This window comes from Oryza sativa, chromosome 9 (genome assembly GCF_034140825.1).
Source record: "Oryza sativa Japonica Group chromosome 9, ASM3414082v1".
NCBI lineage: Eukaryota > Viridiplantae > Streptophyta > Magnoliopsida > Poales > Poaceae > Oryza > Oryza sativa.
This window is the reverse complement of record NC_089043.1, coordinates 13653988-13938223: the sequence shown is the minus strand read 5'-3', so window position 1 is coordinate 13938223 and position 284236 is coordinate 13653988. Positions and strand designations below refer to the sequence as shown.

Here is a 284236-nt window from a genome sequence, read left to right as displayed (position 1 = left end):
TCTCAATTCAGTGGCAGAAATGGCCGAGGCAGAGATAGAGAAAAGGAGGGGAGTCGAGCAGAGCAGCGGTGCAGGACAAAAAGAAACGGCACCAGACAGAGCCAGCTGCAAGCAACAAACAATCACCTGGCCAGCAGGAAGGCAACGCGAAAACGCTGATGCTGTGATGCATATATAGCTGAGCTGAACGCGTCGCCTGGACGGACGGTCCCTTGCTTGCGAGTTGCGGCGTGCATGGCAGCCTCTAGGCGCGTGCAGGCGAGCAGAGAGCAGTAACTGCAGGGAGGCGAGGAAGAAGAAGACGAAGCGCAGGAAAACGAGGCGCGCGGCGCTGGCAAGTAGGGATGAAAACGGATAGAATACAGTCGGAAACTACCTCTATCATATTCGTTTTTATATTTTTTCTCGGAATCGAAATCGGAATCAGAAACCCGGATACGAAAACGGAATCGAATATTATCGAATACAGATACGGAGCGAATACGAATCGAAACGAATACGGTAACGAATAATTATCAAAATATCAAGACCCCTCAAAATAACCTTCTTAAAACGAGGAAGGGATGTAGCCATTAGTTTTCAAAAACAAAACATCAGTATTCTCAAATTTTGTCTCTATTTATAAGGGCAAGGGGAGATAGAGAATGTTATGTTTACTTTCTATACAAATTTATGTTATCATGAAACAATAAATTAATGTGTATCACTGAAATTTTCGTAAGCACATTGAAATTTTTGAAAATTGGTTGAATATTTTAAATTTTGGGTTGAACATTTCAATTGAAAGTTTTTAAAAATTTGAGTGGTTATTTTTCAGAATTGAATTTTTTCATTTGTTTGTTTGTGGACCATTTAAGGACCTGCATGGAAAAATCAATTTTTCCATACGGTTGACTTAAGAAGCCGTATGCAAAAATAAAATTAGAAAATTTGAAACTAATTTATCTCACTCATATGAACTCTAAATTGGATGATTTTTTTTTCTAAATATTTCTAAAATCATGCTCTATCATGTTATTGTGTTCTTACTGCTATTATTTTAGCCATTTTTTTCTTGTGACTTTATTTTATCAATTAAAAATTTGAATTTCAAAACTTCAAATAATATTTTGAAGCTGTAATTAATTTCAGCTGAAAAAGTCATGAACATAAAAGTTGTAGAGCTCATCAAGACATACAACTTTTATTTTGATCATTTCTTCATCCGATAAAGTGACAGTAGTATTATTCACAAAGTTTACATATCTCCTTTATAGTTTATAGAACCAAATGATATAGATGTAAATTTTGTAAACAATACTACTATCACTTTGTCGGATGAAGAAATGACCAAAATAAAAGTTATAGATCTTGATGAGTTATACAACTTTGTTGTTGATGACTTTTTCAGTTGAAATCATTTAGTATTTCAAAATATTATTTGAAGTTGTCATATTTTGAAATTCAAATTTAAATGGTTCAAACAAAGTCATATAGAAAAATGACCAAAACAAAAGTTGTAGATGTTGATGCGTTATACAACTTTGTTGTTGACAATTTTTTCATTTGAAATCATTTACTACCCGAAAAATTATTTGAATTTCTTATATTTTTAAATTCAAATTTTATATAGTTTAATCAAACTCGGACGGAGAAATGACCAAAGTAAAAATGATAGATCTCAATAAGTTATACAACTTTGTTTTTAACAACTTTTTTCATATGAGTTAAGTTAGTGCCTTTAAATTCGTTTTAAAGAGCCACATGTAAAATAAAAATTGATTTTTACATTAAAAAAATCCACCATTTTTTTAACCCCAACCTTATCCTCTTGACTCTTCCTCTCCTCTCTCTCACACACTTTCTACTCTCTCTCTCTCTCACTTCCTCTTATCCACAGTGGGCGCAGGGCAGGGCGGCCGGGCGGCGGCCGGCCGAGGCGGCGCGCGGGGGGGGGGGGGGGGGGGGGGCAGGCGGCGACCGGCCGAGGACGGCGGGCTTGCGCGGCCGGCGGGCTCGAGCGGCGCGCCGCGCCGCGGCGGCGACGGGTGGGAGCTGTGGCCGGCAAGGGCGTCGGCGGGCGGGAGCCGCGGCAGGCTCGCGCGGGCGGCGGCGGCAGCGGGCAGCTAGCGCGACCGGCTAGCCGGCTAGGGTTTCTGGTTTTTTTTTGCTGAAAAATATCTCCGGATATCTGATGAAAAATGCCGGATAGTTTCCGACCGTTTTCCGATTCCGTCAGATATCACCGTTACTGTATTCGTTTTCGTATCCGAGAAAAAAATCCGAATCCGTTTCCGAATCCGAGAAATTCCGGATATTTCCGACCGAATTTTTCCGAATCCGAAAATTGGTCTGGACGGACGGAAAGTATCCGAACCACTTTCATCCCTACTGCCAAGCGAGTGAGCCCAACCACGCTTCCCGCATTTCCCAGGCCCAAACGCTGACTTAGAGCAAGTACATTGGCATACTATAAATCAGCTATAAATATATCTTAAAGAGATAAAAGATGAGAGAGAAGAACGGCGGGCTATAATCTGTCGCCAGATGCAGCACGGACTTCAAGACGCAATGTGCGTATGACAGGTGGAACTATATATCAATAGTATAGTAAGCAACTATTGTACGAATTAGTTATTAGATCGGCTATAGATGAATTGAAGCTAGTAGTGGGCTATACTATTAAACTTGCTCTTAGAGCGAGTACAATAGCAGGATATAAGCCAACTATAAACATATTTTAAAAGATAAAATATGAGAGATAAGAACAGCGGAATACAGATTTGTCACCAGCTAGAGCATGGATTATAAGACGTAATGTGTATATGACAAGTGGGACCAGATAGTAATAGTATAGTAAACAACTATTGTTTGAATTGGCTATTAAATTGGCTATATATACTTTGGAGCCAACAGTTGACTATACTATTAAACTTCCTCTTAAGCAACCACAAATTAAATCGCTCCGTCCACACGGGACAGTGTACCCTAATAAATAAAGCATATTTTTTTTTTCTTTTTTGGATACACAATAGAAACGTAGATGCTCATAACGCGCGCGCACTACCGCTATGAGCACATCTGGAAGGCTGGGCCGGCATATTTTGTGGTTCATGAAGTAATCATAGGCGTCTCGCTATCGACGAGTACGTCGTCTACCGGCATGCTCATCTTATCCGTTGTTCGACGGGTTCAATGGTAGTATACCTGAAGAGTTTGGGGGTATGGTATGGATAAGATGAGCACGCTTGATTTGCCGAACAATGAGCTTTCTGGTCAGGTGCCTGCACAATTGCAGGATCTGAAACTGCTGGGGTGTTCTTAATCTTCCAATCCTGGCCTGTGCCCGATTCCGATGTGGGCTATGTTCAGGGAATGGTGATCCCGATTCCAACCGGCGTGCCCGAATACAGATGGCTGTGCCCATCCTCACTGCTGCTGCTGGCATTCTACTCATGAGTGTTGCACGGCTAGGGTGCGTGCACGGTAGTCAAGGGCGAGAATCGGATTTCTGAAATCATGCCATATTTGCGGCCGAAGATCTAAACCGGTGTGACCATGATTTAGGTTTTTTTTTTTGCCTGCCATTCTTTATAGTTCTTGTATTTGGGATCTAATTTGAGGAGATTTTGAAAATTAGGGTTTCTACAAATTAGGGATTTTTCTAGGACAGGTGTAACACAAACTGATTATGTGAAATCCCGACCGGATCTAATTTGATGTGGGCTCGGAATGATGCGAGAATGACGGACTGAAAAAAAATTGATCTATCTTTGAATTTGTGCTTTATCCGTCTTATGCGATGCGTTACTCGCGCGTGTGGAAACGGAGGCCATCGCTCCATCAGACTTATGGAAAAAAAATGATGTGACGAATGGAACATTATCAATTTTTAAGTTGTTAAGATATTGTTTACCGTTCAAAACTCTTTGAACATTTTTTTCTATTACACGGATGATGCACACATGCACACCTATGAATGTTGCGCTCTAACACTCACAGGAAGGGGCCAGTGGCAAATCATTCGGAGCCATCGCGAAACGGCGTATTTGCAAACGAAAAGTAAATTATGAATAAAACTTTTATATACGTGTTCTTAGCGATCTAAAAGCAACGACTGAAAAATAAACTTTGATGGTTGAAAATTTAAATCTTGGATGATAAGTATAAGCATAAGAAAAAGATGAAGCCCTTTGACGGCTTGATGTCATTGGATTTTTATTCCTTTATTGCTTCTCTGAGCCTTTTGAAAATTACAATTTGAAGGGATTATTTTAGTACTGTCGACTCTCCTCTAAAGTCTAAACATATAGAGGTAAAGATACCTTGTTCAAGGAAAGCCTGTCCTAAACTATGATGTGGTCGATCGATAGCACAGCCCTAGTGATTCTTGGGTTGGATGTTAAGTACCTTCGTGCTTCACTTTTCTGTTAATGTACTTCCCAAACACAAATTAATTAGAACAAGTTTGCATTCCAATCCTTCAAGACCAAATTTCCTTTTAACAAAAAAAAGAAAAATGTCGTGACATCCTCACGCCATCAAGGCTCTCGTCAAAGACCTCAATGGTCACGAGAGTATCCCCTGCCTTTCGAATCTATCGCTGCCTTTTGGTGAGAATCTTGCAGGAGGCTTGGAAAGAATCCCAACTGAAACCATACCCCTTTCTGCCACGCCTCTCTTCAGAGTTGAGACCACCGGTCATTAGCCAGCAGGCAGCACACACACGTCAATTCTGCTAGCTTGCCCAATGCCCATGCAGCTATGCTTGCTCACAAAATCTATGGGAAAGGGGCTCCCAATCCATCTTGTTATCCACGTCAGATTACAGTGTCGCATCCTACTCCTACCTATATGCAGTGTGTGTGTCTATATATATATATACATATATATACATATATATATATATACATATATATACATACACATACATACATACATACATACATACACATACATACATACATATATATATACACATACATACATATATATATATATATATATATATATATATATATATATATATATATATATATATATATATATATATATATATATATATATATATATATGATCATTTCAAGAGAGCAGTAAAGAAATCTTAAAAGAAGAGAAGTGTTGCCAAAATTTAATTATAATCTTAGAGCATTAGAGCAGGTACAATAGCAGGCTATTAGCCAGCTATAAACATATTTTAATACGATAAACGATGAGAGAGAAAAGTAGCGGGCTACAGATCTGTAGCCAGCTGCAGCACGGACTCCAAGACGCAATGTGTATATGACATGTGGGACCATGTATTAATAGTATAGTAAACAATTATTGTATGAATTGGCTATTGCATTGGCTATAGATGATTTGGAGCTAATAGTGGGCTATACTATTAAACTTGCTCTTATGAAACTGTCAACCATTTCTGTTTTGATAAAAGACCGAACAATTACTCGGTCTTAGACACTTTTAGTCTTTTAGATGACCAATTTTGTTTAAAATAAAACAAACCATCTAATGCATACCCCTAGTTAGTGGTCAGATGGAAAAAAATTGAACAAGGGGTGGTGAAAGGGAGAGATAGGGTACATTATATTTGGATCTTGGCGCAAGTAACCTAGCTCGGTGAGGTTAAACCATCTCATTGTCAGTTTGCTTGCCTTGTCGTACCTCCTGTGTTTAGTTTGCTTCCTGAGGCAAGAAATAGTGGGTAGCTGTTTGGATCGTGTACGAAATTCTTGCTCTGCCGATGATTATTTTGCTTCTCGTTTTGTTTCTAAAAAGAGAAACAAGATCCAGGAGCGGCCGTGTGAATAGATTTGCCTCAGATCGAGTTTGCGGATGAGTTCGCCTCTTCCCTAATCGATTTTTCTCCAGATGGCTGTGACTTTTATGAGTAGGTGGAGAGGATGCTTTCAGGGAAAGACTTCGTCAGCGAGAGGTGGGAGAAGAGGCCTATGAGATTGGGCCGAGTTGTCGAGAAATATCTCTGATTTCTGATTTCAGAGAAGCCTGGGTCGTTCTTATCTTATCCTAATTTTTTCGTGCGAGTAGAGCTTTTCCTCTCTTTTGTTTTTGCAATTGGAGTTTTGCCATGGAAGGCGAGCTAAATCGGCTCTCCCTGGCCAGCGGGATTTTTCTCACCCTGTAAGGCTAGCTTGCTCCTAAAAGCATGTCTTTTTACTGGTTCCAAATATTTAGCCTTTCTAGTGGAACCAAATGAACCCATAGTAGTCTAGAGTTACACTTTTTTTACGAAATAGGAGTTTCTAACTAGAAATTTTTGCGGGAATTTTTTTATCATAATAGTAGAAATAACTTAAATGTAGCTATGCGATATAACTTTATATGATTTTCATCTTTGATCAGTTATTGAAAAAAAAGCTATAAACAATTATGATTGATCAATAAAAAGCAAAACCAAAGTAATGTATTAGCTCAATGAGATTAGGGAAAAAATATAACATAGATTAATCATCCAAATGTAAAACTAACCTGCAAGATAGCTACACGACATAACTTTATATCCTTTATATAATTTTCACTATTGAAAAAGCTATAAACAATTAAAATGATTTGGTTTATAACAGTTTAAATAATATATTTGATCATTTAAAAGCAATACTAAAGTAATGTGTCTCAATGAGAAAAGGAAAATAAGGAAGATAATATACATTAATCATCTAAAGGAAAATTAAGGTGATATGACTTCATAAGAGAAGAAAAGAAGAAAGATAATTGATCATATTTATCATTTAAACTACTCAGTGTCGATATTAATATGATACAGAAAGAAATAAGAAAAAACAAAACTTAAAAATAGCTAAAAAGGTACCTCTTATACGGAAACGGCGCTTGGTCGATCGGGAATTTCCGTAACCGTTTTCACCCCTAGATGGAAGTATATGTGATTGGTTGAAATAAGAGGGTTGGTGAATAAAATCTATTATATTTTACGATAAAAACAAAAGTTGTACTCCCTACGTCTCAAAAAGAAAATCTAGGCGGAGATGTGACCTAGGAGGGATCATCCTAGGAGGGGTATATCCCCTCCCCTGCTAGGTTGATTTTTTTTTTTTGAGACGGATAGTGTATATGTGGGAGTTGGACCTAGTTATAGTAGAGACGAGTGTATCATCCCTCGTTCCCGTCATCGTGTTCCTTGCTGGTAGGTATATACTTCCTCTGTCAAAAAATATCTAATCCTGAGTTTGTACTTGGATACTGTGTTTGTACTTGGACACATGTGTTTTTTTTTTACGAGGGAGTATCTGTCTTTGATCCCGTACGTGCATCCATGTTATCCAACTGTGCTGGTAAAAACAAACGTGAGGGCTGTGTTCGCTACAAAAGTTCCCATCCGGAAAAGTGAACACGGAAAACGGAGTGGTCCATTAGTACGTGATTAATTAAGTATTTGCTAATTTTTTTAAAAAAATAGATTAATTTGATTTTTTAAGCAACTTTCATACATAAACTTTTTCAAAAAACACACCGTTTAGCAGTTTAAAAAGCATGTACGTTAAATACAATTGAGAAGGGTTGGGAACCCTTGGGTCCGAACACACCCTAAAGAGAGGGCAGCAAGCAAGCATGCAACGGGCTGACGTGAAAGACAGCTACCCCGTAGCAGGCAGCAGCAGCAGCTTGGCCATCTCTCACATCACTGCGAAAGGTGGCAGCAGCAGCTCGAAGAGACGGAAGCAAAGGTAAAGGCTCGGCCAGAGAGGAGGACCATGGAGAAATGGTGTCACTCACAGAAATTTAACCCAAATTTTAAATCCATATCCAGAACCAGTCAGGGTACACAAAAACGACAAGTAATATAGAGTTCTAAACGTAAATAAAGCGTAAAATACTTACAGAAGAGGCACTTAGTCCTCACACCGAAAGAGAACGACAGCAGCGGAAAAAGACGATCCTAGCGGGGCTTCAGCTCCACTCCACAGGCAAAACTCAACTAGGGTCTGAGCCTTGGTCCTCTAACTTCGTCTTCAGCTCAGAAGCACTGCACTTCTGAAAAGGGGGAAATAATAGCAAGGCTGAGTACAACCACTGTACTCAGCAAGCCACACCAACGATGCAGACGTGCAAGGGGAACACAAGGACGGTTTGTGGCTATTTGCATAAAGGCGGTTGTAAAATATTTTATTGAGCAAAACAGTAAAACTGTTAAGTAATTAAAGTAAATTAGATCTCCACTGATCAACGCTACACCACATTGAACAGGCCCAACCCACCTGAACTACAGTGCATTAGGTCGATTTATTAGGGGTGAGACTATTTCACGGTGAATCTGGTCAACCGCCCATAACCGCGGGCACGGCTATTCGAATAGTTTTACTCTGATCAGAGGTGTACAACTGTTCCCACAAGACACAGCCCCACGACACGTTTCCGTGCGCCGACATGCCACCATGACATACCGGAAAGAGGCCATGACAGGACCCTTCGCATAACTCCCTCTAACCAAGCACACCACACCGCAGGTTTCACCCCCACTCCTCGCAAGGCAGCGGGCAGTCCCCTCTCGTGCCTAGGTGAATCCGGAAGCCGCATAGGCCGTCGCAGGGCCCATCCAAACTCCATCACGCCCACCCTTGCCTGGATGCGTCAGCTAGAGGAAAGCTACACTACAAGCCCAGCCGTTGCCCACGCTGGCTTGTGGTATGTACGATAAGTTCTTCCAGGGCATCCCGCGAACCGGTCCTTAATTGCCATGGGTGCGACTAGCAAAACCATACACCTACAGCCCACCATTCAGTCGCATTTTAGTTGGATAATTACGACCATGAAGCATGGCCAGATGTCTCGAGCACGCAGCTCATTCTGATACTAAAAAGGTCTAATACTGTAATTATCGCATCAACTGAGCTAGTGGTAATTAAGCATGGCTAAGCATAAAGTTCTAGCTAGGTCACATAAGTAACATGAGCTAGTCGATTTATTACCCAATGTTGACAAAGTACAGATATCAAGTAAACATGGCACGTAATACCCGGATCCCATGTAATTAGCAAGACATGCAATTTTATTTGCAAACGATAAAATATTTGTAAATTAGGATCAAAATGCTCAAGGGGAATGTGTGACTTGCATTGCTTCTTCAAACAATCTTCCGAACTCTTATCCTTGCGACCGCGAACTTTCAAAACGACGGATTCTACACACTGGCACGCAAAACGAGGAAAAACTCTAATAAAAACCAACGAAAAAGTACATAAAAACTAAACAAACATGTAGAGCTCAATTTTAGATGAATTTTGCAAGTTGAATGGCTCAATTCGGAGTTCATATGAATTAGATATGAATTTTAGAAGTTTCGAGCCATTTAAATGAATTTCTAGAATTATTACTGATTTATTGCGCAATTATTAATTATTTTCTGAAAGGAAAAGGGACGCGCTGACGTCATCAAGGGGGAGGGGCGGCGCCGGCAAGCGGGCCCCACCGGTCAGCGACACAAGGGCGCCGGTCCACCGTGGACCGGGACCACCGAGGCGGTCCACTGCCGGTCCACGGGAACCGACGGCCCGGATCGGTCCTAGCCGATCGGGCGGCCACGGGGCGGCGCAGCCGGGACACAGGCACGGCTCAAGCCGGCCCGACCGAGCGACGGCGCGCGGCAGCGCGGCCACCGGCGACGACGGCCGGCGATGGCGCGGGGAGCAGCGGCGCATGCGGGCGGCGGTGGCGCGGCGCAGCAAGGGGAGGCGGCAACCGGCTGCCCAGCATAGCCGGCAGCGGCGCGGTGGTGATGAACCGGCCGGACGGCCACCGGCAGTGGTGGCGCGTCGCAAGGCGGCCGGTGAAGGGGAGACAGAGGGAGGAAGGGTTCTCACCGAGGGCGGCGACGACGAGATGACACCGGGGAAGCAGCCGGCGGTGGCACGGGAGGCGGCGAAACGGCGTCTCCGACGGCGGGCGGCGCTCGGGAAGAGGCGGATGAGCGGCAGCTGCACCCTGGGATGGGAGGGGAGGCGTTAGGGAGGACGGGGCGGCGACATGGCCGGCCGGAGAGGGAAGGAAGGGAGGAAGGTCTCACCGGTGTACGGGAAAACGGACGTCCAGTGAGTTTTCGGCAATGGGAAGAGGTGGCCGAGGTTCTCCTCGTCCTTGCGGAGCCGAGGGAGGCGACGGTGTAGCGCGGGACGGACGAGAGCGGCAGCGATTGGCGGCCAGAGGCGGCAATGGCGACGGTGGCTCGGGTTCACCGTGGAGAGGGCAGCTCGGGGGTGGAATGGGGGAGCGGCTCCGGGCTTGCCCGCGGGGCGGCGAAGGCTGCGGTGGTGGCAGGACGCGGGAGCGGCTCAGGCGGCAGTTGCCGGCCTGGCTAGATCTCGGGGATTACAGGTGGGGCCCACAGGTCCCACCTGTCGGCCTGAGTGAGAGGGGAGGCCGAGAGGGAGGAAAAGCAGACTTGCGTCAAAAGGGGAGGCAAGCCGGGCCACGGTAGAGGAAGGAGAGAGGATTGGGCCGAGCTCGAAAAGGGAGGAAGGAGGATTTAATTTGTTTTTTTTTCTTTTTCTTTAAATTGATTTAGTGAACTTTGTGGCATTAAAATTATTTATTGAGCTCCGAAAATTCACGGAAAAATCCGGAGGGTGTATTAGGGCACAAAGAATATTACAAAATATTCCCGGCCAATGATTTTTAATGGAAAATTTTAATTCTCCCATTATTTCACTTAATTAAATTGATTTAACTTTTATTTAATTTCTAGAAAATGCATTATTAAATGATTTTTATCCCAAATGAAAATCGGGGCGTTACAATTGGAAATCCTTGTTCTGCTCAGCAGGGTTCTCAATTTCGACGAAAACCGATCGAATTCCGTAAAACTTTAAGATTTTGACGAGACTCGAAAGTAGAAGCCGTTTGAGATTTTGATGAGTTTCATTTAAAGGCTATGTTTAGTTCGTGTGCCAAAATTTTTTTAAGTATACGGACACACATTTAAAGTATTAAACGTAGACTAATAACAAAACAAATTACAGATTCCGCTTGTAAACTGCGAGACGAATCTATTAAGCCTAATTAATCTGTCATTAGCAAATGTTTACTGTAGTATCATATTGTCACATCATGGCGTAATTAGGCTCAAAAGATTCGTCTCACAATTTACAGTCGGACTGTGCAATTGGTTTTTTCGTCCACATTTGATGCTCCATACATGTGTCTAAACACGACTAAATTCAAATTTGAAATCTTATAAATAGTATGATTTTCGTAATTTTTGAAAAAAAGGTGTATTCTGTGTATTTACTGAAATTTATAGTAGGAAAGAAAAGAATAACAAACTAAAAAAAGGAAAACACTTAAATTTCGATGATTTCGCTCGGAATTTGGCTAAAGTCGACTGGTTTTCGCAAGCTTATCGATAAACTCAAGGTATTTGTATTCAAATTTTGGTTTATGAAATTTGTTCAGAATTTACCGGCTTTTCACCAGATTTCATGAAAACCGTCATTTCACCAGAGCCCGAAACTGAAGTTCATATTGGAATCGTAAACCCTGCTGCTCAGCTTCTTTCTCCATGCCTTTCTCGAATCTCAGACTCGACATGCCCCGTGCTTCTCTGCTGGCCTTATCTCCGTATACTTTCTCTGCCGTTTTGAACCATTTTCACTGCGAGTCCTGCGAGACTATTGTGTTCTGAACACGGTGTCTCGTGGTCTCTCCCTCTAACTTGAACAATACGATCATTGCGTAATCGCTTCGTCCCAAAATAAGTTTATTTTTCACACATTCTACACGTACCAATACAAAATTAAAAATACTATAATATCTTTATTTTATCACATCTCGATACAACTATTGGATTGTGTTCAATAGCATACCAATATGAAATCGAAAAGACTACATATTTTATGCAATCATTAGGATGTGTTCGATAGCCAGTGTTGGTAACCCTTTCATATGGGCACGCAAATAAAGCAATGGATTAACACATGATTAATTAGTATTAAATATTTCTTAAATTAGATTTTTATATTTTTTTTGCAAAAATCACACAGTTCAACAGTTTAAAAAATGTGCGAAAAATGAGGGTTAAGAGTTGACAAAGTGTCCAAAAGGACACAAACTTACTCTCTTATGTACTTTCAATATATTTATACCCTACTTTTATAAACTCCAATATGACGATTGCTTAGAAATAAATTTATTTTAAGATAAATGGGAGGAAAAAAATAAACTTATTTTGACACGAATAAAGTAATAATTAGTAGTATGGATCATGTACAAGATCTACTAGATAAAACCCATAACTAGTATTTTTTTATACAGTGATTTTATGACTGTATATGATTTTTATTTTATAATCATATACTGTCGACGTTTGATGTCTCGACTACGGTATTTGCATGGTATGGGGATCGTTGGTACTAGGATGTACGCGCGACTGAGGTAAAGAGACGGAGGCGAGGATTTTTATACAGGTTCGGGCCCCTGATTTGTCAGGTAATAACCCTACATCCTGTTGGCCGAAGCCGGTATTGCTCTTATTCATGATAATCACACTAGTATAATATTTGGGGTAGCCTATCTAACTATTGTCGACATGGCGGTCTGACGATCTGACCCGTAGTCGACAACAGGGTAGCATTTCTCCTCGAATCCGTGCCCGGCGAGATCAGATATAGCGCTTTCGTCTCTCCTGACAGTATCCGGAGACACCGTAGGGTACTAGCTGTGCTTATCCCTGAAGTCGATATCCGGCGGCGTGTCTTGGCGTATGTAGGCTTCTATGTTGTGGCTTCTATGTCGATTATGTTGGGTGTTCATCCTCCCCCCTCTCCTCCTAGGGGGGCTTGTATTTATACCCATAGGTGTCCCCTTGTCCAAGTAGAACTAGGGAAACTAATATAGATACAATCCGAGTAGTCATTATCGTTTCCATGTAGAACTGTGGTTGTCTTTCCTTATCCGGAACTCCTCCTATATCCAAATGTTGCTTCCGTATAGGACATGGTATGTAGTGGGTCCTGCCGAGATTTAGTCAACTACTATTAGGTATGTGGTATCCATAACCCTGACAGTAGCCCCCGACTTCAATGCAAATGAACAAGTTCATATTCTCAACCGCAGACCTTGGAGGAACTGTTATCGAGCGCACGTAACCGTTCTCGGTGAGTTCAGAGATAACGTTAGACTTCCTTTATCAGCCTCGTGCGGACACCTAAAGGGTTTGTCTGAGTCAATCTCCGATGTCAACCAAGAAAGTACAAAGCATACGACTAAGTCTCCCGTCTTGCTGTAATCGAGAATTTGGATTGAAGTCAAGAAATTTTATCTCGGCGGTACACCATCTCTTCATTCCGTATTCCTTGTCGAGATCCACCAACCGTTCTCGAGTAATCGAGTAGGCGTAGAGTCTGCGACGGAGCCTTGTCAACATTTATCATACTCGCCTTAGTTGATCTTGGTGTAGAACCATAGAGACATGGAATCTTCGATAATGTCAAATAGAATTTTCCTGAAATCAATACTCAGAAAAGAATATTAGATAGAAATAGCCCCCGAGCGAACGCTCAAAGGGTAACATGTTATAATATGTATGGAAAACCGAAAATGAATTAAACTTACAGACCAATGTTTTGTATATGAGCGTCTACTCTTTTACCGACTTCGATCAGTCAGTTTGTTGAGTTATACACTCTCCCTAGCCCCCAGCATTGTCGTCGGAGAATCGTTCTCGGAGGATAAGGCTCTTGGACCTTTGACCTGCCTTAGTTGAATAAGCACTGATCCTAGCCCCCAGCCGTGAAGTTGGAAAATCCATTTCTGATTACACAGCTTGGTTAATACGCACGGCGAGAACTCTTACACGACCAGATCTTACATGGTCTTTCGTCTCTGAAGGATCCGACAAGGCCTTATCGGCTCTGGGCGTCCCCAGCTAAAGTTCCCTTAGATTCCTCAGAGGCCTTGTCAAGACAGCGTAAAGGAACAGTAGGATAGGTTTCAACGCTAGGTGTCATCGTGGTAAGGGATCTCTGGGTAAAACAGTTGGCGATATTGTGTACCTGATATCAACTTTGTTGAAGTAAAGGTAATGGGAGAATCGCTACACCTCTGGTCAAGGACCAGGTAGTAGTCATAACTCGACCACTAGAAGTAAAGGTAGTGGGAGAATCGCTACACCGCTGGTCGAGGACCAGGTAGTAGTCATAACTCGACTACTAGAAGTAAAGGTAGTGGGAGAATCGCTACACCGCTGGTCGAGAACCAGGTAGTAGTCGTAACTCGACCACTAGAAGTAAAGGTAGTGGGAGAATCGCTACACCGCTGGTCGAGAACCGGATGTAGTCTAAACTCGACCACTAGAATTAAGGGCAGTGGGAGAATCGCTACACCGCTGGTCGAGAACCAGATGTAGTCTAAACTCGACCACTAGAAGTAAATGTACGATAGATCGCTACGATTGACTGGTTGAGAACCAGTAAGTAGGTGTCTCTCGATTATTTGAAGTCGTGGTGCGAGGACCGCTGCGTTATTGCTGTAGTCGTACCTCGACCATCTGAGGTTGCGGTGCGAGAGATTGCTACATACTGGTTCGAGGACCAACAAACATGTAGAATCATCTTTCGAACACCAATGGAGATTGCGGTGCGAGAGATTGCTACGTACTGGTTCGAGAACCAGCGAGCGAGTAGAATCATCTCTCGAACACCAATGGAAGCTTGCGATGTGAGAGATTGCTACGTACTGGTTCGAGAACCAGCGAGCGAGTAGAATCATCTCTCGAACACCAATGGAAGCTTGCGGTGCACCAATGGAAGCTGCGGTGCACCAATGGAAGCTGCGGTGCGGGAGATTGCTACGTACTGGTTCGAGAACCACCGAACGTGTAGAATTATCTCTCGAACACCAATGGAGGTGCTAGAGTTGGTTTATTACATGTGCGTGTCATGTGGCCAGCATGACTCACACACCCAACTTGTAGCATATCCGGATGTCCGTTCGCAATCATGTCGGGTGATCAAGCCAACGGCGTTCCCGAGGAATTATCCGTTAACAACCTTTTCTCGAGTAGTCCAGCCATGGCCGGTGCTATGAGATAGGTCGTCGGTCTTTGTTGGTAGGTTGGGCGCAACGACTCTGCATTTGTCGAGATCGTTCTCGACAATGCGATGTACTTGACCACAACCTACTCAAGTGCTCAATTGTTCATGAAAAATATTTTCTAGAAGGCAAGACATATAGCAGAGAATATCGAGTATGTACTCAAAAAACTGCATGTATCTTCTAGTATTATCAGGATATAACGAGCAGATATAAATATCAGGCATTATGTAAACCGTAAACAAGCATGATTTATACAGAAGAAAATAGAGCGAGCCCCAGCGTTAAACCGTTGTCGATTTAACATCGGGGACACTCGCGCAATAGATATTGTATAAAAAACATGCTCTAGGTAAACATAATATAGATCTGACAATGCTGTATAGATTGTAAAAATAGGTACGAAAATATTGTGTACCTGTGTAGATATATACCGGATATATCTACAAAATTAGTAGATTAATTTAAAAAATTAATCTATCAAATACCTGAAAACGGGTGGCATCCCGTCACATGGTGGACACGTGCTTCAGTTCCCTGTACAGACTTCACGTATAGTGTGCATCCTCTTGTCATCGTGTCCGAGTAGGACTATCCAGGCACAAGGTGCAGCCGCCAGCCGGTTTTGAGAATTTACAGGCGCACGTAATCAGATTTGGACTCGGTCGGGACCAATTATGATCGTAGATCGGCAAGTTCCGTTGTAGTCGACATGAACCGAAGTCCCGTATCTGGCGATATTGAACTATTATCCTTCGCGGCGATGATATCTTGGAGCTTGATCGATCTCGCCGGATCAAATAGTTGATGACGATGATTCCAACCTCATCGAGAGACGTACTCTGGCCGGGTTGGATCTTCCTGGTCCGAAGTCGTCGAATAGCTTGTTGTCGGAGAGTCCATCTCTTAAACCCATCTTGTCGAAATCCTGAAGCACCAAAATCCCCCTACCTGGCGCGCCACTGTCGACGTTTGATGTCTCGACTACGGTATTTGCATGGTATAGGGATCGTTGGTACTAGGATATACGCGAGACTGAGGTAAAGAGACGGAGGCGAGGATTTTTATACAGATTCGGGCCCCTGAATTGTCAGGTAATAACCCTATATCCTGTTGGCTGAAGCCAGTATTGCTCTTATTCATGATAATCATACCAGTATAATATTTAGGGTAGCCTATCTAACTGTTGTCGACATAGCGGTCTGACGATCTGACCCGTAGTCGACAACAGGGTAGCCTTTCTCCTCGAATCCGTGCCCGGCGAGATCAGAGATAGCGCTTTCATCTCTCCTGACAGTATCCGGAGACACCGTAGGGTACTAGCCGTGTTTATCCCTGAAGTCGATATCCGGCGGCGTGTCTTAGCGTATGTAGGCTTCTATGTTGTGGCTTCTATGTCGATTATGTTGGGTGTTCATTCTCCCCCCTCTCCTCCTCCTAGGGGGGCTTGTATTTATACCCATAGGTGTCCTCTTATACAAGTAGAACTAGGGAAACCAATATGGATACAATCCGAGTAGTCCTTGTCGTTTTCACGTAGAACTCTGGTTGTCTTTCCTTATCCGGAACTCTTCCTATATCCGAAGATTGCTTCTGTATAGAACATGGTATGTAGTGGGTCCTGTCGAGATTTAGTCAACTACTATTAGATATGTGGTATCCATAACCCTGACATATACTGTAATCATATACTACTTGTATTCATAAACGGTCCAGAAATCAAGGTTGAAAAATGATTCCCATATAAAAAACACAAGCACTTCTGATGTTTTTCACAGGATTAAGAAGGGACGTGAAACTAAAAGAGAAATGATAGTGATCGGTTGGGTTGATAAAATATATGAAAAAATTAAATAAAAGATTGTTGTAAATATTGGTTGAGATAAGAGATTTAGAAATAGTAGCTATATCTATCTATCTATCTATCAATCTATCTATCTATCTATTATATACTAAAAATCCATTAATCTTCCTATAAACATTCCTAAGCCGCCATGTGGCGCTCCTACAAACACTCCTAGGTTGCCACGTGGCAGTTTATAATCTCATCATCAATTTTCATTTAAATTGGTGGACCCATTATTTTAAGCCATTAGATTAAATCTAATACTTCCTTTCAATATATATACCGGAAAAACTTACTGTGGCGTATATACATACGACGGGAAAAAAAAAAAAACTAAACCTGCCGATGGCATCGTGATCGTGATCGTACGTACAGTACTATCCATAAAGTACATACCTACGATAAATACGTACCTACACTTGAAAAACTTACACGTATGCACGAGTAATAAGAAAAAGGTATAAGACCTAAAAAATATATACATATATCAGTAGAAAAAATTAACGGTTTTTTTTTAAAATAGGATTTTCTATACTATGAAAACAAAATTTATTACTTCACAAATAAGGTCACGTGGCGTTTCTATAAACACTCTTCTTAGACTGTCACATGCATGACACTTTTCACGAGTAATAAAAAAAGTATAAGACCTATAAAAAAAATATATGTACGTCGGTTGAAAAAATATAGATGGTTTTTTAAAATAGAATTTTCTATACTATATAACAATCTTAGACTGCTACATGCATGACACTTTACAATTTTGCTATCAGTTTTCATTTAAAATGATGGATCCATTATTTTATATCATTACATTAGCCTATTTCCTCAAAATTTCCTGTGTAAACGAGAGAAAATGTTTACCGGATGTTCGATTGAAAAAAAAATACAAAGAAACATGCGTATATACGATAATAAAGCTATAAAGACCAAAAAATTATATATCAGAGTATGTACTACGATAAAAAGACTATAAAACAAAATAAAGCCCTTTAGTTCTCTTAAAAAAAAGTATGTACAGTTACATGAGTAAAAAAAGCTATAAGACCCAAAAAAATTTATGTGCGTCGGAAGAAAAAAATAGACGGTCTTATAAAAATAGAATTTTCTATACTATAAAAATAAAATTTATTACTCCACAAATATGGTCATGTGGCATTTCTGCAAGCACTCTTAGAATACCACGTGGCACTCTATAATTTCGTTGTCAATTTTCATTCAAAATGATGGACCCATTATTTTAGATCATTAGATCGGCCCGCTCCCTCTTAATCTCCTATGTATACGAGAGAAACCATTTTACCGGATGTTCGATTGAATAAAACAAAAAAAAGGTATGTGCATACCATAATAAAGCTATAACACCCAAAAAAAATACTAATATAAGTTGGTAGAACCATCGGAATATAGATGGTTTTCAAAATAGGATTTTCTATACAATAAAATAAATTTTAGTACTCCAAAAATAAATATGCAAGTTAAACCAGATCAATATAAAAAACAAATTAAATGTGTTTAAATGGTGTTATCCTAATAACCAATAGAAGCGGTAGTTTTAGAATATTTACTCGTAGATTTAGAAATAAGTGTTGACATAACATTTATGTACGTAGTTGAAATGAACATTTTATGTATTAATGATTTATTAGCCTTATTTTGATGGTACAGATGAAGTTCTATTTATTAAAAACATATCATGATAATTAGTAATGGTGATAATAGGAGATTTACACTTTACCTGGACAAAAGTGATTTTTGTTTGAATATAAGAGACATGCTTATCATTTATATAAAAGTCTACGGTCTATTTTACAACATATTTTTTTTATTACGAGGCCAAATCTATTCTTATATGTATATGGTGAGATATGACTTAATTCTCTTAGCAATAAATACGATATGCCCGTGCATATGTACGGGCTTCCTTTCTAGTTTTTCAATAAAATTCAAATATTGGAAGTACCTGGAACCGAGGGTAAAAAAAGTGACAAAAGAAACATATTCTAATTAAATTTGACGGTTTAATTATTCACCGAAGCTGAAACCATGCCTCTAGATCGATACGTGTCAGTGCAAAACCCCTGCAGCCGCAAGCCACCAAAACAACAAGCAACCGTGCAAAAGCCAAGCGTACAACTCATGTGATGAACCGATGCAACCAAAGAAAAAGGAAAATAATTTAACGTAAATTTTCATGGCTAGCGTCAAACTACCCCGGGTACTGCATGGTACATGTGCCTTATGCACTGTAGTAGATGCTGCTGCTGCTGCAGTCTAAGCTCGTTCGTAGGAGTACACGTTACATGCAGCAGGCAGCTAGCAACAGATCATTTTGAACAGAGCTATACTACCGATCATTCAGAAACTGCCTTGCAACTTTAACTGAATTTTCTTGGCCGTTTCTTAGCAATTTTCGGCCTACCGTATCTGTATGCCAGAACACGGATTTTGAAAAACAAACAGGAAAGCCAGTGAAAATTAGGGTGGCATCTGTCAAACTTGAATCCTAAGAAAAATCTTACTACTTACTGCTAATCTATAAAAAAAAATCCTAGTGTGTCAGTTTCTTAGGTAGGATTGTTGGTTGTTTTTTTAGACGAAGGGGTAGAAAGTAGTAGGAAATGCTCAATTGTGTTGCATGGGTGCTTTCCCTTATTGGTTTTCATCGAGCGTAGAACTTCACAACCTATAGCTCAAAATAAGGCTGTGTTTAGATTCAGGGGTAAAAAGTTTTGGCGTGTCACATCGGATATACGGACACACATTAGTAGTATTAAACGTAGACTAATAACAAAACAAATTACATATTCCGCCTATAAACTGTGAGACGAATTTATTAAGCCTAATTAATCTGTTATTAGCAAATGTTTACTGTAGCACCACATTGTCAAATCATGTAGCAATTAGGCTTAAAATATTCGTCTCACAATTTTACACGCAATCTGTGTAATTAGTTTTTTTTCTATATTTAATACTCCATACATGTGTCTAAATATTTAATGTGATATCGTGAAAGTTTTTTGCGTGGGAACTAAACAATGCCTAAGAAATCTATTCGTTGCCAAACTCTGCAAAAGGTTCAGAAATGACCAGCAAATCATTTATAACAAGCTAGAGTGCATAGCTTTGTATGACTGTACAACTATACTAGTAACTAGTCTCCTATACTGCACAACTCTCAATACTTTACCAAACCGTTTAGGGTGATTATCGTCATCGTCACTCCTGATTTCGTGGTTACTGTGGTAACCGTGCGGTTATCGTGAAAACCGTATGGTAATCATGAAATATACTATCGTTTCAAAACCAGAAAAGGTTACTGCACGTATCCATACGTCCCATTTTAGGTGCATTTGTGAGTTTCTGTTCCCAACGTTTGACAGTCGGTCTTATTTGAAATTTTATAATATTTTTATGTGTGAAATTTTTTTAAAAAAAATTAAATAAGACGAACGGTCAAATATTTGATATAGAAAAATCTTTACACTTAAAATAAGACGGACGGATTACTAGCCTAGCCACACCAAGCTAGGGGACAGCTAAATAGCTTGGCATATATCACTGGTGCAGCTAACTCCATTCGTTCGTTTTATTATGATATGTAAAAACGATTCTTTTTAACTTATTTGTACTAAATTACTCCATATTATATTAATCGTACGCTAATTGCTTTTTTTTTTCAAAAAAATCTTTTTCCGTGTCATGTAAGAGCAAGTTTAATAGTATAGCCCACTAATAGCTCCAATTCATCTATAGTCAATTTAATAGCCAATTTATATAATAGTTGCTTACTATACTATTAACTAGCACGGTGGCCCACGCAGATTGCGCGGCTAGCATCATTATATTTTTTTTCTCATGTAATAGCATATATGTTTTCTCAATGTATTATTCAAATATATTAAAAATGATATTCTAATTTTAAATTTTATACTAACTTTACGAAACTACTAATGTGTAATATTTATATTTTATTATATATACGTGTTAGTTATTAATTATTTTTAATATCAAATTTTAGTATTTGTAAATTATATTCCTATATGGACTCTAAACTCGTCTTTCAATATTTCTTTATTTTTAACTCTGAATCTAGACTCTAGACCCTAGACTCTAGACTCTAGACTCTACTTTTAATTTTATTATGTTTATTCCAAATTTTAGTTAGTTTTAAATTCCTATATGGACTCTATACTCTACTTCTAATATTCCTTATTTTTTAATTCCAAATTTCTATTTTTTTTTCTTAATTGTATTTCTATATGGACTCTATACCCTACTTCTAATATTCTTTATTTTTAATTCCGAATTTATATTATTTACTAATTATATTTCTACATGGACTCTATACTCTACTTCTAATATTCCTTATTTTTAATTCTGAATTTCAGTTATTTCCTAATTGTATTTCTATATGGACTCTATACTCTACTTCTAATATTCCTTATTTTTAATTCCGAATTTCAGTTATTTCCTAATTGTATTTCTATATGGACTCTAGTCTCCTCTTCTAATATTCCTTATTTTTTAATTGCGAATTTCAGTTATTTCCTAATTGTATTTCTATATGGACTCTAGTCTCCCCTTCTAATATTCCTTATTTTTTAATTCCGAATTTCAGTTATTTCTAAATTGTATTTCTATATGGACTCTAGTCTCTTCTTCTAATATTCCTTATTTTTTAATTTCGAATTTCAGCTATTTCTAAATTGTATTTCTATATGGACTCTGCTTTTCTTTTTCTCCGATTAATGTGAGAATTTCTAGGCTATGAGAGCGAACGTGGAGGCTCCTTTTTCTATTCCTTTAATAATATAATAGATAGATATATGGCCATACATGTCATACACACATTGCGTCTTGGAGTTCACGCTGCAGCTGGCTACAGATCTGTAGTCCGCTATTCTTCTTTCTTATCTTTTATCTCATTAAAATATGTTACATTTGGCTAATAGTATGTTATTGTACCAGCTCTAGCTCTAAGAGCATACGAACAACGAAGCCAAACAGCTCCGGAAACCACCATATAAGGAGCATGCAGGGAGGAGGAGAGTAGCGCTAGCGCGCCGTGCGCGTGTGGCATGCGGTCCATCTGTCACAACCTTCCCGCACACAAGTACACAACACACAAACAACGAGCTAGCTAGCTTTTCCAGCCCACCGGCCAGGATCAGCCACTCCCGTAGCCACAGTTGCCGCGCGGAAAGCCACGCTCACGCCGCGCGCGCGGCGGCGGCCGGGGCGGGCGCCTCCTCCCGCACCCTCGCTGCTGCACAACCATCCAAAAACGGATCAGGATTATCTAGCACCGTACCTTTGCCACTGACATGTAGGCCCGATATATTATCGGGCTCACATATCAGTGATAATGGCATGGTGAAGTCGACGGCTACAGAAGATCTCAATCCTCCAAAACGCCCCCCATCTACAACCAACAGCTTGAGCCGTCGTCGTCGTCGTCTTCCTCCCAGTTCCAACCCATCCATCCCTGCATCACTTCTCAATTCAGTGGCAGAGATGGCCAAGGCAGAGATAGAAAGGGAGGGGATCGAGCCGCGCGTGCAAGACAAATTAAGAAACGGCACAGCGCAAGCAACAAAAGAATCACCTGGAGCAGGAAGGCCACGCGCGCGAAACGCTGATGCATCCATCCATCCAGCTGAGCGAGCGCGTCGTCCAGATCGTAGCAGACCGATCAAGGCTTGAAGCTGGCTATAGCTGCATGCAGAGAAAGAGTGATCAGTACGTACGTGGTCCCTTGCTTGCGGCCGGCGTGCATGGCGCCTCTGGGCGCGTGCGACTGCAGGCGAGAGGAAGAAGAAGACGAGGCGTTGCTGTTACTGTTTAACGCTGGAAAACGAGGCCCAACCAAACCACGCTTCCCGCATTTCCCAGGCCCAAACACTGACTTAATTAAGCAACCGCAAATATCGCTGCGTCCACACGGGACCGTGTACTCCACAGCAAAGTGGGATAGTATCCTCTGCCATCCCAACCGGAATGGTAGAGAACTCCATACTCTGATCCATGTCAATAGCTATTTGTAGCCGTTGGATCAAATTTGAATGAATGCAGGAGAGTAGTTGCTACAGTAATCCCATAAAATAATTACGGTACTTTTCACTGTAAAACGCTACTAGTACTCCCTAATAGCAGAGGAGACGAACCCCAGCAAAGCACATTTCTTTTTGCACACAAGGGCCACCACCACTACCAAAACTGATGAAAAAAAATATGAATGCATTTTTTTTAGAGGAATATGAATGTATTGATAGAGTAGAGACAGGAGATAAATCTTGAACGGTTTGTTTTTCATACTTATTTAATTTGGAACCGGTGAGGTTCCCAGATGATATATTCTTGCTTTTTTTTTCTTGAAAATAAAATCATGACTCAATCGTATGCCACATCCAAAGGTTCTATTAAAGTTTGCTAACTAAATGTGCTCTTACAATGCCGAGGAATAATCTCATACTTGAAATACGGATACCTTTTAGCTGTTATACTATTTTAATGGCAATCGGTATAGCAAGAACATCATAAATTATTGAGATAAATATAGCCCTCCTCTTTAAGAAAAGATGGACAAAATTGAATAATTTTTTATCCGACGTTATCTTATCGACGCTTTTGTAACGTAAGATATTTTTGCAGTTTTTTTTCTAATTCTATTTGAAGCAACTAAAATAATATATTTTATTTGGGAAAGCCAAAGCCACAATCATCTTGTCAACATAGAAAAATCGGAACAATTGCTTTCTTCCAACGCCAGCGTACCATTACCAACATCTAACTGTAACTCAACGTCCGGATACGTTTCTCATACGTCAGCCAAGCGCATTGACTTTACATGTACGGAAAAAGCAGCATATTCTATATATTGCCACGTTCACCACATAGATATCTTCCAAACTTGCTACATGATCCGTACAACCTCTCGCTATATCCAGCCTCCCCTCGATGCGGACCACCACATCCAAGCGTATCTCGTAGTGATAATACTCCCTGTGTGGACACTTCCCTTGGTAGCTGTAGCCAAAATCCCCAACCCTCATCGCTTTCAATGTGTTCGTCTATCTAAAAGACAAAACCACCCCAGGAGGAGATGCTTCCAATCCTCCTATGCAACTTCCTTCCCTCCCTTTAAACCTCTCCTCCTCCCACCCACGCTCCCCACTCTACCTCCACCACCTCCACCATGGCGCCGCTCCACCGGCGGTTGCTCCACCTCGCCGTCGTGTTCGCCGGCCTCCTCCTGCCGGGCGTCCGCGCGGGCACCGGCGGCGCCGCGTCCGGCGACGCGGGCGCGCTCCTCGCCGCCAGGGCCGCGCTCACGGACCCGACCGCCGCGCTCTCGGCATGGCGCGGCGACGACCTCTGCCGCTGGCCGCACGTGGCGTGCGACGCCGCGGCCGGGAACGCTGCCGTCTCCGACGGCGTCGTCGCGGGGCTCTACCTCGGCGGTCTGTACCTCGCCGGGGGGTTCCCCGTCGCGCTCTGCTCGCTGCGGTCGCTGCGGCACCTCGACATGTCGTCGAACGACCTCACGGGCCCGCTTCCCGCCTGCCTCGCGGGGCTCCAGGCGCTCGAGACGCTCAACCTCGCGTCGAACAACTTCTCCGGCGAGCTCCCGGCGGCCTACGGCGGCGGGTTCCCGTCGCTGGCGGTGCTCAACCTGATACAGAACCTCGTCTCCGGCGCGTTCCCGGGGTTCCTCGCCAACGTAACCGCGCTCCAGGAGCTGCTGCTCGCCTACAACTCGTTCTCCCCGTCGCCATTGCCGGACAACCTCGGCGACCTCGCCGCGCTCCGCGTGCTTTTCCTCGCCAACTGCTCCCTCACCGGTAGCATCCCTCCTTCCGTCGGGAAGCTGACCAACCTCGTCGATCTGGACCTCTCGAGCAACAACCTCACCGGTGAGATACCACCGAGCATCGTGAACTTGAGTTCTTTGGTCCAGATAGAGCTCTTCTCCAACCAGCTCTCCGGCAGGATTCCGGCGGGGTTGGGCGGCCTCAAGAAGCTCCAGCAACTGGACATCTCGATGAACCACATCTCCGGCGAGATACCGGAGGACATGTTCGCCGCGCCGAGCCTGGAGAGCGTGCACATGTATCAGAACAACCTGACCGGGCGGTTGCCGGCGACGCTCGCGGCGGCGGCGAGGCTGACCGAGCTGATGATCTTCGCCAACCAGATCGAAGGGCCGTTCCCGCCGGAGTTCGGGAAGAACTGCCCGCTCCAGTCGCTGGACGTCTCGGACAACCGCATGTCCGGCCGGATTCCGGCGACGCTCTGCGCCGGCGGGAAGCTGAGCCAGCTCCTGCTGCTGAACAACATGTTCGACGGCGCCATTCCCGACGAGCTGGGGAAATGCAGGTCGCTGATGAGGGTGAGGCTGCCCTGCAATCGGCTCTCCGGCCCGGTGCCGCCGGAATTCTGGGGATTGCCCCATGTCTACCTGCTCGAGCTCCGTGGCAATGCGTTCTCTGGCAATGTCGGCGCCGCCATTGGCCGTGCCGCGAACCTGTCCAACCTCATCATTGATAACAATCGATTCACCGGTGTTCTTCCTGCTGAATTGGGGAATTTAACCCAGCTGGTGGTGCTGTCGGCTTCGGACAACAGCTTCACCGGGACAGTGCCGCCGTCACTCGCATCTCTTTCGGTGCTTTTCCTGCTTGATTTGAGCAACAATTCCCTTTCTGGAGAGATCCCGCGCAGCATCGGAGAACTGAAGAATTTGACATTGTTGAATCTTTCAGACAACCACCTCAGTGGTAGTATACCTGAAGAGCTTGGGGGTATGGATAAGATGAGCACGCTTGATTTGTCGAACAATGAGCTTTCTGGTCAGGTGCCTGCACAATTGCAGGATCTGAAACTGCTGGGTGTTCTTAACCTGTCCTATAACAAGCTCACTGGGCATCTTCCAATCTTATTCGACACTGATCAATTCCGACCGTGCTTCTTGGGTAATCCTGGCCTGTGCTATGGGCTATGTTCAAGGAATGGTGATCCTGATTCCAACCGGCGTGCCCGAATCCAGATGGCTGTAGCCATCCTCACAGCTGCTGCTGGCATTCTACTCACGAGTGTTGCCTGGTTCATTTACAAGTATAGGAGCTACAATAAGCGCGCCATCGAAGTTGACAGCGAGAATTCAGAGTGGGTACTCACATCCTTCCACAAGGTGGAGTTCAATGAGAGGGACATTGTGAATAGCCTGACTGAGAACAATTTGATTGGCAAGGGTTCATCAGGGATGGTGTACAAGGCTGTTGTCAGGCCTAGGAGTGATACCTTGGCTGTGAAGAAGCTTTGGGCAAGTAGCACGGTGGCGAGCAAGAAGATCGACAGCTTTGAGGCCGAGGTGGAAACATTGAGCAAAGTTAGGCACAAGAACATTGTCAAGCTCTTCTGCTGTCTTACGAACGAGGCATGCCGGTTGCTTGTCTATGAGTTCATGCCTAATGGCAGCCTGGGAGACTTTCTCCACAGTGCCAAAGCTGGCATCTTGGATTGGCCTGCGAGGTACAACATCGCACTCGATGCTGCTGAGGGGCTCAGCTACTTGCACCATGACTTTGTTCCCGCGATCATCCACCGAGATGTGAAGTCAAACAACATTCTGCTTGATGCTGATTTTCGTGCCAAGATAGCAGATTTTGGCGTCGCGAAGTCTATTGGTGATGGGCCGGCCACCATGTCTGTCATTGCTGGTTCTTGTGGATACATTGCTCCTGGTGAGTTCCTTATGCCTAATTTGTTTCTGAGAAGTGTTCCTAATTTGTTTCTGAGAAGTGTTCCTAATTAGAGTATATATGAATGTAGCTTTTGAGATTGATTTGATGATCAGTTCAGACAGTCTTTTTTGGTCCATATGTTCTGATTAGGATTTCTTTTTGTACTTGTGGGTTGTTGTAATTGGCTAAAAATTGTCATAAGTCACCGTAATTTCTTCCTAGTTTCTTATGTGTGTTTGTCTGTTTTGTATCGCAGAGTATGCCTACACTATACGTGTAACTGAGAAGAGCGATGTATATAGCTTTGGTGTGGTCATGCTGGAACTTGTTACTGGAAAGAGTCCCATGTCATCCGATATTGGTGACAAGGACCTGGTGGCATGGGCAGCCACCAATGTGGAGCAGAATGGGGCAGAGTCAGTGCTAGATGAGAAGATTGCTGAACATTTCAAGGATGAGATGTGTAGAGTTCTGAGGATTGCGCTGCTCTGCGTTAAGAACCTCCCAAACAACCGCCCGTCGATGAGGCTTGTGGTGAAGTTCTTGCTTGACATCAAGGGAGAGAACAAACCGAAGGCGATGAAGATTACGGAGGCGCTCCCTGCCACATGATTTCAGGCAACGGATGATACTACTAGCGGTAGTATGTGCTCTTCTTGGACAATGTACTTGAAACCGTTGGAATTATATCCAGTCCTAAGAAGTGCACCCCAGATAGCAGCTAGGTATCTCTGAAACTTTAGCATTTTGATAACCTAATAATGTTGGAAATATTTAGTCGGGTTCAGCTCTGCATGAATGAAATGTGCATGTTGCTATCAAACTATCTTTGTGTGGCAAAGTTTAGATGTTCATGACTAGTTAATCTTTTTTTTTCCTCATTGAGTATAGTTGCATCTTTCTGTGTCCATTTCTGATCCTGAAAGGTGCCCTTGTTATGTTTTTGCAACCTTTCCACATGGTGCAATCTCGCAGTAAGATACTTTGGAACATCTTATGGAGATGCTGCTATGCAAAGTGAGCCAACAAGACACTCATGAACTTCAGCATGATTAGGGAGAAAAATAGCGCTTGACATTTGCTGTCCACCTTTTTGCCATTGCATGACTTATCTAAATCATGCTACAGTAGCTCAAGTACCAAACAATGATTGGGTTTCCATCAGAATCAGTGCTTTGTGTACAAATGTTCTTTCTTTTTTCCTTCAAAAAAAAAATGCAACCATGCTAGTAACAAAAAGGCACCTGTGATAGTGATTGAATTTCAATGGCTCTGTTGTCTGAATTTCTTCTTTCCCTTTTGGCTGCTGCTTTTGTTTCTCCTGTTTGTCCTTGTAAGCAGACATTGCTGCAGTGAATCACATTCAGACAAGCAGAGACTGGCTGCTGCAATAGGAACAGAATGAACAGAAGCTGCACAATGCACTGCCACTAGTCATCAAAAGAAGCTGTTTTTTCACCAGCTTCCGCAGTTCAGAAATCATTGCTCTGCTACTGAGACTATTTTGTTGTGGGCCAGAGAACTATATCTTGCACGTGCCTTTTGGCAAAGTTGAGTATGGAGTATCACATAAATTTTGAATCTTTGATACGTTATCTGAAAAACATAAAGTAACTATGCCTGATGTATTTGTGAACTCCCACCCCCTAGTCCAAATTTTTGCCGTGTCTGAAGCTCCGATTATTTCTCTTGTATTTGTGAACTCCTACCCCCTAGTCCAAATTGTAAGTTACTCCTTTTACTCTCGTTCTTTACTTCTTTTGTTTTTTTGCGAGGATGAATACACTGTTCTTTTTATATGGTGAAATGAAGCATAGCAAGGACATGAAAGATGTAATTAGTACAGCCGAAACTTCACTGAATGCACCTCGATATTTTTGAATCATATGTCCAGAGAAAACGTAGGACACCTAAATGGGTCCCAGTGATTCATCAAGCCTTAGCAGGACAAATGGATCCAATTTTCGCTGCTTCTCATATTGAGTTATATGATGTCCTTGTTGTCTTACTAATACTATTTATTATTACCTCCGTCTTAGAATATAGCTGTACATTTTTTTAGATTTATAACTAAAAGTTGTTTTATTTTAGGAGGGAGGTAGTAGCTTCTTATGTTCTACTCCTATGTTGATTTCCATAGTTTCCGTACTGTTCTAGCATTTGAATCCTGGATGATCCTTTTATACAGATTACAGCTATCTTAGCACAACTACTCAAATGTGTGAATTAAATTACTCCGAGATCATGATCACAATATTTGCATTCACTTGATATCCAGATCATATTCATATACATGGAGTACTGAGCAAATTGAGTTTTTTTGTTTCCCCTATGCATTAGTACAAGTGTAACATGTCAAATCTTCACAAAATCAACTCAAATGTGCTATTTGTTCTCATGAATGCAAAATCTGCATGGACCCCAATTGAGATGACACTCATGGAGTCCCCAAGATGATAAATTCAGAGCTGCATGCCTGTGGGCTCCAAGAATTTCCTCCTGATAAAAGTCTTGTCTGCACCACTAGGGTTCTTGGAGCTGCCAATTTAAGTCTCCATGGCAGCCAATAGGACGCGGGTGTCGGCGCGGAATCCTGTCATTGCCCACCCTTATGATGGTGAAATCCAACACAAAACGAAACAAGAAAAAAGTAGAAAAAGAGAAGGAACCATCAGGGGGTTGTGATGTAGTAGGATTGTACAAGTGAGAAGAAAAGCAACTGTTGGAGCACTTGCTTAGTTGCTTGCTATCATATTCATAGAAACAATGACCTTTCCCTCTTTCCCTTTTGCTAATCCAATGACTTGGCCCACTCCAAATGTGCATCTCCTACAGTATCACATCAGCCATGCTTCAATTTTTGCAATATTACTTTTTTTCGCTGGGCCCATATTCCTTTTCCATGAGACATTTATCAACAATTACGAAATTAACATCGTGTGAAATGAGTTTAAAATATGAATCGAACTGTACCACTTTTATAACTGTAAACTTATAATTTGTTAGGGTATTATTGGGGACATATATGGTGAAAACCCATGAAAACTATATTTATAAGTTTTCTAAATTCATGAAAAATTATTGGAGAGAAGTATATGCATGATTTGTACCAAATCTTAAATTCAAACTTAACTTTATTTGGGAGTAACTCTCAGAGGAAGTTGAGTTTGGACTTGAGATTTGACATGAAAGTATTTCATGCCTATACATATCTCTACTAATACTTTTATTAATTTAGAGATTTTTTAGGTATGTTTTTCATAGGTTTTCACTTATTTGATGGTTTTCCCAGGATATTTCCCCATAATTATTAGTCAAATGTTACCAAGTAGTAGATGTTTGAATTTATATTTGTGCGTATATGAATTAGTGTAGGAAGTGGAGTACTTCGGTTGAAAAGTTGAACCTCATTGAATGGCATACAAAACAGTTCATAAAGATCAGAGGGAACTTTATCTGCCTCTATAGACAAGATTACCAAAGGTGAAAAGCTGATGCAGAAAATTGCATGCTGGGATTATTTCTGAGCAGTCCTAATAATCAGAAGATATTAGTCCATTTATGAAGCAGAGTAGTGTATTTTTCTGATTTGGTAGTGGGCGTTGTGGGCCTCTATGGGCGAATCAGCTGGTTCAGCACTTTTGGGCCCTGGACAGGACTGATCAGCGAAAACGATTTTCTCGTGTTGGACGTGTCACGACTCACGAGTAATCAAAGTCTGAAAATTTGTATGCATTTTGAGCCAATAAAATTTTTTACAGATTTGTTTCTTACAGAACAACAGAAATTATATGAGCTCCAGTATTCTCTCCGTTCTTTACAGTTGGTAGATTATTCTTTGTAATTACAATATTACATCAATATTTTTTTCTTCAATCACAATGTCTGGGTGGTGTAGTTGGTTATCACGTTAGTCTCACACACTAAAGGTCCCCAGTTCGAACCTGGGCTCAGACAAATTATTTTTATTTTAACTTTTTAAGTTTTGTTGGACGCATATTTTATTTTAAGTTTTGTTGGATGTTAATTTAGTTTTTATTTATTTTAACTTTTTAAGTTTTGTTGGACGCATATTTTATTTTAAGTTTTGTTGGATGTTAATTTAGTTTTTAAGTTTTGTTGGATGTTAATTTTTTTGTGACTTGTTAACTTTTTTTAGTTTTGTTGGACATTTTTTTAATTTTAAGTTTCGTTGGATTGTAATTTTTTATTTTATTTTAAGTTTTGTTGGATGTTTTTTTTGTGACTTGCAATTTTTTTATCTTTTTTTTAAATTTTGTTGGATGTTTTTTTTTTAGTTTTGATGGATGTTAATTTTTGGAAAAATTTGCTACAGGACATTTAAAGATTGTGGTCTTTGCTGTGAGACACCCAAAGATCATGTATTTGCTCTTGGACACCGAAAAAATGTGGTAATTTGCTGGCGGACACTCCTCCCATTATTTTATTATTTCTGGCTGAAACGGTGAGAGAAACTTTCATAAAAGACAATTTTGCCCATGGGCCATTTGTATAAGCCGACCAGGTCCGGCTGCAACCAGATGTGAGAGAAGGAGGAGGAGGCAGAGTAGCCATGGCTCCCTGGCCGTGCTCTGCCATGGCGGCGGCGCGGCGGCGTTCGTCGGTGACGGCGCATGGCTGCCGCGACGAGCGTCGGCGTCAGCAAGAGGAGATGGAGGCTAACCCGGTGGCGCGGCACGGGGCTCTGTGATGGCGTGGAGGTGGCGCTGCGGCAACGGACGGCGTTGGCCAGAATTGGGGAAGAGAGAGAGAGGCAGTGGCGCGAGGGGAAGAAGGCTTTGGCCTTGGAGCTCACCGGCGACGGCGGCGCAGGAAGGAGACGGCGATGTCCACAGCGCAGCAACCCGCCGTGATGGCCTCCACGACACGGCGGCTCGCAGCGGCCGCGCCCTAGTCGTCGCCGGTCGGGCACAGGCAGAACCGCGCTCTGCCCATGAGCTCGCCGTGGTCCACCCCTGCTGGGAGGAGACCGTACAGCAGCACCTGGTCGTCCCGCCCCTCCCACCGCGTGAGCAGCACCTCCCACACGGCGCCGCCACCTACAGCGAAGAACGCGACCCGTGTCAGAGGCAGGAAAGGGAAAAGAAAGAAGAACAGTGTCAGGGGCATTTTGGTACTTTCAACACTCTTTCTCTCTCTGTTTTCACCGAAAATAATAGAATAATGCCTTAAGTGTCCAACAGCTAATTACCATATTTTTACAGTGTCCACAAGCAAATACACGATTTTTGGGTGTCCACAGCAAATGCCACAATCTGTGAGTGTCCTGTAGCAAATTTTGCCTTAATTTTCTGGTGACTTGCTAAATTTTTATTTTTAGAGTTTTGTTGGATGTTAATTTTTTGGTATCTTGCTAATTTTGTTGGATGTTTTTTTTATTTGTTCGATGCAGATTGAGAAGGATTTGCGATTTTTTTATTTGCTCTCCATTTGCATTTTCTTGTGTTGAGCATTTTTGTGATTTGCTCTCCGCAGATTGAGCAGGATTTCGTTTTTTTTTTTCTAATTCTCTTTCATATTCATATTGAGCATGATTTAAGGTTTGCTCACGGATAGCAATCCTGCCCAATCTTTTTGACATGCTGCTTACTCTGCGTGAAATGTGCACGTAAACCTATGTGCACATGATATATTCTTGTTTTTTGAAACACAGTACAACGCAAACGTCCATACACCACACGCATACTCACCTCTATGAACGCGTACACGCACATTCTACCCCTGTAAGCATCTCCAAAGACTGAGCTGGCATATCTTAACATTGATGAAGTCACTACGTAGAAATAGAAAAAAAGAAAGAGAATTGTTGTAGGACAATGAGATGAATTATTTTTACTAGCTCATGGTGTAAAATGAGAGAGAATTGTTTAGGTGGTTAAGGGCATGACAAATAGTTGGAGGGAGTAAAATTGACTTCTTTTTTCATAGAAAATGATTTTCTCGTGTTGGGATTGGGACGTGCCACTAATAGTAAAAAGTATGAAACTTTGTAGATTTTGTGCAAACCAAACTTTGTATAGATTTGTTACTTACAGAACAACAAAACTTTTCTTACAAAATTACAATAATCTTTTACTTTCAGTCACATGGTCTGGGTGGTGTAGTTGGTTATCACGTTAGTCTCACACACTAAAGGTCCCCAGTTCGAACCTGGGCTCAGACACATAATTTTTCGATTTTTGAAGATCATTTTTGGCTGCAGATTTTTGAAGATCATTTTTGGCTGCAGATTGACTAGGATTTGTGATTTTACAAAATATTATTCGATTTTTGAAGATCATTTTTGGCTGCAGATTGACATATAATTTTTCGATTTTTGAATTAACTGGGCTCAGACACAATTAATATTCGATTTTTGAAGATCATTTTTGGCTGCAGATTGACTAGGATTTGTGATTTTACAAAATATTATTTTGCTGAAGACTCAGATCATTTTTGGCTGCATTCGATTTTTGAAGATCATTTTTGGCTGCAGATTGACTAGGATTTGTGATTTTACAAAATATTATTTTGCGGATTGAGTGGGATTTGTGATTTTACAAAATATTCAGATTGAGGAGGATTTGTGATTTTACACGTTATAATTTTTTGATTTGCTCCGCAGATTTGAGAATATTTCGTTATTCGCACGCTGCAGATTGAGGGGGATTTGCGATTATTTTCCCCTATCTGCTCTAAGTTTGCATTTTTTTTGAGCATTTTTTTGATTTGCTCACCGCATAGTGAGCTGGATTTGTATTTCTTTTTTTTTGAAAAATTGCTCTCACTCTACATATTTTATGTAGAACATTTTTGTGATTTGCTCTTTGCAGATTCAGCAGGAATTCTGATCTTCTTTTATTTGCTCGCATATTCAAATTGAGCAGGATTTAGCCACAAAAATTAATATGCAAATTTTGTTGCAGAACATCACGACTTCAAGGTCACGGCCGTGCCATTGCTCAGCAGCTTCCTGCTTCCTGGCGTGCGCCTCGGCCAACCTTATGGCGGCCACAATCTCCTCGACGTGAAACTCGGCCGTTCTCTCCTCGCCCTCCACGCCCCCGCGCAACTCCTCCGGCCTCCGCGTTGGGACCGCCACGACATTGTGGTGGGCCGCGTCGACATCAACATCGACGTCGCTGACTAGAGCACGCGCGGCCTGCTCGGTAGTGGCGACCGCTGATCACGCCAAAGCCAACCCGTGGGTCTCCGCCGCCACGGCGCGCTCGGCCAACTGCAGCGCGTGAGCGACCTGGTGCCGGACGAGCACCATCTGCTCCAGTGCGACCTCTGACCGCAGCCGCCGCGGGTCGTCACGCTCGCGGTCAATGCGCCGGTGGAGCACCTCCACCACCGCCCGCTTCTTCCCCGCCTCCATCCTCGCGACGATGGCGTCATTCGTCAGCTCGACGGTAGACTTGAGCGGCGGTATCTCGGCCACCGTTGTGGCGTGGCGGTTCTTAGCCGCCACCAGCTTGGCCTGAAGCCATCTTCTTGGTCTGGCGGCGTCAGAGCGAGTTGAGGTCTCTTCCGCCGTAGCGGTCGATGACCAACCCGACAACGACATCGGTGGCGAGGACACCGCGGAGTGAAGGGAGCAGCGGGTGGCTCAGCGACATGAGCACATCCCACTCGAACCAGATCCGCCGGTGCCTGTCCTCGCCGCCGCTCCCCATCTTCTTGTGTTGCTCCGTCTCCCGCGAGATCGCCTTGAGTGCCATGGATGAGGAAACAACCCCTTCCACCTCCCCCGCCATGGTGGGCACAACGTGGAATACGACGCCCTTGACGCTTCGGCCGAGCATGGACACCGCCCTGAGGTCCCCCAGGCTGATCTGCCTCGGGGACACCGGCTTCGGAGGTGAGGGCGCCATCGCCGCCGCCGTCATGGCTGGCGAAGAACCGTGCTGATCGATCGATCAACCAACCGCTCGAGGACAGGAGAGGCATCAGTGAGGAGGAGAGGATCCGAGTAGGATCAGTGCGTGAGGTTGCAAGGTGGAGGGAAAGCAGTGCCGCTAGCCAGCCACATGTAGACAAACTCGCTGGAGAAGAGAGAAATGAGGGAGAGAGGGGAAGAGATAACGAAGAAGATAGGAAGATAAAGAGAAAGAATGAGCAATCTAGTGAAGTCATGTAAAAAAGTGGTACCCCTACCATTAATTTAATCAATTGTCTCCTGATAAATAACCATATTTTTATAGTGTGTTCCCTAAAAATGGTTTCGTGCGAAGTCACCACTCACCATGTGCTATAATAAAATTTACCAAATTACTCCATCCGTTTCTAAATATTTGACGCCGTTAATTTTTTTAAATATGTTTGAACATTCGCCTTATTCAAAAAATTTAAGTAATTATTAATTTTTTTCTATCATTTGATTCATTGTTAAATATACTTATATATATACATATAGTTTTACATATTTCACAAATAATTTGAATAAGACGAACGGTTAAACATGTGTAAAAAATCAACGGTATCAACTATGTAGAAACAGAGAGAGTAATAAACACGGTGAAGATTGAACCGGATCTGTGATCTGCCCGCAGATTGCACAATCCTGCCCGATCTTCTCGACATACTGCGTACGTGTCGACACGCCACACCTCCGGCGACTAACCCCCATGTCTGCCACCACATCTCCCTCGTAGCCTCACCAAATCACTTCATTCACCAATGTTGCTTGCAATCTCTACCCTACTCTCTAAACTCTCTTTATTAGTGGCTAAGCAAAAGATTTTCTTTGTCTGCTGGAGCAACAAACCCGTCCATAAATCAGGGTTAGCAGCATGTTAGCATGTTTGGAGTGGCCAATTTTGTAATCCCTTTCTGGTCTAATCACATCAGCCTATGTTGATGCTTGATAGTACTAATTTCGCTTTAGAAAAGGGAGTTGAGAGATTGCTGAGAATCGTTGAGCTGTGCATTGGCAGATCTCTCGTGAGAGAAAAATGAGAGAATCTTGCTTCTTGCTGGGACAGGAGGCAGGCAGCCACAGAGCAGGGTTAGCTGGACCGCGCAAGTGTTGGTGTGTGATTTGAGATTTTCTGACTGATGAAGAAGATGTATTAGATACTATAGTAGATGTTCTCCTTCCAGACGAATCGCGCACAGAAAAAAATATCTGATGTGTTAAATTTCGTTTGGAATGTTCTGAATCTTGTCACTGACATAAACATGAGAAATTACAGTAGTATAATTGAAAATTGAGGATAATGTTCCCTTGGTGCTTCTCTGATGAACCCTGGAATTTTATTTTGTCCTTTGTATCCCCAATCAATTCAGAGATGTTATTTTAATTGAATTTGAGTCCGGGACGGCAGAGGAAAATATCGTGCAATCATATCATCAAGATTGCATGATTGCAAGATGCAGAGTAATTAATTAGGATGGCAAGTTTTGGCAACTATAGGATGGCAAGTTTTCGCAGGATTACTTATATAGTTACCAAAATTTGACAGCAAACTAAATATAGCCATTTTTTTTGGCAACTTTACCAAAATTTGGTAAGGTTGAAAATAGCACCAAAGGGAACAGGCCCCAAGTGGTACAGTCTGAACCACAGCAGAAACAGTAATTCAATAAGTAAAAAGGTGATTTGCCTAACAAAAATCCCATGGTTTAAACTTCCTTCTCAAATAATCTTGCTTAATATTCATTTCATTTCAGTTGGTATCCAGATGAAATTCTGGTTACACCAACTAGCAGTTGCACAACCCCATCACCTGATCTATGTGCTCCACTGAACTTGGTTAATTCAGGGAGAAAATTAGAAGAGAAAAAAAATGATTTTTAACACAAGGGAAATGAAAAAAAAAGATTAGTAGAACCATTAGCTTAGCTAATATCTGCAATACTAGTACTGATGCTACAGCATCAGCTGGGTGACACTCTCTCTACAAGGCGTTGCCTCGCCGGAGATCGACGACGACGACAGAGATGTTGTCGGAGCTGCGGCGAGCGAGGGCCAGCTTGGTCAGCACCGCCGCCGCCTCGGCGCACCACCGCTGCCTGCCGCGGCGGAGGCACGACTGCGCCACCTCGCACGCGGCCTCGTTGCTGACGACGTCCCAGAGGCCGTCGCTGGCGAGGATGAGGCACTCGTCGAAGTCCGACCTGCCGGTCACCGTCACCTCCGGCACGGCGGTGACGTAGGGCTTCAGGTAGGCGTCGCCGATGGAGCGCGACATGGCGAGGACGCCGAGGACACGGGCGCCCTCCCAGAAGATGACGCGGCCGCCGGCCGCCTCGATCCGCTCCAGCTCGTCGGGGCGGTCGGGCTTGTGGTCGGAGGATAGCTGCACGGGCGCGCCGCCGCGGCAGAGCACGGCGCGGGAGTCGCCGCAGTTGGCGACGACGACGCGGCTCTCCTCCACGACGGCCACCACCGCGGTGGACCCCACGTGGTCGCACTTCTGCCCCTCGCACCGGCAGCTGCCGCTCTCGGCTCGGCAGCCGGCGATCACCTCGGCGTCCATCCTCGCGAAGCTCCGCTCCATCGTCTCCGTCCAAGACGCCGGCTCGCGCGCCGCCGCCGCCGGTGACCCGGCGCCCATCTCCTCCGCGACGAGCTCGTGCATCCGCTCCCTGCACGCGTCCGCCACGTGCGAGCAGCCGTGCCCGTCGAACACCCCGTAGAAGTCACACCTCGCCGCCGCAACCTCCCCGTTCGCCGGCGCGGCGAACGCCTCGCGCAGCGACACGGCGTCCTCCATCTCCCTCCTCCTCCCGGCGACCGACGCCGCCCCGTGCCGCTTCGCCACCACCACCAACCCGGCCTCACCACCACTCGCCCTCCGCTTCCTCGTCGCGGCCTCCTCCGCCGCCACACCCGCAGCCGTCGCCGTGGCGTTCCACCTCCCTGCCCCCTCAACTCCCGCCCGCCGCCGCCTCCCGGCGCGCGCCCTCGCCCTCGCCTCCGCCTCCGCCCCGACCACCACCGCAGAATCACAGCACACCTCCGCCATCGACATCAAACACCTTGGAAGCTCCGGCAATGGCCACCACCACCACCACGAGACGAGACGATCTCAGGAGCAACGAGAGAGAGAATGAGAGAGGCGGAGACGAAAGCGGGGCCGCAATATAAAGGACGCCTCGCGTCGCGATCAGTCGTCGATGCCGCGACAGGTGGTGGGTTCGGCCGCATCCGGGCCGTCCACGAGTCCCGCCTCCCCGCCGCGCACCGCCACGCGACACGTGTCCTTCGCGTCCACACCAAACGGCGACCACCCACCCAGGCCCGGACACGTGACGAAGCTACCACCAACGCAAAAGAGAAAAAGAAAAATATATCGCTGTCATTCGTCGTCGCCACGTACTAGTAGTAATGCTACTACCACGAGTACACGCCCAATCTAATCGCGAGATCAAATCCTAATCTAATCGCATTCGCACCCGGAATAATGCAGTGGCGACCGTCCATTGGACACGCGCGTCGCTGTGCCGTGTTCGACGGCGACGCACGCGACGCACGGTCCGGACGCCCGTGGGGCCCACCCTTACTGCAACGTGTGTGTCTCCGTTGGACTTGGAGCTCGTTCGGTAGAGACTCAGACATCTAAATTTAATTTTACTAATATTTGGGTTTCAAATAAAGTTGTGAATCTGTTTAAGAAGCGAGTTTAATAGTACAGCTCACTGTTAGCTATTAGCATATTTTAAAGTTAACGTATATATAATATATTTACAATAAGGTTAGCTTCAATTTATCATCTCATATCCTTCTCTCTCACTTATATATTAATATATTGGTTTTAGAGCACGTATTAAGTTAGCTTTTGTACGAGAACCATCATTCTTTATATTTTTTGTATATTCTCTATGTATTAAGTGGATTTATAACTTTCTATTGTAGGTTTAAACCTAAGTACATCTCTCTAGTTAATTTTGTGAGAGTATTTTAGCTAGCTTTAATTTTTTAGATGAAGTTGAAATTGTTTGGTTGGACTTCGGTTCGACGAAGCGAAGTTGTGTTAAGGGCACTCACAATGGTTATTTATAGGCTCTATACAAGAGATCCATGTCAGCATATTTTCCTACTTAGAAGAGATTAAATGAAGAGAGAGAGCAAAACTATCTATTAACCTGGAAATAGTCTATAGAGAAAAAGAGACAATGGATTAGAGAGCTATAGATACCCATGTAGACATATCATTGAAGTGGTTTACTATTAATCTAGTCTATTGCTGAGATGTAGTTCTATAGATAGCATATTATTTTACCATTGCGGGTACTCTGAATGAGCAATTAGTAATAATCTTTTACTAGTATTACTACTACTCCACAACAACAACTAGTCTTCGATGTCTGAATAATCAACGTTTTTTTCAATCTAAAGTTGCTGCGGTTTTGTTTAATATTTTTGGTGGGGATTAGAAAAGCATGGTGGGGAAGACGTGGGTGGGTGCGTGCCGCGCCGCGATTGGCCAGCGCCGGAAATTGGCGTGGACGTCGAGACGACGACTCGTGTCTCTTTCGTTTGACCTCCCGCGCGTCGCGTGACACGTTGACACGTTGGGGCTCCGGGTCCGTGGAGGGTTGGCTCTTGGGCTGCCCTCTGCCCCGGCAAAAGCGGCCCACCTAACGCGTGTGGCTCCCCTCAGATTACACGCGCGCGTCCTCCACACACACAGCGCGGGAAGGGACCCAGCAAAAGACGAGCTTTCATGCCGGGACGGCACGTACGCGATGCGTACGCATCGACGTGGTGGTGGTGGGGGAAAACCGCGGGTTTTTTCCCGTGGGATTCGCGGGATGTGCGAGGGCGCCGTGGGGGTTGGGGTTTCTCGCGGTCAAGCGGCGCGGCGGGCGACCTCGGCGGACGATGGCGGCAAACGGGGCCGTGGTGACACGTATAGTTGTGTGTGTCATTGTGTGTGCTGGTGTTGCGTGGGAAATCGCGGAGTTTGATGGGGTCGCGGTGGGGTGGACAGGTGTAGAGGTGCCGGAGGGGGGGAGAAAATAGGGGAAAAGATGGGACAGAATCGTGGGTTCTGGTGCTCTTGTTTCGCCGGGTGCCACGCGTGGAGCGGAGACGGTGGGTGGTGGATTCGCAGGATTTTTAGATGGTTCCGTGAAATTTCGGTGGAATTTTGTCGACGGGTATATGTTCGTCTCGGTCATTGAGTGATGGGGATGTCGAGTATCGTGTGAGTCCGCAGGTGACTTTTGGATTACATCGGAACTGCCAATCAAAACTCTGTGGATTCTTTTATAATAACTAGAAAGGTAGCCCGCGCATTCGCGCGGGCATGTAAAGTAGGTTACACTGGGAATATCAATCGGATGATGGAGTATCAAACGGACGATACCTGATATGCTTGAAAAAAAAGACTCCTTCTGTCTCAAATTACAAGACCTATATTTTTTTTACATAGGTTTTAATAATATATTTTGACCAGTACTTTATTCCATTCTATCCCAACAAATATAAAATTAGCATTACATAAAAGTACTTCAAAATATAAATCTAGTGATGTAACATGCATAATACTTAGATATAGTTAGTATGATTATTAGTTAAAAGCTACCGAGTTTGATTATAGTTGATATAATTTGGGATGGAGGGAGTATTTCTTTATAAATTTTCTTCATCGCTATTGCTTAGATATTTTTTTACAAGATATTTGTAAGGTTTGAACTATATAATATTTAATTCATTACTATAAGCAATTATCAATGATCTTCTTTATTTTCTTGAAAGAATGAGACAATAAATACATAGGAGATATATATATTGTACGCGTCCTTTCCCTTTTATATATGTGATTTATGGTGTTCTTTTAAAAAAAATACCTAGGCACCATGAGTCCTAAATTTAAAGTTGATAGTAGCACATATATAACTTTTTAACCAACTAAGTACTACTATGTCCGACTACCTTAGTATGTCTTATATATGCAATAATATATGAGAAACTCATAATACCACGTTAGATGGATGGTTATGGCATTTCTATTTTTTAGAAATTTATTACTATATTCTCTTTAATTGATTTGATTCAATCCCTATTGACTTTTTTTTTCTACTTTTCTATTTTATTTTATACAAGTCTTATTTTAGATTAAAATTATAGGCATTATGGATAAAGAATTGTTGGTTTAATTATTTAACAGATCAACAATTAGATTAGAAATGTTATGTATATATTAAAAATAAGGTCTTTTCAGTATTATTCATAGGAAGGGGGAGGAATGGAGAGCGGAGAGCATGAGCCAAGGTTGAAGGGGACCAGCAATGTTTTGTGCATGTGCCGGGGAGGACGAGGTTTTGGGGACTTTATTTTTCTATTTTTTTTCTAAATAATTTAAGTAAACCGATGATCATATTTTTTTTCTTATAACTTATAAGATTTTTTTTAATTTTGATGACCGTTAAAATCAGATATGAATGTCCCCTTTAATGGTTGAAGCTGACCGTATCCGTCGAGGCTTTATTTCTCCACTGCCTTTAAACATAGGTCCTGAGTCGACATAGTCGTGCCCCGCAATGCCAGCATGAAGCGTAATTTTAATGTCTAGTTCACTATTAGCACCCTCATATATTATTGCATCAGTAAGTACAAAGTTATGCAGTATTGTCAATAGCGGCCTTTGCTGGGGTGGCTTCAACTCAACCATATGTATGACCCTTGCTACACTTGTGGTAGCACAGCATGCTTGGTGCCCTTTATGGGAGAAAAAGAGGGAATGTAGGTGATGAAAATATTTCCCTAGTGAATTTTTTCAAAGTTTTGTGTAGACAAAATTATGCATGGTATTAATCAGTAATGCTTATTTTTTTTATTGTGTAGATACAATATTCTCTTTTCAGATGAGCAATGTTGATAAAAAAAAACTAAACAGACATACAACCGTGACATCTAGGAGTACCATATTGTTCTTTATATTTTGAATAAGATATATAGTTTAGCTTCGGTTTGTTTTCATTCATGTATTGTTCATAATTACATGCGACATCTTTACTTATTCTAAGAATATATTTTCCAAAATTATTTAAAGTAACTAATTTGTTGGAGTGCATTTATAGTTACTTCAGTGGGGTGTATGACATACATTATCAATTATGTTTGATATATTAGAATTTCTAAACTATAAAAAATATATGATGAATAGTTTGATGCAAATGATTTTTCATTTGTTACCAAACCAATTTCGCAAAGAAAAACCATATATGACCGTAATTCTCCTGATGGATTAAGGGGTCGTAATATAGCAAGGTCATTGCCTGGAAATTCCCATCAAATAGTTCTATTTTTTTTAAAAAAAATAGAATCTTAATATCACATAAATTAAAATAAAATCAAATCTGATTGTAAACCACAATGTTGTTTCACTTTTTCTACATGTAGATTTGAATTAGTGTTATATATTTGTCAAGCGAATTTGACACCAAGTTGATCATTTTTGTCATGTGAAATTAATTTAAAAATGATCATGACATTAGTTATTATATGTTAGCTAAATTATTTGAAAAATAATTATCACATTACGTATTATATGTCGGCACCATGTGTCGTAATGAATTTAGCAGTTCCATATAACTATTATAAGTGATTAGTATTTTATTTAATTAAAGAAAGACAAAGGATTATAAGTTAGATATATATTTGAGAAATAATTTAAAAGATAAACATTTAAATACAGTTGATTTGGTACTTTATATTAATCTAGTTTAACCGTGCATATTTGTAGAGTAATAAATTTTATTTTATAATATAGGAAATCCTATTTTAAAGACCGTGGATAGATAGATAAGTCTTAAGTATGTACTTGCTGTTCGTTGATAAATAAAAGACAGAGAAAGGCATACACAATACGTACTACACTATATTCGAAAGACTGTATTGTTCTTACGGCATACATATGGTTTTTTGATTTTTTTTTAATCTTTGTACGTACGCACGTGTGTTTGGTTTTTTTAAGAGAACAATACGGAAGGTTTATATCCGGTGTGTACATTAATTTTTGAATTTTTCTGGTAAATAATTTCGATGAAGCTGGGACTTTTCTAAATAGATCTAATCTAATGGTCTAGAATAGTGGGTCCACCAATTTAAGTGAAAATCGACGGTTAGATTAAAAGTGCCATGCGGCGGTTTAGGAGCGTTTGTAGGAGTGCCACGTGGCGACTTATGAGCGTTTGTAGGAAGTTTTATGGACTTTTAGTATATAATAGATAGATAGATAGATAGATAGATAGATAGATAGCACACGGTAAATTAATTCCACGGGTATATATTAGTATCAAGGTGATTCCCTTAAATACACTCGTTATTTCCATGTCACGTACTCCCTCCATCCACGAAAGTTACATATATTACTTTTGACACTAAGATTAAGAAAAAAATTAAATCACCTTAGATATTACAAAATCAATAAGTGAATACATACATGTAACCAATGAGTATTTAGATGACTATTTGAGTTCTAATAAAACACTTAATTTATCTCTTAAGTTTGAATACATAAAGACTACAAATAGAAACAACTTATTTGGAAAAACTCAAAATATGAAATATGTGTAACTTTTGTGGATGGAGAAGTACTATTTTGTATAGTTTTTGAAACAGAAATGGTAGATAATTACTCCCTCCATTTTAAAATAACTAACAGCTTTAACTTTGCTATTTTAACCACTATTTCGTCTTAGATTGTTACACTAAATTGAAAAAAAATATATGCTTATATTTATGACATTACACTTTAAAAGTACAACACCTTTTTTAGTGTTGGAAAGCTTTGAAATAAAAAACGAGTGGTTTAAGTGAGAAAATTAATAGTACCTGTTGTAAATTATTTTACAACGGAAGGAGGATGAGGTACATCACTTATAGTAAACATCCATATTTAAATTCACCTATACAAGTTAAAACAGAGAAAGAAGACTTTATACATGCGACTTTGTCTCTCTTTTTTTTTTAGTTTTTCCTCACTGAGGAGACGGAATTTGTGGTTATCAAAGTTACTCCACATACTTCCCCATTTCCTTAACCAAAAATATATGATTTTAATCATATAGAAAAAAATGTTCAAAATTTCTACACGATATATGGTGAAAATTCCCGATTTCAGATTTTTTTAGTGGATATTTCAGAAATGTTCTGCTTTTTGCAACATTGAATCTTACAAGGGCACCTCTATGCATAACAGAACGAGAACTAATCTATTTTAGGGATTATTTTTTTAATAGTCAATTCAGTCCAAGATCAGTTTAGGCCCTTTCTAACTTTGTAAGATACATATTTTTCCTCGTTTTCCGTTAACACGCTTTTCAAACTGCTAAACAGTGCATTTTATGCGAAAACCTTCTATATATAAGTTGCTTTAAAATATCAGATAAATTCATTTTTCAAGTTTATAATAATTAAAACTTAATTAATTATGCGTTAATGGTTTTCTCGTTTTGCATACTCGCTTTTAATCTTTATCTATAGAAGACACTAACTGAGCCTTAGTCTATGAGGTTTCAAATAATCTAAACAAGACCTCAAAATTAATTATTCAGCTTAATATAGTCCTTAAACCCAAAAATAAATACCACATAAGCATGCCATAACATCCTCGCATGCAAGGATATGGTTGAAATGACCATTCTACCCTTATATACCATATTAAAAGGAAATAAAATGGAAAAAGTAAATGAAAAAAAAGAGACAACAGAAATAAACTCGGCCCGTTATTACCCATTCGCGGTTTGTTTTCTCCATCTAGGGTTTGGGCACTGGCAAGCGATGGCCGCGTCATCGCAACATTGCACGACGATAGCTCCAGTTAAGTCGCATTGCCGCGGCACAGGGCAACACCAACGTAGAATGCTCATTTTCATCATTGCCCTTGCATGCGAGGATGATGTGGCATGCTTATATGGTGTTTTTGTTTGTCCAAAGACTATGTTAAGCCAAACAATTAATTTTAGAAACTTGTTGGGACGATTTGAAACCTCAGAGACTAAACTGATCCTATAATGGAACTTCAGGGCGTATTAGCTATTCACCTATTTTTTTCATGAAAAATTGGATCATCAAGCATAATCTCTACTCAGGTACCAATTCCATCTTATTATAAATTTACAACCTACTAAATTCTAAAGCTTAACATGTAAAGATGCCACATCATAAGCCACTAACAATTATTACATCTTAAATAACATACGAGCATGCTATATTATCAATAATTCTATAATTTATTAAATTTTAGAGATTTAAAATAAAAGCATGTTAAATCATTATCCCACATAAGTCATATAACATTTTAATATATGTCTCCATTATTTTTTTAGTATCTTATACACCTATAGAGTTTATCCTCACTTCCTTAATGTTATTTATCTCTTCTCTCATTAAGCCATGTCACATCAATTGTTTTTATCCCTTAGATATTTAATCTATGATCCAAATTATCTCTCACCTTTTCTTCTCTCATTAAATCATATCACCTGAATTGTTTTTAGTCCTTAGATGATTAATCTATGTTAAAATTATCTTCCTGTTTTTCTTGGCTCAAAAATACCACATTACCTTACTTTTACATTTGAATCATCATTTTATTTCTCAGGATATGGATAAGGCATAACTCCTATACGTGGGTTCGTGGTAATATATGGATGCCATATACCTACAGATATACACGAAGGTGTGTTAACAACCAAATTTGGTAATTCAAGTATCGGAAATGAAGATAAAATCGAAGCGGAATCCCAGGGATAGATTGTTCCGGAAAGAGAATAAGAATCGGCTAAAGTCTGAATCAGCTCTGATCAGAATCAGCAGAGTTCGAGTCAGACAAGGTAGCCGATTGAGCCGATTCCGACAATGTGACTCGGTACACGTCGTCGGGTTGAGTTAATGTGCTTCATATGGATTGCCACGCACGGATTGGGTCTTGAAAAGGCAATTGTATATATTAATTAGGATATTTTATGTAATTTTTTTAGAGATAAGTTTGGGCAAAAGTCTGCCGCAAAGACTTATGGTATCTTAAGAGTTTGTTAGAGATAAGAGTCGTGTCCGACAAGGACATATTTTGTATTTCGGGTATAAATATGACCCAAACCCATGTAATCAAATAACACACGTTCAATACAATCTCAGCGCATCGCCACCCTTTTTACTTTCATTTCATCTCGACGAGTTCTTGCTTTCGGGTTGAGCTGCATCGTTTCGATCTCCAACTAGAGGTAAACTTGTCATGACGGCTTGCGTTCTCGGGATTAGTACTTCCATCTTTATAACACTCTAATCCTGTTTATGTAAATCGTCGAGTTATCATATATCCTATACAATCTCTGGCAATATTGTTATTTAATCCTCAATCAACTAACATCTATTACTGGAAGGCAACCGATTAGGTTAAATATTAACATTGACCTAGATTATATAGGGTATCCACCACCCTATGAAACATTCAACGGCTTGATTGTCTAGATATTGTCATTCTTTTCATACTTATAGCTGCATCAGTTGAGTTTGACCTTATAAGTCGTGATTAGAATCTCAATCTCTAGCCTGCTTTTTGTTGCCGATTAGGGTTTCATCGGGGTTTCAGCCGATCTTACCTGATTTAACTACTTTATATCCTATATGCTTGATTGATATGTTAAATCTGCCCTTTATGTTAAGATCTTGTTGCATTTAGGTATATTAAGCTTCTTTTTTGATATTTTTGCTTGTTTTAATATCTTAATATAGAGTAATATCGGAGTATTAGCCGATACATGCTGAATCCATCCGATTGGCTATGTTATGAATGCTTATAATCTCCTTGTTAATGTATATTTCGATCTAAGTGAATCATACTATCTTGGCATGACGACCGATCTATTCTAATCACTTGATTTAAGTATATATCGACAGAAGTATTATATACCGTTAATATCTACAACCGATCGAATAGATTTAGTTCTTTCTTGCCTATTTATAACTGTCGATCGATTCAAATATGATATCGGCTCAAAGATAAATGATATGTCATCGGCGACTGGCCGATCGGCTATCATTTATGGATTTAACCACTTTTTTTCTGTCTTTATTTCTTGTTGATTGCAGGATCAAATCAATTGGCACACTCACGAACCTAAAGGTAAGATTTTTGGACCTGTACTGAAGTTAAGCAGATCTTCCAGGCCAGTGTGTGTTTTTCGCATCAACAAGGTGATATTATAGTAAGGAAATATGGTGATAGGAAGGAAATTATCTTCGCGAGTAGAATGTGTCAAAGTCCTACTCGGATGAGATAAGGTCTCCTTCGTCTCGTGTTCAACCGCGACTCTCCGAGTTCTACTTAGAGAAGAAGACAGTCCATGCTATAAATACAAGGACCCCTTGCTCAGGGAGGATCATTGAATTATAAGCCGTAGCCACCAACCACATTGAGATACACCGAAGGAAGCTGAAGCCGTGTTTGTCTACTAGATCTCGCTAAGCTGTTCTCGGCGGATCCTAGACGACGGATTAGGGTAGTTAGTTTATTCCCATTGTAATTTTTTTTTGGAATTCTCATCCATAATCGCATGTAAACAAAATTAGGGCTATTATCTTACGAGGGGTCTGAACCAATATAAATCTTTGTCCTTCTTTGCTTGATACAGTTTCATATAGACCTTAGCACCATCGTTCCCTGATACTTCTGAATATCGTAGTTGCGATATAACCCATCGACAGTAGTGCGCCAAGTAGTAGGATTTGGTGCAAAAGGTTTGGACAAGATGGCTTCAAGCTCAAGATTTTCTGACGAGAACATCCGCAACCGTCCAAGCTTGGGAGATCCAAGGCAACATGCATTTACATGAATGCAAGTCGGATCATCATCTTCCCCATCTACGCAGTCGTGCCGATCTCTCCTTACCCAACAACCACTGAGATCGAGATAGCATCGACTAAGTTGACGGAGAACAATCCTCAGTCGACTACCTCTCTCAACCAATCTAAGAGGAAGGTGCTGACGACATCATTTTCTCGAGGACCTCCTAAGGCAGCAAACTCTCAAGTAATCTATAGGAGCAGGGGCGCAGCTACGGAGGGTGCTGGAGGGGGCCAACACCCCCCTATCCGACCATCCTCCCTGCTGTACTAACTAGCACATTAGCATGTTTTTTAGTCCATTATCAATAAACATGATATAGAAAATTAATTAATAAGAAAGAGACGGAGAGACAACGTAAATCAACTCCTCGTCTTCATTGCTTTGGCTTCACACTCTCTCCGTCCTCCCATTGCGTCTCGCTGTCGAGCATGGTGTCTCAAGTCTCAAACTGTCAAATATCAAATGATACAACTAAAGAGCTAAATTCAAGCTTTTTTTATGGCAGAACACATGATGTCTTGTTTTATCGTTAGCATTGCTTACTCTTACTTATGACTTTTTCGCCCTGCCCACACCCTCTTAACTATAAATGGCTTCACCCCTGTCTAGTAGCCAGACGCCGACAAGGAATAAACGACGAAAAGACATCACATCCTGGTGCCTGATCCACAAGACGTCTTCGCACTCGTTGATCAGATGCCGAATAATACTTCAAACGAAGGCTGAACTCGATGCCTGCAAATATGGAGATATCCAACGCACTTCTCCACCCAAGGCATAGTACTGATCATTGCAATCTTAAGTTTAAGAGTAAATTTCACAAAACTACAGGTATTTTAACCAAATTATCACAAAACTACAGATTTAAGGAGTTGTATCACAAAACTACACATTTAGCATCAAATTTATCACAAAACTACAGATTTTAGGTTAAGTATCACAAAAATGCATATTTAATATTGAACTTATCACAAAACTACAACTTTTAGAGTTTAAATCCCTAGCACTATTGTTATGGTGGAGCTATAAACATTATTACTTTGTGATTAAATTGGTTCTAAACCTATAATTTTATTATAATTTAGTTACTAAACATGTAGTTTTGTGACACTTCATCTTAAATATGTAGTTTTGTGATAAATTTGGTGCTAAATGTGTAGTTTTGTGATACAACTCCTTAAATCTATAGTTTTGTGATAGTTTGGTCATAGTATCTGTAGTTTTGTGAAATTTACTCTAAGTTTAACCATTGCATCAATGAAAGAAATGCCAATTGTCGATATCAGATTTTGTTCCTTCAATCTTCATTGCTCGGAGGTTCAAATAAATTTCGTTGTAATCGAATCGTTCATCCAAATTTGATCAGTTTCTCTCTAAAAACCACAAAAAAAATCCTGTAACAAAGACTCCGTGATCAGTGCGTAACTGAATGGAAATTACAGCAAAGCGCACCAAAACCCCCCGGGTACCACGCGCGGGAGGTCAGGGGCGGCGTCGCGAGATGGCGGCGGCGTCCACGAGGAGGCCGCTGCGCCGCCGTGCGACGACCGTGGACGACCTCGACGACGCTCTCCTCACGCGCGTCCTCGTCCGCCTCGCGTCGCCGCACTGGTTCATCCGCGCGGCCGCCACCTGCAAGCGGTGGCGCCGCATCATCGGCGCCGGCGGCGGCTCCCCCTGCCGTGCGGTCGAGTTCCACCGCCGCGGCCGCAACCCCATCGTCGGCCACTACTACTACCCCGGACGCGGCAGCGGCGGCGCAGTCTTCGTTCCGTCGGCCTCTCCCTCCCTCCAGCCCCGCGTCGACGGCCGCCACTTCTCCCTCGGCTTCCTCCCGGACAGCGATTCATGGCGGCTCGTCGACAGCAGCGGCAGCCTCCTCCTCCTCGCCAAGAGGAAGTCCGGCTGGATGCGCCATTGCTTCCCGGACCTCGTCGTCTGCGAGCCCCTGACGCGGCGGTACCGGCTGATCCCTCGCCTGGAGGAGATGAAACACCACCGCTGCATCGGCGCGTTCCTGCGCCGCGACCACTACCACCACGTCTGCAGCCGGATGCCCGTGCCCACTCTCAAGGTGTTCGTCGCCCTCTAAGAGGGGTACGCCGGCGTGTCCGCCGACCTCGGCACCGCCACGGCGTTCGTCTTCGGCTCCGAGAGGTGGCCCTGGCCCTGCGACCGCCCCTGGAGCCGCTGGCGTCTCGCGGGCAGGGCCACCGGCGTGCACATCTCCGGCGCGGAGTCCGTCCACTTCGTGGGGCGTGCATCGGGCGGCTTCTACTGGCGGATGGACGACGACGGCGACCGCATGCTTGTTCATAGTTGTTACACTTACAGTTACAGCACGTTCTCGCGGGTGGCGCTTCCGGAGGCGATGAAGGGCGCCCGGCGGCGCGACGACGGCACGTCGTCGGCGTTCCGGGTCGTCGCCGGCGCCGACGGCGACGTGCGCATTGCCTGGTTGATGAGCGGCGTCCCCTCGGTCTTCGCCCGTCGCAGGGAGCAGTGGTGGATGGAGAAGCGCCTCCAGCTACCGGCGCACACGGCGCCGGAGAGCTTCATCATCGCTGGTAATAATGCGGTGATCGCCGACGCCGGAGCAGGACGCGTCCTCCTGGCGCCGGCGGAGGTGGACAAGCGGCGGCGGCGGCGGCGGGTGATCTCCATCGAGCTCGCCACCATGAAGATCGATGAGCCCAAGCACCACGCCGGTGGTGTAGTGACGTATCCGTACGAGCTGCCATGGCCGGTGACCTTGAACGCGTGTTTCTTGAGCAAATGGAGCCGTAATGAAGGATGGGGGTGCGTTTGAATTGTGCCACTCATTTGAAGATTATACTGGAGTGGAATGGCCTCTTTTTTACTGAGAAATTATAATCGTCCGTGTATTGTGCCAGTGTGCCACTCCTTTGAAGATTAATGTAGTACTAGAAAACATGCTCATACGTTGCACGGGTAAAATATTTTTGGATTACTTGTACATTTTATTCTTTGGTTTTAGACCAAAAGTTTATTTCATCCTTTTTTTTATTATCGTACATTTTACTCTTTGGTTTTGAACCAAAAATTCATTCATTCCTTACTTTTCAATCTCAGCCGAGCCCGCTACATCGTTTTATTTGGCCTGCCTCTTGACCCAATCCACAAGCCTGCCTCTTGACCCAACTCACAAGTGGAGCTATACGAAACTCCTATGGCGCGATCGGTTCCCTTGCCCCACGCGATATTTTTTTTTGCACCGCTCTACTTTTCTGTTTTACTAACTTTATACATATCAAGTTTACACATCTAAAATTTATATACCTAAAGTTTGTACACCTAAAATTTATAAGTCAAAAGTTTATATATCAGATTCAAATTCATCTTTAAACGTATTTAAATTCAAATTCAAATTTCAATAAATCAAGTTTACACATCTAAAATTTATACCCCTAAAGTTTGTAGACCTAAAATTTATAAGTCAAAAGTTTATATATCAGATTCAAATTCATCTTTAATTGTATTTGAATTCAAATTCAAATTTAAATCGGTATATCAACTTTTGACCTATAAAAGATGTGTAAACCCTATATGTATAAACTTTGGATATATAAACTAAAAAAACTATATGGTGAAGAAAAGAAAAAGTGGTGAAAAAAACGATTGCCTGGGACAATCAATCGCTAGTTAGCGATCCCCCGTGATATAGATCCAACTCGCATAGTCGATTGCCATCTTCAACCACCGGAAGATAATCTCATGTCCGTACATGCCAAAATCGATCCTCCCGTTAAATTCGGTCGAAGAAAAAAGCGGATGAAAAAACCCGGAAAAAAGGCGACGAAAAAAAGTTTTAAAAAACGTGGACAGAAAAAGAAGTGAAAAAAGACCGATAAAATAACAGCGAAAAAGATAGATGGACGACAAACAGAAAATAAGAAAAAAAAGAAAAAGGGCGAAAAAAAGACAGAAAGAAAGAAAAAAATAGACGGATAAAAAAAAGCGAACAGAAAGAAAGGAAAAAAAACAAACGGAGAAAAAAAAGAAAAATGGAAAAAAAAGAAGAAGGAAAAACGGCGAAAAAAAAGACGGATGAAATTTAGAAAAAATGCACTGTCCAGAGACCCACCTGTCAGTATTTTTTTTTATCTCTCGTTCTCTGCTCCTTCCTCCCTCCGTTCTTCTTTCTTCTTTCAGAGAGGCGAGAGGAGGGAGAGGGGAGGCGAGCAGGGCGGCGGCGCTCCTGTAGCCAGGAGGCGGCGACGTCGGAGGCAAAACGTGTTCCCACTCGCTGTGTACCCTGGGAAGGTGGCGGCAAACAGTGAAATTGAGGGAGAAGTTGGGAACGCGGTCGGCAAAAGCTCTGTCCCGAGGAGAGAGAGGAGGCTCCGGTGTGGTTCATGGTGGCGGCAGATGGAGGGGAAACGTAGAGAAATAGGTTCTTCTCAGCAAGGCGGAGCTGGTGGTGAGAGGGAATAGGAAGGGAAGCTCCGATTGAGGAGATCGGCTAGTGATGCTAGATTGGCCGGCGGTCGGACGGCTATGCGTACGTGCTCGCGACAGACTCTGGAAAGCCGGATGAAAAAACCGGAATCGGACTGGAACGACGTGCAAAAGTAGACAAAAACATTTTAAACTTTTATAATAGGTAAAGATATGGTCTTTTAGACAAGGACACATCTTTTTTTTTGAGAATTACACAGTACAACGCAGACACTCACAACGCACACGCACTCACCCCTATGAACGCACGCACGCAAACTCTACGCACGCAAACTCTACCCTTACGAGCATCTTCGAAGACTGGGCCGGCAAATCCTGGAGAGATTGACGAAGTCACCACAGGCGCCTCGCTGTCGACGGGTACGTCGCCTACCACTGAAAGCACAACGCCGTTAAATCCTGGAAAATTCGCTCCCAGGAGGAGTCGAACTCAGGACCTCAGGTGCTACTGAGGCTCTTGTAACCACTAGGCTACAGGCCCTTTCGCAAGGACACATCTTTAATGGACAGGTTTAATTTAGTCCTTATCATTTTTCATGATAAATCTATTAAGACCATTCAGTATAATGGATTTTGCATATTAATGTTTCAAGATTTTAAGGTTTGACTACGGATTTTAGGAAGCTATGTATTTGAAAACCAGTACGTATTTAAATGGTGCATGTACATATAACTTTGATCTGTTCAAGGGACGTGTAATACCTCAGCATGTTAATTTATGTTCCGGTTCCGGTTTAAACCGTTAGGTCCGAGTGTTTATCCCACATGAAAACAGTGGCTAGTCCGGGTGGCCGCCCAGGCTCGTTGGTGAGAACACAACTTTAGATTGATAAGTAAATTGACGTTGAAATTTTTATCTCAAATACTAGTTATATTAAAGTTTGTCTGGGCTCAAAAATCTTATTTTTGGCTCCGCCACTACATGAAAATTCTATATAGATTTACCTCCAGGTACCCTTTCATATAAGCAAGCTACTATGAGAAATATGGCCTCAATTATTATGCAGAGTGCGCTAATACAGATTTGAAGGATAGGGTGGTACAGGGCGTCCTATTATTTTACCAAAATACGTGAAAAACACTAAGGCTCTGTTCTTTTGGTTGAGTTGGGAACCCATCCCTCCGGTACGGAAAACGAAGCAGTCCATTAGCACGTGATTAATTAATTATTTGCTAATTTTTTTTTCAAAAATGGATCAATATAATTTTTTAAGCAACTTTCGTATATAAACTTTTTGCAAAAAACACACCGTTTAGCAGTTTGAAAAGCGTGCGCGCGGAAAATGAGATGGGGGAGTTGGGAACTCCAGGAAACGAACAGAGCCTAATAATGAAACTTTTAATATCCTACTATTGATACGATATAGGAGTATATACTATTCTATTTATATTCTAGAAAAAGGTAAAGTGTTTCCAACCCTCTTGCATGTAACCTAAATCTTAACTAATTAAAAGATTTGGATTTTTCCGTTCGTCACCTCGAACGTTCGCCTTTTCATCCGTCCATCGCAATCCCCTCCCCCCCACCCCCACCCCCACAATCCCAATCGGAATCGAGCCCTCCGTTCCCACACGCGCCACACATCGATATTACACAAATTCAATCGAATACAAAATCTAACCAAACATAGAACGTAGAGGAAGCGAAATCGAACGAGAAGAATAATAAAAACCGCACAAATCCGTCTTAGTCCATGCATTGCGCACCTCCTCCCTCTGATTCATCCGCTCTGAAGATCCCACGACCAATCCCAAATCATCACAAATCTAACCCAATCCAATCGAAATCAGCTAAAAAAAAAATTCCAGGATAGGAGATAATCCAACATCACAGAGGAGGAAGGAGGGGTGAGCGGGAGGCTTCTGCTGCTCCTCACCCAACTTCCTCCTCGCCACCTCACCGTCGTGGAGGTCCCGAGCCATGGGGGAGCCGCTGCGCCGGGGAGCCACTGAGCAGGCAGCGACGACGAGGCCGAGGAGGCACGGCCTAGCCAAGGAGCCGCCACTGCACCGAGGAGCCGCGGCGCCGCCGCTGCATGTGCAGTGGAGCTGCCGCGCCACCACCGCGCCGAGGAGCCGCCGCTGCGGCTCCTGTGCCCACACCAACTCGCTGCACGGGAGAGATGCCGAGAGGGAGGACGAAGGCGACGACGACAAGGTTGAGGAGGCACGGCCACGCGGCGAGGTCCGGTGGTGAGGAGGCGGCGAGCAACGCTGGGGGCGGGTGGGAGTCGGGCGGCGTTATGGGGAGGACGTACCTAGGGAGGAAAGGGAGGGGGTGGTTGGGTGAGATAAGGATGGATGGATGGAGGGAGGAAGGGGAGGGGGTGGTTGGTCGCCCTCTCTCCCATCCCCACCGCCGCCGGTCTCCATCTCCCCACCGCTAGCCTCTCCCCTCCTTCACCACCGGCCACCCGTGCCAGGCCGCCGCCCAGCCGCCACCCCGGCCGCACCGCGCCACCGACAGGTCGCCGCCACCACCACGCGGCGCCGACCTCTCCTCTCCACCTCCTCCCGCGTGCACTGTCGCGCCAGGGCGCCGCCGAGCTGCGCCAGACCGCCGCCACCCCCAGTCGCGTCGCCTTCGCTCGCCCTTGGTGCAGCGCTCAAAAGGAAGAGATGGAGATGAGGCCGAGAGAGAGGGGAAAGGAAAAGAGAAAGAGAAAGGGGGTGGGACCCACAGTCTAGACTCTTCCTCTCTGAACTCTCTCCCTCTAAAAGTCTATATCATGTCCCCCTACTTCTCTGTCCAAGCCCATGAGGTCGATTCCTTGTACAAGTCTGTGTTGGCTCCCTTTTTTTGCCTCGGCCGATCCCAAGAGATGGATCCCTCTAAAGGAGTTTGTGTGAAGTCCTCTTTGTCCGCTAAAGTCCATGTTACATCCCTCTTTAACCCAAAGACCCCTCTGGAAGTCTAAATCATCTCCTCACCGTGACACTCTTCCCCTCGGTTTATAATTCCTTCAAACTTCGAAAATCCATATCTTGTGATCCATAACTCTGATTGACTCCGTTCAACTTCCATAATCTCTTTGAAATTGAGATCTAATTAATGGCATATATAGTTTGAATTGAATGTTGCTTTGTTTTACTTTTTTAGGATTGTGTGTGGTTTCATTGGTCGTTTATTGGACGTTTTTAGAAAATTATGAGATGCAATTAGAAGTCCTTGTTGTATTTTAAAAAACGAACGAACTTAGAAAAACTGACTCATACACGAATGATGTAGTAGAGATTGAGATTAATAGTAAAAAAACAAACATGGCTTTTTTTTATCACTGTACATATAATTGATGCTAATAATTATACTATGGTGTTTTGGTAAATCATTAATATCAAACTTCAGTCACCCCGCTAATACCCGGTGCAACGCACGGGCATTTTGCTAGTAGTTATTAAAAAGATTAAAAAAGAATAAATTTCACAAAACCACATATATTATGGTTCAAATTACACAAAATAACATGTAATTTTTGACATATGGCACATTACTCCAAGCATTATGATTTAAATCTCATATTTATAAGGATTTTATCCATCATATAAATGTTATATCTGTTGGTTGATTTTTCGGATTGAGCCCACAAGTCCGATCTAAAGAGATAAGAACAAAGTTTTTTGGGGTAAATTGGAACCATGCCGTTTTTGTGGTTGGTTAAAACTAATTTCGAATCTAAATTCGAGATAAGCTCCCGAACCCCACTAGTACTATAAATAGAAGAACTGCAGAGAGGAAGGGGACGCTCTAATGATCTAACCGCTCGCCAAACCATAAAGCCTAAAGCCTCAAATCAGGGTTCGTGACGCTATCTTAGTCACCGGCGCAACCTAGCATGAAGAAGCGAAGCAAAGCCGAAGGGAGAAGAAGAAAAGGAAAGACGAAAAATAGAGGAATAATTTTCAATGGCTTCTAGTGCACGTCAGTAGATTAATTTGTAATTCGAGTAAAGGTGATTGTTTATAGGCTAAAGTAATAAGCACTAAATTTTTTACTTCCTCTATTTTAGGTTATAAGACTTTCTAACATTGCACACACACACATATATATATATACATATATATATATATATACATATATATATACATATATATATATATATACATATATGTCTAGATCATTAGCGTATATCTATCTATCTATCATCTACTAAAAGTCCATTAAACTTCCTATAAATGCTCTCGCATCACCACATAGCACCCTATAAACGCTCTCATACCGCCACGTGGCACCATAATAAAATAGATAAATCTGACCATTGATTTTCATTTAAATCGGTGGACCCATTATATTAGATGGTTAGATCACTGTTTAAAAAAACATCCCTCCATCCTGTCTCCGTGGGGAATACGCACGTACGACATACAACGTCATACGTTTGCTGTCCTCCGTTCGTTTGCTTTTTTAATCCCCAAATAACGAAAATTGAAATTATTTCAAATAGACTTTGATCTATTAAGTCTAGCTAGCTCTCCCTCTATCCCTTTATTTCTATTATATGCTAAAAAAATTCATTAAATATCCTATAAACACTCTTAATCTGCCACATGGATATTTTATAAAACGCTTGGTGATTCATTATTTCAGTATATTAGATCAATTAATAATTATAGATAACTTAAATTGGTTGACAAAATATTCTCCCATCCGCAGTACCGTACATATGCACACGTACATGTTTACTCCCTCCCTTGACCGCCTCTCCTCTCCTTGCCTCTTTCCATTTTTCTTATAATACATGGTAGTTTTTAACTTAATTTCTTAGCTTGAGGCTAAACGGGTCAGGCACGGCTATAGACTTTGGGCCATATATTATTATAGACAGGGATGATTAATTATTTGATGATTATATAAATTATTAAACGATGTATTTTTGACTAAGAATTCAAAAGAACAATAATCAACAGTTAGATAGCTAAATCATCGTAGTTATATCTAATGTTTAATTTATTTGAACTGTTATTTTTATAATTAGATACATAAATAAATTAAGATCTATATTAACCATATGTTACTATATAAAAATTTAAATACATAATTTGAATAAACATCTCTTCTGCAACCAAATAACACCTGATTTTTAATTTCTTTGTAATGTTCTTTTATTTAGTTTTATCTATAACGAAATAAGAAAATGAGAATATTTATTACTCATATTTTGGTATATAAAATTTGAAATACATAATTTGAACATAGACCAACAACCAAACAACAAAAAATTGACAATATATATTATGTCATCAAAAATTATTCTATATAATAAAAATTAGAGAAAATACGGGGTCACTATTAAGTCAACATATGTCACATTTAAAAAAATTAGAAGAAACTTAGAAGAAAGGAAAACACAAAACATCTTATCATCGGTTTCCAGTTAAAACTGAATCTACCTTCATAGAAATTCATAACCTGTGATATGCACACCTTAAAAATTATAGAAATCTGAGAAAAAAAAGCATTTGATCATTAGCTAAATCATTTAGAAAAAGAGAGTCTCCTCCATCCCTCTCCCACCAACCTGTGCAAAGCACTACCCAACCTTTCCTTTCCCTCTATGGTTCGACCCTATTCTCTTCATTCCTCTCCTCTCACTATTTCTTTAAGCTATCAAACAAAAAGAAACAATCAATAATTATAATTATAAGTTATACGCCTGTTTTCTTATCTGATTGTTGGAGTCATTCCAGTAATGTAAGCTTCATGTGCCTATATTATACTATATAAGAATATAAGATTTGAGCATAGTTTACATATAAATAGTGCAAGCCATTGAATAAAAAATTCGAAGGAACACACGCCATTAGTCTTTTACATGTCAACTGAATTACAATTAAAACATGTTGCACTAGCATACATTGTTTTGCAAACATGCATAGCTAAATAAAAAAAAAAAAGCTAACTCATATATAAATCGTATAAACCACGGGATAAAAATACAGTACCTTCATAATTTTATTGAAATTAGTATGCTCAAATAAGCTGAGCAACACAAATAATCTTTTGTGTAAGTGCTCTAAACTATATTATATTACCATGTAATCAACCTTAGATAGTATTTAATGCACTTTTAATATACCATGGATAGATATTCAAGCGCGCATTCATAATACACCACACTTCAAAAATAAAAATGCATGCGAAATTATATTTAACCATTGCATCTTTTTTTAAGTGCATAGATGTTAATGGATTTTTCTCTATGGTACGCCATGGAATTATGAATTCCTCCAAAAATTATTGCATATATAAGTTACACTAAGGTAGCAACTAAGGTAGCAGTATATAGTTGGTTTAAAAGTTATATTTCTTACTATTAGATTTCAATTTTAAGATTCATGTTGATTAGCTATTTTTTTTAAAAAAAATAGCACCATAGATCACACGTATCGTAGGGAAGCGAGGACTAGGATATGTATATCTCCTCTATGTTTATTGATTCATATGTAAGTATGCAACAAATTGCATCAATATACAACAAACAAAAGGAGGTCTAACTTGATGGTACAATAAAAAACATTTGTTAGCGATAAAAGTTTTTTAAGATTTGTTAGAAAAATGTCCACTAACATTCAATTTAAAGACAAAAACACCTTATTTTCAATTTACACTTAATTTGTTAGATATATTTTTTTAAAACAAACTAATTTTTCCTTCTTATTTTATATGATAAAGACTATTGATAATTACTTATTGGGATTAACCAAATAGTGTATGGTATAAAGCTAGGTTGGAAAAATTATACGCTATGCTGACAGAAAAATTATACGGAGATTTGTTTTTTGAAGCATGAGAGGTGTTCTACAGTTAATATTCCATCCTTATAACTGTAAATATCTCAAACACATCTTAAAATATATGCCCACGCGAATGCGCGGACTACCTTCCTAGTTCATATGAACGTGGGTAATGCTAGAAAGTCTTATAACCTGAAACGGAGTGAGTATAAAATACTACCATGATGCACGATATGGTATACTCTATAACAAGCCATAAACAAACGCGAGAAGAAGATCAAGGTTAATGGATCCGAGAATGAGCCGTCGCAACTTGCAAGAACCGGAGCACGGCGGCGCGGAGGAAGAAGACCGTCTTGTTGCTGCCGGCGACGGCGAGGCCTACGTGGCTACGTGGGTGGTCGACGACATCTCCGACAAAGTCCTCGAGCTCGTCCTGCTGCGCCTCCACTCCGATCCGCCGCCTGCCTCATCCGCGCCGCGTCCGTCTGCAAGCGCTAGCGCCGCGTCGTCGTCGTTGATGCCGCCGACGGTGCAGTGTCTTCCTCCGCCGCTTCCGTGTCCACCACGGGCCCGACCTCGTCGGCCAATACCACGCCGTTGGCGGCGCGGTCTCCCATGCGGCGTTCGTCCACGTCTCCAGGCCGGTTCTCGTCTACGGCTGCCGCCTCTCACTCGACTTCGTCCCGGACACCGCCTCCTGGACGATCGCCGAGACTCCGACAGCCGCTGCTGCCCTGATGGCCTCATCGTCTGCGAGCCACTTACGCGGCGCTACCAGATGGTCGCCGTCCCCACGTCGGAGATGAGACGCCGCGGCAGCCTCGGTGCCTTCCTAGCCGCCTAGCCCTTGACGAGCTCACGGCGAGGTTCTCCATCGTCGTATTCCCAGACCACATGAGGGAGTGGTCCCGCAAGTGCAAGTTCAGGGTCGTCGCCGGTGACGACGATGGCGGCGGCGAGCTCCGTATCATCGGCGTGAGCAACGACGACCACCTGAGAGTATTTTCCTGGCTACCCAGCAACGGCGACTGGGTGCTCACTGCTCAGTCAAGAACACCCTGAATTTGTCCGTGGCCACCCGCGGGCTGCCGGGCCGCAAGGAGATGTGTACTTCGGCTGCGGCATCGCTGGCGTAATCGTCGGGGGCGGAAAGGGGGTACCTCATGCTGTCTGTCGCCGTCGGAGGAAGCGTGGCTCCGGACCATGGCGGTGGAACGGGAGCACCAGCGGAACGCGCACGCCGGCGTCGCGTTCCCGTATGAGCTGCCGTGGCCGCCGGTGTTCAACGCCTACATCGAGCATTCAAAAACAATTTAGTTTAGAAACCCCTTCACAGATCAATTTATTGATTAATTAGGGTTTCTCGAATTTTGGGGATATTAGGCCGATTTGCTCCGGCTTATTGGGGAAATTTCAATCTTGTTTATTCCCTTTTGCCTAACAGTGGGAGAAATTCAATCAGAGAGAGATTTTCTTTTCTCTCGAATTTTACTAAGCGGAGAACGAATGAGATAAATCAGATTGAAACTCTCGTTGTTCCCAACTCATAAACCCTAGGTTCTTATCATATAAGAACAGTGGATTAAGAAGTAAATTGGAGAAAACAGGGGGATAAACTAGATTGAAATTCCCCACTGTTAGGCAAAAGGGAATAAACAAGATTGAAATTTCCCCAATAAGCCGGAGCAAATCGGCCTAAAATCCCCAAAATTCGAGAAACCCTAATTTCGGTTCTAAGAACCCTAAGACCAAAACCCGAATTAAATCCAGATTAAACTCAATATTAGGGTTTTGGGATCGGGAATTTACCGGATTTCGAAGCCTCTAAACCCACCGGAATTTCTCCGGGAAGCGGCATCGCCGCCACTTCACCTCCTCACTTTCCCTCGCCGGGGACGGGAAGCGTCGGCTTGGCGGCTGCCTTCGGGCTCCGCCCCCCCGCCGACGAGGTCCGGGCCGCATCGGTGCTCGCCGCCGCTTGTGCGCCCGCCTCGCCGGACCGCCGACACCCGGCACGGCTTGCCGCCGCCCTCGTGCGTGCTCCCCCCAGCCGGCGCAAATGGAAGCCGCTCGGTGCTCGTCGTCGCACGCGTGCTCCACCTCGCCGGAACGCCGTCACCGCCAAGATCGCCGCCGATTCCACTCGCTCGCTCGCCGGGAGATTAGATCGGGGGAGAGATCAGAGAGAAGAGGAGAAATGAAAATGGGGATTAGGGTTTACCCCTCCCCGTCGGCGACTTTACCGGCGCAAGAACAATCTGAGCCGTCCATCAATCGGACGGCTCGGATCCTCTCCGCGTTGGGCCAGCGCCACTGACGGGCCACGCGCCTTCGGCCGCGGAAGCCACCTGGGCCGCTGGCTGGGGCGCACTCAGCTAGCGCGTGCGCACACACGCGAAAACGGGCCGGCCCAAGTTTGGGCCGACTACGGAAGAATTGGGCCGAAATCAATTTAATTCACTAAACGCCCTAATTAATTTCAAAATTACACAATTTCATCTGGCATTATTTTAGCCATTTAAAATTGCTGGAAAATTATGGTCAATTATTTGATCACTCGGAAAACTATTTCTAGTTAAATGGAACCGACGGGAACCGACGGGAAGTTTAACTAGAAAGAAATTAATGATATGATATTATATTTGACTAACGTTAATATAATTTCATGTCAATATTTATTAAGATTATTATTTCTTTAAGCCATTTAATTTATTTCTAGTTGAATGAAAATTTAACTAGAAAGTATTTATGATTTCATGTCAACATCATTATGATGGTCATTTCCTTAGAAACTTAATTATTTATAGTCGAATGGAACCAACGAGAAATTCGACTAGAAGCATTAAGATATGAAGCTATATTTAACCCACGTTATTATAATTGCATGTCAATTATAATTTTTTATTCCTTAGTTATTTTCTACCAAATGGTGATATAATTAAGGAATTAATTTTAAGATTATTCATAATTATTTATGACCAATGGTGCTTTGACTATGAAATTCTAAGTTTATTTTGCATATGATTGATTAAAGCCATGGTAAACTAATTATATGCCATCAGCAATTCTTATCATTTAAGATCTGTTGCAATACTGAGTAAGTTATTTCTAGATAAATGGAACCAGCGGGAAGTTTATCTAGAAAGAAAGATGATTTCATTAAGATTGTTATTTCCTTAATTATTTTCTGCCCAACGGTGATGTAATTAAGGGAAGAAATCTAATTATTTTCTCTGTCATTTTGGCCTTAATGGTGATATGACTTAGAATTTTATTGATGCCATTAGTGCATTAATTCCTTTTATCACTTCTACTTTACGGTGATGTGATCGAGGATCTACTCTGTCAGTAAGCTTAATTCCTTTACCATTTCTAGCCAACGGTGATATGGCTAAGGATTTTAATTTTAATTCTATGGCATCACTAATGGCGTCATTTCCTAATCATTTCTACCGTATGGTGATTTGATTTGGGTTTTTTTACTTTATCACTTCTACCTTTTGGTGATGTGACTTAAGACATTAATGTTTATTCCCTAATCATTTCTGCCCAACGGTGACTTGATTTTGGATTATAAGTAATTTCATTTATTGATTCCTTCGTTTTGTCTCTGCCCAACGGTGATGCAAAGCGAAATAAAGATTAAGTTATTATTGCGTAAGTTAATGTACTATTGTACGTAATTTGCACAAGCAACCACAATAATAGTGCCACTTAATTTTATTTATCAGTTAAAGTCTATGGAATTATTATTATTATTCCTCATTGACTTAACTGAGCCTAAGGCCTATTTGAGTATGACTTAGCATTAACAAAGGATTCCTTGTGGCTCCCGCAGCTAATGTCACTAATTTTTTCCTAAACTCAAGAGGCATCTTTAGCCTGGGAGAAGGCCAATATAATGCTATGTTTCGCATGTCACTCATAAATATTGAGATTATCATCCCTATTAGTGTTAGGGGAGAATTTTGAGCATGACATTGCGAAACTGTATCTAGCAAACGTTGAGATGAACTTTAGAAGTTTGTCAAAACTAATGCTTAGTACAATTTTAGTGCATATGCACATTTGCCGCCATAATTTAAAAGGTAGCACAAGAAATAAATCACATGGCGTGCAAACTTAGTGAGATGGACATCGCACATTTCATATGCGCCACTTCTCCATTTCATATGATTCTTCTCCCATTAGACTACGGTCATTTTCAGAGTTGTAATACTAAGACAAAGTGGACCATAATTGACTTGGTTCATCATTCCGCAAATCAATAAGAAATATAGAAGACTAAGAGGCAAACTAAGTAAGATCCTATTAATCTTGTCATTTGATGGCAAAGATGAAGCTTTACTATGGGGTTGTAGCAATTCCAAATTTAATGATAATAAAGCTCATATTCCTCGCAAGGGGAAATAAAATTGCCTCTATGTCCTATGTATGCTACCCTTGAAATTTTCTTGTGTAAGTTCTTTGCAAGAAATAGGGACATGCTTAATGTCCTGATTCAATAAAGTAGTTAAATAAGAAGATTAAGGGCATTATTTTTTGGGTTGAATCATTATGAGACATTGTCGAAATTATGGCCTTATTTTCCGGCCACATTTCTAGGGGAGAATATATGTCTCATTAAGGTCGAGACACTTCACCCTTAGAAATTTCTGACATCTATTATTACTTAAATGATAATTCACTAAGTAAAATTAAGTGATTCAAGTTTATGAAAAATAAGATATTATGCTTCCATTAAATAAATAATACAATCAGTGGGAGCTCATCAAGAGCTCTAATAAGAGAAGATTATTCTACCTCATTTATGACTCATAGCTCCATTATGTGGACGCTAGAATTTTGTATCTCTTAATTTGTGACTTGCACAATTAAATATACATAACATGACTTGAGGGTTTTGTTATGGAAAGACAAGTCACATATAGGGTGCAGACTTAAGAAATCCATTTGTGGACATGATCAAACATTGATGATGTTTTAAATTCGGCTGCGTCATTAGTGAACTAAGCTTAAATAAGAATGAGGAGAATAATTATTCTATAATGATGGAAGTAAGGCGTCATTGAAATAGTGTCATTGTCGCTTATGTCACATACCTAGGGGAGTTTGGAACGTCTCGTGAGTTAGAGATATTCTTTCCCTTAGATTTTAATGGCGTTGTTTAGTTTTAAGTGGAAATTTCACGAAGTTAAGATATTAGCCAACAAATGATTTTTTATGGCTATGTTTACCCATAAGCGACCTCCGATTTCCTTTAAGAAATTTAAGATACTAATCAAATGAAGTTATGAGATCGGATTATGGTGGTAAACACTAAATAAAGCTTGTTCACCTTATAAGACATTAAAAAATAAGCGTTCATCCAAATGGTTTTCGAACCATGTAAAAGTAAATTGAGATGGATGAACAAAATAAGACATTAAAGTGTTCATCTAAATGGTTTTCGAACCATATAAGAATAATTGAGATTGATGAACAAAATAAAGAATTTAGTAGAAGTTTCTAAATGAGTCAAAATAGTGGGTCATTTAAGTGGGTTAATGAAATTAAGCCCGACTCTAATGGAAATTTCGAACAATCCAAGTGAGGTGGACAGCTGCATGAAAATTAAAGGTGGGAATTTCATTCACCGGTACTCTATACTAATGACATTTTATTGTCAAGCTATGCATATTGCTGTTAGAAATTGAGGAAAATTTTCCATGAATTATTTTGGTCTGAAGGAGTACAGGCCTTATATCAGTTAGTCATACATTGACAGAAAGAAATAATTTCAGAGAATTCAGTTAAAGATTAGTCAAGCTGAAATTAAATTATAAAGATAATCATTTATGATTCAGCTGACAGAAGCTTGAGATTAGCTCAAATCTGGATGCATACAGATTTGGCATACATTTTTACTGGGAATATTGGCAGTATTTAATTAAATCCAGACTAGACCACTGATATTAAGAATGTTTTGTATTATTCACAAGGCAATCTTAAGTAACATGCTCATATTTCTAAAGTCCAATGATCTCAGAAGTTTAGAGACATTTGGACACTTATTTTATGAGATGTGTGGATATTTATAAAGATTATTTGGATTAAGCTATATCCACACATAGGGGAGCAATAACCATGGAAAAGCTCCAAAATAATCTCTTACTGCATAGTCAATGATGCAGTTAGATTTTAAAGCATGTTATGATTAATCATATTTCCCAGAACTAAGAGTGGTAAATAGCGCTCACAAACCACTCAAAAGGTGTAAACCACTCAATTATACTGTGTTATAAGTTGTGCACTAATTGAACACAGTTTTCTATTCTAGTAGCAACATGTTGTGTCTTTTCTGCCTAACACATTGATATAGTTGTGAAAGATATGTCCCAGGATCGAATTATTATTAAGCTAAGCTTTTGCTCATGGATCCATACTCTAAAGGCTCATAAAGTTAAGATTGATTAAGATATGTTCTGGCCAGTACATGCATAAATAAGAGCCTCACTAAGATCCTGGATGAGGGGGACTTAATTTTTCAATCAACACCCACTAAGTTAAGCTTGAGTTTATTTGGGTACTATAGTAAACTATAGGTCTTGTTGTCTCGGTGACGCATAATGTTGTCGAAGACACATTGCTTTGGGGAGCTATTTTATTTGATAAACTCGTCAGTTAGTCTCAAAATCAAGGGGAGAATGTTGGTTGATTTTATCGGCTAATGCCGGTTAGTTAGGATAAGGTTAAAATCCCACCGGTTTTCCTATCCTAACAAGAAACAAACTAAGAGATAAATTTGTTTTGTGTGATCGGTACAAAATAGACTCGAATTTCAGATTGAGATAAACCCCCGAGCCCCACCAGTGTCGCCTATAAAAAGAAAGAGAAGGAGGGAGGCAGGTGACGATCTGATCTCTCTCTAACCTCAAACCCTAAATCAATCGCCCGATCGATTAGACACTGGAAGGGGTTCGTGAGGTATCTCACAACAGAAGAAGAAAGAAGAAAAGCAATGGCTTCATCTCAGGTCAGTAGATCAATTAATTTCCGCATAAGCAGAAGGTGATCATGTTTAGGCTAAGACTCAATTAGTTAATTGGATTAAATTCCAACAGTAGTAAGGTACGTTGCACTGGTGGAGAAACCATCTTTCGTCGGTCGGCCGAATTCCACAATAGTCCCAGATGCAATAAAAACTGGGGCTAAAGATGATCTTTAGTCCCGGTTAAAAAGGGTAACGGGCATATTTGATCTTTAGTCCCGGTTCAAATGCTATCAGGGCCTGTCAGGCCCCCCCGGGATCTTTAGTCCCGGTTGGTAACACCAACCGGGACTAAAGATCGTAACTTTAGTCCTGGTTGGTATTACCAACCTGAACTAAAGTCCCACCCCTATATATATGTCTTCTTCCTCCTCCAGCTGCCTGATCAAGCTTCAAAATTTCTTCCAAAAAGAGGGAAGGTCATGCCAAAATTCCTAGTGAATTTATTTTGGTGATTACATACAAATCGGAGGTGCCTAAAAGGTTTGCAACTTCATCCTCCAATGTTTTTTTGTCATATTACATTTGCAGCTATGTTTTGCACACTTTTTTGTCTCCAAAATTTAGTTGTAAGTTGATGAGAGAGAAAATTTGTGTGGGGAAGAAAGAATATATAGAAATTTAGTTGATTTGCTAAAGAAGGTTGTATAAAATAGTTGAGAAGGAAAATATAGTGAAAGTTAATCTTAAATAATAGAAAACAAACTAAAATGAAAATTAAAAGAAGTAAAACACATTAAAATTAGTTTAAAACTTTAGAAATAGTAAATAAGAATTATTTGGTGTAATATTTTATGATTTTTGTATGAATAAAGATATGTCATTATTGTATGACTGATGAAAGAGTTTGTAATTATCTTATAATTATTGTATGACTGTTATTTTTGTAAGAATAATTATTTCTGTATGATTTTTTTTGACTCATGTAGATGGATCGGCAATGGATGTACGCTGACCGGCGGTCCAAAGAGTTTATTGACGGCATGCACTATTTTTTGAGAGTGGCCGAAGCTAACAGGTAAAGGGGTTTTATTTGTTGTCCATGCAATAAGTGTAAGAATCAGAAGGAGTATTCTGCATCCAGGACTATTCATTTCCACTTGTTTGAGTCGGGGTTCATGCCAAGCTATAATTGTTGGACATCCCACGAAGAGCAAGGTGTTGAAATGGAAGAAGATGAAGTGGAAGACGACAATATTCTGGACTTTGCTCAGTACGTTGGATTTGAAGGAAATCAAACGGGCGAGGAGGAAAGGGATGCTGATGGTAACGACGTTGCGGATGATCTTGGTCAGATGTTGCAGGACGCCAAGGAGGACTGCAAAAGTGAAAAGGAGGCCCATAAATTGGACAAGATGTTAGAGGACCACAGAACTTCGTTGTACCTAGGTTGCGAGCAGGGGCACAAAAAGTTGGATACCACTCTGGAGTTCTTGCAATGGAAGGCAAAAAATGGGGTTAGTGACAAGGCATTTGGCGATTTATTGAAACTCGTCAAGAACATTCTTCCGGAGGGAAACAAATTGCCCGAGACAACGTACGAGGCTAAGAAGATAGTCTGCCCGCTAGGACTGGAAGTTCAGAAGATTCACGCATGTCCGAATGATTGTATCCTATATCGCGGTGAGGAGTATGAGAACCTAGAAGCATGCCCTGTTTGCAAAGCACTACGATACAAGATTAGACGAGACGATCCAGGAGAAGTTGGCAGGCAGCTTACAAAGAAGAGAATTCCTGCTAAGGTGATGTGGTATTTCCCTATAATACCACGGCTAAAGCGTTTGTTCAGGAACAAGGGGAATGCTAGAATGATGCGATGGCACGCTGAAGAGCGTCAACAGGACGGGATGCTGAGACACCCCGCCGATGGTTCGCAGTGGTGAAACATCGACAGAAAATTTAAAGAATTTGGAAAGGATGCACGAAACATACGGTTTGGTTTGAGTACGGATGGCATGAATCCTTTTGGAGAGATGAGCAGCGGCCATAGCACTTGGCCCGTTACGACGTGTATCTACAACCTCTCCCCTGGCTATGCATGAAGAGGAAGTACATAATGATGCCGATTATTATTCAAGGCCCCAGGCAACCTGGTAACGACATCGATGTGTACCTAAGACCACTGGTCGAAGATCTTAAACTGTTGTGGAAGAAGGAAGATGTCCCCATGTGGGACGAGGACAAACAGGAGAAGTTTAACCTACGAGCGCTGCTGTTCGTAACCATCAACGATTGGCCTGCACTTAGCAACCTATCCGGACAGTCCAACAAGGGGTACAAGGCTTGCACTCACTGTATGGATGAAACAGAAAATACGTATCTTAAGCACTGTAGGAAGGTTATATACATGGGTCATCGTCGATTCCTTGCAGCAAACCACCCGGTACGGAAGAAAGGCAAGCACTTCGAACATAAGGCTGACCACCGTACGAAGCCTAAACATCGCAGCGGGAAAACAGTGTTTGCTATGGTTAAAGATCTTAAAGTAGTGTTCGGAAAGGGGCCTGGAAGCCAGCCTATAGAGAGCGAAGATGGTCACGCGGCGATGTGGAAAAAGAACTCTATATTTTGGGAGTTACCCTATTGGGAATTCTTGGACGTCCGCCACGCAATCGACGTGATGCACCTCACTAAGAACCTTTGCGTAAACCTTCTTGGCTTCCTAGGTGTATACGGAAAGTCGAAAGATACACTGGAAGCACGTAATGATCTGAAGCATATGGAACAACGCGACGACCTTCACCCGGAACCAAAGGAGAAAGGAAGCCATTACTTGAATCCAGCCAGCTACACTCTTAGCAAGGCAGAGAAGGAAAGTATGTTTGAATGCTTGGAGAGCATAAAGGTACCGTCTGGATACTCCACGAATATCAAGCGAATAATAAGCACGAAGGAGAAGAAGTTCACAAACCTAAAGTCTCATGACTGTCACGTGTTGATGACACAACTGCTACTAGTTGTAATAAGGGGTATCCTTCCAGACAATGTCCGGGCAATAATAACAAAGCTATGTGTATTCATGAATGCAATTTCGCAGAAGGTCATCGATCCGGATAGATTAGAAGCCCTTCAGAATGATGTGGTGCAATGTCTCGTCAGTTTTGAGTTGATATTTCCACCTTCATTTTTCAATATAATGACGCATCTGCTTTGTCACCTTGTCAAAGAGATCAGTATTCTCGGACTTGTCTAAGTATATATGATTATTAGATTTTTTTATTAATTTTAAATCATATATTTGCTTATTACATTTTATCCACTTAATTTATTACAGACAACAATAATTTTTCGAAGTAATTGTCATTAATATTAATCTTTGTACGTTAAATAATTTTAATGCATTATCTTCTATTTTAGAAACACATATGTAATGGAAAATAATATTCAGTGCGCTTATCAGTAGTCCCGGTTCTTAACCCTAACCGGGTTTAAAAAGAATTTGGAAATAGCGGGAAAATATCTTTAGTCCCGGTTGATGAGAACAACCAGGAGTAAAGATATCTTTACTCCCGACTAAAAATATCTTTACTCCCGGCTGTTCTCATCAACCGGGACTAAAGATCTAGGGGTATATATATTCCCGATGCGCGCCCTCGTCTTCTCCACCAACACTAAGAAGTTTTTGCCTGATCGATCTCTCTCGGCTTCTCCTTCGCCGCCACTGCCTATGGCATCCCCACGCCGACACCGCCGCCGTATCTCGCCGTCGTCTCGCGCTCGTCGTTGTCGCCGCCGCCTCCGCCTCCTCCGCCGCCGCCGCATCTCTGGGGTGAGAGCCGCCGCCGCCTCCCTCGATCTCTCTCTCTCTCATCTCGATCTCTCTCTCTCCCTCTCGGTTGCCGCCACGCCGCCGCCGCGGCACGGCACCTGCGCCGCGCCGCCACGCCGCCGCCGCGCAACGCCGCCACCGGGCGTAGCGCCACGCCGGCACCGTGCCGCGCGCCGCACGCTGCCGCCGCGCCACGCCGATGCCGCGCGCGGCGCCACGCCGCCGCCGCTCCGCTGCTGCCACACCGCCGTCCCGCTGCCGCCACACCGCCGTGAACGAACGTGAACGAGAACGTGACCGAGAACGAGCGAACGACCGTGAACGAGCGAACGAACGTGAATGAGAACGAGCGAACGTGAACGAGTGAACGAACGTGAATGAGAACAAGCGAACGTGAACGAGCGAGCGAACGTGAACGAGAACGAGCGAACGTGAACGAGCGAACGAACATGAACGAGAACGAGCGAATGAACGTGAACGAGAACGAGAACGAGCGAATGAACGTGAACGAGAACGAGAACGAGCGAACGAACGTGAACGAGAACGAGTGAACGAACGTGAATGAGAACGAGCGAACGAACGTGAACGAGCGAAAGAACGTGAACGAGAATTGAACGTGAAAGAACGAACGAACGTGAACTAACGAGCATGAACGAACGTCAACGAACGTGAACGTGAAATGCAATATAGGCATGTGAATGAACGTGAACGAACAAATGTAGGTGAATGAAACGTGACCTTAACGAGAACGCAAACGTGAACGATATCGTGAACGAAACGTGAACGTCAAATGCAATATATGTTACTTCGCGTTTATCCTAATACATCTTTTTGTATCTTGCAGAAAAGACGTTGTCGGAGTCGTCCCTCAAGCCGGAGTGGTAGCTAGCCCTCGAAGGAATTCGCGCAGTCAAGTGACGTAATTATATATATGATTGTTATATTTGTAATGCAATTAAGACTATTAGATTTAATATACGACACCTAGACTTAGCATATATCACTATTTGAGTTTGAGTATAAGATTATTAGATTTGTAATTAGACTTAGCGTATAAGATTGTGTAGGGTTCTAAAATACGACAGTTACACTTAGCATACATGACTATTTTAGTCTTAGCATATAAGATTATTTGAGTTTTAATATAAGATTATTATATTTGTAATTAGACTTAGTATATAATTATTGACTAGCTAGGGTCCTATAATATACGTCACCTAGACTTAGCATATATCACTATTTGAGTTTTAGTATAAGATTATTAGATTTGTAATTAGACTTAGCATATAAGATTGTGTAGGGTTCTAATATACGACCACTCTTGTATGAACAGATGGCTGATCGCGATGAGGAACAGATATTGTACGATACAATCGCGGAGGGAAGCAGCCAGTACTGGAACGAAGAAGAGGGGAACGAGGATCCAAACCAGTATTTGAACGAGAAAGGGAACGTGGAGAGGAATGCGGAGGGGAACCAGGAGGGGCACGCGGAAAGGGATGTGGAGGGGAACCAGGAGGAGGAGGCTAGTGGAAGTCAACCCTCCATTGGACAGAAGAGGGCACGCGGGCAACGAGGTGCCGCGAAGAAGCTTGAGGGTCAGCACATCATAACGGAAGTGGACGAAGACGGACGACCTAGTGCCCCGGCAGAAGCCGCCAAGAACTATGTACGTCACAGCGGTTGGGTTGTGCGGGATAACGTGCCTGTCAGTACGGTGTACTGGCGCAGAACAAGGGCACGCGGAGATCATGAGAGCTTTGTCCCAGATTCGGAGAAAGAGATGCTATGGACACAATGCTCGAGACATTCACCCTTCCCGCGGGTACAGAGGACAAAGTGAAAAGGTGGACTCTGAAGAAAATGGCAGAACAATTTCAGAGCTTCAAGGGAGATCTGTACTAGAAATATATCCTCAAGGGGCAGACACCGAACTTCGACACATTCCCAAAGCTAAGGGATCACTGGGACGAGTTCGTTGCATATAAGACAGGTGAACAAGGGCAGGCGATGATGGAAAGAAACAAAGAAAATACCGCCAAGAAGAAGTACCATCACCACTTGGGGTCAGGCGGCTAAAGCATCGCGATGCCGAAGTGGGAGGAGATGGAGGTTAGCTTGCTTGAGAGGGGTATCGAACCGGCCACCGCTAATTGGCCGGAACAATCGAAGTTCTGGTACTATGCTGACGGTGGAACGCTCAACCCAGCTGATGGCTCACTGGTCTTCGGCGATCAGATACGCGAGGCTGCGCGTCGACTAACAGACGCAGTGGAAGCCTCTTCTCAGGGTACGTTCCGACCGGACAGAGAGAGGGACGAGCTGTCACTCGCCCTGCAGACTCCAAAGCATCCAGGACAAACACGAGGGAAAGGGGTGATTCCTTGGAAGATTGGGTTCATGGAGGACATCCACACGTACAGGAGTCGGATGAGGAGCAAGAGAGGTACTGAGGCGAAGATTGCAGATCTAGAGTTCAGGGTATCGAGCTACGAGCTCAGCATGCAAGAGGAGGTGGCAAGGAAGATCGATGAACGCATGGCCGCACATCGGTCCCATGATCCCCAGCCGACCATTCCTCCTGTAATGGTGAGCCCGTCAGGAAACCGTAGCAGCTGCGCCTCAACGGGGCAGGTAGGATCACAGAGCATGGACGCCATGCAAACCCAGGACGAATCCACCTGCCCCGTTGATGACATCACTCAGCAGGCACCATGTGAGCTGCATATTCCTTTCAAGAACTTATCAATAAAGGTAAGCTCGTAGTTTATATATTTTAGATTTGGTCATTCCGCTAGTTGCTGCTTATATATGTTGATTACTAATAAATAACCTCCCAACGGACCCTTCAGGTACTTACCACTACAGGCCGATTCCAGCAGGATACTCCAAGGTCGAAGTTGAGTTGATCGAAGGCGCGTACAAGGACCTCGAGCTGGATTACCCTGGAGGAGACGGTGAGACGCATCTACGAGACACAAGCCATGCCATTATTCTATGGCGCAAGCGGTACATCATCATCCCTGGGCGACAAGCGGCGTCTCGTGCACCATCTCCTCCGGCTCCACCATCTCCTCCGGCTCCGCCGTCTCCTCCTCATGCTCCAGCACCGTCTCCACCTCAGGCTCCTGCACCGACTCCTCCTCCGGCTCCTGTACCGACTCCTCCTCAGGCTCCTGCACCGACTCCTTCTCAGGCTCCTACACCGACTCCTCCGCAAGCTCCTCTTCCGGCACCTTGAAAGTCAAGGGCCCCCCAAGCTCCACCGCCTGCCCACACAAGGGTAACGAAGAAGGCGAAAGTTGACGCCGCCAAGAACAAGGACACGTGGTACGATTGCACGCAAGAGGAGCTTGACGCTTACGTGGCATCAGAAGTCAAGAGACAATTCAAGCCTCAAAGTCCAAAAAAGAAGATTCCTATAGACCCGAGTGTTAGGAACTTCTTCAGGGGTATGTCTGCACCTGCCAAGGAGGCCATAAAGCTATCGGACTATGAGCGAACGCTGAAGAAAGCATCTTCTGGAAAGTCCAAACCAGTCCCTCAGCTTGGAGAGCAACCAAACCAGGAGATCGAGCCGTTGGTGACCGGTGAAGATATTGGAATAGAAGAATTTATTAATGACACCGGTCTAACTACGGATCAATTGCTAGGAGTCGCACTAATCGAAAAGGCGGAAGTGAAATACATGTACGAACTCGGTAAACCACTTGTCAAGCTTGAGCTGCTGCAGTCCCTACCCACACAAATGTACAAGTTCCATCAGCTGTACATGGAGATGAGCGCCACCGGTAGAGAGATGATCGGAGCGAGGATCAAGGACACGGACTTCTTGCAAGGAGATGGCATTCTCTGGATCAATTTCAAGGGAATCTACGAACTACACCAGCTGGATGCCCTCGACGTCTCTATTATGAGTTGCTGGGTTTTGTAAGTATATCGTTCAGTTAGATTTCTTACTAGGTCTCCTTTAATTAATTAGGTCCTTGTATATAAGTAGACTATATATAATATATACTCCCTTTTATCGTTGTAGAATGGAGATTCAAAGGCCCCGACGGCGGGGGGTTTTCGATACTAGATTCATCGACCCTCGGAAAGTAAACGTCGCAATGCTCGACCAATATCCGCAAGCCACAGAGGACAATCTCGTCTATCTCCTGAAGGCGCAGCATTACAAGACGTTCATACTGTTGCCGTACAACACAGAGTTAGTTTAATTTTACTGTCTTCCTATACCAAATTTCATTCCCGTACGAACTTACCAAATTTCATCCCACGCACATTGCAGATTCCACTGGGTGCTTTTACTCTTCAACATGTCGGCATGCACCATCAACGTATATGACTCAATGGATAAAAAAGAGTCTACGTTTGACAAGGTTTTCGAACTTATAGACAGGTACTGTCATAAGTTCCTCTGTTAATTAAGAAAATCTTGTTATGTTAATTGCTACTACGAATCATAGCTTTAAACTCCATGTAGGGCTTGGTATCGGTTCCGTCATTTGGTCCGCGGCAACTGGAGAGAAAGACTTAGGCGGAAGTTCAAATTTCCTGTGAGTACACATGCTCTACATTTATATTTTTCCGATTCAAATACATACAAGTGTATATTAATTAGATCTCTCGTCGTTTGTCATTTATTTGTAGTGCGCAAAGCAAAAGCAGGGAACTAACTTGTGCGGCTACTACGTGTGCGAGTATTGCCACTGCCTTGCAGACCAAATCATCACCACTAGAGAGCTCGATGTACGTATAAATAAATTCAAAATTTCATTACGTATCGATTTGTTGTTTAATTACTAATCAATTTCATACATTCATATAGTTTATTCGCATGAGGGATAACCTGACCACACACAAGGAATTTATCGCGGCGGTTCAAGAACAACTCATGGGATTCATCAACGAACAAATCCTTGATCCCAAGGGTGAATTCTACTACGACGGAAACACAATTCATAGGTCCTTAGCTTCTGAGCTAGCGACTACTACTACGTCGAAATCGTAGCTAGCTAGAACATATAATGGATTGTAATTAATACATGACTACATATGTTTCTATATGCATGTGTACACAATTTCTATAATGTAAATATATTTTGGTCATATATATATATATATATATATATATATATATATATATATATATATATATATATATAAACCATGCCGCAACAGGGCCATGCAAGAAAAAAAAAGGTCAGCTCGATCTTTAGTCCCGGTTAGTAAGATGGCTCAGCCGGCCACGTGGCTGAGCCATCTTTACTCCCGGTTGGTGTTACCAACCGGGACTAAAGATCGATCTTTACTCCCGGTTATTTCACCCGGGACTAAAGATCACTATCTTTAGTCCCAGATTGGTAGTCCCGGTTTAGAAACCGGGACTAAATGGGGGTTACGAACCGGGAATACAAACGCTTTCTCCACCAGTGTTGGAACACCTGTATAAAATATTTAATATAAGCTAAAAAATAATTAATTGCACATATTACGACTAATTTGCGAGACGAATATTTTAAGCCTAATTGTTTTATTATTTGATAATGTGGTGCTACAGTCAACATTTGCTAATGACAGATTAATTAGGCTTAATAAATTCGTCTCGTGATTTACTGACAGATTCTGTAATTAGTTTTTTTTATTAGTGCTCGTATACCCTATACGACACCCTTTATAATGCTCAATATAACACGCTAAAACTTTACACCACTGATCTAAAACAATATTTTTTAGTCAAATTAGTCAAATAGTCAAATTAGTCAAATAGTTTAGTTTTTAATGTAGATTTTAAGAATTAAGAGCTATAAAATTCAATAATAAACTACAAAAAGATAGAAACTAAAAAGAAACGCCTATTTCATATTTTCACTGGCTGCTTCTTATGAAAGGAACTATGAGTGTGTTCTCAACTACACTTTTCCAACTTCTATTTTTTTTTTCTCCGCGTGCACTTTTTCTATACTGATAACCAATATTTTTTTTGAAAAATAATTATAGAATTTTTTTAAAAAATATTAATCCATTTTCAAGTTTTGTTTGCTAATAATTAATTGATGAGCTATTACTTTTTTTGAGCGGAAGAAAGGTTTAGAGCTTTCCTTATCAAACATTCGAACACAGCTTCAGCTGGACCTTGAGTCCTCGGCTAGTTTGTTTAGTTGGGTTGATGAGGTGTGTTCCCATGTTTGGTGATCCTCTCTAGATATATACGGAGTATACTGGTATCAGTGAGTGTGTCAATGCATGTGTCATGCTCATGCTTCAACAGAAAGCATGGTTTGTTTAGCTGACGCAATAGTCTAGGGGTGTGTTTAGGCTGTGTTTAGTTTCTGAAATTGGGGAGAAGTTTGTGAAAAGTTGGTAGTTTGGAAAAAAAAGTTAGGAGTTTATGTGTGTAGGATAGTTTTTGATGTGATGTGATGTGATGGAAAGTTGGGAATTCGGGGGAAGTTTGGGGTGAACTAAACACACCGTTAGTTGCTGCAATATCTTGATTTCCTATTGGCTAAAAAATAATGGGGATGGTGCATGCATTGGGTTTGTTGCGAGTAAATATAGTATGAGAGAGTTATTAGTTTTTTTTTTTTGTCTTTGTGTAGTACCTGTGTAATATCTAGACCAATTTAGAATGGAGAGAGTAAATCTTTTAAACTTATAATAAGTCTTTTACAAGCGATAAGACAAGAAGAAAAGGGATCTAGGAGGAAGGAGAAGGACACAGTGAGAAGGAAGGAGGCGGCGTCATGTCAGCAACCATGGCAGAGGGAGCGGAACTCCGGCGCACGGCCGGTTCACGACCACGAGGCAGTGGTTGCGTTCTTTTGATACTGGTAGGTAGGTGGGCCCTAACCTTCGTGAGACCATTTATAAGTGGGCTTGTGTTTTTTCGAAAAGGAAAAAGTCCACTTTGACTCCCTTAATTATCCGCAGAATCTAATTCGTAACCCTCAAGCGCAAAACCGGATAAGATGACTCCCCAAACTATTGAAACCGGTGCAATTTGACTCCCTCAGCGGTTTTGAAGGGCGGTTTTGCTGATGTGACACTGATGTGTTGATGTTGACCTAGTCTTCGTCTCACGTGGCGCTTACGTGGCATTCAAATTAAGAAAATATATGTGGGACCCATCTGACATTCACACAAAGAAATATATTATGGAACCCACTGACATGTGGAGCCCGCATGTCATCCTTTCTCTCTTTCTCTTCTTTTTCACCGGTCTGCAAGGGCGAGAGCTGGACAAGCGGCGGCGGCCGGCGGCAGGCAAGCGACACTAGGGGTCTAGGGCGGCGGCAACGGCGGTCGAGGGAGTGGTCGGCGGCGGCGGCGGCGGGGCCATATTTTCCTCCTCCTTCTCTCTCCCTCATCTCTTTCTCCCCTGTTTGTGTGGTCGGCAGGAGTGGTCAGCGGCAGCGGGATGACGACGGGACGGGCGGCGGCTGACGCCTCCGCCCTGCCGCGCAGCAGCCGGGCAGCCTCGTCGTGGCGCACCGGCAAGAACGCCCTCGCCGCGCACGGCGACGACGCCACCACGACGCCGCAGGTGCCCATCTTGAGGTACATGACGGGCCCGTACTTGCGCTCTAGCGACGCCAGGTCAGCGTGCGGGGCCGGGCCGACGAGCGGGAGCGCGTCGAGGACGGGGATGCCCGAGGGTCCCGGGGGGCAGGTGGTAGGAGCGGAGGGAGAGGTCGAGGAGGAGGCAGAGGAAGGCGGCGGAGAGCACGACGGGGTCAGTGTAGAGCGCGGCGAGCTCCATGGCATCTGGAGTGACGAGGCGGGGCGGCAACGGCGCCGTGGGGAGGGATGGGCGAGGACGTCGACGACTCGGGGGGGAGAGAGAGATAGGCGGCGAGGGGGACTCCGCTCCGGGCTGGGTGAACTCTGGCCGGGATGGGGTTGGAGGAGGCGCCGACCACCGCCGCTCCAGCCCCCGTCTGCCGCCGCCGCCGCCGATCTGGCCCCTGCTCCGGCCTTCGCCCGCCCGCCCTCCTGCCGCCGCTGGCCCCCATCCCACGCTCGCGAACAAAAAGAGAGAGAAAGAGAGGGGGAGGTTGAAGAAGGTAGATAAGAGAGGATGACATGTGGGCCCCACATGTCAGTGGGTCCCACAATATATTTTTGGGTGTGAATGACAGATGGGTCCCACATATATTTTTTTAATTCGAATACCATGTAAGCGCCACGTGAGATGAAGACTAGGTCAACATCGACACGTCAGCGCCACATCAGCGAAACCGCCCTCCAAAACCGCTGAGGGAGTCAAATTGCTCCGGTTTCAATAGTTCGGGGAGTCGTCTTATCCGGTTTTGCGCTTGAGGGTCACGAATTAGATTCTGCCGATAATTAAGGGAGTCAAAGTGGACTTTTTCCTTTCGAAAAAGATCCTTTAGTCCGACTGTAGAATGGGCCGCATGTACAAGACCTCCCGTTCTGGCCTAAAAGAATCCCATCCGGCCCAAACATAACGGGCCGCACGGACGCCCAGCCCGTTCCGGCCCAACCTGAACGGACTGCACGAGATCTCTGTCTGGAACATCACAAGTCATTCTGTTTAACTGGCAAAATAGTTGATAGCAAATACTATTTTTTAGAGAGAGAGATTGATAACAAATATTGAATGATGAATAATGTGCAACTTTGATCACAACCCATGTAAAATTATAGAGGCAAACATTGTCTCATCAACTCACGGCCATGGCGATCAATGGCGGCCGCCGACCTCGCCGTGAGTTCGTTGTGCCACAACTGCAAGAGCTGTATAATCTCCGATCCCCTTGCACCATCATCGATTAATCACTAGGAAAAAAGAATAAAAAATGAGAATATTTTGTGGCCCAGGGGTTTCGGAGAATAAAATTCCGAACCCCTTCGAATTTCAGTTTCATTTGCATATCGACCAGGCCATGTAGAAATTCAGTCAATGAGTAGTTGCCCTTGGAAGTTCAGTCTCATTTGCATATGGATCAGGACAAGTAGAAATTCAGTCAATGTGTAGTTGGTTGCAGGAGATTGGCTGAATTTGCATGCTCAACCAAAATGACTGGGATTCAGAAGCTCGAGTGAAGATTCCATATATTTCGGGTTCAAAAAAAAAAAGATTCCATATATTTGTGAATGCATGTAGCGGCCCAACTGAAATATGCTTATGTGTGATTTCGTTTCGATTTTGCTATATATTTGTCGACAAATTTTCTCCCAAAAATTTGACAGATGTAATTACAGTACAATTTTTTCTTTTCTTTAAAAAAGGCTTGAATTCTTGATGCTTGCGGCACTGGAGGAGACAGGAGAGAGCTATGGGCCTTGCCGTCGCTTAAATCCAAGCCAACTAGGGTTCGGGGATCGCAGCCGCGCCACCCGCCCGCCGACACTTGCCACTGTCGTCGACACCGTCCAGGCCACGCGCTGTCGCCCATCACCCTGCTGCACTCGCTTGCCGTCCGCAGCCGCGCCACCCGCCCACCACCGCCGCAGCAGCCGGGCCGCCGGTCGCTGCCCGAGGAAGATGGGGAGGACTAAGAGCATCTCCAACAGCCTCCTTATCTCACTCTCCAAGTTAAATTTTAGCAATTTTGCATCAAAAACACACTCCAACAGCCTAGCTAAGTGACTGGCCAAGCCATCTGGCTAGCCAAACTTCTCCCCGCGCTGGCCAACTTTGGCCAGCCAAAAGCGCCTCTCCAATCATGGGCCCCACGCGTTTTCCCCACCCTCCCGCCAACACAACCCTCTGCCCCCAGTGGCCAGTGCCGAGGCCATCGTCGTCGTCGTCGGGGGCGCCATCGTCGTCGTCGTTGAGGTCGCCGTTGTCGGGGTCGTCGTCATCGAGGTCGTCGGGGCCGCCATCGTCGTCGTCGAGGTCGTCGTCGGGGTCGTCGTCGAGGTCGTCGAGCGGCGCCTCCCACCTCGTCCGCCTCCCGCCTCCCCGCGCCTCCCCCCGTCTCCTGCCTTTCCCCGCCGCCTCCCACCGCTTCCTTGCCGCCTCCCCACGCCGCCCCTCCGGCCTCCGCCGCGCCAGTGCCCAACCTCCGCCAGCACCGCACCTCCGCCCCACTGCCGAGGCCACCGTCGTCGTCGTCGGGGGCGCCGTCGTCGAGGTCGTCGTCGGGGTCGTCGTCGAGGTCGTCGACCGCGGCGCTGTCGAGGTTGTCGACCGCCGCCTCCCACCTCGTCCGCCTCCCGCCTCCCGCCTCCCCGCGCCGCCTTCCGCCTCCCAGCGCCGCTGCACCACCGCGCCATGCGTCGGCCGCCTCGACGGGAAGGAAGGAAGGGGAGAAGAAGAAAAGAGAAAGAAGGGGAGGGAGAGAGGAAGAAGAGGGGAGACAGGCTGACATATGGGTCCGATTTTATTTTGGAGAGGATTAATAGAGAGTCTGTTGGAGTGAGTATCTAGTTTGACTAGCTAAATCAGATGGAGAGTTGGCTATATGAGTGTTTAGAGAGTTCGATTTAGAGAGGCTGTTGGAGATGCTCTAAGGAGAGAGAATGGGAGGAGAGGGGGTGTGAAGGGAAGTTCGGTGGTATTTTGTGTAAATATATTAAAAAAACTTAAAGGGTAGTGGGTCTTTTGGGGTAGAGTAGAGTGGAGCGGTAAGAACCTAACTCCACCCCCGTAGTACAAATTTATAGAGCAACTCTGCTAACTCTGCTTAAAAAAATAGAGTATCTGTACCGTTTGATATAGCTTCTAGCTCTAGGTATGTTGGAGTTGAGAGCTAGAGTGGTGCCAAACTCAACTGTGAGATTGAAGGCCTTCAGTACTGCTGGTTCTCTCTCAGCAATGCTCGGTTTCAACTTGTTGATTCTTTTTCTTGAGCTCAGACTGATTCATTTTTGACGGCTAGACTATTGTCATTAATTCTATTTTGACGGCAAAACAGTTGGCAGATGTATATGCAACTTTGATCTCATTCCATGTAATACTATTACAGAGGCAAATACTAGACATAGAGTTTCCAATAAAAAGAGCAGCCTGTCACTCTATCCTGGTACAACAAAACTCTTGGAACTACGCAGCTAAAAACGGTGTGTATAAATCTAAAGGGACAATGTAGAAGCCATCTGGATTTACACAAAATCACTCGATGAATGATTATGATGAACGAGGCAATTATTATTCTGCATCCTGGTGACAAGGGGCAAGTTCAGCACTCCAACATGCACATACAGTAGTACAGTGCACAGAGAAACGCAGTTACTACATGATGCACGCAACGTACAACACTCCCCTCTGCATGTTGTGTTACTGCATTTCATTTCCGCTGTTACTTTCGACAGTAAAAGGTTCCATAACATGGCAACGGCTGCAAGGCTCAACCACATTTAGTCTAACCGTGGAGGGAACTTTTCCCTCGATGTATGTTCTGATAGCGAAGAGTGCTTTAGAGGCTTCCATGGGATCATCCTTTGACGTTTGCAAGCATCTACCAGGTTTGCCGGGAGAACATCTGAAAGACTCAAAACTGGTGTCCAATGTAAGACATTCAACTGATGTATTCTCGAGAATATGATATGTTAGCTCGAACAAGCTCTTTGCGGAGCGGAATCCAGTGATCTTCACATTCCGGAGGTTGTCATGGCGTTGCTCTGGCAACTGCCTTAGATGTGAGGGGTTCTCGAAAATTGAATCGTTCTTCGGGTGTTTTGCAGATACCTGAAAATGACAAGTCATAGTTGAATTAATTGGTTCCAGAAAGTAGTACTAACTAGACAAGTTTACAGGGTGAAGGTGTGGCTTACATCCACGATGAAAGTGTCCAAGGAAGGGCAGGCATCGAGAAAGGAAACCAGAGACAAATAATCATATGATGGAGAGAGAGTTACTGCAGAAAGAGTAATGCACAAGTACTTGAGAAGGAGGAAAGTGTTAGGCACCATTGGTGTATTGACCATCTGCAGAAAAGATGCTTCAGATTGACTAAATATCATGTTAAAATGCGTGAACATAAATATATAAAAAAAAGTTTAAGAGCCACCGAGAAAGCATACCTCACCCAACAAGCCTATGGTAAGAGTTTCGAGGTTTGGAAAAATATATGGTAGCTCCGCGCAAGCATGATCGAGAACAGAGGAATACCCAATCCTTAGGTTCTTCACCAGAGATGACTCTCCAAAGGAGAGTTTTATAGGGTGATAAGGTTGATAAAAAATGTGCAAACTGTGAAGGTTTGGAGCTTTGTTCTCTATTACTCTCAGCCTGGAGCATCCACGCACTTCCACATAGGTCAGCCGCTGTAGCACACAAGGCAACTTCATGTATTTTATATGACGGCAAAGCCGGAGTTTCAACCACTCCAAAGCAAACGAAGTGGAAAAAACGCACCCCAACTCATCCCCCGTGATACTCACATACTCCAGATGCAGCCTCGTCAAGCTTTGAAAGCAACCAATCTCCGCAGTGGGGCGAAAGGTACAGCGGTAAAGATCAAGAAGCCGAATCGAGCTTCCACTCCCATCAGATAGAAGTGAGCAAGGAAAGTCATAATATGACTTTCCCTTGGACATCGAGAGGCTGAGCTCTTCGATCCTTGGAGTAACAGCAATTTGAAGCCATCTTTCGAGGTAACTGCGTGCTTTGGTACTGAAGAGACCATTGAACTCAATCGTAAGAGCCTTCACACCAATGCCTGAGTGTTTTTTCATAACGCGATCAATTTTTCTGATGAAATCCGTTGTACCTTCAACGATACCCATTGTTTCAGTACTAAAGGAGAGTTTGGGACGGTTTCTCCAAGAGTATAGAAAGGCAGAAGACAAGCAGGCAACACGGGCAGCGTCTTTCATTGGCATAAGGGAATGTATATGCTGCCACATTTCCTGCATGCACAAGCATGAGAGAGCCATTACATTGGAAAAGTGAAGGCTAAAACAACTGGAATGTAACTGCGGTAGTTAAATTGAGCATTGTGTAGAGAAGGGTTATTAGTTATTACTAGCTTGTACACATTTTACTGCTATGGATGGTATTGCAAGACAGAGCCTTCTGAAACCTTAAAAACATTATGTTGGAGAGGGGCAATAGTGTTAATTTTTTCAAAATTTGCTAAAGCTACAGTAAAAAAATAGTGTGAAATTTGAAGGCATGGGGGAGGCCAAGCCACTGCTCGCCTCCCCCTGTTTCCTCCCCTGATTGCAAGTTGCAAACTTGCAACATGACTTAGGCAACATACTTGACAAATGATTGTGGTCCTAAAATAATATGTGGATCAATCCTATCCGTCACTTGTATAAGAATTAGGAAGGATAACATGAAATCAATGTTCTAATAGAAAGTGTGAACCAAGTAAACATGTGCGGAGGAAGCACTGATACGTTTTTCCATAAAGTTCAACAGTGTAATATAGCCTAGTTATCCTAAGATACCAAACAAACCTAATACAGCAGTCTGAATTTGTGTGCTTCCCACGACTCTGATTTAACTCATACGGTCATACACCTATTCCAAACAAGTTACTATTGGGTGACAGTATAATGAATTAATGATAGGTTTATTTTCCAGCATTAAGTACCCATGGAAGGAGATTCTGCAGGTAGAATGGGCCAGATACAAGACATTTGTTTTAGTCAAGGTTATCAGCAGGTAAGCTAAGCATGATGTCATCTGCAATTACCGCAGTCGAACAAGACATACTTGGTACATCTATGAGTCTATGACGAGTACAAAAATAAACAAAGTGAAATATGTACACAAATTTCTGTTTTAGTTGGAATAGTTACACCAATTTTTACGCACTATTTGCACTGTAACTCTGTAAGTCTTCCACTACCAGGACTGTGTGTCATACCTCAGGAAGGTCTGGACCTGAATATCTCATCTTTTTGCTACTGCGAGGACTGTCATCTTGTTGATAACATGAGCCCTTTCGTTTCTCTGGTGAGGCAATAGACTCATCTGCAACAACTAAAGGTTAAGAATTACACGCGTCAACAGGAGAAACAAGAAATTAAGCATTATGATGCAAACAATACATGCTTGGTCTAGTGTTTGAGTGGATGCTGATTCCTACTCTCAAAACCTTTAGTAGATAAGCATCATTATTTGGTCTTCTTAATTACAATCTCTTCTATGAACAGATGCAGACTGGGGGTAAACAGGAGCTCAAGTGCTCAACCGGAGAACTTACCTGCTCAAACATAAAAAGGTACTCCGTACTTGCAAAAAGATCATATGGTCGAAACTAACAATCTAAAGGAATCTCAAACATAAAGATTATACGGGTTGAAACTAACAATCTAAACGAATCAGTTTCACCTACTCGAAAAAGGGAGAGGAAACTACAAAACCGAAATCCTACTCTTGCTGCACAAAGCTGAAGTACATTCTCTGAACAAGCAATAGATGAGAAACCCCATTGTTTAGCTTATTCATATGCTTATCCGAATCGCTTATTAGCAAATAAAAAATCATTTGTAAATAAAACTTTTATATAGGTGTCTTTAGCAACTCAAAAGTAAATGTCGTAAAATAAACTATGATTAAGAAAAATCAACATAAAAATAAAGTCCTAAATTCAAATTTGGGCTTATAAGCATAAGCATAACAATGAGGCCGGCATGAATAATTTGCATTGTCACATGAATGGCAGAACTCATTGCATCCTGACATGAATAGCAGAGAAGACAATCTGAGGACAGGAAAAGGCGACTTACCGGGGACTAGGGCATGTCGTCGACGACGACGACGACGCTCTCGCTGCAAGCGCTTCAGCAGCACGTACCCCAATCTCATGACCACGAACCCACGATTGCTCGTCCGTCCACGAATTGAGGAAACCGGCGTCGACTTCCGTTTTAGTCTCCTACTACTTATTTCCTCTCGGAATCTGTATCTTGTTAAGGAAAACGAGGGAGAGAGACCACATAGGCGCCGCCGGGCGAGATTGTTTCTCAGCAATGGGCCTCCCAATTTAGGGAGAAATCGGAATTAGGACTCCTGAATTCGCGGTTGTTAAGCCAAGGATCTCACCACTAGCGACCGCTGCAGCTGCCGCCTACCGCCGCCGCTTACCGTCGGCGACCCCGTTGGCTTGCGCTGCTGGATGACGTGACGAATGCCTTTGCTCGCCGTAGGGGGGAGATCCGGAGAATGACGCGGACGACGGCGGCGTTGCACTGCCGGGCGGGGGCCACGAGGTTCTGCGGCCTGTGATCGCCGCCGCGTGCACGCGGGTAGCGCGCTCTCGCCCCTCGTGGCGCCGCTCTGCATGCGCCGGGTGGGTGTGGCGGGCGAGCGGAGCGCCCCGCGGCGGTGTGGGTCGCTGGAGGCGGGTGATGCGGCGGCGGCGGCGGCGGGGCGGGGAGGCCAGCCAGGTAAGGTTCCTCTGCGCCGGATGCGTCGATGGCGGAAGAGGGCGGGGGATGTCGCCGACGACCCGCAACTCAGGGCCGGGCTCGATTACTCCATCCACGCGGCCCCGTGACCCGCCGGAGCGGAGGCGGAGGAGGCCGACGGCGGCTCAAAGTCGAGGCGCGAATGCTACCAGCTCGGCGGAGACGCGGAGTCGCCGGTGGAGGGGAGGGAGTAGGGCCCTACTGTAGGGGGGATCACGGCGAAGTGGGGACTCCGTGGTCGATCTCAACGTGCTACTGACAAGTCTATTTTGCCTCCTTCCTCTTGCCTACGTCAAAATCACATTCCTCAACCGTAAAACTAGGTACTTCATAAATCGGTGCAAATCAGCTCCTTAGTCGTTTGAGAAGCGGTTTTATGCTAGCGTGGTAGGTTGACTTGGTTCAAATACGCTGACATGGCAGCACAGTCATCAAAGAATTGAAAATAGAAGTAGGTCCCACATGTAAGTAATAAAGGATAAAAATAAAAAAAATAGTGGGGTCCACTTCCCCTTCTCTTCTTCCTCTGTTCTATTTCTCTCTCTCATAGGCAAAGCTCGTACATGCTCGACTGCGTGACAGCGGCACGGCTAGGGGGTTGGCATAGGGATACACCTAGTGATAGTGAGTGGTGGCGCGGCTGGGTGGTGGTCTCAGGTTGCAGCGATGAAATCGGAGATGGGGACGTGCTCCTGGTAGCATGAAGCTCGGTGGATCTTCACCACGGGAGGGTTTTCCTCTATCGAGCTTGGGTGGGGCTACCTCGTAGAGAGCTTACTTCAGCGTCCACGGTGGCGGGTCATGTAGGGCCTGAATAGTCAACTAGATGGTAAAATTGAAAAGAAAAATTAGCCGGCGGGAATCTTAGGTGTGAAAGGAAGTTAAATTGAGAATAGACTGAGCTGTGAGCGCGAATGTTGTCCAAGTTGTGTGCTCTTGGGTGATGCAGAGTCTCGTTGGCCTCCTCCTTGCTCCGACGTGCTCCTAGGCTTCTAACATGGCAGCTAGCGGAACGAGAGCAAGTCCCGGCAAGGGGCTTGGACGAGGTAAGCACACAAGGTGCTCGGCTGATGGGTGGCTTAGTTGATGGGGTGAAGGCCGGGGTGAGCTCACCCTTTAATAGCGCGCGGGTAGCGGGGCGACAAGGATGGTGTGCTGCTACCACCGATTTCGCCCTCACCACACTTGTCGCGTCGTTGCAGCCGCCTCGGACCACGTTGATGTCACCGCTAACCACGCGCTATAGGAGGCCTCCATGTTGTGGAGGTCAAGGTGCACCACCACCATGAGAGCTCTATCCATCTATCTCTCCCTCAAGCTCGACTCACTGGTATCGTCACACACTTGGACCAAGTCAATCCTGTCACATCATGAATTAAAAAGCATTTTCTAAAGGAAAAAGTACGAATTAACCCCCCTCCCCTGCACGAACTATTGCGGTCGACCGAATTACCCCCCCTAAACTCGAAAACCAGACATCGTCACCCTGAAATTTCAATATCGGACAAATTAGCCCCCTCGACCCAATCCAGAGTGGTTTTGTCCTACGTGGCGTACGCGTGGCAATCTAGTCAGTATTTTTTAATGGTGGGACCCACATGTCTCTCTCACCTCCTCTTCTCCTCTTCCCCCCTCTCTCTCTCCCTCTCTCAGTGAGCGAGCATGGCAGCTCGCGGCGGCGGGCGGTCGGCGGCGCGCGGAGGTGGAGCCCGACCTGGGTAGCTACAGCATCATCGCCGTCGACGAGGCCCACGAGCGGACGCTCTCCACTGACCTCAACGACGACGCGGTGCCGGAGATCTTCGCCCTCGGCGTGCTCAACAGCCGCGGCGGCGGGAGCGGAGAACTCCGGGAGGGAGCCGGAGTGGTGGGTCCCACCTCCATATCCTCTCATCCTCCTCCCCCGAGTGGCGCCGTCGGAGCTGTGTCGCGTGACGCCGGCTCTGCGTTCCCCGCCGCCGCCGGCTCTGTGTCCCACGTCACCACCGCCTCCTTATCCCTCGGCGCCGCGCCGTCCACCACCCGCCGCGGTCAGTAGTCAGTGGTGGCCTCCTGATGATGGGATCGGCAGAGGAAATCGAGGCGGTGAAGCAGCATCCATCCTCTGGCGATGGCGTAGCAGGGCGGGAGCGAAGTCTGGACCCCGGTGTCGGCGGTGGTGGAGACGGGGCCACGCCGACGGAAGTCTGGCGGCAATGGTCCTTGACCAGAGTGGAGGAGTCTGTCATCTCTTTTCTCCTCTCTCTCTCTCTCTCCCCCTCGTTCCTCTCCCCTCCTCTCTCCCTCTCTCCAGTAGTTGGATGGGGGCAACGAGGCGACGACCGGTTGTAGGAAGCGGAGTTCAAGATGAGGGCTGCGGCACGGGTCCCTAGAGGCGGCGCGGCCGCGCGGGCATGTCTGGTGCCTGTAGACGAATGAGAAAGAGGGAGCAGCTTACATGTGGGGCCAACTAGCTTGAGGATGAGGTGGAGGCTGACATGTGGGGGGCGGTGCCACGTGTGCGGCCTCGTAGGATTAAAACAGCTCCGGATTGAGTAAGGGGGTTATTTGTTCAGTATAAATTGTTCAACGTTTAGAATGTCCGGTTTTGTGGTTTGGGGGGTAATTCGATCGACTACGATAGTTCAGAGGGTATTTCGTACTTTTTCCTTTTCTAAATAACCGAAGAAGTCAATTTGCACTCGTTATACCCTGGTTTTACGGTTGAAGGATACAATTCGATCAAGGACTAGAGATGAGGAGGCAATAATAGACTTATTGAGTTCAGTGCTGAGCCCAACAAGAATAGGCTGCGCGTTCGTGGACATAACATTCCGTCCCCCAAAATATCTCTTCTACTCCCGGTTTCTTCCGAGGGAAGACGCCGCTTTCTTGGGCCTCAAGATGTTACGAGGCTATAAAAGCCCCAAACCAAACCAGTAAGGCCGAGCCAGTGAAGCCTATTCCTTCCCAGGTCGAGCCCAAACACCGGAATTCCCCCAAACACCCTCCCACCTCCACTCTCGGACTCTCCCATGGCGATGGCCCACAGGATCGTCTCGCTCGCCGGCCTCGAGGAGGTGGTGCGGACCCGCGCCGGCCGGCAGGGCGTCGCCGTCGACGTCGTCGACTCCGTCCGCAACGCGCCGCGGATGCTCTCCGTACTCATGGCCCTGGAGGTGGACTACGAGTGGGTAGTCTACGAGAACAACATCCACCGCCTGCGCGCTGTTGCGACGCTCTGCCGGGTGCTGGAGGCGCTCGACATCTTCGTCTTCCCGCGACTCCGCCTCGAGCCGACGAACGCCCGCGGCATCTCCAACCTCCGCTACCGCGCCAACCGCATCCGCAAGATGGCCGTCAAGGCGGGCGGCTCCCTCCGTGCCCCGGCGATCACGCTCGGCAACCACCTGCGCAACTTCACCACCCAGCTCAGGAGCGAGGCGCGCACCGCGGAGTGGGTGGAGGCGAGACTGCCCCGTCTGCGCCAACACGTCCAGAACGTTGCAGCCCTCCCCGCCGACTTCACCGCACCTCCAGACCCCGACATGTGATGGCGTTCGAAGCTTGGAATGGCCTGGTGCCCCAGTGCGTCCTCCCCCGAGAATGCTTGCCACCCACCACGCAGATGAGATCCCCGCTGGATTCGAGTTCGAGGATTGTGTAGTTAGAGAATGCATGCCACCCACCACAGATGAGGTCCCCGCTGGATTCGAGTCCGAGGATTTTGTAGTTATAGTTGATGGTGTTGGAGGTTGAGTTAGTTGATGAATCGTGTGAGTTGGTGACGAACTAGTTTAGTGCAGTAGTAGTCCCAATGATGTTGAGGTGAATTTTAGTGTCCGAGTCGTACAGGTCATAGTCGGATGCGTCCACTCAGTGTAAATCCATGTGATTCACTGCTCAAAATCCATACTCCTATATCAGAATCATAAAATGATTTCTGGCTCAATTTTGTTTGATCTGTAGTGGTTGATTTGTGAGGATTGGGGATTTTTTTTTCAGGCCTCATACTCTCTCTCCCCGCCCTCCTCATCGGCGCCTGTGCGGCGGCGGCGGTTGCGGCGGCTGGAGACGGTTGCCGCGCCGGCTGCTCGCTGGCCATCGCCGCCTACTACTTCTCCGAGGGTTCAAACCTCACCTTCATCGCCACCATCTTCGCCATCGGCGGCGGCGGGTACCAAGCGCTGCTCCCCTACAACCCGGCCATCACCAACCCGGACTATGTCGTCACCGGCGACCGCGTGTTCGTCTTCCCCTGCTCCTGCCTCGGGCTCCCCGCCGCGCCCGCCTCCACCTTCCTCGCCGGCGCCATCCCCTACCCGCTCCCCCTCCCCCGCGGCGGCGGCGGTGACACCTACGACGCCGTCGCCGCGAACTTCGCCAACCTCACCACCGCCGCGTGGCTGGAGGCCACCAGGGCAGGATCCCCGGCGATGGAAGGGTCAATGTCACCGTCAACTGCTCATGCGGCGACGAGAGGGTCTCGCCGCGGTACGGGCTGTTCCTCACATACCCGCTCTGGGATGGGGAGACGCTCGAATCGGTGGCCGCGCAGTACGGGTTCTCGTCGCCGGCGGAGATGGAGCTGATCAGGAGGTACAACCCCGGGATGGGAGGGGTCTCCGGGAAGGGGATTGTGTTCATCCCGGTGAAAGGTGAGTGCTACTGGTTTCTCAGTTTGATTTTGACTGTTTGAGCTTGTAAAACTATGAGTTGTGACTTGTGAGAGGTTTTTGTTGGATGATAATTGAGAATGTGAAAATGTGAAGTGTGGTTTGGATAACAGTGGTTTTTGCAGGCAGTTTGTGAAAGGAAGTGGGGAAATTGATGAAGTTTGATTACTGCTTGAATGTTCTTAGCATATTTATCAATTTTGCTTGGTTGTATTTGTGATTGATTTAAAGCAATGCAGTAACTGAGTTTTGGTTATACAAAGTTCAACCCCTGTCGTATGCTATTTCACATACACAGATCGACTTTGTGTTGTGCCATGGTATGCAGTAGTTTTCATGTTTCGGGAGTGGTAATCTATTTGATCCTGCATCATGGTTGTTTGAGGCCTCATGTACTCATGTCTATGCTGCTACATAGTTGGTACTGGAGAGAGTATCATGCAAGTCGAATTGCCAACCTTTTTTGTACTGATACTTGATAATTAGTTAGTTAGCACAACTCACTGCAGTCATTCTTCAGAAAAGCTCACCACTGTCATTTGCTTAATCTCTTCTCTTAAAAAACAGCTGTTGTCAACAATTAATCTTCTAGGTGTCAATCTATAATTCTATATATGCTAGCATCCTTTACTCTGTTATTTATCTCCAGATCCAAATGGAAGTTACCACCCTCTGAAATCAGGGTAAGCATTCTTCGACTGTCAGGTAAAATTACAACTGTGATTTCCTTCATTATTTTCTGATATGTATTTCTTGTGCAGTGTAGGCATTGTTCTTCTCTTCTGTGAGCTCTTGTGTATCTATGCTAAGGTTATCAAGAAGTAAAGTGGGTATTGTCATGATTCATAACTTAAGTGCATTTGTAGGATTTGAACTATCCATGGTATTGTAGCACCCATACTAGTTGCTACCATGTATGAAACGCTGAAATGCAGAAATTCTCAAAGTTATGGAAGATTTATGTGTTGATGCTCCAACTGTATGAACTGAATTTAAACCAGGATCTTATTGTTGATTGTATCTTCCACAGTTTGAGGAGGCCCTCAGCGCTCCAAACCCCACGGAAGCTCTTGATGAACTGATCGATCCAAGCCTGCGAGGGGACTACCCCGTCGACTCGGCTCTCACGGTTAGTAGCAGGGAAGTCAGTTCGTCAGCTTCCGTTTGCTTCTCCAGCAAATCCAACATGATTTGCATCGACATGTGCTATGATTTGATTGATTTCTGGATCAGATTGCGTCCCTTGCAAAGTCCTGCACGCATGAGGAGCCCGGGATGAGGCCTACCATGAGATCCGTCGTCGTTGCCCTGATGGCGCTCACAGCCAACACCGATCTTCGCGACATGGACTACCTACCACCCTTTCTTAGGACAGGTTAACTGGACAAGTGGTATAGCGTTTTGTGTAACTGTTTCCATCTCTGATTCAGTGAAAATATACAAGCGTAAGATAAGAATAGTTTATGCCTTCACTTAATTTGCTGTCTGTACAAACTACGAAGTAAACAGAAAGGCAAAAGTAAAAGAAAGAGATATCACAATGTGAACACAATTGGAATTTACTAAACCGGGTCAAGAAAGTTGAGATGGCCGAGTTGGTCTAAGGCGCCAGATTAAGGTTCTGGTCCGAAAGGGCGTGGGTTCAAATCCCACTCTCAACAAAAACCATTTTAAATTTTAATTTTATTGTTATTGTTTTTCCTTGAGCTCGTGACAAGTGTCTTTGTCCATGGTGCAAGTAACCGAAAGTCTAACTTTTTTTGGACCGACCGGCCCGCGCGCGGCCCAGCCAGGAGGATGGCCCAATCGGGATCGATCTGAGCCGTTCGTTTTGATGGATGGCTCAGATCGGTTCCGAATCGATCAAAACTGTGGGGGCCAAACAAACCCTAACCCTAATTAATTTTTCTCCTACCCTCACCTCCCGCCGTGCCCGACGGCGCCCCTAATCTCTCCCCACCGGCGACGGCCCTCCCCCACCGGCGGCGCCCCTTCCCCTCCCTCTCCCCCACTGTCGGCTCCTTCCCACTTCGTCAGGGTGCCGGCGTCGCCCCGCTCCTCGCTAGATCTGGCGAGTCGGCGGCTCCCCGGCGGCGCGGTGACTCGGGATTGGCTCCTCCCCCTCCCTCCCGGCATCTCCCTAGCGCAACGGCGGCGCGGCTACGGAAGAAACTGGAGGAGGTCAAGATGGATATGTAAAAAGGGATTTGTCAATTGCTTTAGGCTGCAATGCTAATTTTGTTGGGGTGGATTGGAGTTCTTCCATGGATCCCTTTGTCGATTTTATTTGGGTGAATCTTTGGTTATTGTGTTTGCCTTATGGTGTTGTGCATCCGATTTGGTTGTGTCGAACTATAAAAGTCTGGTTTTGGAAAGTGTTTCCATGAGATTAGATTATTGTTAGGATTATTGCTCGGTGTAGTTCTAATACTAATAATGATAGTTCGATTGGTTTGTTAATCGATCTTTGATTTTGTATCGAACTCTTTTTTTCTTTTCTTTTCTTTTTTTTTTTTGGCTTTGGCCGTCGTACGGATGTAATTGCACGTGTGTATGGAGGGTGCCGCTTTTCAGATTAACGGACGAAAAGTTACTGTGAACGAAAGGAAAAAATACGAATATTTTAATTAGTTATTATTAAGATATCCGAAAATATTCTGAAATATCCTAAAAGTTTAGTTTTCGTATTTATTTAATAATTTTAAACCCCTATTCACCCCTAGGCGACGTCAAGAAACTTTTAGATACTACACATCCTAGTACAATGGAGAGAGTAGTATCATGATGTACAACCTAGTCATTTGTGTTGGTAAAATTGTAGGATATATAGATGTGCCTTGTAATTATGCACTGTTATAATTTCTCCCGGCAATAGATTGATTTTTGCTGATTTCAACTTTAGGGTTCAGCTGCATTATAGATTGATTTTTGCTGATTTCAACTTTAGGGTTCAGCTGCATTGTTGCAATAACCAGGGTCCAAATTATCGACGTGTGTAGCGATAACTGTTCTCAATTTGGGGAAAGTAATTAGGGCTAATTAACTGAATCCCACGATGAACGCGAGGCGCCGGAACGAGGAGACCCGCCGCCGCCGCCGCCGCCTGGCCATGGCGAGATCGACGACGACGCTGGACGACATCCCCGACACCCTCCTGAAGCACGTCCTCGTCGGCCTCTCCTCGCCGGTCTGCATCGTCCGCGCCGCCGCGACGTGCAGGCGGTGGCGCCGCATCATCGCCCGTAGCGACTACACGCGCGCCCTGCGCTTCCCGCCGCTCCTCGACGCCGGCCACTACCAGGCCGTCGACCTGCGCTACGCGGCGGCGCCGCGGCCGTGTGGCGGCAAGATCGTGTACGTCCCCTCCGCCTCCGTCGACGCCCGCCGCCTCGCGCTCGACTTCCTCCCCGGCGGCGGCTCGGCCTCGCGGTCCTCCTGGAAGTGGGAGCTCGTCGACAGCGAAGGCGGCCTCCTCCTCCTCGCCAAGACGAGGCGCCGCCGCTTCCCCGAGCTCATCGTCTGCGACCCGCTGGCGCGCCGCCACGTGGTGATCCCTCCCATCCCGGACAAGAAGTACAGCCATTGCCTCGCCGTGTTCTTCTGGAACTGGAACGGCGGCCCGAACCTGTCGGACTTCACCCTCCGGTGCGTCCTCCACGAGGGCATCGACGGCGCCGCCGGGGGCGTCACCACCGCCAGGGTCTACGACTTCAAGCGCCACTACTGGAGCCATCACCGCAAGTACTTGGACCGCTGGTTCGCCCGGGGGGGCGCCATCGACGACGGCGACGGCGTCCATCTCCGCGGCGCCACGCTGCACCTCACCGGCCGCGCCGCCTGCTGGATCTTCTTCGGGAACGACGCCGACGCCGACGCCGTGCTCGCCTTGGACATGCGCTACCCTTCCGCCTGCAAGTTCATGCTCGCCCGCGTCCCGGGCAGCCTCCGCGGCGGCTCGTGCGGCGACAGATCGGGCTTCCGCTTCATCGACGGCGACAATCCCGACGACGTGCGCCTCGTCAGCGTGGTCGGCGGCGACCTGAAGGTCTTCCTGCGGCGCGACGGGAGCGGCGACGCGTGGGAGCCGGAGAAGAACCTGTCCTTGCGCGACGCCACCAGCGGTATGCCGGGGCGCAAGGAGAGTTACTTCGGCGGCGCGGGGGCGGCGGCGAAGATCGTCTCCGCAGGCGCAGGGTACGTCGTGCTCACCCCGGCGGAGGAGACATGGCTGTTCTCCGTGGAGCTCGCGACTATGGAGGTGGAACGCAAGCACAGCAGGAACAGGTACGCCGGCGAGTTTTTCCCGTACCATCCGCCATGGCCGCCGACCTTGAGTGCTCACGTATCCTACTGCAAGAGAAATCGGAAAGGTCTGTGCTTTCAGATTTGCGTTTGTTAGATGGAGATGCGTGGATTCTAAACACTCGGTGAACGTCTATCCATTTATTGCATGTAATTTTCAAAACCTGAAGAATTATGAAACTGGAAGATTATATTTTACTAGTTAGGGACTTAGGGTGCACGTGGAATCCACGTCGCTAATATACGTTCGCTATAGGTTTTCACTAAACTTGTAAAGAGTGTGGCCCTGTGGAACTTATTTACCTAGCCGACAAAATTTAGAACTTAAAGTTCAAATTATCCTTTGGACTATAGTGGTTGATCGAATTACACCTCCGAACCACAATACCAGACATTCTTCATCCCTAACTGTGCAAACGGATAAATAACTCCCTCCCTCAATCCGTGGTGGTTTTGGTCCTACGTGGCAGTCCAGTTAGCATTTTTTTTATAAAAAAATTGGTGGGCTCCACTTATTAGTTTCTCGCCCTCTCTTTCTCTCCCTCTTCTCTTTCTTTCCCCAATCCCCCCCCTCTTTCTCTCTCTTCTCCCTCCCCTCACCTCCATCACCCACCGGCGGCAACGAGCCAAGGACAGTAGCATGCGGGGCGGAGCCTGCTGGGAGCGACGGAGGGGGGCCGAGGATGGCGACGCATGGGGGCAGCAGGGGGAAGACGAAGCAGATCGAGCGCCACTTCGCCACCCTCCGCTCCTGCCACGACGCCCTCCGCCTCCACCCTCACCAGGTCGCCGTCACCCTCCGCAATGGCTAGACCACGTCGCTGCATGTCGCCGCCGCGCTTCTTGGTGCCGCCACCATGGATGAGGCTGCTGCGGCGGCGCATGGGGTAGCATGACGCGGCTGACGGAAGGGTCATCGAGGATGGACAACATAAGCAGCTCGAGCTCCACCTTGACGGTGAGGAGCTCTTGCGGCGCCGCCCCCACCCCATGCGCTGCCACAGCAGCCGCTGCAGCCGGAAGCCTATCCAGCGCCGCACGCTCGAGCCCTGTAATTTTTCCCCTTCCCTTCTCTACTTCTCTCATTGACGCGGTGGAGGCGGTGAATGGTCTGTTGTCCTGGTCGTCGGTGTCGTGGCCATCCAACCACGCCCGCCAGCAAACGCGGAGCAAGCTCGGGCGACTGGCGATGGAGGCGGCAGGTTTGGGCGGTTGGCGGTGGAGGCGGAGACAACGTGTCGTCCTCGGCTCACCTCACCCGCATGCTCTCTCCTCTGCTCACCAAGAGAGAGGAGAAGGAGGAGAGAAAAAAAATCGCTCACAAGTAGGCCCCACTAGTTTTATTTTCTTTTGCTGACTATATCGCCACGTGTGTGTGCCACGTAGGCTAAAAACCATTTCGAATTGAGTTAGGGTGGTAATCTGTTCGGTCTTAAGAGTTTGGGGTGTCATATGTCCGGTTTTCAAATTTAGGGGGTAAATCGGTCAACCGCGATAGTTAGGGGGGTAGTTCGTACTTTTTCCTACGGAAATCCACTTTGTAGTTTGCACCATATTGAGTATTCTCATTCTCATCAAAACAATATATCTGTCAGTAAACCCACTACTGCAGAAGTGATCTTTGTTGGGTCGGCTGATTTTCACAATATATTAGAACCGGGACTAAATATTGTTTTTAATCCCGGTTAATTTTTTTTTGATCTTTAGTCTCGATTCATCCCCTGTCAGGGGGCCGAGGATCTTTAGTCCCGGTTGATACTACCAACCGGGACTAAATCTGTAGACTACCAACCGAGATTAAAAATTATTTAGATCTTTACTCAATCCATCTTCAGTCCCGATTCATAACTCCAACCAAAAGTAAATATTTCTCTCCCATCTCTGATCGGTTAAGTCCCAGAGGAGACTTTCCTCCTCACAAAGATATTTAGATGAGATTGGATCTAAGAGCCTCCAACTCCTCATATCCCTTCCTCCTCCTCCCCTCCCCTCTCCTCCTCCCCCTCCTCCCCTTTCCCTTCCTCTCCCCTCTCCCCCCTCCTCTCCTCCCATCCGACGGCCGGTGGCGGCGGGCAGGTGGCCAGCGGCGGCGGCCGGCGGGGATATAGATGTGACCACTGTTGCAAATGCCTCCTAGCATCCTTTCCATGATGTTTTCATGGCATTTTAGCTCATTTTCACCACCAGAAAATTAATTGGTAGAATTAGCTAGTCTAAAGAAAGACTAAATATCGCCTAAATAGAACCCAAAGCATATGTAGGTTTCAGTTGTTCGTAATTTACTTGCCAATTTCCTGAATCCTAAAAATGAAGTGATCATGATAGGGACTACCTATACATTTGTCGATAAATTTTTTCCCAAAAATTTGACAGATGTAATTATAGTACAATCGTAGTGTAATTACACTGTAACTTATATGTAATTACACTGTAACTTACACGTAACTACAGTGTAACATATATGTAAGTTTCACATAATTTTGAATCGTTAGATCTATTACAAGATTTATTTTGGTGAGGAAGAAAACAAATCATAGCACACACATGTGTGAAAGAATTTGTTCCCACGATCTCCATTTTACCGAAATAACATGTTACGGAGAGATTTTTGAAAGTTACATACAAGTTACACTATAGTTACAGTGTAATTACATGTAAGTTACAGTGTAATTACATTACGATTGTACTATAATTACATCTGTCAAATTTTTGGGGAAAAATTTGTCGACAAATATATAGCAAAATCGTCATGATATACCAGTAACCACATGAATATACTGGGACACAACGTGATGTACAGACTCATAATTACATCTCTTTGAATATCATGATACAAGAGTGCTAACCACATGTAGGCATCTTAGTCTCTCAATTACATAGCCGCTACATAGAGACCTCTAGTATTTCGGTGAGAATGTATTTCATATGGAAAAAGTACGAATTACACTCCTGAACTTTTATGGTTGACCGAATTTCCCCCCTTAACCCGAAAGCTAGGCATTACTCACCCTAAACTTTTAATACCAGACTAATTACCCCCCTCGACATTGTTCTAAGCGGTTTTGGCTTGTGCTTGCACACGTGGCGCTAACGTGGCAATCCAGTCAGCAAAAAGACTCCTTGGGCCCACTTATCATATCTCTCTCTCCCCTCTCTATCTCTCCCCGGTCCCTCTCTCTCCCAAGTGCTCTCTCTCTCTCTCTCTAACACGCGACTGCAGATGGGCTCGGGCACGCGGTTGTGGACGGGCAGTGGGCGGCGTTGCGTGGGGACGCGCGGTGGACGGCGGTGCGGGGGAGGACACAGCAACGGCGGGCGACGCCTTCTCGAGCTCTGCGTCAATGGCGACGAGGCCTGTGTAGGGGACAGCGGCAGAGCGTGGGAGGATGCAGTGGCGGCGGGCGGTGCCCTCTCGAGCTCCGCGTCAACGGCGACGAGGCCTGTGCAGGGGGTGGCGGCACAGCGCGGGAGGACACGGCGGTGGCGGGCTTCACCATCTCGAGCTCCGTGTCAACGACGCCGCGTCCACCCTCGACGACTGCGGCTTCGTCTGCACCACGGCGTACGCGTCAACGGCTCCTTGTCGTCGAACTCCATCCCCTCGAACGGGTCGACGCCGTCGTAGACACGGGCCCGCGCCGTGTACGCCGCCGCCGCCGCGAACCCAGCGCGAGCCGTTCCCGGCAATGTTAGCCTCCTACCCCTCCTCCTTGCTCGCCCAGCCGCGCTCGCAGCCGGCGCCGCTCGCTGAGCCGCGGTCGCAGCCGCCTCCGCTCGCCGAGCCGCCCCGCGCTTGCCGCCTCCGCTCGCCGAGCTGCGCCCTTAGCCGCCGTCGCCGCTCGCGTAGCCGCCCCCGCAGCCGCCGCCGCTCGCCCAGCCGCCTCTGCTCGCCGAGCCACGCCCTCAGCCGCCGCGTTGCCTTGCTCGCCGAGAAGACGAGAACGCCCGAGAGGGAGAGAGAGGGGAGGGGGGAAGAGGAGAAAGAAGAGGGGAGAGAGTATAGATGACAGGTGGGGCCCACCATTAAGAAAAAGAAAATGATGACTGGAGTGCCATGCATACGCCACGTAGGACAAAATCGCCCTGGATTTGGTCGAGGGGGGTAATTCGGTCAACCGCGATAGTTCAGGGGGGTAATTTGTACTTTTTCCTATTTCATATTTGCATCTATCTCTTGTATTTTTTCAGTGAATTTACAAAACTTTTAGGTCCGATTTTCACGAGTTTCCAATACTTAGCTCGTTTTCACCAGATATGTCCCCTGTAGAAGGAGGGAAAACATGTATACCTAAGAACTTGAAAAGCCATACAGTACAAACATTTAGCCGGATTTAGCCGAATAATTTGCACGGTGACTGACCATTATATATAGCTTGATTGATTTCTCGAGCAGAATAATCTGATAATTACAACATGTTTATTATCCATCAGTGCAAACCTGCAATGCGGGTGGCCATGGCAACGACTCGTACTGATAAGCCGGCCCGGGATACCAATTCCTGTCGTGCTCGCGTTCCACCTCCATCGTGTCCAGCTCGACGGAGAACATCCACGCCTTCTCCCGCGGCGTCACGAGGACGTACGCCGCGCTCGCCGCGACGATCATCGCCTCGCCGTGCTGGAAGAAGAGTCCCTCCTCGCGCCCCGGCAGCCCACGTGTCGCCTCCGGCAAGCTCACCGTCTTCTCCAGCACCCACTCGCCGCCGCCGGCGAGCTGCGTGAAGACCTTGAGATCGTTGTTTATCACGCGGACGACACGCAGAGCACCGTCGTCGCCGTCGCCGATGACACGGAAGGTGTACTTGTCATAGGGCGCCCAGACGTTCTCCGGGAACATCGTGATGGCGAATTCGGTGGTGCTCTCGTCGAGGACGAGCGTGGCGCCGTCTTCGTTGTCGATTCCCCAGTATATGCGGCCATTGGCGCGCCCCACGAAGGTGATGTGTTCGATCCAATGAGGTAGATCGACGTCGTCGATGGTCTCCCACTGCACCACCTGCCATGTGCCGTCGCCGCCGGAGCCGGAGGAGGAGAACATCATGGACATTGGCATGCCACGGTAGTCGAGCCACCTGTGGTGATCGAAGAGCACGGCGATGACCCTGAAATTCGACACGCCGCCGGTCGCGGCGTCGTCGTCGAGCAAGAAGACCCCGAGGCACATGAAGAACTTTAGGTTGGCCGGACAACGGATCACCTGGTACCGTCGCGTCAATGGCTCGCAGACGACGAGATCGGTGAATCGACGGGACGTCGCCACGCCGCCGAATCGTGGTCGCTTCTTGGAGAGGAGGAGGAGGCCGCCGCGGCAGTCGAGCAGCTCCCAGGAGTTGCGGCCGCCGTAAGGGAGGAAGTCGAGGGCGAAGCAACAGCTGTCACCGGCGGCGAGCGGCGTGGACGGGACGAAGACGAAGTTGCCGCCGGGCAGCGGGCGCCCGTAGGCGGGGTCGACGGTGCGGTACACCCCGGCGACGCGGTGCGCGCCGTGGAGCGTGCGGAAGGAGTGGAGGAACGCGGCGTCCGCGACGACGCGGCGCCACCGCCTGCACGACGCCGCGGCGCGGACGAGGCAGGCCGAGGAGTCGACGCGGAGGAGGATCATCTCGAGGACGTGGTCGGGGACGTCCTGCACGGTCGCCGCCGCCGTGAGCTGCTTCGTCGACGCCCTCTTCCTGCGCTGGCGACGGCGCCGCCGCCTCCCCCTCGCCATGGGAGTCGATCGAGAGTAGATCACACCGTGTTGTGATTTATAGTTGGCATTAGACTGTAAGTAAGCGTGCAGCGCCCTCCAAGTCTCTACTGGCTGTGTGAATGTAGTGTGCTGTTGAGTCAACGCGATCTGGATCCTAACGTGTTTTCCACGGTGCAGGAAATATGAGCTGTTGTTTGCTTAAATAATTGCCTGTGTAATACTCCATCCGTTTCTAAATGTTTGGCACCGTTAATTTTTTAGCACATATTTGACCGTTCGTCTTATTTAAATTTTTTTGAAATATGTAAAACTATATGTATACATGAAATGAAATTAAAGTATATTTAACAATGAATTAAATGATAGGAAAAGAATTAATGATTATTTATTTTTTTAATAAGACGAATGGTCCGGTATGTTTAAAAAAGTCAACGGCGTCGAATATTAAAAAACGGAGGGAGTATAAAATATGAGATTACGATATTAACTTGATATGATTGTTTGCAGTAGTTAAGCGCGAGAATGGGTCGTCGTCAAAGATGCTGCATATGCATGCCACATGCAGAGAAATTAGAATGCATGCATTTTTCCAAATTTTATTTGGTTTCGTATTCCCCTCCTTTCTCTCAATTTACTGTAAGAGTATCATCGAGAGTTGCCTAAAATTACATTTCCTAAATCTTTCTTTAAACCTGTAATGAGAATTGAAGAATAAAAGATACACTAGCTTCTTGGCAAAAGATAGTCTAAACTACTCCCCATTTTCATATTATAAATCGTTTTGATCTTTTTTTTTCAAGTTAAACTTTTTAAAGTTTAAACAAGATTATAAAGAAATTCAACACAAAACAAACATATAATTAAAATATATTCATTGTAACATGTAAATAAATATAGATGTTGCTATTTTTTCTATAAATTTATGAAATCAAAATAAATTTGAAATAAATTAAGGTAAGAAACCGAGAAAGTATAACAGAAGTCAATGATCGCCCCTCCTCCCGCACGATCACGTGTGGCCTTTATCCGCACAATTTGGTCACCATGTATTGGGAGCCAGCTCTCTCCCGGAGGGGGGCGGGCTTGAGAGAGAATAATTTACGATCGACTATCTTATTTGTTGCATGGTATGAATATAGAGGTAAGGATTTTTATACGGGTTCAGGCCCCTTTATCTGACAGGTAATAGTCCTACTCCCGTTGGTCGAAGCCGGTGTTGCTCTTTGTTCATCTGGATCACACAAGTATAATATTTGGCGGCATAGATAACCAACATGTAGTCGACGATATGGTAGTCTTCCTCCTTGAGTACGAACTCGTCGAGATCAGCGACTAGATCCCTCTTATCGGCATCCATAGGTGCCATATTGGGTTTGTCTATGCTTATCTCTGATGTTGATGTTTGGCGGTGTGTATTGGTGTCTATTCTAACTTGTGTGTTGATATGTTTTTGTTCATGTCCCCTTGTCCAAGTAAAACTAGGAAACCAATATGGATACAATCTGAGTAGTCCTTGTCGTTCCTATATAGAACTCTATTTGTCCTTCTTTATCCAGAACTCCTTCTATATATGAGGTATGATTCCGTATAAAACTTGGTATATGGTGAGCCCCGCCAAGCTTAGTTGATTACTATTGGGTATGTGGTATGCATAAATATGACACACACCACAATAAATGTGAAATAAATCTCCTCCGAATCCCCTCAATCCCCTTATGGGAGGGATTAAACGAACAAAGCCTTAGTGGTAATCTCCATCAAAATCGTATCTCCAAATGGGACTACCTATACATTTGTCAAATTTTAGCTAACAAATTTAACAGATGTAAATATAGTAGAATCACGATATAGTTACATTGTAATTTGCATATAACTATAGTGTAACTTGTATATAACTTTCAAAAATCCCTCGGTGACATATTATCTTCATGTGAAAACGAAGGTATAGTGGTACTGAATTCCCTCACATGTGCGTGGGTTAGGATTATTTCTTACCTCCCTCGCACAAATTTTAAAGCACCTTGCCAAAATTAGCACATACTATTTGGATTTACCAACAAATTAAATGGTAAGATTTATTCTCGTGACAAATCAACCATGTCCTTAGAGTCGATGTTAAGGTAAAAGTCTTGTCGCCCAGTCTTCTCAATTTTTCTTAAACTCTATCAGGCAACTCTACAGGCGCTTGTTACACATGCAAAGAATGTGGGTTTTAAATCTCCCGCTATAGTTGTTTGAGAAGGATTCTAGTTATTTGCTCTCATATACAATTTAGCCGCTATAGCTCTATTTAACCCGCTATAGTTACCACTATAGCTATTTAAGAAGCTAACCGCCAAATGTCTTAGCCCGCTATTTAAAACGTTGCATTTTATGCATATCGCTTAAATGGTATAAGATTTATTCTCGTACGTAGGTAAGATGATGACGAACAGCTGTCTAAATTCTAAAAAACTTTGTTCAAGATCGCTTCACTAGTGGCATAAATAATGACAAATTTCAAACAACTGAGGAATTTCCGGTTCGAACTGAGGACGGCATTTCCCCCTGAACTTTGAATTTCCAGATATGTGATTAATACCGGGCTGCACGAAGAATTTCAGTTAGTTGGCGCCTTGGCGGAACATAATTTGACACTGGCATGTTCTTGACACTTCACAGCAACATGTCCTCCCTCCGTACTCGTAAAGGAAGTCGTTTAGAACAGCGACACGGTCTCCAAAACACAACTTTGACTTGTTATTTCTATAAAAATATTTATTGAAAAGTGATATATGTATACTTTTATGAAATTATTTTTCAAGACAAATCTATTCATATAAATTTTACATTTTCAAACTCAACAACTTAAGAGTTATTCATGATTTATATTTCCAATGTTTGACTTAAATATTGTCCTAAAAGATTTCCTTTACGAGTAGAAAGGGAGTATAATTTTACACAGCTCAACGGCGTCGCCGTCTCCCACCACCGTAATCCGCACAAGCCTGCAACGCCGGCGGCCAAGGCAGCTCGTACGAGTAAGCCGCTCCGGCGTACCTGTTCCTCTCATGGCGGCGCTCCACCTTCCCCGTCTCGAGCTCCACGGAGAAGAGCCACCTCTTCTTCTCCTGCGGCGTCAGGAGGACGTACGCCGCGTTCGCCGCGACGATCTTGGCTTCTTGCCGGAAGTACGTCTCCCTGCGCCCCGGCAGCTCGCGTGTGGCCTCCGGCAGGCTCACTAGCCTCTCCACCACCCACTCGCCGCTGCCGGCGAGCTGCGCGAACACCTTGAGGTCGTTGCGCATCACGCGGACGACGCGGAGAGCGTAGCCGCCGTCGATGACCCGGAAGGTCCATTTGTCGTACGACGCCCGGATGGTCTCCGGGAACATGTCGATCGAGAATCGCATGGTGGCCACGTCGAGGACGAGCATGGCGCCGTCTTCGCCGTCGATTCCCCAGTAGAGACAGCCGCCGGCACGGCCTGCGAAGTTGATGAAATCGAATCGTTCCGGCAGGTCGACGGCGGCGGCGGCGGCGCTCTGCAGTACGCGCCACCCGCCGTCGCTTCCGGAGGTGAACACGCACGCCAATGGCACGGCACCGTCGTGCTGCCATGTGCGGTCGTGGAGAGCGGCGACAACTCTGAAATTGGACATGCCGATGCCGCCGCCTCCTGTGTCGTCGGCGTCGGCCGCGTCGCCGTCGAGCAGGAAGACTCCGAGGCATGGGTGTCTTCTGAAGTATACCGCAGAGGCAATCCCCTGGTATCGCCGTGTCAGCGGCTCGCAGACGACGAGGTCAGGGAAGCTGAAGCCGCGGGCGTCCGCCATTGCAGCCCACCTACCGGTGGATTTTCTCTTCTTGGAGAAGAGGAGGAGGCCGCCTCGACTGTCCACAAGCTCCCATGACCATGAGTTGCCGTCGTCGTAGTCCGGGAGGAAGTCAAGGGAGAAGAAGCGGCTTGCCACGCCGATCACCGGCGGCGACGACGGCACAAAGACGACAGAGCTGCCACCTGCCGACGGTGGCCACCCGAAGCTAGGGTCGACGGTGTGGTACCGCCCGGCGACGTGGCGCGCCCCATGGAGCGAGCGGAAGGAGCGGAGGAAGCCGGCGTCCGCGACGACGCGGCGCCACCGCGTGCACGCGGCCGCCGCGCGGAGGAGGGAGACGGAGGAGTCCAGCCGCAGGAGGATGACCTCGAGGAGGTGGTCGGGGACGTCCTCGACGGTCGTCATCACCGCCGCTGCTCCGTCCCCGGCCCCGGCCACCTTCATCGACGAGCCCCTCTTGTGCTTGTCCCTGCGCTGACGTTGGCCGCACCGCCGCCGCCGCTCCGTCGTCGCCATGGGAGGGGATGGTGGCATGCTGCCTCTCTGTGTTCTTCGTCCCTTGCGGTTGCTGTCCCGCGCGCGCTGAAGTAGAGGAGACACGAGAGTATTTTTCCCAGCTATGCGTGCCGCGCGCTCCAAGTCGTTGACAGCCTAGTGTTGTGTGCTGGACTGCTGGTCTAGTCAGCGCGGTTAGCATTTTAGGGAATTAATTAGTTAACTAAACTGGATTAGCTTATTTGTGCTTCTCGAAGATGCTTAATATGGGCCGTACAAAGCCCACGGCGGCCCATAATAATAGTTAGAAATGTCATAATAGGTGCGGGTGACGCCACGGCGGCGCCGGCGCCGGCGCCGGTGAAGGTCAATCAAGCTTTGAGATGGCATAACAGAGTAAACAGAGTCTGTTGTATACAATCATGGACAAATCCCTTCAGATTTCAGAGTGGACTCCACTTGACAGAATTTTCCATATAAATCAGCACAAATTTGAACATGAGGGTTGTTTAATCTGGCAAGATCTGCAGAACAAATTTGAACATCATTTTCCTTTTTTCTGTGAAAATCAAGCATTTTTTATTACCCCGGCTTACGAAGAAAGCAGTGGCGGACGCAGCTTTAATATATAGATGGGGCGGAGAGTAGAGATGTTCACTCGATAAGAGCAATCGAACATAATACATATCGTATTGGTAGTTCATTCGCATAATTGCCTTAATTTTTTAGGTGTTCACACTTTGTTATACCTAATTTTAATGGTTCATGACTACTATAAGTGGGTAAGGGGGTCTTGAGAGTATGGGGTGACACGAGTCGTAGCTGAGTCGGTCGATCCACTAGTCTTGCCGATAAGCTACATTAAGATTTCTTCTAAAGTCTAAAAACCAATCACCCGTGTTATACAAATCTGACACTAAGCTCGCCTGATTTCTATTGATGTAATAAAGCTGTGAGACACTTTAATAAATTGGTCACAACTCACAAATGTAAGATATTACCCTTGCCGGAGATGAAGAAAAACTGTGATTCTGCGCGCATAGATGTAGATATCAGCATCATCTCCTGCTGCGGCGTCTCCCAGCAATGCAAGCCTGCAAGACCGGTGGCCATGGCAGCTCGTACGGGTAGGCCGCGCCGGCGTACTTGTTCCTCACATGCTCGCGCTCAACCACCGGCGTCTCGACCTCAACGGAGAACAGCCACGTCGCCACCCGTGGCGTCACGAGGATGTACCTCTCGTTCGCCGTGACGATCCTTGCGTAGTGGTGGAACAACCCGACGTCGTGCCCTGGCAACCCACGGGTCGCCACCGGCAGCCTCACGAGCTTCTCCACCACCCACTCGCCGCCGCTCCCCTTGAGCTGCGTGAAGATTTTCAGGTCGTCGCCGATCAAGCGGACCACGCGCATCGTGCCGTCGTCGCCGCCACCGATGACACGGAAGGTTGACGGGTGGTATGACTCTCCGACGATCGCCGGGATCGTGACCAGCGAGAACTCTGCCGTGGTCTTGTGCAGAGCGAGCATGGCGTCCTTGCCATCCAATCCCCAGTACAGAGAGCAGCCCGCTCGCCCCACGAAGTTTATCAATTCGAGGCTTGGAAGTTCGACGTCGCTGCCGGAGTCGCTCTCGCGCCAGCCACCGTCGACGCCCGAGGAGAAGACGTAGGCGCGCGGGCGGGGCGGCGTGCCATGACCGTGCCAGTATCCGCAGTATGGCGTTTCGGGTTCGTAGACAGCGGAGAGCACCCGGAAGTTCGACATGCTGATGCAGCCGCCCGTCTCATCGGCGGCGGCGCCATCGATCAAGAAGACGCCGAAGCATATCCTGTAGGGAGAGTTCATCTCTTGTGGGCGGAGGATGCCCTGGTGCCGCCGCGTGAGCGGCTCGCAGACGACCATGTCGGGGAAGGAGGCATTCCACGTCTTCGGGTAGAGGAGCACGAGGCCGCCGCGGGTGTCGGCGAGCTTCCACCATGCGCGGTCGCCATCCGGCTCCGGCAGGAAGTCGAGGGAGAGGCGGCGGCGGTCGAGAGCGTCCGCCGGTGACGGTGAGCGCTCCGGCACGAAGACGTGGTTGCCGCCGCGCAGCGCCCCCGCGAAGGTAGGGTCGACGACGTGGTAGTGACCAACGACGTGGGGCTCGTGGAGGGAGCGGAACCGGGCGAGGAACCCGGCGTCCGCGACGAGGCGGCGCCACCGCTTGCACGCGGCCGCGGCGCGGAGGAGGGCGAGGGAATCGCCGAGGCGGAGGAGGACGAGCTCGAGGACCTCGTCGGGGACGTCGTTCACGCTGGTCGGCCCCGCCGTGGCAGCCTCCTTCCTCCACGCCTTCCTGAGCTTGACCTCTCGCCGGCGACGACTTCTCTCCGTCCCCGCCATGGACAGGCGATCGCCGGGGAGTTAGCTGGGCACGCGGATCGACGCCGGCCGAGCAGATCGACGTCCGGTAGGGGAGGCGGCGGCGGAATTGGGGGCGAGAAAACCTCTCGAACCCTCGGACTCGGAGGCGTCGTTTTTTCTTTCTTTTTATTTTTTTTTCCAATTGTATTGTGCCAAACCACGGGAATAAAATGGAAATTTTACGCGAAAACCGGCCGGCCGAAGCGGGCCATCCTCGTTCAGCCCAAAAGGCCGAAACTGCCATTCCAAGCGGGCCTCTGTTCCATGGACACGGCACGCGAGAGTTAGGGCCTGTTCACTTTATGCCATTTTTAATCTTGTCAAATTTTAATAAAGTTGTTAAAAATTAGCTACATTTAGTTTGCTGCTATATTTTAGTAACTGTATAAGAAATCCTGCTGAAATTTGGTAAGTTTTTTTTTTCATCAAAATGAACAGGCCCTTAATTTTGCGTCGTTTCTATGAAGGCGAAGCATCGGAGGGAGCGCCGCGTCACGGCGGCGGCGTCGGGTTCGACGACCGCGCGCGACGGCGGCGCCGGCGCCGGCATCCCCGACGCGCTCCTCGAACGGATCTTCCTCCGGCAGGACTCGGCCCTAAGCCTCATCCGCGCGGCGGCCGCGTGCAGGCGGTGGCGCTGGCGCCGCGTCATCGGCGGCAGAATCTTCCTCCTCCGGTTCCGGGGACAACATAGTTGGACCAGGACGGAGGCCTACACCGTCGGCAGCTACCACGTCGCCGACAACCCCAACTACCGGTGGCCGCGGCGGCGCCACGGCAGCGACGACGACGGCGCCGCCATCGTCGACCCGTCCACCGACTTCGACAGGCGGCACTTCTCCTCCCTCGACTTCATCCCCGACGCCAAGTCGTGGCATGTCGTCGACGGCGTCTCCAGCGTCGTCCTTCTCGCCAAGAAGAGGATCGGGTGGAAGCGCCGCTGCTTCCCCGACCTCATGGTGTGCGAGCCCCTCACGCGGCGGCGCCGGGCGATCACGCCGTTGCCGGAGATGAGGTCCCACCGCTGCCTCGGCGCGTTCCTGAAGCACGAGCGCGACGTCCGCGTCAACATGTCGAGGTTCACCGTGATCTGCGCGCTCTACGAGCGGTACGACGGCGGCGTGCCCGACGACGTGGGCACCGCCATGGGCTACTCGTTCTGCCGGTGCGAGTGGAGGCGGCGCTGGCAGTGGCGCGTCAGCAAGATCACCGCCAAGAGCGACGTCCATCTCCACGGCGCCGAGTCCGTGCGCTTCGTCGGGCGGCGTACTGGGCGATCAAGAACAGCGCCTCCATGCTCGTCCTCGTCGACGATTCCAGGTTCTCGCTCGACGCCCTCCCGGCCGGCCTCCGGTGGTCGTCCTCGCCGCAGCACGACGACGAGCCACCGTTCCATGTCGTCGATCACGGAGGCGAACCTTACCCGCCCTTCATTGACAGCCTCGCCGCGCGCATCGTCGGCTTGTCCGGCGGCGAGCTCAGGGTGTTCTCGCGCTGGCGAGACGAGGACGGGTGGGAGCTCCTGAATCGCGTCAGCTTGCCGGAGATCACCCGCGCGCCGCCGCCACATGCCGATCGGAACGACGACGATAGGTTCTCCTCCCTCTCCGGCAACGGCGTCACCGCCATTCTTGCATGCCGGCGGCCGTGTTGGGCAAGTGGTCCTGTGGCCGGCGCAGGGGAGGTGGGTGTTCACCGTCGAGCTCGACACCACGACGATAGAACGCAAGCACGCCATGGACGAACACGTAGGTGGTTTGGTATACAAGCACGAGATGCCATGGCCAACTCACCTTCAAAGCTTGCGTAGTTCGTTGTAGGAAAGAGGGATTACATTATTTAGGTAGCTGTTCTCACACCTGCACTTGTTAAGAAATGATATGGTCAAGTTCGTACTGTGAATGGCACGGTTGGTTGTGACCACATCTATGAAATTCAGTTTGAATTCGGACAAAATTTAAGACCACGACGTCGTATAAAATTTCAGATGTCGCCGTACCAGCAATCCAGCATTTTGCAACTAATTATTGTACACACACGGAACATTACACAAACACGAAGGCATATGCATATGTGTGATTGCATCAGCTAGCTATAGGCGAGTTGATTTGAACTAATCCGTAGCTAATTTTTCTAGGTGCGCGCCTGGTCGAGGCGGTGCTGGACCCAGTCCCCAACGTCGTGCGCCTTGGCGTCGAGCAGCGCGCGGGCGTGCTCCACCTTGCCGGCGCCGGCGGGCGCGTGCTCGCCGGACGGCGACTGCAGGTACCGGTACATCCACGCCAGCACGCCCACCGCCGCGGCGCCGAGCGCGCCGGAGGACGCGAGCCCGGCCGCCAGCAGCGACGCCGCGAAGGCGGCCGGCACCAGCACGGGGCTGAAGAGCACCAGCAGCGGCGTCGCCACGATCAGCGCCAGCGCTGTCCCCGTCGCCGTCAGCCCCGCCAGCGCCAGCATCGACCCCGCCGCCGCCGCCGCCGCGGCGCCCTTCGCAACGGACACGGCCGCCCCCGGCTTCTCCTGGTGCTGGCCGCCGTCGTCGCCGTACCCGTCGTCGCCGCGGATCACCCGCATGTAGTGTTCTCCGACGGCGCCTCCACCACCGGCCATGGGTACTACTGATCGACCTCAAGAAAATGTTGTGATCGATCGATCGATGCAGGGGAGGGAGATGATGATGATGGTATATAGAATGCGGCGGTGGTGGGGGAGGGTGGACATGTGGAGTGTGGCTGGGGTACGCGTGGCGAGGGGTGAGCTCTGCATGGATAGGCGATGCTTGGAAGCTTGGCACGTAGGCGCCAGCCTCTGCAGCCAAAACTAAGCTTGTGGCTTGTTCTGACGGTGATCGGACGCAGATCGAGATCCTGATGGATCGATCGGTCGAGTATGATTCGAGTTGGTGTGGTTGCTGCGTGGACGCCGACATGGATCTCTTCCCGGTAACCACGCGGTTATGGAAAAAAAAACACGATAATCTTCTTAAATTCAAATAAATTTTAAAAATAATTTAAAAAATTAATAAATTTTATAGGCTTTGTACTTTTTATCGTGATTACCACGCGGTAACTGTGCTTACTGTTGGGGTACGATAACCCCGGCACCAACGGTTTGAAAAACTCTGATCGTAAGGGGAATGCTCGGGAATTACGGGTAAAAATATATGTAACTGTTGACGGGTTTTAATTGTTCTTTTGACCATTTTTTCATATTCTGTGACTCATCAATAATAAATTTAAAAACTTTAAATAACCCCTACCTTTTAAAAATGTGAAACAATTACTATATATATGCTTTTAGAAGAACATTTTATCTGTTTTTTATTTTCTTTTTTTTAAAAAAAAGAGTTGTCCTCCTCCTCTTTGCCCTGTGCTTCGCTTCTCCCACCCATGTGAAAAAATCGGTGGAGAAAAACTGATCCTGCGCCCATTCCCTCCGGAAAAAAAAAACAAACTTCTCCCGGAAACCGACCAATTAAAAAAACACTAAAATATTAGGGGGTAAAAAAAATTTCCAAAATGATGCAAAAAAAAATACTGACAAAGCGGTTCCGTTGTTTTATCCCATGACTTGATGACATGAGTAATTTGCTAGCAATTTTCTTAAAAGATAGGAGTAATTTGCTTTAGTTGTTTTTAATTCTTTTGCACATTTTGATTTTTAATTCTAAAAATAACCTCTCAAAAAATTATTTCTAATCTGAACTTCCATGCCAGTTAGGTTGGCTACTGGCACGATGAAACAATACTATCTGGTATAACTATGCTAGTCGAGCTGACATGGCAGCGTTTTTATGTGACAAAACAAAGGTGTCACGTACCATGCATGAGATGCCACTAGTGCATTTTTTTTTTCATATTAGATGGGGTAGCGCTCCTACAGGGTTTAGATTTTACAATAAATTTTGGGAAAGTTTATTTTTAAAATAAATACAAATAGAAAGGTTAAAAATAATAAAACTTCACGGGCATGTAACCCGACGCAATCTTTGTGTCCTCTTGGCCCTCCGGCTAGATATAAGCTGGCACAATTTTTTGGCCCATGCAATTATTATTTGAATAGCCAAATCTCTTTCCTCTCGGCAATTGAAAGTCAAAACTGTTGAGATAATTATATAACTGTGACTATGCAGTTACTTATACAAACATTTTCGGTAATTGGCTTAGAGGGGTATCTAGGTCCATTAAGAAGATGATTCTAATTGGAGCTAGCGCTGTATGTTGGTCAATTTGGCGTTGTCGCAATGATAAAGTTTTTAATGGTAAACAATTATCTAACCTTATGCAGGTTATCTTCATGTCTTCCTACTGGCTCCACTTCTGGTCTACAGTGCTACCACAGGAGGAGCAGGATACTATGCGCAATGGTGCTACACTCTTAGAATTGGTAGCCAAGGGTCTCTTATTCCACTATGGGTGGCGTAGTTCCATAAGAATTGCTAGCTAAAATATTTTATGTGCTTTAACGCTAGTCAATAATAAAGGAGAGTTGGGGATTTGTCCCATCACCTTATTTCTCATTTTGATTTACTTTTATCTTACCTTTTTTTTACTATTAAACTTATGGTTGTGTGTCTTATGACAGAAGTCGGAGATGTAATCTATTTCCATTATCTAAAAAAAAACTGTGACGATTTTGCTATATATTTGTCGACAGATTTTTCCCCAAAAATTTGACAGATGTAATTACAGTACAATTGTAGTGTAATTACACTGTAACTATAGTGTAACTTGTATGAAACTTTCAAAAATCTCTCCGTAACATGTTATTTTAGTAAAATGGAGGTCGTGGGAACAAATTCTTTCACATATGTGTGTGCTATGATTTGTTTTCTTCCTCACCAAAACAAATTGTGTAATAGATCTAACGATTCAAAATCATGTGAAACTTACATATAAGTTACACTGTAGTTACATGCAAGTTACAGTGTAATTACATATAAGTTACAGTGTAATTACACTACGATTGTACTATAATTACATATGTCAAATTTTTGGGGAAAAATTTGTCGACAAATGTATAGGTAACTAAAGCCTTACTTTGTTTGTTTAGTTCTTCAAACCGCGTTCAATTTTTCAATCTTATTCATATTTTATATGTCCAAGTTAAAGCTGTATATATAAAAAAAATAATGCATATGCCATTTGCGTATTGGTCTCCAGCATTTTTTGAGCAAAAATCTTCCATACTTAGCTCACTGACACAATAGCTGTGACCTAGCCCTCCCAAGTTGTGAATACGAGTATAACACAAAAGAAAGACAATTGTACCAGCACAAAGGACCATGAACTAGTCTTGCATGTATTGTGCTGTGCATCAAAATCCTGGCTGCAAAGGAAGTTGTGACCATTAGGTTTTGTAATTAATTAAGGCGATGCATGCTTACTATTCCATTCCATTTTTATTTCTTCTTTCGGCTTTTTTTCATAAAAAAATATCTTTCCAAAAAGAATTATCCTTTTTTAAGTAGATAACGCTGTTGATTTTCGGTCAAACGCTTGACAATGTGTCTTACTAAAAGATTGATATAATTATCATTTATTTTATTGTAAGTTGTTTTATCACTAAAAGTAGTTTAAGAACGATTTATATCTGATGCATTTAAAAAAATTAAATTAAAACGAATGATCAAACATATATCCAAAAGTTAACAACGTAATCTATTAAAAAGACAGAGGGTGTAGTTTTTTTTTAATGATAAACTAGAAGATAGGATTGACAATTTTTCTTACTAAAAAAATTTACATAATTATCATTTATTTTGTTATGAATTGTTTTATCACTAAAAGCATTTTAAGCACAATTTATATCTAATGCATTTACACAAAATTTTAAATAAAACGAATGATCAAACGTGTATCAAAGAGTCAATGACACCATCTATTAAAAATGTGGAGGGAGTAGTTTTTTATGATAAACTAGAAGATAGGTCTATAGCTCACAATATTAATATTATGGCTTAAATAATTGGTTTTACGATAAGTTTGTCAAACTACAATAATTTTACGAAATTTAATAGAAGCACTACATACTCCCGCTACTATTTGAATATATATACACATTATTGACCGGAGTTTTATGAAGTCAAGAAAAGGCATTATTGGTTAGTGCAAATGCACTATGAGAAGAAAATATAGGAAACTAACACTTCTCTAGGAAAACATTGTAAAAGGATCATATGTACCCCTTTCAGATACAGCTTGCGAAGCATATCAGCTCCCATGTTCAACAAAAAAAAAGAAGCCGGGTCGTGTGGCTGCATGCCTACGTGATCGCCATGACCAAACAGTACACAACTAAGCTCGCACAACTCAATAGACGACGAGACCATGACCATGCGTCTATGTTATTGTGTCCTATACTATAAATAGGCTTCACCCAAGTCTACCTAGCTCAAGCCTCAGCTAGCTAGCACTAGATCGACTAGTAACTGGCTAGCTAGGTAAGGCAACAACAATGGCGATCATGACGAGGGTGGCGACGGCGGCGCTAATGGTGGCGGCCGCCGTACTGCTGGGGCTCGCCGGCGCCGGCCACGCGCAGCTGCAGAACGGGTTCTACAAGGGCAAGTGCGGCGCCAACGACGTGGAGGCGGTGGTGCAGGGCATCGTCCGTTCACGCTTCGCCCGCGACGCCCCCATCGTCGCCTACCTCCTGCGCATGCAGTTCCACGAGTGCGCCGTCAATGTACGTGGTGCACAGCACAGCTGCTCGGATGATTGGTGTGATCGTGGCTGAAGCTGAATATATCCATGGATGATCTTGCAGGGGTGCGACGGCGGGCTGCTGATCGACGGGCCAGGCACGGAGAAGACGGCGTCGCCGAACCTGAGCGTGAAGGGGTACGACCTCATCGCCGACATCAAGGCGGAGCTGGAGAGGCGGTGCCCCGGCGTGGTGTCCTGCTCCGACATCCAGATCCTCGCCACCCGCGACGCCGTCGCGCTCGCCGGCGGGCGGCCGTACGCGGTGCGCACGGGGCGGAGGGACCGCCGCCAGTCGAGGGCCTCCGACGTGGTCCTGCCGGCGCCGGACAGCACGGCGGCGCAGTCCGTCGCCTTCTTCCGCAAGCTCGGGCTGAGCGAGTTCGACGCGGTGCTCCTCCTGGGCGCGCACACCGTCGGCGCCACGCACTGCGGCGTGATCAAGGACAGCCGGCTGTACAAGTACGGCGGCCGCGCCGGCGCGACGGACCCGGCGCTGGACCCGTACTACGCGTTCGTGTACAAGACGTGGGTGTGCCCCAACGCGGCGGCGTCCGACGGCAACGTCGTCTTCCTCGACGACCAGTGGAGCGCGCTGCGGGTGGACAGCAACTACTACAAGCAGCTGCAGCGCCGCCGCGGCGTGCTCCCCTGCGACCAGAACCTCTACGGCGACGGCGCCTCGACGAAGTGGATCGTCAACCTGCTCGCCAACAACTCCGACCTCTTCCCGTCGCTCTTCCCGCAGGCGCTCATCAAGCTCGGCGAGGTCAACGTGATCACCGGAGCTCAGGGAGAGATCCGCAAGGTCTGCAGCAAGTTCAACTAATTATTAACTGATTTGATCGCCATTAATTCTTCGTTTCGCTTCGTCGTATTATCCGTCTCAATTTTCTCTTTAACTTGTTGTCCGCTTCTACTGAGTTTTGATATGATCATGGTCGATCTAATGCTTCCACCTTTCTTTCTTTTTTACATTCTTTTTTGTTGAGCTGATGTTCGATTTATTTAATCAGTATGTAATTTTGGCTGTAACAACATGTACAACAGGTTTAGTATGATGGAGGAAAAAAATTGAAAATATACTTTTATTTTTTATATTTTGCATTTATATACCTGTCTGAGATTAATTTGCAAAAATATATCTAATCCACGGATTGGTTGTGCGGGAGCGAGGACGAACCGTAGACTCGAGTCGGTCACGCGGAACCGAGATGCGCGACCGAATCGGTCCCGCACGGCCAGACTGCGGGACCGAGTCGGTACCGCAGCGCCGATACGCGGGAGCGATGGGGACGTCAGCTACGCGGGTGAGCGCGGCGGTACCGCATAACAGCGACGCAGGACCAGCGCGGTCCCGCGGTTCTAGCGCGTGGTACCGAGAGAGTCTCGTGTTATTCCATGTTAATCCTCCAATTTTTTCCAACACATCTTCTTCAATTTTCCACGCGTACGCTTTTCAAACTGTTAAACGGTGTATTTTTTGCAAAAAGTTTATATACTAAAGTTGCTCGAAAAAAATCATATTAATCCATTTTTGAAAAAAAAACTAATAATTAATTTTTCACGTGCTAATGTACTGTTCCGTTTTCCGTGCAGGACATGTATTCACAATGTGGAAAGGACGGAGTGGCAGTCCTGCGCATCCGCCATGCGGGAGAGAGGGGCCGGTCCCGCGCATCCAATATGCGGGAGCGATCCGGTTCCTGTGTTATTCCCCTAATTTTTCCAACTCATCTCCTTCCTTTTTCGCGCGCACGCTTTTTAAACTACTAAACGGTGCATTTTTTACAAAAAGTGTTTATACGAAAGTTGCTTAAAATAATTATATTAATCCATTTTTTTTAAAAAAATTAACTAATAATTAATTAATCACGTTCCAATCTACTGCTCCGTTTTCCGAAGACGCGTGCGGGAGCCACGGGGAGCGCTCGGCATGCAAACCACCACGGTGCCGCCCGCCTGTCCTACGGGACCGGCGCGATACCGCATCCCCAGCTTGCGGGACCGGTCGCTCCCGCACACCTATTCTGCGGATTGGGTATATTTTTGCAACTTAATCTCGGACATGTATATAAATGCAAAATATGAAAAATAAAAATATATTTTCAAATTTTTTTCTATTATGGAGGCAAATTTCAATAAGAAAAATGACTGAATTGAGACGTGCTCAGCTCCATGAACTGAATTGTACTGTTTGATACACATTGTCATGTGCTCTGCTCCATGAACAAAAAATCGATGTATTCGAAATCCTTCCTCGGTTTGTTTTAAAAATCCTTGCTGTGCTTACCTTGTTCTATTATTGCAGCAGAAAAATGTGTTTCGAATTAATAACTAAATCCAAATAATTAATACTCTCTTTTTTTTTCAATAGATAATGCCGTAAACTTTTGAATATACCTTTGACTATCAGTCTTATTTGAAAAAATGTATAAATATGTAAAAGTTAGGCTTAAAGTGTATTTAATGATAAACAAACTGACAATAAAAGAAGTGGTAATTACATATTTTAATAAAATATTTAAATAATACAAATGATCAAATATGTGTTCAAAAGTAAATAACGCCATCTATGAAAAACGGATAGAGGATGTAACTTGTGACTCTCCTTTTTAAGCCTATGTGGTGTGACTTAACTATAATTTTTATTAGAATTAGTTTAACAAATATAATGATTTTATGATATAATGAGCTGGTCGTGGGAGGGCGATCACTCACCTCGCCACTAGCTTCTATTAAAATACTACATATATATGATATAAATGCACGAGCGGTTTTTAAACTTGTAAAGGTGTGTTAGGTAGGTTTCCAAACTCCCAAAACACATTTTTCGTCCATAATCTTGCTTAGCCGTATATGGCTTGTCTAAACCCCATTTGACTTGGTCTACTCATCGATGTGGCTAGCCAACGTGGAGGAGAGGAGACAGCTGGGGGGAGGGGGGAGGGGGGAGGGGGGAGGGAGAATATGCATCGAGTCCCTTATTTTTTCGCCAACCCTCAAACGCGGAATCCTGAATTCCCGTTATCCTCAGCGTGGGAAAGATCGATGAAGCGGGCGATGCATAGGCGGGGTGGTGATCATCAGCTATCGCTGGCGACCAGAGAAAATCGATCGTAGGAGTGGTTGAGGGGGTGGGGGAGCGACTCGGTCTGCACCTATCGATGGATGCTGACAGTGGTGAATGGTGGCGAGATTGCAGCAACTAGGTGGAGACATGCCCATGCATGATGCGTAAAATCAACGCTTCACGGTGTGCAGTGGCATCGTGACAATAGTAGTATAATTAGAGGGGAGTGGATTCTAATCCCTCGAGGGGATATCCCCTTGTATACATTTTTCTTCTAAATTCGATGCAAATAGTTGCGAAAAATTCTGAAAAAAATTGACAATGTAGAGTATAATAATACCTACTAGTCTACCAAAATTCATGTTCAAATTCGATCTACACATCGAGAAAAAAAAAGACAAATTTATATAAACAGTACGCTACTATTCATACGCTGAATTTGTCTTTTTTATATCTCGACGTGTGAGTTGAGTTTGGACTTAAGATTTTGTGGAGTTGTATATATGTGTTGTATGAATGTTGTCAAATTTTTCCAGAATTTTTCATAACCGTTTAGATGGTTTTTGAGCAAACGAGGGAACATCCCCTCGAGGGATTAGAATAGTTTCCCTAATTAGAGTGATAAATAAAAGCAATCAAATAGCCCTGCATATATTTTGCTAAATAGCATAGTACTGTGCCTAGACATGCACGTTCCTTTCCAGGAAATAAAGGCTGCGTTTAGTTCTTGGAATTGGGGAGAAGTTTGGGGAAAGTTGGTAGTTTGGAAAAAAAAGTTAGGAGTTTATGTGAGTATGAAATTTTTGGATGTGATGTGATGGAAAGTTGGGAGTTTAGGGGAAGTTTGGTGTGAACTAAACAGGGCCAAAATGGCACGAAAGAAATGTGTCAGATTGGCAAGCCACGTCGGTGAGCAGACCAAGTCAAATGGGGTTTCGACAGGCCATGTACAGCTAAGCAATATTAGGGATCCCAAAATGTGTTTTGTGAGTTTGGGGATCTAGATGATATACTCTTTCAAGTTTGTGGATCGCTGGTGCACTTTACTCTATGACATAGATGATTGATCTCTCACCATCAATTTTCGACGTGAGACTAAACCCAACACATAGCGAGTGGCAGGGTGACAACAAGGTAATAAATTGCGTACATATCGTCTGCAATAGCGATGCTATAGTGGCAATGGACCTCTACCACTTCCGCTACAATATAACATATCGAAGATAGTGTATTGGAACTTAGCGGCCGCTATTGGCTTTGTTGACCTCTATAGCGCTTAAACAACGTTCTACACATATTGATTGGAGCACTTAGCATTGTGTGTCTTCTTTATCTTATTCATTTATATGTTATTTCATAATTTTCATGCTATGAAATGTATGAGTAATTAAGTATGTATTCTAAATTTATAAATTTTTAGTGAAACTTGATGCTAATATTGATATACAATCTAACTGCATGATTTTTTATTTTTGAATTTCACTATTGAAACTTAGTGTCCGCTATCTACAATCCGCTACTTAGACACCTAATCCGCTACCAACCCCACTATTTTATTACCTTGGGTGGCAGCCCTCCGATGCCACTTTGCACCTAGCCGTGGACTGGGGTGGAGTCACCGTCCGGCTAGCCTGAGCGACGAAAACTCCACTGAATTTTAATATTGATGTGTAAATCAATGATGAAATTTATATAGCAAATACTACTAGAGCCAAGGCTAAAACATTTTTCTGGTTCCACCACTCACCGTAAAAAAGTGTGCAATTTAGCAGCTCGAGAGGGGAAGCAAAGGTGATCAAATTAAACAGCAACCATCCAATGGTATATAAGAGCTAGTGAATTTCACTTCCAAATTATTTGATACTTCAAATCATACATGCATACAAAACTTGGTGTACATGCGTGCATACGTTATTGCATCGACCAGTATGTCACGGTTAAATTAAATGAATCAAACGAAAGTTAACAAAAAGATGGCAAGGGCATAACCGCATAATGCATCGATCATATGGATATCTGATGATCATATGAGGAGAACAAAAAATAGGACGAACTGTACGATCGAGCACCGAAGAATGGCCATCAAATCAGTTAATTAATTAGTTGAACTTGCTGCAGACCTTGCGGATCTCTCCCTGAGCTCCGGTGAGCACGTTGACCTCGCCGAGCTTGATGAGCGCCTGCGGGAAGAGCGACGGGAAGAGGTCGGAGTTGGCGAGCAGGTCGACGATCCACCGCGTCGAGCCGTCGCCGTAGAGGTTCTGGTCGCAGGGGAGCACGCCGCGGCGGCGCTGCAGCTGCTTGTAGTAGTTGCTGTCCACCCGCAGCGCGCTCCACTGGTCGTCGAGGAAGACCACGTTGCCGTCGGACGCCGCCGCGTTGGGGCACACCCACGTCTTGTACACGAACGCGTAGTACGGGTCCAGCGCCGGGTCCGTCGCGCCGGCGCGGCCGCCGTACCTGTACAGCCGGCTGTCCTTGATCACGCCGCAGTGCGTGGCGCCGACGGTGTGCGCGCCCAGGAGGAGCACCGCGTCGAACGCGCTCAGCCCGAGCTTGCCGAAGTAGGCGACGGTCTGCGCCGCCGTGCTGTCCGGCGCCGGCAGGACCACGTCGGAGGCCCTCGACTGGCGGCGGTCCCTCCGCCCCGTGCGCACCGCGTACGGCTGCCCGCCGGCGAGCACGACGGCGTCGCGGGTGGCGAGGATCTGGATGTCGGAGCAGGACACCACGCCGGGGCACCGCCTCTCCAGCTCCGCCTTGATGTCGGCGATGAGGTCGTACCCCTTCACGCTCAGGTTCGGCGACGCCGTCTTCTCCGTGCCTGGCCCGTCGATCAGCAGCCCGCCGTCGCATCCCTGCATGATCATCGATCCATGGAGATGTTCAGCTTCAGCCACGATCATATCAATCATCCAATCACCTAGAGATTGGCAGGTACATTGACGGCGCACTCGTGGAACTGCATGCGGAGGAGGTAGGCGACGATGGGGGCGTCGCGGGCGAAGCGAGCACGGACGATGCCCTGCACGACGGCCTCCACGTCGTTGGCGCCGCACTTGCCCTTGTAGAACCCGTTCTGCAGCTGCGCGTGGCCGGCGCCGGCGAGCCCCAGCAGTACGGCGGCCGCCACCATTAGCGCCGCCGTGGCCACCCTCGCCATCGCCATTGTTGTTGCCTTACCTAGTCAGTTAGTAGTCGATCTAGCGCTAGCTAGCTGAGGCTTGAGCTAGGTAGACTAGGGTGAAGCCTATTTATAGGAGATTATGTATTGTTTGTGTCATGCGATGACATGGTCTCGACGTCGAACTGTATTATTGCGAGCTTAGAGCTTTAGTGATAGTTTACTGTTGTTTTGCTCATGGCGACCATGTAGATGTGCAGCCACGATCTTACTTTGTTTTGCTCATTTGTTGCTAGCTGTGCCTGAAATAGTATGATCTTTCTTAAGTCTGTGTCACATTTTTTATCTTAGAAAGGAGTTTCCTAGATTGGTTCTTCATTGGTGGCTCTGCACTAAGCAATGCATGTGTTTTAATTTCAACACTCTTCACTAATCATAAGATGTCTCTTCCTTCAAAATAAAAGAAAACTAAGCACAAAGTATCGATGGTGGGATGAAATCATTAACATTTTCTTGCAGACTGGTTGCAACATGCAAATAGTATAACTGACGACCCTTTGGTCTTCGGAGAAGGATGTGAAGCAGAACAGAAGGAAGACTTTGCTCCAGGGAAGCCGGATAATTATATAGGCACAAGTGGTATATTAATTGTTTTTGATATGTAAAGCGTTAATTTTTGGCATATCTAAAACTATATGAACGCGGTTTTCATAGGGAATTAAACAAAGAAAACAGGTCTTTATTTTGACTTTTGAGATGGAACGGCTTTGACTATGCAAATAATATTTAATTTATATGGGCCAGCAAAAGAAGCCCATCGTTTAACAAGGCAATGCACAAGATTCTGCCCTTCATTGGGCTGTAAGCATTCTTACGTCAACGGTGTAAAGCCGAAAGTTGATCTTCTCTGCCTTAGAAACTACTCCCTCCGTTGGTGTAAAAAAAAAAACACCGTTTAAACATTCTTAGCGTCTAAAATTTGTACTACATAACTGTAAGTATTTTTATAGTATTCTACCTCGTCCGAACCGCACATCATTAAATTATTCTTATTTAACCACACGCACATTCGATCAGGATAAATATAGCTCTCTAGTTTTTCACGTGCACGTTTTTCAAACTGCTACACGGTGTTTCTTTTATAAAACATTTCTATACGAAAATTGTTTTAAAAAATCATATGATCCATGTGTTTAAATAAAATAGTAAATAATTAATTAATCACACGCTAATGGATCGTTCCGTTTTTCATGCCGAATTCCACCTTCCGAACACAGCCTATATCTATGCTTCACTTGAAGCAAAACCGGTATAAAAGTAGGGGACTACCTAGATATCACTTGAAAGATTTTTTTTAATAAAAATCACATGTATGTAATTACATCGGTTGTATGTACTTCCTCCGTTTCATAATGTAATACTTTCTAGCGTTGTCCACACTCATTTAGATGTTAATGAATCTAGACATATGTATGTGTTTAGATTCATTAACTTCTATATATATGTGGACAATGCTAGAAAGTCTTACATTGTGAAACGGAGGGAGTAAATCATAACAAGATTGATAGCTGCGCATCATATGGTCAGGAATTCATGTGATAGCTAAGAAAGAAAAAAAAATCTGTCGAGTGATTTATAGATAGCAAATATGTAAAAGTACTTCATATATTGACAAGAAAAGGAACGGTAGATGCTTAAAAGCCCAACCAGCTTGGTCCAATAATCAAGAGCCAAGCCCACACAGGTTTTAGCGTGTTATAGGCCTAATATCGGGCCCAAAAGTAGCCATATGTTGTATCGAAGGGGAGTAATTTAGCTATATACCACTTAATATATATACCACTTAATAGAGGTGGCTTTAATATAATACCACCCTTTAATATGTCCTTATAAAAATATTACTCAATAGAGGATGCTTCTTAATAAAATACCACTTTGGGCTATTTTGACGCTTCTAATTAGAAATAGCGTACGAAATGACAAAAATACCCTGATCAGTGGCATATAGTTAATGGTTTGGGATACTTACCAGCGATTGGAGCAGTGGCTGCGGCCACCGGTGGAGCCGTACTTGCCGCCGGCAACATTATTGCTCGCCACCAACGTGCACACGATGGCATCGCCGGCGGCGGAGACCTCGCCGCCGTCCACACCCTCCCTCCCCCACTGCCTCTTGCCCCACCCTGCGGCCGGCGGCGGTGAGCGCCAGTTCGTGAAGGCGCTCCTCGCCGATCCGGCCGCCCCGGACCTCAACGCTGTCACCACCGGGGGGGTGGGGGGAGGCAACACGCTCCTCCACATGGCCGCGCCGGGAGGGCATGCGCCGCTCGTGTGTCTCCTCCACCGCGAACACGGGCTCGACACCCGGCTCCACCTCACCGCTCGCGTCGGGGCGCAAAAGGTCATCGCCGCATCCTCCTCCTCCGTCGCCGTGGCGGCCTCCCCCCCTCCCCTCCCTCCTCATCCGGGCCACCAACAGGTGGGCATGTCAGCCAGCATCGGCCAAAGCGCAAGTGCCACGACCACGCGCACTCGGAGAACGTCGCCAGTGACAAGTACGGCTCCACCGGCGGCCTTTGCCATTGCTCCAATCGCCGATAAGCATCCAAAACCATTAACTATATGCCACCGATCCGGGGGTATTTTTGTCATTTTTTACGCCATTTCTGATTAGAAGCCTCAAAATAGCTCAAAGTGGCATTTTATTAAGAAGCATCCTCTTTTGAGTGGTATTTTTATAAGGACATTCTAGAGGGTGGCATTATGTTAAAGCCACCTCTATTGAGTGGCATATAGTTAAATTTCCCGGAAGGGAGGCTCCCTACTGACACTTATAAATACCGTACCTACTTCCCGTTACAATTTTTGTAAAACTTCAATGGCAAAATTCATTCAGGGCCTATTCGTTTTGTAGGAATTTCAACATAAAGAATTAGGAAAAGTGAAGGAATAGAAATGCATTCACACTTCAATCCATAGGATTTTTTCATGAGGTTTGTGTGGATGGAAAATTTCTTTTGTTTTATCTCTACAACTTGTAGGAAAGAAAATTTCCTTTGGTTTTCCTACATCTACCTTCCTATGAACCGAATTACATTCATAGGAATTAATCCTTAGGAATCCAAATCCTTTCAAATTCCTCCAAAATGAATAGGCCCTCACTTTTCTCATACCTTCAGTGGCAATCCAATTGCCCTCATCACTCCTACTATTAATTATTCAAAACAGAGTCCTTTCTTTCATAGGTAAAAGATTAAAACAATAAATTAGACTAACATAAACATGACATAAATTTCCAATTCATTATAAAGTACAAAATCACATGTATAAGTATTCAAACATAGACTAAAATAGAGTAAAATAATATACAATGACAAAATAACAGTTAAAATGAACTAATATTGCACACTAGCACTGCAATTTACGCTTAGCAATGCTTTAGGTGACTGAAAAAGTAGCACATCAGATATAGCAAACTGATTAGGTTAGTGCATCCCAGTAATTTATAAACGACACACCATCCCTATAAGGAGCTAAGCAACTTTTGGAAGAGGATATAGGAGTATTGATGATGTGGGGGCAAGAAAAAGAGGAGAGAGTTATATGTGTTATTTATATTATTACATTATTGTTTATAGATAACACCATCCAAGAGTGTGTTAAAAAATATGCGACTGAACATGCCCCCAAAATTAGGGGCCCCAAATTTCTCATATTTTAATCTATGCCAATGCATTCTAATATGTTTAAAACATTTTTGTTCCATTTTTAAAAAAGTTTTTGACTCTTATTCTTTTGTTGATTTGTCTAGAATAGACTTGATTTCTTTGACTCTGATAGTTCGATAGTAATCGTGATCACCTCAAATAGTTATGCATGGATCATGATGATGATATGAATGTGTGTTCCAAATATTAAAGTTTTTATTTTTTCGCTCAATAAAAAACAAAAAATCACTATATCATCACATAATTTTTTTTCAAATATTTATTTTAAAAAAATTCTTACATCTTAGGTAGAGCGCCACCACACTTTTATTCTTTTGTTTCTTAAAAATCTTGTAAATATAGTGCCTCAATTCATATTTCTCACCAAGCCCCTGTTTATAGAATCAAATATGTAATTATATGGATCATTTGCATATAACTAAGTTGTCAACTTAATTACGAGTTGTATGCACATATTGTATAAGTATGTTATGAAAAATCTATACAGATAGTACTAAACTAGCACTAAGGAGGGTTGGAAATTTCGGTCCGAAATTTCCGAAATTTCGGTCATTTCGGTCCCCTCCGATACGATATTAGTTCGGCCAAAATTTTTCAATTTTTTAAATTTTTCATGAATTTGGATAATATTTATTCAAATTCAACAAAATTTTACTCAAAAATTCGGAAATTTCGGACCGAAACTTCCGAAATATCGGTATTTCGGTGCCCCCCGATCAAAAGTCCCAAACCGAGAAAGTGAACCCTGGCACTAAGTAGGAACCACGCATGATCTCAGGTTAAATCGATCAAGGGAACGATGGTAAACATTAGATCCAAACAAGAGCTCCAGGTTGTAAGAAAGCAACGGCTAAATGCATCATAATATGCAGTGTCTAGAATATTTATTTAATTATCTGAAAAAATGGTAGGGAAAGCAAGCAAGCCTCACCAACTTTTTGCTCGCTTTAAATTTAAAACAAGCAAGATCGATAATAGGCATCATCTGCCTTTTTGTTTTCTTCGAAATATATGATTTGAAGTTCATCACACTGGCCTGCCTGCATGAGTATGAGAGATATATGCACATTAGCTAGAGGTTAGACCATTATGGTTGCAATTACTATAGGTGCATGATATGGTTGCAAAAGAAACGTTGCTAGTTATTGGCAAAGGCCGGGCCTATATAGCTAGTACCATATGCATCATGCATGGTGTGAGTTGAATAATTGGATGCCGACAAGGTAGGTTGAGTGAACCCCAACCTATGAGCACTTGTGTAATTGTCCATCTAATTTTGCTGACCATCAATAAATGTTTTAGCTAGCTACCTTGCTCTTTTCCTTAATTTCTATTTTATTTTGTACTTATGCATCTCTACTACACTAAGAGAAGATTAAGGATACGCAAGCTCAAAAAAAAATACGCAGGATAGACATGAAAACAAATGCCTACATGCCGACAGGCGCACGAACAACAGCAGCATCATAAGTATGTGAAAGATTGCACCATCAGCTAACCAAATAAGTTGGACCAAATCCAATTAGTGAAAGTCACCAACTTGCACTGTTTGATCCCCCTTACCCAAAGTAGTTCAATTGAACCATATATGTCCTACAAATTAAGCTTGCAATAAACTTTGATCCAGGACCAGTATCAGGAAAAGGTACATGATCCAAATATCTCGTGTTAATAATCTTAATTGTGGTAAATTTTCAACCATTTTACATCCATTGGTGGTATACATGATTTTTCCGTGGGCATGCACAGATTAGCTATCGAGTTTAGGAGTACTACTTGTTTTTATCAACTCACTGCAATTAGCAAGTCTAAAGCAGGGTGTGAAATACTTCTGACTGCTATCGTAAGGAGATATGACTGACATGTCTACTTAGCCCCGACAGTAACAAATACAGTAACAAATTACAAGTGGAGTTTTTAGTGAACACAGCACATGAGCATAATGTAATCATGTATCACTATCTTAGAATCCAGGAAAACCTTTCCACATCTTGTCATTTTTTAAAGCATGAAATGACGTCTACAAGAGTAACATGATAAACAAGGTCCTACCTGAAGCTGAAAGCCTGAAACCACCTTTGCATGCAGCTGGCCCAGGCATGGGGACAATGATCCTATCTGCACTGTGGTTGACAGGTGGGCCCAGTCTCACATGTCAGCGATAGATACTACTCCCTCCGTCCTTAAAAAAAGACAAACCTGGTTTCCGTGTCCAATGTTTGACAGTCCGTCTTATTTGAAAAAAATATGAAAAAAATTAAAAAGACAAGTCACGCATAAAATATTAATCATGTTTTATCATCTAACAACAATGAAAATACGAATTATAAAAAAATATATAAAACGGACAGTTAAAGTTGGACACGGAAACTCAGGGTTTGCCTTTTTTTTTTTTTGGGACGGAGGAGTACAAATGCATTCCCCATCGCAGGCATGGATTGCTGTTTTCCCCAGCTGATTGACACGTGTGAATTGAAAGCCAGCAAGGCCAACTGCCCGTGGGAAACAGGTTTGAATGCAGAAAGACCAGGCCGTTGTTTACTGCTTGTGTATATCCGGCATTCCTCTTCCTATCCAGTATTCAGAGAATTTAGACAAGCAAAGCTCTCGTTTTCATCCAGAAATTCAGATATGGATCAGCAATACCAGTTTTCAGGTGCTGCCTAGCCGCTGTTCCTGACAAGAAAAAAAACAAACTGTGGCTCACAGGAAGTGAACATCAACAGCCTCGTTGTTTCGCTTATACTTATTATAAGTAACAATATGTATTAACGATTAAGAAAATATTTACGAGTAAAACTTGTATATACATATTCTTAACAATTTAAAAGAAAATAAACTGCGATGGAAAAAGAAAGCAAAAATTTAAATTTTCGGTTATGCTTATAAGGATGGAGGCTAAATAATAGTTATAGATATAGAGGAACCAAGCGTTAAAAATTCAAACTAAGAGTGTGTTGCATCCATAAGCAAGCACCAAGTGTTAAAACTTCAAACTAGGAGTGGCACAAAACAATTGAACTGTTATAGATACAGAGGAAATTAGTGGTAGGGAGGGACCCTCAGAATTGACATATACTCCCTCCGTTTTTTAATAGATGACGCCGTTGACTTTTTCTCACATGTTTGACCATTCGTCTTATTCAAAAAATTTACGTAATTATAATTTATTTTGTTATGGGTTGTTTTATCACTCATAGTACTTTAAGTATGATTTATATCTTATACATTTGCATAAAATTTTTGAATAAGACGAATGGTCAAACATGTGAGGAAAAGTCAACGGCGTCATCTATTAAAAACGGAGGTAGTATATGCAAAGGTAATATAAAACCTGGTAACTGAACACAGGATGGAAACTCTGAATAATGAACGGTTGCATGCAGAGTACTACCTGCTTGGAGGCAATAATGTAAGCGTGTAAGGCTCACTGTGGGCTCCTCCTCTGCTTGATCCCCCTTTCCTTCCGGCCTCCTCCTCTGCTTGATCATCCCTATAAATACAAAGGGCGTGCACATGGAAAAGTATCACGTAAGCACACAAAGACACTAGTAGAAAACACCTGACGAACGACTCTGAATCTGAAGCCATGTGTATAGCTGCATGGGTTTGGCAAGCTCACCCACAGCACCAGCTCCTCCTGCTGCTCAACCGGGATGAGTTCCATAGCAGGTATACATGATGCAGTACGATTTCACTCTAGTTTCGTTTTTGGGATTCAGCTTTTCTACCTCCTGAATTACATGTTGCACTCTGACGATGCTGTTCTTGGTGAATTGAGTGTGCTGATTTAGCTCTGACGAATTGGTGCAGGCCAACCAAGGCAGTAGGATGGTGGGGGGAGGGCTCGAAGAAGATTCTTGGTGGTAGAGATGTTCTTGGTGGAGGGACATGGATGGGTTGCACAAAGGATGGCAGGCTCGCCTTCCTCACCAATGTGCTCGAGCCGGACGCCATGCCGGGGGCGCGCACAAGGGGAGATCTCCCCCTCAGGTTCCTGCAGGTAATAGCAAAAACACATCAGTCAAAAAGCTTCTTCCAGATCATTCAAGTTCATCTGTCATTTTAGCTTAGTGTTTGTTTGAGTCGAAAAACAGTCAATACATTGAAGATAAGGACAGAGAAAAGAAGGGTGTATTATATTCCCATTTTGCACAACCCAATTTGGTCTGAAATTCTCCCTTTGTTTTCATGTCGCAATCACTCTTTAGAAGCTAGTATATAAGGTTGACATCTAACAAGTGTCTATTCCCTTTTTGGATTTGTTGTACAGCTTACGTAAGACAAGGCTTTAATGTTTATATAGAAAAAAAAATCTATAGTAGTCCCTTCTGTTACAACTGCTGTAAACCACAGATTCAGTTATTAATAAACAATACCTTTGACTTAGCATTGTGCAATAGTAACCCACAGAATATGACCTGTGCAGAGCAACAAGAGCCCACTTGAAGTTGCAACTGAGGTGGCAAAAGAAGCTGACGAGTACAACGGCTTCAACCTTGTACTGGCTGATCTGACCACAAACGTCATGGTTTATGTGTCAAATCGGCCAAAGGGGCAGCCTGCAACGATCCAACTTGTCTCACCAGGGCTCCATGTGTTGTCCAATGCAAGGCTAGACAGCCCTTGGCAGAAGGTAATTAAGCAGGCTTATGCCAATATCATGTTCAGCTGAAATCTGCATGACAGATTAACTCTCACAGTGCCTCATAAATGTAAATGCATAGGATGAATGATGCTGCTTGATGCAGCCTGAAAGAATGTCAGTAGCAAGCTAGAAATATTGATTGTCCATTCAAGTGTCTGTCGGTTATGAACTTTGTCATTAGTGTGCAATAGTGCAAGAACACACGGGGGGAACTTTTTGAGCTGGAAAAGGCCTTAGAAAGCAACAACCAAACTGTTACAAGTACTTCGCTAGTTATAAGCAGCAGCGGTACATCTAACTCCATTAAATAGCACATCATGTACATGAAGAAAGATAGAAGAAGATGACACATGATTGCAAGCCACTCTGTCTTCTTTATCTTAGGGACCCACCCACTACTCTAGTCTATACCAAGAATTTAGATCCAAGGAGATGCAATGCAATTAGCAGGTATTTCATTGTTCTTGATGTATTTGCAGGCGATTCGCCTCGGTAAGAACTTCAGGGAGCATCTTAGGAAGCATGGTGATGATGAGGTTGAAGCCAAGGACATAGTTGAGAGGCTAATGACTGACACCACAAAGGCTGACAAAGATAGGCTGCCAAACACTGGCTGTGATCCAAACTGGGAGCACGGCCTGAGCTCCATTTTCATTGAGGTGCAGACTGACCAGGTGAGAGCAAAATCTTTCACTTCATTTCAGTTTCCAAGTACATTCAGAGTTCAATTATTCAACAAACTAAATCATTAATTAGCCACTGAAAATAATGCACGTGATATAGTACAATGACAGCATATATATCAATCGATCAATCATGCATCTATCTACACTCTGAATTTAACATGTTAATTTCTGTTTTGGCAAAATTAAGGGACTCTACGGGACACGGAGCACGGCCGTTCTATCAGTGAACTACGACGGTGAAGCTAGCTTGTACGAGAAATACCTGGAGAGTGGTATATGGAAGGATCACACGGTGCATTACCAGATAGAGTAGGCGGTAATATACTAATATGGGAGCCTCCAATAAGAAAAGGATGACGAAATTAATAGCTACAATTGTGCATGTAGTTATCTTCTTCACCCGGTATATTGAAGATGAAGAAATGTACAATGATTCTCTAATTACGCCGATTAAATTATATATACTGTATGCAGATTGCTTATTCATCACATGGAAGATGATAAAGTTGTCACTGATGTGTTGAATATATACATTTTATCCTATACATATTTACAGAACTTGTGCTGGAACCATTGTTGTATTTCAGCCATGTCTGCTTTACTCTGAAATCTATAATTAGGGTGTGTTCTTTTCTCCTCTATACTAGCTTCCATTTCCTCATTTTACGAACGCACATTTTCAAACTATTAAACGATGTCTTTTGTGAAAAAATATATATGAAAATTGTTTTAAAAAATCATATTAATTTTTTTCAAGTTTTTTAAGGTAATACTTAATTTAATCTGCGTGCAGGGGTGCGGAATTAAATGGAATTGAAACGCTGTAATGTTGCGACACAACGGGGAAAATATATAAAATCAGCTTAGGAGATGAGATGCAGACGAAATGCATTTGGGTTACCTCGATCCCTTTCTTCGGTAGGGCTAGGGCACAGCGCGGACTCGTGGGACCGGACCGGAAGACGGCGGAGGCCTCGCGGAGCGACGTGGAAGAGGACGAGTTGCCCTTGCCTCTATGCGTGAAGGGCCACGGCCACGGGGGCGGCCTCTCGCCTCGACTCGCGAGAAGACGGCGATGGCGCCGCCGTAAGACGGCGAGCCCGGCCGTCGAGCAGCGAGAGGCGAGAGACCACGCCGCCGCGGCTCGTGTCAGACAGGGGCAGTCGGGCCGCTACTCTGGGGCTATGGGCCTATATGCTGCTGATAGTAGGCCTATTTTTGGCCCATCTAGTAGCGCGGCTGTTGGGCCAAATTGGGCCGATGTTAAATCGTCATTAGCCCATTTTGCTCCTACCGAGGGATAGTTCATAGGCTTGGGCTTAGGGAAAGATTTTGAAATGGAATAAGTTCACTTTAATTCCCTTAGGCAATATATGGCAAATGGGAAAAGGAAGATTCCCACCCATCTTTAAATCCTAACTATTTATTCTCCCTCTTCCATTTAATCCTAATCCTTCATTCATTTCCCAATCCCAATCCCATCCCCCATTTCCCATTATCCAAACACACCCTTAGTACTTCAATTGTAAAACCGAGTATAATATCTCCCTCAACTATTTATACCGTGTAAAACGACTCCCTTAAAAGTTTTGAGAGTAGCTTTCGCTGATGCGGCAATCCAGTCATCAGACAAATTTAAAATATACATGGGTCCACATGTAAATGACTACCTCCCTCTCTCTCTCAGTGAGGCCCACGCAGGTGGCATGGGGTGGCACGCTAGTTGGTGGATATGGTCGCACAACAGAGAGACCGCTCCAACTCCGATGATGAGGCGCCCTCCTCTTCCCCACTTTCCCACCGTCGTGGCTTTGTCGGTGCCGCCTAGATCACCACCATAGACCAGTGCCCTACGCGCCCTCCTCAGCAGCGTCATGGCTTTTTGGAAGTAACGGCAACCGCCACGGAGGGTGGACGAGGAGGAGCACGATGCCGCTGACTTGCTGGACCGCAGGCATGTCACACCCTGAAGTTCTCCTCCTAAGCCTAAAATCGAATTAATAAGAGACCCTAAGAAAATACCGGTGCAAAGCAAGAGTTAACCCTATTAAATCAATGCAAATAACAATCGGAATTGGCATGTGGAATTTTTCTTGAGTTCTACATGTCAAAATTCACTAACAAGATTTTTAGTGGAATTTTCAGAGCTCTCGAAATAATTTTAACCAATTAAAATCGAGCATGCAATATTTTAAATCCCAGGGAAATTCTTTTCCTCCTTTTCTTTTTTCCTTTTCCCTCCTTTTCCTCTTCTTGGGCCGTCAGCCCAGTCCACCCCGCCGCGCGCGCGCCCTCCTCCTTGTGGGCCAGCCCAAGCCGCCCCTCCCTCTCTCCCCGAGACACCGACAGGTGGGCCCCACCTGTCGGGCCCGTCTCCTTCCTCCAGCCGGCGCCGCCGCCGCGCCCACGCCTCCGCCTTCTCCGGGCCACGTCAGCCACGCCCGCGCGTGCGCCGCATCTCCCGCACCCACTTCCCCCTCTCTCGCGCTCGCGCCCGCGCCCGAGATGGCCGGGATTCGATTTTCGAATCCCGCCTCTCTCTTCTCCCCCACTCCCCACGTTGGCCGGCAAAATCTCGCCCTACCGGCCACGTCCGGGACTCCCCTATTTAAGCTTCCCCGTCGCCCCCTCTCGCTTTTTCCCCATCTCGCCGAACTTCCTCGTGCTCCCCATCGCTCCCGCGCCGTGCAACCACCCGCCGCCGCCGTTTCCGCCACTCCGGCCGCCGCTAGCCGCCGCTAGGGTCGCCGCCGCACCGCGCCGTCGCCGCCGTCGCGTTCGCGAGGCTAAGCTCCACCCCGGCCGCCCCTTCCCCGTCGAGTTTCGTCGCCGGAATTCGCATCCCCTCGCGCTCCGGTGAGTTCAACCTCTACCGCCGCCTTCGGCCATAAATGCCGGTCGCCGTGGTTCATCTCCCTCCCTCTAATCCCTCCCTCCATCTTCCTTAGGGCACCCCGAATCCCGTCCGTCGGTTGCCGTCGTCCTCCCGTGGCTCGTCGTCGCCGTTCGCCGTCGTCTTCCTCCGCGCCGGCCACCCTCGGTGAGGCATCCCTCCCCTCTTTTCCCCTTCCTCCCCTCCTAGTGCCGCGCCGCCGCTTCAAGTCGCGCGCCGTCGACTTCGGCCGCCGCCGCCGCCTCCCGTGCCGCCAGTTGCCGCTGCCGTCGGCCACGTGCCGTCGCCTCTAGCCCTGGCCGGCCGGTCGGCTTTGATGCCGAGCCGAGCCCGGCGGCCGCCTCTATCGCCGCCCGTCCGATCGGCCCCGAGGGCGATCTGGGCCGTCGGTCCCGTGGACCGGCGGTGGACCACCCGCGTGGTCCCGGTCCACGGTGAACCGCCCCCTCCTTGAGTCGCTGACCAGTGGGGCCCGCCTGTCGGCGCCGCGCCTCCCCTTCGTGCTGACGTCAGCCCTGGAAAATATTGCGCAATAAATTATTTAAGGATTTTTGTTATAGTAATAAACACAGTGAATCTTCTAAAATTCATAGCTAATTCATCCGAGCTCCGTTTAAGCCCATTCAAGTCTCAGTAAATCAAGAAAAATGTGTAGAATCCATTAAAAATGGTTTTGTTCTCTGTTTTAGTAGTCTTATAGCCTGTTTGCATTGTTTGCCTTGTATGTCGCTAGATTCCGGCTCTTTCGACGCTCCGGTGTACTTCGAAATAGTCGCCGAGGTTCCTCCAGCAGCAGAGCAAGGCAAGTCATGCTTGTCACTTGATCATATTGATCCTATATTGCAAATGTCCTAATGTTTTCTTTCAAATACCGCATTTGTTTTGCAATTATACTATGGGATGGTTACCTATTGTTACAGCCATGCTTTTTGGATACCATGCTCCTTTGTTAGCTTGGGTTATAACATGATTAGACTTTGGACTAGGAATTGCTTAGCCATGCTTAGTTCAACTAGCACACAATGGGGAAATCTCATTTAAAACCTAGACTATAGGTTTATATGATAATGTTGGATTGGTACCACCGCTCTGGTGTTGGTTAAATAAAATGAATCACATGGTGGGCTGTGGGTGCATGGTTTTGCTAGTCGCGCCCATGGCAATTAAGGACCGGTTCGCGGGAAACCCTAGAAGAACTTATCGTACTTACCACAAGCCAGCGTGGGCAACGGCTGGGCTTGTAGTGTAGCTTTCCTCTAGCCGACGCATCCAGGCAAGGGTGGGCGTGATGGAGTTTGGATGGGCCCTGCGACGGCCTATGCGGCTTCCAGATTCACCTAGGCACGAGAGGGGACTGCCCGCTGCCTTGCGAGGAGTGGGGGTGAAACCTGAGGTGTGGTGTGCTTGGTTAGAGGGGGTTATGCGAAGGGTCCTGTCACGGCCTCTTTCCGGTATGTCGTGGTGGCATGTCGGCGCACGGAAACGTGTCGTGGGGCTGTGTCTTGTGGGTACAGTTGTACACCTCTGATCAGAGTAAAACTATTCGAATAGCCGTGCCCGCGGTTATGAGCGGTCAACCAGACTCACCGTGATTAGACTCACCTTAGTTTAGTCTAATGAAATTAGATGGTATAGGTGGATGGTTGGGCCTATTGCAACGTGGTGTAACGTTGGACAGTGGATGATTAATACTGCTTAATTATTACAACTGTTTTCGCACTCGACTCCTGTTTATAAATGCTAGTGTTTATGCAAATGAGCCTGTTTAGCTATCCCTTGTTGAATCCCTGCATCATACCCCCCCCAATTCCGGTATGACTTGCTGAGTACAGTGGATAGTACTCAGCCTTGCTCTATTTTCCCCCAATCCCAGAGCTCGAGTATGTGTCCGATGACGGGTTCTCCGAGGAGTAGGTTTCGTCCGTGCCGTCGAGGATGCCTGTGGAGTGGTGTTCCCGCTGCAGTTCAAGTCAAGGATTAGCTCCAGTTATCTTTTGTTTTTCCGCTGCATTTATGTAAGACTTTTATAATGTTTGTAAGACGTGGATCTGTATGTCAACATTGTCGTTTGTGTACCCCGGCCGGTCCTGGACGGGGGTTTTAATGCACATTCTGCTTGGAATTCTATTCGGGAATTTCTGGACGTGACAAGTTGGTATCAGAGCCGACCTTTACCGTAGGACAAGCCAAATGGAAACCTAAGAGCCCTCTGAATCCTTTTCATTGCATAAGTTCTTTGCAATTGGAATTGTTCCGGGAAAATTTGGGATCTGTTCTTGTGATTCAAGGGAAAAATCTTGTCGCTCATTTAAGTGAGATTTGTCAAAACAAGTCGGTCTAGGGTTTTAGTAAAATTATTTGAGATGTTTTTGACCGTCAGTTGGGATTTGATGGGCGAATGCACTAGGTTTTAGCTCAGGAATATGGGTTGTAAGGTATTTATGCTTTTATTGTTATTATAAGTATGTATCTAATTTCCCCATTATTTTACCTCTATGTAAGTCCGTCTTATTTATTCGCTCTCATGCAAAATGATCTATGTATAAAATTTCGCTCTTATTCGTTTCTCTTATTTGAGTCCTTTATTGCTTTATTTAATTTGGATTTGAGCATGCATTGATCCTACCCCTTTGTCTTCTCTAGATGGCCGAGCACCCACCCAACCACCGCGGAGAAGGCATGGATGACTTCGTGGCAGAGTTGGCACGCATGACACTGGTGGTGGGCTACCCCAACGCACCGGAGTACACGACTGTTCCACCGCTCAGTGGCGAGCTTCCTCACCGTGTCCGCTTGGAGGTCCATGGCTACGTGGGGACTTGCCTCGCTAACATGGCGGTTGAGGCGTCAGGAGGCACAGCAGATCACGCATGTCAGGAGGCAGCATATCTGATGATGGCCAGACTACGGGAGCGCCACAACTACATCTTCCACGACACGGCGTACCGCTTTCACCCTCGTCGAGCCTGCGGCAGTGATGTCAGTTCCTTCCGTCCGACAGCCGGCGAGAACGACACCACCTTCGGTCACATGTGCGCTGTGATGAGGGGGATGGACAGGATGCACTCGGACCTGCACAAGGCGTCCAAGGCCTTGAATGATGGGAAGCTCATGAGGATCGTCGCTCTGAAGGACGAGATAGCGCGCCTGAAGAGGGAGAATGCTCAGTTGAAGGGTCTTCCCGCACCAAGGGGAGTCCGGATCCGCACTACGCCTCGCAAGTCGACAACGGCACCCGTGCGCGTCCAGCTTGCGCCCAGGAACCCACCTCCGTCAGCAGCTCCTCCAGTTCCACCCACAGCTCCAGCAGTTCCTGCAGCTCCAGCGCCAGCTCCAGCTCCCGTTCCCGTGTCAGCTCCATCATCCGCGCTCTCCTTCGCACCTGCATCAGCCGTCAGGGGCCCCGCCAGTGGCAACGGAGGTTGGTTGCCAGCTACTCCCAGTGGCAGCTGCGACCGCAGCAGCAGCAGCTCCAGTGGCTCAGAGCCGGGCAGCGGCGAGACTTATCTGCCAGGCTCCAGGAGTCGCTCAGAGGGACCTGGTGATGAGCAGGACGCCTTCGACTCCACCGACCGCAGGAGCCGTTCCGAGCATTAGGCTCGTTTTCCATTAGCTTATCGACTGTCTAGTTTCTGCTTGTTAGTTTGTGTGTTTAGGTTGCTTGCTTGGGGTCAGTCGACGGTCGATATCATGTGCCTATGATATGGCTGTCCCAATAAGGATTTTTGCTTGCTGTTTAAAGTGTTTTAATTCAGATCAGAACAATTGCAGTTTAAATTTCTATATAATAAAGCTTAGTTCCTGAGTATCTGTTTTTCTCCGTTTCCCCGTCTGCTCTTCCTCCAGATGGTCTACACCAGAACTGGCACCCGCACGACAGGCGAGGGCAGCAATGGCGAAGAACGCGCTGATGGTGTGCACCCCAACAGTGATTCCGGCAATGGTCCGCCACCACTTCCCGAGAATCCGACGCTGGCCCAAGTTATGGCACATCAGACTCAGATGATGGCAGCCATGATGCAGCAGATGCAGCAGCAGCACCAGCAGATGCACCAGAGAATGATGCAGCACGCCGAACAGCAGCACCAGCAGTTTGGTCCCCCTCCCCCTCAGTCCAAGTTGCCAGAGTTTCTACGCGTCAGGCCACCCACCTTCTCCAGCACCACCAACCCCATGGAGGCGAATGACTAGCTCCATGCCATAGAGAAGAAGCTGAATCTCCTGCAGTGCAATGATCAGGAGAAGGTCGCTTTCGCCACACACCAGCTTCAAGGTCCCGCGTCAGCTTGGTGGGACAATCACATGGCCACCCGCCCGCCAGGCACTGAAGTCACTTGGGCGGAGTTCTGTCGTAGCTTCAGGAAGGCGCAGGTGCCAGACGGGGTCGTGGCACAAAAGAAGAGGGAATTCCGGGCACTCCATCAGGGCAACAGGACAGTGACCGAGTATCTTCACGAGTTCAATCGCCTCACGCGATATGCACCGGAGGATGTCCGCACTGACGCCGAGAAACAGGAAAAGTTCATGGCAGGTCTGGATGACGAGCTGACCAACCAACTGATATCTGGGGACTACGCTGATTTTGAAAGGCTGGTTGACAAGGCAATCCGTCAGGAGGATCAGCGCAACAAAATGGATAGGAAGAGAAAGGCGGCGCAGTTCCGGTCCAACCAAGGTAGTCAGCACCGACCGCGTTTCACTCCCGGACAGCAGGTGGACCTACCACCATGATCGTCCGCCAGCACCGCCCGTTCAACTCTAGCAACTTCCACCAGGGCGCTAGTGGCAGTCAGAACCACCATGGAGGTCAGCCCAACCGCGGTGCAGCTCCACGCCCACCAATGGCACCAGCACAGTCAGCCCCGTCCGCGCAAGCCAAGAAGGAGACTGGCACAAAATGCCCGAGCATACCGGGCCAAGGTTTGTCTAGGCTCGCGTCAACCACGCGTCCGCAGAGGAGGCGCAAGCAGCACCAGAGGTCGTACTGGGTACGTTTCCTGTTAACTCAATCCCTGCAACAGTACTTTTTGATTCTGGTGCAACGCATTCGTTCATTTCAAAGAAGTTTGTCGGGGTGCATGGGTTAATAAGAGAGGAACTTAGCACACCCATGCGGGTTCATACCCCAGGGAATAGCTCCACTTCGGTACAATTCAGCCCTTCTATAACAATAGAAATTCAAAAATCACCATTCCTAGCTAACCTCATTCTTCTTGATTCCAAAGACCTAGATGTCATTCTGGGGATGGATTGGCTGACCAAGTTCAAGGGAGTCATTGATTGTGCGAATCGCACAGTCACTTTGACCAACGAGAAGGGAGAAACCGTAGTGTACAAATCATTAGTCTCACCAAAGCAAGGGGTCTCCTTGAATTAGATTGAGGCGGAAATCCCAGTGGTCACCGAGGAGAAGAATTCGAGGAAGTTGGAAGAGATTCCCATAGTCTGCGAGTACCCAGAAGTGTTTCCCGAAGACCTCACTACCATGCCACCCAAGAGAGAGATTGAATTCCGGATTGATTTGGCACCGGGAACCGCGCCAATTTACAAGAGACCGTACAGGATGGCGGCCAACGAACTAGCAGAGGTCAAGAAGCAGGTCAATGAGCAACTGCAGAAAGGGTACATTCGACCGAGTACTTCACCTTGGGGTGCTCCGGTCATTTTTGTGGAGAAAAAGGATAAGACGAAGAGGATGTGCGTCGATTATCGCGCACTCAATGAGGTCACAATCAAGAATAAATATCCTTTACCGCGGATCGATGATTTGTTTGATCAACTGAAGGGAGCTAAGGTGTTCTCTAAGATAGACCTGCGATCAGGTTACCACCAGTTAAGGATCCGGGAAGAGGATATCCCAAAGACGGCTTTCACCACTCGATACGGGCTGTATGAGTGCACGGTTATGTCTTTCGGACTTACCAACGCACCCGCATTCTTCATGAATCTGATGAACAAAGTGTTCATGGAATTTCTCGACAAGTTTGTTGTGGTATTCATCGACGACATACTTATCTACTCAAAGTCCGAAGAAGAACATGAGCATCATCTCCGCCTGGTACTCGAGAAGTTGAAGGAGCACCAGTTATACGCCAAGTTCAGCAAGTGTGACTTCTGGTTGACGGAAGTCAAATTTCTGGGCCATGTTATTACAGCTCAGGGTGTGGCAGTTGATCCATCGAACGTGGAGTCAGTTACCAAATGGACCCCACCGAAGACCGTGTCGCAGATTCAAAGTTTTCTTGGACTTGCGGGTTATTACCGCCGTTTCATCCAGAACTTCTCCAGGATCGCCCGACCCATGACTCAGTTGCTTAAGAAAGATGAGAAGTTCAAATGGATAGCTGAGTGCGATAAGAGCTTTGAGGAACTCAAGAAGAAATTAGTATCCGCACCAGTTTTGATTCTGCCCGACCAGATGAAAGACTTCCAAGTCTATTGCGACGCATCCCGCCACGGGCTTGGGTGTGTTCTAATGCAGGAAGGCAGAGTGGTGGCGTATGCCTCACGACAGCTGCGTCCACACGAAGGGAATTATCCAACCCATGATCTGGAACTGGCAGCAGTGGTTCACGCCTTGAAGATCTGGAGGCACTATTTGATTGGCAACCGTTGTGAAGTATATACGGATCACAAGAGTCTGAAATACATCTTCACCCAACCGGACCTAAATCTCCGACAACGAACATGGTTGGAATTAATCAAAGACTATGATATGAGCATTCAATACCACCCGGGGAAAGCCAATGTGGTGGCAGACGCATTAAGCAGGAAGAGTTACTGCACTGCCCTATGCATTGAGGGCATGTGTGAGGAATTGCGGCAGGAGTTTGAGCATCTCAACGTGGGAATTGTTGAACACGGGTTCGTAGCCGCTCTAGAAGCACGGCCTACGCTCGTCGATCAAGTTAGAGCCGCTCAAGTAAATGATCCGGAAATAGCAGAGCTGAAAAAGAACATGAGAGTCGGAAAGGCTCGGGATTTCCTTGTGGATGAGCATGGCACAATCTGGATGGGGGAAAGATTGTGTGTACCTAACGACAAGGAGCTGAAGGATCTGATACTCACCGAGGCCCATCAGACACAGTATTCCATTCACCTAGGCAGCACCAAGATGTACCAAGACCTTAAAGAAAAATTTTGGTGGGTCAGCATGAGAAGGGAAATAGCCGAATTCGTCGCACTCTGCGATGTTTGCCAGCGAGTGAAGGCAGAGCATCAAAGGCCAGCAGGCTTACTCCAACCTCTTCAAATCCCGGAATGGAAATGGGAGGAAATTGGAATGGACTTTATAACAGGACTGCCTCGGACATCATCGGGTCACGATTCAATCTGGGTAGTCGTGGATCGACTCACCAAGGTGGCTCACTTTATACCAGTACATACCACCTATACGGGAAAGAGATTGGCAGAGTTGTACCTGGCAAGGATCATGTGTTTGCATGGGGTACCCAAGAAGATAGTATCTGACCGAGGTAGTCAGTTCACCTCAAAATTTTGGCAGAAACTGCAGGAAGAATTGGGGACCCGTTTAAATTTCAGTACCGCCTACCATCCGCAGACAGAAGGTCAGACCGAGCGAGTCAATCAAATTTTGGAAGATATGTTGAGAGCTTGCGCTCTTGACTTCGGTGGAGCTTGGGACAAAAGCTTGCCATATGCGGAATTCTCGTACAACAACAGCTACCAAGCCAGTCTACAGATGGCACCGTTTGAAGCTTTATACGGCCGGAAGTGCCGCACACCTCTCTTCTGGGATCAGACAGGCGAGCGTCAATTGTTCGGGACAGAGGTATTAACGGAAGCAGAAGAGAAAGTCAGAACTATCAGGGAAAGGTTGAGAATTGCCCAGTCTCGACAGAAGAGCTACGCGGATAACCGCCGAAGGGAGCTCACTTTTGAAGCAGTGGATTATGTGTATCTTCGGGTTACTCCGCTCCGGAGAGTGCACCATTTTCAAACCAAAGGCAAGTTGGCACCACGTTTCGTGGGACCCTACAAAATCTTGGAACGAAGGGGAGAAGTTGCTTATCAGTTAGAACTTCCATCCAATATGATCGGTATCCATGACATATTCCACGGGTCCCAATTAAAGAAGTGCTTAAGAGTACCTGAAGAACAGGCTGATTCGGAACACATTGATATCCAAGAGGACCTGACATATGTGGAGAAGCCGGTTCGTATACTTGATACCAGCGAAGGAAGAACCAGAAACAAGGTCACCAGGTTTTGCCGAGTTCAGTGGAGTCACCATTCAGAAGAGGAAGCAACCTGGGAAAGGGAAGATGAGTTGAAAGCCGCCCATCCGCACCTCTTCGCCAGCTCATCCGAATCTCGGGGCCGAGATTCCGTTTAAGGGGGGTAGGTTTGTCACACCCTCCCTCTAATCCCTCCCTCCTTCTTCCTTAGGGCACCCCGAATTCCGTCCGTCGGTTGCCGTCGTCCTCCCGTGGCTCGTCGTCGCCATTCGCCGTCGTCTTCCTCCGCGCCGGCCACCCTCGGTGAGGCATCCCTCCCCTCTTTTCCCCTTCCTCCCCTCCTAGTGCCACGCCGCCGCTTCAAGTCGCGCGCCGTCGCCTTCGGCCGCCTCCCGTGCCGCCGGTCGCCGCCGCCGTCGGCCGCGTGCCGTCGCCTCTAGCCCTGGCCGACCGGTCGGCTTTGATGCCGAGCCGAGCCCGGCGGCCGCCTCTATCGCCGCCCGTCCGATCGGCCCCGAGGGCGATCTGGGCCGTCGGTCCTGTGGACCGGCGGTGGACCACCCGCGTGGTCCCGGTCCACAGTGAACCGCCCCCCCCCTTGAGTCGCTGACCAGTGGAGCCCGCCTGTCGGCGCCGCTCCTCCCCTTCGTGCTGATGTCAGCCCTGGAAAATATTGCGCAATAAATTATTTAAGGATTTTTGTTATAGTAATAAACACAGTGAATCTTCTAAAATTCATAGCTAATTCATCCGAGCTCCGTTTAAGCCCATTCAAGTCTCAGTAAATCAAGAAAAATGTGTAGAATCCATTAAAAATGGTTTTGTTCTCTGTTTCAGTAGTCTTACAGCCTGTTTGCATTGTTTGCCTTGTATGTCGCTAGATTCCGGCTCTTCCGACGCTCCGGTGTACTTCGAAATAGTCGCCGAGGTTCCTCCAGCAGCAGAACAAGGCAAGTCATGCTTGTCACTTGATCATATTGATCCTATATTGCAAATGTCCTAATGTTTTCTTTCAAATACCGCATTTGTTTTGCAATTATACTATGGGATGGTTACCTATTGTTACAGCCATGCTTTTTGGATACCATGCTCCTTTGTTAGCTTGGGTTATAACATGATTAGACTTTGGACTAGGAATTGCTTAGCCATGCTTAGTTCAACTAGCACACAATGGGGAAATCTCATTTAAAACCTAGACTATAGGTTTATATGATAATGTTGGATTGGTACCACCGCTCTGGTGTTGGTTAAATAAAATGAATCACATGGTGGGCTGTGGGTGCATGGTTTTGCTAGTCGCGCCCATGGCAATTAAGGACCGGTTCGCGGGAAACCCTGGAAGAACTTATCGTACTTACCACAAGCCAGCGTGGGCAACGGCTGGGCTTGTAGTGTAGCTTTCCTCTAGCCGACGCATCTAGGCAAGGGTGGGCGTGATGGAGTTTGGATGGGCCCTGCGACGGCCTATGCGGCTTCCGGATTCACCTAGGCACGAGAAGGGACTGCCCGCTGCCTTGCGAGGAGTGGGGGTGAAACCTGAGGTGTGGTGTGCTTGGTTAGAGGGGGTTATGCGAAGGGTCCTGTCACGGCCTCTTTCCGTTATGTCGTGGTGGCATGTCGGCGCACGGAAACGTGTCGTGGGGCTGTGTCTTATGGGTACAGTTGTACACCTCTGATCAGAGTAAAACTATTCGAATAGCCGTGCCCGCGGTTATGGGCGGTCAACCAGACTCACCGTGATTAGACTCACCTTAGTTTAGTCTAATGAAATTAGATGGTATAGGTGGATGGTTGGGCCTGTTGCAACGTGGTGTAACGTTGGACAGTGGATGATTAATGCTGCTTAATTATTACAACTGTTTTCACACTCGACTCCTGTTTATAAATACTAGTGTTTATGCAAATGAGCCTGTTTAGCTATCCCTTGTTGAATCCCTGCATCATACCCCCCCAATTCCGGTATGACTTGCTGAGTACAGTGGATAGTACTCAGCCTTGCTCTATTTTCCCCCAATCCCAGAGCTCGAGTATGTGTCCGATGGCGGGTTCTCCGAGGAGTAGGCTTCGTCCGTGCCGTCGAGGATGCCTGTGGAGTGGTGTTCCCGCTGCAGTTCAAGTCAAGGATTAGCTCCAGTTATCTTTTGTTTTTCCGCTGCATTTATGTAAGACTTTTATAATGTTTGTAAGACGTGGATCTGTATGTCAATATTGTCGTTTGTGTACCCCGGCCGGTCCTGGACGGGGGTTTTAATGCACATTCTGCTTGGAATTCTATTCGGGAATTTCTGGGCGTGACAAGGCATGACCCTCCGCCCCAAACGCTAGCAGGTCATAGGCGTAGAAGATGAGGTCTTGGCAGTGGCGAACATGAGCTAGTGGTGGCCTTAGTTTGGGTAGAGGTGGCTGAAATTAGTGGCTCACTGCGCATCTGAGGCGACGACTTAGATGGAGGACGGGGGCGAGTGCTTGCACCGGCGAGTTCCAGTGCTACACGATCCACCACGTGGTTCGACGTACGCGCCTCCCCTTACTTGGTCTGGAGGCGCCAACCGCTGAAGCCCCGTTCTCTTGATGAGCAATGGCTGATGGGCAACCGGGATGGGAAGAGAGATCGGCGTTGGGTGGAGGTGGTTGGGAATGACATCCCCGCGCAGCGAGGTCTCCGCGAAGCTGCTGACAAAGGCAGAGCGCATCACGGTTGTGGTGCGATGGAGGCCCAACCCCACGTTATCAAGGCTGACGTGAGGAGCCGAGTCGCGCGCTCCTCCTCTAGGAGCGGCATGACGGCCTGCCCGGCCTAAGTGGTGCATGTGGGTTCCACTTACTTTTTCATTCTTTTTTGCTAATTGTGATACCACGTGACTGTCACGTCAGCACAACACTAAGTGAACATGTCAGGTGAACGTCACATCAGCTAAAAGCCTAAAACCACTTTTAAAATCGCCGAGGGAATCATTTTGCACGGTGTTAACAGTTGAGGGAGTTGGTATACCTGGTTTTGTGGTTGAGAGATGCGAATCAGCTCTAACCTATAATTAAGGAAGTCAAAGTGAACTTAATTCTTTTGAAATCATATGTAGGCTGAAATTGATAGAATCACAACCGGGAAGGCTAGTGGGCGAACGCCCACTAGCCATCTCGCGAATCGCTCAGCATGAGGAGGATTAAATACAAACTAATTTCAATAGTATTACACCTATATATGAAAAATCTCTCATGTTCAAATTCATCATATTTAGGGTGTGTTCGGCACCCCTTTTCCTAACCCCTCTTCCTCATTTTCTGCACGCACGCTTTTCAAACTGCTGAACGGTGCGTTTTTTTGCAAAAAAAAGTTTCTATACGAAAGTTGCTTAAAAAATCAAATTAATCCATTTTTTTAAAAAAAATATCTAATACTTAATTAATCACGTGCTAATGGACTGCTCTGTTTTTCGTGCATTACTGTTCTAGTTGAGAACTGGAAATAGCGAACACAGCCTTAGTCATTAAAAAAATAACAAAATTCTGACATATTTTCTCTCCAAACTGTCAGATTTTTTTTTTTTTGTTACGGCTAAAATATAATGAATTTAAATATGAGATATCGTAGATATGTGTAATATTATTAAGAGTACATATCTTTTTTTTTTGAAAATTTTCTGTTATATAACACAAAATCATTTTTTAAAAAAAATTCTTCACCACAAAATAAAGTAAGAAACCAAGAAAAACACTCTTTTAGTCGGTAACTTTCATTTGAAATTTGAAATCTTTACTAGCATAATTTATTGTGTTAGTATGAATTTTTATATTGCTAAAAGAAAACCCGCTCCTTTCCTTATTCTAATATAATGATTTTCTAAAATACAGTAAAAACACAAACGTTCATATAGCAAACATGCTGACTCCTATAAACGCACATATGCATATACGGAGTATATCTCTATGAGTAGTTGAGTACGTTCGAAAATCTAGGCCGATGTTTCAATGGTAATAAATGACATCTTACATCAATACATCCAAGCAGATCGGGCATGTTTAAATCCCATGGTAAATTTTACACCCGGTCACATCAAATATTTGGTACATGTATAGAGTATTAAATATAACGAAAAAATAACTAATTACACAGATTGCATGTAAATTGCGAGACGAATCTATTAAGCCTAATTATGCCATGATTTGATAATGTTGTGCTACAGTAAACAATTGCTAATGATGGACTAATTAGACTTAATAAATTCGTCTCGCGGTTTACATGCGGATTCTGTAATTTGTTTTGTTATTAGACTACGTTTAATATTTCAAATGTGTCTCCATATATCCGATGTGATACATCAAAACTTTATACCCCTGGATCTAAACACAACCTAATAGTAAATTGAACCCTTGGATCAATGCATGATGGATGGTTAAAAAAGTTAATAAGCTGCTAAAGTTTATAGGAAAATTTTGTATGGTTCAAGAATATCATACTCCTTCCCGCGTCATATTTGACGTTGGGTAGGAACTCCATGAATAACGTGATTGTCTTTTTACTGGAGAGAGGAGTTAATTAGCATGGCTAATTAAGTAGAGAATTTTTACTGTCCAGCATGTACCTTGGTACCTGTCGGTACATGCAATTTGAGCCATCGATTTCGTTTGATCCAACGGGTGAGAAAGACTTGTACCTAGTAGTACTGTCCACGTGATTTTACAGAGCATAGAGAGGTACTAAAGAAGCAAGGGTAGTTAAGTAATTTCGCGTGTATCTTCTTCATCTTCCTCCTGTCTTTTCTCTCTCCAAAAGATGCTGCATGCCTGCATCGATCGATGGCTCTCACCAGGGATAGACAGGCTAGCCGGAGTGGAGGTGGAGGGGGCCGAAGAGCCTCCGTGCATCACTTCCTCCAAGCTCGCCGGTGACATACGCCTACCGCGGCCCTTCCCCTAATCTCGCTGCCGGATTCGAGCACATCGGTGACCGACGCAGGTCCTCGTCGCCTCCGCCGCCGCGTAGCAGCCTTCGACGCAGGCGTCGCCGTTCAACACCACCGGCGCCTACCACCCCTCCTGCTCCTCCTCCTCGTTACCTCGCCACCATGCAGACACCGCCGGCGCCCAACGCGCTGCCGTCCAACACCCCGCCGCCGACGCCCCCGGCACCACCGGCGCCGACCACCCCTCGTCCCGCTCCCACCACGCCCTTGCTCTTGGTTTGGACTTGCTCAGTTGCTCTTGGAGTCTTCGTTGACACAGTCACTCAGTCAGAGAGAAGGAGCATCACGAGCTGCTTAGCGTGTGAGATTTTCAATCTTACCCTCCGTGAATGAACGGCCGGATTTAAATTGGTACCTCAAGGTACCGGTACCTCGAGGTACAATATGCTGGACTGGAGCAATGCTCAATTAAGTAACTTCTAATACTAGTAGTATTTACTATGCTATGCAGGCACGCATGGTCGGTGGCCACGGCAGCTCGTACCCAAAAATATTAATCCCTGTCATGTTCGCCGCCACCTGCCGTACCTCCATGGTGTCGAGGTCGACGGCGAAGAACCACCGCCCCTCCCTAACCTGCGGCGACACGACGGCGAACCCCGGCCGCGTCGTGACGATGCTCATCCACTGCCCCAAGGACGACGACGACGCCGGGCGCCCCAGCAGGCGGTGCATCGCCGCCGCGCACGGGATCATCTTCTCCTCCACCCACTCGCCGCCACCATTGTCACACCTCGCGAACACCTTCAGCGCCCCGCCGCCGGGCACGACTGTCAGGATGCGCGGGTGGCCGTCGCGGCCCTCGGCGACGCGGAAGCAAGAGGGGAAGAAGATCATCACGTCCCAGCAGAGCCAGTTGTCGGCTTCCAGCGGGAGCTCGGACTCGGAGGCGGAGTACTCCGCCGTGCTGCCGTCGAACACGACCGGCTTCCCCCCCCGGGGCGTACAGGTACCACGAGCCGCCGGCGTGGCCAAGGACGTGCATGCACGACGATGACCCGGCGATGTTTCCGATGGCCTTCTCCTCCCACGACAACTGCGCGCCGCCGCCGGTGGTGAAGGTGAACACGGCGGCGGACACGCCGTGATGGTGGTGATAGAGCTCGTACACCACCCTGAAGTTTGACATGCCGACGCGGCCACCCGCCTCGTCTGCCTCGGCGCCATCGGCAAGGTAGGCTCTCGAGAACTCGCAGCCGCCGCCGCCGAAGCCCCGCCCCGCCGACGGAGGGACGACCCACTGGTACCGCCGCGTCAGGGGCTCGCAGACGAGCAGGCTCCGGACGCCATCGTCGGGATGCGACCCGGCGAAGTCCAAGAGGAGGAGGCTCCCTCGGCTGTCCATGATCCTCCATGACGACGACGACTGCGGCCGCGAGCCGTCCACGATGTCTTGGACGATCACTTGGAGGAAGTCGAGGGAGAAGTGGCTGTCGTCAATGGCGGGCGCCGACGCCGACGCCGACGGCGACGAGGGTGCGAACGAAGTGAACTTTTCGGAGTTATAGTAGTAACCGGCGATGGCGGGGGCGTGGAGGGAGCGGAAGCGGCGGAGGAAACCGGCGTCGGCAGCGGCGACGATGCGTCGCCATTGCTTGCACGTGGAGGCGGCGCGGATGAGGTAGACGGTGGAAGCGAGGCGCAGGAGTATGAGCTCAACGAGGTCGTCGGGGAGGTCCATAGCTGGTGCCACGGTGGCTAGCTAGGCGATCTAATCTATTTAGGGCAGATAAAAAATAGTACTATTTGGTTTGTGATAGTCTACGACTCCGTGTATTATTAGATATTAGATTCGGTAAACTCTTTTAAACACCCAATAGTACGCCCACCCGTTTATCGAGTCTGTTTTGCATTAGAAACTTGATACTGTACTTACATTTTTTTTTTCTGGTTACTATAAGAAAGTAACCTCCCATAGACAAAGATAAGTAGAATTAATTAACATCAGGATTGCTAATTTGCGCGCGCCTTGCTAGCGCGCGCTAGCTGGCAGCTCCGCCCCACACCATTTTTTCAGTTTTTTTTGGTTTTTTTTCTTTTTTTCCGCTTTTTTCTGATTATTTTTTTTAATATTTAGCACACTTGTTTTTTCAAATTTTTTGACTTGAAAGTTTTTAAATCTTGACTTGAAAATTTTCAAATCCTAACTTAAAAATTTTCAAACCTCGAGTTGAAAGTTTTTAAATCTGGGTTGAAACTTTTCAACTCTCGAGTTGAAAGTTTTCAAATCTGGGTTGAAAGTTTTTCAAATTTGAGATGAAAAGTTGAAAGTTTTCAAAATTTAACTTACAAATTCAAATTTCAAGTTGAAAGTTTTCAAATCTGGGTTTAAAATTTTGAAAATTTGCCTTCAGATATAGATTTCTTTCCAATTTGTTAGTTAATTAAAAAGAATCTCGTGAAAAAAAGAAAATCTTAACCACTACCGTCATTATCTCAAACTGTCATTATCTAATACTAATAAAATAGTCTAACTACCTTACCTGAGAAAACGTGCACCCCCGACACGCACGCGACAACTAGCAACCCCCAATTAACATACGATCATCTAAATATTCTATGACAAAGCGCAAGGAATAACTAGTAAATCTCTAAATAGTTGGAGCATATTATGTGCACGCTTTTAATTTCATTTTCACGAACATATAAAAGGATTACACATCAACATATTAGAAGAAGAGTTTCAATACACAATATAATGATCGGGCTATTGCCAAAGAGGAAAAAAAGGCCAAAAAAGGAGAAAACCTTAAAGGGACTAAAACGCCCAAAAAAAAGAAAACAATCATAGCAGCAAAAGGCAGAAAAATACAAATCCGCTGTCCTCCCAACTAGACCTCTAGCTGAACGGCATCGACACTCGACCATAGGTGACCTTAAAGCTTGATTGATTCGAAGACGGTAGGGACCGGTGAAAGAGCATAATCAAAGACCCTAGAGTTCCGCTTATTCCAAAGTTACTAAGAAACCAGCAAAACCAAGGAGTACAGAAACCCTCGCGAAGATGCTCCGGAAGATAAACCCTAAAGTATGGCCACTCTTAGAGATAGAGATAGAGCCGGTTTGTTACATGTGATAATACATGCGATATAGATTCGTTTTGAGATAAGATTGAGTTTGTTGCAACCAATCTCATTATGTTATCATCCGATTCTTGTAAGCCACGTCGGGGGCTGTTCCCGACTCCTATTATTACAACTATGCTGCCTCGAGACGAGGTGACAACGCTTCCATATTCTTCACATGGTATCAGAGCAAATCTGCGACGACTAGATCACATCTAGCGATAGCATCCTCCAGCAGCAGCTCCGGCTATCCCCTATCAGGGCAGGCGATCCCTGACAAGTTGACGCACAACAATTTCCTTCTACGGAAAGCACAAATTCTTGCAGTGATCCGGGGCACTCGTATGGAAGGCTATCTCACCAGCGCAACCAAGTCTCCCTCCGTCATGATCTCCGTCGCGCCGGAGAATAAAAGTGGCAAGACCACTGAAATCATCAACAAGGAAGCGGCGGAGGAATCCGGCGTCAGCGGTGACGATTCGGCACCATTGCTTGCACGTGGAGGGGGCCCGGATGAGGGAGTCGGTGGAAGCAAGGCGCAGGAGTATGAGCTCGATGATGTCGTCGAGGAGGTCTGATGCAAACACACTCACGAAGGGTGGCCCGATCTTCACGAGAATCGCTTGGATATATATATTTTTTTAGAAAATCGTGAGCTGCAGCTAGAAGTTCAATAATCTCAAGTTAACATGCGAGTTTTTTTTATTGAGATTTACTATACGAGTCCTTCTGTATTTCCAAAAATGAACGAACTTAAAAATTGACTCAAATGCGGATATGCATTTCCAAAAGCGAAAAGAAAATGACTCATACACAGATGATATACCAAAATACCGGCAAAAAATATCTTCAATTCTTATAATATAGTTGAGTAGAGATAGAGAGGGAAACTATTTTCATCCCTTGAGGGAATATCCCCTCGTTGTATGCATGTCACTCAAATGGTTATAAAAAAAATTGAGAAGATGTATTAACATGTGATATACCGCTCTACAAACATGCAAGTTCAAATTCAACTTCTACATCTTGTAACGAAAAAAAACAAATTTGACTGTGAATATACATTAACTAGTTGTAGTTTAATTTGTTTTTTTCGTTGCGAGATATAGAAGTTGAATTTGAACTTGCATGTTTGTGGAGTGATATATCACATGTTAATACATCTTCTCAATTTTTTTTATAACCATTTAAGTGACATGCAAATAACGAGGAGATATCCCCTCGGGGGATGAAAATCCACTCCTAGATAGAGATAGGTGTAAGAATCGTAAACTGCAAAGCTTTTGGATTCAGTTGTTTTATCTTAACTGAGTTGCAAACGAATTAGTATAAATATCCAGAACTGTCTGGTACTCGTATATCAAATTATCAACAATAGCGATCAGAATCTAACCGTGTTGTTATCGGACAGTAAATTAGGTCATTGTAAAACTAAAACGCGATCGTATAGATTTTTTAATTGTTGTAATGAATTTTTTAATTGGTTGCAATAGGTATTTAATGATGTTTCGCTAGGTCATTATGAAATGTTACGTGGGGTGTTTTTTGGATGTTTCAAGAGGTATTTTGTGATGTCTTTGGTTGATGTTTCACTATACCAAATTTTAATGCACATGGTGTTATTTGAATGTTTCAGGAGGTATTTTGTGACGTTTCAGCTAATGTTTCACTAGGTCATTTTGAAGTGTTGCACAAGGTATTATTTTAATGTTTTTTCAGGTATTCTGTGATGTTTCAACAGTTACAACTCAATGTTTCATATATAATATAAAATGTTTCATTTAGGAATATAATTAAATATATTGTTTTCATCCAAAATATAATCATGCGGGATCTCTTTGTAAAGATTTAATTGCAACAAATTCAATGGTGCAATCGGATTACAAATCGGATAAATAATGTGTAAAAAAATGATTTGCAATTTGCTAACAAAGTGCACACGATGAGAGATATAGGTGGGAAAAGCTTGCATTGACAAGAAGAGAGATAACACATGCGCGCATGGGATGAGCATGGTGTATGTTGGGAAGGGGAGACCCTTTTTTCTCAAAAATTTGGGCACCCGATTCGTAGTGGTTTCAATCATTTTATATTAACTGACTAGTATATCCAGAACTGTCTGGTATTTGTATGTCAAATTATCAATAATAGCACTCAGATAATCTAATTGTGTTGTTATTAGATAGTAAATTAGGTTATTGTACAAATGAAAACGCGGTCGTATGAATAGTATATGTTTGAATTTCACATAAATTTTGAAACTAAACCATGGACCCCTCCGACGACCTTGTCGAGTCCGTACTCCTGCGGAGCTACTAGAACAAGATTGGCTAATGTTACTGGCAGATGGAACTGTATGTGTAGAAAGAAAATAGTGACTTTTTCCTTGCTATAGGAAATTCTGTGAAATGCGATTGGTTTCTCTTTGTTTTTTTTCTACTAGAAAAAAAATACTCGTGCGTTCCAACGGGTGAGGGCTATTTTAATCTTATTATTGTTATAAAAAATACACATACGTTGTAACGGGATAAACTATTTAGCCTTTTGAGACAACGATATGTTTTTTTCTTGGTAAAATTATATGATCTTTAAGTTAAATGTACCCTTAATTTATAGTTTACAGTTATTTGTATAAAATATATAAAGGAATATTTAGAGATTACACATAATTGTAATTTTTGTGTCGTCATGGATATATGTTTCACAACGATGTTCAATAAGCATGTCGAGCAACTTCTTGCAATCCTAGACATAGTAAAAACTATAATTTTTTTCCGCGATAAAAACTATATTTTTGTGTATGTACAGGATTGATAAATAATAAAGGGGGTAATTAATTTTCTTAATCCTTTGCAATTGATAAACGTATGTATGCGTACATCTCGTTACCTCATTCTTGTTGCTACTGCTTTGATGGCTTGTGATTAGCGAACAATCTGAACAGGCGTAGGAGAGAGAAATATCACAGCAAGCTTTGCTCGCTTACGTCGCGGCTAGGAAAAACTGAGCCCGACAAGGATTCAGTTTGGGGAGTTTGGAGTGGGCCGGCACGCTGGGTGCGTGAGCAATGGTATGTTTTTCCTATCTCGACATGATTTACTTTTCCTATTACTCGTAGTCCGATAACATATGCGTTTATAAGTCGGATGACGTACCAAAATCTCGGTAAAAACATATTTAATTTTTATAATAGTGGAGATAGAGATAGAGATATGGTTTAGTTAAGATGAAAAAAACATCTTTAATTTTTATAATAGTAGAGATAGAGACAGAGATAGAGATATGGTTTAGTTAATGTGAAATTTATTATAAGAATTTGCTTGGATATATATATATATTTTTAGAAAATCGTGAGCTGCAGTTAGAAGTCCGATTATCTAAAGTTGGCATGCGAGTTTTTTTAAAGAGATTTCTTATACGAGTCCTTCTGTATTTCCAAAAACGAACGAACTTAAAATCAACTCAAATGCGGATATGCATTTCTAAAAGCGAAGAAAAAACCGACTCTTACACGGATAATTTACCAAAATACCAGCAAAAAATATCTTCAAATTTTATAATAGTAGAATATAGATACAGATAGAGATATGTGTAAGAATCGTAACCTGCAATGCTTTTGGATTCAATTGTTTTATCTTAACTGAGTAGCAAACAAATTAGTATATATATCCAGAACTGTCTAGTACTTGTATGTCAAATTATCAAGTGATCAGAATTTAATCGTGTTGTTATCGGACCGTAAATTAGGTCATTGTAAAATTAAAACGCGGTTGTACATGATTGAATTTTGCGTAGATTTTGAACTAAATTACCATGCACCTATCCGACGAGCTTGTCGAGTCCGTACTCCTGCGGCTCGATTCCACCGTCTCCCTCATCCGCGCCGCCTCCACTTGCAAGCCATGGCGCCGCATTGTCGCCGACGCCGGCTTCCTCCGCCGCTTCCGTGGCCTCCACGAGCCCACCGTCGCCGGCTACTACTTCGACTCTCGAGGGGAATCCCCCTTTGCGACGCTGACGATGGGACGGCAGGAGGCAGCGATCTGTTTCCGACCGTCGCCGTCGGCGGCGGCGCTGACCATTGACGCCGGCAGCTTCTCCCTCGCCTTCCTAAGGGACGACGACGTGCTGCCCTCCCAGTGGTCGTCGTCATGGAGCGTCGCGGACAGCCGCGGCAGCCTCGTCCTCCTGAGAAGCCTCGCCGCCGGACACGCCCCCTTCTGCTTCCCGGAGGTGGTCGTCTGCGAGCCATTGACGCGGCGCCACCGGAGGATCCTCCCGTCGCCGGACTTCGGCACCGGCTGCTTCTTCTACGGATGCTACCTCGCCGACGGCGAGGCGGCCGGGGACAGCAGCAGCAGCAGCAGCATCGGCATGTCGAACTTCAGGGTGGTTTACGAGCTCTACCGAGACGACGGCGGCGCCGGGCTCGCTCGCGCCGCCGTGTTCGCCGCCGGCGCCGCCGGCGCGCACTCGTGGAGGGAGACGTCCGTCGGCCACGCCATCCCGCCGTTCCACCGCATGAGCCTCATGGGCCGCGCCGGCGGCTCGTGGTACTTCCACGAAGGGAGCACGATGGCCGTCCTCGACGGCAGCACGGCGGAGTTCTCGTCGTCGCCGTTCACGCTGCAACAACAACCCATCCATCCCGGCGTGTACCTGTACATCGCCGAGGGCCGCGACGGCGAGCCGCGCATGTTCACCACGACGGGGGGCATCCTGACGGTGCTCATCAAGAGGGCGAGGAGGCCGGCCGTCGTCGCCGGCGGCGAAGACGACGTCGAGGAGTGGGCGGTGGAGAAGAGCGTCCGGCTATCGGAGGCGACCCGCGGGTTGCCGGGGTACGATGCGTCCTTCTTCGGCGGCGGCGGCGGGCCAATGGATGTCATCACGAGGGGCGTCGGGTTCGTCGTCCTGTCACCGAGGATTAGGACGACGAAGGAGGAGGCTGCTGCACCTGCGCGGTGGTGGTTCGCCGTCGACCTGGAGACGGCAGAGGTGGAGAGGGTGCACGACGACTTGGGGACGATACAGTTCCCGTGTCAGCTGCCATGGCCGCCCAATTTGCGTGCCTGCCCTGCTTAGATTTAGAATAGGTAGAAATAAATATGAGTAAATTTCAGAAAACAAATGTATCAGTTTGCTGCAACTTTAGCGATATGTTTCAGTTTGCTGTAACAATAGCACGGGAAATTATCACAAAACTGCAACTTTTACGTTATATGTTGCTATAGTTGTCACATATATGTGATATAACGTAAAAGTTGGAGTTTTGTGATAACTGTAGCAGCATATAACGTAAAAGTTGCAGTTTTGTGATAATTTTCCACCCTATTGTTGCAATAAACTAAAATGTGTTGCTAATGTTGCAGCAAACAGATAGTTTTGTCACTAAAGTTGTAGTTTTCTGAAATTTACTCTATAAATATATTCAAATTAAAATTCGACATATACCAATTTATGAAAGAATAAACATGCTCATATTCACAGCCATATTTGTTTTTTCTAAATTATATAGATAAAATTTAAACATGTTTGCGTAGTAATATATTATATATATCTTATCATTTTTTTTCATATATATGTTTGTGTAAAACTATTAACTTTTTGTACGTACATGTTCTTCATCTGGGAAATATTGCGTCATAATAATTATAACAATTCCATATTTTTTTTAAGAGTTGAAATTTTTCATAAATATCGTAACCCCAACTATACATGCCTTTCTTAGGTGAGATTTTTCAAACAAAAGAGGTACTAAACAATATGTATAAGAAAAAGGGAAAATATTAAGATTTCTTGTATTCTAGATACAAAGTATTTTCACTACAATTATCTTTAGATGAATACTATATGTTCGCAAGTTACACTAAAAAATATCATTATGGTTTCTATTGACCTATGTATGGCTAATCAGCAAGCACGCGTGCCAGGCGGCCCAGGCCTCCCAATTTTTTGTATATAGCTCTAAGTATGTTTGGCATCATTTAACATGCTTCATTGTTTCGTCATTAGTCAATTATAACCGTAGCGTGATAAAAAAAATAATCTATACATAAACTTTTTTATATATGTATTTCTAGCGATTTAAAGACCAATGCTTAAAAAAACTACCATAAAATAATTACAGTTATAGCTCTAAATTAATTTTAGTTCTAAAATTAAAATTTTATCCTTCGATAGTATTTATTTTTTAAAAAAGGTGTGGATGTGCCAATACTAATATATACCATATGTTTTTGCTGTTTAGTTGGGGAATATGGGTCTGTTTGCTTCACAACCTGAGAATCACGCTTGAGTCAGGCACGATTCTCAGGCGTCCGATTTTGGTGGCCTGTGGTTGGATGCACCTGCCTGAGTGAGAGCGCTCAGGTCAGGGCACCATCCAAACACGCCCTAAGTCTATTTGCCTTCTTGAACTTATGCCTAATTGAATTGCATTCCTCAACCTCAAAACCGTTGCAAATCGACTCCCCGGACGGTTTCGTTCTACGTGGCACTTATGTGGCAAGTTGACTTGGTCTTCATTCCATGTGGCATTAACGTGATGCTTACGTGGCACTAAATAAAAACCAAACCTAAATGGAACCCACATGTATGTGAGTAAAACAATAAAAACAAATTTTGGGCCTACGTGTCAGCTACCCTTTTTCCTCCCTCTTTACCCTTTATCTTTCTCCAATGGATGGCGGCGGCGGCGAGCAAGATGGAGCTCTACGAGCCCACCTGCCACGGCGCACACGCAGGGAGGGCTCGCCTGCCACGGCGCACACACGGGGAGGGGGATGGGGCTTGCAGCTCATGGACACGCAAGGGATGGTCTCGTCGGCCTCTGAATCCACCTCCTGGATCGCGGCGGCCTTGCAAATCCAGCAGCTTAGCGGCGGTCCTCTTTCTATTATCCCCCCAATCCCTATACTCTCCCTCCCTCGCCTTCTTCTCACCATAGCAAGGCGGCAATGGCGGCGGTGGCTAGCAACAACAGCCACTAGGGAGACGGCGATGAATGGAAAGCGTGGTGGCGACTCTTTGCTCGGATCTTCCTCCGGCTGGACTCATCCCTAAGCCTCACCCGCGTGGTGCCCGCGAGTAAGCAATGGCGCCACATGGCTCATCGACGGCGTCTCCGATGCTAAGTGGCCAAGAAGAAGGAGCTGGCGGAAGCGTCATTGCTTCCCTGACCCCATGGTGTGCCGAAGAGGGGAGTGTTCACCGCCAGTTGTCGTCGCTCCCCTTTGCTGTCGTGGCACCCGCGAGGAGAAGGAGCGGTACTACTACCGCTATTGGGTTGTATGATGCCCAGGGATGTCCACTGCATCATTGCTGCTTGGACCAACCCCGACATGGTTGGATCCCACCGCGCTGGGTCCGAGCCTTCCCTTGGTGGCATAAGAGACGAGGAAAGATCCGGTAGTGGCAGAGGCGAACTAGGAGGTCGTGCACTAGAGGGAATCGCCGGTGCTGAAGCTAACGTGGGTGCACGATGCCATAGCCCTGCTCCCTGTCCCGAGTTAGTGCTGGAGAGATAGCAACAGCAGTATAACACCCTCCCATCTCTAATGGCCTAGAGAGAGAGAGAGAGAGAGAGAGGAACGGAGGAGCCGCTGATGCCCTCCCAAGCTCTGGCTCGCCGCCGCCGCCCTCTCAGCAGACTGAGCTGCTGCTGGAAGCTCTAGGAGAGGAAGATGGAACGAAGGAAAGAGAGAAGAGATTGGTGAGAAAGAAGTGGTGTCTTAAATGTGGGCCCCACGTGCTGACTCAGCCGATTGTTCAGGTCAATGAGCCACGTCAGCGAAAACCACCGTCTAATACTGCTGAGAGAGAGTCATTTTGTGAGTTAGAGGATGGGTTATACCTATCCGGTTTTACGGTTGAGGGAGTAGACTTATTCCTTTAGTTGGACTCTTTCTCGGTTTCTCCTGGACTAGGCCTTTTCGGGCCTGGCCCAGTTACCCGGACCGACAACCTCTTCGGCCACCTGCTCCTCGCCCCCCCTTCACCCGACACCTGAGTAGACTACCCCCATGGACCGACCTCTCACGCATCAACCCACTTGTAAACCACCCCGTCCATGGACCGCGCCCACGGGAACCCAGCCGGGGACACACACCCAAACCCCAACCATTCACCGGAGATGAGAAGCGCCACAGGAAAACGAGCCGCGTCGCTTTCGCGAGAGAGGGACACCTGCTCTGCTTCCGCTTCCGCTTCCCCCTCTCGAGTCTCTCGCCTCTCCCCCGTGGCCAACCCACACACCGCGGGTTGGAGGAGGAGGAGGAGGAGGTAGGGGAAATCCCCGTCGGCCGTCGGCTCGGCGCCGAATCGATCCGGTGAGTGAGTGATTGAGTTCGTCTCTGCTCTCTCTCCTCCTTGTTCAATTATCAAGCTCTTGAATCGAGTCCTAGTAGTAGTGTGCTAGAGGTGCTGGATGATTTGGGTTTTTGGGGATTTTTTTTTTTTGGGGGGGGGGGTTGTTTGGGAACTGCTAGTGCGTTTGTGGTATACTGGTATGGGAGTTCGTTGCTAATGGACGGGGTATTTGGGAACTTTTAGGGTTTTGTTTGGATGGATTTTTGGTTGTGGTTTTTGTCAGGAATGGGTGTCGGCGACTTGGTTAGCTTTAGCTTTTGAGAATTTTTTTCGCCCCTGTTGTTCTGTTCATGGTTCATCTTTAGATTCAGAGGAGAATCCTTCTAGCGTTTTTCTGAGAATGAAACCTTTTTTTTTATGTTTTTATTTTTACGGGGCTATAATTTTTCCACTGCCTTTTGTGATTACTATTACATAATTACATGTCCCTTTGATGAATAATGGATGTTGGTTCTTTGGCTAAAAGTCAAATTGCGACTTGAAGTAGAAACGGGTGTACCTGGGATTAAGTTGCCATCGCTGGAACTAGAGTTAATTATTGGTTTGATCATTGTTGCTTCGCGTTGGATATACTATCGGTTTAGCAGTTAGCATGATACTAAATCATAGGAAGGCTACTATGATTGGAGAACCGTGGTGTTGTATAACTGATTAGATTCTTTCAAATATGATTTTCAGTTAGACCGCTCATTGGTTCAGGATCAGGGTCTTTTGCAGTTCTCCCAAATATTGCACTAATTTGTTTGCCAAATAATCATGCAAAACTTACATGAGTGGTGGCATTAACTCTTTTATTCAAATACATGGTTGTTCAATGATGGTATTAACTCTTCTATTCAACAGGCTGTAAAAAATTAAGTGAATAATCCTTGTCCCGCTACTTAAAATCTAGTCAAGACTCAGATTGGAAACCATTGGGGACTAGTAAAGTTTATGGGACTTGGACGTGTACATTACATGCACATGCCCATGATACATTAACAGGATGGATGTTCTATTCTGGAAGGTTAAATATAATAGTTCTTAGAAAGTTAGAGTTTTCAGACCGATGGTATGCTTGCATATATTTTTAGAAGTATCAAATATGATGAGAGTTCTTAAAAGAATTGGGTTTGTTAACTATGTTGAGTGCCTTCTACTATTTATTTTACAGGTTTTTATTGTTCATGGTGATATACTATATGCATGAATAAGTTACAGTTATGTAATATATATGGGCAAGGATGTATAAGAAGTTCATTTGTTTTCTAAATTTGTAGCTTAGGCTTCTTCTGCTGGGCTCTTCCATGAAGCAAATGAAGTTTATAATGCACATACTAATGTTCAGTATATTATACTGAGAATCAACTTTATTCTCAGCTGTATATACACTAGTATGCCAGCCATTGGTAGCTACTTGAAAGGATGGTGAAACGCATATGATTACCCATGATGAGCATGTGTGTTCCCTTTTTTTATTAGTGCTAAGCTGGAAATCAATAAATCCAAGATATTCATGGAGCATGCTACCTGTGATGATGTGCATGAGCATGCTATAAATGTATCACATGGAGAAACTGCATCAACATCAACCAGTCATCAAGATTTGCACAGTGATTCAGATGATTCACATCAGGATGATAGGCCTTCAACAAGCACACAAACCCCATCACCACAGTCTTCAGCATCAACTTCGCCCACTGCATATAACACCAGAAATTTATCCTTTCCTAGAAGAGATAGTATGTATGGTCATGGAAGAAGTATTTGGAATTCTGGTTTGTGGATCTCGTTTGAACTGGTCATATATGTAGTACAGATTGTAGCTGCTATTTTCGTCCTTGTCTTTTCAAGAGACGAACATCCGCATGCCCCTTTATTTGCATGGATAATTGGTTACACAATTGGCTGCATTGCAAGCATTCCTCTTATTTGTTGGCGCTGTGCCCATCGAAACAGACCTTCGGAACAAGAACCTGAACAACCACCCGCAGCCTATCCTAATTTGACTTCCTCTCAATCATCAGAAGGACGCAATCAGCGTAGCAGTGGTACTGTTTTGCATTTTGGATGTATCACAATTTCGTGTCCAAGGTAATTTGTAGTTCCATGTTATTTTTCTATCTTGAATTTCCTAAAGTCCTGTATGTGAACTCGTGTATGCAGTCTCACTCCTATGCATTTTTTGAAGAAACTGCTATCCATTTGCATCTTATAAACATATTTATGCTTTCCAATAACTGAAAGATGCAACAAATAAACTGATAGTTGAATTGATTGAAACTATCAACTCTAGGGCATCCTAATTAGTTTATTTTTGATATTCCATTGGATCACGCAGGTACCACAGTCCTATGTTCTTGAGTTGAGCCTTCTATTTGTGCGTAGTACCACGATATGGATTCTACAATATATTTTTACTGCAATTTGTTTTTTCTCAGTCATTCTGGAAGTGTAGAAGATATATATGCTCTTGTTTCTTTGACCTAGGAATTTGGAACAGTTGTGTTGACCTCTTCAAGGTGTAATATTACAATGTTCGCTGCAGATACCTCATTACATTGGAGGGGAGGATGTTCCCTTTCTATATTTGTTGTGCTTGACAAAAGCATTCAACATTGTGGAGCGTAATGTGTCCTATTTAACTGGAATTGGTCCTGTTGAAAATTGTACTAGTCTACTCTAAAGTATTAAAACTTTATAAGTAAATTTGAAGAAATGCGTGATGCGAGATCTTATAGTACTTAGTTTTGTGCTAAATTTGATATGGATGTATTAACTGAGGTGATTATACATTACAGGCCTAGCATATTGGCTTATCATTTCAAGACAGCTGTAGACTGTTTCTTTGCTGTATGGTTTGTTGTTGGCAATGTGTGGATTTTTGGTGGGCACAGCACTTTGTCAGATTCTCAGGAAGCTCCCAATATGTATAGGTATTTTCTTTCCTATCATTCATAGCTTTTCTGAACTCAATCAACTCATGCCTTACTTTGTTGCCTCTTGCTAGGCTATGCTTAGCATTCCTTGCACTTAGTTGTGTTGGGTATGCTATTCCCTTCGTCATGTGTGCAGCCATATGCTGCTGCTTTCCATGCTTAATTTCTCTTCTGCGCCTTCAAGAGGATTTGGGTCATACTAGAGGAGCTACTCAAGAACTAATTGATGCACTGCCAACCTACAAATTCAAGCCAAAACGAAGCAAAATGTGGGTTGACCATGCTTCAAGCTCAGAGAATCTTAGCGAGGGTGGCATCCTGGGCCCAGGAACTAAAAAGGAAAGGATTGTTTCAGCTGAAGATGCTGTGAGTATATTTCACATTTTCATATCATTTTCATGTCTGATGATACTTGATTTGCAATTAGTATTGAGGGGGTTTCCGTAAAACAAGTATTGATGGGATTCCTTGTATCGACCTTCATGTACCTTATAATTTAGTAATCATAACTCCATTCACAAGTGAATACTTAAGCAGCCTCTGTTATGCAGTAATATGTACTGTCTTAGCCTTATCTTATTTTGGAATATATTTAACAAAAGGTCTAGCTCGTGATGATGCTTTTACACATCTTTTTCAGATAACAATGAGACTTCCCTTTTTTCCTCAGTGAAACATATAGTGTTCTAGGTAAATATTCATTAACAAAAGTGTTTTAGGGAAATATTCTGCTTTATGAGAAATAGTTTTGTTTATATTATACTACAGTATCTTTTTTCTCGTGTATCTTCAAACAGTTGTAGTTACACTCGCTTTCATAAGTCCTTTTCTAAATTCCATTCATTTCCTTCAGTAACATGGGACCTCTTGGAATTTTCCAAGTTACCTGACTTACTGTCTGGATTATTATTTTTGTAGCTCATTCAATTTGCCATTACTAACTTGAAACCAGGGTTCTCGAAATAATGTTATAGTTGTTTTAGTTTGATTCATAAGTCATAACATATAACTTGTCAACATCTATTGATATCTGCAGGTGTGCTGCATCTGTCTTACTAAGTACGGAGATGATGATGAGCTCCGTGAGCTTCCTTGCACCCACTTCTTTCATGTGCAATGTGTCGATAAATGGCTCAAGATAAATGCAGTGTGCCCACTCTGCAAGACCGAGATTGGGGGTGTGGTTCGATCATTTTTTGGCTTGCCCTTTGGTCGCCGACGTGTTGATAGGATGGCAGGAAGAGGTATAGCTAGCTCGAGATTCACTGTATAGAACACGTCTTCTTCTCTAGCATGTTTGCTTGTTTCATCTGCTCATATGCACATAAAAGACGTGCTCATGGATTGTAGTTTGTTGATTTGCAATGAAAGCGATAATCTGCTTTCATCACCCTTGAGTTCACCAAAGTGATGACAGAAAAGTGGAGACCTGATGCTTGCAGTGACAAGTTTCTGCAGTACAGTAGAAACATAAGTATATTCTGATGTAACATTTGATGTCAAGATTGTAAATAAAGAGCACAAAGTTCACTTCGGGGGTGTATATCTGCATGTGTATGGGAAAGGAAAGCCTAATTAGTTAGTAACTTTGTGGGCATTTTATTGTGTGCAATCATTGATCTTGTTTTTCCCAGTATTGTGAAGTTCTCATTGTTTGCACAAGGTTTCAACAGATAAATAGATGATCTGTTGGAGCTGCCGTATTGCAGGGATGAAGATGGAACTATGACCCACTATTCACAGTATTTTGTTGCTTTGCAATTCCATACTGTCTTGTTTCAGTGGAAACCAATTGTTGCTAATATGATTGGCAAAAGTTCTCATCGGAACGTGCATTTTTGTTCATGTTGATGTAGAATAAAAAATCCTATGCAGCAATCACTTTTGACATGACATCAATCTGGGGCCTTCATTACAGGAGGTTTTGCTGGTTATCAGGCAAGCACATCATAGATCATAGTCACCATTATCCTGAGTTACTCCAGCACCACCTACAGCTTGAATCCTGTACTGACTCAAATCATTGTTCAATGCAGGTTCAGGGTTTCAGAAGTTGCTGGCATTCTGTGGATCATCAAATCCTAAAATAAGAAATACTACTCTAGTAGGTGAGGAAAACCTGCCCTATGCATGACTACATCTATTAATTAAGTTCCAAATTGTGTATTTGGGTCAACTACAGCAACAGGTCACCACACACCTATTCTGCCCAATGAGCTATGCAGCAATCACTTTGTGAATGTCAACATTCCCAAAGTTCCAAATCCTATTAAGATTGATTAGTGTAATCTGAGAATAATTCTGCAAAATCAATGATGGGACACATGAATCATGGATGGATGTCATGCCAGGAGAGGTGTACTTTGGGAATGTCAACATCCTCTTGCTGTTCCAACCTTGGAAAATGGCACATGTGAGATTGGGTGTATGCTAATAATGCTTATTAGGTCAAGCTAAAGACAAAATGTTTGTCCTGTCCAGGTGACCAGGTCCAAAGATACCTATGGCTGTATGGATCAACAGTGCTGATCTGGGTGTTTGTGGTTTGGTGACACCCAATTGGCTGGGCTACTTGCCTTTAACCTACAGCATCTTACTGTAGAGTTAGACGCCCGCTCTTCTTTGTTAATATGAAGATTAGAGGGCTACTTATTTTGGAAGAATGAATGCCACCGAGTTTGTGTCTTTTGGAGTTTTCGGTGTATAAAATCCAATTTCTATGAATTGGTATAAGAACTAAACTGAATTCCTCACATGTTTAAAACCTTAAATTACTCCCACCGACATGAGCTCTCCCACGATGGCCAAAGAGAAGTTAGGCATGCTTGTTAGCGTATTCGCAAGACAAGTCATCACAGGTAGTCGTCGAAAGCTGCATACGACTTTGTTGTTATGTTACGATATTGGACCCATAATGTCATTTTAGTTTTTGCTTCTACATATTTTTGGTTGAGTCCACCAACTTTGTTCTAATTAAACTGCCTAAATATCAGTGCTTTGCTACGGATAAAAATATTACAATATTACCTAAAATAGACAAAAAATATTTTCCATGAAATGTTTTACCAATCTTCAGAGAGTATTCAACTTAATTTGATATTATATGTGGCTATCCATTTAAATTTGATTGAGTTTTAATATTAAGAAGTTTCAGGAATTATTTGCAATTTACAAGGGAGTAGTGGGTGATAGATTCTCACTACCACCACCCTTACTTTGTACTAGTACAGAAAGTTTTCAAGTAGTAGACCCTAAAATCATATACTCCATTCTCTCTTATTTGAGATATAATAGGGCGCACCTGTATTGATATATCTTGACCTACCTATAGTGAAAAATATATCTTGGTCCATGGGTTTTTAACCTAGGCCCCGTACCATGGCCCATGATGCACCAACCTTTTGGAAAATTTCTATTGAGGCTATCTCTCTCTCATCCAATTTATACGGTCCAATCAAACAGTTATTTTCTGTATTTTGCAATACTCTATTTTACACTTGTATTCATGTCAGAATTATATTTTACACTTGTATTTATGTTAGAATCATGTGTTTTTTCTATTCCTCTATTTTTCCAATCCTACGATTCAAAGAAGCCATAAATACACAGAACTGGAAAATTGCATAGCACTTCCATCTAACTCTAATTCCAAGGCAAAGAAAGAGACGAATAGGAAGCCACCGTCCTAGCACAAAACTGAAAAGAAGTCTACTTAAAGTCATTATTATTAGGCATCTAAAGAAAAAAAAAACAACAAGCAAGCACCTCAGAGACGACGACGACTAGTAATACTAATCCCACAAGATGCCGAGGATTCCAGGAATCAATCAACCAAGCAAGCAACGAAGCCCAAGACAAAGGAGTGCAAGACCCACACCGACAAGCCAACCAGCCAAGCCAAGCACGCACGTCCGTCACCACCCCCGACGCCCGTCACTGTCGCGTGGGCCCCACTCCACCTGTCCACCGGCACGCGGCACCCCCGCTCCCCGGCTGCTCGCGGACCAGGCCGCACCTCCCGTTCAAATCTCTCCTCCTCTCCCTCTCCCCCCACTCCTCGCTCTCCTCCGCGACTCGAAGGTCGAAGCAGATCCACTCGCGCGCTCGCGAGGGTGCGTCGCGAGCGGGAGGTCAGAGAAGGGGGATCGGCCGATCGATCGATGGCGGGGGGCGAGGTGGTGGCGGTGGCGGCGGCGGCGGCGGGGACGAGCAGGACGGTGCTGGTGACGGGAGGGGCCGGGTACATCGGGAGCCACACCGTGCTGCAGCTGCTCGCCGCGGGGTTCCGCGTCGTCGTCGCCGACAGCCTCGGGAACTCCTCCGAGCTCGCCGTCCGCCGCGTCGCCGCGCTCGCCGGGGACAAGGCGCGGAACCTCTCCTTACACAAGGTTAATACTGTCCTGACTCCTGAGGCGATGCGCGCAGCGGGGGGTTGGTTGGTTGTTTGTTTCGCGGCTTTTGGCTGCTTGGGTTTGCGTGATTTTGCGCTTGTTTTTTTTTTTTGGGGGACCAGCACGATCGGCCGATGGGGGATTGGGGGCCCGTTCCAATGTTGGCAGATCTCTCCCGCTGACCTGAGGCCGAGTCATTTGGCCTTTTTTTGGTGATCATTTTGATTGTTTAGTGTGTGTAGCAAGGGTGGGTTACTCGTCATGGGGGGAAATTTTGGTGTTCTTTTCTTTTTTTTTTCTGTTATACTTGGCGTGAATTTGGCCGAGATCGCTAGTATTTATTTCAGGGTCAAACAAATGTGAAGTGATTTGGATTACAGCCGTATGAGTTGGTTTATCGCCAAGTGCGGGTATCTATGGTAATTGTATATTAGTGGAATATAACTGCCGTAAATTCTCATATTGTGCTGTACGATCATGAATTTCGGTCGTTTGCCTTGAGTATTGATTCGAAGATGATAATGGAGAAGAGATATTTCTTTTATCCAATAGAAAACCGGAAGAGATCTGATCTAAGCATAATGCCATGTGGCTGGACATGTATACCTGTCTGGTATCTCATTGTTTTAGGCTATCCAGTTTGTATATTTCGTTCTTGCCAGTTCAATGGGTTGGGTCATGGGTCGTCTATGTATTGAAACTTATATTGAATGATCTGAAAGATTTGGATATTTACTACTGAGCTGTAACTAGGTAAATTAGTGTGTCATTGTTTGTTAAGAATGGCAATTAGTATAATTTTGATTATTCAAGTTTGTACTCTGGGATGAATGGGAATTTTAATAACATATGTTTAATAGTGGAACTCACATTTGTGGGGCTAGTAGATGAGTCTACTTGCAACTGTCCAATTGGGAAGATCTGCAAGTTGTTGTGCCATTGCCTTCATTGTTTAACATAATTGTATGGCATAGGCATTGCAGTATCTATACAGTTGGTTCCAGTGACCTTATTTGGTGTTATTGTTATTGCTATGGACAAAACGAGTTTGCCAGGCTAGTGCGTTCAATGTTCTGAATTATTTTAGTACTGGCAGTTAAAAAAAAACAATTTCTTGCTCTTCCTATCGCACTTGCTAGAATAGGTGTGAGGTTTGGTGCCAGTTGTGTAGAATATCTCATTTGTCTTCAGATATGGTTATTTCAAAGGAATGGGTTAAATACTTTGATGTACATCTGGAAGTCAATGCTACATTATGTATTTAATCCACTACATAACCTTGATCCTACTGAAAATTTTTGAAAGTCCTTAAGGTACATTAAATTCAACACTATTAACTTCTCTTCTTCCGCAGGTTGATATTCGTGATAAGGGTGGACTGGAAAAGGTTTTTTCTTCGACAAGGTAAAACACGCTATAAAATAGTATTATCTTTTTATTCCTTTTTACTTCTTTTATACTTTTCAAAAGCAGCAATTTGTAACATCTCTGTAAAGTAAAAGTATCTAAATTCCTAAAATATGTCTTTTCTAGATTTGATGCTGTCGTTCATTTTGCTGGTCTGAAAGCTGTGGGTGAAAGTGTGCAGAAGCCATTGCTTTATTATGACCATAATGTTGCTGGGACAATAATTCTTCTAGAAGTTATGGCAGCCCATGGATGTAAAAAGGTAATTACCCCTCCCATATCTGTGGGCTAGCTTATACTCCATGAGGATGTCTTCTAAAGTAATTCCTTTTGATTCAATGCATCTATACAATTTTAAAATAAAATATTTGCTTCTCTGCTGTCCAATCCAATTCATGTTGTAGACTTCATGGGTTTCATTTACAGTCAACATCATTTTTTATTTAGTCATTGCTCCAACTTCTGTAAATTATAATAATGAACCGTGCACCTACTAGGTTACTTACTAGGAATGGTGATAGCATCCTTGTTTTTTTAATACCTGTAGCTGAAAATCATTCTGTTAATAATCATGCCAACTGTCAATGATTTGTTTTGAGGTTAAACCAGAGTATCCGTTGCTTTGCTTGTATCAGACTGATGCTGACATATATTTGTTTTCTCATGTGGTCAAATGTTTGTAGTTGGTGTTTTCATCGTCAGCTGCAGTTTATGGATCACCTAAAAACTCACCCTGCACAGAAGAGTTTCCTCTCACTCCACACAATCCATATGGCAGAACCAAGGTGTGCTTATGTCTTTCCCTATATTTGCAAATGTTTGCACCAAATGCTTAGCTGATTGCAATCATATATATCAATTGCAGCTCATAGCAGAGGAGATTTGCCGTGATATATACCATTCAGATTCTGAATGGAGCATAATTTTACTTAGGTACTTCAATCCTGTTGGAGCTCATCCCAGTGGATACCTTGGTGAAGACCCATGTGGAATTCCTAACAACCTCATGCCCTTCGTCCAGCAAGTTGCTGTCGGGAGGAGACCGTCACTTACAATATTTGGAAATGACTATGCAACAAAAGATGGGACAGGGGTAATCTCCTTTGAGATACATTCAGTTACCTTCTTTACTTTATCTCAACCTCTTCAATTTGAGTATTAACCTTTATATATAGCATGTACTAGTGAGCCTTGGGTTAGCCGTATTTTTAGAAATATAACATTCCTGCAAGTAATAACCGAACTAAGATATTTGCATGACTTGAGGGAAGTAACAATGTGGCTTATCAGATACCATATTCAGTGTTGTAAAGCTCCTTTGCCAGCCCAGGGGAGAAGTGCTGTAAAGTAGTTCTTCCCTTAGAGTCAGTCCTCAGAGCTATAAGATGTCCTACTAACAAGCATGTTACATCATGGTCATTTCTAGTGTTTCTTATCCTCTTCCATATGATATAGCTGTGCCACTATAGCATGCTTGAGAATCCTGATGGGGAAGAGTAGAAGAGACATGAAATAAGTAGAAATAAAAAGATTTTCCGTTTAACCTGTTGACAATCTTCTTTGTGTGGTAGTTTTCCTTTCACATATTATAGTTTTATTGACATCGGCTGCATAGACTTATAGACATTATTCTTCAAAATTAGAGCTCTGTAGACTGACAAGTGCATATTTTTAGTTGAATATTCTAATCCATCAAGGAATTCTTTTTGGCATGATTGCAGGTACGTGATTATATTCATGTAGTTGATCTTGCTGAGGGGCATATTGCTGCACTACGGAAGCTGTTTGAAAGCTCAATAGGTTTGCACAATTTACTGCTCTCTCAACTCAAATTTTTATGGGCAAATTCTTGCATGCACCCCTTGCTATGTGTGTGCAATGGTTCCCCAAAACGAGTCTCCGGTGAATTACAGCACTGTTTAGAACTCAAATAGTGTTGGATGCTCAGAACTGTCACTTTGTTTTGATGTTAAATCTTTTTTCTAAAATTTATTTCTACTTGCAGGATGTCAAGCATACAACCTTGGAACAGGAAAGGGAACATCAGTGTTGGAAATAGTTAATGCATTTGAGAAAGTTTCTGGAAAGGTATGCCTGATTTGATATATTTGGACAAGTGTACATGTTTCTTGCCTGTCCTTTTGACATGTTATGTTGTGCTGGTTACCAAATTTCCTACTCAATTCTTCTGACCTGTTGGTACGCAGGCAATCCTTAGGTTTATTCACTACTCCCTCCGTTTCACAATATAAGTCATTCTAGCATTTTCTATATTCATATTGATGCTAATGAATCTAGACATATATATCTATCTAGAGTCATTAACATCAATACGAATGTGGAAAATGCTAGAATGACTTACATTGTGAAACGGAGGAAGTATGTTATTGTAAAGGCATTACTGCACTAGAGGCCTAGGGACTACAAAGTTGTATGAGTTCTCACTAATGCCTATGCATATGATACACGAGTGCAATGGATTTTTTTTCGTTGTGCTTTCTTTTCTTATCCGTATGTTCCTCTTTTTAGAAAATACCTTTGGTTATTGGTCCACGACGCCCTGGTGATGCTGAGATTCTCTTTTCGTCAGCTGCTAAAGCAGAGAGAGAATTCAAGTGGAAGTAAGTTACACAGTAACATTGAGAAGATGATCATTGATTGTAAATTTCTAGTTTTTCTCATGGTTTAGTGTCGATCTTCCTTCAGGGCAAAATATGGCATCGAAGAAATGTGCAGAGACCAATGGAACTGGGCGAGCAAGAATCCTTTCGGGTACGCCTCGCCCGACTCCACCAAGCAGAATGGTCATTCACACTGATCAACGCCGATTGGTCTGTGTGAACTCAGTTGTACATGCAACGTAGAACTACAGGTCGAGATCGATGTAGATCTAGTCGGTCAGTCATACAGAGAAAGCTTAGAAAAGATTTGTTCTCTTCTTTTGGACCAGTATTGGTATAAATCTACCCTTCTGCATATAGTTCAAAATTGTTGTAGGAACATTGCTATAGTCAGTCAGCTAATTCAATTCTTTTTCTTGCTAATTTAGTGGCATTGCCTTGCACAGTACTTGATGCAGATTCCTGCATCACCAAGAATGCAGCTGTATACGGATTTTGTATCTGAAATATGAATGGATAGAACCACAGTTATACATTCGTTTTGGCTATACACAGTATTGCTAACGTGAATATCACTGGTCGATCTAGATTCTTCACCCTTACTCCCGTAATCTCGTTCATCCTTTAGCTAAAAAGACGTGTTTGGCAACCTTCCCTCCTATCATGGAAAACAGGGCGGTAGAATAACACATGATTAATGAAATATATTAACTAAAAAACTCTAAAATAGATTAATATAATTTTTAGAACAACCTTTTATTTTTTAAAAATATATTATTTAACAGTTTAAGAAATATGCACGCGATAAAGAAAAGGAGGGAGTGAAGGTTGGGAACCTCAAGAAAATGAACTCAGCCAAAAATATCCATGATCTTTTAGGTAGTGTTTGGTTGCTAGGATGGGATGGGATGGGATGAGATGAACCCATTTTGGGGTGTTTGGTTCAGGGGTGAGTGGGACGGATTGGTCCCTAAAGAGGAATATTCCTCTTAGATCCGGGACCAACCGATCCGGCCAAAACTGGCGGACGAACTCGTCCCAGGTGGGACGAGCGAACGGCGTGAATGAGCGAGCAAAACCATTTGCTTTCTTTGCTGAAACGCAGTTGGAATATTTGGAGTTTGTTCTGGACTAAATACTTGAGTTCTTTGTTACTGATGTAAACGTAACAATACGTATAGTTGAGTTCTCCGCAACTGTTCGATTATTGTTAATCCTGTTGGCAAATGGGCATCCTTCATTTAGCTTGTAGGAGATCTTTTGTATGAAATTATTGCCAGTTTTGATTCCCCTTTTTTTTGCTGGTGAAGAGTGATTTCATTGTATCAACAATTAGTATCATGGTGCCCGAAGTGCAGTAAAACCATATGAAGTATATACCATTGTATCAATCTAAGAGAGATATATACTAGTAAAACTATCTATAGTTAACTATTATACGTGTGAACTATTAGATTGATTACATATAATATGCCAATCTAGTTTAAACTTTAAGTGTTTCTTTTTTTTTCTGAACGGTTAGGACGATGTTGAAGTTTTATATTAAGAAGAAAAATACCCTAGTTTAAAGAGAAAACATAATCAAATCTTAAAATCTTAAAACTCCAAGTTTTTCCTGTCATAAAGCTACAGCCCATCTTCAGTTTAGACCCCGTTTGATAGGGCTCCAAACTCCAACTTCTAACACTACACTCCAACTCCAGTGGGAGCTAGCTACTATAGGATCTGGAGGTAGGTGTGAAAGTGTTTGGCTAGATTAGTCAGCTCCATGCCACCACGTCCCGTGTCATCATTTCATTGAACACCTGGGGTGCGTCCCGCGGTCCTGCCGCCGCTGCCATCGTGCGCCGCCACCCGACCAGCGCGCCACCTGCCTCCGTCGATACCGCCATCTGCATGCTGCCCTGCCGCTGGCATCGCTTATCCCATGCATCACCGCACGCCGTTGTGCAGCCGTCGCCATCGGCCAACCCGCGCGCCCTGCCGTCGCCGGCGCTCATTCCGCACCCCGCCGCCTGCGTGCTACCCTACCACCGCCGATGTCATCGTCGATCATTCCACGCTCTGGCCTGCCACCACCGATGTGTTGACTCGAAAAATCAACGCGCAGCGGCCTGGGAGATCTGCTTAACTCCAGTACTGGTCCAGGAAAATTGCCTTCGGGTTCTGAGCATGCCAGATGGTTTGATCCTGCAACCAACAAGATAGAAAAACAAGGAAGAGTTAAATCCATCGACAATAGCCGATCGGCAAGATTGCCGATGACATATCGCTTGGGGCCACGCCGATGCAACTTGAGTCAGATCGGCGGAGGCAAGTGAAAATTTGGGGATTGTTCGGCGTACTCGATCGGCTGTAGATGCCAACAATATGTAATCCATCCGATGGGATACACTTAGATCGAGCAACTAGGATAGATCGATGGTGGCATCGAGACAGTATAAATCGCTCTATATCTAAACGTGCTCCAAAGTAAAGATTAAGCATACTTACAGCATAGCCGATGGGGTAGACCTAACTTGTACTGGCTAGTACTCCGATACCACCCTATACCAAGATACCAGCATGGATGAAATATAAAAAGCTAAGGCCAATCTGGCGATCGGGAAGCTTGATATATTTCGAAAGGATGGGATCTTGATATAATTTTTTTTTGACGAAAAACCAGCAGGAGAGGCTCCTACTGAAATGCATTGCCAATAGAAGATATTTACAGTCCCAAAAAGCTCTGAGAGGGAGAAAAGAAGAAAGAAGAAAATAGAACTTAAAAGTACAAATTACAGATTATCTAGCCATGATTTCCAGGGTGGTCTGTCTTGAGCTTTAACCCTATGCAAAAGTAGGGTAAAATCTTCACGGAAGAGAGATTTCCAGGAGTTGAATGTGGGCGTTATGTTGTTGAAGATATAATCATTCCTTCTTCTCCAGATGTTCCACAATGCTACCGCAACAACCTCAACGAAAAAGACTTGGGAAAAATTCCTTTTTGCTTCAATGATCATAGGCATGAAACTCAGATTTGGTTGCCATTGGATTCCACAATAGTTCCAGCATCTGATGGCAAAAGGGCAGCCAAAAAAGAGATACATAAAATCTTCCAAAATTGAGAGGCTACACAAGATGCAATTTGGCCCAGATGGGACAGCTTGGTTTTTCCTTTGTAGCATATCTTTTGTGTTCAACCTGTCTACCATCAGAAGCCATAGAAAAACTTTTAGCTTCAAAGTGCATTTGCTCTTCCAAATGAAAGTGAGAGGCAAATCTACAGAGAGGTGATCATAGAACAGTGAGTAGACCTGTTTTGATTGAAAACCAGGATGTGACCATTTGTAACCCCAGTGATCATCCTCATTATTTAAAGACACATGTGCAATAAGATTTTGCAGTGTATTCCATTCCTGAAGAGCTTGAGGTGAGATGGGCAGGTAGAATTGGTTTGTGAGATTTTGATCATTCATGAAACCAAAGATGGAAATGTCTTCTTTGGCGGCATAAGAGAAAAGGACTTTAAATTGTTCAGCAAAACATGGATCAGTACCATGCCAGTCATCCTTCCAAAATAAAGCAGTCTCCTCCATGAGGGGTGATTTGTGCGATTGCTCTGAAAAGAGGAATTAATCTGATGATATCCTTCCACCAAAAGGACCCCATCTCTTTGCAAGCATGGGGTGGTAAACTTGCGTCCGGATAGTAGTTGGTCCAGATGAGCTTGACCCAGGGAATATCCTGCTTATTGAAGAATTTGTCCAGATGTTTCACAAGAAGTGCACAGTTTTGAAATTCAAGATTAATTATGCCTAAACCTCCTTTATTCTTTGGTTTGCAAACCATATCCTAGGCTGCTAAAGAGTGAGTCTTTGCTGAAACTTCTGCTGTTTTTCTCCATAAACAATGTCGACGAGCTCTATCTATGTGCATGATGACCTTCTTTGGTAGCTTAATCGTACTCATGTAATATGTTGGCAGTGATGAGAGTATTGAGTTAACCATTGTTAGTCTTTGTCCATAATTTAGGAAGGTAGTGAGAGACGAAAGTCTACCTTCCACCCTATCAATTAGAGGTGCAAAATCAACAATTTTTTGGTTTAGAAAGACCCATGGGCAATCCAAGGTATGTGAACGGCAAAGATTGGGGCGGATTTAGACGTTCTAGAGCCAGAAAAGGAAGTAAAACGACTAAAACAGGTAAGATCGACTGAAACCCTGATACTATCTCTATTAGCAGCCAAGGAAGAGATTAGATGAAACGCTTCAGGATAGAACTTAATAGATCGAACCTAACTGATGCAGCATTAAGCGTAAAGAGAAGCATAAGATCTAATCAAATCAATGGAAGCTCATCCGAGATGGTAGATATACCACGTAATTTAGCTTAATAACGAAACCTAAGCCTATCGGCCATTTTCGATGATAGAGGCTAGCAGATGAAGCTTAGATGACGAGATCAATCTAGATTATGCGATATATATAATAACTCAGTGGCTTGCGTGGACAGGGTTAGAGTGTCATGAAGATGTAAGCACTAATCCCAAGAACGCAAGCCGCCATGACAAGATTTACCTCTTCGTCGGAGATCGAACCTGATGCAGCCCAACTCGAAAGCAAGAACTCGTCGAAACAATGAAAGTAAAAGGGTGGCGATGCGCCGAAGTGTATTGAACTGTCGTCCCTTGATTACATGGGGTGGGGCTATATTTATACCCGAGGTACATGATAGGTCCTGGCTGGACACGACTCTTATCTCTAACATAATTTAAAATACGAATGAGTCCTTCAGGTGGACCCTTACCAAAATATCTCTAAGGAAACTACAAAATGTTATGATTAATAGATATACAATTGCCCTTCTTAGGACTCATATCCTTGTGTGGCGATAACTATGGAGGCCTTCATTCAACCCGGCGACGGCTGTGGGGCTACCTTTCCTGAAATGGGCAGCGTCGGCTTGACTTCGTTGGATCCAGTGCTTAGCCGATATGCGGTAGCCGATGTTATCGTAGCCGATTTGTGCGGCAGCCGATGCTGTTCGTAGCCGACTTGCACTATGCTTTCCCGAACGGGCTTTTTCCAAATCGGCTTCGTTTCTAACTCCAAATCCAACCCATAGCATTACCAAATTTGGTCGTCAACACGACGCTGCAACCGACACCCGCCGCGGAAGCCGCAGCTAGGACTCGGGAGGAAGATGGGGGAGGAGTGAGAACGGGAGGAGAGGAGGTGGGTAGGGCCGTAGGGGTAGTTCAGTGGTATTTTTGCATAAATACACTAAACAATTAAAGGGTAGTGGGTCTTTTGGGGTGGAGTGGAGCTGTGGAGCAGCAAAAACCCAGCCCCACCATGTAGTACAATTTTGTGGAGTAACTTTGCCAACTCCGCTCCAAAAAATATAGAATCTGTACCATTTGGCACAACTCTAGCTCCAGGTAAGTTGGAGTTGGGAGCTAGAGCTGTGCCAAACGGGACCTTATATTCTGCTCACATAGTGGTGAACAAGAATGAAGCAATACAATGGAAATAAAGATAGCTTGGCATGGACAAAGAAAATTAGAATACCGGCTTCCCATTGTACAGGAGTGAAATAAGCGTACCAAATAGAGGCTTGCCTATAAACAAGTAAGCAATTGTCATAGTTACATTGAAATTAGTTTGGCCAACCAAGGATAGCAGTTAAGATTCAATACCAGTTATGAAGCTTTTTGTTCCATCCATGGGGTCCAAAACACAAACATAATCATCAGACTTCTCTATGCATCTCCAACCATTTTCCTCGCTAAAACTGAATAATACCCAGTAAAGAAAACATTATTAATCACATTGTTATATACGAATCAAAAGCCATAATTGAAACAAAAACTTGTAAATCATGATAGGCAAAGCTCACACGGCATGGGAAGGGAAGCTCTTCAGAATGACTGAATCCATTGCTTCTTCCGCTTCTCTATCTGCAATAGTGACAGGACCTGGAACAAAATTCAGTCAATTCACAGTTAGCAAGCACAACCAAGAATATTCAGTCAATTCACAGTCAATACATTCGGTTTGCAAGCTCAAATGGCAATATTCAGTTTTGGAACTCCCAAGGATTAATATCACGCAGTCTGATCCTCCTTGTCGATGATCTCGATGCGCTGCCGGAAGTACTTCCTGAGCACCTCCCTCGGCCTCGCCGTGTCCGCCGTCCTCTGCGCCACCTCCACCAGCCACTCCACCCCCACCCCCTCCTCCCATCCGCTGTCATGCCCAGAAGTTTCCCCCTTTTCCTTTGCTTTAAAAATTTGTTAAATAAATCGTCCGAAGAAATTATCTTAATTAACCTAGAGCTAATTCCATAATTGATAAATGCAATTAATAATCGGAAATAGCGTGGTGGAATTTTTCTTGAGTTCTCCATGCTCCAATGCATTAACAAGATTTTTAGTGGAATTTTCAGAGCCTTGGAAATAATTTTAACCAATTAAAAATCACCAAAGTGTAATATTTAATCCCAGGAAAATCCTTCTCCTCTTTTTCTTTTCTTTTCCTTCCTTTTTCTCTAGATGGGCCGTCGGCCCATCTCTCTCCCCGCGCTCGGCGCCCCTTTCCTGGGCCGGCCCGCTCCTCCTTTCCCCTCCCCGAAGTCCTCCCTCCCTCCTTTTCTCTTTCGGGCGCCGACAGGTGGGGCCGACCTGTTGGTCGTCCCCTACCTCCGGTCGTTGGAGCCGGAGCTCCAACCGCCCGCGCCGCCGCCTTCTCCGCTCCACGTCGCGCCTCCACTCCGCGCCTGCACCTCGCGCCCACGTCGCCGCCCTCTCCCCCGCATCTCCCGCGCGCGCGCCCGCAAGTGGTAGGGGATTTGAAATCCCCCAACACCCTCTCTCTCTCCTCCACCTCTCCACGTCGCCGGCCAAATAGGGGCCATCCCCGGCCGTTTCCGCCCCTCCCTCGCCCATAAAAACCCTCACTCGAGCTCTCTCTCTCGTTTCCCCCATTCACCGTCCTCTCCCACGCCCTCTACCGCCGTCGCGCCGCGCTCGCCGAGCTCCGCCGCCGCCGCCCATCTCCGGCCGCGTGCCGTCGCCACTAGGGCCGCCGCCGCGCCAAGCCGCCACCGCCGCTAGCTCCGCCGCCGTGTGGGCCATCTCGGCCACTGCCTCGCGTCGCCGGAACCCCACCGGAACCCCATCTCCCTCGCGAGCCGGTGAGCTATCCATTCCCCTCCGTCTCTGGCCGGCCACTTTGGTCGTCACGGTCGCCCTCTCCATCCCTAACTCCTCTCCTCCCCTCCTCTAGGTGTCGCCGCCGCTCGTTCGCCCCTCCTCTCGTCGGGTCGTCGTCGCCACCTTCGTCTTCCGCTCCGGCCGTCGTGTCGCCGGTGAGTCCTCCCTCCCCCTCCTTTCCTCACCTTCCCGCGAGCGCCGGCCACGCCGCTGCTCTGGCCATGCGCCGCCGCCTTTCGGCCGTCGCCGCTGCTTCCCGCACCGCCGGTCACCGCCGTCGGTAGCCGTGCCTCGCTGCCGCCTCGCCTTGGTCGGCCAGTCGGCCTTGAGGCCGAGCCGAGCCCGGCCGGCGCCTCCCTCGCCTCCCCTTTGAGCCACCACCTGGTGGGGCCCACCTGCTAGGCGCCACCTCCCTCCCTTTGGAGCCGCTGACCCGGGGGGCCCACGTGCCGGCGCCCCCCTTTCGCTGACGTCAGCCCTGGGTATTATTGTGCAATAATTAATTAAGGACTTTTTCTTTATTAGTAAAAACACAATTTATCTTCTAAAATTCATAACTAATTCATCCGAGCACCGTTTAAGTCCATTCAAGTCTCAGTAAATCAAGAAAAATGCAAAGAATCCATTAAAAATGGTTTTGTTTCCTGTTTCAGTAGTCTTATAGCATGTTTTGCTTGTGTGCTTTGTTTGTCCGTAGGTTTCGGCCGTTTCGTCGATCGGTGGTTTTTCGAAGACGTTGCTGAGGTCTCATCAGTTCGAGAGCAAGGCAAGTCATGCAATACAATTGATCATATTGTACCCAATTTACAAATACCCATTTCTATTAAAGGTTGCATTCTTTTACAATGTCATGTGGGATGGGTCCTATTACCCAGCCATATATTGTTTACCTTATGCCATTGATAACTAGGGTATCAAAATGATTAGATGTTGGTTTAGGAAATGCTTAGCCATGCCTAGTTCAACTAGTACACAAATGGGGACTACATTATTACATAGACTTTGACTATGAGCATAGCTTTGGATTGGTGCCACCGCGATGGTGTTAGTTAATTAAAATACACTGAATGGTGGGTTGTGGGTGCATGGTTTTGCTGGTCGCACCCCTGGCAGTTAAGGACCGGTTCATGGGAAACCCTGGGAGACTTACCGTGCTTACCACAAGCGGGAGTGGGTAACTGCTTGATCTGAAGTATAGCTCGACCCTTTCCTAGGCACCGGTGGCGAGGGTGGGCGTGATGGAGTTGGGTCGGCCGGGGTGTCCGGTTGTCCAGCTGCCGGATTCACCGCGGCGCAAGAGGGGACCGCCCACTGCCTTTTGAGGGGTGGGGGGTGAAACCTTAGCGTGGTGTGGATGGTTAGGGGAGGGTTATGTGGAGGGTCTTGTCACGATTTCCCCCTTTGCAGTATCATGGTGATACTTCGGGGCATGGCGACATGTGTGGAATCGTGTCTTGTGGGTACAGTTGTACACCTCTGGCCAGAGTAAAACTATTCGAATAGCCGTGCCCGTGGTTATGGGCGATCAACCAGATTCACCGTGATTAGTCTCACCCCTAGTTTAGCTTAATGAACTGGTGTAGTTCAGGTGGTTGGTTGGGCCTGTTGCAACGTGGTGTAGCGTTGGACAGTGATTGGTTAATATTGATTAATTACTACAGTTGTTTTACTGCTTTCAACTACTGCTTTTAAATGCTAGCTTTATGCAAAAGAACCCCTAGCTTCCTTTGGTTATATCCTGCATCATACCTCCTCTTCCGGTATGACTTGCTGAGTACAGTGGGTAGTACTCAGTCTTGCTCTCTTTTCCCCCACACCAGAGTTGAAGTTCTTCTCAGTTGGAGCCGTCTCAGAGAGGTTGGTTTCGTCGCTGCCGTCAAGGTTTGCCTGTGGAGTGGAGTCGCCCGCTGCTGAAGTCAAGCTCCCAAGGCTAGCTCGTTTTATCTTTTCCGCTGCATTTGTAATCTTTTATATTTTTGTAAGACGTGGATCTGTATGTCAACAATTGGTTTGTGTACCCTGGCTGGTCCTGGACAGGGATTTAATGCACATTCAGCTTAGAAATTCTGGTTTGTGAATTTCTGGGCGTGACATTCGCCCACCCTGGGGCTTGCCCGAACCGAGCCCACCCTCTGACGGTGGCCCGTCGTCACCCTGCACGCCCGAATCACCGCCACCACCGCCATGGTCCCGGGGAGAAGCCTTTCACGGAGGCGGTGGCGCGGGGCAGCGCCGAGAGTGGGGGAGGAGTGAGGCGCATGGGACAGTGGAGGTGGCCGGGAGCATTTGGGGCTGGGAGGGGAAAGCGGCGGTCGCAGTGGTTGGTGGGGAAGCGAGGATTAAACGGCGGCGGCGCGAGAATGAGCGGCGAGCACCACCACAGCGGCGGCGGGGGGTTTTTGTTGGTTTTAGTGGCAGCCCTGCCGCTTCAGGTAGAGCGTGGTGGGATTTGGAGTTGGTTCGTTTTGGTTCTCGCTGCGACGATGATGGTGATGGGCCATGTTTAGTAGATCAATGTTTCCACTTAATGTTATAAGATCCGTTCCACTTAATGTTTCCTTCAGGAGATCATTAGTTGGTAAGAATCTTGCATATTGGTATGAATTGTGTGCTTCTATTGTACATATATCAATTCTCTGATAGCTTTAGATGGAATTTTCATCAGAATATAATATTTTCTGTTAGATCAATGTATCTAGCTTTAATTAATAATGGTTATATTGAGAGAAATAATATTATTTGGAAGCTTAAGATGCCACTTAAGATTAAGATCTTTATGTGGTACTTGCTTAAAGGGGTTGTGCTAACCAAGGATAATTTGGCAAGACGAAATTGGAATGACAGTTTAAGATGTTGTTTCTATATGAAAAATGCGACTATTCAACATCTTTTTATAGAGTGTCATTATGCAAAATTTGTTTGGAGAGCAGTACAGTTCTCTTTTGGTTTATACCTTCCTACTACCATATCTAATATGTTTGATGGTTGGCTCTTGGGGTAGACAAGAAGAAGAGTAAACTTATACTTGTAGGAGCTTCTGCCATATGTTGGGCTCTGTGGTTGAGTAGGAATGATATGGTTTTTGATAAATCGCCATCTATCTCATATATGCAGGTAATTTTTAGGGCAACATATTGGCTTCGATTTTGGGCACAGCTGCAAATGTGTGAAGATGATGAAGAGCTTATGAATGTTGCATGTCGTAGGCTTGAGACGACAGTCATGCAACTCTTTGCAAACTATGATGGAGATTCACAAATAGACTTGAATAAATGTGCTCTCCTTATCTTAGTTTGATCTTTTATTTTGTTGGATGTGTTTAATTTATTTGAACTATCATTATTTGAGTGATACTCTGTAATAATTGGCTGTAGCTCTGATGAGGAAAGGCCGGGATGTTTTATTCCATTATATATAAAAAATTGTTTAGTAGAGCTCCAACTCATAGATCCTAACTCCAAACTCCAACTCTAGTGGGAGCTAGCTCCTCTAGGAGCTGTAGGTATCTCTGAAAGTGTTTGGCTAACTTGAGCAGCTTCGGAAATCATAGGGGGTAGAGAGACAATACTACCCTTATATTTTTTTCTATTGTTTATGTTATGTAGAATTAATAATATATACTTTTCCATAAAAATTTCAACACAAGGTTTAAGTGATAATGTATGAACTTTCAGTAGTATACAAGGGGTTTAATTTGATAATGTATGAACTTTCAATGGTATACAAGGGATTTAATTTTCTCGTTTCATTGTATTCCATACAAATGTCAGTGCTACTAAGGAGTACATATGTATTTATTCATGTGCTAAATCTGAAGTATCAAACTGGTTTACTAGGATTTGGGGATATCTTGCACACAGATCTGGAAAAATCCTTTGCACACCGCCGCTATTGCCATGCTCCAAACCCTGCCACCGTCACCGTGGTGCGTAGACACCGAAAGCTGCCGTCACCGTGCGCTCCCGCCCAAAACTTCGCGTCGAGAGGAGGAGGGAGAGAGCAGCTCTGCCACCGTGCGCCGCCGCAGTCGCCGCCACCGCCTCGCTCGTCTCCCCTTTCTCTCCTTTCTCGCCACGAGAGGACGACGAGTGGGTGGGAACCGGTTCGGCTAGATCCAAGGGGTAGTGCGATGGTATTTTCCTGTAATTTTCGATGAAAGGGGATGGATAGCACTAGGGGTGAAAACGATCGGAAACGGTCAGAATCAGTAGCATCTCTTTAGAAACGATGCTCGATCGGCTGGTAATTGACCATATTTATCGTTTAAACTACTCAATATCGACATTAATACGTTGCAGGAAGAAATTAGAAAAAAACAAAATTTAAAAATAGCTAAAAACGGTACGGTCGGAAACGGTACCCCTTAAACGGAAACGGCGTCCGGTCGATCGGGAATTTCGGTGACCGTTTTCACCCCTATGTAGCACTGAGAGTGGAGTTGTGTAGCCACGTTTTCGGCGCGGGAATAATTAACTACGTATTTGCCACTCTTACGAGTGGTTCTAAAGGATTCACCACTAGACCCATATGTCATAGACACATAAAGGCTCACATGTCATAGACAGCGAGTGGCAAATCATTAATTGGCACATCTGAAGAGTGGCACCTGACAAATAATCAAATGTCCCGGCGTGGGAATAATTAACTACTACTACCTTCATATTTTAATGTATGATGCCGTTGACTTTTTGTTCAATGTTTGACCATTCGTCTTATTCAAAAAATTTATATAATTATTATTTAATTTAGAGTAAAGTCCATCACCGGTCCTTAAACTTGTACCGTTGTGTCATCCCGGTCCCTAAACTCGCAAATCGACCGTTCAGGCCCTCAAACTTGTTCGACTGTGTCATCTCGGTCTCTAAACTTGCAGATCACTCGTTTAGGTCCTCCAACTCGTTCAGTTGTGTCACCCCGGTCCCTAAACTTGGATTTGAATATCATCTGGGTCAAATAGGACGGTCTAAAGATTTTATATTTAAAAATAATTCATAATTTTTTCATGTGAACTCTAATGAAGACGAACTTTATATCAAACTTGTAGCCCTCGACGCGATCTACAACTTACAACTTTGTAGTTGAATTTTTTTTATTTTAAGTCATTGTTTTCCCAAAATGTAATTTTAAAATTAAAATTTCAAAATCTATAAACATGCAACAATATTTTGGGACCCTAAACAATTTTAATTCAAAAACTTTTCAACTACAAAGTTGTAGGTTGCGTCGAGTGCTACAATTTTGATACAAAGTTTGTCTTCATTAGAGTTAACATGAAAAAGTTATGAATTATTTTTTGATATAAAGTTCTTAGACCGTCCTGTTTAGGGACCGGGGTGACACAACTGAACAAGTTGGAGGACCTAAACGAGTGATCTGCAAGTTTAGGGACCGGGATGACACGGTCTGACAAGTTTGAGGACCTGAATGGTCGATTTGCGAGTTTAGGGACCGAGATGACACAGCGGTACAAGTTTAGGGACCGGTGATGGACTTCACTCTTTATTTTATTATGACTTGATTCGTCATCAAATGTTCTTTAAGCATGACATAAATATTTTTATATTTGTACAAAAAATTTGAATAAAACGAATAGTCGTTGATCGAAAAGTCAACGACGTAATACATTACGGAGAGTATTATTTAGCTTTTACTTAAACTTGTTAGGCTAATCGACGGGTTCTGATCCCTTCTTAACTGCAATTAAGATCAGCTCGAACCGTTAATGCTCAGCCGTTGGATCTGCGGCGGAGGCGGGCGGCGGAAGCAGAGGTGGTTGTGCTCTGCTCCGGCCCGACGGACTCCACGAAGGCGGCGGGGGAAGGAGATGACGCGGGGGAGCGGCGGAGCTTGGAGACCGCGGAGAGGAAGCCTCTCGGCAGCGGCGGCTTCTCGCCTTCTCCGCGTTGAGGGCCACGACCGCCGAGGCCGAGCCGTCGACGCCGCCGGCAATTCGTCGCGGTGCAGAGTGCCGACGCTGATCTATCCTCGGCGAGGCGGCGACCGGGACGACTCCCTCGACTTCTCCCCATCCGGCCGGCGATCGCCGTGAGAACGTACGTATCCACTACTAGTGTTTTAGGAGTAGTTTATTTATTACGAACTTAGTATAGTTACTGGATCTGAGAATTTCAGTATTTCACTTCTTGATTCCTATTTCAGCCTTGCAATTTACTTGCTCCAGCAATATGAAGTGGAAAACAATTGATTTTGCTCTTATATAAGCCGGTTGTTTCAAGCCGTGTCAACTCTACAGAAAATCCTAACCCAGCCAATGTTCATCATGTTGATCCGATTGAATTGCAAATTCCAGTGCTATATTTTAGAAGCTCAACCATCTATAACGAATAACTTAGCGTGTGTTTGGTTCGACGGATTTGGTGGGTTGGGCTGGGGCCATCTCGTGTTTTAGGTGTTTAATTGGGTTGGACTGGATCAAAAGGAAATATTATGCATATATTTATTCGTGAGAAAACTGGTGGATATATCCAAAAGGGATCGTTCCATCCCTTTATATTCCTCAAACCAAACAAAGAATAGGACTCACTTCATCCCTCAAACCAAACAGAAAATAGGATCATCCCATCAAAAAATCAGGGATGGACCTAACCCATCCCTCTCCGTCCACAAATCAAACACGCGCTTAAGATATTGGCTTTTAAAATGAGTGTTTCATTTACCTCTATGCTTTGAGGTGATACCTGACTATCTTATAGAGGAGATTGCTGGGTTAAGTGAAACGTTCAGGCAGTGGTCACTTGATTAAAGTACAGTATATCAGAAAATAGCGTATGCTATTCTTCGACCTCCCGGTGATCGCCTCAGCGTGTCACAGTTGTATGCTACTCTTCTTCTAATATATTGATGTGTAAAGCTTTTGCGCGTTCGCGAAAAATATCAGAACATAGTGAATACAGTAGAGATAATAAATCGACAGTAGAGTCATTAATCTAATCTCCATGCTAGAAGTATATCCCATTTTACACCGACGGCTGTATACTAGATACACTTAATACTTGTATTGTAGAAACAAATGTAGAGTCACCATCTCCGCCAACGCCAACGAGGCAACATCTCATGTTCTCAACAGTAACTAACGTACACAGTGCTGGCCTGGTGCTGGGCCCCCATGCTAATGAGAACTTCATGGATAGAACGGAAGCATAGATTGAAGTGCTTTGGTTAATTCCTCTTCAGTGGGCAACTCCTGCATCAAATTGAGAAGATTGTAGCAGGAGTCAAACTCAACACTTGAAGGTACAATTGCAAACAGATAGATACTCTTATGAAAAAGATTACCAGTTTCAGATACCATAAACAGCAGCAGACGTTGGCTAGAATGAATTTGCATTTTATCTGTACACCCTCTTGATCAATACACAGAATTTCTTTTTTTTCCCTTTTTTTTTTTTTTTTTTTTTTTTTTTTTTTTTTTTTGCAGGGTGACAGGAAAATTGGAAATGCCTGTGGTTGCTGCGAGTCTAGCTGGCAATACTATAAAAAGGTAAATTGTGAAACATGTTTTTTTTTTTTTTGCATCTCTCGAAACTTTTTAAACCTTGTTAATTTTATTGACCACAGTCCACAGGATTGTATACAGTAGAAAGGTGTGATCGTACACAGGGCTCACATTTTTGGACCAAAAATTTTGAAATTCTCCACATGTCAGGTTTACTGGTGAGTATGGGTAAGATGTGCTTGTAGCTATATATTTTTTTTAGTAAATTGCACTTTGCACTGCGTAGATTGTACCTCGTTTCACTTTGCACCGAGTTTATTACGTACTTTTATTCTACATCAGGATCGATTGAAATAATTTTCACTTTGGACTATGCCATGTCATATAATTTAAAGGGAACTGTTCAAATTGAGAGAATTGTTTCCTAAATTTTGGTTCCCCTGAATTATCTTGGCATTTCCAAATAGTGAACCATGATACTAAGGATTTATCCATACATATAGCCTTTATTTTGCTCTCTGTTATAGAAGTTATATTTGACTGGCTTAGCACAAACATAAAAAGAACAGACACATTATCTTTTAAAAAAAATACATGTTTTTTATGTATGAAAAATTTGTAGTCTACACACATGTAGGGAAAATATTAATCTAGTTACGATGTTTTGTGCCTAAGACAAGTGGTAGGTGGACTAACCTTGATTTTAAGATAGGGTTCCAGCAAATCTAGGACACCTTCTTCTTCCCATATCAAGTTTTTCCATAATTTCACATCTTCCAATTGTAGCTCCCTCAGATTCAGGGGTACTGTTCCCTTTTTGAATGGAAGGCTCATCAAATTTGGACAACCTGTAAATTTCAGGGTCTCTAACTGTGGGAACGTCACATCAGAATCGCAAATCTTCTCCAACCCATCCAGGTATGCAAAGCTTAGATACCGTAGGCATGGGAATGTCGGAACCGTTGACTTGTTCATGTTGTGCCCAAAGGCTTGCGTGATACTGTTGCAGTAACTTACCTCTAAATGTTGAAGTTTGGACAAATACATTGTACAAGAGATGTTTTTTAGCCGGTCGCAGAAGGACACCCTCAAAACAGAGAGGCTGGGAAACATATCATGTGGACTTAGTCGGAAGCACTTAATATGTTTTAACATTTTTAGATTAAACAACTCGATCTTCTTGAGAGCCTCGAAACAATAATTCGGTGCTTCAGCGCCTCTAAAAATTTCTATTACGTTCATGTCGCTATCTGAAACCTCCAGGTAATTTAAAGTAGTTCCAAGCAAGTTGTCTTGAAAAATACTTTCCGACAGCCGGAACAATGCACATGACTGTTCCATTTTCCGTAGAGCAACTAGCCTTAACGGGAGGTTACAGCATTGGCTTAGTAATTCATACTGGAATGAGCCTTCAATAACAATATCGACTTCTTTCAAGTTATTTATGGCACCCAACTCAGGTAATATTGTTGGGACATACTCCACTGGAGACATCGTTATTCCTTCTCCGAAATACATATTCAACAAGTCTAGCACTTGCAATTCTGTCAGACTAGATATGACCCCGTCTGGTATTGTCTTTATGTTGGTACCTTGCAGATACAAGAATTTGAGTTTAATGAGGAATCCAAGACACTTGGGCACTTCAGATATTGAAAAGTTGTATGACAAATTGAGGTACTCCAAATTTGTTAAGGAGCATAGTTCTTCTGGTATATTCTCGAGTTTGTTCCAGCTCAAATCAAGGTATGTAACTGCAATGAATCTCTGAATAACTCTAGCAATATTTGCATCCAATGAATTCTGTTGAAGACATAATATTTTGAGTTCTGAAAGATCCTGATCAATGCGAACGGTAGGAAGTTTTGTCATGCTATTGCACATCAAAGAGACACACATAGCCTTGTCCCAATGAAAGTTATTGAATAGATCCCAGTTTGCTGGCGATGGTTCCACTAGAATTTCCGGAGGCGATATTTTGAAAATGTTTGGAAAATGTCCTGCATTTCTGAAGGGACCTGAGCTTACCCTTCCAGTGTGAACAACCCACTTGCCATGAGATATCCAAAGAGCGGTATCACGGATCACATTTTGCATTTTAACATCATTGTTTGGACCACTTTCTAATAAACATGCAGCTTCAAGGTCGCAAATTAGCTTATATGCTTCGTTGTATGAAGATCGTATATTAGGCTCATCCACTAGACCTAGACCCATCCAACACTGAACGAGTTCATCCTTTCGAATATTCTGATCCACTGGCCACATTGAGCATGTCAAGAAACATTGTTTCAATGTATCATTTCTCAGACTGTCATAACTGAACTTTATCGGTTGGTAAACACCCTTTTCCATGTTTAAGGGATTATCCTTATGACGGAACAAATCATGCATCTCACGAATTGCATCCTCCCATCCTGTTGGATGATGTCTTGAGGACATTGCTCTTGCTGTAGTTATCAAGGCCAATGGTAGGCCACTCAGTTCTTTAGCAAGAGTATTAGCGAGTTCTTCAATACGAGGGCTAGAGTGAAGAATCCCCATATCAACATTTTGTCTAAATAAATAGATTGCCTCATCTTGCTCTAAACAAGTCACTTTTATCTTTTTGCTCACTGCCATTTGACCGCATATATGTTCTGATCTTGTAGTAAATACCACTTTCTGTCTAATTTCACTTGAGTTTCTAAGGGGAAATGGGATGCCTGCTTCTTTTGGGTCAAGAATCTCCCTGAGGTCATCCACCAACAGAAGGAAACTTCTTTTCTCAAGGAATTTCGAAATCCTGGTAACAAGTTTTGCGTCACGGTCGTCTTGGTTTATCCCCAGCCTCCTTGCAATCTGTTCCCTGATGTTTCTTGAGGCCGTGACAAAAATGACAAACTGAAAGTCAGAATGTTCATGGAATGAGTTGTTGATCTTCTTTAGAATATGTGTTTTGCCCACCCCAGCTGCACCCCGTATTCCAATCATTTCCACTGAATCATCCGCAATGTACCGGAGAGCATCCTGAAGAACAATGTTTTGGCTTCGCAGTTCAAAAGACTGGATTGGGATGTATTCGGTAGGGGTTTGGAGAACATCGACAACAATATCGCTGGGCTGATTGTCAAGGCATTCTTGGACCTCATGAAGCTTCTCAGCCGCACTCTGGCTAACATCTAAGTTCAGTTGGTGTTGCCCACATATTATTTCTGCAGAAGATGTGATGCTATCCACTCTACGTAGCCACGAGATCACCCCATTCGTTGGTGTCTTGCCATTTCGCTCTGCAATCTCAATCTTTTGGCGGACTTCGTTGCTCCTCGCAAGCATATTCTCGGTTGCCACCTTGAGATTCCTCACAATTGTTCCTTTCTTGAAAGCAAAATGAACAGAATTGAGTTAATGTTAAGGATTGGAGCTAAGCTAAGATTAAGTCAAAATATCAAAGACAAATTACAGTTGAACTCCAGTAAAGAGTTATGTCGTTCCTTCTCTTTTTAACGCTTTGTTTCGATAGGAGTCTCTTTCCTTGCCTGTGTGTGGACAGGGTCTGGTGATCATTTTTCAATGCTCATGTAGCTATGATAGGTCACAGTTTATTGTTTGGCTATTTGTCGGTTTCTGACATTTCCTCCTTAAGATTTAAAACTTGATGTGATTCAACCCTTTAACTCTTCAAACCATCTAAAAATTACTAGCCGCGGGTCCAGTATAACTTGGTCATAGTGCTAACATGGTAATGGTTTTGCCAATTTGGTGATGACATGGTAGCCAATTAGCCAATAAAAACACAAAGGATCGGATGACCAGGCTGTACCGGGGGAGGCTAATTAACGAGTGCTCACTAGAAACATAAGTATATCATGAGGTACCACTTTTTCTATTGTAAATTTGGTACCTCTGGGTACTTGTATACTATGAGGTATCAAATTTTATACTAAATTTTTGGTATCTTATGGTACCTCCTCAAGGACCGTAAAGCTGCTCTAAGAAATAAGAATGATTTTATCATCTTGAGAAAGTACCGGAAGATACCACATTTTGTTTACCTCCAGGTACTAAGTGGTTATTTAGATTAATACCATTTTAAACCATACCATTTTTTAAATAAAGTTGTCAAAGATGTGCATCCATTTATTTTTTTTATCAAACTTTGGTAATACACAACAAATCCTGCCAAAACTTGGCAATATTGTCAAATTGCCAAAATTTGGTAAGGTTTATTTAGGCTACAATCTGAACAGCCCCTAAGTACCTCAAGATACCAAAATTGATTTGGAGGATGGAAGAATATTCAATAATGTAAAATATACTTCGATCTGTCCCAAAATAAATCACTTGCTAGCTTCTTACCTATCCCCAGTCCACGAAACATGAAGTTTTATCCCTTCAATACTTTTTAACTATCAACCCACCTACTTTTTATTAATGAAGGTTACTGTAGTTTTTTTTTGTTTCCTCACTACTAAAGTTGTATTGGGGATGTGGGAGTTTGATTTATTTTAAGGACATAGAGAATAGTTCTCCAAACATAAAAATCCTTAACCAAGATAAGAGTTCACAGCACACTTACCAGAGATAATTGGTCCTCATCCTGCAGGTGAGTAGTATCTGATGTCTTCACTACAAAAATGGCATCTTCCCACCGCTTCGGATCTTTTCTCCCGCGCATTTCCTTGCCGAAATGTATCAACTGTGATGCAACACCTTTCAGTTCCTTCACGAGTTCTTTGGCAAGATCTCCGATGTGGGGATCAGAATAGAGACCCTTGTGACCATTATATTCCATAAACAGCTCGCGTGCTTCGTCGTCCTCTAACACCTCCACCTTTACATGTGTCGTCACATTCATCAGTTCGCATATGGTTGGAGACCTTGTTGTGATTACCACTTTCTGCTTAAGTTGGCCTTCGTTCTTAAGGGGATATGGGATACCAACTGATCCCATCTCCAGCTCTCCTCCCCAGAGGTCATCCACTAATAGGAGGAAGCTTTTCGCCTTGAGAAATCGCACTATCCTGTTGGCCCGTGTGACCGAATCACCGTCTCGATTCAAGTTGATCCTCTCCATGATCTGAGTCTGGATCGTCTGCACCGAACACCCTCTTGTCGCTGTGACAAAGATGACGAGACGAAAGGTAGAGTCTCCGACAAAGTTGTTGTTGATTCTCTTTAGGAGGTGTGTTTTGCCGACTCCACCCGGACCGCATATCCCGATTATCGCCGATGGCCCCTCGGTGATGCACCGGAGCGCCTCCTCGAGTATACTCTCCTGGCTATGAATCTGGACAGACTCGATCGGGATGTTCACCGCAGCGAGTGCGGGGGGATCGATTGTGATCGGGCTCGGAACAACCTCGTACGATCTCACAATCGCGAGCCTCTCCGCTGCACGCTTGCTGATTCTGTAGTTGGACCAGAGATTGAGGGAGCAGCCGCCGAACATTCTGCATCTCTGCTCGTAGCGTCCACGGATCGTGTCTGCAGAGAGCCTGGCACTCTCCACTCTGTCCAGCCATTGCCGTGCTTCATGGGTTGGGATCATTCCGCCGTCCCGATCAGCAGCCTCGATCTGTCGAGCAATGTCGTGTCTCCTGGCGACCAGATCATCCGTATGCGTGATGAGATCCTGCACATTCCTACGGATGTTGAAGGGGTAAGCTGCTTGCTTCAACAAACTATTCATGGCTGTGCCGACCGTAGGAGCAACTAGCTAAGCCAGCGGCTGTAATTCCATTATTGTTTGGCACTGATTTGGTGAAAAAAGGACCAGCGATGGAATGCTGCAAGATAGTAAGCGCATTAGTTCTTTCAACAGCTAAAACGGATTACTTTCCTCCGTCCCTAAATAAGTGCAATTTTAGCTAGTTAAAGATATTAGACAAGAGATTAGAAGACTACACTGTCCTTCGTTAATACGGAGAGAAATGATTTTCTCTAGGAAAAATAAAGAACAGAGACTTTATCTAGAAAAATTGTATCATATGAAAGCTGTTTTTTTTTAATTTTCTCTAGAAAAAAAAGATGAAATTTGAGAAAAAGGAGGAACACAATGCTCAAGATGAAATCTAGTTTATAGCTGATTTGTTTTGTTCAAAGGCTAGAACCATTAGAGATAATACCTTCCAATTGGATGCTGAAATGGAAATTGGAATGCAGGAGCTATGAGGAAAACATCGTCGGAGATGGAGATCTAATGGCATAAGAGGCGCTGGAGATGGAGTTATAAGGCGAAGAGACTTTCACATATACTACCTCCGTTTCAGGTTATAAGACTTTCTAGCATTGCCCATATTTATATAGATGTTAATAAATCTAGGCACACATATATTTCTAGATTCATTACCATATATATGAAACGGAGGAAGTATATAATAAGCTGTAGAGAGCTAGTGGATGAAAAATATTATATGTCAAACTATGGGTGATGAAAAAAGCTATGTGTCAATCGTATGGATGGTATATGGGAAAAATAATCTTTCATGCGACACACATTATATTTTAGTGAACATTGAAATGGCAAAACGTACCACGGGCTTTAATTTGGGGTAGGAATATGTGTTTTTAGATTTGCAACTTGCAAAGCGCAGAAAAAATAACTGTTTGGATATATTATAAGAGAAATATATAGAAATTAGGTGAGAGAGATAGATGTACTAAAGGAAATTTTCTAATAGGTTTGACCTTATGCTAACTTCCCCCAAAGTCTACATGCAAAGCCATTTTTTTAAGTGAACCAGAAGCTCTGCTATGCATTAAAGAAAGAAAGAAGAAGAATTAGGATTGCGACATTTTGCCGAAGCTCCACGCCCGGACGCTACTAGGGAGCAAAGCTGGATATATATATATACTCGTTCGTTTTAGGTTGCAAGATGTTTTTGACTTTGGTAAAAGTTAAACTGCTTTAAATTTAACCATGTTTGTAGAAAAAAGTAGCAATATTTTCAATCCAAGATAAATTTATTATGAAAATATATTTAATTATTGATTTGATGAAACTAATTTAGTATTATAAATATTACTATATTTATCTATAAACTTAGTCAAACTTAAAACAGTTTAAATTTAACCAAAGTCAAAACGTCTTGTAATCTGAAACGGAGGAATTACTTAGAAAATTAGTGTGCCGGTTGGCCCATTTTCTTTATAACCCGTTACATTGTTCAACGCGTGTTTGAAACATGAATTTTTTATAATATATGTGTAGTAGTTAGTTCAGCTTTCATCAAAAGATATATTTCTTGCATATCATTCTATGACTACGAGCATAATCTTCTGCAATGTTATTATGGGATTGTGTGTGCTCTACGTTTCCGATGGACGATTGATTATAGTTGTTGAGTTTCTAATAATTACTTGAGTTAATTAAATATTATAAAGTATTAAGAGAGATATATACTAGTAAAACTATATCTATAGCTAACTATTTGTTGATGCGAAAAACACACATTGGCTTAGGAGATCTGCTTAACTCCAGTGTAGGTTCAAAGGTTGTTGAGAATCGGACGTGCCAGTCAGCTTGATCCTGCAACTGACAAGATATACAAACAACAGATCAATGAGCCGATCGGCTAACAAGCCGATAGAGTAATTCCAGCCGATGCCAATTCCAGCCGATAGCGATAGGTTTTTGAGCTATCGGCTATGCGTCCAATGGAGATAATGATGCAAAGACAATCGGCTGATGGTATTAAATAATATAATCCAGTAGAAACCAATCGGCTAACAATATGATATGATAGAATAAGTATTGATCCGATGGTTAAAGCATACATCGGCTGGAGGTCCCATGTCATAAAATCCACAAGATTAAATTAAACAGTGAAACCTTTGTTGTTATCGGCTAAATCCAACTTATATATATGAGAAAATTCCTTCCATACCCCTAAAATTTTAGCCGATCCCTTCTATGCCCCTAAATTTTCTTCACTCCCTTGTATACCTCTGAATTTCGATTTGGATCCCTTTCATACCCTTGCCGTCAATTGACCGTTTAATAGGTATAGAAAAGTCAGCTTTACCCTTCAATACATGAGGAATATGTAGAAATTTGTAGACTATATTGTTGGAAATATAGAAATTTGTTGTGTGATTATAATATTCGTAAGTTTGTTGTACATAGACATTTTAATAAATATTAAAAAGTATGTATAGCATTTTCTTTAAATAATAAGCATAGTTTTGGAAAACATTCCTAATATATAGGACACAGGAAAAAAAATGTTGATCTAAGTACCATAAAAAAATGCTACATATACTCTTTTAATAAGTAAATAAATATTAGTTTTTATGTCATTATGTAAAAATAAACTTTGAAATGAATAATACCTTGTACAATAAAATCATGAATATAATAGTCTTATATAACAAAATTATACACTTCCAACAATATAGCTAGTCTACAATTTCCAGATTTCCTTCATGTGTAAGGGTAAAATGGTCATTTTCATAGGAATTAAACATTCAACTAACGGTCAACTAACGGAATAGGTATGAAAGGGATCAAAACCAAATTTCAGGGGCATACAAGGGAGTGGACAAAACTCGGGGGGCGTAGAAGGGAGTGGCTAAACTTTTAGGGGTATAGAAGGAATTTTCTCTCTATATATATGTAATCTTTATAAGCCGATGCAACGTCCAGATAATTTATCGGCTAGCACCCCGATAAAACACTAGCATGAACCTATCGGCTTAACAAAATTTATATTATCAACAACAATCTAGTAGGTCGAACCTAACCGATGCAGCATGAGATTGTATATCTATCTATCTATCTATCTATCTATCTATCTATCTATCTATCTATACATATACTAATTGGGCACTTTTAGGAGCTCCCACGTTAATCAGAAAGATCCGACCGTCTATTAGATTAATTGTATAATTAGAACAGTAGATTAAAACGATTTGATAAAAGGATTCCACATCGTGGGTCCTGGGCCAAACTGAAAAGCCTCTTTAACTATGTGGGCCCTTTTCAATGTCTACTAACTGCAGCACTCAGGAGAAATTAAACAACCATCGATGGTTTATCTCTAAGCGAATTAATTGATCAAATCAGATGGGATCATCAGAACACATGGGAGCGAGCGAGAACGAGATGGAATCTGCCATCGAGGGGGATCCGCTGCATACATCAACCGGCTGGAATTGTTTTTTTTTTTTTTCACCATCGATCAAGATTAAGTTTCCGACGGAGATGACACCAATCAGGGAAAGGTTCGTTTGCAGGTAGCTCTCTTACTCTGATCTCAAGTTGCAGCTTGATTTGGTTTCCTCCATCGGCCACGCTAATCCCACTAGATCAGATGCAGAGCAAGGGAAGTGGTGCCGGACTATCCTCGCCAAGCATACTGCCCCGCTACCACAAGGATGTGCCTGCAAATCCCTATCCCAACAAGTGCAACCCCATAAGTCTGGTATGAATTTTGTAGTCAAATTAAGGCACAATCGATTTATGATTTTATTGAAATAATTAATGAATTGTTTGTTGATGTTTTGACCATAGAATGTGCTATTTGATATTCTGTCGACCTAGCAGGTTCTGTTTCTGATTTTGATTCATGATCTATATTTTTTCTGAAGACAACCTAATCCCTCCGTCCCAAAAAAAAGACAAACCCTGAATTTCCGTGTCCAATGTTCGACTGTCCGTCTTATTTGAAAAAATTATTAAAAAAATTAAAAAGACGAGTCATGCATAAAATATTAATCATATTTTATCATCTAACACCAATGAAAATACTAATTATAAAAAAAATTTATATAAAACGGACAGTCAAACGTTGGACACGAAAACCCATGGTTTTTTTTTTGGACAGAGGGAGTATGAACTAAATATTCAATTTAATTTTCAAATGTTATGTCTATATGTCCGGTCTACACGTACACTGTATAAATACTAGCTGATTTTTTGCATATTGAACGTGCTTATTTTTGCCTGTTGGATGAGCTCTGTTCCCAACAGGCAACGGCAAAAACCCCAGAGTAAAAAAGAGTTGTCTAATGATGATTTTGTGTAGATAACATAGACGACTGATCTATGTTTTCCAAATGCACTCTATGAACTATAATATGTCGTATAGTTTACTGTTGATGTTCTTTTAATTTGTTTAGATTTTGTCGCCATGTCAATAATTTAATACATGGATACATTGACAAATATAACTTAACAGTCTATTTTTATAACTGCAGTGGCATGTGACATGCATCAACCGTCGAAAAGAAACACGGAAAGTCAAGGTCAGTGTAATGGAACTCTGGGATGCCATAAATCCCAACATCAACAAAATTATTAGCCGTCAACATTATACGGATTGATGAAGAGGTTAGTATATAAATTCCTTTCACAAATAATGTTGATATTTATTTATGTCTTAGCACTTATATTTTTATAGACAAATAAATATGCAAATAAATATTTCAATTTAAATTTAATAACAACGCCATTTGAGATTTAATAATTCCAATTTTAAAATTAATAAATATGAAATTGTTCACATCTTCATATGAAATTCCAATTAAGATGCCAAACATTTTTTTTATATTAACAGATTATATTAGCATCGGTTAGCTCAAAAAGATTTAACTCGACCGTCGATCGTATAAAAATTCCATGTTAAATAAATATGCTATTCAAACAATCATGGACAATTCAATCTATTGGTAGTTTATGATTAATACGATTAATGAACCTTAATTCCAAGGTCCCTTTGAATCGCAGGAATGGAAAAATAGAGAAATAGAAAAAACACAGTATTATGATAAGAAATGCATGTTTAAAACAAATGATTGCAACATATATAAAAAACACAGGAATGACCATTTGATTGGACCACAAAAAAAACATAGGAATCAGATGAAAGAGATAGATTCAAAGGAAAGTTTCTAAAGAGATTAGAGATCTTGCTAAATTTTCCCAAAATCTCCATAGGATTAATCAATCCATAGAAATTCTAAAGGATAGGATATGATTCAATCCTTTGTTTCAAAGGCTTTCATAGGAAATTTCCAATAGAATTGAAACCCTCCAAAATTTCTTTGTTTTTCTTCCAAATCAAAGGGGCCCAAAGTGAATTATAGGCTATGTTATTGTTCTTCTAATGCAGTCTAAGCCGCAATATTCCTTTTTTTTTATAAAATTTAAGCCACAATAATTTTAGAAAAATACATTTAATACAAAATCTAAGTGGCATTTATAATATCAACAACAGTAACCCGTGCAACGCACGTGTTGACGACTAGTGATAATCTAATACTCGATGAGCCGATAGATCTGTCTAATGTGATGGATATAACAAATCTATTTACAACAGCATTGTGATTGTAGAGATATATCGGCTAAGACAGAAGATCGGACTTAACCGAGACAGTTCCAACTAAACCGATGCATCTCTAAACACAATGCAACTAGAGATAGAATTGAGATATCAGGTAGGCAAATATATCAACCAAACCAGAGCGATCCAAGAGATCAAAGCGATGTAGCCTTGAACAACACCAACGTAGCCGATAGATTCACCAGGGCCGGCGGAACGTAGGACTTATCCCTTCGCCGGAGATCGAACTGAACTGTTGCAGCCCCGCGTCAGGTGCCAAGTTCCGCGGGATGATAAGTAAAACCTCGATAAAGAGGGTGGCGATGCGCCGAGAGTAATTGTATTGATCGAGAGAGATTACAATGACCCCAGGTGTACATATTTATACCCATGGGTAGATACTAGTCCTTGTAAGACAAGAAAGAAACTTTCCTAAAGATAAAAGGAAAACATAAAGTCCTTATCGGACACTAAACACACTTTCCTAAAGATAAAAGAAAACTAACAAACTATTCCTAATTAATAGATAAACTGTCATATTGCATCATTCTTGAACTCGAACTCTTCTAGATAAGCTTCCTTTAATTGATCCGACTGCACCAAGAACACAACTGCTGGCGACTTGACAACTCACATCGGCTAATCCCAGGACTTTGAAGCCGATACTGACTCTAAGCCGATGTGAACTATAAGATTTATTAATGCGTGTGAACTATTAGATTTATTAAAGATAATATGCCATTCTTTTACAGCTATCGCTTGAATCTAGTTTAAACTTTAAATATTTCTCTTTTTTTTGAAAAGTTAGGACATTGTCGAAGTTTTATATTAAGAAGAAAATACCCTATTTTAAAGAGAAAACATAATCAAACCTTAAAACTCCAAGTTTTTCATGTCATAAAGCTGGAAGAGCCCACCTTTAGTTTATTGAATATCTGATCTCACTAAAAACTTTTCATGCGCAACTCTACACTCATACACGCACAAAGAGACAAAAACAAGTGAGCCTAACATTTTTCTTAGGACTTAAAGTTTAGTGTGTAAAGTCATGCACCCACAACTTTACAACCATATCACCGGTGTTTTTTTTGAGGGGAAAGGGCACGAGCTATGCCAATTTCATTAAAGAAGAGAATGCGAGAATACAAACAACCCCTTACAAGTTTTTGGATCTAGATCCCGTCAAAACACTAGGCGGGGAAGACATGCGATTTGAAGGAAATGTAAAGCAACAAGCATCAAAATACGACGCAATATCTTCTAAGTGACATGAGCTTCATTGAAGGTCTTGCACATTTGTATAATTGACTCCACCACTTGTGAGACCGTGTTGTAGGTGCCATTAAAGATCCTGTTGTTTCTTTGCAACCATATTCCCCATGCCGTGTAGATGATGAGGCCATCTAGGTTTCGCCTTTGCTCTTTGACAATTTTTTTTCCTGCAAGAATCTCACCATGCCAAGATATCTCCATTGAATAGGCTTGTGGCCAGCATTTGTTGTCCTAACTTGGACCAAATTGAGCTCCAAACCTGCTTTGCAAAAGCACATTCCATGATAAGGTGCCTAGCCGTCTCGAGCTCAATGCCGCATAGGGAGCAGATCGGACTGTTATCCCATCCCCATAGCTGAAGTTTGTCGGAGGTCAGGATTTTCTTATGTACCGTGAGCCAAGCGAAGAACCTACATTTGTTTCCTGTCTTTGCCTTCCAGAAGAAATTCGCTCTGTTGTCCTGTATGCTTCCTAGGAATTGGATTCGGTATGCCGAGCTTGGTGAGTATGTCCCGCCCGGCATCCACTTCCAGGTGATGGAGTATGTTGAGCTTTCATCCAGGTGGACTTGTTGGATTAAACTCCATAGGAGAATGAACTCTCTTACCTGAGTAGTCGAGTTCATCCTCCTCATAGGTCTAAGCCATCTGTTCTCCTGCAGCTCATGTGCTACTGTTCTGTTTTTTCTGGTCACCAACTGGTAGAGGGAAGGCGTTAATTCCTTTGGTGAAGCTCCCTGTAACCACCTGTCAAGCCAGAATATGGCTTTACCTCCGTTCCCTAAGGATATGATCGTGAAGGCCCTGAAGAGTTACTTATCAGTCTCGTCACATGGGAGATTTGAGCCTTTCCATGGTTTTTCTTCATCCATCCATTCCTGCTAGAGCCATCGAAGGCAAAGCGAGCGACCAAAGATTTCAAGGTTTGTCATACCTAGCCAACCTAGTTCTTTTGGTCTGCATACCTTCTTCCAGTTAACTAGACAATGTCCCCCGTGAGCTTGCTCAGATCCTGTCCATAAGAAGCCTCGGCGGATTTTGTCCATCTTTTTTTCAGCCCATTTTTTGAGAGGGAAGACTGTAAGATGGTTGGTTGGCAGCGCGGAAAGTGTAGATTTAATGAGGACAGCACGGCCAGACTTGTTCAGGAGTTTCCCCTTCCATTTCGGGAGTCTGGCTGAGAACTTGTCAATTAGAGGCTGGACATCCAATTTTCTTAGTTTCCTGATGTGTAGCGGAAGGTCCAGGTAGGAGCAGGGGAAAGCTTTTTGCTGCGCTGGGAAGAGGGATAGGACGTCCTGTAGATCCAAGTTTTCACACCTGATGGCATAGATCTCACTTTTACCTAAGTTCGTGATCATCCTTGTGGCTTGACCGAAGAACTGGAGAATGTTCTGTACCGTCTGCAATTCCTGTTTATCCGGTCTAGTGAATACTACAATGTCGTCTGCATATAAGGCCACGTTGAAGCGAGCCGTTCTATTATGAAGTGGTTTCAGGAGGCCTTCTTCCTGTGCTGCAACGAGGAGTTTTTGAAGAGGATCAATCGCTAGAATGAACAACATTGGGGAGAGGGGATCTCCTTGGTGTAGGCCCCGTCCGTGGAGGAAGCTGTTACCTGCCCTGCCATTTAGAATGATCTTGGAAGAGGAGCTCACTAGGATGGAGGAAATCCAGGATAGCCAATTTTGGCCAAAACCCAGTGCTCTTAGACAGTCCATGAGGTACGGCCAGCTGATCGAGTCAAATGCTTTTGTGATGTCTAGCTTCATGAGAACGCTGGGGTCTTGGTTGAGTGAAGTTCTTTTACTTTGTTGTTGATGAAGAGGAAGTTGTCCTGGATGTTCCTACTTTTATTGAAGACACTTTGGTTTTTGGAGACTAGATGCTGTAATTTCGGAGCTAACCTGTTTGCCAAGAGTTTGGAAAAGAGCTTTCGGAATGCATGAATGAGGCTTATCGGCCGATAATCGCTGACCCTCAAAGCGTTTTCTTTCTTTGGTAGAAGGGCAATGTAAGCTGAATTTAGGAGCCAAAGTTTGTGAGTGTGTGAATTTGCGACCTGATTGATTACCTCAACGATGTCAGCATTGATAATGTCCCAACATTTTTTGAAGAAAGCACCTATGAAACCATCTGGACCTGGGGCATTATCAGATCTTGCTTGAAAAATTGCTCTTTTTATTTCCTCTTCTGTGAAAGGCTCGTCGAGTTCGGAGAGGTCAAGTTCCTGTTCGGGGAGCAAACTAAAGTTAATGGCCGCTGAACGCTTCCTTTGTTCCCCAAGATACGAACATAAAAAGCTGAGGATTTCTTGATCTTTGTCTTCCTGAGTATGCGCCAGACCATTTTCTGGTTGGAGGTGCTGAATGAAATTCTTTCTTTTCCTTGCACTTGCCTTTATTTGAAAGAATTGTGTGTTTGCGTCCCCCGCTCTGATCCAAGTTTGCTTGGATCTCTGTCTAATTCGCACTCTGTCCAAAGCTGTTAGACGTAGCAATTTTTGCTTTAGGAACCGTCGGAAGCAAATTTCCTCCTGTGACAAGCTTCGTTCTTCATGGGCTAGGTCAAGTCTGAAGATTAGCTCACATGCAATGTCTATTCTCAATTTTAATCCTCTGACACTCTTCCTGTTCCATTCCCTGAGGGCTTTGGAAGTTCTAGCTAATTTGGTGTGGAGACTTCTGATTGCATCTGCGGCTAAAACTGGCTTGTTCCACGCCTGTTGGACAGTTTCAATGAAACCTGGGAGTCGGAGCCAGTATTGCTCGAATATGAAAATGTTGCTTTTTGGCCTGTCGGGGTTTGCTATGAGCAAGAGCGGGCAGTGGTCCGAGACCAGCGTGGAGATGGCCGAGAGGAGGCAATTTTGGAACCGTTCTTCCCAGCTTTGTGTGCAAAACATCCTGTCTTTCTTTGTTAAAGTTGGAGAATCTGTTTCACTGGACCATGTGTATCTTCGACCATTTAGTTTGATTTTGATCACTTCGAGTATATTGCGGGCGGCCCTAAAGGATTGCATAAGGCCCCTGCTAAGATTTGCATTGTTTTTGTCCGCATCTTGCACTATCAGGTTGAAATCTCCAAGGATGATCCAATTTGATCTCATTTCTTGCTTGATCTGTTTGAGCTCCTCCAAGAATTCTCTCTTTTCATTATCTAGTTGGGGGCCATAAACACTTGTTATACTCCAGCTGGAGCCATCTTCATTTTCTGTTATGGTTGCCGACAGCGTGTATGTGCCTAGTTGCACATCATTCAATTTGTATTTTGAGTCTGAAACAGCAAGCAGGATTCCTCCCCTGGTGCCCTGCACAGGGAGAAAACAAAAATTGCCGCCAAAAGCTGGACCTAGAATCCTGTCCACCAAGCCTTGATCAAGGAAATCAAGTTTTGTTTCTGGGAGGCAAACACAAGAGCATTTTACATCTTTTATTAAATTCCTAACCACCTGTTGACGAGCTAGGGAGTTTAACCCTCTCACATTCCAAATTACAATCGAGTAGTCGTTTGTAGACATGAAGGAGAAGCAAAACACCTGTAAAAAACAAATTGCAAGGTCCCTGGTCTTAGTTGTGAACCTGGGGAAGATCTGGCTCCATGAGCTGAGAGGGAAACATTCACAGAGTGGAGACACAGTTTGCAACACCCCCTTTCATACATAGACCAAGCCACATACCCTAGAACACAACTAGATGGATACATGAGGTTTGTCAGCTCCTCAAACTGTGACAACACAGGCACACTACAGATTTTAAGACATGCATCGACTGGTTTAGGACTAGAGTTACTAGGCAGTTGAGATAAAACCACCCAACAAAAGCATAACAACGACCACAAACTGATAATAGTGGTAAGATAAATCATCACTTGCTCTTCTTCTTGACCTCCCCAATGGCACAGCCCGCAACCAAGGAGGAGAAAGCTTCAATCACATCAGGGGTAAGCGGCTGCTTGAACAGCTTGACGTACTTCGCTGTGGCCTCCTCTTATCTCTTGCTATCAGGTGGAATCAGGCCGGCCCTCTTCATCAGCACCTCCTGTGCAAGATCACCTAGCCTGGAGGGACCAAGTCTAGAAGCAGACTTCTCCTCCAACATTAGGTCAGCAAGAGTTGGGACAAACAGAGCAGTGACCTGCAGCTGAGACAGGGGGTCCGAAGGTGGTGCCAACGGTGGCTGCGGAGGAAGAGGGGCCTCCGGCAGTGGGGGCTCTTCTTGAAGCAAAACCTGAGGCGGAACCTGAGCTTCGAGCGAAGCCAATAGTCCCTTTGTCGGCTGTGGGGTCTCGCGGGGCGGGGGGGGGGGGGGGTGACGACCACGCATGGGGAGACCTGGTCCTCTCCCTTCTGACCGGGGAACCCACCGCACGCCTGTAGCCACCACCGTCGTAGTGGCTTCCCCTGTTACCTGTCGACCTGGAAGAAGATTGCCTCAAGCGGAAGTTTCCTAGCGTCTGTGGGACATCCCAGCCCGACGCCCTCCCTCGTTCCCTCACAGGCAGGGAGCGTGAACGAGAGCGGGAGCGATCCCTGTTTAAAACAATGCCTAGAAGAAACCAGCTCGCGAGGAGCCCTCTGGCCGTCTTGACGCCCAGCGCCCAAATGAAATCAAAGCGCTTCGGGCCGTCATCATCGATGGAGATAGGGGAAACGATGCCGCTGGCCTAGATCTCCGGGCTGTACCTCCAAACCGGCTCCGTTGACGGAGGGCGGTAATCAAGCACCTGATCAAGGTGAACAAGCACCCGATATGCCAACAGCTTCAGCGGCCTCAGACGGCGCCGCTCAGGTTGGTCCTCGACTGGCCAGCTCGTATCCGGAGAGGCCAGCGGCAGAGGCTCCTCTAGCTGAAAATGAACTCCCTTTGGGATGGAGTCAGGATCATCAGCCTACAGCCAAACGCACATTCAAGCGATCTCGTTCTCTGTCCTCGGCTTATCAAGGTCTTGAACCAGGCAGCCCTCATCGAGAATATCTGCAATTGTCTCGACAGACCAAGCATGGCTAGGAATGCCCTCAAAGTAGACACGGATGCTGTAGTGCCAGTCAAGCAGGTCGGCCTGGATGCGCCTTGACCAGACCAGTGCTGATAGCTCCAAGTCCTCCATCGAGAAAGGGCTTGCCTCCACCATCCTGTCCCTGACGGAGCAAGACTGACAGGTGACAAGGTAGCCACCTTGGGGGAAGACGACAACCGTCAGCTCATCGCAAGGCACCTGGAACCTAGACGCCAGCAGCCTGTTTATCTGGCGCGCATTTGTCACTGGCATATTACCAATGACCCGGATCACCGCAGCCGACTTGGTGAGGAATCCTTCTTACTCCTTGATGGCCACCGTCCTTGGCAGACAACACTAGATGATGTCTTGCCTGTTCGCGGGGTCCCCACGGCGTGACATTGTTGGCAGCTGGGGGAAATTCAACCTGCTTGCCAGAGGAGGGGCCGGGCGCAGTAGCTAAACCCCTCTTTGCTTGGGCTGGCTTTCAGGACACCAGCGGGCGCGGTGGCCCGACGCGGCGCAAAGGATGCACCTTAGTGGCTCTCTGCAGTCAGCGATGCGGTGGTCCTTTGAGAGGCAGCGAAAGCACCTTCCGGCCGCCTTCCTTTTAAAGAGCTCAAGATAGGAAATCCTATTTGAATCCCTCTGCTTGACCCCTCTCTAGAGGCCAGTTGGTGAGGAAGCTTCAATGCCAGCTCCGACTTGAATGCAGGGGGAGGCAGAGCAGATTTCTTTCTCCACCAGTGCTTCGGCTTTACCTCCTGCCAAGCCTAACAGGGGGCGACGGAAACGCGCTGGGCGACGGATACGCAGTGCTGAGGACGATTCTCCAAGATTGCTTTGGGAAGGCGCGGGGCCGAAGTCGCCGCCATTGTTGCTTGTAGGAGGCCGGTGAAGCAGTAACTGTAGGCAACAACCGAGGGGAGGCATGAGAGAAGACGCCATCCCTCCGCAGGAGCGGAGAGTGCGCCACCTACTCAGGGCCCTCGGACAAGGCCAGATCGGCTAGAAGGACCTGTGGACGAAACAGATCTAGGGAGCCCCCGTCGGAGACATCACCGGAGAGTGAGCCCAAACTGACGCGTTCTGGGAACAACCTAGAGCTATCTGGAGAGAGGGGGCTGACAGAGGCGGGGGGGGAGGGGGTGGACGACGGCCAGGGGGTGGGCACTAGGGCCGGGGAGGCGCCCGGCGAGTCGCTCAGCGAGGACGAGAGCGTGGCTATCCTGTTATGGTTCCATCACCGGTGTTTTTTACTTTTACTATATTGATTAGACCACTTATTCTATTGTTGATGTCATTGTTACATGACATTAATCTGGTTAATAATACATCCTCAGGTGCAGCATGTAGAAGAAAGCAATTGGAGGTGGTGAACATGTAGAAGAAATCAATTGGAGGGGTGGTATTTTCGTTCTGCAACTTAAGCAGGTTGTCACATAAAACCACAAAAATTAATTACACCCTTTGCTCACCATTCATGGGGTGCGATGGTGCGAATATCTCTTCTTTTGGATCCTTGCATCAACGGGTCCTTGAAGGTCCATTTCAAGCACAAGAAGTGGAAGCAAAAGAAAATAAAAACAACGAAGTGCTTCAAATAAATGAAAAACGAAGAAGAAACTTTCGTGACCAACGGGTCCTTGAAGGTCCATTTCCGCGCTCCAAAGGGATCCTAGATGGGGCCTGAGGTTACAACTTTCTTCATGGACAGGCGCGACTTTGGGGATTTTGCTCCCCAAATGGGCTCGCTCGGGGAAGCCCTTTTCGGGGCTTTCTTGGTAGGGGTGTCCTTGCTCGGTGCTCTCACTGACCCTGGGGCAACGACAACCTCGCCCTCAACCCCCACCTAAGGTGCGTCTCGAGCATGGAAGATTATTCTCGGCCAAGAGGAATCGGGCAGTCCGGATTCGACATAATCGGCCCCCAGGTCGATGGAGTCATTGTCACCGTCATCATCATAGCACGGAAAGATCAACTTCCGCCTCTTTGTGCTCGGAACCAGAGCTGCCTTGCAACAGGCCTTTTCCCCTCCTTGCACGAAAGGGGCTTGGTGGGAGCAGGCAGTGTCCTTGGCGACTCTGAACCTTCCAAGGCGGAGTCGACGACTGCCTCTATATTAGTGGCCTATGACCGCCCCTGACTGTGGCGATCCCCATGGCGTCAAAGTTGGGGAGTTGGCTTTGGATTCACCCAGTTGCCATCCTCGCACAATAGAAAGACCCTCGGGGGATGTTTGCGGTTCGCCGTCAAGCCGCCTTACAGTGATGCACCCACCAACACGTCCAGCCCGGCCTCCTCCAAGTCATCGGGATGGGCTCAGTTCTTTCAAACATTCAACCCTCTTCTAAGTAGCGAGACTCCTCCTTTTATACTCTAAGGGGAGTCAACTATTACATTCTTGCATTTGGAAGTGACTATGCTTGATCTTGTCATTGTCCCTCTTGTTTCATCAGTTTGAACATGATCATTGCTGCTGATCGGGCCTACACTTGTGCCCCGGAAGGGCTGAGCAAGGAGCCCAAGATAGCTGGAGAAAGCTTCTCGCACCACCTGTCCTGAAACCGGGCTCGGTGGGCCCAAAAGTGGATTGGCAGCCCGCCTTATTGCTTCACGGTGAATTCATGCGCCGCTCTCCAGTGCGTGGCGCGTCACCCTACCGCTGTTCCTTTGGGTGACGTGGCTAGCTTGATTACTTCATATCTTGCCACCTCGTTCTTGCATGTAATTGAGCTGTAATCTTGAGTGGTAATTCTCTAGGTGCCGCCCTGGTACGGCTTAATGCCGCCGCTCACAGTCCAATCGCTGAGCCCACCTCCTTGCATAGACAGCCAAGAGGAGGAGATCCCGGGCTAAGCCCAGGGCAACAAGCGCCGTCACTGGAGTTAATAGGTTGAGCCCAAGCAACAAGCACCGCTAGGCTCACCTTTCAAGATGGCAATGATATGCCTAATCCTTACTTTGGGGCTATATTGTTTCCCCTAGCCGTTGTATTCTCACGCAGACCGCACTCCCAAGGCACGGTCCATGCTCGGGACATGGTTTGTGCCCGGGGCCCACAGGTACTCTCGGGACTCATACGCTTCCATGCCGTTTGACGAAAATCTTGTTAACTTTGACAAACTTCTTGAATATGTCGTTAATGAAGAAGTTCATGATATAGATTACCTTGGAGGATATGCCAATGTTAGATGTATCTACTTCAATACCTTGAATATATAGATATTGTACATTTCCGATCTCTTCTTGATACTTTGTAGATATAAATCTTGTATATCTCGGCACTCTTTTTGAGGCTTTTTAAATGAAAACCTTAAAGGGTATTGGTGCCCCAGACCCCGGTTGGATAAGGGCCCGGGTTCCCCTTCTACGCTAGCTATCATCTTCCACCTCCGTGGTTTCTGACCTAGCAATGAATTATATATGTGATAGAAAGTGATCTTGTAGGCTGACGGTGTCCTAGGCCCCGGAGGAATGGGACCCCAGTTCCTGTTTCTCCAACACTTATAGTATTTACACTAAATTTTTAAATAAGATGAATAATCAAACGTCATGAATAAGTCAACGGTGTCAGATATAAAAAAAAGGGGTTTGTAAGTTATAACAATTTTAAACACGAAAGGTTTGGAGTATGTAAGCTGACACAAATGCATACACATCTTGTTGTCACAGATTCTGAAGAGACAGATACTCTAGAGTTTTTCCTGAAGCAACGCACTGCTGGGTGCTGGCATTGCTGCTCCATTCTACAATTCCAATGACATGGTAATACTGAAGACAGCATGTGATGGCGCTTCTAGCCAAATTAAGGTGCTAGCTGGTCGTTGTTCCGTCCTTTAGACTGTGGTAGCTAGCTGTTCCTTGCATATGCGGCCCAACTAAAGATCAATATGAAGGGCCAACACTCGTATAGAGTATTTTTCAGTAGTACTGAAGCGAAGTTTCGCATTGCCCATAGTAGCCCCATTCTGTTATATAGTGGTGCTGCAAGAAGGGCCCACTTCACCCAAAACTCCATGTTCTTGCTTAGCAGGACAACGGGGCTGAGGACACATATTGCTATGGCAGTCTTGTGAGCAACCGGAGCTAGCACCATATACAAACCCACTGCGAAGGTAGCAATCAAGCAGGCGACCGAGGTCTCCATGCAGTACAAGGCTGTAACCAAGTAGGTCTTGCGGCTCCTTGAGTTGAACAGTGGGGATCCAGAGTACATGAGCCCAATGGTAGCTATGGCGGCGAAGATAAGTGCAAATGTGTTGGCCATGATGAAGGCATGAAAGGTATACCTCCCTGCAAGTGTTGGTGTACCTCCGTTGACGTGATCATCGGCTCTGTAGCCTCCAGGCAGAGCGAAAGTCGCACCGAACGTCACAGTCGCCAGCAGAACTGAGCCGATTGCTAGAGTTTGTGTCGAATCTCTCACCTTATCTGATTCCTCCTTTTCATCATGCTTGGTCAGCTGAGTATAACTCTGCTGAAAATGATCCAAACGACAAGAGCCGTTGGTAGCCCCGGCGAGTGCGAGCGAATCGTGTATTTTTGGTTCACTGTTCTGCAAAAGAAGAAGGAAAACAACCTCTCTCCAATTAATTACTAGAAAGCTTATTAATTACTATTCTTGAAAAATAAAAATTACTATCACAGTTGAGAAATAATTACCTGACCGTAGTACATTCCTCTGGGGATCTTGTACCGTGATATATCTAGAGGAGTTTCCCCATTGTTATTGGTCAAGTTCAAGCGTACCTGGCGATTCCCGAACAGCACGGAGAACATTCGGAGGCTCCCGGCCTGCACAGCAAGGTGCAGGGCAGTGTTCCCCTCGGCGTCTCGCATGTTCAGAACCCATGACAGCAGCCTGTTGCTGCAAGCATAACCGGCGACGTCGATCTGCCCTCTCTCGACGGCAACGTGAAGGAAAGTCCTCCGCTTGGCGTCGCGCAGGCCGGCGCAGCTGGGCGACGCGTCGACGAAGATGGCGATGGAGCCTACGGCGCCCACCGAGGCTGCTACATGTATCGGGTACAACCCGTCATGGTCGGCTTGGTACAGCGCGGCCGGATTAGCATCCAGGACGAGCCAGCACACGCTTCCTCGCGATTGTCTCAGCGCCGCAGCCGCGAAGAACGGCCTGATCAGTCCCAGCTGGGTTCGCACAACATCGAAATACTTGGCCGCCGCAAAGTGAAGGGGCGTACTGCCCTTCTCATCCCTTTCCGTGCTAAGATTCTTGTTCCATTTCAGTATCTTCCTAGTGACATCTGAAAATCGTGTACTCTCTTCTGTTTAGCGCTTATTTATTGATCGAGGAATTCATTATAAAGTATAACACAGTAGCATTTTTATCATCCAACATTTGGTGTCTCGAGATATCATATTTTGGACATAAGATCTCGGTGTCTCGAGGTACTAACTCGAGTTAACAAAAATTTGTGGTAACTCAAGATAACAAATGTTAGATGGCAAAATTGCTCTCAACACAAAAAGGGTACTTGCACGTAGCTACATTCTAGAGGACTAATAGATGTGCACCGAATAGAGCATACACAGAGAATATGGAAAAAGGAATTTAACGTACATAACTAAAAACAAATCGTAATATATACTCTAGGTGGACGGCATCTCATAAGTAAATTTGCAGTTAAATCTTACTTTTCGCCGGGCCACTTCAATTTTACTCGCAAATATCCGGTGCGAAAGAAAAGATAGAAGAGAAGGAGAAGAAGAAGAAGAAGCAAATATGTATATTTTTAAAGAAAACTTGCAAACTTTTAACCATCCAAAATTGAAGGAAGGGTACTTGTTGGTTGGTAGTTTGGTGATACCTGTGCCTCGGAGGACAGCAGCATGAAGAGCATTTTGTCCCTTTTGTCCAGAGTAAGAAAGCTTCTTGTTGCTCTTACTGTACAGCGTCTCCACGATGATGTTCTCCTGCAGCAAGATGGCTAAGAACAAAGGTGAGGTGCCGTCTTTTGGAAAACTGGCCAGCTCGGGATACTCCTGCAGTAGCAGCTCGACCATAGCATTATCCCCAATGCGAACAGCCTCATGCAAGGCCGTCTCCTTAAGCTCGTTTTCCGTTTCCAGCAGTTCCTTCACTCTGTCCGTACTCCCGCCATTGTTGCTGCTGCTGCTGCTGCTGTTGCCGTCGCCGCCACCGCCTCTGGCCAGATCAATGAGGCAAGAGACCATTTGGGATTTACCTGCCCGTGCAGCGCAGTGCAGGGGCGTGTCACCGTTCTTGTTTTGCTTGAAGAGGAGCTGCCTCGCCTTGCTGCACATAGTTTGAGCACACTTCTGAAAGTCATCATTCTCGCCATAGGTGGCCACCGCGTGAAGCACGGTGTCCCCATCAACTGCGACCCCTTCCAGCATCAGCATCTCTGCCAAAAGTGCTTCTGGGTCGTCATGAGGAGGGATTCGCTGCGTCGGCGTCGCTAAGGAGGATCTGTCGCTGGAGGTATATGCTGATATCAGGTCACGAAATCTCTGGCTTCCAAGTGCGAATGGTAGCACTCGTTGATCACCTGCTGCAACCTTGCTGTTGAGAAGAAGATCCAGTCCCTTGGGAGAGCCAGTGCAGGCCGTTGCTAGCAGTAGGGGATTAATGACCGCCGGGAGCGTATTCGCCAGCGGTGCTGCCGTGTTGTTGCCCGACGCCACCATCGAAGAATTAGAGTCTTGATTGCTCAATAGTTGCTGGCAATCACCACAGCTAAGCTAGCTAGTTGCCACCGTCAGTTTGGCATCCATGGTTGCTGCCGTGGGTGTGGGCGTGGGCGTGGCCGAGCTAGAACATGGCTCTCCAGTCTCCACTGCTCGACGCCATCGCCATTGCAAGGTGACAACTGCCAAGCCTTCTCTTCCTTGCGAGAAGCTCCGAGCTCAACTCAACATATGATTCCTTAAAAAAAAAAGAAAAGAAAAAAGAAGTCAACCTATGCCCAGGCCGTAGAGGACGGCAGCAGGACTTGCGTGTGCAATTGAATACACAAACCCAATTTCAACTTGCAAGTTGCAAACTGCCTTGCCGCCCCTCTTCATTCTTTCGGGTTTACCTGGCCTTTTAAGATCTGAAATCTGATCATTCATACTCGCGAAAGGACAGGTCATACAATAATTAATAGCACTACAATTATACTCATTTCGTCCCAAAATAAACCAATATTGATGAGGCCAATATTGATGAGGATGTGATACATTCCAATACAATTAGAATGAATAAAAGGATATCTGAGATATGTCACATCTCCATCAAGATTGGTTTATTTTTTAAACGGAGGGAGTACTTATATCAGGGTATAACGAGCATAGTAGTGCAAAGAGGTGATAAATTAAAAAATCCAGGTTGTACTACTGTGAGTATATATTATTCAAATGCAAATTGCAAAGGTTCCATGCATTCTAATGAACATCCTGTTTTTCGTCCTGGAGCGGAACGTTCCGAAGGAGGTTGAGCAGAACAGCTATGCATGATCATTGAGTGAGTTGTAGAGAGCTATAGACAAGAAACACTTCACCAATATACTACTACTGTATACTCCATTCGTTCCAAATTACAAGTCATTTCAATTTTTTGGAGAGTCAAACCAATCTCAAATTTGATCAAATTTATATAATAAAATAATAATATTTATGATACCAAATAACTATCATTAAATTCTTCGTTAATTATATTTTTCTAGTATATCTATTTGACGTCATAAATCTTTATAATTCTCTTTATAAATTTGGTCAAACTTAAGATGTTTATACTCTCTAAGAAAGTTAGAATGACTTATAATTTAGAATGGAGGGATTATATTAATTCTTAGTAGGTGCTCGGTAGAGGAGAACAAAAATATATCGAAAGTCAATGTGTCTTCCCTTAAGAGAGGCTTCATCGCCGAGAGCCAGCCAGACGATCGAGCGGGTCAAACTGGCTCTCCGCTAGTCATTATAACAAGTCCTTAGTACTCACATATCGCGCTATATCCCCAAAGCACATAGGGATACTGTTTACACCCAAATTGCCAACAGATACAGGGCCCATTTCTTGCTCTAGCTTGTCAGCTGGTGTTATCGTATCGAGTGTGAGCGAGGAGTTGCTGATCTGAGACAGGATGGGGCACTTCATGATGGACGACCAGAACATCTTTGCATGGTTATGTACATCATGCGTGCTTTGTTGCTTCATGGGATGCGCATACATATTCTACATAATCGTTACCATCATTCTTCCTCCGCTTCCTGTTTTCATAAGGCACCACTGCGAGGTGAGTCAAATTTGCAGGTTTTACTTAGTTTCTGATGTTCTCAAGAGGAACAAACTTGTTTTCATTAGTTGCTATAGCTTTCGGTGCTTGGCTTAATTGGCAGAAGGAGTTCTGGATTTGCTTGCTGCTTACTATATGCGGCTACATCCCTGGCGTCATCTACTCCTTTTGGATCAACAAATTTGATCTATTTTGCGAGAAAAACGACGACTCGACCTAATTAAGATATATACTAGCTACTAAGATTATAACGTGCAATCAATTGGTCCCAAATATAGAATCCTTATATCTCAGATTGTAATCATGCATTCTCGACAGATACAGTGACTTGCTTTGGGGCTTTCAGATGCTACTCCGTTACTGAGTGTTTATAAAAGTAATCTTTGGATTTGTTAGGAAGAATGTGTAATGGGATGAGGATGAGAATTACCCCTCCCAGTAGTTAATAGAAAGGATATATATCTAGCCTCCTTGCGAGAAGATTCAAGCACAACTGATCATATTATTCATGCTACTCTCTGTTTGTCCAATGTTCAGAAAACTACCAATAGCATCATTATCAGGGTGGATGGCAATATTGATTTTTATTATTACTTTCTACCCCATCTATGAATCTTATTTTCTAATTAATTTGGCTGAATTGCACAATATCAGATTGCAGGCTGGTACTATGGCGAGCTCAAGAACCACAATGAATTCATGGGTGCTTTCACCTTTGCATATACTAACCCTATACAGCTTTTCTATCATCTAAGCATATATGAGGTTGCTTCAATATAATTGCCTGATTTTCTATCTACAAAGAATGTTGTATTTTGCATTTTGCATCACCACCTGAAAATAATAAAAGAAATGCGTCAATGGGGTGCACAAGATGAATGAGAGATGGTGACACACAGATTATATACTGGTTCAGGCCCTCGGCAAGAGGTAATACCCTAGTCCAATTATGTGGATTAGATCTATGTAAGAGTTTTGCGGTATGGCGTTGAAACTAGCGATCACCCGAATTAGGGTTTCCGGCCACCGTAATATAGAAACGGGGAACCGGCAATGGATAGTTATCTAGATTTGTCATGATCCGGATACGTACCATCTATTTACATCGGATAAGATTTATAGTCTTATCTTTAATCCCTTTCTTAGATTACAAGTTATTCGGATAGGCCTTGAGCCTATCCTACCTCTAGGCCCATTAACAAGGGCCTAGCTTGGTGTATTCGGGTACTGTGTACCCCACAACCTCTGTCTTATTTAAAAGCGCATGCGGGCTACAAGATTCATTAACTAAAGATAGCCCAGTGGTAGGGCTCTTTTTAATAAGCGGGATTTGTTAGTTTCATCATCAAATAAAATTAAAATTTTAAATGGTTAGATGTAACTTTATGTATATACAAAATATATGATAATGTGACTTATTCTCTGCTGTTACAATATAATGCATGCTTTATTTTCTAAAATGTGATTATTTATTGTTTTGATATATGAATGTTATTTTCATGAGCAATTTTGGTATCGTCACAATTAGATAATTTGCGCCTCTCCGCTTCATCTCAACCTCGTTCTGGGTTCAGGTTTATGATCCCTAATAATTGTATGCTATCCAATTGCTCATAATAAAACAAAGATCACATCTTAAGCAATAATATGAGTTGTATTAATACAAAAGATAAGTCAGCATGTGGATGAGTAATCAATGATTGAATTAGATGGATGAAGTGTCATGTGTGACTATGAGCTGGAGAAAAGGAAGGTGAATGGATAAGTAATCAATGATTGAATTAGATGGATGAGTAGCTTCTTAATCCAAAAGCTCACAATATTGTACTATTGCAATATAATAGCTTAAAATTGTTGATAATGTGGCCTCTTACTTATATTGCTTCATAGGAGTAAATGTTCCTTAGTGGGTCCCAACTATATCTTCGTATATATGAAGATATGATTGTTTCTCTCAACTTGCAACTGATAGAGAGATACATTGAACCTAATTAAACTTGTAAGTGGCCAAAAACAGGTAATTAACATCAAAGAACATTCAATAGGCTTGACTTGGGAGGAAGAAAGAGAAAGAAGAGCAGACTTGTAATTCATTTCTCCCACTTGCTGCTTTCACTACTAGAAAATCATTTTTTTCGGACTGCCCCACAGATTTCGTGATGGCGATGTAAACACAGTCACCAAGAAGACATATTGTGAGTTTGTGACAGGCATTAGAACACCATCACGAAGTTATCTATCTATTATATACTAAAAGTCCATTAAACTTCCTACAAGCGCTCTCAAGCCGCCACGTGGCATCTCTACAAACGCTCCAAGGCTGCTAAGTGACATTTAAAATATCTAGCCATTGATTTTCATTTAATCTGGTGGACCCATATTTTTAACCGTTAGATCTAAAAATACCAAATATATTTAATTCATCTTTAGAATTCAGAAAGCCACACATCCACGTCGATCACTCGCGTACGTGTACGTTCATGTACGTACATATACTTCGTTAGTGTACGTCGTTCCCCTTCCTTCCTTTCTTTTTATTTTTTCTTTTTCTTTTTCACTCTCATGAGATAAAAACCAAATAAATTAAATAGGGAGTAGCTAATCTTATAAGCACTTTACAACATTGTCTTAAATTTATTACTTAGGTATTAAAAAATTAATATATAGTATGCAATATACTTCGTCAATCGATCCTAGCCTAAATTATCAATTGTATATCCTCAATGATCCCCAATTCCCCATATATGTAAGTTTTATATATAAGTCACTATTTACTAATCACCAAGTCATATTACTTACGAGGTATTCGTGCACAATGCACCTAACGGCCGGTTAGCTGATATCTAATGAGCATGTATGTCATCAAACACCAAAGATAAAAGGCAATTCTAAGTGTGCAACGATCAACAAATTATAGGTAAGTAGAGGATGCAACTAATCCACCGCAACAATAGTTGACTACAGATAGATTGTGACTATGAGTAATAGCATTTCTATACTCCTACAAACGCTTCTAAGATGTCATGTGATGCTCTAATTAGAAAGAATCTAAGAAAAACTGTAAAATAAAATAAAAATAATATTCACCGATTTATACACAAAATCGGTGATCCATTATTTTTTAACCATTAAATTAGATCTACGATAATAATCCCTCTGTCTAAAAACCATCTAATTACAGACAAAATCGGTGATCCATTATTTTTCAACCATTAAATTAGATCTACGATAATAATCCCTCTGTCTAAAAATCATCTAATCACTCCTTACGTACATACACAACTCCAATGTACATATCTACGCAAGATATATAAAAAGGAAAAAGAAGAAGAGTGTGTATATGATTTATCCCATATGGTTGTTTTCTCTTTCTTTCTAGATCTAAGGTTTTTTTTCTAAATTGAGCATATATGTAGTGATCACTCCTTGCCACGGCGCTATCTCATGCCACCCGTTGCTCCACCCTCTTCCTGTCAAATTTTTAAAAATACTTTTTTTACTAACAATTTAAAAGGCAATCACATGAGCTCATATAAATGCGTGCGGACGCACATTATGAATACAAATACGCACGCCCTATTCCTATGATAAACAAATATTTGTCCGAAAAGAAAAAAAAGAAAAAAACAAACATCCATATGTGTTACAACATTGTATCTGTTTTTTATGTCGTCCCCAGCAAAATAGTATTAACATTTAGCACAAATAATTTTAATAAATTTATCAAATATTAATCCCCACAAACACGAATTGGTAAATTAGATGTATAATATAAGAAAAAAATTAAAACCTATATTAACTTGTATGTTAGCAAAGGATCACAGTTTGAGCAAATTTTTTTTACGTGGTCCACACCACCGAAGCTATTAGATTTTTCGAAGTAGAGTCCAATGATCAACCCTGCTAATTTTTAAAAGAGAAAATTATATATATACCACTAAAATTTAGTAGTATCGATTAACACCATAAACAAATTATGTATACTCTATATATAAATCAACTCAAGACATATAAAAACTATTTTCATCACCTCCATTTTCTCTCACTCATACCCTAAAGGGTGCCAAGCATGGATCTCAACTGGCTACATTGTAGTAACTATGGCAAAAGTATGCATTATTGAGCTGAAGTTGTCTTACCCAAACTGATCTAACTTATTTTAAAATGTTAGATCTATATATTAAAAAAACCTACCGATCGATCAGGCCATCAGAGTGCGTATGTACAACACATGTATCCAGTTCCCTCCTCACGGACGAAATGAACCCACTGGCTCTCGCCTCTTTGTTTTCCTTACAACAATTAAGTTAACCACTGAATAAAAGAAGATCCTAAAAATTACCCCGAAAAAATATCCACCTTATTTTTTAATAAAACTGGTAGACTAATTACTTCATACCATTAGACATCTAACGACTTTCTACCAACTTAATTATATTTCTCAACTTATATACCAGGTCTATTTACCTATACAAATATGTAAAGCTAAATCAATCTACAAAGGTACAAATAAATCTGTCTATGAATGAGGCTCTTTTTATTACTATATATCTCCCTCTTATAATGGATCCTAAAATTTTATACCCCCTTCGTCCTAAAATATAACAACTTTTAGCACTTACGATTTGTCCCAATATAACAATATTACCACCAACATTCCCTTCCCAACTAATCACAATCATCCACCTTTCACTTTTCTCACCTACCTCCACTTCTCAACCCAACATAACATCTCCCTATTTAATTATACCTACTTTCTTAATAACTGTGTCCAACTCTAAAACTTCTTTTATTCTAGGACAGAGGGAGTAGAAATTAAGGAGGAATGAAAAAAATACTAAGATACCCATCCAAGGCTCATTAAATAAGGAGTATGTAAAGAGTTAGAAGATGGTTAGTGTAATGTTGGATAAAAATTAAATGAAGAATGGCTGGATGGTACGAGTAGTATTAATAATTCCTTATATTTTATGATATAAAATTTAAATCCTTTGATTTATGGATGGAGGTAGTAGAAGTAAATAGAATAAAGTACATGAGTATTTGTTTAATTAGATAAAGATGACATATTATCATATTTTTAATAGAAAATTTCTTATATTAATATACCGTAAAATCTACAAAGACATATTTAGTATACAAGAAAAAAAATTAAAGTTTAAATTAAGATGCTAAATATTTTTAAAAATAAAAACATGTAGTATTAAAATGATATTTTCATATGAACAAGCTCCATTATTGCGACATATTTTTCTCATAAATTTAAGACGACGACATGATGCAAGTAATTTTAGTTTACAATTTGTAACAACCCGTCCTTCAGAACAAGGCAGCGCAGCCTCCATCTAACTAGTACGCTTACTTATAAATATCACCTCACTTACACTTTTATTCTCGCTTCGCATAAAATAGTCAACCCAAAAATAATATGGTTGGAGGGACAATACATTACAGGTTGGCTACGCTCTTGCTTAAATAGTAAGATAGTACTACTACTCATGTGCACACAATGCTTATGGAAAAACACATGTCAAATCTTTTAAATAAAAAAAATATATACCACATCCTAATTGCACTAGGATGTCTAAGACACCCCCTCAAAGGATCCGGCGTTCCCGTCGGTCCAACTTACCTCCATAGTCACATATGCATATAGACAAATGTCCAGAAACATGTCCCCTCTTAACGCACGTCCATACGTCAGGGATCGAAACAAACTTCCAAAACAATCAAAAAAAAAATATTGATAAACACAGATTTAGAAGAGTAAAAAAATAATTTTTTTTTGAAAAAAAATAAATAAGGTAGTTGGCTAAATCGCCAGATTGGGACACCAACCCCTCCGCCCGCCATCCACATGGCTGGCAGCCCTCCAATATTCATGTTGCGTGTTGCCACGAAGACCGACTCCTCCTCGTCGGCATCGTTGGCGCAAAGGTCTCGGCCTTGGGCATCGTCCGTCGCGGCACCAAAGTCCATTCCTCCCTGGATACATCGAGGACGGACATGCATGACTGACGACACAACAGTCGCAACCGTTGCTCAAGGTTGCTACTGTTCTCCTCTTGCTTCCCCTCCGCACTCATCTTCATTGTTGACTGAACCTGAATGGACGGTAACCTTCTTCTCGTCCTCTGCATTGCAGGTCTGATCCAGGCTCCTCCACTTTTACCTTCCCACTTGTTTCTGCGTTCTGGTATTCTTTGTTTCCACTAGCGTGTGATGCATGCGTCCAAGGTGCTCGATAAAACGTCGGCAAGGAGTCCACTGCTAGGAGATGAATGCTTGTTGGGGGGGGGGGGGGGGGGGGGGGGGGTGGCGCAATGCAGTTGGATCTGCTGGCACAATGTGGCATAGGTTAGTGCTTGCTCCCACATGGCTTGAAATTGGCATTGATATCTAGATTTTTCAGCCCTTTAGAAACACCATCCGACTCGCTGGAAATGTACTGACAGGCGAGCTTTCTGGGAGAAACATTGTGCGCATTATACTGAACTTCATTCACCAGGTCAGCATATAGTGGTATAAATTTAGTCCTTTTTATGTGTTTATACCTTGGTTCATCTTCATGTCTGTAAGCAATGTTGGCAATTCAGCATTTTTTGAGAGAAATGATATCATATTGAAAGGTCTACGAGGTCAGCATTTTCCGTAAGTGTCCGTCTAACTCATATGCATGCTGCAGGGGTTCTACGAGGACGCTAACGATCGTGTGATTTATTAGTGGAAAAAATGGTTCTGTCCAAATTGATCTACTGTTTTCAGTAAATGTGAAAGGAAGCTTAATGTTGTCAATGTATATATGGGAGTTTAGAGGAGTTTTGGGGTCTGAGGAGCACTCTATTTCTTCACTTTGGTCTATTTCTCTTCCAGCCTATTTATGATTGGAGAACTCTTATTGCAGGAATTGTCATTTAAAAAGAGAAGGGTTTGTCAAACTAATTCCTTTTTGCTACAGCTTTCAAAACCGTCTATTAAATCTGATCTGCTTCTAATTAATCTTATATACAATATGCCAAATTTTCAGCATTTTAAGCAGTGTGTTATCTGCTTTCATTTGCAGAACAATAATTAGTTAATAAACTAACATTTTCATTTGCAGAACAATAATTGGTTAATAAAACTAACACTATATTTTCATTACCAGCTGGTCTGATGAGTGGTAATTAATTAGTTGGGTGTTGCAAATATGCAGGTAGAGAGATAGCAGAAAGGTATGCCGATCAACGATCTTGTGGGTCCCCAATGACAAAAATGATGGGTCTTCGGAAAGAATTCTAGAGATAAGTCGACGTGTGTTAAAAATTGAGGAGTTTGGCACAAGGATGGAAGAAGATGGGAGCATCTGTACTATGGTAGTATGGTCTATATTAGATTATGCAATACTCCAATACAAGAATGGGAGAAGATGTGAACTCTGGTTCTCTGAATTATTAGTCACCAGCAACAACATTACAATGAAATAGTACAACAAGCTTTTAGGCATTGGCTAACCTTTTCTGCTCCATGCAATGGTAATGGAAAAATCACAGTTGCAAGCTAAGAATTAACCGGACAATATGAATATACATATATGAAATTTGCGATTCTTCTTTATATAGAGTCCTTTTGAAGGATAACCTTACCCTGCATCTTACTCTGCCACTGAGGCCACTACCCATCTTAAGAGGATATGATTTTAATCTGCGTTGTGCAGGTATAGATGCATGTACATTTCTAAAAAAAACATATTTTAGTTAAAATACTTGGCATGGATATTTTAGTTAATCTGCGTTGTGCAGATATTTTAGTTAAAACATATTTACAATCCGTTGGCCATGTTTTTGTTAAAACTCTTCATATATATTTTTAATTCATTTTTCGTTGGTTATCTCCTCTTTTCAGCAAATGTGAGCATTTCAGATATTATTAAAAGTCTATTAAGCATAAAAATTCTTGATTAAAAGGAACCCTGTTGTCATTATATCTTTTTATATGGACATTTAATACTATTTTTATCATTTATGGACGTCTAATAAAACAGCTTCAGATGTTGGCGAACCTTCCACGCCAATCTGCTAAAATTTGATTATCATGCACACACATATATCGCTATTATTAAATATCACCGTAGCGTTACCACGGTCACATTACTAGTTACTGAAACAATTAAACGTTTACTCTTTTATTATGGAAAAAAAACATGTACCAAATAGATCATGGCGATGAAAGGTTCGATCCAGAAAATATAAGTATCAAAGGCATATAAGGAATTATTTTACAAAATCTCTAGCTATCTCAATATATGTAGTAAAATAATGATGGGCAGCTTTGCAATTTCATCAATACATATGGATGAAACCACCCTAGAGTAATGAATTGCTTTATCGAATGCTCTAGAATAGCACAGCCTTTCATAGGGATGATTCTTACACTTGCAATAAATTAGCCATTAGAATTTACCTTGACCTCCCCCACACAGGTAGCCAAATCAAAATGTACACGGAAAATAGAGGGAGAATGCTAACAAAATTTCACAAGTATAGTCCTACGATCCGAAGAAAACCAAGATTAGAAAAAGGCAAGAAGCAATTATGATTTAAATTAAAAGGGAGGAGAGATGAAGGAGATACACAAATAAGAAAAGGAGGATGGAGGGAACAAAAATTTCACAAGTATAGGACTGCATTATGAAGAAAACCAAGATTAGTGAAGTCAAGCTAAGAGGATGTGAAGAAGAAAATAGCACCTAGTTAGCTTGCAAAGTCAATCGAAAGGGGATCGATGATGCACGGCGCGTGGCTATGGAAGATACAAAGCAAATAGAAGCATGAGAGGATTTTATTGACAGGTGTACTGTCGACTCACATTCCATTGTAGTGAAGCACTACGATGATTTTGCCTTTATGTTACATGCACATAAAGTTAATGTCTTCATGGCAACCAAGGATATGAAATGGACCGAGGCGGTGCTCTTGGTTGATTCCCTTGCTCGGGGGAGGGGGAGAGACGGGGACGGGACGCGGAGTGTCATTTTCCGCTGGAAATGGTACGGGGTAGAGGGTGGAGTTGAGGCGCCATGCCGGGCAGTGACGCTGCACGAGAGGAGCGCAGGCGATGACGGGCGGCGTACGTGTTCCGCGGGGAAGAGTGGGAGACCGACAGGCTAGGTGTGGGAGGAAAATTGAGATCGATGGATGGTCCTCTATTAGGGAATGGCTGGGCTGCTGCCTGTTGGGCTCACGTATATGAGTATTGCAGTTCACTCCATTGAGATTTAGACTTGGCTGACCATGATCCAGACCACTAGGTTTTGATCCAACGGCTGTCGTTGATTTGGATGATGTGGATGAACCACAGATAAGGAAATTGAGTTAGTGGGGATCACTTGTATAGTATTATAGGATTATAGGATACGATTGTTTTGCTCCGAGGTTAGTTTAGTCGCTACCACTCTCGATGTTTGAAGTCACGATTACGGTATTTACATGGTATGGAGATCGTCGGTACCAGGGTATATGCGATATTGAAGTAAAAGCCCCTTATTTGTATACAGGGTCGGGCCCCTTATTTGACATGTACTAGCCCTACTCCTATTGGTCGAAGCCAGTGTTGCTCTATATTCATCAGAATCACACAAGTACTACCTCCGTTTCAGGTTATAAGACTTTCTAGCATTACCCACATTCATATCCTATCTTACTATAAAGTTATCCCCCACTAACTCCTTAAGTTTAACATGCAAAGATGCCACATCATCATCCACTAACAATCACCACATTTAAACATCATGCAAACATGCTATATCTTTATAGTTTTTATAATTTAAGAGCTTTTCAAATACAAACATGTTAAATTATCATCCAACATAATTCACATAATGTTTCAATGTATATCTTTATTATGTTTTATGATATCCTATATATTTATATAGTTTATCCTCACTTAGTTAGTGCTTAAATGATTAATCTATGGTTTAAATTATCTTTCTCCTATTAAAAAACGGAGGGAGTATGAAACAATACCAACAAAATTTCGGTATTTCTGAGGTGAAAGTGTGACATTCTATCGAAGTCTCCAGCACTAAGTGCACTTCTATGAAAGTACCACATCCAAAATGAGCATGCTAGGCTTGAATATACCAATTTTCCCCGTTGGTAAGAACATTCCCAGTAGTCTGGGCATAGTCACAAATTCAGTGCGCCTAGCTATGATGCTTTTGAACCATCCTGGACACAATACGATCAAGCACATTTTGAACTATGCAAGAAGGCAATAAACACCATTTATCACCTACAATTAGAATCCTGTCTATAGGTGCTATGAAGGTGAAGCAAACCAGCTCCTTCACCTACAATTAGAACAAGATATTAGTAAGAAAAAAAAATCTTGAGTACCAGGAATAAATTTAAACAAGAAAACCAAGACTAAGGCTTAATTACATGTCAAATTTATTCTAAATTGAAGGGACTCTGCAGCTGAAATCTAATATCAGTAAAATTACTTATCCTTGCCAATCATTGCCTAAAATAATCCAATCTTCTTTATTGCATTTCTATGTCAAGAAAACAACAACAAAAAATTCACTTGAAGGCCTCTCCAACCCTCCTTCACAATTTACTGATAAGGGCACATCTTTGAGAAACATAAATATTACAGATATGTTAGTTGCTAACTTAAGACACCACAGCTCAAGTTTTGGGATCTCCGGAGTAATTTATGCTGTCTCTTGGAATGAACATCCGAGGTAGATAAATAAGCTCTTTACATGATATAAGAAGCAACAAGAAACTGAATAATACCTGGATATAATTGTGTTTCCGAAAAACCTACCCATCTCTTCAGCCTGAATGAAAAGCATGAATTTGATGATGATTACTAATGTAATTTTATGAACTTTGTCCATGTTGTATCTAAATAAACAAAAATAAAAAACAGTATTAAGTGGTGGTTAGTCTCTACCACCACCATGGGATCTTTTGTAACACATTATTTGAATATTGAGAGAGGAGAGTTTTTTAGTCTAAACTCCAGCATGGACCAAAGGTTTTCATACTAAAATCCAGCATGAATCCATGTTGTTGTCTAAAAATAAACATATTAGGTTTATCTAAAAACCAATTCTATTCAAAGCAATACAATTAGACAGGCATATATACGCCTCATCCCATTGCACGAAATCACATTCAGCAGTATCATTTAAAAAAATCCGATCATAAACTCATGTTTTTTTGGTAGTAAGGATAACCTGACCTGATCAGTCAGCTACCTTGTGGAGCAGATGACTACTGCTCTTGGTCTCCCTGGCTTCGATGACATATCCAAATATTGCTTCATCATGAGGCAATAGCTACAGAAATGAATGACGGTGCAATAAACACAAATAAGTACCAATAATTCTGCATAACATATTTGGGGTGCTACAGACATATCAAAGCAGTATTCAACTACTAAAAGATTCAAAACTCACGCATATGCTCAGCTCTGCCAACCAGGCCAATCTGAATTATATTTGCTAAAACCTCAACACAAGTGAGACCACATGATTGCATGAATCCTTACATCCAAGTAAAGGAAATGCAGTACTAACATTTACGATTTCAGCCGCTAAGTTATTATACTGTAAAGCTTACTAATCAGTAACTAAAGAATGCACAGTTAATCATCCCTGAACAGAGCCAAGTGCATCTTAAACAGCAGATGCGCACGTATCATCGAGCTAAGATCCTGCATATGTCAAAATTAACCAAAATCCACACCGCCTAGTTTTGAACTAAGCAATAGGGAAGATTTTGTAGACTGATGCAAGCAAATCCCAATTCACAAGTAAACAACAGTAAACTTCAATTTTTTGATCATGCACTCAACATTTGCTACAGGTGGCTACATCGATCTTAAAGTAACATCATGAAGAATTTAATTATTGTGCTAACAAGTAGCATCTTATTTGGGATGTAATTGCACCCCTGCCGGATCCAATGCACGATGTCCAGCCATTAATCCTTTGCAAAGCCCAAACAAGCAAGCATCAGGCAGGAATCTAGAGGCAGACCATTAGCAAATAGCAACAAGAACAGCAAAGCAGTGAGGAAGGAGGGGTGCTAGTGAATAGTGATACATTGTTCCAGGAGGCCTCCGAGTCGTAGTGCCGGACGAGCTTGGAGTGGCCGGTGCCTTTTTCTGCTGGTGTGCCTACGCGCGCAACTATTTCGATAATGGCTTGGCTTTCCTCATCTCGGTCGACAGCGGCGGTGCGGGATTCTTGAGGAGGCCGGCGAAGACGTCGACGACGAACGAAGAGATGGAAACGCGTCACGTCGCGCATCGATGGCGAGGAGTCACGGTGGCGGCGTGATCCTTGGCGGCACGAGAGAGTCATCGGCGGCGTCGCGACCTGACGGTGGTCGGCGGAGCAGTGGAGGGGGCGCCGGGGCGCGGGGCCGATGCGCGGTCAGGGGCGGATGGGTGCGCAGAGGCAGATCCGCAGATGGAGGCGCGGTGCGCAGAGAATCCTTGAGGGCGAGGGGGCGGCGTGATTGACAGAGAAGTGGGGGATGGGGTCCATACGGAGGTTGAGGGGGTGCGTGGTATAATGTGATCCGTTGGATTGGATGATTCTGGACCGTTGGATTTGATGAACGAGTAATGTAGGTGTAAGAGTGGGTTGGTGAATTATAGGGTAGATTTGTAATTACTTTGTATGCCTTCCCCAATCTTGGAAGATAGTATCGGGTTTCACTATACCGAATTACGGACGCGGGATATATTCCAATAGTGAATCAAAGAAACATTCAAAAATTTGAGTTAATTGTCTGTAATCATGAGTCTATGATTTTCAAGCTCCTTTGAAACACAGGATTGCAAGAGAGAGAGAGGGAGGGAGAAACAGAAAATAAAAAACTATGATTTCAATAGGAAAATAAGTGCAAAACATAAAATTGCAAAACACAAAAAAAAATTATAGGAATGGTCATTTTAGCAAACTATAATAAAACATAGGAATCAAATAAGATTTTTATTTTAAGAGATTTATGCTCATGCTAACTTTTCCCTAAAGTCTCTAGGACCGTCAATTCCATAGGAATTTTAGAAAAAGATATAGGATTTGTCCTTTGTTTTAAAGGCTTTCCTAGGAATTGTTTCATTAAGGGCATGTTTGGCACAGCTTCAGCTCCAGCTCCACCCCTCCTGGAGCTGGAGCTCAGCCAAATAGTTTCAGCTCCACCAAAACTGGGAGTGGAGCTGGGTGGAGCTCTCTCACAAAATGAACTAGAGTTGTGGAGCTGGGTTTAGGCAGCTCCACAACTCCACTCCAGACCCAACTCCTGGAGTTAAATTTAGGAGTTGGAGCTGTATCAAACATGCCCTAAGATTCAATCCTTCAATTGTTTCTATGTTTTTCTATTACCAAGTTTAAACCCAACATAAAATGGTAGACATAAAATGGTAGAAATAGACATTATATATCTCTCCATACAAAAAAAATTGATAGCAATTGATAATATAATTGATATTTAGAATTTTCTTTCAAACTCATTGATATTTACTACCACTGTTTCATATTATAAATCAAATTTGTTTAGCTTTGACAATGTTCATAGGGAAACATAACAATATTTTAAACATAAAACAAAGAAAATATCAAAATATATTTAATGTTAGATTAAATAAAACTAATTTTATTATAAACAAACTTGATCAAACTTCCGAAAAGTTTAACTATTAAAGTGACTTATAATATGAAACGGATGAAGTAGATCTTAATTATTCTATATATTAATATTCAACCAAACAATAAAAAAGAGTTGGCTTATAAACACAATTCAAACTTCAAATTTCATTTTTGAAACATTTCTGCAAAACAGTGGCAGTTATTCAAGTATTTGGAGGGAGTATCCCTCTCTCTCTCTCTTTTGTTATTGACATTTTTTTCCCGTTCAAAAAAAAATATTGACATTTTTTTCCCCAACTGCCGGCGATATGGCCGCTACGGCCGCCTCCTCCCTGTCCGCCGCCGCCGCCGCCGCTCGCCGGAGCTTCCCCTCCCGCCTCCGACTCCTAGCACGCCGCCGCCGCCTCCCGTTCTCGTCCACCGCCTCCTTCTCCGCCGCTGCGCCACCGGCTGCCGCGGCGAGCTTCGGCTGGGAGGACGCCCTCCGGGTCGCCGCCGACGACCGGCGGGGCGACGAGTCCGACCTCTCCGGGTACTCCCGGAAGGTCGACACCTGCAACCGAGGAATGGTGAGTTTCTTGCCCCTACCGTGTCAACCGCGCGCGCTTGAACGCCTCGGGTGTGAATTTCGTTGGGGTTTCGCAGGACAAGAAGGGGGAGTTCGTGGCGTTCATGGTGGAGGATCAGGTTGTGGGGTATATCCACCAAGGGTGAGTGCAGTTATTATGTTCCAATTTGGGGCTAATTTGTTCATAATTCGAATTCTGTCCTCCAAATTTTGCGAATCGTGAGGAACAGCCATTCAGTCAACTGCATGTCCCGGTGTCAGTATAATCCTTGATCGGGTAGAACTCTGCTTTTCAGCCTATGACCAACCCAGCCAAACAGGATATAAATCTCTCTGAAAACGAGGGTATAAATATGACAGATGCGGTGGAACATGCGTAATCGTAACTAGTCTCATTGCAGCCTAAAATATTATGGTTGATCTGCATTATTGTTTAAATAATGCGGTCAGTCACACTATCTGATTATGGCTCGTTTATTTGAACTGGCTGCATCTTTTTTCAAGATTTAAGTTGCATACTTGTACAAATTTCGCATCTCTCTGCGTCTAGTTATTTTTGTCCACATAGTAAGTGTAAATGTATGTTTTGTATTGAAATTTCGAGATTCTTGTCTGTATGAGGTAAGCTCATAACATGACGAGCACAAAGTTTTATTATTTGGGATTCAGTGTCTGCATTGGCAGTGTGGACTATGAGGATATTTTACTACTTATTGCAATTACAATATTCATGATTCAGTGTATATTTTAGGGTGAGATTGGTTTTACAAGGTGCTTATCTCATTCATTCCAATTTCAGTTTTGTTGAACATCTAAGAGACTTCCGTGATGTTTTTACCATTGCCTCGGGCAGCAATGGAAGCAATAATGTTGAACATGTGACTCTCCATTCATCTCTAAGGACTCCAGATGAACGAACAAATGCTGTTGGAAGTGTCATAAGAAGTCTAGGAGATCTGATTCCAGGTATTCGAAATGAGGTACTCACCACAATTCAGTATCCAAGTCATTGATTCTTTAATGAACAAGCTTGATTTTAAATTCTGATGCATTTATTGATTTGCTGAATGTTGGATCCTACATTTTTCAGTAGAATTGCCACAGTAGTTTTTTTAAATATTCTTCTTGTTTTATTAGGCCTTATTGGAGATTTCACATTTTCTCTCTATAATCTCGTTCTAATAATATGCTCAATCTAACAGCTCTATCCAATAACATCATCTTATGGCATGCCTGTGTACTTCTCTCTGGAACGTGCTGCTGCCCCCTACTTTGGTATAAAGGTTCTCTGTCATGCTTCCTTATTTTTAAAAGGAAATACTCCCTCCGTTTTTTAATAGATGACGCCGTTGACTTTTTCTCATATGTTTGACCATTCGTCTTATTCAAAAAATTTACGTAATTATAATTTATTTTGTTATGGGTTGTTTTATCACTCATAGTACTTTAAGTGTGGTTTATATCTTATACATTTGCATAAAATTTTTGAATAAGACGAATGGTCAAACATGTGAGAAAAAGTCAACGGCGTCATCTATTAAAAAACGGAGGTAGTATATTCTATGCCAATAGTGTCACCTATATACATATGTTAGTGAATTATAGGGAAGTGTTCTACATCCAAAATAGCTGCTTACTGCTAATCATATCTGCCATGTGGCTATTTACTGGCTTTCTTTTTTTGGTAATTGATATGGTCCAAGTGTTCAATCCTTATCGATGAGATGTTATGTATATTGTCAGGCTTATGGAGTTCATATGAATGGGTATGTTGAGAAGGAGGGCCAGAAATTTCTTTGGATTGCTAAGAGAAGTGATACGAAGCAGACCTTTCCAGGAATGCTTGATCATCTTGTTGCAGGTGGCCTGGTGTGCATTTCCATCACTCTCTTTTTTTGGTCCATCTTATTAGCAGTAATTATTTTTCAGTTATCATCTTGTTGTAGTAAATTATGAAACTTTAAAACAATTGCATAGGGCCTTTTGATGCCTTCATTCCTTCGTAAAAAATTAAAGGGGAACTGTGCACATATCAGACCGTAACATTTTAAGCTTCTAGTTGATTATTGTCAGATTCAGCCTAGGATTGACTTGGCTGAAGTGTCTGGTTAGTGGTCACTGGGTAACCAGTTGTTCCACTTGGTCAGCGACCAAACTTCATTTTCCACTATAATATTTATAATGCATATAATCTCCAAAAAATTTAATCTATGATAACATTTCATTCTCTTCTGAACGTTGTGGTCATAACCAGCTACATCAGATATCAGGAACAGAAAGTCTCAGCATACTTTGGGCAACATAAACATCCATGTTCTTGCTGGATTTTGTTTTACGTGCAAATGATGTGCCTCAAATGGCCTTAAACTCTTGGCCATATGATTCTTTTGCTCCTAATGTTTTGGGGCATCCCGACAATTATATACCTGGTAATCTGATGTTCTTGGTAAAGCTTAGATGAGAAATTTCAGCTGGTTTATGGGGACAATAAATTGTAATATCATACTTCTTATTTATACTGATGTAGGCTGCATGAACAGGTGGCCACTTTAGGGTTCATATAAAATTTCTCTAAAGGGTTTTAATCTGTCTTGTATGTCAAAAAGTCAATTCAATCAAACAGGTAGGGATGCTTTAGTCTCAAATGTGTGGCTCAGTTCTTCTCTCTGACCTGTTTTTTTTTTTTTTCTGTTGTGAAAGTGAATAGCTAGCTATTAACTTACATTGATTGGTACACTGATTCCCCTTGAAAACTTTTAGCCATATGGAATCTCCTGTGAAGAGAATGTTATCAAGGAATGTGAAGAGGAAGCAGGAATCCCAAGATCCATTTCAAGCAAGTAATATGACCGCTGTTGCCTGAAAAATTATAAATTTCTCTGTGATCTTCATCGTGTTTGCCGTGCAAGTACCCATAGTCTAACTCATAATTACCATGTTTGCTAGTGCTACCTCTGTTGGAGCGATCTCTTACATGGATATTGAAGGGTTTAGATACAAAAGGGATGTTCTCTTCTGTTATGACCTTAAACTTCCTCCAGATTTTGTTCCTAATAATGAAGGTAAACATTCCCATTTGGCAGAACAAAAACTTGACCCCAACCATGCTATACTTCTCTGTTCTCTATAAATGGTACTCTAGCATGAAAATATTTAATGAATCTTCTACCAACTCTTGCAGATGGAGAGGTTGGTAGCTTCAGATTAATCCCTGTACCACATGCTGCAAATATTATCCGGAGGACACATTTTTTCAAGCCAAATTGCAACCTTGTGATTATTGACTTCCTCTTCCGTCATGGGTATCACGTGCATATTATATTCTTCTTTTGTTCATCGCAACCAAAAAATGAAATTCCTTGTTCTATGAGTAGTTTGCTTTCATTAACAAAAGTTTCTCACATGCTGTCTTGATAATCTCCCTTTTAGGTATATAAACCCAGATTACCATGGCTACCTAAAGCTGCTGCAAAGCTTGAGGAGAGGTGATTGCTCGTAGTGCTGCCTTCAGTTCAGACTGATTATGAGGATTTTAAATTCAAGACTTTACTCTGTCAAGTGCTTTCATCTCCTCCAGTGATCACTGTTTGTAATCACATTTGTCGAGCATTGGTTCAGATTCTTGAAAACCTTAACCTCCATGGCTCCATATGCATACAATCTGAAGCATCAACGGTGGCTCGGATTATCCAACTAGCAAGTGCAAATGTTTGCTTGATATTTGATTTTTGCCAAACAAGTTCGGGTGTTTGATTTGCTTCAGCGAATTTGTGATGATGGACACCAGGCGTTGCGGAAGGTGGATCACATGGCATGGAACCATGGATGGATAGTTCGTCCCTTATCCTGTCTCTTTTTTTTTTTTTCTGGAAAACAGAGGATAGTACTGGATTTGAGTATGAACATAAATAGTGAGGGAATATGAATTCATATATGGAGGAAATATATGTCAAGCTAAAAGGGAATTGCCCTGGTCTCCCGGCAAAAAAAATAGAGAACATCACTGATCACGAATACTTATTAGTGTGATATACTATCACGCAAGTAATTATCATATGACTATTCGAGCGATATGTCCATATGAAATCAGATTAGCAACTTAACAAGCACATTTAGCCGTGTATATGATATGTACTGAGATTTTTCTTAAAAAAGGAAAATAGGCCACTAGAGCGCAGGGGTTTCCAGCACACCTTAAACAGGAGACCACAACTTAGTACGAAACTAACACTAAGGCCTGGTTTAGTTTCCATAACAAAAAGCTAACAAACACTAAACGAATCTTTTAAGACTAATTACGCTATGATCTGACAATGTGGTGCTACATTAAACATTTACTAATGATGGATTAATTAGACTTAATAAATTCGTCTCGCAATTTCCTGGCAGAATCTATAATTTATTTATTTTGTTATTAAACTACGTTTAATACTTTAAATATGTGTCCGTATATCCCATGTTAACTAAGGTTGTGTTTAGTTCAGCGCAAAGTTTGGATTTTGGTTGAAATTGGAGATGATGTGACTGAAAAGTTGTGTATGTATGACAGGTTGATGTGATGGAAAATGACTGAAGTTTGGATCCAAACTTTGGATCTAAACACAGCCTAAACCCAAAATTTCCCAGATTTGAGTGCTGAAAAGATGTACTCCCTCCGTCCCAAAAAAAAGACAAACCCTGGTTTCCGTGTCCAACGTTTGACCGTCCGTCTTATTTGAAAAAAATTATGAAAAAAATTAAAAAAATAAGTCACGCATAAAGCATTAATCATGTTTTATCATCTAACAACAATGAAAATACTAATTATAAAAAATTTTCATATAAGACGGACAGTCAAATGTTGTCACGAAAACCCACTGTTTGTCTTTTTTTTTGATTGAGGGAGTATCTACTGACAGAGAAGCTAGGCTTGGTAGGCGACGAGATTCAACATGGTATGTTCTGCTGCAAGCAGTAACCTTTGTCAATTCTTGGAACGCATCACTCTCCAGTCTTACACGTTTTGCCCTTAATTAGTCCATCATATCACTTCACTACACATATGTTCTGACTGCAGCTGTGCATTCTATCTACTCTCTCCGTCCTAGAATGTAGCTATTTTTAGGATTCAAACTTGTCCCAAAAGAAGCTATTTCTAGGTAGATGAGAGGCTGTTATACCTGTTTTACCCCTGCACCCCACAGCACTGACACACCACATATCCCCAGTCTATGGAGGAGACGAGGAGATAGGCACCAGACTTCTTTGGTTTGAATTTTAAAAGTTAGTCCCATTTTTTATTCTGGATATGCAGGTGTTAGGGGAATAGGAGCTGTGGAAGGAATGCTGCGTGTCCTTGTGCCAGCATATTCATGATTCCGTCAAAGAAGGGCACTATGGTCATAACACCCAAAACCTTAATCCATCCAAACAACCTAGAAATAGCTACATTCTTGATTCTGAGACGGAGGTAGTAGGATGTTTTATGAACGTACGGTTGAGTTGGCATGTTAAATTTGTTGTTATCTTCTAGGTGCACGAATATTGGTAGGAGATGAATCATTCGGGAATCGGATGTATCTCTTGTGCAAATTCTGGACTAATCTAATCGTGTAGAGTATACTCTTGTGTGCCTTCTTAGCCAATGGATGTCAGGGATGAATTAGCAGAACACACAACATGAGTACATCAGATCGATCAAAATAATGATTCATAAATTTCTGCACTAATCTAATTGTTTAAAATATATACTTGATTGTGGTGGCAATCAAATTCCGGTTCAGCTATTAGAAAGGTTAAACAATGAAAAGCTATGATTTTAAAATGGGTGGTGATAGTAGCACAACAATTTCAATATTTGAAACCGAACAATTGGGTTCTCGACATACATGTGCATTAGACCCACCACTATTTATACATAGAAAAATATTTGTACATAAATTTTAATTGGACATAACTACACAGCTAGTGCTACCACTCCATCTATAAGAGGCACCATCCACCTATACTTCAAATACATTTTTTTCTTAAACTACTCATCCGATCTATGATCCGATTACACCGTTGTGTTCGTAACAATTAAATCTTTACAACAAGATCTCACATGATTATATTTTGATGAAAAATCACAAAATACTTTTATAATATGTCTAAATTACTTTTAGATTTTACTTAGTTACTTCTTAGATATATAAAAGTAAATTCAGTAAAACCTAAAAGTAATTTACATATATTATAGAAGTAACTTAGAACAAAAAGGTAACTTTAGCATGTCATTTGAAGTAAATCCGTAGTAGAGATAAAAATATGACTCTATCTAGAAATTAAATTAACCAGCACAAATTATGGAATTAACTAAAATAATAATAAAAGTAATCACCCCAGAGCATTATGAATGTATAGGAAGTATTTTAATCAAATCTAAAAGTAACTTTTAACTCGCCGACGACATTCTGCCCTTTCCACCGGAGGGTTTCTGCTCCATCAAAAAACTGCAGAACTAAATCTTCTTGCTCACAAATCCAAAAGAAACTTCTGCTCACTCCTTTTGTGTCCTACATCACCGTCTACTTAAATAGAGTCTCTGTAGCAACCTCCACACTAACTACTCTCCTGGTCGCACGGCCTTGCATGCATGCGGATCAACAAGCCATGCATGGAGAAAATTCAAATGCCTCACCAAGCAGAACACGCAGCGCAGTAATCCGAATTTTCAAAAAAATGAAGAATAATCAAGTTTCTGCAGCGGTGGATTAGTGGATCTTTTCTCACCATCCGTTAGTGAGTTGAACCCCGAAACCTTGATGTGAGATGGACAGGTGTCCGGTGGTTACAATAGGAGTAGCTACTCCTGGGAGTAGTATATAGGCTTCCTATATATATATGTATATGTACATACATATATATATATATGATAATTTGTTCAATGAAAAAAGGCATTAATTAAAGTTACTTTCTTTTTGTTATAATAATATATGTAAATTACTTTTAGGCTTTACTGAATTTACTTTTATATGTGTAAGAAGTAACTTAGTGAAATCTAAAAGTAATTTAGACATATCATAAAAGTAATTTTTGATTTTTCATCAAAATATAATAATGTGATATCTTGTTGTAAAGATTTAATTATTACGAACACAATGGTGTAATCGGATTGTAAATCGGATGAGTAATTTAAGAGAAAATTTTATTTAAAGTATAGATGATAGGAATATTTCCCCTACATGCTCAATGGATTAATAGCAACCAAAACTCCTAAAGTACTAGCACGTGGGTGTCTCCGGTTAAGACTAATTGGAGAGGCCTCTCCAATTAAAATTAAATTTACCGTATGTCATTTTTTTATTTTTCATAGGACACTGAAAATAATTCATTCTGAACAGAAAAGGAGCTAGTTGCGGTACTCTGAAGATAAGTTCAGCCCAAAGAACAGAGCATGACAGTAAAATGATGAAACTGATTCCAGAATAGCAGGAGACGCTATTGTTTATCTATTGTCCCTTTATGCCGAAGACATTTGCAAAATAAAATCCCATGCAAATTATTTTTCTCAATCATATGTCATTCACATGAAGAACGAAGTAGTTACCAGAAGATTCCAATTTTTCTAATAATTCCATGTGAACTAGACAGCTCTTGGTTAAGTTCATCTGTTCATATGCTGACTTGTCAAAAAAGGGTGACAACTGAATGACAATCCTGCTGCTTAACAAAATTAAGTAAGCAAACATGCTTGTAGAGTATCTTGTTAAACTTTGTAGATTAGTACTGCTAGTTGAAACAACTAGATGATGTTCATGGAGAAGCAGAAGTGGAAAGCTTGCAAAGCAGTTGAGATGGGTTAACGTTTCTCAGGTCCGTTGAGGATGAATGTATCTTTTTCTCTCTCACACTCTCCTCTACAACCCTTCTCGCTGATGGTGCCTGAGAGGCCACCGTGTTTCTTAGTTGTTTGGACAGTTTGCTGGGCAGCTACTTTGTAGGTCTAGCGGTGTCTGGTCACACGCACAGTGGTGTTGTCAGCATGTGGTGGTGTGTTTGTTTTTCTTTTCATTCCTAATTACAGATTCACAGTATTATAGGCTTATATTTTTTTTCTACTATATTAATATGAGATAGGAGTATCACACTGTCCGATACCGTTTGTTTCGAAAAAGAAGAGCTTGCAAAGAGAGGAGGTAAACAACATGTTGCAAAGCTAATGTGATAGGATGCTAATTAAGGTGAGAGAACGGAAACCGGTGGACAGACCACCTGATGATCTTTTTTCTATATGCTTGTGTATTTAGTCTGCTCCTAGTTTTCCAAGGGTTTATGGCTCTTTAGTAGGAAAAGGTTGGTTTTTTTCTTCTATGTTAATGCCTAAATATAAAAGTAGGCCTTTTTATGTTGCAAAAATCGTGTTTTTGTAAGATGGAAATCCTAGCGGATCGGTGTGGTATATGAATGTGGGTACTCTTTTTGTTTGGCTTTCTTCCAAAAGCTAGGTCATTATGCAATATAATGATCTTACTTTTAAAAAAGTTGAAACAACTAAGGATGGAAGTATCCCAGATAGACCGAGTATCTTCTCTAGCATAGTTAGTACTAATGTATTATGAAAACCAATTATACCAAATTGCCAACCAAGGTTCTCTTTTGAGAACAACCAGAGACCTGCATTATTGTCATTATCTTCCTTCCTAGAACATGGCATTGTGCTACATGGTTAGTAGATTGCACATGGCGGCAATGCCATTTGCCGCCATTGAAGGTCCACAGCAAGATAAGGTTACTATCTTTTCAGAAATAGTTTTTCACTAACACTAATAAATGGGTCAACAGCTCCCAACATCTTCTGAGAACATGGAAAGACTATTGATTTTAAAATTGTCCCAACCATTTCCATATATGATGAGATTAATGGGTACAAATGCATACATAATTAACTTAAAAGACAACCGAAAGCAATGGCGGATTCAGTATGGAGGCTGGGGAAAAGGAAACCACCCAGTGGATCTCCAATGAGAACAGGGAAGGACAGCTAGAGGAAGAAGGCAATGAGTCCCCTCCTACCTCAAGCTTCATCCCTCAGTGAAAATCGTAAATGCATTTCCAATTAACCTGACATTCCAAACCTTCTTTTAAAATATATATTTTAGCAGGATACTAGATGCCAAAATTAAAGAGAAAAGGAAAAATCTATATCTATGCCTAATAATTAAAAGATAAGTAAGGTTTCCGGGTTTTTTCGTACGTTGTTTAGTTTTCCATGTCCTACGTGCGTGTAAAAATAAGTAAGGATTGTGTTTTTCTTTTCATCTGTCGTATGCACGTGTATTATGTCGTCCGACTCTTCTCTAGATCAGTTTCCTAATTTGCACAGCTAGGTCCAGTTGCCCAACATCAGACACAAATAAACACAATAATCAGTTTTGGCCCAATGTGTGAAATGGTCGGCCTGTGTGCTACAATTTGCATTGAACACTGTATGCCGTCATCCGGCAAAACTTTCTATGCTTTCTACTAAAAGCAAAACCTTTGTGCCTTTCGTAAAAAAAGAAAAGAAAAAAGAAAGGCAATTAGTCCACTCGAAGTCTCGAACCCCCAAGCTACATTTGCCAGTAAATCATATATACATTTCCAATTAAGTCAACATTCAAAACCAATTTTTTTTGAAAAATATAAATCTTTTTAAGCAGTGTCCAACATGCCAAAATTAAAGAGAAAAGAAAAGGAATAAGATAAAAAAAAATCATAGAGAGAGATATGGGTCTCTAATCGTTGGATCTCTTTGTACCACAACGTTGTGCACATAGCAATTAATCCAATGCACAGAATCAAACTGCCAAATCGTGAAACTGACTGAGATCTCGCCGCAGAGCTGGGAGAAACGCCAAAAGAACATGAAGAGAAGCAAAAGCAAAACTGCTGCCAGAACAGCACGACGAGTCTCTTTTTATGATCTTAATAATACTCCCTAAGTTTCTCAATATAAGTCATTTTAGCATTTTCCATATTCATATTGATGTTAATAAATCTAGAAATATGAATGTGGAAAATACTAGAATGACTTAAATTGTGAAACGGAGGAAGTAATTAGTAATAGTCCCTAGTCTCTAGTCATAGTTAAAGGTTTGCCTAGTTAAAGCGATGCAAAGCTTTAAGCAGCAGTAGCTCTCACTCTATAGGAATATAGGATCCAGCAGATCATTCGATCGAGTGAATTCGCTAGTCGCTACGGTTCAAATGTTCAATGAAATAAAATAACGCAAAATAAAAGGCACTGTGTTATGTTTTATTTTTCGCTTGGATCGTGTCACTACTTCAGTTAAATATAAAAGCAGTGACATGTCATCTTTGAAAAATAATCATAGTAGGCAATTTTATTTGGATAATAATATCCACGACACAGAAGTACAGAACTCACACTGCCAACGACACTTAGGCTCAGTTCGGCACCCCACCCAAACATCAGTACGAAAACGGAACAATCTATTAGCACATGATTAATTAAGTATTAGATTTTTTTTAAAAAATAGATTAATTTGATTTTTTAAAGCAACTTTCGTATAGAAATTTTTTGAAAAAAAACACATCGTTTAGCAGTTTGAAAAGCGTGCGCGCGGAAAACGAATGAGAGGGGTTAGGAACATTAGGTGCCAAAGACACCCTTACACATATCCAAAATATTTAGTCTGACTCAGATTGGATAATATGTATTCCCTTCGTAAAAAAACCAATTGAGTGCTAGGCTGCAACAAAAGACATACTCTATGTCTAGATTCATTATACTAGAATATGTTATATCGTAGTACTTGATTGCCTTTTTTTTTTGGACCTGCTTCGTTCCAATATAAGCTTAGTTTTAGGGGTAAGAGGAGAAATTAAGAGCGAGGAAAAATTACCTAGGTGTCCCCTAATAAATAAAAGATGATAGGAAGTGAGTAGGTAGTTACGGGTAGAATGAAGAGAAATTTAAGGTAGATGTGATTGATGAGATAAATAGTACTTTCTCGATTTCATATTATAAGTCATTTGAATTTTTACTAAGATTAAATAAAAAATTAGCAACATCTAAAATATCAAATTAGTTTTGTTAAATCTAACATTGAATATATTTTAAGAATATATTTGTTTCGGGGTTAAAAATACTAATCTATTTTTCTATAAATTTGATCAAACTTAAAAAAATTCAACTAGAAAAAAAAACAACTTATAATATAAAGCAAATATAGTAGTGTAAGATTGTACTTATTCTGGGACAGAATTTTGAGCCTAAAAATGTACCCCCTCCATCCAAAAATATAAATATATAGTACTGGATGTGACGTTTCATAGTATGTCAAGATACATTATACTAGAAAATGTATGATCCAGTCCTAAATTTTTATATTTTTGGGACGGAAGGAGGGAGTATTTATTTTAACAATAATCCGCTCATTAAACGAAAACCGAGAGATTGTATTATCTGCGTATGCTGTAGGACATGCGCGTTCACAGCTCACAAGACGCCCAAATTGTGTGAACAAACAAACAGCGGAACTCATCTGCCACCTATACTTCCTGCTTGTTCTAGCCGCCTATTTCCTGCTTGTTTTATCCAACTTGTTTGGGTTTGAATAAAAAAAGTGCGTCTACATCAAACTGGCAAAGTACACGCTACCTCGTTGAATTTTGCTTTGACCGAAGCCAGCTTAAGCTGAATAAAATAGAAAATATGCAACGTGTCCCAAATTTGTACCAAGGCCGACAAACTTGGTTTCTATGCCTCATAATGGGTTTGTGGCGTGACAACTTAAAAAAAAAACAAAGAAAAGTTTGACAACATCACAAACATTCTATAATTAGCATGTCGGTATTATCTCATTTATATGTATATAAGTTAGCTAAAAATTGGTGAACAAATACTAAGTTTAGAATTTAAACCCATATATAGAGAGCGAAGTACATAATCATGTGGCTGCCATCTATCTAGTGCTTATTAGTTTTTAACTTATAGACTCGATCTTAATCAAGCTATTTACTTGACGATTAACTTTACCACAACTCAAAATACCAATGTGTGATATGCCATATAAAATAAAGAATTGTTAGTCACAAGTGAAATACTTTGGCTAAATATATAGTAGCATCTCCAACAGCTTCTCCAAACGCCTCTCTAAGCTAAATTTTAGCCACTCTAGTAAAAAAAACTCCAACAGCCTCTCCAACTGGATGGCCAAGCCATCTGGCCGGCCAAAATACTCCCTCCCCTAGCAAAATTTGGCCAGCCAAAGTCACTGGCTAATGGTGGGCCCCACGAAAACACGCACTGCGAGGGGAGATGGATCGCGGCGACGGCGAGGGAGGGGCGAAAAAGGCCGGAGAGGAGCGAGGCGGCTCGATGGCGAGGACGCGAAGGCTCACGGTGAGGGCGCGACGGCTTGACGGTGAGGTGGATCTACGATGAGGGCGTGACGGCGAGGGAGGAGAGAGGAAGGCCGGCGAGGAGTAGATCCTGTCATTGCCCGTCGTCGTCTGGCGGGATGGTGGCGGCAGTGATGGCCCCGAGCTCCGCCGCTGTCCCCCCCCCCAAGCCGTTGACGCCTTCTGCCTTCCTGCGCTGCCTCCGCTGATTACGGACTCCATTGCGTCGCCTTCCTGCCTCCCCGCACCCGCCTGCGCCCAATGTCGACGGGAAGGAAGGAAAGGGGAAGAAGGAAAGAGAAGGAAGAGGGGGAAAGAGAGGAAGAAGAGGAGAGGAGAGGCTGACATGTTGGTCTGTTGTTATTTTGGAGAGGATTAATAGAGAGTTTGTTGGAGTGAGTATCTCGTTTGGCTAGGCAAATCAGATAAAGAGTTAGCTATATGGATATTTAGAGAGTACAATTTAGAGAGACTATTAAAGATGCTCTAAGGGAATGACATGTAGGGCAATATGCTACAAAGTACGATTGCCTCAATCTTCTCATCTCAACAGGATAACATCATTTTTTACACTGCCACGTCACTACCCACCCGACACTTAATTTTTTATCCCAACCAGCTCAACAATATATCCATCCCACGGTTAAAAACTTTTTTCTGTGCTAATCCCATGGCTAAAATTGGCTAATTATCCACACATTATCCACAAATCCAGTGCAACAAAAACCCCAAAAACCGCACGCACAAGACCCGGGGGTGCGTGTAGCTCCTCAACCATATAAAACTCCACGCATCCAACGACCTCGATCCCCTGATTACTCTCTCCTCTGTTCTGCTCTGCTGTTCGTCGCCCAGCCTAGATTAGGGATGATCAGGGATTAGATTAGTGACAGAGGCCCGATTAAACAAGTGATCAAACTCACTGTTAATTTGTTTAATCACTGCTGATTGATGCTGCTGCTGCTGCTGTGATTTTTTTAGGGCTAAAGAGTCCAAGACGAGAGGTATCTTTCTTGAACAATTGGTTCTGTTGACTCGCACTGCACTCTCTCTCTCTCTGTACTCTTCTTATAGCTGTTGCTTTCTTTCTCTCTTTTTTCAGAGATTCAGAGTTGTCGTGTGTGTATAAACAGATTTGGAGTTGTTGCGAAATTTCTTGGGGAGGAGAGGAGGAAGAGTGTGACTCTGAATCTCTGTCTCTGAAACTCAGAGAGGGAGAGAGAGAGAGAGAGAGAGAGAGAGAGAGAGAGAGAGAGAGAGAGAGAAGATGGCAGGAGGGTTCGGCGGCGGCGGCGGCGAGGCGATCGCCGGGAGGGCGGAGCAGTACGAGGGGAAGATCACCGGATACTTCATCCTCGCCTGCATCGTCGGCTCCTTCGGCGGGTCACTCTTCGGCTACGATCTTGGAGTCTCCAGTTGAGTATCCTGCATCTTAGTTCTTGTGTGTTCTTGCTAGTGATGTTCATCTGTTCAGTTCTTGGAATTTACATTTTCTTTTCGTGTCCATGAAAGATCTGTTCTGAGGTTCTGAGGTTTTTGTCTCTGAATTTTCTGAACTTTCTTTCCAAAAGTTTGGTCCATTATCACTGAACATCTATCGAAAGAATCATTTCCAAATTTGAAAAAGGAAAATTAGGAGCCTGGATTATTCTGTTCGAGGTTTTGTTAATTGTCTCGATCGAGGGTAAATGATGACTGAAAAAGAATTCGTTGTCGATGCAAAAAGGAGTGTGTTAATGATGGCGTCTCCATCTTGATTCTCCGTGAAAATGTTTATTTTGGGGACGCAATTATTTGACACGGCTGCAGAGCTGTCCGGGGTAATTAGGAAGCTATTGTTAGCCACTTAACGTGCAGTGTCTGTCCTCTCATTTTCAGTAGAGATATCTTCTCTCATGAAAAGCATTTAAACCCCAAGAACACTCTAAAACGTTTTTATACAACACCATAAGAAAAACATTTCTTTTTGGTGAAATAACAATGTAAAAGCCAACGCCAATTCTGCAAAATCTTTATAGTTTGCAACTATCGGAACAATCTTTGCAAAATATGCATTCCATGATGCTTCTCAATTATCAAACGAACAATCTTTGCAGAAGTGCAATCTTTGTTCTTTGAAGTTACTGAACAATCTTTGCAAAAATGCAGTCTTGATGCTTTACAGTTATTGAGCAATCTCTGCAAAGGCGCAAACTTTATGCTTTGCAATTGCAGAACAATCTTTGGAAAATGCAAACTTGATGCTTTTCAATTATCGACCGAACAGTCTTCACTTCTTTACATAAGTGCAGTCATCTGCTTTGAATTTGTTGAACCGTCTTGCCAAAAATGCAGTCTTGATGCTTCATAGTACAATCTTTGCAGAAGCGCACTTTGCAAAAATTACAGTCTTTTCAAGAACGCAAACCTTGATGCTTTCCAATATTTGAACAATCCTTGCAAAACTGCAATGCTATCCAATCGATCTCTCTTTCTCAAAAAAAAAAAAAATCAAAAATCAAAATGTGCAGGTGGTGTAACAGCCATGGACGACTTCCTGATCAAATTCTTTAATCTTTCATTTCTGTCCAACAATCTTTTTCAAGAACGCAAACCTTGATGTTTTCCAATCTTTGTACAACACTTGCAAAACTGCAATGTTATCGAAGAAGAAATCAACAAGAAAACTAACCAATCTCTCTCTCTCTCTCTCTTTCTTAAAAAAAATCAAAATATTCTGGTGGTGTGACGGCCATGGACGACTTCCTGATCAAGTTCTTTATGCTTTTTTTTTTAACATGCAAAAGGATTGCATGGCAGTATAATCTGATCAAGTTCTTTATGCTTCCAACTCTTTCTAACAATATTTTCAAGAATGCAAACCTTGATTCTTTACAATATTTGAACAACTGCGATCTTTTTGCTCTGCAAGACTGCAACTGCAATGTTATCGAAGAAGAAATCAGCAAGAAAAAAAAAACCAATCGATCTCTCTCTCTCTCAATGTGCAGGTGGTGTGACGGCCATGGACGATTTCTTGATCAAGTTCTTCCCGGAGGTGTACGCGCGGAAGAGCGCGCACCTGCACGAGACGGACTACTGCAAGTACGACAACCAGGTGCTGACCCTCTTCACCTCCTCCCTCTACTTCGCCGGCCTCGTCTCCACCTTCGCCGCCTCCCACCTCACCAGGCGCCGCGGCCGCCGCGCCACCATCATGGTCGGCGCCGTCAGCTTCTTCCTCGGCGGCGCCGTCAACGCCGCCGCCGCCAACGTCGCCATGCTCATCGCCGGCCGCCTCCTCCTCGGCGTCGGCATCGGCTTCGGCAACCAGGCCGTCCCCCTCTACCTCTCCGAGATCGCCCCCTACAACATCCGCGGCGCCGTCAACCAGCTCTTCCAGCTCACCACCTGCCTCGGCATCCTCGTCGCCGACGTCATCAACTACTTCACCGACAAGATCCACCCGTGGGGGTGGAGGCTGTCGCTGGGGCTCGCCATGGGCCCCGCCACCGCGATCTTCGTCGGCGCGCTGTTCTTGCCGGAGACGCCCAACAGCCTCGTCGAGATGGGGCGGCTGGAGGAGGCGAGGCGGGTGCTGGAGAAGGTGAGGGGGACGAGGAAGGTGGACGCCGAGTTCGAGGATTTGAGGGAGGCGAGCGAGGCGGCGAGGGCGGTGCGCGGCACGTTCAGGAGCCTGCTCGCCGCGCGCAACCGGCCGCAGCTCATCATTGGGGCGCTCGGGATCCCGGCGTTCCAGCAGCTGTCCGGGATGAACTCCATACTCTTCTACTCGCCGGTCATCTTCCAGAGCCTCGGCTTCGGCAACTCCGCCGCGCTCTACTCCTCCATCATCACGGGATCCATGCTCGTCGTCGGCGCGCTCGTCTCCATGGTCGTCGTCGACCGCCTCGGCCGCAGATTCCTCTTCATCGAGGCCGGCATCCAGATGATCTCCTCCATGGTCAGTACACTACACAGACGTTTCTTGATTTTTCTTTGACGGTGCTCGGAGGACTGACGCCGGCAAGGTGTTTGTGGAAATGCTTAGGTGGTGGTGGCGGTGATCCTGGCGCTCAAGTTCGGGCACGGCGAGGAGCTATCGAAGGGCGTGGGCACGGTGCTGGTGGTGGCGATCTGCCTGTTCGTGGTGGCCTACGGGTGGTCGTGGGGGCCGCTGGGGTGGCTGGTGCCGAGCGAGCTGTTCCCGCTGGAGATGAGGTCGGCGGGGCAGAGCGTGGTGGTGTGCGTCAACCTGTTCTGGACGGCGGCGGTGGCGCAGTGCTTCCTCGCCGCCATGTGCCACCTCCGGTGGGGGGTGTTCATCCTCTTCGCCGCGCTCATCGTCGTCATGTCCATCTTCGTCATCCTCCTCCTGCCGGAGACCAAGCAGGTGCCCATCGAGGAGATCTGGATGCTCTTCGACAAGCACTGGTATTGGAAGCGCATCGTCAGGAAGGACCCCAAGTATCAGGGCCACCACCACCACCAGATGGCCGCCATGCCAACCGCCGCCGCCAAGTCCGGCTCGTCGGAGGTTTAGATGATGATGATAATGAATTGATGATGGTTTAATAAGGTTTTAGTGGGTGGTGATTAAGACTTGATCTTGAATTGTTCATGTGGCAGTAGCTTTTTTGATCTTCGATTGATGCAAAAGAAGAGGTCAGAGGGTTAATGCATGTGTGTGCTCGTGTGTCTATAGTTTTAGTTTCATGTTCTTCAGAATTCGATTCAGTGTAGTGGTGGGCTGATTAATGGATCTTGATGATGCACAAGGAATGCAGTGTTCTGAATTCTTGAAATTATTCTCAATATAACTTGTAGATTTGTGTAGAGTTCTGGTTTTGCTAGTTGGCTAGAGCTAAGTACTACCTCTGTTTTAGGTTATAAGACTTTTTAACATTGCTTACATTCATATAGATGTTAATGAATCTAGACACACATATATGTCTAATTTATTAACATATATGCTATGAAACGGAGAAAGTAGTCACTTTCTCCGTTTCATAGCATATATGTTAATAAATCTAGGCAGTGTCTCTGCCCCCAGCTGAAAGCCTGAAACACTGCCTATGTGGCTTTCGATAAAAAGCCGGGTGTTGACCTTTTCTCTAAAAAACCTGTAGATTTGCTTTGATGTTTTTGCAAGGTGTGTTGCAGATAATTCTTCATTTTGCAGGAACGATTTGCTTCTAAAACGATTATAGTGTGACAGAGACCATCGTGGCACCAATATTTCTCTTGTAATTAACAGTTTTACCTAGGTCATTTGTGACTGATGCGATGCTGACACCACAGTTGAGCTAGATCAGTGGATAAAGTAGATATTATCTGAACATCATTTGTGCCTGATGCAATGCTGACACTATAGTTGAGCTACACCTCACCAGCAGAACTAAATTAAAATGATAAATGCTATCTGAGCATCAACAAAAAATTAAAGATTAGCAGTCGCTTTCATCCGTCAAATGGTCATGGGACGATTTAAATAGGACAGGCCGGAAACTCTGAACATTTCAGAGTCAAACGATCACATGCATATGTCTGACTCATCAGTTCTTCATCCATACCATAGTTGGAGTCAACAGTCAGTGCAGCTTATCTCTAGGCTCTAGCGATCTTGCCATGCTCATTGCTTCTCCTTATAAAATTCTGAAACATCGCAATCCCCAATTCTCGCCGTTCTTTGCGCCTTTCAGGAAACTGAAAATTCAGAGTTGGCATCAGCGTCATACCTCTGGTGGAATTTGAAGTGTACGTGAAGATTTTCCTGCTACTATCTGTAGCTCTCTGTCATCATTTTGGGCTGACCTTTTGCACTATTTTTAAGTTTTGTGTTTATAAAGATTTGTACTCTGTCCGTTTCAAAATATGAAAATTTTTAGGATACAAAATTTGTACCACAATATAAATATTTATGGGAACAATTTAATTCCAATACACAGAAATCTATTAATTTTCAACAAATGGGATTCTTAGGAAGGGAATATAAATAATTCAAAATGTACAATTTGACCACCAAAGTCACAAGGGAGAATCTTTTCCCTCTACTTTAATTAGTTTATGTACTTCGGAACGGATAGGCTATCTGTCATCAAGAAATGTATGTGTTTCGGTTTGACCTTTTCTAAGTGATCACATAGTTTAGTCAGTGCTACTTATCTGTTGCTAATTATTTATCTTGCCATTGCTTGAAGTAATACGATACACTAGTAAAATATACTACAGTATCCAAGAGTTCACCTGTTTCTGAAAAGCCTATTGTCTACAGACTGGAAGCATCAGACTTTTCTCATGAAACAGACGTGAAGACTTGCGTAGCATCAGCGACTTGAAATCACCATTTTATAATTCCAGAACTGAACAAGATCACACAGTGCTGCAACTGAAACTGACTGCCCTGAACAATGGTAAATTGGTAATTTCTCATGCACATAAGTACTCTCTCCATTCCAAAATACAGTACTTCTATCGACTTAGCTATTTTTCTACCTACTTCTTTATCTCAATCAATTGTTCGTCTAACATTTAATTTCTCAATCGCTTTTTCATTTCAACACATCACAATTTAGCCTCTCTACTTAATTCTCGTGAAAAACTTTAAAAGTGCTTATATTTTAGGACAGAAAAGGTACATGAATAAATTACAGAAACACCAGTAACCGACAATACAAACATTTCAGTACCTTAAATCGTATTTTCTGGCGTAGTACTACTTTTCAACATGTATTCATGTTTCACACAAAATTAAAGACTGTCACATCAGAGTTTGAACGACTGAACATCGAGTGCTAGACTCTGGTGTTGATGAATGCATCTGAATTGCAAATGGTGAAGCATTTGATAAAATGAACTTACAAGGTCCAAGCCTGAAGATCCTGAGGCATCCAGGGTTTTCATTATCCTGCAGATTATATATATACTGGGTGCTATTAGGGATAAAGCGGTCGAAAACTATATCATTTTTTATTATTTTTGAGGAGCGGTATTGGTACGGTTAGGAATTTTCTGTGTTTGTGAATTTAACTATTCTTTGATGACTTCAAAAAAAATGCAAATAAAAAATAGAAAACCTAAATTTTACATATACCTATAAACAGAAGCAATCAGAAACAATATCATTTTTTATTACTGTTTATGGAAACTGTATGGGTAGGAATTTCCATATGGTTTGCACCCTTAGGTGCCATGCCAGTTCACTTTGTGGCACTCTGCTGAACAGCCTGCTCGTATAAAACTGCAATTGAATATGTTCCACGATGTATGCAGTTGCTGGAATCTTATAAGGATTAAGGATTAACATATTAGGGGCTGGAAATGGATTAAATTTAGTCAAGTGGAAACATCTTGTGGTCATGGGGGTGACAGGGGTGTGCATTGGGTACCCCTGAGACTGACTCTAGGGGTGTGTATTGGGTACCCCTAAGACTAACTCTACAACACAATTTAAGCTAAAAGTACATGATGGTATCTAATGGGAAATCAATATATGTTTCGATTATTAATTTGTGATGAACAATGATATATGAGATAACTGGTTTTGATATTTATGATATGAGTAAATTGCACAGTAGTATAAGAACTTGCCAGGTGGGTGCAATTTAGTGCAAAAACTTAAAAAATATGCAAACTGGTACATGAACTTGGCAATCAAGTGCATTTTGGTCAAAACGCTGTTACATACATATGATTCAACCTATTTTGTTTGTTCTATTATAAGCATAACTACTAGATTATTGGTCCTGAGTATAATTGAATATGTTTGACTAGTAGAATCGCTCGGAAATCATGTTACAACAATTTTTTTGCCCCTAGTGTAACAACTTGAAAAATGATCATGAATACAATTAACGATCATTATATTTTTGGTTTCAAATCGACAGGTTATTTATTATTGTAAGCAAGCAAATACAATACATCTAGACCATTATTATTTGACAATCATTATACTTATTAGATTATTGGCAACGACGACTGCTCTTTTTTTTACTACGTGGCTTAAAAAAGGTGTGGTGTCTAATATTGATTCTTTAACCAAAATGCACGTACTAGCCAAGTTGTTGCACCTAAATGATCATTTTTCAAGTTGTTACACTAGATCGTACCTACCTACCAAATTTATATACCATGGACACAATTTACTCTTATGATATTTAGCGAAGTGGTGCTAGCTATGTGGGACCAAATTGACTAGGCCAGTCAGACCAGCCAACCCGAAAGCCTGATGGACTCTGTGTTGGTGTAGCTGTCAGGTTGTTTATTTGGATACTCGTGGTTATGAATCCTAGATGATTTATATACGTGTATCGGTGATTTATATACGGTGTATGCTAATGTTTCTGTCAGGTTGTTTATTTGGATACTCGTGGTTATGAATCCTAGATGATTTATATACGTGTATCGGTGATTTATATACGGTGTATGCTAATGTTGAGTCAAGTTGCTGCCCCCTGCCCCCCCAACCATCACCAATGCATGCAAAAATAAGGGTCTGTTCAGATTATAGCCAAAATAAACTTTACTAAATTTTGGCAATGCCAAAATTTTAGCAAGATAATAATATTGCCAAAACTTTGATAAGATTTTTTATGTATTTATCAAATTTGACAACAAACTAAACGTAGACATTTTTTTTGGCAATTTTTTTTAAAAAAATTGTATCGTTCGTTGAAAATGGTATCAAAGTGAATAAGCCCTAAATCTAGCTAAGTTGGCAACTAAGAACCACAGCAACAAAAAACATAACTGTCAAAGATAGTTCACTTTCACACTTACGATTGCCAAGTTCCAAACATCATTTGACATTTCAGTTTAAACATCGTTGCGCTTACATGATTCCAGTACATTTCAACCAAGCATCATTCATACTCAAATGTAACACAAATATGTCATTTCTTGGGCAAGTCACATTGTTCAGATTGCAGAACGGTATTCAGGAGTAAGGTGGGCAGAAGCCAGCCACAGAGCACCAGCAAACACACACCTTTACTTACACCTTGGAAAATGCACCCTGTCGACATAGCCTCCCGACATCGCCGTCTGAACATTCCTCCGGAACTTTTGTGGGTCATCTCGGAGGACAGCCGCAGCATCATGGTTCAAGGGATCCTCGTCATTGGGTTGCTGCAGGTAATGTAGCAAAGATAATTGTTACATGAGAAAACACAGTGCAAATGGTGAGTTCTATCCCACAAAGACAACAATTTCACGTGAGATTTAAAATAGTAATATGGCAAGTAGCAGACTAGTTTAGACATATCTGCATGTAAAGGTTCAATCTGGTTTAATCATGTGCCACTTCATATTTACAATAGGAAATAAACTACTAAGCCATTATTGCTGATAGAAAATAAAAGATTGATCAGTTCCTAAAACAAATACTTACAATGAAAAGAAGGTTCAAACCATATACAATGGTATTGATATTCAAGACAGGCTTCCAGTCTTCACGCAGGATATTCAGGCAGACATTTCCGTCCAAGTCAATATTAGGGTGATAAACCTACAAGGTCAAATGATCAATATATTACCGATAAAGCCCTTCCCTTGGCATAAGCCGGTCTGGCTGATTGCGTTGTGTAACAAAAATTCATTTTCTTCTAATATATTGATGTGCAATTCTTTTGCGCGTTCGCGAAAAAAAAAACCGATAAAGAAAGGAGTAGGCTACAGTTAATAGAATCTATGTTACCTTAGTCGTGCACTTGACCTTGGGCGGCTCGTGAGGGTAAGTAGGAGGAACTTGTAAAGTGAAAACAAAAGCTCCACCCCTATGAACGAAAAGACATTGGATGTTAGAATACTTCAATTTGAAATAATCTGAAAAAAGTAACACCTTGTGTATATTGAAAACACACAAATGATTTATTTCCAATTACCATCACTTCTGTTTTTTAGGGCAAATATGTCATCCATATTGTTCATAATGTTTTTACAGCAAAGGAGAGGGAACAAAAAGAAACATCTAATGAAAAAATGAAAGCAATCTACAACAGATTATTATTAGCTACTTTTATTTGTATTTGAAAATTTTAAAAGAATGGAACAACCCTTTGTCCCTTCTACATCAAGAGAAATCGTCAGGTGTGATGTAAAATATGAGCTAATCCTCCTAAACCATATTTATCAACAAACATGTCTCCAAGTACATCAAAAGTTAAATGCGTGCGATTTAAAGATGTCAAGAAGCATCCAATGCCTCGTAACACTCTACATGTGGCAACTTTCAACAGTAAAAAGTTTTATAGTAGTTTAAATGTTCAGTCAAAATTGAAGTACAGAAAAACTAAATTGATATAAGAGCATGTGTAATAGAACAGCTAAGAGATTTAATGGGCTTAAAAGAAACATCTAGAATATACTTACACATAGTATCCTTCGTCAGGCCGAAGAGTAATCTCAATGTTCATCAGATCATCCTTTCCATTAGGAAAAGTAATGTTGGTTTTCTTTGGAAGATTAAGCTCAGCAATGTCTGTAAGATACAATATCAATAGTCAGCGAGATCCATATTTGGAAAAACTATACTAACGAAAAAGGAACTATTTCCATCACATAAAAAGATCCAAAGACAGTGAGAGTCATGCCTATTATGTTAATATTTAAATAGGAGCCTGGACAAAAAGATAGGTTTCTAGCAATAGTGTAATCAACATATCTAAACATCATTATGGAATTATTTCAGAAGCGAATTATATGTGTGCCACATGTTCAATTTGAGTTGAAATAACGTTAATTAGATTTTAGTTGAAAATGCAGATTTAGTAAAAATTAAAATTGGACATTTGGATCTTTCTCTTTATTAACACATACTAAGTAGAAGTCATGATGTTGTCATGGTTGTCACATGTAGCAGCATGTTCTTGTGTGGGCCAGCAAGATACTATCAGCCCACTCACCCACAGCCCACCCTTTGTCTCAAGCCCACCAACATCCTGTTTAGTACTGGCTAGTGCCCACTACTCCCAAGTCACACCACGCTGCATGTCCTATCCCTAACCGCCTCATTCGCCCCCTCCAACTCCCCACAAGGTCCATATTTCTATAGAAGAGCGGCCAATAAAGCTAAGTACACGCTCAACCAATATGGTGACAAAAGTACAACATAGTTTGTACATTCACGGACATTTCATATATAGATAATAGTTAGCATTTAGATCCTTGTTTAATGCATGTTCATTTGTATGACACAGTTCTAGAGATGTAAATACATAAATTAGCAAGAAAGAGAAGTTCAATCTAGCACTAATCAGCACACATTGAATAGTATAATATCAGAAAGCTAGAAACCAAATAACACAAGTAATACAATAAAAAAAAACTTCTGCAAAAACAAACCTTTATGGAGACGTAATTCTCCTGGACTTTGCTTCTTAGCAGGAGGTCTCCCATTTGTATTTGCCGCCTCTTCCTTCTTCTGTCCCTTTATCTTAAAGAGGTTCAACATCTTCTGTGAAACAAGAGAGAAAAGCTTATAGAATGAAGTATTAAAAAGAATGTGTCTTTTTGACAATATAAACAACACTAACATATATATATTAACAGAAGAAAAGCATCCACTTGAAATAAAGGATCATTTTACATGCAAATAAGTACAAATTAATGATGAACCAGAGAGCAACTGTTCAGTCAGTTATCTCAGTTTCTTTAATCATTGTAATAGGGAAACCTGCCAACCTCTTCAGGCCTGAATGCCTTTAGCAGCCATCAGGCATCCCACATCAATTTCTCTTACCCAATATATTAAATCAGTAAGTGGGCCATAATTCATTCCTTGACCCTATTAATAGGCAGAATCTCTTAAAGACAGTCAAAATTTTTGTAAATTATGTGAGACACAATCATATCATCGTACCGTTGAACAGTAAAAAGCACCATGATAAACTCCATGATAGAAAAAAAAAGAGAAACACCTACCACCACAGGACATAACATATACTATACATTGACAACCTGAATTTCTTTCTTTTTTTTTAAAAAAAAAGGCAATGCACAGCTTCATTCTGTTGAATAATCGATAGCAAGTACTAAGTACTACCCCTAAAATCATGAGTTAATACACTGAATTCGCAGTATACAAATTTCAACAAATATACTAATCCATAGAGGTGTCGATACATTACACAATGAGATGAAGGGTTTGGATAAACAATGGCCATTGGTTCAAAAGGGTACATGTATTAAAAAAAACCACAAATAGGCTAAACATATGAAAATTTCCGGAGGTTTTGGTACCACCTCCTAGACACATGATAAAAAAGAGAGGGGATAAGAGAAGAAACATGAGGCTTATAGTGACTTCTCTTATAAACATATAGTACAACTTAGCTAAATCTATAGTTGGCTAGGGAAATCAATACTTTGTAAACAAATTAACTTATTATGTCAAAACCTTCTTAAAAGCTTACCTAAACTAATAGATCATACACAAAATTTATTAAACAATCAAAAGTCATGCAAAGCGCGACTATGTGGGTAGTTACAGAGTGAATTATAAAATCTATGCACTAAAAAAGGTTTTCCTTAAGCCTCCATCGTTTCCAAGAGGATGCTCGTTTTTACCAACAAGGTGACAAAAACACAACAAAAGTAACAGCAAGGACTAACCCTAACAAGATACTAGTTAAACTCCCGACTCCAGCCAAAAAAGCTGCGGCATAAAAAAAAGGTTTTTCAAAATCAAGAATCAGCCTATCATCAGCAAAGGAATTTAACTTTGGATAATCGGCTAAAATTCCACCAAACGATCAGCATTACTACAATTCTCCTACATCCCCAACTATTCATATGCCCAATTCCCAGTGCGCCCCCCAAACCTGAAAACCTAGATTTCCACGGAAACACCCAGCAGATGAATCCAGCGACCACAACGGAAAACGAAAGCTTCATCGAAATTGAACCCAAAAAAAAAACAACTAGAACAAGAACAATAGCAGATTAAAATTAACCCTCCTCCCCTCATGGTTTCTTTACCCATGATCAACCGGCAAAATAAAAATATAAGGGAAGAATCTTTCCGCAAGAAAGGAGACGCACCGTACGAAGCGCCGGTCGCCGGTGGACGACGACGAGGAGGAGGGAAGAGCCCGCCGGAGTGATTCGTCGGCGGCGGCGGTGGCGGCGGAACACCCGAGCAGAGCAAAGCTGCTGCCTTTTTGTGCTGTTTGCGGGAGAGAGAGAGAGTTTGGGCCTTTTGGGCTGTATACAGGAAAACTATATAAAAAGATAGATAAATCAAAAGGAGAAGAATTCGGAATATTACGCCGACTCGCTTTTGATTTCAAGATGCGACCTAATTTCGCACGTCTTTTCAGTTTTTCACCTAATCACGGACACGACACGACGTTACTATTTCGCGATGTGATTAAAGAGATTTAATTTAAAGGTGTGATTTTTACGTCTCTATGATATATTCGGCTTCTGTTCTTGATCGTCCGTATAATTGGAGATGGACTCGGAACTCATGTTCGGACTATGGCTTGGAAGTCTATTACATTTCGAATCAAAGTATGTTGGTGATTTATTACTGATCGGTGGTAATACGCGAGATGTGTTTAAAATTTGAGATGTGTTTAATTTTCGTACCATTTGCACCTTTGCGGGCCCAACTAATGCACGCATGCCCCTGTCTTGCTAACGCAACTTAGATTATAGTATGCATTTATTATACAAATTTCACGTGGAACTGCTTAATTTTATGATATAATAGTATAGAATTACTTGGTGAGCACATTTTGTTGTACTGTGTGTATATAAAGAAACGGATCAATCGAGGACTTTTTTTGTCTGTATTTAACCCAATATGGCGAAATCTTGAACATAAAGCCATGGTTTAGGTTGTTTAGTATCTTGGTCCACCCTTGTGTATACGCTAGCATTTTCTTCTAGACATATTTAATTTATTTTTTAAAACCGCAAACCTCTCGATCTTTCTAAGGAAAAAAGTCTGATAATACTTTTATGCAATGGGAGACCCGATCAAATACCCTTAGCTCACACTACACACCACCAACTGCCCTAATTCTTTAACGTTCTGATGCATATGTCCTCCTCCTCTACGATTCCATTTTCCCTACTGATATGTTTTAGTGTCTCACCCTCTATGATCTCTTACTCCTCCCTCTCTGTAGAAACATGCGACCGTCAAATTCTCCAAACACTTTTGTTAATCTTTCAGCGATGTTTAGGGACATATAAGAGAAGGGACAATTGCATTCTTACCTTGTTTTCAACTCCAATACGATGATTTTACCCCTTCTTTTCCAACCTTGTGATTTGCCATAATTTCTTTTAAAAGATAAAGCTTGCATTTTCCCCTCATTCTATTAAGAGAACTTTTCTCAGGCCTTTTGTGATTTTGCCACTATTTTCACATCAAGAATTCTTACTTGAATTTCACATATTTAGTTAAAAATATGGGCAAGAAAAAACTTGGCATGAGATACGGGTAGATTAGACTAAGATCCTGCTCCTAATTTGTTAGATTTAGTTTTCACATGGAAATAAACATAATTGCCCAACGAACATCTGGCATTCATGTAACATCCTAGAATGAGCGGCTGCGATCAAACCAAGAGAGTGGTGAAGTAAAGAGTTAAGGGCAACGTGTAAAAGACTAAGGTGATGTGCTCGAAGTACTGCTAGAGCTTATGCTCCAGCGCACACAACAAGCATGCTTGCAGATCATGCCATGCTGAATCCTGTCGCCTACCAAGCCTAGCTTATCGATGAGACGATGAACAGATATATTAGGACTCGACATTTTTTTCAGTACTCAATTTTAGTACTTTCCATTGTGTGTTGTAATATCCTGCAATGCTTGGTAGCTACCTTGAACCATCCTACGTCTAATATCCAGTTCAGGGAATGCATGCTTTGCTCAGTTAAAGTGATCTCTAGTCCTGCCTCCTGCATCTATTAAGTAGGCTCTTATAATTGTCAAAGATATTGCCTTTAAACCTATTCTTATTTGGGTGATTTTTTCCTTTTGCAATTTCGTAGTATTACTATACAGATATACTTACAATGTACTTGTTGTAGGATTGAACACTAGCAACCAAGTCTACCAGAAGAGGAGGGGAGTGTGGGTGAATGGTAGGAACACCAAAAACCAAAATATTTAGCGGAAATAAAAGTTACCCACAAATTCGATCGAGATCCGGTCAGACTAACATGTTCACACCGGTCTGACTACACCTTTGCTGCCGGTTTAACCGGTGTTGTCTAGCCGATTTGACCAGTACATTGGTCGCTGTCGCAACCTCTTGATGCCGCCGGTCTGACCGCTGCCTCACCACCGATTGGACCACATGCATGTCGCTGGTTGGACCGCCCGCTGGTTAGACCGTTCGTTAGATGCCGGTTTGACCGTCGAGATCCAAAAAACACGTCTCGATGAAACTCTTGAAAGTATATCTAATTTGTTCTATCAAGTTGAGTTCTCTCTTAACTAGAATTAAAAGCTCGAAGAAAACCCTAACTTTTGTGTCCCAAAAAAATCGTTATACCCAATATGTCTCTAGCCACAACCCTTCTACTATTTATACCTAAAACATTCATGCCCCTAACCATGAATCCTACTAGAACTGGAACTGCTAATCACATAGGAAACCCAACAAACGAGGGAAACAACTTAACATCCCCATACAACTTCACATTTCAATCTTTTCAAACTTGGACTCAAATCCAAATTTGACTTCACTTTCTATTTGCACACAACACCACATGTATACCATATGGAAAGATTCACCTCCACGTGCATTGTTGTCTAGCCTGAGCATCCCCGCGTGATATTTTTGACTCTTTGGACCTCAACTTCTCCTAAGCCTAGTCCCGATCCATCACCGGCTATAATCTCATGGTCTCAAGCAACACCAGCACACGAATAACAAAGAAACTCCATATTCAAGTACAATATCGCACCAACTTGACTCAATCAACACACAATAGTATCACATACGAATAGAAATCATCTAAAAGTCATAAACATGAAGCAATCTAGAAATTCCACGAAATCAACCCGAAACCAGCTCCCTCCTAGAGTCTGCCGGTCTTACCGGCGACACCCGCCCAGTCTAACCGACCACCAGAGCTAACAACCGAAAACACTATTCATTGTATTTTCACAAACACTTACATTTGAAAATTGTTTATCACATAGAATAAATTATCCCTGTTCAGACCGTTGAGCCACCTGGTCAGACCGGCCACATATACCTATAGTCTGACTGGCCACCCAGAGCCAACAACTTCTGAAAACACTATTTACCGTATTTTCAACCAACACTTACATTTGACAAATGTTCATCACTTCGAATTAAATCATCACATGATTTTGCACTTGCTACTATATTTAAAGTTGAAAACATACATGTAGTATGTTTAAATTCACAGGATATTATTTATATCACTATCCTCTCCTAGTGACATGACGTTGTGTAGGTGCGTGAGTATATTAAAGCACAATGCTTACACGCTAGCACGAAAAACATTTGCGTTTTCCATTACACGCTAGCACATAACTGCTGGTTCCTTGTGTATCGGTAGTGATTGGTAATCACTGCTATTTCATTGGCTGTAGCTCTTGAGCAGAGACCGAAATGTTTCATTCCATTATCTAAAAAAAATCACTGTTATTTCAGAATGGTTTCCGGCCCAAACAATGTTGTAAATCGGCAGTGATGTTGTCGTGTTGAGCATCAGTACCGATTAAAAAACCCACAGCAAGGCCGTCTTATGAGTGGTGCTAAATTATATACTACTAGATCTACATGTTATAGACACATGAGGACCCACATGTCATAGAAAACGAGTGGCGACACATCTTAAAAGTGGCAAGAAGTGAAATGTCCCTCAATTTTGCGATCTTTTTTTTTACTTTTTTTACCTTTTTTCATTTTTAATTTTTAGAAATAAATTGGAATAATTTTTTTTAGAAATAAACCCTTTCAAAATCTAAACCTTTCAGTCACACCACCTGGGCTAGTGTGGCAAAACAACAATGTCATACCAGTCTGAATAGCATGGCAACTTTATTTGCCCATGTCAATCTGCTGGCGTTGCAACCTTCGTTGTGGGTGAGGTGACAGTATTATTTTGTGACGGGGTGACGTCGCTAAAAGATTCAGATTTTAAAAATAAGTTTTAGAATGGTTTAAATAAAACAATCAAAAAGTAAAAAATTAATAATGGTTTAAATGAAACAATCAAAAAGTCCAAAATTAATAAAAATTCAATTTTGTATGTCTTTATACCACACAAATCTCACATATAAAATGATGCGCGTCGTACATTTTGGTGATTCCACTGTTCTGACAAATGTTCTGGAAATGGTTAGCTTTTGATGTTCTCAAAATATTTTGTGAACTAGTTGTCACTTTATCAGTGTTAACGATTTTTTTTAAAAAAAGACAAATAACTCAATCTTGCAGCGGCTCTTTACCGCCGCCAAACAACATTACAATCATGTGCTCTTACTAACCATGTAGCGCAATAATAATGCAGCTTTTGTTGTTCTCAAAAGAGAACCTTGTTGGCACTTGTTAATTTGGTACCCTAGGCTTCCATAGGAATATGACAAATCATTATCTAAAAAAAAGAAAATGACAAATCAGCAGATGAGCAGATGAGCTTCTCCAAGAGCTGTGTAGTTGACATAGTATTATTATAAATTCTGGCATATTCTGAGAACTACTTTGTTCTTCGGGTAGATGACATATGAATGACAAAATGATTTGCATGGGATTTAATCTATTTTGCAGATGTCATCTGCATAAAAGGGCAAGAGATGGCCATAGCATATCCTGCTATTCTGGAAGCAGTTTCGTTATTTTATCTTCATGCCCTGTTCATTGGGCTGAACAACTTGCTAGCTCCTTTTATGTTGGGAAGGAATTATTTTGTGAACCCCTGTCAAATAAAAATAGTATGCCGGTTGTGTAAACTACTGGATTAGAGCTATCTTTACTTGAGATAAAACTTAGAGCAATTTTACGGTCCTTGAGGAGGTACCATGAGGTACCATTTTTTCTATTATAAATTTGGTACCTCTTAAAAAAAAAGTACCTAGTACTACGAGATACCAGATTTTACACTAAATTTTTGGTACCTCATGGCACCTCCTCAAGAACCGTAGAATTGCTTATTGCTCTAAAACTTAGTAGTACTCAGGACAACCTCGATGTACGTTCCGCGACAACTATCATGTCACTATCAGCAAGAGCACCTTGCCGGCATGGTTTAATCTCACACCTGCCGCAGCTGTGGGGATGAGGATGACCCACCATGACGAACATCATCTTGGCTTTGCTAAAACTGAATGAAAGAAACATTTGCACTAGAAAATAGGCCCAATCTTCAGCGGGTTCATATCATTTGCTGTGTAATAGATCAAGTATTTTCAGCTCAATCAGTCACAGCTGTTCATAACTTCTCATAGGCATTCGGCAATTTAGTAGCAAGCTTGCTGAGCAGGTTCTCGATGTCTCCTAGGCTTATACTCCCTCCGTTTCAAAATGTTTTGACACCGTTGACTTTTTAGCATATGTTTGACTGTTCATCTTATTTAAATTTTTTTTATGAAATATGTAAAACTATATGTGTACATGAAAGTATATTTAACAATGAATCAAATGATATGAAAAGAATAAATAATTACTTAAATTTTTTTGAATAAGACGAATGGTCAAACACGTACTTAAAAAGTCAACGGTGTCAAATATTTTGAAACGGAGGGAGTAATAGATAGAGTAGGCTGTGTTGACCATGTCTAAGCTAGTCCTAGCTCTTGCCATACTTCTTCCTACTAATATCTTTCCATTCAATTTGAAAAATTAATCTCATTAACTTATTAACACACAGATTCTCCTATAATGTAGTTCTCCTCTTTTACCAATGTTCGTGCACAAGGACGATAATGCGAGGAGGTTAGATCCACTGTGCATGTAACATCCTAGAATGCGGCTGTGACTAGAACGAATGTGTGGTGAATTGATGGACTAAGGGCTGTGATTAGAATGAATGCGTGATGCCCTCAAAGAGTTAGTACTCAGTATCTTAACTCCGTTTTATATCAGCATTGCATTTTTCGTCAAGGCCAACACACACTCTTATTCCCATCTACAACAAGTTTAACTCCTTGCTCTGTGCAACAAACTATCTATCATATGGTTATTACTTGAGATAAGAGTGTACTTAGTAGTACACAGGATAACCTCGATACGTTCCACGATAGCTATCATGCCACTGTCAGCAACAGCACCTTGCTGGTATGGTTTAATCTCACACCTGCCGCAGCTGCGGGATGAGGACGATCCACAACGACGAACATCATCTCGGCTTTACTAAAACAGAGGAAAAGACACTTGGGACTAGAAAATAGGCCCAATCTTCAGCAGGTTCATATCAACTTCCATGCAGCATATGAAGTACTTCCTGCTCAATCAGTCACAGTTGTTCATAACTTCATACAGGCATTCGGCAGTTTAGTACTAGCAAGCTTACTGAGCAGGTTCTGGATGTCTCCTAGGCCTATCATAGATAGAGTAGGCTGTTTTGACCATGTCTAATTAAGTCCTGGCTCTTGCCATACTTCCCATTTACTCCTTATTACTCCCTCCATTACTAATTGATCTACATTTTACCTGTGTGCACCAAGGCCAAGAAAATACAATAATTCTCTCATGCTACATTTACTTTAGCAATAAACTTGATGCATGCACAATCTCCACTATTTTCTAGCCAATAGCAAATCAAAGCACTTGTATGCATGGATGCATGTATCAATGCTCATTTACCCAATGCACAAATAACGAATAGACATAATAAATGAACACAAATATGAAGATCATTTAGGAATATTTTTTAAAAAATGATATGTAGATCAATTAGGAATGGAGGGAGTAACACACACCGATTCTCCTATAATGTAGTTCTCTTTTACCAATTTTCGTGCACATGGGCGATAATGCGAGGAGGTTAGGTCAATTATTCATGTAACATCCTAGAATGCAAGGCTGTGATTATTACGAATGTGTGGTAAATTGATGATCTAAGGCCATCGTGTCAAAGAGTGGCGTGATGCCCTCAAAGAGTTGCTGGAGCTCCTACTCTAGAACACGTAGGGGAAATGCTAGCAGAGCATGCCATGTTGAATCCTGTCGCCTACCAAGCCTAACTTCTCTACGAGGAAATACATTAGGATTTTAGTTTTTTTAGCAATCGATCTCAGTATTGGCTTTTTTTTAGCAAGGCTCGCTAGCTATAAGCTCCGGGAATGCAAGCTTTAGTCATTTAAACAATTTAATCTCTAGTCCCACGCCACCATCCTGCAGCTATTCAGTAGGCTCTCATAATTGTTGATGATGTTGCCTTCATAGCTATATATATTATATGTTTTTTTACCGTCCAACACTGTACAGTGGTACCAACTCTCAACCGTTGGTATAACCGGATCCAACGACTAGCGGAGGTATCACGATACCACTTGATCTTTGAGATGGTACCGCATAACTGAAGAAAAGTGGAAGGGTAAGAATATATTTTCGTGTTGGATGGATGGATTGGCTGTATGAATGGATGATGTGTTCTTACTTTCTCATTGGTTCACATACATTATTCCCCAACAGGGTTATCCGGCTAGGGCAGATTTATGCTGAGCGCAATAGCTTGCAGGGTGACACCGTACACCGCCGATGACACATCACTGGACCTGGCAGGGTGTTGTGCGCTTCGTCCCCTCCTTTGGTCACTCGATCTCCGCCACACACTACCGAGCTGCTGCAGGAGGATGCCCCATCGAGGGAGATAGGGGATGCTGCCACCACTATCTGACAGGGTCACCAGGCTTGTGTCGCCGTTGTCCTTTGAGAGCTCACCCTGCTGCCACTGGCTTTGAGGTGGAGGGAAGGGTAGCGGCGTTACCGCCGATTAGGGACGAGGTTAGCAATACCAAAGCGAAATCCGGGAGCAGGGTGCTTCGCCTATTTCATCGCTGATTTCGAGGGGAAAGTCGGTAGCTCATTATTCAGTCAGCATGGTTTGTTTATAGTCCACAAGCAAATAGAACCTCAGGAACTTCCGGGGGGGGGGGGGGGGGGGGGGGAAGAGAACCCGGTCGAAATACATTCGCTATAAAAGAAATTATTTGCTAAAATTTGAACTACCCAAATCTTGAATCATTGTCCCATAAAGTGAACGCCTATAACTAAAATCAGCCAGCATTTGTTGGACTAGGAGATAATCCGTGAAAAAGATCAAAACTAGCGCACTCATATAACATCCTAGAATACACAGCTGCCGTGACAACAGATGTGTGATGAAGTGGTGTACTAAGAGCATCGTGAAAAAATAGCATGATGCAGGCACAGAGTTGATGGAGCTCATGCTCCATGATGTAGGATTGAACACAAGAACCTGGCCTACCAGAGGAGGACAAATGATAGTAACAACAAAAACCAAAACTTTTAGTAGAAATAAAAATTACCCTCAAATTTGACAAAGTTCTCAGCGTAGCCGGTCTGACCGCCATGTCCACACCGGTTTGACCACAACCTCAATACGTTCTGTGACAACTACCATGTCACTGTCCTACAACACCTTGCCAGCACGGTTTAATCCTACACCTGCCGCAGCTGCGGTAAAGGACGTCCACAACGAACATCTTCTTGGCTTTACTAAAAATGAATGAAAAAGACATTTGGGACTATAAAATAGGACCAATCTTGTTCACAATAGGTCCATAAACTTACTATAAAGATATCTCTGTCAAAACTGAAACAGGAGAATTCAACTTTTTTCTCAAAACTGAAGAACTTTCCCTCAACATTGAACCCTCCCATGCTTCAACCTCTTGAGCCTGTTCACGCAACTGTTGTGCCTCGGGTGTGTTCTTTTCATGAAGTTGGGAACTTCTTCCTTCCACACGCAAAACGGGGTGGTTCATTAGCATATGATTAATAAAATTATTAGTTAAAAACTTAAAATATAGATTACTACGATTATTTAAAACATCTTTCATACAAATTTTTTTTTTCAAAAAAACATACTCCCTCCATTACAAAATATAAGGCACAACCACCCTTAACCCAAAGGCCAAGAAACAATTATTATCATCGTGTAGTTTGAATCATCCTAATAAATATAATGCATGCGTCCAATAGAGTTAGAGAATGTGAGAATGAAGGATTTAAAAAAGTAGTAATTTAATGGAGAATATCTCATAGTTAATGGTATGCATGCATGTATGCCTTATATTATGGAACATGTAAAAAAAGTGGTTGTGTCTTATATTATGGAATGGAGGGAGTACCATTTAGCAGTCTAGGAAATGTGCATGCAGAAAACGAGGGAGTAGCACTCGGAAAGGCTGATGGACGGGTGATCGCTCCCCCACCCGCCCACCCTCTCCCCTATACTACTAGATGTACTCCTCTCTCTTCTCCCCCTTCCTCCTCCCCTTCTCCTCTTTCTACTACAGTAGACCACACAATTTTTTAAAAAAAACAAAAATTAGAAAAATTTATGTATAGAAATACTATATATAAAAAATTTGAATTCAAATTCAAATTTGAATAGGATATGTAAACTTTTGACTTATAAACTTTGGGTCTATAAACTTTAGGTGTATAAACTTTAGATGTATAGAAATACTATATATAGAAAATATTTGAATTCAAATTCAAATTTAAATCAGATATAATTCAAATTCAAATTTGAATCGGGTCTATAAACTTTAGGTCTATAAACTTTAGATGTATAGAAATACTATATATGAAAAATATTTCAATTCAAATTCAAATTTGAATCGGATATTTGAATTCAAATTCAAATTTTAAACGGGTATATAAACTTTTGACTTATAAACTTTAGGTCTATAAACTTTAGGTGTATAAACTTTAGATGTACAGAAATACTATATATAAAAAAATATTTGAATTCAAATTCAAATTTGAATCGGATATATAAACTTTTGACTTATAAACTTTTGGTCAGATGTGTAAACTTTAGGTGTATGAATTTACTAAAATAGAAAAAGTAATGCGGTGCCAAAAAAGAAAACCAGGTGGAGGGAGGGAGGGGGGAGGTGGGGAGCGAATCTAATAGCTACCCCATCCCCACGGCGATCGATGGCCTATTAGGCGTACCCAGTAGCACTTAGCAAAGTGGGGGGAAGAACATAGCCGAAGTATTGTTAGCTAAATCAATCGCAGCTGTTCATACCTTGATCTCCGGTACTTTGTACTGCTAGTATTATATTAGCAATATTACCGATATGAGGAGTTGGTTTATATGATCATATTACTACTTTAATAACTTTATGATTAGGGTAATTTTACCATTTAGCCTTTTTTTTTTCCTTGCGTTACTCAGGTCCATCGGTCGATGACAGGACAGCGAATTCTTCCGCCGCTGCCGTCCGTTCGATCGTTCCCCGTCGCCTCCTCATCTCCATTCGTTATCGTCAGAATCGTTTAATTTGTCGATGGTTTCGTCGTCATGCGAGGTCCACAAGCGCCCTCTGCTTGGTGCCGATTGCGGCGGTGGCGACCACTCCGGCAGCCACGCCGACGATGGGCTTTGGTCCGGCCGCACACATCGTTTTCGCACTAATGCAGCAATCTATGAAAAATCACAGATGTTAAACGCAATTTGTAATGTCACAAGTATGTCCGTTTCACTGCCAGAAGAATCAAAAGATTGGGCTAGCTAATCAAAGCACCATAACAGAATTCGGGGGATCTCAGTAAGCTCATTTTGTTCTGCTCCTTTGCAAGCTGAAGTCTGGGGACAAAGATCAGGTACGAGAAGGCATCGGCGTCTTGTAGAGAGGGACTGAATTGGCGCTGTAGTCGTCCGGAGGAGAGGCGCATGAGACGGCTGCGGCGATCGGGGTAGTGTGGATGATGGAGGTTGCGCCTTGACCAGAACGCCATAACGGCCCAGAAGTGCTAGGGATTCCAATAATCGGCAAAACTATTCAGTTTTACCATTCCATGCTGATATTTTTATGGACGATTATATCCCTTTTTGTTTCTACTACCATTAATTAAGATGGTAGCATAAAGCTATCTGGCCCATTCGAGGGAAATAGATCTATGGTTTAGATTAATTTCTATTACCAGTAGATCAGAGCACCGTAGAGAAACTTTCATAATTTAGTAGCAAGCATACTGAGCAGGTTCTGGATGTCTCCTAGGCCTATAATAGATAGAGTAGGCTATATTGACCATATCTAAGTCTGGGCTCTTTCCATACTTCCTTATATTAACGTGAACTTTTGCTCTGGCTATTTAAATCAATTTGTGGATCAAGTAATTGTTCACCACATGATCATAACTGCAATGAGAGAGCACTTTGTATCTGTCTGCAATTTGTATATTTTTGTTTACCTTTTAGAAGGATTTCTGCACATGTTCTCAAATGGATTCAGCACCGCACCAGGAAACATTTAAATAGGATTAGAACATTTGGGCCGTGACAAATGTATGAAGCATGAGTTTGTCGTAGATGGAAACAGGAAGCAGCCTCTCCCTGGGTTGTCCTCGGGCGGGCAGCTCGGCGGAAAACCCTATCCACTTCCGCTGCCCACCCTTTCCGGCTCTCTCTGTCTCGCCGCCGCCAGACAACCGTGCAGGGAGCCAGGATGGTGGCAGCGGGGCTAAAACACAGCGACACGCAGTCTCTGGTGCGAGGGAGGAGGGCAGAGTACGTGTTAGAATAAATGGGCTAGGCCCAATTTATTTCTATTAAAATCTCAAGGGCCCATAATAAATGTTAAAGATAATAATACCACCTTGGGAATTAAAAGCGTAGTATCTCAACTTAAAAGGCAGTTATCGGAGGCTCCCCGTTGACCGGTTAAAGTGGGGGTCGGATAGCCACACGCGCGCGCGCCGAGCCGAGCCGAGGCTGTGGCCCGGCTCTCTCTCGATCCTTTTGCAACGGTTAAAAATTCACTCCACGAGATTACTTCTGTAACGGGCGAGCGATTCAATACTGATTGATCGTGTCGTTACAGAAGCGAATCCTCCTCGTGCGCTATTAGGACGAGACAGAGACCGACGATCAGCCTCTCCACGAATTCTCCATTGTTTGTTCTGATCGCTTGCATGTACAAGTGATTGGGACGAGCAGGGCCTCCAGAACCACACCCTCTCCTGAGATCTGCACGGGTAGGCGGGTGATCAGGTTTTTGGGGAGTGCTTCCGCACGACTGCTCGCTTCTTCGTCGTCGTTCGGTTCTATCTACATTGCGCAATGTCTACTGGTGGTGGCACACCTGGAGCCTCTCCACAAATTCTCCATTATTTGTTCTGATCGCTTGCACGTACAAGTGATTGGGACGAGCAGGGCCTCCGGAACCACACCCTCGCCTGAGATCTGCACGGGTAGGCGGGTGATCAGGTTTTTGTGGAGTGCTTCCGCACGACTGCTCGCTTCTTCGTCGTCGTTCGGTTCTATCTGCATTGCGCGATGTCTACTGGTGGTGGCACACCTGGAGCAGCAGGTGCGGCAGGAGGTGGTGCGCTAGGAGCAGGAGGTGGTGCGCCGATCGACAACACCAACGGAGGCAATTCTGCCTCACATTCCAGCGGAGGGACTTTCACAGGGTATAACATCCTTCTGTTACCTTTCATTTTGTTAAAACTGTCAGTCGCAATATTATTGCGTTGCCTCAATGTTGATGCTTATTTTACCTTAAGCATGCTGATAGTTATATTTAGTTTTATCACTAGATCGCTTCACATTGTGCATGTCATGTTTATTGTCTTAACATTTTGGATTAAAATATGCCGATTTATGGCCATATTTCCAACAGTACGGTGAGCTGGTAGCCTCATGGGCGCTTGCTGATGAGCGACGGTTGGGGTCCGACACCGCTATGGCCGAATTCAGTGCTCCTACGGTTGGATCGGGCCGCGCAGTCCAGCGGGCTGCAGCAGGAGGCCGGCTCTGCGAGCTGCAACAGGAGGCCGACGAGGGCGCGGCATGACTGGCGGTAGCTGGAGGCCGACGAGGGCTGGGCAATGGCCAGATCTGATCGGTGCGGTCAGATCCGTCCCCTCCCAGCCACTAAGCATGGCAGGAGCTAGGAGCCCGTTGACGGTGTGTGTGTGTGCGATGTTTCACGTGGAGGCATGCAGAGGCTGGCCGGTGGGGGTCATCGGTACAATATTGTCCAGGCCGGCCATCCTCCGTCAGCACATGTGTAAACCTAGCCCGACGCTTTAGTCATCGTTTTCCCTCCTGGGGGTGTTATCGAGTCATCTCTCTCCCTCTGGTAGGGCCGCCTGGCGAAAACCATGTGTTGGTTCTCCCAAGGGCCTCGACAGACGGCAGCGGTAGTGCTCACCATTGCTCTTCTCCTTAGAGACGTCGTCTTGGAGGCCCTCTTGCTAAAACTTTTCTTAGGCAGCTAGTGCGAGCTCTCTCTTGAAGTTTTATCCTCTCGGGGCAACACTCTAGCTAATGCAAGTTGATCATATTGGTGGGCCTAGCGGGGCAGAGCGGATCCATTCTTCTATTTCACCCTCTCCCCCTCAATCCCAAAGGAGAGTTGAGTTCAGTGCTCGGTTGCCAGGGCTTGGTTTCAAGCGGTTTCCGTTGTAGCTTCCTTGTTGTCTAGCGGCGGCCGGTCACGCTTAGCGGTGGCTGATTCGGTGCGAGCCTTCTCATTGGCTCTATGTTGGAGCTATCGGTGTGTTGTGGTTAGAGTTTTGTTTTTTTTTCTTTGTAATTTTTCCTACTTTATTGATGGAATAATCGTGTGCTAATAGTTCAAAAAAGAGTTTGCCTTCGATCAGTTTTTCGGATACCAACAAAAAAAACATGTAATTTGGTCCGAGCCTTTGTACCTCTTACTTATGAACGTTGCTCAACATGTTTTCACAATATTATGTCCAATGGAAGGCATTGTTCATGCAAAGCACTGATTCCAACAATAACTCGATCTTGTGAAATACGAGTTCTTCGGCCGGCTCATGATACACATGAAAATCCTTACGGCAGACAAACTACAGATTCAGGGATGGGATAACAACGAGATTTGCCCCGTCTATAGTTTAGAACCTGAGACTTCTCATGACCTCCTCATGGAGTGTTCCTTTGCAAATGTGGAACAAACTTAGACGTACTCCACATGTCTTCCCCCTCCCTTTTCTCAGGAAACATGTTAGGTTGGTGGGAAACTTGCAGAAAAGAAATGATAAAGGACCAAAGGAGCAATTTCGATGGCCTCTTCATCTACACGGCTTGGGGCATCTGGCTACAAAGGAATGGTAGAATCTTTAATGGGAAGTACAGTACTGTGTCTCAGGTTTTTGATTCCATCATAGACATGTGCAAAGAGTTCGATGAAGCCCATGTTTATTTGATGAGTCTACAACGCATTATGCTGTTAGTTGCTTTGCATTTCCTAAAACTCTTGTGCCTTTATTAGAGGTAGTCTTCCCCTTTCCTTTGTCCTAAAGAAGAATTAGGACCTCTCCGTTCTTCCTAGAGGTCCTTCTAAGGGACCGTTCAAAGCCTTGAGGCCATATGCTGTAAAAATTGTGTTTTCTCCCCCTACTTAACTGAAATTGGCAGAGCTCCTGCCCTTTTCCCACAAAGAAAAAAGGGTGAATAGCCAAAGTGGTCCTCCAAGTTTCATCTGAGACTCAGTTTAGTCATTGATGTTTCAATCTATCCATATTAGTCCTTCAAGTTTTTATTTTAGTTCAAACTTATCCTTGAACCAACAACTCTCTTCATAAATGACACTTATACCCCTCATCATTCACATATACAAGAGAAAAATTGCATGCTTGATTTTTTTTATAGATAATACATAGTATATTTTGTAAAACGAAAAAAAATTATGTACTAACAAGTGTATACGATAGCAATTGCTTAAGTTTTATGTGCACATATTGAAATAATGGGAAGTACATCTGTAATGTTGTTTATTCATGTTGGCTTTCTCTTTTCTAGTATATAGATGTATACAAATTAAGGGCAAAAAGGATATTTTCTAATAGAAATATTGACTAGAAATAGCCATATGGCATATTAAGTGGACCTAAGGATGATTTCAAGCCAAAACAAATATTTGAAGGACCTATGTGGACAAAATGAAACATGAAGGACCAAATTGAGCCTTCGCTAAAACTTGAGGGACTAAATTAGCTATTCACCCAAGAAAAAAAAGAGGAAAAATGTAAAATTCTAGAACAGAGTTGTTACGTGGCACAAAGAAACATGAGCAAAACACTAGCTAGATTGTCAATGATTTAGTGTAGCATGAATGAGAAAGGAAAAAAGAGGAGGAAAAGAGAAACAGGTCGATCATTCCTAACATGTACATATACATTATACAATAGTAAACTTTTTTTATGAAGGGGAAATTTTTTCTTCATCTCAGAAAATTTACTGTAAGACCACTTCTGACCTCTTCATAGCTAGGATGCGAACATCCTATAATTATTAAGGCCCTGTATATTCCCTGGTACAATTTTACACCCTATCATATCGAATGTTTGGACGCATATATAGAGTATTAAATATAGACGAAAAAAAGCTAATTACACAGATTGCGTGTAAATTGCGATACAAATCTTTTAACCTAATTGCGCCATAATTTGACAATGTAGTGCTAAAGTAATGTCACGTCCTGATAAATTCATGCTGAAATAAAAATCATTCTCTAAAAGGAATAATAGAATTAATTAAAATTCGAAAAGAAATTGACAAACACTAAAATACGTACAAGAAAAATTCGAATGTGGCCCAGAGAATTTTTGTTAAATTCTCCTTGGTCTAAAAGGAGCTCTCAAACTTTACTTGAATTTTCATAGCAATGGAATTATTTATTAAGCAACAACAACAATTCAGAAAGTTTATTAAAAAGAAAACTAAAAATAATCCTCCTCCCTCTTTTGGGCCGAGTCCAGCCCAAAGTCCTTCTCTCGTCCCTCTCTTTTCCCTTTTTCTCCCGGGCTGCCCCTCCCCTCGGCCCAGCTCCCTCCTCTTCTCCTCCTGGGCCGCCTCGGCTTCGCACGGCCCAAGCCGAGCCGAGCGGTGCCCTCCTGCCGTGCCGCGCACGTGCGCGCGCGCTGATCGCGCGCCCGACCGGTGGGTCCCACCCACCCAGTCGTCTCCTTCCTCCCGTTCGGCATCCTCTCTCTCTTCTCTCCCGTGAAAACCTAGTCATTCCCTCTCTCAAATCCGCGCGATTCAAACCTTGGATTCCAAAATTTATTGGGGGAAATTAATCCCCTTTCCCTCCTCTCTCTTTCCCCTTGATTCCCCCTTGATTCGTGCTTTTAATCACCGAGAACGGACGCATCTTCCCTGGCCGCTTTCCATGGCCGCCAGCCGCCATTCCCGCCTCCGTTCCGCCCTCTCCCGTGGCCAGATCCCTCCCCGCGCCTATACAATGGAATCCCCATCCTTCGTTCTCCCGTTTTAGCCTCCTCCCGCGTCTCCCCGTGGCCACCCCGCCTCTCCCCGCCTTCTCCTTCTCTCACTCCGGCGCCGGCCGACCTCCAGCCGCACCTCCCGCCACGACCGTGCGCTGTCCGGTTGCGGCGTCGCCACCCTCAGCGTCGAAGGTGCATCCTCTTCCCCAGCGTCGCCTCCGTTTCGCGGGGAAACCACCGGAGACGCGTCCTCGCGGGTAAACAGTGATGTTGCCGCCACTGCACCACCTCCGGCAGCCCCTTCCCCTGTGCCCGAGCACCGACCTACGTCGCCGTCTCCTCCGTCGACGTCGCTGCATCGTCCTCTCCTCCGGCTGCTCCTCTGTTTCGCCCGGAAACCGCTGCAAGCTGCCGCACGTCGCCTCCACGCCATCCACGCCGGAGTCCCTTCGGCCACCCCTTTCTCCTCGCCTGTGCGACGGTCGGCCGCACCTCCACCACCTTCGGCATCACAGCGGCAAGGTCGTCCTTGGCCTCGCCTCCCCTCGTCGCCTCCCTGCCGGTCTTTGTCATCGTCCTCTCGTCGTTCCCAGTTGCGCTCGTCGTCGGCCCTCCCTTCGTCAAGCCGTCCTCGTTCGTTGTCCGCGTCCATCAAGTGAGCCACTGCAGCCCCATCATCGTCCTTGTCCTCGGCTCTGCGTCGTCAAGCCCTGCGCCGGTCGTGTCTCGCCTCCGTCTAAGGATCGCCGCCGAAGTCGTCCCCTCGCCGTTCGTCTCCGTCACCGCCGAGCTGCCTCCGCCGTGCCCGTTCGTCGTCGTCGTTCCCACGCCTCGTCGCGTGGTGGTAAGGATCCGTCCTCTCGCTGCCCCCGTCCTCGTCCTTTTGGTGTCGCCCGTGCCTGTTGTGCGGTTATCGACCCCGGTACCGTGTACCGGTGTCGGTAGTCGTTCGTGTGTGCGTGTGGTGACCGTGTTAGTGTGCCCGCCCGGTAGCCGCGTGGTTTCCACGTGTGCAGCTCCCGTGGTGTTTAGTGGAGTCCGTTTGTCGAACACTTGCCTGGGTTTTGACACACGGGATCCGCTTCCGTCGATCCGTGGACCGTCTCTGTGTACTCGATCTACCGTGGCCCTTTAGGTTGACATGTGGGGTCCGCATGTCAACGGCGCAGCCTTCCTGTCTTTTCCAGGCTAGCGCTTACACATGTTTTATAATTGCAAAACCTAATTATAATAATCCGTAAATCTCCATATAATAGCATTAAACTTCGGATGATCATATCATGGTCATACGAGCTCCGAATCGAGCTGTTCAAGTCTCTTAATGTTTGTTATAACCTAAAGAACCCTGTGATTTCTTTTTATGTATTGTTATTGCTTCTTTATAGGGTTTAGCTTTGCTTGTGTGCTTCGCGTAGCTCCTGTCGTTCCGGAGGTTCCCAAAGCGTGGTTCGTGGTCGTCGCCGAAGGATCGGAAGGCCGTTCTCTCTAAGCAAGGCAAGTCACATCATCCTTGAGCATATTGAATCCCAGTTTATAAAATTATTTTGATTTGAATTATTGCATTACTGCTTTATTTAAATTCCCGCGTTATCACTGTTTTATTTAGCATTACCTATTAATTCTTGTTATAGCCTTATCATTGCAATTGTTATTATCACCTTGCTTACCCTAGGCAAATAAAACCCTAACTAGTGGGTACTCTATTCATGGTTCCACTAGTATAAATTTAGGTAGATGCTTCGCTGATTAATTAGGCAACATTTGGTGGTTTCATAACTTCAGACTTTGGAAATTCTCATATCACTTAGACACTATGGAATGGTTGGCTTATGGTGGAATTGGACGTACACCTCTCTTCCTCTTTCAAAACCCCTAAAACCTATTTTCCGGTGGGGTTTGGGTGCATGCCAGTTATGGGAAGTAGCACCCCAGCCAATATAAGGATAAAGCTCGGGCCTTTGTTGCAAAGCACTACCGTACTAACCACATGTCTAATGGGTAAGGCTTAACTCGGTGCTCAGTCTAGTCCTGAACAAAAGGACACGGATAGAGATGGATGAAGTCGTTGCGACGATAGATATCTCTGAGGCAAATGAAGGCTACGCGAGCTGCGGCTCGGTAATCGAGATGTCTAGGCAAATGAAGGCTACATGGGCCGATGTCCATTAGTCGAGATGCCATGGCACTGGACTAGTATGCCGGTGGTCTCACCCCTATGTGTGTGGCGCAACCGGTCTAGATCCTGTTGCTAGGGGCTCAATCCTGGCCTGCCTGTCTGGGATACCAGCCGATACTTTTGTTCACGGCTAGGATGGGTAAAGGGTTATGTCACATTTTTTATGATGGGTTCCAATTGCAATGGAATGCAGAGTAAAGGCGTATCTTATAGGTAAAGATGTACACCTCTGATCAGAGTATAATTTATTCGAATAGCCGTGCCCTCGGATATGGGCAAGCCTAGCAATGTACCCAAGTTAGTGGTTTAATTCTTAAAATTTGCTTAACAACTAAAATATGGAATGGTTGGCCTGGGTTGGCTTGGGACGAGCTGGGACCTAGGTCGGGTTGCCAGTTCGGTCCGAATCATTGTAGGCCTTGGGTTAAGGCAGGTTCGTGAGGGTTCACGGCCTTGATTAATAATATTGTGTAGCTCTAGGATCGTGTTTACAAAATAGCTTTGAGCAACTAAGTGTCTTTTAAATGCTCTTTACTGCAAAACCCAACCCTATTATTGTTACTCCTTGTACCCCTTGCATTAATCATGTATCTCCCGGTGTAACTTGCTGAGTACTGTGGTTGTACTTATTCTTGCTCTATCTTTCCCCCCTCCAGTAAGAGAAGCTTTGGAGAAGAAGTCCTAGGTGGAGTCCTGGCTTATACCCCAGTTGAGCGCCTGTGAAGATGGAGCCATAGGCCCGCTAATCCGCTACTGTTTATTTTTGATTGTTAGGCCTGAAGTGCCTTTGTAATAATGTAAATATTATCGATATAATAAAGATGTGTCTTTTGTATCATGTTTGTGTGGTGTACCCCGGCTTTTCCTGGGACGGGGAATAATACACTAGCGTTCTGGAAAAAGACAATTTTTCCGGGTGCGACAAGTAAACATTTGCTAATGACGGATTAATTAGGCTTAAAACATTTGCTAATGATTTGACAATGTGGTGCTAAAGCCTCGTACCTAGAAACTAGGACAAGAACTTCCACTGCTCTGAGGATTTAATACACAGTTAACAAGTTGCTGTAACCCCAAGTTACTTTTCTTTTTTCTCAAAATGGCAGTCAAATTCGTGAAAAATGTTCTTATTTCAGGAAGAGAGGAAGACCACTCCTGTTTCTGTTACCTGGAAGGTTAGGAGTAAACGTTCTTACAGCCAGCCAAATAACATAAAATCGCAATTTTCACTCCCTTTCTGTGACACCATCCCATCACATGGAGTTAAATAGACCTCTAAGCAGTTTGAGAGAACAAAATGCAAACCAGAATAACTGTTTAACTAATGACAGCTTCAACATATTCGGACTCAAAATGAGACAGCTCCAGGTGATAAAAAAAAATAAAACTAATTTGGTTACTCTCAAAAACTTCAGGCATGACATCCCCTTCCACTTTTTTTTTCCTACATTGAATCCTTCTTTCCATGGTTCATCTTCCACATGTTTTGGCTGCTGCACCGGCTACTGATGTCTTTGTGAAATATGGTAAACTAACAGAAACATGCTAATAAAAACTAGCATGATCTGTTCAAAGGGTTGTATGGGAGTCTATGCTCTGCTAACATACAAGCCGATGCAGCATACGTTATTATATCCTGTCTCCTCCCAAGCCTAACCCTTCTCTGCAAGAAATCAACCACTATAAGCCAGCAAAGACACACTAGCTAGACAAACTATATTAAAACTTTTTTTTTTCATTCTGTGCTGAAGCATAGGTGTAACCTTGTAGTTCGCTTGCACCAATTCAGGGGATGCAACAATGGCCGCCAACATTATTTAAAGAAGAGTCTGTTGGGCCCTCTTCCTGCAACAGTTTATTTGGTACAGTACAAATTGTTGTGTGGCAGAAGTGTCTCGTTTGTTAGGATGAATTGGTGCTCCTCTGTTTTCTTAATGATTATTTTCATGTACTTCACAAATCCTGAGTATTGTCTGTATGTTCAAATTAATGACATCGTCACTATTACTTCCATTATTTACATATGTTATCGAGTTTGTGCCGCATGCAATCTCGGTTGAATTCTATGTAGTTTGCGCTATTTTGATACAAGGTGTCGGAGAAGTGGGAACCAGGGTTACCGTTCCTCTACTGCCTGGGGCATGATGGAGGTTAATGCGGCCATCTGTTGGCCCATCTATCCTGAGATGGTTGTTAGCTGCCCACAATGGCGTAACTAATCAAGGCCACCCCTGCTCCTGTTTGGTGCCCTGAGGTCAACACCAGCACATGACTTATTTTTCATTTAGCCAAACAGGACGAGACTCCGAGCAAGAGTCCCAAATCTTATACCTATCAAAGCAGTTACCCTGTGTAAGTGTGGGCTGGTGTACGACGGGACGATGTCGCCCTTTTTTCTTGGACCGCCATCATGAGTCTTGGAAAGGCGGGCGACATGGCTGGTTGACTGGTTGTACAGCGGGCATCTCCATGGACAGGCTCCATCTAGTCTATGTAACTGGCTTGTAGGCCTTGTATCTCATGGTGTATCCATGTCATCCCTCTCTGTGGCACCTATCAATAGAGGAAGTGAGAAGGTGGAGAAGGCTTTCTCCGCCCCCTGCTTACGCAGCTGGCTAGAATTTTCAGGGCCAACAATAAGTCCTTCTAGTTGGGCCATGATAAGACTTGGACTGCGCACTCTTGTAACAGTGGGACCTGCATATAAGTAGCTGACATTTGTAATATCTCTTTGTAGCTATAAAAAGAGGACCAAGACCACATGGAAAAGGGGTTGGATTCTTTGAAGGCGGACTACAACATCAAGAAGCACCGTTGCTGACTAAAACATTCAGAAGCACCCTTATTGACAACAACATCGAGAAAGAGTCCATATTGTTAGTCTCTCCTGGAAATCATGAGAGTAGTAACCAGAACCAAGAGAGAACACATCCACACCTTGTAATCCTCGATAATCTCAGATATAGTCAAGAACAAAACAGCAGGGTGTTATGCTTCCTCATGGCCCGAACGTATTTACATCATTTGGCTTTTTGCATTTATCGTATTTTCTGAAAACGGACCTCGAACACCCGCACCCTAGCCAAATCTCTAGGGGAAGGGGCTCCTTATTTCCCCGCTTAAGGACCTCGGGCTCTGACACATGGTGAGAGAGAAGATTTTCTTGACTTCAATTCCACCACATCTCACATATCCAAGCATAAACTTTGGTTTGTTTGGATGAGGATTCATTTTTTTTAACGAAAGATAAGAATTTGTGTGTTCGTCAAAAGAAATGTAGGATGTAATAAGGAAATGATTTGTCACTTGCCAAACAAAATGTTGTACTCCTGATTTTCTCCTTAAAATCAATTGGTTGCACGATAAAAGCCATGTTGAGCTGGACGCTAAACATTTAACGTTACTAAGATCTCCACTAACGCTCGCACATTCAGCAAATTAATTTAGCATTGACTACTATTACAAGTTTATAACGAGGCGTTAGCTAGACACTAATAGGGCGGGCTCACACTATTAGTATTTTTAGTAAGATGGCTAGTACTTGCTTAAATCCACACACATGTGATATCACGGGAGAGAACAACTTTTCATTGTTCTTTTAATCTCTTTTAGAAGAAATCTTCTCTCAAATATTTATTTTTTTCTTCTTGAAATGAGGAATATATGTCGTTATTCAATACATCAGTCTCGACTTAAAAAGTTAATCCCTTCTATTCTGACCAAACGTACAGAACTAATTCTTGCACATGCACTGGTGGAGAAACCATCTTTCGTCGGTCGGCCGATTTCCACAATAGTCCCGGATGCAATAAAAACCGGGGCTAAAGATGATCTTTAGTCCCGGTTCAAAAGGGAAACGGGCATATTTGATCTTTAGTCCCGGTTTGTGTTACCAACCAGGACTAAAGATCATCTTTAGTCCCGGTTCGAATGCTGTCAGGACCTGTCAGGCCCCCCCGGGAAAGATCTTAACTTTAGTCCCGGTTGGTATTACCAACCGGGACTAAAGATCCCGGTGATCTTTAGCCCCGGTTGGTGTTACCAACCGGGACTAAAGATCTTAACTTTAGTCCCGGTTGGTAATACCAACCGGGACTAATGATCCCGGTGATCTTTAGCCCCGGTTGGTGCTACCAACCGGGACTAAAGTCCCACCCCTATATATATGTCTTCTTCCTCCTCCAGCTGCCCGAGCAAGCTTCAAAATTACTTCAAAAAAGAGGGGAGGTCATGCCAAAATTTCTATTGAATTTATTTTGGTGATTACATACAAATTGGAGGTGCCTAAAAGGTTTGCAACTTCATCCTCCAATGTTTTTTTTGTCATACTACATTTGCACCTATGTTTTGCACACTTTTTTTTGTCTCCAAAATTTAGTTGTAAGTTGATGAGAGAGAAAATGTGTGTGGGGAAGAAAGAATATATAGAAATTTAGTTCATTTGCTAAACAAGGTTTTATAAAATAGTTGAGAAGGAAAACTCTAGTGAAAGTTAATCTTAAATAATAGAAAACAAACTAAAATGAAAATTAAAAGAAGTAAAACACATTAAAATTAGTTTAAAACTTTACAAATAGTTTTTAAGAATTATTTGGTGTAATATTTTATGATTTTTGTGTGAATAAAGATATCTTATAATTATTGTATGACTGTCATTATTGTAAGAATAATTATTTGTGTGCGGTTTTTTTGACTCATGTAGATGGATCGGCAATGGATGTACGCTGACCGGCGGTCCAAAGAGTTTATTGACGGCGTGCACTATTTTTTGAGAGTGGCCGAAGCTAACAGGCAAAGGGGTTTTATTTGTTGTCCATGCAATAAGTGTAAGAATCAGAAGGAGTATTCTGCATCCAGGACTATTCATTTCCACTTGTTTGAGTCGGGGTTCATGCCAAGCTATAATTGTTGGACATCCCACGGAGAGCAAGGTGTTGAAATGGAAGAAGATGAAGTGGAAGACGACAATATTCCGGACTTTGCTCAGTATGTTGGATTTGAAGAAAATCAAACGGGCGAGGAGGAAATAGCTGCTGATGGTAACGACGTTGCGGATGATCTTGGTCAGATGTTGCAGGACGCCAGGGAGGACTGCGAAAGTGAAAAGGAGGCCCATAAATTGGACAAGATGTTGGAGGACCACAGAACTTCGTTGTACCCAGGTTGCGAGCAGGGGCACAAAAAGTTGGATACCACTCTGGAGTTGTTGCAATGGAAGGCAAAAAATGGGGTTAGTGACAAGGCATTTGGCGATTTATTGAAACTCGTCAAGAACATTCTTCCGGGGGGAAACAAATTGCCCGAGTCAACGTACGAGGCTAAGAAGATAGTCTGCCCGTTAGGACTGGAAGTTCATAAGATTCACGCATGTCCGAACGATTGTATCCTATATCGCGGTGAGGAGTATGAGAACCTAGAAGCATGCCCTGTTTGCAAAGCACTACGATACAAGATTAGACGGGACGATCCAGGAGAAGTTGACGGGCAGCTAATAAAGAAGAGAATTCCTGCTAAGGTGATGTGGTATTTCCCTATAATACCACGGCTAAGGCGTTTGTTCAGGAACAAGGGGAATGCTAGAATGTTGCGATGGCACGCCGAAGAGCGTCAACAGGACGGGATGCTGAGACACCCCGCCGATGGTTCGCAGTGGCGAAACATCGACAGAAAATTTAAAGAATTTGGAAAGGACGCACGAAACATACGGTTTGGTTTGAGTACGGATGGCATGAATCCTTTTGGAGAGATGAGCAGCGGCCATAGCACTTGGCCCGTTACGATGTGTATCTACAACCTCCCCCCTGGCTATGCATGAAGAGGAAGTACATAATGATGCCGATTATTATTCAAGGCCCCAAGCAACCTGGTAACGACATCGACGTGTACCTAAGACCACTGGTCGAAGATCTTAAACAGTTGTGGAAGAAGGAAGGTGTCCCCGTGTGAGACGAGGACAAACAGGAGGAGTTTAACCTACGAGCGCTGCTGTTCGTAACCATCAACGATTGGCCTGCACTTAGCAACCTATCCGGACAGTCCAACAAGGGGTACAAGGCTTGCACTCACTGTATGGATGAAACAGAAAGTACGTATCTTAAGCACTGTAGGAAGGTTGTATACATGGGTCATCGTCGATTCCTTGCAGCAAACCACCCGGTACGGAAGAAAGGCAAGCACTTCGAACATAAGGCCGACCACCGTACGAAGCCTAAACATCGCAGCGGGAAAACAATGTTTGCTATGGTTAAAGATCTTAAAGTAGTGTTCGGAAAGGGGCCTGGAAGCCAGCATATAGAGAGCGAAGATGGTCACGTGGCGATGTGGAAAAAGAACTCTATATTTTGGGAGTTACCATATTGGGAATTCTTGGACGTACGCCACGCAATCGACGTGATGCACCTCACTAAGAACCTTTGCGTAAACCTTCTTGGCTTCCTAGGTGTATACGGAAAGTCGAAAGATACACTGGAAGCACGTAATGATCTGAAGTATATGAAACAACGCGGCGACCTTCACCCGGAACCAAAGGAGAAAGGAAGCCATTACTTGAGTCCAGCCAGCTACACTCTTAGCAAGGCAGAGAAGGAAAGTATGTTTGAATGCTTGGAGAGCATAAAGGTACCGTCTGGATACTCCACGAATATCAAGCGAATAATAAGCACGAAGGAGAAGAAGTTCACAAACCTAAAGTCTCATGACTGTCACGTGTTGATGACACAACTGCTACCAGTTGTAATAAGGGGTATCCTTCCAGACAATGTCCGGGCAACAATAACAAAGATATGTGCATTCATGAACGCAATTTCGCAGAAGGTCATCGATCCGGATAGATTAGAAGCCCTTCAGAATGAAGTGGTGCAATGTCTCGTCAGTTTTGAGTTGATATTTCCACCTTCATTTTTCAATATAATGACGCATCTGCTTTGTCACCTTGTGAAAGAGATCCGTATTCTCGGGCCTATGTACCTACACAACATGTTTCCTTTCGAGAGGTACATGGGCGTTCTGAAGAAGTATGTTCGTAACCGTGCTCGTCCAGAGGCAAGCATCGCCAAGGGTTATGGAACAGAGGAGGTCATCGAATTTTGCGTAGAATTTATCGAAGACCTTCGCCCAATCGGGGTACCTGAATCACGCCATGAAGGGAGACTACGGGGAAAGGGAACTCTCGGAAGGAAAGCAATAACGACGGTAGACAACAATTTATTCCGTAAAGCCCATTTCACTGTTCTGCAACACTCTTCATTGGTAGCTCCTTACATCGAGCAGCACTTGGCTCTAGTTCGCGCTAGGAACATCGGTAAGTCCGATGCATGGATTACACGGCATCACATTGATACTTTCCCCGCGTGGCTACGACAACATCTCATGGGTAACGAGTCGATCAACCAACAACTTGCCTTCCTGGCGAGGGGACCGTCTGGGTCGATCGCGACATTCCAGGGATATGAGATCAATGGGTACACATTCTACACAAGAGCCCAAGACATGAAGAGCACGAACCAAAATAGCGCTGTTCGTGTCGATGCCATGGGACACGATGGAACAACTGCCACGTATTACGGTGCCATCGAGGACATATGGGAACTTGACTATGGTCCTCTCAAGGTTCCTCTGTTCCGGTGCCAATGGGTTAGGTTGACTGGTGGAGGCGTAATGATTGATGACAGTGGGATGACAACTGTTGACCTTAACAAGGTTGGATACTCGGACGAACCTTTTGTCCTTGCCAATGATGTAACGCAAGTCTTTTTCGTGAAGGACATGTCTAGCAAAGGAAAGAAGGGCAGAGGGCCTGATGAGCCTAAGCGTCAAGTGGTTCTCCCAGGCAAAAGAAAAATCGTCGGAGTTGAGGACAAGACTGACGAGGATTACGATCAGTTGGATGGGCAACCCCCTTTCACGGTGACGATTGACCCTAGCATCCTCCTATCAAATGAAGACACCCCTTACTCACGCAGCGATCACAAGGAGGGAACAATAGTGAGGAGAAAGTACGTGCCGTAATTATTGTGTACACGATGTAAACTATTTTGGATGTATTGATTATCCATATAAATCAATTGATGTATGGCATATGTTAATTACGCACGATTATTAGAGGTTTCAACAAGTTTAAATCATGTATATGCTAGTTATATGTGATACTTACAATTTTTAAAAGTTTTAAATCACACAGGTGACAATTTCATATGTATGTTAATTAGAGTTTTTAACATTTAATTTACTAGCATTCATATGCTAATTATAATTGACTAGAGGATTTTTAAAAGTTTTAAATCACGCAAGTGGCAATTTCATATGTTAATTAGAGTTTTTAACATTTAATTTACTATCATTCATATGCTAATTATAATTGACTGGAGAATTTTTAAAAGTATTAAATTTAATATATTTTTAAAACTATCATTCATATATTAGAGTTTTTCACAATTTAATTTACTATCTTTCATATGCTACTTATATATGACTATTCGAATTTTTAAAAGGTTAAAATCATGCATGTGGCATTTACATATGTTAATTAGAGTTTTTAGCATTTAATTTAATATAATTCCTACGCTAAGTACATATGATGATTACAATTTTTATTAATTTTAAATCATGCAGTATGTACATACATATCTTAATTAGAGTTTTTACCAATATAATAATATCATTCATATATATGCTAAGTATATATGATTATTAGAATTTTTATTAATTATATTTGCTTATTACGATTTATCCACTTAATTTATTACAGCCAAAAATAATTTTTCGAAGTAATTGTCATTAATCTTTGTACTTTAAATAATGTTAATGCATTAACTTCTATTTTATAAACACATATGTAAGCGAAAATCATATGCAGTGCTATAATCTTTAGTCCCGGTTCTTAACCCTAACCGGGTTTAAAAAGAATTTCGAAATAGCGGGAAAAGATATTTACTCCCGGTTGTTGAGAACAACCGGGACTAAAGATATCTTTAGTCCCGGTTGTTGAGAACAACCGGAAGTGATATAGTCCCGGTTGTTGAGAACAACCGGGAGTAAAGATCCAGGGGTATATATATTCCCGGTGCGCCCTCGTCTTCTTCACCAACACTTAAACGTTTTCGGCCGATCGATCTCTTTCGGCCTCTCTCCTTCGCCGCCACTGCCTAGGGCAAATCCCCGCGCCGACGCCGCCGTATCTCGCCGTCGTCTCGAGCTCGTCGTCCTCGCCGCCGCCAGATCTCCCTTCATGCATCTCGATCTCTCCGATCTCGATCTCTCTCCGTCGCGCCGCCCGCCACGAGACGCCGCGCCACGACGACGACGCGCCACGCCGCCGCCTTCGACGCCGCGCAACGCCGCCGCCGCATGCCAACGCCACGCCGCCGCCGCCGTCGCCACGCCGCCGCCGCCTTCGCCGCCGCGCGCGCAATGCCGCCGCCGCCACGCCACGCCGCCGCCGCCACGCCACGCCACGCCACCGCCGCCACGCCACGCCGCCGCCGCCACGGCCCCACAACGCCACGCCGCCGCCGCCGTCGCCACGCCGCCGCGTCTACCGCCGCCCTGATGCCGCCACACCGCCGTTAACGAACGAGAACGAGAACGATCGAACGAACGAGAGCGAGAACGAACACGTCAACGTACGTTGCCGCGACAACGTGAACGAGAACGAGAACGATCGAACGAACGAGAGTGAGAACGAGAACGATCGAACGAAGACAAGCGAGAACGAGGGAACGAACGTGAATGAGAACAAGCGAACGAACGTGAATGAGAATGAGCGAACGAACGTGAACGAGCTAGGGAACGTGAACGAGCGAACGAACGAGGATGATCGTTAACGTGAAATGCAATATATATATATATATGTATATATATATATATATGTATATATATATATATATATATATATGTTACTTCGCATTTATCCTAATACATTTTTTTGTATCTTGCAGAAAAGACGTGTTGTCGGAGTCGTCCGTCAAGCCTGAGTGGAAGAGCTAGCCCTAGAACGAATTGGAGCAGGCAAGTGACGTAATAATATAAATGATTGTTATATTTGTAATGCAATTAATTAAGATTATTAGACCTGTAATTAGACTTATCATATAAGATTGTGTAGTGTTCTAATATTATTTGAGTTTTAATATAAGATTATTTTATTGCAAATTAGACTTAGTATGACATTATTGACTACGGAATTGGTGCGACTCCTAGCAATTGACTATTGTAGTCTTAATTAGACTTAGCATATACGCACGAAACACTTAGCATACATTACTATTTTAGTCTTAGCATGTAATATTATTTGAGTTTTAATATAATATTACTTTATTTGTAATTAGACTTGGTATGTAATTATTGACTACGGAATTGGTGCGACAAGTAGCAATTGACTATTGTAGTCTTAATTAGACTTAGCATATACGCACGAAACACTTAGCATATACATGACTATTTTAGTCTTAGCATGTAATATTATTTGAGTTTTAATATAAGATTATTTTATTTGTAATTAGACTTAGTATATAATTATTTACTAGCTAGGGTTGTATAATATACGTCACCTAGACTTAGCTTATATCACGATTTGTAATTAGACTTAGCACGTAAGGTTGTGTAGGGTTCTAATGTACGACATTTACACTTAGCATACATGACTTAGATTGTTAAAACATAAATGTCTCGTGACTTAGCAGATGTTTCTTGTATCAACAGATGGCTGACCGCGATGAGGAACAGATATTGTACGATACAATCGCGGAGGGAAGCAGCCAGTACTGGAATGAAGAAGAGGGGAACGAGGATCCAAACCAGTACTTGAACGAGGAAGGGAACGTGGAGAGGGATGCGGAGGGGAACCAGCAGGGGCACGTGGAAAGGGATGTGGAGGGGAACCAGGAGGAGGAGGCTAGTGGTAGTCAACCCTCCGTTGGACAGAAGAGGGCACGCGGGCAACGAGGTGCAGCGAAGAAGCTTGAGGGTCGGCACATCATAACGGAAGTGGAAGAAGATGGACGTCCTAGTACCCCGGCCGAAGCCGCCAAGAACTATGTACGTCACAGCGGTTGGGTTGTGCGGGATAACGTGCCTGTCAGTACGGTGTACTGGCGAAGAACAAGGGCACGCGGAGATCATGAGAGCTTTGTCCCAGATTCGGAGAAAGAGATGCTGTGGACCACAATGCTCGAGACATTCACCCTTCCTGCGGGTACAGAGGACAAAGTGAAAAGGTGGACTCTGAAGAAAATGGCAGAACAGTTTCAGAGCTTCAAGGGAGATCTGTACCAGAAGTATATACTGAAGGGGCAGACACCGAACTTCGACACATTCCCAAAGCTAAGGGATCACTGGGACGAGTTCGTTGCATATAAGACAGGTGAACAAGGGCAGGCGATGATGGAAAGAAACAAAGAAAATGCCGCCAAGAAGAAGTACCATCACCACTTGGGGTCAGGAGGCTATAGCGTCGCGATGCCGAAGTGGGAGCAGATGGAGGCTAGCTTGATTGAGAGGGGTATCGAACCGGCAACAGCCAATTGGCCGGAACGATCGAAGTCCTGGTACTATGCTCACGGTGGAACGCTCAACCCAGCTGATGGCTCACTGGTCTTCGGCTATCAGATACAAGAGGCTGCGCGACGACTAACAGATGCAGTGGAAGCCTCCTCTCAGGGCACGTTCCAACCAGACAGAGATAGGGACGAGCTGACACTCGCCCTGCAGACTCCAGAGCATCCAGGATGAACTCGAGGGAAAGGGGTGATTCCTTGGAAGATTGGTTTCAAGGAGGACATCCACACGTACAGGAGTCGGATGAGGAGCAAGAGAGATACCGAGGCGAAGATTGCAGACCTAGAGTTCCGGGTATCGAGCTACGAACTCAACATGCAAGAGGAGGTGGCAAGGAAGGTTGATGAACGCATGGCTGCACATCGGTCCCATGATCCCCAGCCGACCATTCCTCCTGCAATGGTGAGCCCGTCAGGAAACCGTAGCAGCTGCGCCTCAACGGGGCAGGTAGGATCACAGAGCATGGACGCCATGCAAACACAGGACGAATCGACCTGTCCCGTTGATGACATCACTCAGCGGACACCATGTGAGCTGCATATTCCTTTCAAGAACTTATCAATAAAGGTAAGATTTAGCCATTCCGCTAGTTGCTGCTTATATATGTTGATTACTAATAAATAATCTCTCACAACATGAAGGTGGCGTCGGGCATGGCCATCCCAACGGACCCTTCAGGTACTTACCACTGCAGGCCGATTCCAGCAGGATACTCCAAGGTCGAAGTTGAGTTGGTCGAAGGCGCGTACGAGGACCTCGAGCTGGATTACCCTGCAGGAGACGGTGAGACGCATCTACGAGACACATGCCATGCCATTATTCTATGGCGCAGGCGGTACATCATCCTCCCTGGGCGACAAGCGGCGTCTCGTGCACCATCTCCTCCGGCTCCGCCATCTCCTCCTCAGGATCCTGCACCGTCTCCTCCTCATGCTCCGCCAGCACCGTCTCCACCGCAGGCTCCAGCATCGACTCCTCCTCAGGATCCTGCACCGACTCCTCCTCGTGCTCCTACACCTACTCCCCCGCAAGCTCCTCTTCCGGCACCTTCAAAGTCAAGGGCCCCCCCAGCTCCACCGCTTGCCCACACAAGGGCAACAAAGAAGGCGAAAGTTGACGCCGCCAAGAACAAGGACCCGGGGTACGATTGCACGCAAGAGGAGCTTGACGCTTACGTTGCATCAGAAGTCAAGAGACAATTCAAGCCTCGAAGTCCAGAAAAGAAGATTCCTATAGACCCCAGTGTCAGGAACTTCTTCAGGGGTATGTCTGCATCTGTCAAGGAGGCCATCAAGCTATCGGACTATGAGCGAACGCTGAAGAAAGCATCTTCTGGAAAGTCCAAACCAGTCCCTTAGCTTGGAGAGCAACCAAACCAGGAGATCGAGCCGTTGGTGACCGGTAAAGAAATGACGATAGAACAATTTATTACTGACACCGGTCTAACTACGGATCAATTGCTAGGAGTCGCACCAATCGAAAAGGCGGAAGTGAAATACATGTACGAACTCGGTAAACCGCTTGTCAAGCCTGAGCTGCTGCAGTCCCTACCCACACAAATGTACAAGTTCCATCAGCTGTACATGGAGATGAGCGCCACCGGTAGAGAGATGATCGGAGCGAGGATCAGGGACACGGACTTCTTGCAAGGAGATGACATTCTCTGGATCAATTTCAGGGGAATCTACGAACTATACCAGCTGGACGCCCTCGACGTCTCTATTATGAGTTGCTGGATTTTGTAAGTATATCGTTCAGTTAGATTTCTTACTATACGTCTCCTTTAATTAATTAGGTCCTTGTATATAAGTAGACCATAGAAAATAATATACTCCCTTTTATCGTTGTAGAATGGAGATTCAAAGGGCCCGACGGCGGAGGGTTTTCGATACTGGATTCATCGACCCTCGGAAAGTAAACGTCGCAATGCTCGACCAATATCCACAAGAAACAGAGGACAATCTCGTCCATCTCCTAAAGGCGCAGCATTACAAGACGTTCATACTGTTGCCATACAACACAGAGTTAGTTTAATTTTACTGTCTTCCTACATACCAAATTTCATTCCCGTACGAACTTGCTAAGTGTTTCATATGTAATGCATCCCACGCACATTGCAGATTCCACTGGGTGCTTTTACTCATCGACCTGGAGGCCTGCACCGTCAACGTATATGACTCAATGGATAAAAAAGAGTCTACGTTTGACAAGGTTTTCGAACTTATAGACAAGTACCGTCATAAGTTCCTTTGTTAATTAAGAAAATCTTGTTATGTTAATTGCTACTACGAATCATAGCTTTAAACTCCATGTAGGGCTTGGTATCGGTTCCGTCATTTGGTCCGCGGCAAATGGAGAGAAAGACTTAGGCGGAAGTTCAAATTTCCTATGAGTACACATGCTCTACATTTATATTTCTCCGATTCAAATACATACAAGTGTATATTAATTAGATCTCTCGTTGTTTGTCATTTATTTGTAGTGCGCAAAGCAAAAGCAGGGAACTAACTTATGCGGCTATTACGTGTGCGAGTATTGCCACTGCCTTGCAGACCAAATCATCACCACAAGAGAGCTCGATGTATGTACAAATAAATTCAAAATTTCATTACGTAGCGATTTCTTGTTTAATTACTAATCAATTTTATACATTCATATTGTTTATTCGCATGAGGGATAACCTGACCACACACAAGGAATTTATCGCGGCGGTTCAAGAACAACTCATGGGATTCATCAACGAAGAAATCCTTGATCCCAAGGGTGAATTCTACTACGACGGAAACACAATTCACCGGTCCTTAGCTTCTGAGCTAGCAGCGAGTACTACTACGTCGAAATCGTAGCTAGCTAGGACATATAATGGATTGTAATTAATACATGACTACATATGTTTCTATATGCATGTGTACACATTTTCTATAATGTAAATATATTTTGTTCATATATATATCTATATACATATGCATTTGCATAATATATATATGTATAAATACATATATATTATGCATGTATATACATATAATATAATATAATATATATATATACATATATATATGTATGCATATATATGTATTGAAACATATATATGCATGGTTTATATATATATATATATATATAAACCATGCAGCAACAGGGGCATGAAAAAAAAAAAGGTCAGCTCGATCTTTAGTCCCGGTTGGTGTTACCAACCGGGACTAAAGATCGATCTTTACTCCCGGTTATTTCACCCGGGACTAAAGATAGCGATCTTTAGTCCCGAATTGGTACTCCCGGTTTAGAAACCGGGACTAAAGGGGGGTTACGAACCGGGACTACAAAGGGTTTCTCCACCAGTGATGCATGGTAGCCGTGTATCCTATCTTCATGTCCATTAATTATCTAGAACCATAATAGCTTCTTTGCATGGACAGTCGAACACAATGACATATATTAAGAAAATGAAAGCATCCGGCTTCTGTGTAACTAGTAGTTCCTCTACCGGCGTACGTGCTTTGTCTGTAGTTCTTGAATAAATGGAAATTAAAGAAGACCACTTGTGCTTGATAGTACTACTGTTGGTGTGTAAGGGGCTGGGATAAGCACGATGAACCCTAAAAAAAAAAAAGAGAGAAATTACAGAATAAAATGCAAACCTCATATCAGCACGGTAAAAAAAAAGGAAAAACATGTTAAACACTGACGAGTATGAACACACGAAAAAGAATATGATGTGAATAATACCTGTCTTTCACTAGAAAAGCACGCGATTTGGATTTCTCTGTAATAGCCAATCATCAACATATAATGTGCTAGTTCCTGAGGCCTCTCAAGTCTATGATGTAAGAGTTGCAAATGATATATATATGGTTGTTCTGTCCAATGTTGTATGTGACAAAGATATGACTATATATGAGTAATTCCGGAGACCTATTTGTAGTGCCTATTTTGTACGATGCTGTTGTGGGATTACTCCCACATGCCAAGACAGAGAGTTTATATAGGCTTGGACTTACATACAAACCTACATGGTTATTATTTTAGCTAATGAAATTAACTTCTAGCCTTTTCTTCTAATTAGAGATGCATACATCCATTACACAAAAAATGTTAAAAACGAAAGTGGCAAAAAGAAAAATACATGAAAAGTTGGCCTAGAAATAAAACCACCTTCTGTTGCCGAATCATAACCACTTACGAGAACCTATTGAGTACGACATACAGACAACAATGAGTTGGTGAAGCAATAGTCGTAGCAACACCCTCTAGAAAGGATGCAACTCGCATCACCGTCACCAAATCCAACCAATCAATGATATATCAAAAGGGTTTCAAGTTGGATTGCAAGCAAAGTTTCTCCATGACAACGCTTTCGGGAAGAAAATATTTCCTAGGTCATTACCATTCCTAGTTTCCTACATTGAACCGGTTAAGGTCAGATGTACTCGCTTTCCAGGAGTACGCATTAGCATAAATCCATTATCGTTAGCGCATTGATTGATCTATCTGGATATCTATATCAGGTATAGTTGGCTGCTACAAAGTAGTCCATGCATGCCTCACTACTTTTTTTTTTGAGGGGGGCACTACTATAGAAATGCACAAAGATGACGGCACTATAGGTGCCGCAAGTGTTAAAATTGGCATCTATCGATCTTTTCCCACCTCCACAGGCTGAAAATATATTTAACCGGCACCTTTATGCAACTATAGGTGTCGGTTCTAAATAAAACCGATACAGATACTATATATGCCTTTTTTTTAAAAAAAATAAACTTTAATATATTATAGTTATCGGTTAAAACATATCATAGGTACCGGTTTTTTAAAAAATTGACACCCATAAAAATTGAGCCGGATCTCCCCTTTTTAATGCAAAGGGAGATGGAGCTTATCCACTCGCCCCTCTCTCTCTAGCCCTACTTCCCTCCTCCTATCCTCTCCACGGCTTCCTCCTCCTCATCTCTCCACTGGCCAAGAGATGGTGACAACAGGCGAAGCTGCGTCAGGCGCAACGTTGACTCCCACAGCAGATCCAGTGTCGGCGGCATCGGTGGCGGGCGGGTTGGCGCCAGCGATGGATCTTGCGGCGGATCCGGTGGCTACGGTGGCTGGTGGGGTGGCGTCAGCTACAGATCCTACGACGGATCAGGAGGCAACGGTGTCAGCATTGGGCAGGGCAGGTTCGGAGGCGACTCTGACGGTGGGCTGTTTGGGTTACATGAATTGGGGATTTTTTTTTGGATCAATTTGTGCTATGTGGAATTGTGTTTTGTGATTTGTGTTATTTGTGCAGTCTTGGTAGATGGATCCATGATGGTTTGTGCTGTTTTGGGGATGTTTTTGGATCTATGGTGGTGTGGGTGTAATGAGGAGCGGCTCGATGTATCGGCTTAGACTGTATTATTGCAGAACTTTGACCACGAGAAAATGGTGTTAGAAAAATAACGTCCGCTTGATCTACTATTGACATCCCCATCTCTTATTGTTGAGAAATTCTAGATCTGTGTGAAAAAAAATGTTCTGTGCTTAATTGATGAAACTATTTCATGTAGTTGGCCTGTTACTAATCCTTTGTATTACTAAACGTTCATCAATTTTATATCACTACTACAAAAACGTAAATAGGTGTCGCCACCATAGGTGCCGGCACACCAAAAACCGGCACCTATAATGCCTTTCCCGCCTATGCACCCACCCCCACGCACCATATATTCAAAAACTGGCACCTTTATGTCTAAATATGTGCCGGTTTTTAAATAAAACCGACACCTAAAACCTGTGTTAGAGAAAGGTGCCGGTTCTAAACCTAAAACTGGCACCTTTAATCTTCTCCCTCCCACACTAGTCGTTGGCGGGCCCCACACATAGGTGCCGGTTTTAAGGCAAAGGTGCCAGTTCTCAACCCAAAACCGGCACCTTTATTTCAATAGTATTTTTCATGTCCGATGGTGGGAGTGCCGGTTTTTGTATGAAGTGTCGGTTTCTTTTATAGAACCGGCACCTATTTACTTAAAACTGTTATCCATTCACTCTCTCCCCCTTATCCGTTCACTCTCCCTCTCTCTCTCTCTCGGCGCGGCGGCAGCGGCGCGTCCCCCTCGCAGCCTGCCCCCCTCTCCTCCTCCTCCTCCTCGTGGCGCCCTCCAAGTCGTCGTCGGCTGTGGCGGCGGCGGCGGCCAAGGTGCGGGAGGAGGGAGAGGTCTCCTCCTGCGCCGACGACGACGATGTGAGGAGGGCTCCCGACGGCGACGACGGTGACGAGGTGAGGAGGGAGAGGTCTCATCCGGCAGCAGCAGCAGTGAGGAGGGCTCGATGGCGTCCAGCGGCGAGGAGGTGTGCAGCGGTGGTGTGGTGCGGCGGCGCTAGGCAGTGCTAGGCGGCGAGGAGGAGGCGAGCGGCGGCGGCAGATCCATCCCACGGTACCCCCATTCTCTTATTTCTAATCGATTGAATTAGTGCAAATAGAAGCACGTCCTCAAGAACAACACCCATTCATCAGTAATTAGGGAGTACTAATCCTAGTTCTAGGGACAGTTAACTACAAGTACTCCATTCAGCACATGAGGCCTCTCCTCCATTCAGCACGTCCTCACTCGCTGCCTGCCTGCCTCCTCAATCTGTCATAGTTGCAGCGGACTCCTCCGCATCCCAGACGTGTATCTACTACTGAATTTGTTTTTTTTTGTTTTTACTTTCCGATTGAAATCAGTTCTATGAATGCTCTGAAGTTTTCAATTTCACAACATGGTCGATGCACTTCATTATATCTGAAATGAGTTAGGAACTTGCTATCAACCCCTTGTTTATGGCTGTAAAATTTGCAAAAGATAATACTTTTGGCTGGTAAGTACAAGTATTTGGTGATGTATATCCTTGCTCATTTTCTTAATCTGCAAACGAACCAAGTAGATTTGTTTGATGTATATACTTGATAACTTTCTTAAGTTACAAAAGGAGCCAAACTAGCTATGTCGTTTTATGGCTGTAAATGCCATTTTTGGTTTTGCTTCCATGATGAGCAGGTCTAGTCAGTAGAATTTGTCTGTGTATATCTCTAACCACTTTAGTTGTTTGTGAATCTATCTATAGTTTGGTGGATGTGAATTATCTGCTTGGCTGTGAATGCCAAG

General features: G+C 43.7%; 21 protein-coding genes, 11 long non-coding RNA genes, 3 other non-coding genes and 1 pseudogene across 50 annotated transcripts in view; 20 read left to right on the top strand and 16 right to left on the bottom strand.

Annotated features, from left to right (window-relative positions):
- Nucleotides 1–21748: 21748 nt before the first annotated feature.
- Nucleotides 21749–22710, bottom strand: LOC136351912 (uncharacterized). Its single transcript, XR_010735199.1, has 2 exons — nucleotides 22494–22710; nucleotides 21749–22373 (listed from the first exon to the last, which is right to left on the bottom strand). It is a non-coding gene; the product is annotated as an uncharacterized lncRNA (long non-coding RNA).
- Nucleotides 22711–23992: 1282 nt separating this feature from the next.
- LOC4346740 (receptor-like protein kinase HSL1) lies at nucleotides 23993–27512 on the top strand. Its single transcript, XM_015756394.2, has 2 exons — nucleotides 23993–26631; nucleotides 26888–27512. Exons 1-2 carry the CDS (start codon nucleotides 24084–24086, stop codon nucleotides 27241–27243), a joined length of 2904 nt encoding a protein of 967 aa, XP_015611880.1. The 5' UTR covers nucleotides 23993–24083; the 3' UTR covers nucleotides 27244–27512.
- Nucleotides 27513–30514: 3002 nt separating this feature from the next.
- Nucleotides 30515–30588, top strand: TRNAV-CAC (transfer RNA valine (anticodon CAC)). Its single transcript has one exon. It is a non-coding gene; the product is annotated as a tRNA-Val (tRNA).
- Nucleotides 30589–32741: 2153 nt separating this feature from the next.
- TRNAV-CAC (transfer RNA valine (anticodon CAC)) lies at nucleotides 32742–32815 on the top strand. Its single transcript has one exon. It is a non-coding gene; the product is annotated as a tRNA-Val (tRNA).
- A 3440-nt stretch (nucleotides 32816–36255) lies between these two features.
- On the bottom strand, nucleotides 36256–37690 carry PP2C68 (probable protein phosphatase 2C 68). The gene has a single exon (NM_001422729.1). It carries the CDS (start codon nucleotides 37608–37610, stop codon nucleotides 36534–36536), a length of 1077 nt encoding a protein of 358 aa, NP_001409658.1. The 5' UTR covers nucleotides 37611–37690; the 3' UTR covers nucleotides 36256–36533.
- An 11032-nt stretch (nucleotides 37691–48722) lies between these two features.
- LOC136351817 (uncharacterized) lies at nucleotides 48723–49540 on the top strand. Its single transcript, XM_066304193.1, has one exon. The coding sequence runs from the start codon at nucleotides 48871–48873 to the stop codon at nucleotides 49531–49533; it is 663 nt and encodes a 220-aa protein (XP_066160290.1). The 5' UTR covers nucleotides 48723–48870; the 3' UTR covers nucleotides 49534–49540.
- Nucleotides 49541–58717: 9177 nt separating this feature from the next.
- Nucleotides 58718–60867, bottom strand: LOC9270003 (uncharacterized). The gene is made up of 2 exons (XR_001539951.3): nucleotides 60465–60867; nucleotides 58718–59944 (listed from the first exon to the last, which is right to left on the bottom strand). It is a non-coding gene; the product is annotated as an uncharacterized lncRNA (long non-coding RNA).
- A 19486-nt stretch (nucleotides 60868–80353) lies between these two features.
- Nucleotides 80354–85059, bottom strand: LOC9267126 (FBD-associated F-box protein At1g66310). Of its 5 annotated transcripts, none has more exons than XM_015756398.3 (6): nucleotides 84113–85059; nucleotides 83248–83363; nucleotides 81812–82279; nucleotides 81452–81712; nucleotides 81203–81355; nucleotides 80354–81116 (listed from the first exon to the last, which is right to left on the bottom strand). In XM_015756398.3, the coding sequence occupies exons 1-6, from the start codon at nucleotides 84189–84191 to the stop codon at nucleotides 80706–80708; spliced, it is 1488 nt and encodes a 495-aa protein (XP_015611884.1). In that variant the 5' UTR covers nucleotides 84192–85059; the 3' UTR covers nucleotides 80354–80705. The 5 variants fall into 5 exon arrangements, with proteins under 5 accessions (XP_015611884.1, XP_015611885.1, XP_066160494.1 ...); XM_015756399.3 differs by having other exon boundaries at nucleotides 81452–81694; XM_066304397.1 differs by having other exon boundaries at nucleotides 81452–81694; nucleotides 83248–83354.
- Nucleotides 85060–88597: 3538 nt separating this feature from the next.
- Nucleotides 88598–90425, top strand: LOC9267241 (lysM domain receptor-like kinase 10). The gene is given in 5 exon segments (XM_026020440.2): nucleotides 88598–88663; nucleotides 88778–89188; nucleotides 89191–89430; nucleotides 90098–90131; nucleotides 90210–90425. Coding segments are annotated over 5 exon segments (774 nt in total). The 5' UTR covers nucleotides 88598–88638; the 3' UTR covers nucleotides 90274–90425.
- A 4-nt stretch (nucleotides 90426–90429) lies between these two features.
- On the top strand, nucleotides 90430–90920 carry LOC136351818 (uncharacterized). Its single transcript, XR_010735047.1, has 2 exons — nucleotides 90430–90577; nucleotides 90682–90920. It is a non-coding gene; the product is annotated as an uncharacterized lncRNA (long non-coding RNA).
- A 108-nt stretch (nucleotides 90921–91028) lies between these two features.
- Nucleotides 91029–91109, top strand: TRNAL-AAG (transfer RNA leucine (anticodon AAG)). Its single transcript has one exon. It is a non-coding gene; the product is annotated as a tRNA-Leu (tRNA).
- Nucleotides 91110–92041: 932 nt separating this feature from the next.
- On the top strand, nucleotides 92042–94083 carry LOC9271068 (uncharacterized). Its single transcript, XM_015755241.3, has one exon. It carries the CDS (start codon nucleotides 92504–92506, stop codon nucleotides 93845–93847), a length of 1344 nt encoding a protein of 447 aa, XP_015610727.1. The 5' UTR covers nucleotides 92042–92503; the 3' UTR covers nucleotides 93848–94083.
- Nucleotides 94084–98080: 3997 nt separating this feature from the next.
- On the bottom strand, nucleotides 98081–99471 carry LOC4346731 (uncharacterized). Its single transcript, XM_015755554.3, has one exon. The coding sequence runs from the start codon at nucleotides 99458–99460 to the stop codon at nucleotides 98171–98173; it is 1290 nt and encodes a 429-aa protein (XP_015611040.1). The 5' UTR covers nucleotides 99461–99471; the 3' UTR covers nucleotides 98081–98170.
- A 2818-nt stretch (nucleotides 99472–102289) lies between these two features.
- On the bottom strand, nucleotides 102290–103923 carry LOC4346730 (uncharacterized). Its single transcript, XM_015755978.3, has one exon. The coding sequence runs from the start codon at nucleotides 103792–103794 to the stop codon at nucleotides 102388–102390; it is 1407 nt and encodes a 468-aa protein (XP_015611464.1). The 5' UTR covers nucleotides 103795–103923; the 3' UTR covers nucleotides 102290–102387.
- Nucleotides 103924–104444: 521 nt separating this feature from the next.
- On the bottom strand, nucleotides 104445–106366 carry LOC4346729 (uncharacterized). The gene has a single exon (XM_015755927.3). It carries the CDS (start codon nucleotides 106137–106139, stop codon nucleotides 104814–104816), a length of 1326 nt encoding a protein of 441 aa, XP_015611413.1. The 5' UTR covers nucleotides 106140–106366; the 3' UTR covers nucleotides 104445–104813.
- Nucleotides 106367–108148: 1782 nt separating this feature from the next.
- On the bottom strand, nucleotides 108149–108818 carry LOC4346728 (oleosin 16 kDa-like). The gene has a single exon (XM_015755462.3). The coding sequence runs from the start codon at nucleotides 108768–108770 to the stop codon at nucleotides 108294–108296; it is 477 nt and encodes a 158-aa protein (XP_015610948.1). The 5' UTR covers nucleotides 108771–108818; the 3' UTR covers nucleotides 108149–108293.
- Nucleotides 108819–112580: 3762 nt separating this feature from the next.
- Nucleotides 112581–113714, top strand: LOC4346727 (peroxidase 57). The gene is made up of 2 exons (XM_015755937.3): nucleotides 112581–112847; nucleotides 112929–113714. Exons 1-2 carry the CDS (start codon nucleotides 112617–112619, stop codon nucleotides 113691–113693), a joined length of 996 nt encoding a protein of 331 aa, XP_015611423.1. The 5' UTR covers nucleotides 112581–112616; the 3' UTR covers nucleotides 113694–113714.
- Nucleotides 113715–117792: 4078 nt separating this feature from the next.
- Nucleotides 117793–119157, bottom strand: LOC4346726 (peroxidase 57). The gene is made up of 2 exons (XM_015755931.3): nucleotides 118879–119157; nucleotides 117793–118795 (listed from the first exon to the last, which is right to left on the bottom strand). Exons 1-2 carry the CDS (start codon nucleotides 119104–119106, stop codon nucleotides 118037–118039), a joined length of 987 nt encoding a protein of 328 aa, XP_015611417.1. The 5' UTR covers nucleotides 119107–119157; the 3' UTR covers nucleotides 117793–118036.
- Nucleotides 119158–123644: 4487 nt separating this feature from the next.
- On the bottom strand, nucleotides 123645–126283 carry LOC107278799 (uncharacterized). The gene is made up of 5 exons (XR_010735115.1): nucleotides 126184–126283; nucleotides 125436–125465; nucleotides 125172–125359; nucleotides 124842–125020; nucleotides 123645–123829 (listed from the first exon to the last, which is right to left on the bottom strand). It is a non-coding gene; the product is annotated as an uncharacterized lncRNA (long non-coding RNA).
- Nucleotides 126284–126311: 28 nt separating this feature from the next.
- LOC4346725 (uncharacterized) lies at nucleotides 126312–128693 on the top strand. Its single transcript, XM_015755384.2, has 5 exons — nucleotides 126312–126461; nucleotides 126603–126792; nucleotides 127219–127425; nucleotides 127917–128111; nucleotides 128311–128693. The coding sequence occupies exons 1-5, from the start codon at nucleotides 126379–126381 to the stop codon at nucleotides 128434–128436; spliced, it is 801 nt and encodes a 266-aa protein (XP_015610870.1). The 5' UTR covers nucleotides 126312–126378; the 3' UTR covers nucleotides 128437–128693.
- LOC112936480 (uncharacterized) lies at nucleotides 127218–129288 on the bottom strand. The gene is made up of 2 exons (XR_003238763.2): nucleotides 129025–129288; nucleotides 127218–127467 (listed from the first exon to the last, which is right to left on the bottom strand). It is a non-coding gene; the product is annotated as an uncharacterized lncRNA (long non-coding RNA).
- An 11926-nt stretch (nucleotides 129289–141214) lies between these two features.
- On the bottom strand, nucleotides 141215–145859 carry LOC136351764 (uncharacterized). Its single transcript, XM_066304060.1, has 7 exons — nucleotides 145132–145859; nucleotides 144707–145085; nucleotides 144272–144423; nucleotides 143806–143878; nucleotides 142207–142243; nucleotides 141746–142056; nucleotides 141215–141319 (listed from the first exon to the last, which is right to left on the bottom strand). Exons 1-7 carry the CDS (start codon nucleotides 145857–145859, stop codon nucleotides 141215–141217), a joined length of 1785 nt encoding a protein of 594 aa, XP_066160157.1.
- Nucleotides 145860–151056: 5197 nt separating this feature from the next.
- LOC136351763 (uncharacterized) lies at nucleotides 151057–152328 on the top strand. The gene has a single exon (XM_066304059.1). The coding sequence runs from the start codon at nucleotides 151057–151059 to the stop codon at nucleotides 152326–152328; it is 1272 nt and encodes a 423-aa protein (XP_066160156.1).
- Nucleotides 152329–155352: 3024 nt separating this feature from the next.
- LOC4346724 (E3 ubiquitin-protein ligase At1g63170) lies at nucleotides 155353–160163 on the top strand. 3 transcript variants are annotated; one of them, NM_001420934.1, is made up of 5 exons: nucleotides 155353–155573; nucleotides 156873–157686; nucleotides 158394–158528; nucleotides 158603–158897; nucleotides 159568–160163. In NM_001420934.1, the coding sequence occupies exons 2-5, from the start codon at nucleotides 157109–157111 to the stop codon at nucleotides 159802–159804; spliced, it is 1245 nt and encodes a 414-aa protein (NP_001407863.1). In that variant the 5' UTR covers nucleotides 155353–155573; nucleotides 156873–157108; the 3' UTR covers nucleotides 159805–160163. The 3 variants fall into 3 exon arrangements, with proteins under 3 accessions (NP_001407863.1, XP_015611992.1, XP_015611991.1); XM_015756506.3 differs by having other exon boundaries at nucleotides 155380–155573; nucleotides 157075–157686; nucleotides 159568–160074; XM_015756505.3 differs by having other exon boundaries at nucleotides 155380–155573; nucleotides 156878–157686; nucleotides 159568–160074.
- A 2444-nt stretch (nucleotides 160164–162607) lies between these two features.
- On the top strand, nucleotides 162608–167494 carry LOC4346723 (UDP-glucose 4-epimerase 4-like). The gene is made up of 9 exons (NM_001420936.1): nucleotides 162608–162919; nucleotides 164277–164326; nucleotides 164456–164591; nucleotides 165013–165114; nucleotides 165195–165422; nucleotides 166051–166129; nucleotides 166335–166417; nucleotides 166859–166950; nucleotides 167036–167494. The coding sequence occupies exons 1-9, from the start codon at nucleotides 162692–162694 to the stop codon at nucleotides 167145–167147; spliced, it is 1110 nt and encodes a 369-aa protein (NP_001407865.1). The 5' UTR covers nucleotides 162608–162691; the 3' UTR covers nucleotides 167148–167494.
- A 12370-nt stretch (nucleotides 167495–179864) lies between these two features.
- Nucleotides 179865–203130, top strand: LOC4346720 (uncharacterized). 5 transcript variants are annotated; one of them, XR_010735026.1, is made up of 12 exons: nucleotides 179865–180199; nucleotides 181234–181400; nucleotides 181585–181647; nucleotides 181725–181820; nucleotides 182464–182520; nucleotides 182953–183062; nucleotides 183202–183348; nucleotides 187747–187853; nucleotides 190649–190818; nucleotides 190896–191006; nucleotides 191782–191914; nucleotides 202850–203130. It is a non-coding gene; the product is annotated as an uncharacterized lncRNA (long non-coding RNA). The 5 variants fall into 5 exon arrangements; XR_010735028.1 differs by having other exon boundaries at nucleotides 190585–190818; XR_010735025.1 differs by lacking the exon at nucleotides 182953–183062 and adding an exon at nucleotides 200518–200608 and having other exon boundaries at nucleotides 181171–181400; nucleotides 202850–202978.
- On the bottom strand, nucleotides 202731–206272 carry LOC4346719 (ankyrin repeat-containing protein At2g01680). 3 transcript variants are annotated; one of them, XM_026020193.2, is made up of 4 exons: nucleotides 206178–206272; nucleotides 205006–206084; nucleotides 203840–204441; nucleotides 202731–203732 (listed from the first exon to the last, which is right to left on the bottom strand). In XM_026020193.2, exons 2-4 carry the CDS (start codon nucleotides 205844–205846, stop codon nucleotides 203028–203030), a joined length of 2148 nt encoding a protein of 715 aa, XP_025875978.1. In that variant the 5' UTR covers nucleotides 205847–206084; nucleotides 206178–206272; the 3' UTR covers nucleotides 202731–203027. The 3 variants fall into 3 exon arrangements, with proteins under 3 accessions (XP_025875978.1, XP_015611999.1, XP_015612000.1); XM_015756513.3 differs by having other exon boundaries at nucleotides 205006–206222; XM_015756514.3 differs by having other exon boundaries at nucleotides 202731–203727; nucleotides 205006–206206.
- A 743-nt stretch (nucleotides 206273–207015) lies between these two features.
- Nucleotides 207016–208035, top strand: LOC4346718 (uncharacterized). The gene is made up of 2 exons (XR_001540031.3): nucleotides 207016–207435; nucleotides 207539–208035. It is a non-coding gene; the product is annotated as an uncharacterized lncRNA (long non-coding RNA).
- Nucleotides 208036–213262: 5227 nt separating this feature from the next.
- On the top strand, nucleotides 213263–215037 carry LOC112936393 (uncharacterized). Its single transcript, XR_003238499.2, has 4 exons — nucleotides 213263–213482; nucleotides 213581–213792; nucleotides 213891–213943; nucleotides 214631–215037. It is a non-coding gene; the product is annotated as an uncharacterized lncRNA (long non-coding RNA).
- Nucleotides 215038–217518: 2481 nt separating this feature from the next.
- On the bottom strand, nucleotides 217519–219929 carry LOC107277434 (uncharacterized). The gene is made up of 4 exons (XR_001539765.3): nucleotides 219533–219929; nucleotides 218668–218764; nucleotides 218217–218260; nucleotides 217519–217765 (listed from the first exon to the last, which is right to left on the bottom strand). It is a non-coding gene; the product is annotated as an uncharacterized lncRNA (long non-coding RNA).
- Nucleotides 219930–221329: 1400 nt separating this feature from the next.
- On the top strand, nucleotides 221330–225614 carry LOC4346716 (nudix hydrolase 20, chloroplastic). 2 transcript variants are annotated; one of them, XR_010735191.1, is made up of 9 exons: nucleotides 221330–221655; nucleotides 221732–221796; nucleotides 222454–222634; nucleotides 222857–222937; nucleotides 223398–223523; nucleotides 224415–224490; nucleotides 224601–224716; nucleotides 224836–224956; nucleotides 225084–225614. XR_010735191.1 is itself a non-coding variant. In XM_015755176.3 (9 exons), exons 1-9 carry the CDS (start codon nucleotides 221395–221397, stop codon nucleotides 225151–225153), a joined length of 1101 nt encoding a protein of 366 aa, XP_015610662.1. In that variant the 5' UTR covers nucleotides 221330–221394; the 3' UTR covers nucleotides 225154–225614. The 2 variants fall into 2 exon arrangements, 1 of the variants encoding a protein (XP_015610662.1); XM_015755176.3 differs by having other exon boundaries at nucleotides 224415–224494.
- Nucleotides 225615–234833: 9219 nt separating this feature from the next.
- On the top strand, nucleotides 234834–238835 carry LOC4346714 (sugar transport protein 14). 2 transcript variants are annotated; one of them, XM_015756922.3, is made up of 4 exons: nucleotides 234834–235024; nucleotides 235154–235435; nucleotides 237011–237963; nucleotides 238051–238835. In XM_015756922.3, the coding sequence occupies exons 2-4, from the start codon at nucleotides 235288–235290 to the stop codon at nucleotides 238540–238542; spliced, it is 1593 nt and encodes a 530-aa protein (XP_015612408.1). In that variant the 5' UTR covers nucleotides 234834–235024; nucleotides 235154–235287; the 3' UTR covers nucleotides 238543–238835. The 2 variants fall into 2 exon arrangements, with proteins under 2 accessions (XP_015612408.1, XP_015612406.1); XM_015756920.3 differs by having other exon boundaries at nucleotides 235123–235435.
- A 587-nt stretch (nucleotides 238836–239422) lies between these two features.
- Nucleotides 239423–240925, bottom strand: LOC112936423 (uncharacterized). Its single transcript, XR_003238597.2, has 2 exons — nucleotides 240861–240925; nucleotides 239423–239705 (listed from the first exon to the last, which is right to left on the bottom strand). It is a non-coding gene; the product is annotated as an uncharacterized lncRNA (long non-coding RNA).
- A 1854-nt stretch (nucleotides 240926–242779) lies between these two features.
- On the bottom strand, nucleotides 242780–247187 carry LOC4346713 (NEDD8-conjugating enzyme Ubc12). 2 transcript variants are annotated; one of them, XM_015755379.3, is made up of 6 exons: nucleotides 247038–247187; nucleotides 245340–245451; nucleotides 244368–244476; nucleotides 243694–243772; nucleotides 243388–243504; nucleotides 242780–243125 (listed from the first exon to the last, which is right to left on the bottom strand). In XM_015755379.3, exons 2-6 carry the CDS (start codon nucleotides 245446–245448, stop codon nucleotides 242988–242990), a joined length of 552 nt encoding a protein of 183 aa, XP_015610865.1. In that variant the 5' UTR covers nucleotides 245449–245451; nucleotides 247038–247187; the 3' UTR covers nucleotides 242780–242987. The 2 variants fall into 2 exon arrangements, with proteins under 2 accessions (XP_015610865.1, XP_015610866.1); XM_015755380.3 differs by having other exon boundaries at nucleotides 245340–245448.
- Nucleotides 247188–270288: 23101 nt separating this feature from the next.
- On the top strand, nucleotides 270289–273593 carry LOC107278939 (uncharacterized; annotated as a pseudogene).
- A 9530-nt stretch (nucleotides 273594–283123) lies between these two features.
- Nucleotides 283124–284236, top strand: part of LOC9271743 (uncharacterized) — a 1866-nt gene continuing 753 nt past the window's right edge. Inside the window, exon 1 of the long non-coding RNA XR_001539698.3 lies at nucleotides 283124–283525. This is a non-coding gene — a long non-coding RNA (uncharacterized lncRNA). The remainder of the gene's footprint in view (nucleotides 283526–284236) is intronic.

Excerpts from the sequence above, each read along its gene's own strand:
- LOC4346740 (XM_015756394.2), top strand. The coding sequence starts at position 24,084 with ATGGCGCCGCTCCACCGGCGGTTGCTCCACCTCGCCGTCGTGTTCGCC. Across the intron at positions 26,632-26,887 it reads TTGTGGATACATTGCTCCTG|AGTATGCCTACACTATACGT; the intron begins GTGAGTTCCTTA and ends TTTGTATCGCAG.
- PP2C68 (NM_001422729.1), bottom strand. The coding sequence starts at position 37,610 with ATGTCGATGGCGGAGGTGTGCTGTGATTCTGCGGTGGTGGTCGGGGCG.
- LOC136351817 (XM_066304193.1), top strand. The coding sequence starts at position 48,871 with ATGGAAATTACAGCAAAGCGCACCAAAACCCCCCGGGTACCACGCGCG.
- LOC9267126 (XM_015756396.3), bottom strand. The coding sequence starts at position 84,191 with ATGAGATTGGGGTACGTGCTGCTGAAGCGCTTGCAGCGAGAGCGTCGT. Across the intron at positions 83,364-84,112 it reads ACGACATGCCCTAGTCCCCG|TTGTTGCAGATGAGTCTATT; the intron begins GTAAGTCGCCTT and ends CTTAACCTTTAG. Across the intron at positions 81,356-81,451 it reads CCATAGGCTTGTTGGGTGAG|ATGGTCAATACACCAATGGT; the intron begins GTATGCTTTCTC and ends TCTTTTCTGCAG.
- LOC9271068 (XM_015755241.3), top strand. The coding sequence starts at position 92,504 with ATGAACGCGAGGCGCCGGAACGAGGAGACCCGCCGCCGCCGCCGCCGC.
- LOC4346731 (XM_015755554.3), bottom strand. The coding sequence starts at position 99,460 with ATGGCGAGGGGGAGGCGGCGGCGCCGTCGCCAGCGCAGGAAGAGGGCG.
- LOC4346730 (XM_015755978.3), bottom strand. The coding sequence starts at position 103,794 with ATGCCACCATCCCCTCCCATGGCGACGACGGAGCGGCGGCGGCGGTGC.
- LOC4346729 (XM_015755927.3), bottom strand. The coding sequence starts at position 106,139 with ATGGCGGGGACGGAGAGAAGTCGTCGCCGGCGAGAGGTCAAGCTCAGG.
- LOC4346728 (XM_015755462.3), bottom strand. The coding sequence starts at position 108,770 with ATGGCCGGTGGTGGAGGCGCCGTCGGAGAACACTACATGCGGGTGATC.
- LOC4346727 (XM_015755937.3), top strand. The coding sequence starts at position 112,617 with ATGGCGATCATGACGAGGGTGGCGACGGCGGCGCTAATGGTGGCGGCC. Across the intron at positions 112,848-112,928 it reads TCCACGAGTGCGCCGTCAAT|GGGTGCGACGGCGGGCTGCT; the intron begins GTACGTGGTGCA and ends ATGATCTTGCAG.
- LOC4346726 (XM_015755931.3), bottom strand. The coding sequence starts at position 119,106 with ATGGCGATGGCGAGGGTGGCCACGGCGGCGCTAATGGTGGCGGCCGCC. Across the intron at positions 118,796-118,878 it reads TCCACGAGTGCGCCGTCAAT|GGATGCGACGGCGGGCTGCT; the intron begins GTACCTGCCAAT and ends ATGATCATGCAG.
- LOC4346725 (XM_015755384.2), top strand. The coding sequence starts at position 126,379 with ATGTGTATAGCTGCATGGGTTTGGCAAGCTCACCCACAGCACCAGCTC. Across the intron at positions 126,462-126,602 it reads CGGGATGAGTTCCATAGCAG|GCCAACCAAGGCAGTAGGAT; the intron begins GTATACATGATG and ends GAATTGGTGCAG. Across the intron at positions 127,426-127,916 it reads TAGACAGCCCTTGGCAGAAG|GCGATTCGCCTCGGTAAGAA; the intron begins GTAATTAAGCAG and ends ATGTATTTGCAG.
- LOC136351764 (XM_066304060.1), bottom strand. The coding sequence starts at position 145,859 with ATGGACCTCCCCGACGACCTCGTTGAGCTCATACTCCTGCGCCTCGCT. Across the intron at positions 145,086-145,131 it reads GGCCACGCCGGCGGCTCGTG|CACGGCGGAGTACTCCGCCT; the intron begins GTACCTGTACGC and ends GTTCGACGGCAG. Across the intron at positions 141,320-141,745 it reads GGTTGGCGCCTCCAGACCAA|CGGGAACACCACTCCACAGG; the intron begins GTAAGGGGAGGC and ends CTTGAACTGCAG.
- LOC136351763 (XM_066304059.1), top strand. The coding sequence starts at position 151,057 with ATGCACCTATCCGACGAGCTTGTCGAGTCCGTACTCCTGCGGCTCGAT.
- LOC4346724 (NM_001420934.1), top strand. The coding sequence starts at position 157,109 with ATGGAGCATGCTACCTGTGATGATGTGCATGAGCATGCTATAAATGTA. Across the intron at positions 157,687-158,393 it reads ATCACAATTTCGTGTCCAAG|GCCTAGCATATTGGCTTATC; the intron begins GTAATTTGTAGT and ends TATACATTACAG. Across the intron at positions 158,898-159,567 it reads TTGTTTCAGCTGAAGATGCT|GTGTGCTGCATCTGTCTTAC; the intron begins GTGAGTATATTT and ends TGATATCTGCAG.
- LOC4346723 (NM_001420936.1), top strand. The coding sequence starts at position 162,692 with ATGGCGGGGGGCGAGGTGGTGGCGGTGGCGGCGGCGGCGGCGGGGACG. Across the intron at positions 164,327-164,455 it reads AAGGTTTTTTCTTCGACAAG|ATTTGATGCTGTCGTTCATT; the intron begins GTAAAACACGCT and ends TGTCTTTTCTAG. Across the intron at positions 164,592-165,012 it reads CAGCCCATGGATGTAAAAAG|TTGGTGTTTTCATCGTCAGC; the intron begins GTAATTACCCCT and ends AAATGTTTGTAG.
- LOC4346719 (XM_026020193.2), bottom strand. The coding sequence starts at position 205,846 with ATGGTGGCGTCGGGCAACAACACGGCAGCACCGCTGGCGAATACGCTC. Across the intron at positions 204,442-205,005 it reads TGCTGTCCTCCGAGGCACAG|ATGTCACTAGGAAGATACTG; the intron begins GTATCACCAAAC and ends CACGATTTTCAG. Across the intron at positions 203,733-203,839 it reads GAGGAATGTACTACGGTCAG|AACAGTGAACCAAAAATACA; the intron begins GTAATTATTTCT and ends CTTCTTTTGCAG.
- LOC4346716 (XM_015755176.3), top strand. The coding sequence starts at position 221,395 with ATGGCCGCTACGGCCGCCTCCTCCCTGTCCGCCGCCGCCGCCGCCGCT. Across the intron at positions 222,635-222,856 it reads TTCCAGGTATTCGAAATGAG|CTCTATCCAATAACATCATC; the intron begins GTACTCACCACA and ends TCAATCTAACAG. Across the intron at positions 224,495-224,600 it reads CCAAGATCCATTTCAAGCAA|TGCTACCTCTGTTGGAGCGA; the intron begins GTAATATGACCG and ends CATGTTTGCTAG.
- LOC4346714 (XM_015756922.3), top strand. The coding sequence starts at position 235,288 with ATGGCAGGAGGGTTCGGCGGCGGCGGCGGCGAGGCGATCGCCGGGAGG. Across the intron at positions 235,436-237,010 it reads CTACGATCTTGGAGTCTCCA|GTGGTGTGACGGCCATGGAC; the intron begins GTTGAGTATCCT and ends CTCAATGTGCAG. Across the intron at positions 237,964-238,050 it reads TCCAGATGATCTCCTCCATG|GTGGTGGTGGCGGTGATCCT; the intron begins GTCAGTACACTA and ends GGAAATGCTTAG.
- LOC4346713 (XM_015755379.3), bottom strand. The coding sequence starts at position 245,448 with ATGTTGAACCTCTTTAAGATAAAGGGACAGAAGAAGGAAGAGGCGGCA. Across the intron at positions 244,477-245,339 it reads AGAATTACGTCTCCATAAAG|ACATTGCTGAGCTTAATCTT; the intron begins GTTTGTTTTTGC and ends TGTATCTTACAG. Across the intron at positions 243,773-244,367 it reads CCTGACGAAGGATACTATGT|GGGTGGAGCTTTTGTTTTCA; the intron begins GTAAGTATATTC and ends TTTCGTTCATAG.